At 39.0% G+C, this 252,969-nt stretch overlaps 4 protein-coding genes and 1 pseudogene across 8 annotated transcripts in view; 1 reads left to right on the top strand and 4 right to left on the bottom strand.

The window, feature by feature from the left end:
* Positions 1 to 33,236, bottom strand: part of L2HGDH (L-2-hydroxyglutarate dehydrogenase) — a 48,836-nt gene extending 15,600 nt beyond the window's left edge. Inside the window, exons 1-6 of the mRNA XM_068965033.1 lie at positions 33,097 to 33,236; positions 27,768 to 27,883; positions 26,605 to 26,756; positions 17,454 to 17,585; positions 7,646 to 7,808; positions 6,387 to 6,421 (exon numbers count right to left, since the gene is read on the bottom strand). Of these exons, the coding sequence (XP_068821134.1) occupies positions 6,387 to 6,421; positions 7,646 to 7,808; positions 17,454 to 17,585; positions 26,605 to 26,756; positions 27,768 to 27,883; positions 33,097 to 33,236 (738 nt within the window). The remainder of the gene's footprint in view (positions 1 to 6,386; positions 6,422 to 7,645; positions 7,809 to 17,453; positions 17,586 to 26,604; positions 26,757 to 27,767; positions 27,884 to 33,096) is intronic.
* Positions 956 to 2,243, bottom strand: LOC138073468 (histone PARylation factor 1 pseudogene; annotated as a pseudogene).
* A 150-nt stretch (positions 33,237 to 33,386) lies between the features above and the next one.
* On the top strand, positions 33,387 to 44,254 carry DMAC2L (distal membrane arm assembly component 2 like). Of its 2 annotated transcripts, none has more exons than XM_068965137.1 (5): positions 33,387 to 33,471; positions 39,259 to 39,370; positions 40,256 to 40,464; positions 41,034 to 41,205; positions 42,990 to 44,254. In XM_068965137.1, exons 2-5 carry the CDS (start codon positions 39,264 to 39,266, stop codon positions 43,102 to 43,104), a joined length of 603 nt encoding a protein of 200 aa, XP_068821238.1. In that variant the 5' UTR covers positions 33,387 to 33,471; positions 39,259 to 39,263; the 3' UTR covers positions 43,105 to 44,254. The 2 variants fall into 2 exon arrangements, with proteins under 2 accessions (XP_068821238.1, XP_068821239.1); XM_068965138.1 differs by having other exon boundaries at positions 41,034 to 41,180; positions 42,990 to 43,113.
* A 1,883-nt stretch (positions 44,255 to 46,137) lies between these two features.
* CDKL1 (cyclin dependent kinase like 1) lies at positions 46,138 to 99,731 on the bottom strand. Of its 4 annotated transcripts, none has more exons than XM_068965210.1 (9): positions 99,564 to 99,731; positions 71,599 to 71,720; positions 58,456 to 58,528; positions 55,928 to 56,018; positions 55,173 to 55,373; positions 52,452 to 52,534; positions 49,274 to 49,330; positions 47,929 to 48,120; positions 46,138 to 46,285 (listed from the first exon to the last, which is right to left on the bottom strand). In XM_068965210.1, the coding sequence occupies exons 1-9, from the start codon at positions 99,729 to 99,731 to the stop codon at positions 46,178 to 46,180; spliced, it is 1,095 nt and encodes a 364-aa protein (XP_068821311.1). In that variant the 3' UTR covers positions 46,138 to 46,177. The 4 variants fall into 4 exon arrangements, with proteins under 4 accessions (XP_068821311.1, XP_068821312.1, XP_068821314.1 ...); XM_068965211.1 differs by having other exon boundaries at positions 47,965 to 48,120; XM_068965213.1 differs by lacking the exon at positions 47,929 to 48,120.
* Positions 99,732 to 129,350: 29,619 nt separating this feature from the next.
* Positions 129,351 to 243,489, bottom strand: MAP4K5 (mitogen-activated protein kinase kinase kinase kinase 5). The gene is made up of 33 exons (XM_068966384.1): positions 243,476 to 243,489; positions 243,004 to 243,220; positions 218,070 to 218,127; positions 195,674 to 195,764; positions 195,169 to 195,233; positions 192,934 to 192,989; positions 188,414 to 188,461; positions 187,979 to 188,021; positions 187,517 to 187,589; positions 185,517 to 185,648; positions 183,517 to 183,579; positions 181,461 to 181,542; positions 180,344 to 180,460; positions 172,172 to 172,250; positions 161,675 to 161,733; positions 160,405 to 160,472; positions 158,847 to 158,889; positions 158,071 to 158,224; positions 157,068 to 157,165; positions 156,861 to 156,902; positions 155,914 to 155,998; positions 153,483 to 153,562; positions 153,125 to 153,185; positions 149,976 to 149,978; positions 149,778 to 149,892; positions 149,345 to 149,403; positions 148,183 to 148,286; positions 146,307 to 146,484; positions 143,379 to 143,447; positions 140,655 to 140,747; positions 137,996 to 138,066; positions 133,598 to 133,653; positions 129,351 to 130,880 (listed from the first exon to the last, which is right to left on the bottom strand). Exons 2-33 carry the CDS (start codon positions 243,109 to 243,111, stop codon positions 130,793 to 130,795), a joined length of 2,541 nt encoding a protein of 846 aa, XP_068822485.1. The 5' UTR covers positions 243,112 to 243,220; positions 243,476 to 243,489; the 3' UTR covers positions 129,351 to 130,792.
* Positions 243,490 to 252,969: the final 9,480 nt, after the last annotated feature.

Raw genomic sequence — 252,969 nt, 5'->3', positions numbered from 1 at the left:
CTTTTGTTCTTAGAACATAAAATGAAGACAAGCCTTATGAAAAACGTAAAGATAAAAGAATTTGTAGAATGCTACCAGAATGCAATAACTTAGAAGTTCTTTTAAAAACTTGAGAACAATTTCAAAGGAAAAAAAATTATTAAATAATTTAGTAACATTAATTCCACACCCAAAATGGAAATGTTTAATTTACATTGACTTAGTTCAACCATAAAAGTCTTTTAAAAACACACTATTCATCATTATTGGTATTTCATAAGCTTCCCTGGTGGCTTAGACAGTAAAGAATCTTCCTGCAATGCAGGAGACCAAGGTTTGATCCCTGGGTCGGGAAGATTCCCTGGAGGAGGAAATAGCAACCCACTCTAGTATTCTTGCCTGGAGAATTCCATGGACAGAGGCACCTGGGGGCTAAATCCATGGGATGGCCAAGAGTCAGATACAACTACCACTTTCACACATTCAAGTGAAACAGACCTTTCCCCCATATTCAACTTATAAATCTTTAGTTTGCAACTCCTCTCCTCAAAAGTTTATTTTAAAAATTTATTTCTTTTATCTTGTTATAAATGCATAGATATTCAACTTGATAAGCTGACTCAAAATTTTATATTTTATAATTTTTAAATATATTAAAATTATATTTAAAATTTTAAGTTATATTATTTAATTATACTAGAGGAAAATGCCAAAATAAAAGTAACAACTATAGAAGCTGAATGAAATACATATCCCCTGGTTTCCCACAGGCCCCTGGAATCACATGATGCCATACTTTAGTTCCTTAGTTCCTTAGGGCAGGGGTGGAAACAGACTTTTAATCCTTCTTTTTTTTTAGCTTTATAAAAGTTTTAAGTAAATGTTTCCAACAGTTTGTTTTATGTACTTCTTGAAAACAAAATTCACAGGTTTAACATTAATGCTTTAAAATATTATACTTCAAGTAAGCCAATTCTCACTCATGCAACAAGTTGGTGTTCTCTTTACTTCTGTTTGCCAGACAATCTTCAATAATTTCTGCAAAGAGACTTATCGTCTGTAGAGTATATGCAAGAGGTGAAAGCTGGCCAGCAGCTTTATGAAAACAGTCTGAACCATAACATGGGAAGTCCATCCCACTTACGCTTCATTCTATAATCACATTCATCACTAGCAAACTGCATTAAGGTCATCATTTCTTGAATGAGAGTGCTTCAACAACTGTCTTGCAAATTCCCTTGAAGCTGGCATCTGTTTCAGGGAACTCACCATACCCAGCATCATTTTGCTCTACTGGGACAACCAAGTCTGCCTCATGAAAAGTCTTTGTCATGACTTTCTTATCTTTATACTTCATCTTCATGGTTCTCTGTTCCAAAGAGTAAACCCAGTGCTCTGGCTGCTTCTGTGCATTTTTCATCTATGTTTTTCAAGAGACCAGTTTTCTTCTTATCTGTTTTTTAATAATAAAAAAAAAAATCTGATGGCAGCAAACACGTTATCTCCATTTTGATCAATTATACAATTTTTCTTTGCTCCAGGGCTTCCCTGGTGGCTCAGATGGTAAAGCGTCTGCCTGCAATGCGGGAGACCTGGGTTCGATCCCTGGGTTGGGAAGACCCCCTGGAGAAGGAAATGGCAATCCACTCCAGCACTCTTGCCTGGAAAATCCCATGGACGGAGGAGCCTGATAGGCTACAGTCCATGGGGTCACAAAGAGTCGGACACGACTGAACGACTTCACTTTCACTTTCACATACCAACATATACAGGAGGTTGGTTCATCAGGAGACTCCCTGAAATACCCAACGTGGAACTGAATTTTATTATCTGCAGAAATAATGGTCTGGAACTCAAGAAGGCCACAGTAAAATCTCCAGTGAAGGTTAAAAGCAGGCTTGCTGATTTTTTGTTCATTTTATGTTTCATAAAGACCCACTGATCAAAGTCCAAAGTTTGCAGAAAAGGGAACTGGCTGACTTCTCAGGATCAAGTCCTTCATAGAAATTCCAGAAGTGATAGAAATCTCCAGGCAGAGAATAACTATAATGATTTTCTATACTTATTTTCTTTTTAACATCTCATTTCTAAAGTCACTGGAGACCTCAGTTTTACAGGATTTACTCCCCACCAGGCCTGCACTTCCCACCACTGCTGACCATTCTGCTTCTTAATCCTTTTCTGAATGGACACCCTGGCTGTTCTGCCACTTGGGCCACATGATCCAGCAGCTCTGACAGTAATTCAAGTTTGTGGCTGATCATGATGTTTTAGGGAGACTTTGGTAGGCCCCTATAGGAGGAATCACAGCACAGAACTTTAGGATTTTGGAGGAAAGTTACACCAGCCTCTGAAGGTAATTAGCCTGCTTTTGAGAAAGGGCTTCTGCCTTTGATTCAACACTTGACCACAGGTCGCCAAGTTACCATTTGAACTACCCATTATAAACTGGGTATTGTCTTACTCACCAGGCCACAAAACTGGGTGTGTACACAGCACTCTGTCATCAAGAGGAAGTGGAATATACAAGATCAGAGATGTATAGGTCCTGCAGGCACACATAAGTTGTGGAGGCAAGTGGCTCAAATGCCCATGACCTCCACTGCTAAATCATCTCCTCCCTCTGGACCTGCTCCCTCGGCCCCATGGAAAGTGATCAGCTGACCAAGAAGAAAATACAGGCCAGCTTGACAAATGGTTCTGCACAACATTCTGACATCACTTGAAAAGAAGAGCTACAGCACCAGCGCCCCACTTGGGAGTGGCCCTGAAGGTCTGTAGTAAAGGGCAATCTTCCCAAGGGAACAGAACACAGAAGGTCATACCTGGTTATTTATCTCACCTAGAAGGAAAGATGGCTAGAAGTATGGATCTATACTGTTTCATGTGCAATGACTATTTGCTGGATGGTCAGAAAAAGGAGCTCTGGAGAAAAGGTATGTGAATGGATCTCTCAAAACAGGTTCAGATAAAAAAGATATTTGGGTTCTCTATGAATGCTCACTGAAGAGTGATCATGGAAGAGGAAAATTTTAATAATCAGTAGACAAGATGACCTGCCCTGTGGATGTTAGCTAGCCTCTGTCCCCAGGCACCCCGTCCACACCCAATGGCTTCATGAACTAAATGGTTATGGCAGCAAGGAGGTAATGCATGGGTTTAACAACATGGACTTATTCACCAAGGTTGATCTATTTACAGCCTCAGGTGAATGCTCAATCGGCCAACAGCAGAGATGAACACAGCCACTGACATGGTCCCTGGACCACTTCAATCAAAAACCAAAGGCAGCACTTAGTCCTCACTGGAGTAGACACTTGCTCTGGATATAAATTCATCTTGCTCACCTGCAATGCTTCTATGGAAACCACCATCTGTGAACTTATAGGATGCTTTATTCACTATTAATGGTATTTTACTCAAAAGCATTACTTCTGATCAGTGAGCTTATTTTCCAGGAAATGAAGCATAACAATAGGTTTATGCTTGTGGAATGCACTAATTTTACCATTTACCCCACAATCCTGAAGCTACTGGGTGACAAAAAGTAGAATGAGCTTCTGAAGATCCAGCAACAGCACTAGTTGGCTGGCAACACCTATAGGCTTGGGGCAATGTCTTCCAGGATTCTCTACATCCTCTAAACCAGTGACTAATACCTGGTGGTGTTTCTTCCACAGCCAAGATTCACAGGTCTGGAAATCAAGGGGTAGAAAATGGGAGTAGCTCCTTACTATTATAATAAACTGCTTATGAAATGTTTGCTTCCTAGCCCTACAATTTTTGGCTCTGATGGTCTAGAGGTCTTGGTTTCCAAGGGAAAAAAATGCTTCCATTAGAAAATAAGCAATGGTTCCATTAAGTCAGAAATTGATACTGTCATACCTGGTCACTTCAGGCTCCTCCTGGCAGTGAATCAATAGGCAGAAGGAATTAACTGTTCTGGGTGGGATGACCGATTCTCTCAAGGAAACACTGAGTTGCTACCACATAGAGGGTTCAGAGATGATAAAGAGAAGTATGTCTGGGATGTAGCTCTCCTGGGATATGTTTTAGTTTCCCCATATGTTATTATAAAAGTTAATTGAACCCAAAAATGGAACCCACAACCCAAAACAAGCAGGGCTGCTAAGCGCACAGACACTTTAGGAATGGAAGTTTGAGTTACCCCAGCAAACTAGGAACCATTACCAGCTGAGATGCTTGCCAAGGGCAAAGGGCCTATGGAATGAGTAGTGGAAGAAGGAAATCATAAATATCTGCTATGACCACACGACTGGTGACAGAAATGAGGAGTGTAGTAGCTAGGGGTATTTCTTTCTTATTCTAAAATAAAATATAATTGCCTATAAATTACCCAACTCTTTCTTTACGCTCATTGTTACTAGAGTGAACTGTGTCTTCCTCAGATTTATAGGTTGAAGTCCTAATGCCCAATGAGACTGTATTTGGAGACAGGACCTTTAAGGAGATAATTAAGATTAAATAAGGTCTGTAAAGTGGAACCCTAATCTCATAGGACTGGTGTTCTTATAGGGGAAAGAGACTGCTCTCTCCCACTCTCTCTCTGCATGTATGCAGGCACAGAGAAAAGGCCACTTAAGGACAAAGGCAGCCAGCCACAGGCTGAGAAGAGAGATCACACCAGAAGCCAACCCTGATGGCACCCAGACCTAGATTTCTAGCCTCTAGAGATGTGGAAAAATAGATTTCTGCTGCTTAAGCCACCCAGTGTGTAGTACTATGTTAAGGAAGCCCTAGACAACTAGCACACCCATTTCTGCCACTTCCCCATCATCTAACATGGGGTTTCTCAACTTCAGCATTATTGACATGTGGGACCAGATGCCCCTTTGCTGTGGGGACCTGTCTCTCACATTGTAGAATGCTTAGCAGATTTCCTGGCCTCTACCCACTAAATGCCAGTAGCAGTGCCCCCCCTCTTCTGCTTCTACTAGGTGTGATGAGAAAAATGTTTCCAGACGTTGCCACACGTCTCCTAGGAAGAAAAATTACCTCCAGTTGAGACTTAAGATGCTTAAATAGTGGTTAACCTTTTATCTCAGGATTTATATTGCAGGATCTCAAAGTGGGAGAGTGACTCAGATAGAAAAGAAATAAACATTCACAATCAATAAAAGTAGACTTTGTATCCTTTTTGGAGAGAAAGCTTGTCTTCAGGTGTATGAAAGATAGTTCCACCTTGTGGATGGAGGCATAATTGTTCTACTCTATTTCATAAATGTAGTTATAAGGGGTGTGAGTGCATGCCAAGTAGAAAAGGGAGGGACTGCAGGGGATTTACGGGGTCACTTTGGTGATGCTGGGATTGATGCTTCCTTACATGCTTCTAACTTAAAGCTGACCAAACAGCAACTGCATATGATCTGGGAGGCAGAGGTACAGCAGCAACCACACTATTCCCTGAAGGTCACCTCTGGCCCAAACACCCACTGCCAAGTACTGATAAATTACAACTCCACCTTCAGCTCACCTCCTGACTACCCATCCTACTGGCCAAGCACTGCCCCAGCCACCACTTGGGTATAGACAAAGCTTCCTGCTTGCATTCCAACTTTAGCAGCTGGACACACTTGGCTTCTCAGAAACTGGCTGGAGATGCCTCCTGATCTACCAACTCCCCTTCTGAATTTTCACCTCGCTACTTTCAAAACTGTGTAAGGCCTAATTCCTACAATATACTCATCGATGACTCTACTCTCTTGACTGACTGAACTCTGATCGTTCAGTGAACAAACAGCTAACGCAATACTTCTATGCTATTCAATAATTCTTGTTTTAGACCATGAGAAGATGAAGAAAAGCAGCCTATCTCTCCCTGCATGGCCTGCTCCCTGTCCCCAAAGTCTTATAATTAGCAGAGAGTTAATAGTAAGTTCATGTAGATAAGTAGGCAGAAACGATAAAACATCTATCATTTTTCATTACTCCAAGTGCTTATAATCCTGTCCTTTGCTGGTACAATCACTTGATGAAGACGTTTCCAAGTTGCAACCCTTCTTAGAATGAAAGTTGTTACGTTGTTCCCAAAGGATTTTTCTCAGAATAACTTTTACAGTAGGCAAATTTCATTCAATGACATAAAATACAGCACTGTGGTTTCATTCAACTTTTTAAGGAAGAAGATGACAGTAAATAAAGTAGATGAAAGTAGTTTACTTAAGAATCTTGGGACTACCCTGATTAAGACTCTGGTGGTTAAGACTCTGTGCTTCCAATGCAAGGGGCTCAAGTTCGATCCTTGGTGGTAGAACTAGATCCCACATACCACAACTAACAATCCCAAGAGCCTGCAAGCTGCAACTACAAGATCCTGCATGACACAACTAGGACCTGGCACAGCCAAATACATAAATAAAGATTTTTTTAAAAAAAAGAATCTTTACCTTTGTGTTCCTTATAACAATTGGATATTTCATCCCTGAAAAAAAAATAGTGAAAAATTTATTTTTAGCAAAAGAAGGCCTACATTAAATGAAATATTATTCTAGTCATAAATTTCAAGGATTATCTCCGTCATAACCATGACTGGCTCCTACTTTTCATACTAAAGTTTTCTTTTTACCAAGTAGCGAGATTAAACTGGTTAATATTTGACAATATATAAAACTCTGGCATGTTTTTTTTTAGCATATTTTATTGTAATTCATTTAATCTGTAAACCATTCCCCACCTCAGCTCCAACATTAGAAGGCACAGCTTTTCTGTGAACCACAATCCTAGAAAACATGCTACAAAATGGACCATCACAAATCAGCATGTATTTTTCCACTGGAAGAATGCTATGACACTTGTCATTCAAGTGTTCGTTATCTGAATCCTTGCAGATTCTAGGTTGTATAGAGAAGCAAGAGTTGTTACAACACAAAATTTCCAATGGTAAACTATTTCTAAAATTTGTTCCCAGTCAGATACATGTGATCTTAAAGACCTATAATGCATATGGATAGCAGGTAAAGAATATGATTTACTTACTTACATCAAAAATTTGATTGATTATGCTGTCTACCTAACAATCTCAACTATTTAACAATTTTGCTCATCATCTTAGAATTTAGAAGAACACTGGGAAAATGATTGCTTCAGATAGCCCAGACCTCCTTAAAGGCTTGTCAAGAAAGAACGAACTGAGCACTACTTCTTTTTCCCTTCAAATTTCCAAACAACAAATTTAAGGCTTAACAACTAATTCATTTGGTTTAAAAAAAAAAAAATCTGTGCCCCCAAAGCAAAACAAAATAAACTTTAAGTACAGGCTACAGTGGGGGAATTGGGGGTGGGGGGTTCAGAATGGCTGAGTCATGTCCTATCCCCAGACAGTCTGATTCAGTAAGATTGCTGCTGCTGCTGCTGCTAAGTCACTTCAGTAGTGTCCAACTCTATGTGACCCCATAGACGGCAGCCCACCAGGCTCCCCTGTCCCTGGGAGGATGCTAAAATCTGCATTTTTAACAAGCATCCCCAGGGGATTCTGAGTCTAACCTATTGGATAGGAAAGTCTTTGGGAGCTAATTTCACTTCTGCACCTGCCTCCAGCTCTGTGCCCTACCGGTGACCCTCTTATCATGCTACCCTAGACAGAAACAGTCCCAAATTTCTTTAAAGTCAATTCAAGTATTCGACAGAAAAGATAAGGACAGCTTACCATCTTTACTTCTTGAAGGACTTTCTCTAGCCATTTCAATATCTTCTACTTCAAAACTGGTCAAAATAGAGCCACCTGCTTCTTGGAAATCCTTGGCAAATGACAAAGCCACCTGCCGATAGTCCACGATGCCAGTATAAGGACAATCAATAGCCATTAGACCCTGGGACAGAATTGTGAAAAAATCAAGACAATATACTTAAAAACTGCTGACGACAGGCTCTCCAATGAGGCTTCCCTGGTGGTTCAGTGGTAAAGAATCTACCTGTCAATGCAGAAGACTCAGGCTTGATCCCTGGGTCAGGAAGATCCCCTGGAGGAGGGCACAGCAAACCATTTCAGTATTCTTGCCTGGGAAATCCCATGGACAGAGAAGCTGGCAGGCTATAGTCCATGAGGTCTAAGAGTTGAACGTGACTTAGCAACTAAACAACAGATGGTCCAATAAATTTGATCTTTGGCTGAATTTTTTTTTACTGTTTATATTGATGGATAACTCACAATTAGCCTTTCCTGGCAAACATCTAATAGTCTTAAAGAAAAATAAAATAAAACCTTTCTCAATTCAGTGCCTAAATTTGATACTGAATACATATAAAAATTGTCTAACAGATAACAGAAATAATACTAGCTAAATAAGAAAACCTCTATAATCTGGAAATAATTCTCCTCCTTAGAGGAGTTAATTTTTCCAGGCTCTTCCAACTGCTACAATGAGTCTTTCAGTTTTATTTATCCTTAACCATATCTGATTCTGAGTCAATTCTGTATCACCAATTCCTTTCTATAAGCTCTGCTAAGATTTTCCCAGTAGTATATTATCTGTCATGCACACTCAATGAGAGCCCAGAGTTGTTCACAATGTTTTCAGAGTACTGATCTGATTTGCTGCAGAATCTATCTTCAAGACTGCAACTACTGAATGGAGATTTTAGTGGTTCATTCAGACTTTCTTTTCAGGTAATATGGAGAAATTAATAGCCTGGGTATTTAATTGCTATGTTGGAGTATGTGTGTATGTGTGTGTCAGTTGCCACTCAAAACATGTTTATAAATGAATGATCTACAACCATACATATTTAATTTTTCAGAATAAGTATTCAATGTGCATAGGCCTTTTCTAATTGTGAAGAAAAAGATATGAGTAGAATTTCACACACTAAATACTGACTACATTTTGGTGAGTGCTTGGAAATGGCACCATTTTCTGTTGCCTTTTTGTATAGAAGAGTACATCAGTTCTCTCAATCAGTTTCCCCTAAGAGGGCAGACTGGTTCCCAGGATAACTAAAGCCCAGAAGTTGAATGTGACTTAAGTGCTGCCATCCTCCTGGGCAGCACTGCACTGCTGTTACAGTTTTAAAATGACATCTGATAATATTAAATATCTCATCTGAATTCACTGCTCCACCCTAGCCCAGTGCATTTACCTGTCTGGCCTTTAAAAGCTTTTGATTTTGCCACATTGGTCAGGAAACCCTGACCAATGTTTCCAAATGGTCAGAGGGTACTAAAAGTGAAGGCTCACAATCTCAGGCTCTTTCACAAGCTGAACCTAACATGTGGCAAAATTCATCATTCTCCTGACAGTCTTGCTTCCAGAATTTGAGAGCATTTGCCAAGAACAGGAAATCATTCCTTCTGTTTCAACACAGTAGAAACATGTAAGATTTTACACTAGAACTTCTATCGCCTGAAATTCCTAAATTCACAGGTCCAATAAGTAGAATTCAACTTCAACCTACAAATAGTATTTGGGAGTCACAAAAACTTTCTTATATAGCATAAAACTATGTGATAAGTATGATAACAGAGGGATAAAATAACATGTGTACAAGTGCTTCGTATCAATCTTTTTTTATCATCTCAAATATCCTTCTTATTCATCTTCTACTCCTCTAATCCAGCACATGCCTGACACACACAGAAGGCACTCAAATATTTACTGACTGAATGAACTTTTGAGGGCTATCTTTAAACATATACCAAATTTTACCCTTCCTAACAGGTTTCCTTCTTCCTTCCCTTTCTGGTCTTGGCTCTGACCCTCCTCATGAGATGCTGGTGTGCCTTGCCTGAATGCGGATGAGAGGGAAGGTGGAACAAATCACTGCTGCCAAGCTGCTGACACTCTGGCCTAGGGTGGGGTTAGGGGACAGGCTGGCTGTCTGCAAGCCAGGAGACTGCATGTGCGCTGACCAGGTCACCAGGTCAGAGCTTGAAATCTGATATCATGGCAGGTCAGGTGGTTGGAAAAGAACCAGGCAAGTGGGTCAGGGAAAGCTAAGGGTTGGAAGTCAGTCAGGAGGCTAGAGGAATATGTGATTGACCAATAGCGTTAAAGTAAGGCAGCTGGATCAGCACAGCTAAGGTCAGAGGAAGCAGTCAAGATAGAGAGGCATAGAGAGCACTGTCAAGAGCCATCCTTCAAAGTTTGCAGATGCAGTTTCAAACTTTCTCAGATACGCCCACTAGGGGCACTTCATTTTCTTCTTAAAGAGATCTCATACAAGAAACCCTTTCAGAGTTCCCCTGACAAACTATTTCTTTCTGGAGGGCCTGGAAGAAAGAGACGAGACCCTATACCATGGAAATTCTGCCACCCATTCCTCGTAGTGGTCGTGAATTTGGGGGAAAAGGGAGACATTTACTCAAGACACCTTTATGAAAAACTGAAGTATGCTTTCCACTATATATTGCCACCCCTAAAAATGTCTAGACATTGATAACCATAATGTGGCCTTCTATAAAGTTGATCACTACTGCAGAGGCCTCAGGGAAGGGTAACATACACCTCTCTTAGAAGTTACACTACTTATTCATCTTTCAAGCGGAGGGCTCACCTCTGAGAAGACTTTTCTAGACTCTCAGATTAAACTAAAAGCTCTCCCTTATCTTGGTACAAGACAGAGTATCAGTAGTATAGTGATAATACTTATCACTCTATTAAAACTATCTTCTGCTACACTCTAACTTCTTTCAGGATCATGGCAATGTCTTGCCTTCACATCTGCAGTACCCATTGTAGTGCTGGGCACACAGTAAAGAAGAAAATGTTGGTCAAATTAACTTGATTATCTATATATACATACTTCATCTACCTCATTCTGAGAAATGTGAGGATCACATGGTCAGGTGCACAGAACAATATCTAGACTCATCCCTAATCTTTATGATGTACAAAATGCTGTTCTGCTTTGTTTTGAACAGTAAGGCATGATATAAAGAACCATGGGTCCTTCTTTTTTTTTTTTTTTTTTCCAATTTCTAAAGTTATGAGACACACAACAGATGATTGTTGTTTCAGCTGACTAGCTGGAATCTTCCAAATCCCCAAGATTTCAGTACCATCATGAAATCAAAAACTTTGTTTCCCAAACTCCAGAGTTAATATTGTTTTTACATCATGACCAAATCCACAGTGGGGTCAGGGGCTCATATATCTTTTTTTTTTTTTTTTTACACTAATCTTGAAGTCTGAAGCAGTTTCTTTATAGCACGTAAAGACAGAAGCACACGTTAAAAATTAGCATGCCTCTCTAGGGGAGGTTATAAACTGTTTTATTCTCAAATGCCAGGTAATATTTGATATAGATCAGTGAGATTCTGACATCTTAGTTTCACAACCAAACACTATCAAAATCACACAAAACAATAAAACAGAAACAGGTTTAGCTGTTTTATAGTCAGGAAGCACTCAATAATTCTTGTAAAGCACTGTATAGATAAGAGGTGGGAAGCAAGTTTAATTTCATTTTTTTAGTAGATTTGATTTTTTAGAGCAGTTTTAGGTTCACAGGAAAACTGAGCAGAAGGAAGAGATTTCCCATATAGGATGGCATCACTGACTCGATGGACATGAGTTTGAGTGAACTCCGGGAGTTGGTGATGGACAGGGAAGCCTGGCGTGCTGCCATTCAAGGGGGTCGCAAAGAGTTGGACACAACTGAGTGAATGAACTGAACTGGACACAACTGAGCGAATGAACTGAACTGAACTGAATACTTCCTGCCTCCATATGTGTATAGCTCCCTAATCCCTTTCATACTAATATTTTTTTAAGTATGGCATTAGTATATACCACCAGTTCTGCTATAGACTGAATGTCTGTGGGCCTCCAAAATTCATAGACTGAAACCTAATGACCAATGGGACAGTATGTGGAGATGGAGTATTTGGGAAGCAATTAGGTAATAAGGATGGAGCCTTCATGAATGGGATTAGTGGCTTTATAAAAGAGACTCCAGAGAGCTCCCTCACCCATTAAGTACTGTGAGAACACAGCTAGAAGATGGTCTATGAACCAGGAAGTGGGTCCTCATCAGACATCAAATCTTTCAGAGCCTTGATCTCAGACTTCTAAACTCTAGAACTATGAGAAATAAATACCTGAAACTTATAAGCTAACTGGTCCCCTTTCCAGATGGCACTAGTGGTAAAGAATCCACTTGCCAACATAAGAGACACAGAGAAGAGGGCTGAATCCCTGGATCGGGAAGTCCCCTGGAGTAGGAATTGGCAACCCACTCCAGAGTTCTTGCCTGGAAAACTCCATGAACAGAGGAGGCTGGTGGGCTACAGTCTATAGGGTTGCAAACAGTCAGACACGACTGAGCACACACTTTGTTGCAGCAGCCCCAACTGACTAAAACGAGCTTTTATATGAGTTACTCACAACCCTAGTTTGAAGATATCCTAGGATCTCTCAACAATGTTTTGAAATAGCCTATTTTATTCTACAGAGGGATTGACATGGCTTAAAGGAAATAAACAGACTAAAATAATGAGTTGCAAGCAAAGTATTAGGAAAAAGGGAAAATGTAAACCAGGAGAAAAAGAACATAAAAAAGTTATCTTATCAGATGTCACGAAAAGTACCTGCTGCTAAGTCGCTTCAGTTGTGTCCGACTCTGTGCGACCCCATAGGTGCCAGCCCACCAGGCTCCCCTGTCCCTGGGATTCTCCAGGCAAGAATACTGGAGTGGGTTGCCATTTCCTTCTCCAATGCATGAAAGTGAAAAGTGAAAGTGAAGTCGCTCAGTCATGTCTGACTCTTAGCAACCCCATGGACTGAAGCCTACCAGGCTCCTCTGTCCATGGGATTTTCCAGGCAAGAGTACTGGAGTGGGGTGCCATTGCCTTCTCCAAAAGTACCCAGATATCTCAAAAAATCAATTTTAATTCACCAGAATTACTGCTCACACAAAGCACAAAATAACAACCATCACTTCTTGAGGATTAACATATCCTGGATGCTTTACATGTATTATTGTATTTAATTCTCAGAACAACCTCCATTTTACAAACAAGGAGTCTGAGGTTTAGAAAAATTTTAACTTAAGGTAAACAGCTGTTAAATAGGCAGACATGAGATTTAAATTTATGTCTGTCTGACTTCTCAGCCACCACAAACTGCTGCTCATCTTATGTCAAATCCCATTTTATGGGGAAAAAAACAAGAGAAACTACAGTGAGATAAAGAATAGTATGCCAAAACTGCCTTAAGTCTAGAAATTACTGACCTATGATATATACAGTAGTAGTAATGTTAGTTGCTCAGTTGTGTCCCACTCTTTCAGACCCCATGGATTTTAGCCTGCCAGGCTCCTCTGTCCATGAAATTCTCCAGGCAAAGTACTGGAGTGGGTTTCCATTTCCTTCTCTAGGGGATCTTCCTGACCCAGGGATCAAACCCGGGTCTCCTGTATCGCATGCAGATTCTTCACCATCTGAGCCACCAGGGAAGTCCAGCAGAAAGGAATCAGGTTCTAAAAATAGGGACAACAGAGGATGAGATGGTTGACTGGCATCACCAACTCAATGGACATGAGTTTGAGGAAGCTCTGGGAGTTGGTGATGGACAGGGAAGCCTCACATGCTGCAGTACATGGGGTCGCAGAGTTGGACACAACTGAGCGACTGAACTGAACTGATTCTAAAAATAACTATAATAGGTAGTGTCGGTGGTGTCATAGGGAGTAAAGGTGCTTCCAAAAATAAATATATAAATGGTTCTGACCTCCCACTTCAAGGCTCCCCTCTCTCCCACAGCCAGTTTCATCCTATGCACCAGACTTTGATTAACTTTTCCTTAATTAACACAGTTTGCATATCATTTTCCTGCCAAAATCCTTCAGTGGCTCCCTACTGTTTAGATCAGGAGCTGGTAATTTTTTCTGTAAAGGGCCAGATAGTAAATGTTTTTGTCCACGTGAAGCTTAAGGTTCCAACTACTCAAGTTGGCTGTTTGACACAAAAGCAGCCAAAGACAACACATAAATGATTAAGTATGGTTGTATGCCAATAAAAATTTATTTGTGTGACACAGAAATTTTGTTTCATATAATTTTCACTGTCACAAAATATTATTCTTTTAATTTTTCTCAACCATTTAAAACAGCTTAGTAGGTCATTAACAACAGGTTGTGGGCTTGGCCCACACGAGCCACAGTTTGCTGATCCTGGCTTAAGACCCATGTAGCATTTGCTCAAAGCCGGAAGAAAATAGACAAAATCAGATATTCAATGAATGCGTCTTTTTATTAAAAAATCATTCATTCATTCATCATCTCAGAGAAATAAGAACTATATGGAGAGAGGAAAAGGGAGAAGATCTGTTCCCACAAGGAAAACACTCTTACCATTCTGAGTCCAAAGGGAGAGAGAGGTGAAGTATGCCAGAGTCGAAGATGCTATGACCTTCTCTGCCAGAAGGACTCATTCAGCGCTATCTGGATTTCTAGGTACTACCAATCTCTTGGGAACTTTATACTACTTAAGAAAATCAAATATTTTGATCCAACCTTAACTGCACAACTAAAGATAACTTAAGAAAAATTAATTCTATATTGTCTTTGTGTAAAAGGATTTGAAGCAGCTTGTAAAAACAAACAAAAATACATACAAAACAATATATACTAGCATTAAATTTTAAACCAGACAAGTATATGGACTGGAAGTTATTATTTGCAGACAATATGATTGTATATATAAAATACAGAAGAAGAATTAGGACTTCCATAGCAGTCCAGTGGTTAAGAATCCATGCTTTCACCACAGGGGGCACAGGTTCTACCCCTGGTTGAGGAACTAAGCTCCTATGTGCCGTGCAAAATGGCCAAAAAATAAAAAAGAATTCATAGATAAACTGTTAGAATCAATAAGTGAATTAAACAAACAAAATGAAGCAGGTAATGTTCTGTTTGTTGATCTGGATGCTGATCACATTTCATGAAAATTCATCAAGTTGATGATTTTGAATGTACTGATATGCTAGGATTCAATAACAAGTTCCAAAAAATAAGAGCATACAGAAAACAAAGATGAAAAGACAAGATGAAACAAAGAGTGAAATTAGTGCAATAAAAATGAAAATGTATGCTTAAGGCTTTAGCTACTTGGCAAGAATGGGGCACAAATGTGTCCTGTTTGGGATCAAGGTAAACAGGACAATGCAATCAGTTACGGTGTCCATAGACAGAAACTGCTCAGGAAGGAAAAATTAGACTTAAAACTGGGGTCTGAGAGAAATTTCTCCTGAGTGTTCTCAAAAAGATGCTATTCAACAGTGAACCTATCTTCTTACAGTAGAGGCCTTAGTGAGTGACACAGTGATATTCTCCATAGGCTGATGCCAGAACACCAAAACACAACTCAAGGAGAGTAATCTGGGGTCAAGGAGTGGGTGGGGAGGGAAAAACACTACAGTATAGCTGTACCACAGTCTGTGGTCTGGAGAGATGTAGAAGAATGAATGATCATCTAGGCTCTCTTCTTTAACCAGTGTTTCTCTAAAGCGAGCTTTTGATAAGCATCGCCTGACAGTGAGTTCAAGGTCATACTCACTAAGATAGGTACCCAGAGTCCAAATATTGTATAATGTCATTAAAACACTGGGGACAGATGCAGAAAGCAAACCTATGGTTACCAGGGGGTAAGTGGGGGTGGATAAATCGGGATTGATATATACACACTACTGTATATATTAAAATATATATATATAAGTAAGTAAGTAAAGTCACTCAGTCGTGTCCGACTCTTTGTGAACCCGTGGACTGCAGCCCACCAGGCTCCTCAGTCCGTGGGATTCTCCAGGCAAGAATACTGGAGTGGGTTGTAAGATATAAATAAATAAAATAGACAAAATAGATACATGGTGGTGGTTAGTTGCTTCAGTCATGTTCAACTCTTTTGCAACCCCATGGACAGTGGCCCACCAGTCTCCTCTCTCCACAGGATTTTCCCAACCAGAATATTGGAGGGTTGTTGCCATGCCCTCCTCCAGGGGATCTTCCTGACCCAGGGATCAAACCCACGTCTCCTGTACTGCAGGAGGATTCTTTCCCGCTGAGCCACTGGGGAAGCCCATAGGTCCTTATTGCTGCTGCTGCTGCTGCTGCTGCTGCTGCTAAGTCGTTTCAGTCGTGTCCGACTCTGTGTGACCCCAGAGACGGCAGCCCACCGGGCTCCCCAGTCCCTGGGATTCTCCAGGCAAGAACACTGGAGTGGGTTGCCATTTCCTTCTACAACGCGTGAAAGTGAAGTCGCTCAGTTGTGTCCGACTCTTATTGACCCCATGGACTGCAGCCCACCAGGCTCCTCCATCCATGGGATTTTTCAGGCAAGAGTACTGGAGTGGGGTGCCATTGCCTTCTCCGTAGGTCCTTATTAGTTACCTATTTTTACATATTGCATATATATATATACACATATACTATTGTTGTGTATATATTATATATATATACATGCACAATTTGGGCTATATACATATATGTACTTTTATCTATTTTATTGTATATATATACACACACATATTTTGGGAAGATCCCCTGCAGAAGGAAATGGCCACCCATTCCAGTATAATTGCTGGGAAAATTCCATGGACAGAGGAGCCTGGTGGGCTACAGTCCATGGGGCTGCAAAAGAGTCAGACATGACTTAGTGACTAAACAACAACAATAGGACCTACTGTATAGCACAGGGAACTCCACTCAACACTCTGTAATGGCCCATGGGGAAAAGAATCTAAAAAAGAGTAGATATGTGTATATGTATAACTAATTCCCTTTGATGTATACCTGAAACTAACACAACATTGTAAATCAACTATATTCCAATAAAAATTTAAAAAAACCAAAACCCTGAGGAATGGAACACAGGAGATACAGCAATTCACTGTGACAGTCAGTAGAGTGGGAATTGGACAGCAGCCTCTAAAAGGCTATCAAGGAAAGTTGATATGCAGAGTGATTATTATATATATATAGTCAAGTCTCCATCACAAATAAAGATCTGGTTTTCTCCATAGCATGTTTTAAGCCATGCTCTATAACCCACCCTTCACACCCTCCTGAAGCAGACCAGATAATGCAGCCACCATCCTCAAAAATTTTCAGTGGCTACCCATGTCTACTGGATACACTTCAAAGTATCAGCATGAATATCAGGCCCTTTGTGTGGGCTACGTCTGCCTTTCCAATCCCATCTGTTATCTCCCATTACACACCCTACGACCCAACCACACCTCGCCGCTCAGCGCTTTCCCAACACGTCACAGGGCCTCAGACCTCTCTTGCCTTTGCATGTGTTCTTTGGACCTGGTAGTTTCTCATAGGGAAGAAGAGATGAGCATCCAGAGTTTGTGGCAACGCCCTCCTGTGTCTGTCACCTCAATGCGCCTGTGACAAGATTATCCGTTTCTATGATTCCTGCTTCCTATAGGCTCACCCCCAGCCTCCATGTCACAGGGACTGAGCCCCAACTGAAAATATCCCTGTGAGCATGTGTGTGGGGTTAGTGAATCACTTACCCTACAATAGGGCTCCTTCTTTTTTATGTCCTCCTGCTGGATCAGCCTCAGGCCCTGGACACCATTCTGCAGGCCTCTCTCATACAGGGCCTGAAGTCTGGGAATTTCTTCTTGTTCAACAGCCACTATAAGCTTAGAAAGAAAAGACATAAAGAATATGAATAAAGTTAAACATATCATCAGCTATGAAAGATAAAGTCCATGGAAAATCATAAATTTTTGTATGATTCAAACTGGGTTGAGTTTTTAAAACTGCTTTTTGCTTCATGTATCTACTTCTCCCTTTCTCCATGACTTCACTCTTCCTCCACCAAAAATATTTGTCTTTAGACTGCATTAAAACAAAGGTGAGGCGTAGCCTCAATTTTCACATCTGCCATCACAGTTGCTATGTGCCCCTTGGCCATACGTATCCTCTTCACTGTTTCAATCCCAGAAGGGAACAAAGCACAGCTTGTTTTGTCTTTAAATTAAAAAAACAAAAAAACAGAATATCAGAGCGATAGGAAGTATTCAGTATAATGGGATATTACTAACAGAAAACTATTTTCTGGAATAAAGTACATTTCAAAGTATTTACTGATGCATTCTGTCATAGGGGAGGAAAACAGAAAATTCAACAACTTTACTCAAGATTCCTTTTCTATTAATATTTATTTCTGGGCAAAGTATCTGTTTGAGGTAATTTCTTTCTTACTTAACAGTTACCAGCAAAGGAAAACATAGATGATATTCACAAGCGCATTAGAATTCAAAAATCACTATTTCATAGCAAGGAGTCAATCACAGCCCATGAAGTAATACTTTTAATTAAAGTGTAAAGGTTATCTAAATCAACAAATACTTAACCTTAAAAACAGATGTGGAATCAGATGGCACTATCAAGAAAGTAAAAAGATAATGCACTGAATGAGAGAAAATATTTGTAAATCATGTCACTGATAAGGATCTAATATGCAGAGTATATCAAGAACCCTTTACAAACTCTGTACAGACTTCCATATACAAAGTAAGTAAGTTACAGGGATGTAATGTACAGCATGGTGACTATAGTTAGTAATTGTGTCTTTATAGGTAGCAATTGTGTATAGCTAGTAATTGCATATTTGAAAGTTGCTCAGAAAGTAGATCTTAAAAGTCCTCATTATGGACTTCCCTGGTGATCCAGTGGCTAAGAATCTACCTGCCAATGCAGAGGACATGGGTTCAACCTCTGCTCTGGAAAAATTCCACATGCGAGGGGCAACTAAGCCCATACACCACAGCTACTGAAGCTGGTGCACTCGAGAGCCCGTGCCTTGCATCAGGAAAAACCACCACACAAGGCATGTGCACCGCACCTAGAGAGGAGCCCGCTCTGTGCATCTAGAGAAAGCCTGCACGAAGCAACAAAGAACCAGCTAAAAATAAAGAAATAAATACAATATTTTTAAAGGATCATATAATATTTTTTTAAAGTCCATCATCATAAGGAAAAAAATTCTTACATGTTAATCATACTTCAATTTAAAGAAATAAAAGGACATCAAACTTGATTTAAAACAAAGAAGTTGGAGATGGGCAAAGACTCAAATAAGCGACTGAACCAGGAAAACTATGAAATCAGGTTATTAAGTCACACTGACATTGCCATGGCCTGGAAGCAGCAATCTGTAAAGTAATCCCTGGAGCTGAGCTGAGTAGGTTAAAAGCAATGATATGATTTGATGTGAAGAGGGAATATGAAGTAGTATTCAAGGCTCCAGAAAGAAGCAGGTGTTACAGAGCTCAAAATCATCGTATGGGCAGGAATGGGGCCTGCTATGTTTCTCAAAGGTGTTCAGTGGATGATGGTCGGTTCCTTTGGCTTAAAGCATTGGATGTTTAGTAGGTCTTGCATTCATGCAGTGAATCTCACTTGATCTTGATATATAATTCTTTTTATATGTTGCCACATTCAGTTTACTAGTATTTTGTAACAAACAAATCCTCATAATGCAACCATAAAAACTGTAAATATACTTCCACATTTTGCTTTTTTTTTGCTTAATAGTATGTCAAGACCATTTTCCCACATCATTAAAAAATTCTTCATAGCATTTTTAAGGGCAACAATGAATTTTTATTCTTAAAAATTACATGGAGAGGAGTTATAAGGAAATACTGTGAACAACTATAAGCCAACAAATTAGATAATTTATATGAAGTGGGAAAACTCATAGAAAGATACAAACTTGTGAAACTTACTCAAGAAGAAAAAGAATATGTGAATAGACCTATAACAACTAAAGAAACAGAATTAATAACTTTTAACAGCTCAGACCTCATGAATGCTACCAAGTATTTAAAGAAGAATTAGTACCAATTCTTCACAAAATCTCCCAAAAAACAGAAACAGGAACACTTCTTAATTCAACAAGATCAGTTAACAGTCAAACAAGACAAAGATATCAAAAGAAAACAAAAACTGCATATCAACATCCCTTATGAATATTGATACAAAAATTCTGAACAAAATACTAGTAAACTGAACGTGGCAACATTTAAAAAGAATTATATATCAAGATCACGTGAGATTCACTGCATGAATGCAAGGCCTACTAAACATCCAAAAGTCAGTGAATGTAATAAGTTCATGTTAATAGAATAAAGGACAAAAACCACATGACTGCCTCAACAAAAGTGGAAAAGGCATTTGAGAAAATCCAACACGTTTTCGTGATTGTGCTGTGCTAAGTCGCTTCACTTGTGTCCGACTGTGTGACCCCATGGACTGCAGCCCACCAGGTCCCTCCATCCATGGGATTCTCCAGGCAAGAACACTGCAGTGGACTGCCATTCCCTTCTCCATTTCATGATTAAAAACACTCACACAATATAGGTAGAAAGGAATTTCCTCAGTCTGGTAAAGGACATCTTAAAAAAAAAAAAAAACCCACAGCTGTCATTATACTTAATAGTGAAAGATTGAATGCTTTCTCTCTAAAATCAGGAACACAAGGATATCTACTCTGACCACTTCTATTCAACACTTCATTAGAGATTCTACGCAGATAAAGCTAGGCTTTGCATGCATGTGAAGTCACTTCTGTCATGTCTGACTCTGTGACCCCATGGACTTTAGACTGCCAGGTTCCTCTGTCCACAGGATTCTCCAGGCAAAAATACTGGAGTGGATTCCCATGCCCTCCTATAGGGGATCTTCCTGATCCAGAGAACAAACCCATGTCTGCTGGGTCTCTTGCATTTGCACACCACCTTAAGCAGTATGTGAACCGTGAACTTCCAGATGTACAAGCTGGATTTAGAAAAGGCAAAGGAACCAGAGACCAAACTGCCAGCATTCATTGGGTCACAGAGAAAGCAAAGGAATTCCAGAAAAACATCTACTTCTGCTTCACTCACTACACTAAAGCCTTTGACTGTTGGGATCACAATAAACTGTGGAAAATCTTAAAGAGATGGGAAAACCAGACCACCTTTCCTGTCTCCTAAGAAACCTGTATGCAGGTCAAGAAGAAACAGTTAGAACCGGACATGGAGCAACGGACTAGTTCCAAGCTGGGAAAAGAGTACGTCAAGGCTGTATACTGTCACTCTGCTAATTTAACTTCTATGCAGAGTACATTATGCAAAATGCCAGATTGGGTGAATCACAAGTTGGAATCAAGATTGCCACGACTAAAAAAACAGATTGCCGAGAGAAATATCTATAACCTCAGAACCTCAGATATACAGATGATAAATGGCAGAAATTGAAGAGGAAAGAAAGAGCCTCTTGATGAAGGTCATAGAGGAGAGTAGAAAAGAGGGCTTAAAACTCAACATTAAAAAAGTAAGATCATGGCATCCAGTCCAATCACTTAATAGCAAATAGATGGAGAAGGAAATGGCAACCCACTCCAGTATTCTTGCCTGGAGAACCCCATGGACAGAGGAGCCTGGAGAGCTACAGTCCACGGGGTCGCAAAGAGTCGGACACGACTGAGCAACTTCACTTTCACTTTCACTTTCTTAGTAACTTTGAAGTGTGTAATGTAGTATTGTTAACTAGAATCACAGTGTTGTACATTAGATCTCCAAAAGTTATTCATCTTCTAACTGCAAGTTTGTATCCTTTGACCACCATTTTCTCAGTTCTCACCCCTCCATCCACATTTTTAAACAGATACCCAAATAAAGCACCTCAATCATGAAAAAAGAAAAAGAAAAACATAAAAAAAAAAAAATAGCAAATAGAAACAGAAACAGTGGAAACATTGACAGATTTTACTTTCTTGGGCTCCAAAATCACTGCAGATGGTGACTGAAGTCATGAAATTAAAAGACACTTGCTCCTTGGAAGGGAAACTATGACAAACCTAGACAACATATTAAAAAGCAGAGACATTACTTTGCCGACAAAGGTCCATATAGTTAAAGCTGTGGTTTTTCCGGTAGATATGTATGGATGTGAGAGGTGGCCATAAAGAAGGCTGAGCACCAAAGAACTGATGCTTTTGAATTGTGGTGCTGGAGAAGACTCTTGAGAGTCCCTTGGATTACAAGGAGATCAAACTAGTCAATCCTAAAGGAAATCAACCCTGAATATTCATTGGAAGGACTGATGCTGAAACTGCAATACTTTGGCCACCTGATGCAAAGAGTCAACGCATGGGAAAAGACCTTGATGCTGGGAAAGATGGAAGGTAGGAGGAGAAGTGGGCAACAGAGGATGAGATGGTTAGATAGCATCACTGACTCAGTGGGCATGAAACTGAGCAAACTCTGGGAGATAGTGAAGGACAGGAAAGTCTGGTGTACTGCTATCTTTGGGGTCACAAAGAATCAGCCATGACTTAGCGACTGAACAATTCAACACTCTATTGTTGTATTGTACCACAGTAGCCTATTGCCCAATATGCTACTGGAGATCAGTGGAGAAATAACTCCAGAAAGAATGAAGAGTGTACTGTGTAGGGCCACCCAAGATGGACTGGTCCTGGTGTACACAAGGTTTTGTTTGTGCCCTCCAAGAGTCTGTTTCCCCAGTCTTGATCACATGGACCACAAACTGTTTAACTCAATGAAACTATGAGCCATGCCGTGTAGGGCCACCCAAGACAGATGGATAATGGTGGAGAGTTCTGACAAAACACAGTCCACTGGAGAAAGGAATGGCAAACCACTTCAGTATTCTTGCCTTGAGAACTCCATGAACAGTATGAAAAGGCAAAAAGATAGGACACTGAAAGATGATCTCCCCAGGTCGGTAGGTACCCAACATGCTATTGGAGATCAGTGGAGAAGGAACTCCAGAGAGAATGAAGGGGTGGAGCCAAAGTAAAAACAACATCCAGTTGTGGATGTGACTGGTGATGGAAGTAAAGTCCGATGTCGTAAAGAGCAATGTTGCATAGGAACCTGGAATGTTAGGTCCATGAATCAAGGCAAATTGGAAGTGGTCAAACAGGAGATGGCAAGAGTGAACATTGATGTTTTAGGAATCAGTGAACTATAATGGACCAGAATGGGTGAATTTAACTCAGATGACATTCTATCTACTATTGAATCCCTTAGAAGAAATGGAGTAGCCATAGTAATAAACAAAAGAGTGTGAAATGCAAGACTTGGATGCAATCTCAAAAACAACAGAATGATCTCTGTTCATTTCCAAGACAAACCATTCAATATCAGAGCAATCCTAGTCTATGCCCTGACCAGTAATGCTGAAGAAGCTGAAGTTAAATGGTTTTATGAAGACCTACAAGACCTTCTAAAATGAACATCCAACTGAACTGAACCTAAGTAAATTAGGCAAGAAAAAAATGCCCAGTTTAAAAAAGTAAAACTATCTTATTTGTAGATGACATGATCCTGCATGTTGAAAGTCCTAAGGAATACACACACCACACACACACACACAAAAACTACTAGACTAAGAAATGAGTTCAACAAAGTTAAAGGATAAAGATCAATATGTAAAAATCAACCCTATTCTATACAGTAGCAGTGAATAAATGCAACTGAAATTAAGAAAATAATTTTCCTCACAAAAGCATCAGAAAGAATAAAATATCAACGAATAACATTAACAAAAGAAATGTAAGAACTGTACAATGAAAAATAAAAAATATTGTTGAAAGAACTTAAAGAAAATTAACATAAATGGGAAGACATCCCAATTTCATGTTTTGCAAAATTTAATACTGCTAAGATGGCAGCACTCCCCAAATTGATCTATAGATTCAGTATAATCTCTATCAAAAATACCAGCTGCCCTTTTGGAGATACTGACAAACAGTATTGGCATAAGGACACACACACATCAGTGGAATAGAATTGAGAATCCTAAATACGCCTTCTTACATTTATGCTCAACTGATTTTTGATGCAGATGCCAAAACAATGTATTGTAGAAAGAACAACTTTTTTCAACAAACGGCACTGAGACAACTGGATATCCACATGCAAAAGAAAGAAGCTGGACCCCCTCCTTACATCATACACCACAATTAATTAAAAAATGAACCTACACTGGTAGAACACGTGTAGGGGGTGGGGTGGGAGCTTTACTTCTGGTGGCAGGGTCTGGGAAGGGGCAGTAGGCCAGCTGCAAAGGTGGTAAGAAGCACCTGAAGCAGACCAAGGAGCTGGATGAAGATGATGGGGCATTCAAGCAGAAACAGAAAAAGCAGCAGAAGGGGAGTTCCCTGGTGGCCCAGTGGTTAAGAATCTGCCTGGCAAGGCAGGGGACAGGGGTTCAATTCCTGGTGGGGGAACCAGGATCCCGCATGCCACGGGGCAACTAAGTCCATCCTGCATGCCGCGGGGCAACTAAGTCCATGTACGGCAGCTACAGAAGTGTCCGCCCCGCCACGAAAGCCAGAGCACCGCAACAAAGACACAGCATGGCCAAAAAGCAAGAGAGAAGCAAAAGAAACTTGAGAAGCTGAAAGCAAAGGCTGCAGGGAAGGCCCTCCTGGAGAAAGGTGGAATTAAGAAACTTGTCAAAAAGTAAGCTGGGGGACTTCTCTGGTGGTCTAGTGGTTAAGAATCCACCTTCCAATGCACGGGATGTGGGTTTGATCCCTGATCAGGAAAGGGGAACTAAGATCCTACATGCTACAGGGCAACTAAGCCTGTGAGCTGAGGAAGACCCAGTGCAGCCAAGGGAAAAAAAAACCAAATCACCACTTTTAGGGACTTCCCTGGTGGTCTAGTGGCTAATACTCTGCTCTCCCAATGCAGGGGGCCTGGGTTTGATCCCTAGTGGGGGAACTAGATCCCACATGTTGCAACTAAGACTTGGTGCAGTCAAAAAATAAAAATACATATATATAAAAAAAGGAAGCTGTTCTTTGTGCTGGAGGCAATGAGTGAGTAAGTGAAGTCGCTTGGTCGTGTCCGACTCTTTGCGACCCCATGGACTACAGTCTATCAGGCTCCTCCGTCCATGAGATTTTCCAGGCAAGAGTGCTGGAGTGGATTGCCATTTGGCAATGGTAATCCTTAATTCCATTCCCGATTCCCTGCCATAATGTCTATTGCCACCTATAGCTAGAATGAAGTACTGTCTTGAAGCCTGTTACACATTTAAAAACAAACTTTTGTTAAGGTTAAAAAAAATGAAATCATACAGCGGCTCATCTTCTCTTTAGTTCTTCTCATTCAGCCATTTCTACCTGAGCTGTGAGGTCAGAGTAAGCCCAGCCTAGAATCCTGCCAAAGTCTGTTCCTCAGTCTTTGCTCTAGCTCCAATTCTGTACCACTCAGAATTAAATCGACTCATCTGGGGAGGAAAAGGGACTAAAGATCTAACCATCAGAATTAAGGCTTTGATATTAGAAGAAGATCAGGAGCAAATTTTCATGATCTAAGGTTTGGCGATGATTTCTTAGATATGACACGAAAGGTACAAGCAACAAAAGAAAAAAAAAGATAAACTACACTTCATCAAAATCAAGTTTCTCTGCTTCAAAGGATACCATCAAGAAAGTAAAAAGAAAATCTACAGAATGGGAGAAAATATTTAGCAATATTTTAAATATCATCATCACTATTATTTTATTTTAAAAATAAAAATATTTTAATATTTTAGTAGTATTTTAGTAAATAACATATAACTGATAAGGGGCTATATTCAGAATATATAAATAACACAACTCAACAATAAAGAGACAAATAACTCAATTTTAAAATGGGCAAAAGATCTGAATAGGTATCTCTCGAAAGAAAATAAATGAATGGCCAGTAAGTACATGAAAGATGCTTAACATTATTAACTCGGAGAAGGCAATGGCACCCCACTCCAGTACTCTTCCCTGGAAAATCCCATGGACGGAGGAGCCTGGTGGGCTGCAGTCCATGGGGTCACTAAGAGTCAGACACGACTGAGTGACTTCACTTTGACTTTTCACTTTCATGCATTGGAGAAGGAAATGGCAACCCACTCCAGTGTTCTTGACTGGAGAATCCCAGGGACTGGGGAGCCTGGTGGGCTGCCATCTATGGGGTCGCACAGAGTCAGACACGACTAAAGTGACTTAATTAAGCATTATTAATTACTAAGCTTAATTATAAAAAACCCACAGTGATATAGCATTTCACATCCTCTAGGATGGCTAAAATAAAGCAGACAATAACTGGTGTTCATGAGGATATAAAGATACTGGAATCCTCACCAATTGCTGATGGGGATATAAAATAGTACAGCACTTTGGAAAACAGTTTGGCACTTCTTCAAAACGTTAAACATATAGTTTCTGTATGACCCAGCAACTCTACTCCTAGGTATATACCTGACAGAAAGGAAAACATAGGTCCACACAAAAACTTGTACATGAATGTCCATAGCAGCATTATTCACAGTAGCCCAAAAGTGGAAACAACCCAAATGTCTATCAGCTGAAAAATGGGTAAACAAAATGTGGTGTATCGATCCAATGGAATACAAAGAGGGATGAGGTACTGATTCATGCGGCAAGATGAATGAACTCTGAAAACACTACACTAAGTGAAAGAAGCCAATCACAAAAGACAACATTTTGCATGATCCCATTTATGTGAAACATCTAGATTTTGCAAAGAAAGATACAAAGAAAGAAAAGCCAGGTATTTTTTAAATCAGCATTTAAGATTACTAAGAAACTACTATTTATAAATAAGTCAAGGCCCTAGTAAAATGCCATACCTTGCCACATTGCTTGTAGGAAATTCCCTTTTGGTTACAGTACTCGTAGATGAGGGCTGCACCTTGCACACATAATTTAGCTTTCAGAGATTCAGGTTTATAATAAATCCCACTATGTATGACACCACTGTTATGTCCAGTCTGATGAACAGCTATGGAACAAGAGAAATACATTTAAGAGAAAGCACATACAGGACTCATTCAAAACCCAAGAAGTAGGGGAATACAGTCAGAGTTAAAGCTATTAGAGACCACTATTTAAAACTCTGCCTGGGCCTGTTCTTCCAGTTGGAGCACTGGTAGCTTCCTCAGCAGCCAACCACAGTATCTGTGCCAGGTCCCTCCAGCCCATCTCTGACGTCAGCTATGACTTTGGGGTAAACCCACCCTCACCACCAGCAATCCACTTCAAGGGCCCAATATGGCTCTCTGCCTTTTGCCCCAGGGTGTTCTCTAATCTTTGGGGGCAGAGGGACTCAACATCCCTAGGGACAATCCTCAAACAAAGGGACAGAAGTTGAAGGGCACATGAGCACAATCCTGGGAAACATTAGGCAGTTCCTCAGAGGTCTCGGTGGAATCAAGCTCACAGCTTCAACCTGGATAACACACCTTCACAAGGTTTTCCCTCCTTCCCTGTTTACTTTCCCCACCTACTGACTCCTGCTTCCTTGGATAACCTCACAAATAAATCACCTTTTTTTTTTTTTTTAAAGTCACTCAGTCATGTCTGACTCTGCAACCCCATGGATTAATACAGTCCATGGAATTCTCCAGGCCAGAATACTAGAGAAGGTATCCTTTCCCTTCTCCAGGGGATCTTCCCAACCCAGGGACTGAACCCAGGTCTCCTGCATTGCAGGCAGATTCTTTACCAGCTGAGTCACAAGGGAAGCCCATATCCAATATCCAGTACCCAAGCTCTAGTCTCAGGCTCTGCTTTTTGAAGAATCCAGACTGGGACACTAGCATTGACACGTAGATTGAAAGATGCAGAACTGACAACATGAGCAGGTGTTCAGGTTTATTGTTGTTGTTCAGTTGCCCAGTCATGTCCTATTCTTTGCAATCCCATGGACTGCAGCACATCAGGCTTCCCTGTCCTTCACCATCTCCCAGAGTTTGCTCAAAGGTGTTCGGGTTAAGCAACATAACATACATACCTAAATCTTTCTCCTTCTCCAGAACACCAATGGAAAGTGCTGGATGTCGCAGGATGAGTGCTCTGGCAGAGGCAAGCCCCACAATTCCGCCACCAATAATGACTATATCAAATGAGCTTTAAAAGAAAGCCATCTTTAAAGTAACACATGTTTACAGTAGATTTTATCAAACTTTGCATTTTCATCATCAATGAACAATTAAACTATTAATTAATAATCATTAAAATAAAATGTTTACTGGGCTTTGTGATATTTGGCTTTAAAAGTTAATCAGCTACAGCCAGCAGGCAGAATGGCTAGTTGCCCAAGCTGCTCTATGTCTCCATTATACTCTGCATAAGCTGGCTCCATCAGTGGTTACTCGGTTAAGTATCACACTTTCCCTTACTAACTGTCAAAAATTCAACTGCAGTATGCTTTTGTGCTTTTTTTTGTTTGTTTCTGGGTTTTTGTAGGTGGGGGGTTGGCCACATTGCATGGCATGTGGGATCTTAGTTCCACAACTAGGGACCTAACCCACATACCCTGCATTGGAAGCATGGAGTCTTAACCACTGCACCACCAGGAAGTCCCTCAAGGGCAGTATTTTTGAGGACAAGTTAACATTAAGTCTTTAACACCTTAGTGTGCAAAAAGCCAAAATTGTTTTATTTTGCTTAGAAGGAAACAGTGAGAAAATCAAACCTTAAGGAAATAAGTCATCCAGAAATGGGCTCAGAACCAATTTTAGTCACGATAACTCTGATTACACAATCATTTAAAAAATTAGAAAGGGTATGTATAGTCTAACTCAACAGTGAGAAGCTTAAAAAATTACCATTAGCATTGATCAACAAATCTAGGTTTTATAGGAACATGGCCAATTTCACTTTTTCACCCCACTTATTCTTTTTCACTCCCTCTTGCATTATATTATTTCGATCTAAATTCTAAACATCATCTGCAAATATCCAATATGTTACTTCTAAAAGAGCTCTTTAAAACACACACACAATGCTATTATTCTAACCAAAAAATTCAGTTTTTAAATATCTGCAAATATTCACAATTAAACTTTAAGAAGAAAACACAGGAGAAAATCTTTGGTATCTAGGGCTACTTGAAGAGTTCACATCAAAAGCATGACCCATAAAGGAAAAAATTGATAAACTGGACTTCATCAAAATTAAAAGTTTTGCTCTGCAAAAGACTCTGTTAAGGGGATAAGATGATGAACAAATTGGGAGAAAACACTTGCAAACCATATATATGACCAAGGATTCAATTCTTGAAATAAACAAGTCATTTAGAGAATGGGCAAAAAATATGAACAAACATTTCATTGAAGAAGATAGATATAAACATGGCAAATAAGTACATGAAAATATACCTTTAGTCATTAAGGAAATGCAAACTAAGACTACAATGAGATATCACTACACCCCTATCAGAATGACTTTTTTTTAAAAAGTGATAACATCAAATGCTGATGAAGATGAGAAGAACTGGATCAACTCACACATTACTGGTAGGAATGTAAAATAGTACAACCACTCTGGAAAAAAGAGTATGGCCCTTTCTTAAAAAACTAAACATGTGCTTACTACATGTCTTAGCAACTGCACTCTTTGGCATATATCTAGAGAAAAACATTGTTCAAAAGAATACATGCACCCCAGTGTTCACTGAAGAGCTGTTTACAATAGCAAGTCATGAAGCAACTGAAATGTCCATCAACAAATGAATGGACAAAGATGCGGTGCATATATACAATGGAATATTACTCAGTCATTAAAAAGAAATAATGCCATTTTCAGCAACATGGATGAACCTGACAATTATCAAACTAAGAGAAATAAGTCAGATAAAGACAAATATCATACATTGCTTAATTGGGCAATCTAAAAAAATGATACAAATGAACTTATTTACAAAACAGAAAGACAGACTTAGAGAATGAACTAATGGTACCCAGGGGGTAAGATGGGTGGGGGGAGGGATAGATAGATTGGGAGTTTGGGATTGACAGGTACACACTGCTGGTTATTTAAAATTAATAACCAGCGAGGACCTACAGGGAACTCTGCTCAATATTCTGTAATAAGATAATGGAAAAAGAATTAGAAAAAGAACAGATACATGTATGTATGTAACTGCATCACTTTGCTGTATACCTGAAACTAACACAACATTGTTAATCAACTATGCTCCAATATAAGAAAAAATATGAATATGAATTCACTTGACATCAGATTTCTAAATTGTGACAATGACATCCATAAGTCAGTAGAGCCACTTCCTTGGTGGTCCAGTAGTTAACTGCCAACACAGAGGGTGAGGGTTCCACCCCAGGCCCAGGAAATAAAGTCCCACATGCTGCACATTGTAGGCAAAAGACAGAAAGCAAACAAACAAAAGAAGCAAAAAAAAAAAAAAAACCAGAAAACAAAACAACAACAACAACAAAATAAAGTCAATGAAGTAGTAGTTTCAAGAAGAAAAAAAGGATTTCTAACCTAGAGTTAAACTGTATCATTTAAATATGAGGATTCAATAAAGATATTCTTAGATAAAAAAGGCTACAGGAACTTTAACATGCAAGAGACACTCCTAAAAACACTACTGTACCAAAACTTAATGAGTTATCAACTCAAGAAGTTAAATACAATAAGGAAAAATAATATATACAGATATATATAAAACAAACATATATATAACAAAATATAACAAAGAAGAAAAATCCTTTATTCGAAAAGATTTATAAAGTAGACAAATCTCTGGCAATAGTAATGAGGAAACAAGTGAGACGACACAAATAAATAAAATAAGGAAAAACATGTAAAGACATGACAATGATCTTAAACATAATCAAAGAACATTATGAAGATCTATGTGCTAATAAGTTTGATAACATAGATGAAATGGGGTGAGGGACTCAAGCAAAATTACTGAGACAAGAAGAAATAGAAGTTTGGAATCAATTGCTATAAATTAGTCATCAAAAGCTTTCCACCTAAACACACACACACACACACACACACACACACACACGTGTGTAAATTTTACCAAAATTTCAAGGAATGGATAATCTCTATCATCGAAGATGTTCCAGAAAAATTTAAAAAGCTGAAAACTCCCTAACTCATTTTATGAAGTACCTATGACTCAGGTTCCAAAACTGGATGTTGGTGGTGTTTAGTCGCTAAGTCATGTCTGTCTATTTTGTGACCCCATGGACTGGATCCTCTGTCCATGGGATTTTCCAGGCGAGGATGCTGGAGTGGGTTGCCATTTCCTTCTCCAAGGGATCTTTCCAATTCAGGGACTGAACTCGTGTCTCCTACTTGGCAGGTAGATTCTTTACCACTGAGCCACTTGGGAAGGCCCTAAAGTGATAAAGTGTTAGTTTCCAAATCATGTCCAACTCTTAGTGACACCTTGGACTGTAGCCCACCAGGCTCCTCTGTCCGTGGAATTTCCCAGGCAATAATATTGGAGAGGGTTGCCATTTCCTTCTCCAGGGGATCTTCCCAACCCAGGGACTGAACCCAGGTCTCCTGCACTGCAGGCAGAGGCTTTACCATCTGAGCCTCCAGGGAAATCCCCAATACTGGATAAGAAATACAAAACAGCATAAAAATAAAAAAAAGCATATTCTATACAAGTAAAATCCAGCTGAAAGAATATAAGATACTATTTATCATAGCAACAAAACAATAAGGGAATCTAAGAATTAACCTAAGAAACAACAAACTTCACAGAGAAAAATTTTAAACTCTATTAAATAACAAAGGCATGTGTGTGTGCATGCTCAGTCGTGTCCAACTCTTTGCCATCCCATGGAGTATACTCCTCTGTCCATGGTATTATCCTGGCAAGAATACTGGAGTGGGTTGCCATTTCCTCCTCCAGGGGATCTTCTGGACCCAGGGATCAAACCTGTGTTTCCTCCCACTCCTGCACTGACAAGTGGATTCTTCTACTGAGCCACCTGGGAAGCTCCTAAATAACAAATGAGTATGCATAAATGAAAAGATATGCCAAGTTCATGGATGGGAAAACTCAAAATTATAAAGAAGCAATTCTCCTCCAAATCTATCTACCCAATATAATTTCAATTTTCAAAATAATCTTTTAAGATACTAAATGTTATATAAAGTCTGTAAGTAGTGAAGCAATTTTTAAAAAATGAGTGCATGTAAAACTGATGAAAATCTGAACAAGGTCTATGGATTGTGCTAATATCCTTTTCCTTGTTTTGACAGTGTTATTACAGTTAGGTAAGATGTTGGAGCAAATTGGGTGAAAAAGGGTACATGAGAGCTCTCTGGCCTGGGTTTTTGTGGGTTTTCTTTGGGAAGGGGGACTTCCTATGGATCTTTAATCATTTCAAAATTTAAAAAGTATAAACAAAACCTTCACTAACCTTACTTTTCTTCCCTTAAGAAAAGGTTCCCCAAAGAACACGATGAATCAAAAATCCTATTCCACACTAACTCCCCTCCAACCCACTAATACACAGCAGCCAGAATCAACTTTTGAAACATCAACATTTAATCACGTCTTTAAAAGTCTCCCAGCGCCCTTAGAATAAAATTCCACGTGCAGTTAAAGCAAAACCTCTGCTGTGATGTAACCCCTCTCCGGTGTCTTTCCACACCATCCTCTGTTCCGCCAAGCTCCACTCACACTCATGTTGCCCCCATGCTAGTTCCCGAAAAAGAGCCAAGAGCTTTCCAGCTTTGAAACCTTCGCATAAACCGCTCCCCATACAGAGAGCAGGCAAAAAACAGTAATTTCATACGTGATCTCCACATTTCAAATCACAGGTCGCTGAATTCTGCAGGGTTTGATTAGCAGCTGAGCTGCTTCTCATACGGGCAACTCTATGCAGCCGTGTGTGTGCCAGGGAACGGAATGATTTAAGACCGGTTTCAGATGTTCCAAGTAACATCAGGAAGGCCAGCGAACAAACAGCACGTTTAATTGCTTACAGTGTGTGAGGTCCTTTTAATCCTCAAAACGACCACCTGCGCGAGAGACTAGGTTCCGATTCACAGCTGAGCCTTAAAGGAGCTTAAGTAACCCGCCCAGGGTTGAATGGGAAGCGGTGGAGTTGTTCTTGACCTCTACTCGACACTGCCTTTCTTATTCTTCTCCTCTCGCCCACAAGCCTACGAGTGATCCAGGCAGGTAGCTCCTGGGATCTGAGGCTGGAGCCCGGGCTTCACAGGATCCCGACCTTCTCTCTCGCCGAGGACAGCGAAGAAGAGCAGAGGCAGAGGTCCAGCACTCGGCACCTCCAAGAGAGGCAGCGCAGACCGCGGGGGGCGGGCCAGCGGGTACTCACCTGGTGCTGGCTCTGCGGCCACCCTGGCACAACAGCCGGGATTTCCCCGACGCGGGTGTGCGCGCCGCGGAGAAGCCCCCGGGGAAAATCCCGCGGGCCCGTCCGCAGACACTGCCCAGGTAACGCAGCGCGGGTACCATCGCCTGGGCCCCTTTCCCTGCCTCAAGCTCTAGAAGCCAGCCCTTGAGACCTACAATGCCCGCGTCCCAGCGCCCTCTAGCCCCGCCCCCCAAGCAGAGGCCAATGAAGGGAGCACCTTCGCCCCACGTGGGCGCAGCCGCCAGTGGCCAATGGACGCGCGCGGCGGAGGGCGAAGGGCAGGCCTGCGCCGCCGTAGACGCTGGGGACGCCAGCTTGCTCCTTCCTTTTGACGCTGTGAGTAGAGGAGCTAGGCCCCGAGAGGGGCGGGACTAGTGGTGGTCACCCTCTCCCCTTTCCCTTCTCCCATCTCTGGGCTAACTGAAAATCTGGCCCGCCGAGTCAGGCGTCCTCGACCTGCACAGCCCAGCGGACTTGGCGCCGCAGGACAAAGTCTGGGGATGATGATGGTGAAAATTCTCGTTAGGGCAGGCCCAGAGGCCGTCCTTTCCTCCAGCTAGGCCCCGCCCCCTCGACCCCTTCCCGCGTCCCTCGTGGCTCCGCCCTCTCAGCTTCGCCTCTTCCTAGCCCCGCCCCACGTCCCTAGCGGCTCCTTGCGGAGAACCTCTGTCTCCAATGAGTCTCCTACAGAGCGGAGTGCTCGCTAAAGGGCACAGTCCAGCCCCAACCTTCTCCAGACGGAGGCTCTGTCATGGCGATAGTCTGATAGTCTGCTGTTTTCTGGCCATCCATATATGTGGCTCCTGACGTGTCATTCATTATTGGTCTTGTAAATATTGAGCGCATAAATGAAACAGACGGCTCGGTCTCTGCCGTCATTTAGCGATCTGTTTTCTTTTTTTAATACTGGCCTGACATGTGGTTTTAAATATGCTTTGCAGGCCTGGAAACAATGATTCACCTGTGCATGTCACTTCACCCCTGTTTAGCTATAAAATGAGGGAAGCAGGCTGTGTAGTCTCTGAAAGACCTGTGTCAGATTTCGTGATCCTCTAGTTCTGTGCCTAACTAACACCTGTTGTCAGTGTTTGATGGAAGGTTTTGTGTTGTTTTGTTTTTTTAATTTTTAGGGTCAGGACAGCTGAGCAAAACAAAAATAGAACGATGTAACTTTATTACAGTATTTGGACTTAGCAGATGGAGCAGTGGTAAAGAATATACTTCCAGAGCCAATGCAGGAGGCGCAGGTTCAGTCCCTGGGTCCGGAAGATCCCCTGGAGTAGGAAATGGCAACCCACTCCAGGATTTTTGCCTGGAAAACTCTGTGGACAGAGGAGCCTGGCAACCTGCAGTCCATGGGGTGGCAAAGAGCCGGACACCACTGATCACCCCGTGGGCACTGACTTTATTGCTGGAAGAACTTACTTGCCTGTCTGAATTTGGCTCCAGTTATTAGTCACATAGCTTGGGAAAGTGGAGTCACCCCTTTCCCTCAGCCCCTCCTGTGTGAACTATGAGTGATGTAGGGTCCCCCTCATAGGACTTTTGTCCTATGAGCAAGATAAGGCTCATCAGATGTTTAGCACAGTAAAGTGCTCAATAAAATGATGGTTTTTATTATGTTTATATGGTTTTTATCACCTGGATAGTTATGCATATTTTCTTTATTTGTGAAAATAATGTGGAATGTTGCCTCCTTGTTCATCACAAATGAAAAATAAGATATTCATTTTTTAGTTTTTAATTTTTTATTAGAAAATTTCTTAATTTGAATTTTGAGTTAATTGTAGATTTCCATGCAGTTGTAAGAAACAGTAGAGATCCTGTGTACCCTTTACACAGTCTTCTCAAATAGTAACATCTTGTAAAAGTTTGATACAACAGCATAACCAGGAACAGCCCATGGATCTTATTCGGATAGCCTGTTTTGCATTTGTGTTTGTGTTTAGTCCTGTACAGATTTTATCACACCTGTATAGATTCTTCTTCTTATTATTATTATTTTTGGTCATGCAATGGGGCTTGTGGAATCTTAGTTCTCTGACTATGGATGGAACTCTGACCCCTGGCAGTGAGAGTGTCCCAACCACTGGACCGCCAGGGACCTCCCCATGTGTACAATGTTGTATCCATCACAGGCAAGCTACAGCACAGATCCATCACCACCAAGATCCCTCCAGCAAGGCACCCTCTTCCCTATTCTGTTCTCACTTTCTAAAATTTTGACATGTCAAGAATGTTACATAAACAAAATTATATAGTATGTAACTTTTTGGAATTGACTTTTTCACTTAGCATTATCCCATGAGAGCCATCCAAATTGTTGCATGTATTGATAGTTCATTCTGTCTTATTGCCGAGAAGTATTTCATGGTATGAATGTACCACAACATGCTTAACCATTCACCCTTTGGAGGATAACTGAGTTACTTCTAGTTTTTTGACTATTTCGAATAAAGCTGCTATGAAACTTAGTGTACAGCTTTTTGTGTGAGCCTGTTTTTGTTTCTCTGGGATAAATGCCCAAGAGTCCAATTGCTGGGTCATCTGATAAGCACATGTTTAGCTTTGTAAGTGCCAAACTCCTTTCCAAAGTGGCTGTACCATTTTACATTCCCACCAGCAATGTTGAGTGATCGAGTTCCTCTTCAGTGTCGCCAGCTTTTGGTACTATCACTGTTTTTTATTTTAACCATTGCACAGGATTGTAGTTGATTTATTACTAGGTTGAGTATAGAATTATGCAATCTAGGGTCTGTGTTCAGGCTTTCATGAGTCAATCCATAGTAGTAACTGTTTTACTCTTCTGTGATTTTGAGCCTGTACTTCCTAGTTTAGCAAAGTGAAAGAACTCAAAATACACATGTACTTTTTATAAAATTTTCTCTGCTTAGCTTCTCGCCTGGTCTTGACTGTACATTAATTTGTTTCCTCTTGATTACCTCAAATCAAGAGCTCACCTTACATCCATTGACCCTGTAATGTCTTTGGCTAAAGACATTTGTTTTCTGGCCACCACACCCTCCTGAAGCTAAGAATTCATGTTCACCTTCCATCTAGGTCAGAACCTATAAGAAGTTAGTTCAGTGAGTGTCAAGTGATACTGGCCTAGGGTGACTTTGGGGACCTTTGCTTCTAATTCCTAAGGAAGTGCTCTGTCACTCTATTTCACTAGGTTCTAGATACATCAGGAATAAGAACTGGCATCAGTAATGGACGATTCCAATGAAGTTGGGTTATAATCTGGGGGGGAACTCCCCAATGCTGATACCACCTCACCCTTCTCTCCACACTTTCACTGCCCTCAAGAACAGGTTGGCTAGTTTAGTCTTTTTGACCCCTAAATTAGCCATCATTTTGAATAGACTACCTAAGTAATTATGTTTAATATATAAAAAGAGAACCTGCACTTTTTAAAAGAAACTTGTTTTTATGCAAATTGGAGAACTCTCCATCTCCTATTTTGAGGCACACATTAGAGCTCTGGCCTTCTCTAAGTCACAAACTTCCTAACAACTTTTGGAAACATCTGTTAAAAACTTACGGCTCCAACCCATGTTATGATAGTAAGAAGAATTTTTTAAATAATTTGAATTCCTGAGTCATTTCTCACAGCAGTAGCTTAGTAATGTTTATTTTTCAACTTGAATTTGAGTGGTTTCTTTTAATTTGTGTGCCTAGCCACTCAGTTGTGTCTGACTGAGACCCCATGGACTGTGGCCTGCCAGGTTCTTCTGTCCATCGAATTTTCCAGGCAAGAGTGCTAAAGTGGGTTGCCATTTCCTTCTCCAGGGGATTTTCCCAATCTAGGAATCAAACCCGAGTCTCCTTTGCCTCCTGCATTGCAGTTAGATTCCTTATCTGCTGAGCCTTCCCGGAAGCCCTTCTTTTAATTTATTAAAGTTAAATTCACCAACTCACCACCAGAGGTCTCCTCTTTCCCTCTAGAAAGCATTCTTAGAGGTAGCTGCTGCAATTCATTTGAAATTCCCAGTATCAATTAATTAACAAAATTACAGTTGAGAATGCAAAAACCTACCAGTTATTTTTTTTTAGGTTTACTGAAAAATAAAAACAATTTTCATGTTTAAATTATTTTGAATATAATATGCAGTATTTCTAGAGATCATAAGCTGAAGTAAATTTGGTCTTTCTCTTAAGCTGAAATATACAGTTGACCAAAATGAATCAAGTGACTTCAGTTTTCATACTTCTGTAATTTTTCTGCTTAAAAACAGTTTCTTTGTTTCTGCATGAAAATTTGTCAGCCATTGAAGATTCTTAATTCCAAATATTTATTGAACTTGCATTAGGGGATGGCACTGTGCCTGGTGTTGGGAATAATTGAAATGAATGTGTGATTTTTGCTCTTCCTTTTGCTCTGCATACTTTAAATCTTTATTGCATGAATGAATAGATGGATGGAGATGGTATTTGAATAAAGTCTTGAGGTTGGGAAAGATTTCCATAGGATTCTAGGTGGGGCAGGGAGGATTCTAGGAGGGAACTAGGAGGGAACAGCCTGAGATGAATCCGGAAAGACCCAATTTGTAAATATGGTTGGCAGCCAAAGAAGTTGCTGAAGTGGGCACGGGTAGTGAGAGATTTAATCAAAAGCAGTGAAGATGTGAGAATGTGGGAGGAAGTATTTATAGCGTGGAGACACATTTGTAGTAATGAAGGCAGAGTAATGGCGGAAAAGCAGGGAAGAAGGTAATGGATGACTCCAGGGTACTGTCCTCAGACCTCAGCTCTCATTGTTTACAGCCTCAACATCCTCGGGCATTTCCTCAGCTCTAATGTGGTTCCCTCTCAGGACTCTTTCTAGTCCTCTTCTTTTTCTTGAGTTCTAGAACCATTCAAGGACTGAGGAAAGAGCCCTTGACTAATAAGAGTGAAAGCTAGGTTCAGGTTTCAGCACTGCACTGCTAACAGCCATGAAACACTGGGCAAGTCCCTTTAAACACAGGCATTTATTAATACCCCGCCTTCTTCCAGGATTTTAGGGTGTCAGTAAGTTACTTAATATCGGGGCTTCAGTCTCCTCATCTTTGAATGGCCCTCATTCTTGCTGCTGCTGTCTGAGTTATCTTCCTGAAGCACAGTTCTGACCATGCCAGCGCTCTGTGCTGAAAGCTCAGTGACTCCTAGCTATCTGCAGAAGCCACACGGGAGACCCTTCCCATTGGGACTGTATACTGTCGGTCTCCTCATGACCCCCATGTTCTAAGCCAACTGAACTACAACAAGCCTTAAACGTTCCCACCACAGCTAGCCACCTGACCTACCTTTGCTTGGCATCTTTGTCGAAATCCTTGTCTACTCTTTTGAGGTATTTTTCAGGCTCCGTCATTTATTTTAACTACCTGGTGACCTGTTTTAGCTCACTCTACCCTGCATTAAGTTGTCAGCTCCTCAAAGACAATGTGTCATTTGTCTGTGTTCTCCCCGCTCCTGACACTTTAAGTCAGGTTGAGACCCAGTTTCGAAATCACTTTCTCAACTCAGGGTTATGGATTTTTACAGCTGGGAATCATCCGAGCCAACCATCTCATTTTATAAATGAGAAAACCAAGGGTCAGAGAGGTTAAGTTGCTTGTCTAGTCTTTCCCAGCTGCCCTGGCATAGTCCTTGGTTTGCACTGTTCTGGGGACGCAACTTACAATCTTTTCATAGAAAGATCTATTTCCGTGATTCCTCTCCTTTTCTGGATGTAAATGGCTTAACCTTGATACATTGCTTCTTGGATGATTTTAGTTTGTCATTTTGATACTGGAAATGTGGGTTGGGACTGGAACTGGTTTAGGTAAATCTGTAAATGCACTACTTGAATGGACACCAGGTGGCGCCACTGTGGGCGGACTCCAATTGAATATCGAACAAGTATAACTTAATGTCAAGGCTGGGAGGAACCATAGAGACCATCCAATTCTGCCTCTCCTTTGCAGCAAAAGAAACCAAAAAAACAAACAGCAGTAACTTGCTCAATAACTACTGAGGGGTAAATGAGCCAGCTTTATCATCACAAGAGCATTGAGTCTGAAGTTGTGAAGTAAATTACTGTATGTATGGGTTCTGATTGCCAACTGATGATCTAATATGAATGCTATTTTATGTGTCTAGGGCAAATGATGCTGTTTGGAAAAATTTCCCAGCAGCTCTGTGGCTTAAAGAAACTCCCATGGTCACGTGACTCCCGATACTTCTGGGGCTGGTTGAATGCAGTGTTTAATAAGTAAGTTACCCTTACTAAATTGAAGAAACATGGGGATTATTTCAGCTCAATGAGTTCCCAGTGGCTAATTTGGTTTTCTTATATTTCAGATGTTATTTGTGTTGTGTATGCAGTATGACCCTAATTTTCTTAAAAAAAAATTAAAGACCAAAAAAAGATAGGTTATAGAATATTAACTGTGACTGACTGGGTTGCAGGACTTCAGTGATTCTTTTTATTCATTCTTTCAGTGCCTTTCAATCTTTTTTAAATGATCTTTTATTATTTTTATAATCAGAAAAGCTCAGTAATGTTAGAATATTTTATTCTGTGACTTAAGCAATGTAGTTAACCTTTTGAATACTATCAAGTGAATTCAAGTTTTAAAAATGTTATTTGGTGGCATGCTTATTTTGAAACTGGCAAAACTAACCTCCTCATTGCTTAATACAGCATTAATACCACTAACTAGAGAAAAAGGCATGTGTAAAAATTAATAAAGATCACTTACAGACATTAATTTGAACAAATGTACAAAATTATTCCCTTTTTAAATCTTTTATCATTAATGAAAATTATAACCAAGTGTTGTCATTCGTTCAATACGTAGTTACTGAATATCTCCTGGAGTCAAGCTACTATGCTACATACGAGTCAATAAAGACCCATGTCTGCCTGATAAACCCAGATTTTTTTTAAAAAATGCTTTGGCAGTGTTCACTTGAAAACAGAAGCAAAAATGGTAGCAAGTAGAGCTACCATTGAATGTTTTCTTTTCATGGATTTATCTCCCTCCTCATCACATGAAGTGAAAAATAGTTGCTATTCTGTATTTATGTTGGTGAACATGGCTAAGAAGCTAGTGACGATAGTAAAAGCTTCCTGCTTTTCTTCTCATCCCCCCAGAGTGGATCATGACCGTATCAGGGACGTGGGTCCTGACAGGGCAGCGTCAGAGTGGCTGCTGCGCTGTGGGGCCATGGTGCGCTACTATGGCCAGGAGAGGTGGCAGAAGGACTACAACCATCTCCCGACAGGCCCTCTGGACAAATACAAGATTCAGGCAGTTGACGCCACCGATTCCTGCATCATGAGCATCGGGTTTGATCACATGGGTAAGTCCTCTACCGTTTGTTATGGGAAATGCAGGTGGTTTGCAATGACCTTTGGTTGCAGTTGACTCACTCTTATAGTCATACGGGTGTCCTTCTCGCCCTTTTCAGTCCAATCCAGCTTGTATCTTCTTGTGTATGATATTTATTCTTAAGTTACATAGAGGTTACAAGTACCCTCCTCTCCTTTCTCTCCACACTAAGCTGTGGTTTATCGACTTAATATTTAAGGTCTTGTTTGTTAAACTATCTTTGTCAAACTTCTGTCATTGAGTAACCCTGACTAATATAGAAATAATTATATCCACACAGCCTCTGCTTGTGTGGGCATTTCATTCCTCAGTGCATGGGCATCTGACTGTAGAATGGCCCTGTCTGTCAGCACAATCCATGTAGTGAATACTTTGTGTGGTTAATAGGGTGACTAATTGTTCCAGTTTTCTTGGGATTAAGAGGTTTCCTAGGACTTAGGACTTTCAGTCCTGACACCAGAACAGTCCTGGGCAAACTAGGACAGTTGATCATCTTAATGGTAAAGCAGGTTCTTAAACCGTATTTTTTTTCCCTTCCAGAAGGCCTACAGTATGTTGAAAAAATAAGACTATGCAAGTGTCACTATATTGAGGATGGTTGTTTGGAGAGACTTAGCCAACTTGAAAATTTACAAAAAAGCATGTTGGAAATGGAAATAATTTCATGTGGGAATGTCACAGACAAAGGTATCATTGCTTTGCATCATTTCAGGTAGGTGGTCAGTGTCAAAATAGAAACTTGATCATGTTAAGGTGAAGAATCAGAATTTAAAACAGTTGAGAGATGGTATCTTTTTTTAATTCTGAAAAACAGAATTTTAAAAAATGGTTTAACTTTCAGCCACAGTACTTTAAAACAATTGAAGTTATCAACTTTAATATCTTATAGTTGTACTGCATTTTTTAGGAAGCATCTTTTTTTAAAAATCAATTACATAAACCACCTAGCATGATGCCTATTACAGTTGTTGGTGCTCTCTGTAAACATCAGCAATTATACTTCCTCCTCATCTTTTAAAGTATTTTCCCCCCATGTTCTGCCAATAACCTCAGCATCACAGGAAGTTTGAGAAATCTTAAACATTAGAACCAAAAGTACCAGATTGTTTGTCTCTTACATTAGTTCAGGCTTTGTGGCTTCATCTCGTAATAGAAACTTGAGTTGTTTTAAGAACTTCCCCAGTTTCTTTTCCTTTCTAGGTTAAGATTAATATTTTTAAAATTCAATCTCATTTAAAATAAAAGCAGAAACATAGCACAGTTCACCCATTTTTCCTGCTTCTCACCCCGGCTTGGCAATAACCACCAATCTGTTTTGTGTATCTGTGAGCTTGCTTGTTTATTTTTAGCTTCCACATATAGGAGATCATACAGTATTTGTCTTTCTCTGTCTGACTGACTTCACTTAGCATAATACCCTCGAGGTCCATCCGGTTTGTCGCCAATGTTGAATTTTATTTTTTTATGGCTCAATACTACATATATGCATATACTGTAATTTCTCTATCCACTGATCCATCAGTGGACTTTTAGGTTGTTTCTGTAGAGTGACTATTGTAAATAATGCTGCACTGAACACAGGTGTGCAGATGTCTTGTTGAGTTAGTGTTTTTGTTTTCTTCAGATAAATACTGAAACAAAGAATTATTGAATCATTTGGTAGTTCTTTTTTAATTTTTTGAGGAATCTTTATGCTGTTTTTCATATGACCGCCCCAATTTACAGTCCCATCAACCATGGACAAAGATTCCCTTTTCTCTACGTCCTCACCAACACTTATTTCTAGTCTTTTTGATAATAGCCATTCTAACAAATGTAGGGTGCTATCTCATTGTGGTTTTGATTTGCATTTCCCTGATAATGATGTAGAGTATCTCTTCATGTACCTGTTCTCCATCTGTATGCCCTCTTTGGAAAAATGTCTGTTCAGATATTTGACCATTTTAAAAATTGCATTGTTCAGGTTTTTTGCTATTGAGTTGTATGAGCTTATACATTTTGGATATTAGCCCCTTATTAGATATATGACTTGCAGGTATTTTCTCCTGTTCAGTAGGTTGCCTTTTCATTTTGTTAATGGTTTTCTTGGCTGTGCAGAAGCCTTTCAACTTGATGTAGTTCCACTTGTTTATATTTGCTTTGTTTTTACTTTTAGTGTCAGATTCAAAAAATCATAACTACAACTGATGTCATATTTTATATTTAACATACAAAGGAGTTCTATGCCATAATATACATATTTGGAAAAACTCAGCAGAATTATTGACATAACCAGAACAACTAAACTTTCCAAAGTCTAGATTAGTTCCTAGCATGAATCTCATTTAAAGTAGTACTCTAAGATTACTGTTCTAAAAGTCATTTTGAATGTGTAGGATGATATGAACACACACTGTGTGTAATTTCTTAAAAAGCCAATAAAACAAGTTTATTTTTAATGCTATAAGAGTAAAGGTCAAATTATATTAACTTTTAAAATTTTCTTTTTTTTTACAGGAACCTCAAGTATTTGTTTCTAAGTGATCTTCCTGGAGTAAAAGAAAAAGAAAAAATTGTTCAAGCCTTTAAGACATCACTGCCTTCTCTGGAGCTAAAATTAGACTTGAAGTAAAATAATATTTCAATAAGTATCTTAATTCAGTGTAGAGTGTCATTTTAAACTGATCCTTAACAGCAACAAATATTATATAGTTATCAGCAGAACTATAAGGATGTTATATCATGACATTTTAGCAGCATCCATCATGTAGAAAATAAACATTCAGATGTGATTCACTAAAGTTACTAAGTTGGAAGTAAGAATTTATGTACACTAAATCATATTAAGTGCAAATCAGATACCCTTTTAATTTTAATATATTCTTTATTTTATAATGGTATCTATATAAATATCTCTTGATATAGATACTTAAGTTCTTTAAAATGATTTAAATGTACAGTACAGGTATTTATTTTTTAACAGTAATTTGCTTCATTTTAACGTTATTGAAGCATGTTACTATAAATGTACAATTATGAAAAACTGAAAGCTAAATTTCAGATTCATTGATGGAGTCAATTATGCAAAGTCTTCAGAGGTTGCTGGAGCATTCCCATTGCTTCCCAGGATTTGCATGCATTTCTCATGATCCTGCATATCTGTGCTCTTTGTAACATACATCCTTTCTCTGAATAAACAGTTTCTGGCTAATTTGTCTAGTTTATAGGCTTAATCTGGTGTTTTATTAAAACTAGACATAAATACTTGGCTGGATTTAAATAACTTTGCTTATTCCAATAAACCAGAGGAAACAATAATGAAGACCAGCACAGCTTTACCTATTTTTGCTTAAATTTAAAAACTGCTTAAAGAGGAAAAATTTAACATGTCAATTAGAAACTAATTTGTATTCCCTCATATATGTTGGATAGTATTTCCCATGAGTATGAGCACAAAATTCACTTTATGTCTAGAACACAGTAGTAACGAATATCATAAATAGATAAAATCAGATCTTTATTTTTACCTCTTTGAAATGGCCCTGATTCTATTATTGTTAGTTATATGCCAACTTGTTTGAGGATGTCTGTATGTTTGGTTTGAACATTATTCTGTTGGACTATCTCCTTGACTGGAGACAGTTTTAAAATAAACACTTTCTGTGATGCACTCTTATAGTAGAAAAATGAATTTTAGTTGTGTTTATAAACTGGATTATATAAATAGCACATGCCATAAATGATATACTATTTACTAATTGCCACTGTCATTTTAAAAATCAGGAAATGTTTGTCTCATGTGAAACAGTGGTGATTCCGTGATGAAGAAAGGATCACGGATATGGTTAAGTATAAGCATACATTTTATAGAAGTCAGAAAAAAATGACCACTTCTGTCTCAGGTTTATTTGATTACTATGTGATGAAGCAACTGACTGCCCACAAGTTAGTCTGGAGATACTTTTCTATTCTGAATGGGATTCTTTAAAAATACTGGGTAAATTAGGCAGTTACAGTCATCTGCCTCATCAAGTGCATTGTTAGGGGTAAGGGAAAAAGAAAATACAAAATTTACACTATTGCAGAAGTTGGTTGTTCTTCTTTGTCATTTGAATCAAAGTCTATGTAACAAGAATTAGATTATATTGTGACTGGTTATTTAGCCCACTGTCAACTTTATGCAAGAAGCTACATACATCAGGAAGCCTCAGGCTATCATTAAACTGGCTGGGGTAGTCAAAATTATTGAACAGATGCCAGAATTTGGTAGATCACTGTGTAGTACGTAAAAACAATCAAATGCTGTCATGAAGAAAATTAATATAGCAGTAAATTAAAGTGCAAAAGAAATGTTTTGAAGATACAGTAAACAGTAAAATACATCTTCAAAACCCATGGCGAGAACTGCTAGGAAACAGCAGCACATCAATGAAAAATGGGGCTGAGCAATAAGAAACAGACATCAGCTTCATATTGCCCTTATGTCCAGGGGACAAAGACGAAAAAGCTTTTTGAATAGAAGCAATAGGCCAAATCAAAGCTAATTATATGTCATCATTTTAACCACTGTACAAAGCTAGCAATTGTCAATAATATCACTTTGGCCTATTATTGTCAGTGTTTAACTGTTAGGTTGGTATATACACACACATATATGCGTGTGCAGTATACATATATATACAACACATATATACATAGAGTGTAAAAAGATACTTCAGGGAAACATCAACTTAAAACATAATGTCTCTTATGCCCCAAGTGAAAGTTTATAAGCAGTTTCTTCCAAAACCCAGATCACTGTATATAGTCCTGCCTGTTGCTCTGTCTCCAAGTCTGAGGCAGAACTGGAGAGAATGGAGTACTAATTACTTTCAGGCTGGCAGGCTCAGTTCCTGCAAAGCCTGTAGATCTTGTTCTACCCCTTGGTCAACTGCCAAGCTTCATGCCATTGTTTGCAAGGGTAACTGGGTGAACGAATATAGACAGATTATAGTCAACCCATCTTGCCTGCAAGAATGACTAAGATGCATCCTTTACTAAAGGTAGACCGAAGTATATGTAAGAAGTGTCTATAAACACATCATTAAATATATAAGCAGATAAATTACAGTCCTTTTATGATAATCCATATGATTTTAAATATTTTGAATGACTCAAATATTCAAGAAGTTTCCATATATAAAAATCAAGAACTAGAACAAGCAGGAAATGGAAATTTAAACATTTTGCTTTTAAGAACTAAAACCCTCCTTAAATATGATGAGAAAATCTGAAGAAGCAGGGGATAGGACTCAAAGCAACAGAGATCCAAAAAAATATATGGGCATTCTGTAATCCATTTTCACCTGTTCTCTCTGGTACGATCATAGCATAAATCTTTTTTCTTTTGCATCTCTATTTTGCCAGAGGTATAAGTGAGTACAGTAGATACAGTTTATATTCTGTCCATCAGCTCAGTTACTTAGATACAATAAAAATACAAGTGAAAATCCAAAGAAGTTGTTCCTTTCTGTTCTGGACAGCATCGTCATGCATGGAAGACTGCCTCTGGAATTTTCCTTCACATCTTGCCATGTGGCCTCCCCAACTTAGTTACTTAAATTTTCTCCTGAGGCTTTTTCCAAGGTTGTGATTGTTTTCAACCAAATGTGTGTTTTATTCAAATTGATGATCAACTCTTTTTTTATCATCAATCTCCAAGCTCTTTAAATGTTTGGAAAATGGTAGTTAAGTTTCTTGGTGTTACAGCAATATTTCTTGTTATCCAGAGCTGGAAGGATGCTGCTGCTGGTCAGCTGAGGTAGGCACTGCAACTGAAAATACAAAACAGAATTACGTTCAATGCCACACACTTTTTTCATTATCCATAACACATTCAAAAAAAGGTAAATAATTTTTTCAGCACAGAAATGCTCTTTCTGCATAGAATCCGGGATCTGAAAGAGAACAGAATGTTTACATCTGGAGCTCAGGGGCTCCAATCAAGATGGAGGAATTGATGGACAGGGAGCTCACTGCCTCCTATAAATCTGGTCTCTGCTTTTCCTTTTCAAGATTTATTGTTTATAATAAAGCAAAACATGTACTTTGTATAATGTACAAAACATGTACATTAAAGGAAATTTAGAGGATATGAAAAGGAAGGGGAAATCTACATGTTAATAGTATTGGAAAAAAAGCATATATTCACAGGAGTTAAGAGCTTGCTGGGACCTTAGGGATCATTTAAGCCAATACCTTGTCTTACAGGAAAGAAAACTGATGTCTGAAACACTCAGATGATTTGGCCACCTACTACCTTACTTAAAAAGGCAAAACTGCTCCTTTAATGCTGCCAGAAAATGTCTGAATTCATCCTCAATGTCAAACGAAAGCAAGGGAACACATTTTTTTATGGTACTATATGGACTTAGGTATCTGAAAAACGAATACTTTTCAGGACTTTTAAATCAAACCTACAAGTGATATACAAATTAGTGAGGTTCCCCTATTCTTTCATGTAAAAGTATTTCTATCAAGACTCTTTACTCCTGAACACAAAGAAACAGTAAGGTAAGGGGTAACTGAGGGGGAAGTCTATCTGCTTTGTATGAAAAGCATTCTTAACTTCCTAACTCTGGTCTATTTTAGGGCACTGGGTTTCATGTGGTATCTGTTCCTAATGGACCATCCACCCTCTTCTCTACTCCAAATCTCACAAACACCACCCAGATACCACTCAGCAGTGGAAGCTGCAAGGGGAAAGACTAAGGCAAGATAATTTAAAGCTTAAGGGGCACCTGAGCAGATAAAAGAAGCAATCAGGAGCAGCCAGCTCATCCTAACTGTGGTTCCAACTACAATCCATTCTAAATCAGTACAGCTCTTGGTTTATGACAAGACACTTAATGCAAGGCCACTCTTCCCACTTTAGAGCAATCACAAATCTTCACGGGCTCCCAGTGTGCAGCCTGGATGCTGTGCTCTGGTTAAACATACTGTTCTGCTGTTCTCACTGAAAGCAATCATCACCACATTTACCGTAGCCAACTCTAATGATTAACGGGTCAAGGAGGAAAACAGTTCCTTCTTCAGATAAAGCTGGAATGTCAATCAGTACTGAAGGTAAACATGATGACAGAGAGCTGCCTGGGGTAAATTTAATTTCATTTTCCAAAGCACAAGAAGCATGCTCCAGCGGAATTCACACCCTTGTCTCTGTCTGGGACCTGTGCTCCTGCACAGCAAAAGCCCTGGCCCCTGGGTGGCAGCAGGGAGCCACTAGGCAAGGTCATCTTTAGGATTCAGGAAGAAGGGCCCTTAACAGGTAAGTGTCTCTGGGACCCTGGCCGGTAGATCTTGTGAGCTGTGTGTCCTCACACAAGAATAACAGGATGCTGGAACTGCAAGCCACAACGGACACCTCAAGTATAGATTCAGGCTCTCTGTACCAGATGAACTCATCTGATATTGCAACCCCGCACACTTCTGTAAAGCAGTGCCCCAGCTTTACCCCCGGCAAGTGCTTTCGGCTCCGTCGTAGGGTCTTCCTTGTTGGTTTCTCATGCTCTTTTGCCAAATCCCCTATTTCTCTGATACTGTCAAAATACGAATGCTGCAACAGCTGCTCACACGTCAGTCTCTCGGCAGGATTCATGTGGAGACAGCCCTAAAGGAACAGAAAATCCCCTCTTCTTACTCTCTAAAACTGCATAAACTTATTAATATCATTTTTTCTTCTTTGAAATATTAAACTCTTCAGTTGGGGCCAAAAGGAGGAAAAAGTAAGAAAAACACACCAATCATGACTTTCATTCCTTCCACAATCATTCCTGGGGGGTAACCACATAATGAATGAATGAATGGTTTCTAGGAATAGTAACAAGTCATTTTCTTCACCTTGTTCTGTTCTTGAGGCATTCGGTGCTCTGCCCTGAGGGAGTAGGACATGATTTTTGAGTTCACCTCAGTGTCCCACTAGAATAATCCTCCTAACCCGTTTTGGGCACTTGACTTTACTTTGTAAAAACTAGTCTTTTTATTTAAAAAATAATATCTATACATGATAAAAAATAAACTTCATACAGTATGTAGCAAAGTCTCTTCATCACTCTACTTCTCCCATTCTGTCTTCTAAAATCAGTCATTTTTTGTATATTCTTCCAGAAATAGCCCATGTATTACATGTATGTAAGGAAGAAGGGACATACCTCTCTTTACGTTACATCATTCTTAACTATTTGCTATGCCAGTAAATAGGCTAGAGGGTTCATACTTAGATAGATTAAATCTCACAATTACATACCTCAAGGAACTGTCTCATTTCTAAAATTATAAATGCATCAGTAAATGTTTTAAATACTTTTTATAATGGGAGGGACATTGACCTTAGCTTGCAAATATTTTAATCGGTACTTCATTTTACACAAGGGCTATATACTTTTGAAAATGTGTATGGAAATCAAGTTTTAAAGTTGAAACCTACTTTCAGTATATTAGAGTGTTATTTAAAAGAATCCTATGGCTAAATAGTTTGTTGTTTTTTTTTTTAAGAAAAGGATCCTTTTTGTAAAACAAACATTCCTCCTCTTAAAAATTCACATTTCAAGTACAATATTAGGGTAATTTAAAGTGAAAAATATTTACAGTTGTTTTCACTGTTATGTGACTCACTTTTAAAATTAAAAGCACATATACTTTTCAAGTGAGAAGAAGAATTCTAAAAGGAACACTTTTCAATGCATGGATTGACATAATCATTCAGATTCCCCAAGGATTCAGCCGCCCTGTGCTCCAAGGTCTGTTGGAAGCCATGATTTTACCTTTAAGAGGCCCAGGGCAGGATAAGAGATATTTGGAAATTTTAATTCAAGTGGTTCCTGTTGAAAAAGAGAGAAAGAAAACATGGATTTTATTTACAGCATATATTCAAATATAAAGTTATTTCAGATTGAAGTTTTGAGTGAGAGAAGCATCTTCCTGGAGCCTTCTTTGCCTCCTCCACCCTCTGCCCACCCCACCTCCCACCTTTGTCTGTTTCATAAGTTCCTTCTTTCCCCACTTCCAGAATGTTTCATAAGCTTATACTCTCCCCCATCCTCTAAACTGCTCTTCCAAATTTTCTTCCTAACCATTTACCCCCTTTACTTCCTAAAGAACAGATTCAGGTAGCAAACTGTGAGGGAATACTAATTAGAAAAAAAAACACTTGTCAAGCAATTGTTATTTCCCTGTTTTCTGCTCCAATTTATATAACTTGCCTTGTCTCAGAATAATGTTTGGCATTTCTAGAAAGGGGTCCTCATTATGGCATTTATTGACATTTACCTAAAGGGAGCTATGTAACAAAGATTATTTTTCCCTACTCAGGTGAACAGATGTTCTTGGTTTTCTGGAATAAACACTGCTCTCTCCTCCCACAGGAGCCTGCTGTCCCCCTGATTATCCCACTGTTTAAAGAGTTTCGTGAGCAGACATCCATCAATCTCCTTTGGCCATTTAAGGCTATTTTGCTCTGATCACAGGCAGGCGACAATCAGGAGTAATAAACACTATAAAATAGAAGGAATGCCATATGTCAGGCAGACAGACCAGTTCAAGTCTCCCACACTGCAGGCGGATTCTTTACCGTCTGAGCCACCAGGGAAGCCCACACCACTGATAAAGAGGCTAAAAAGGAGGAAAACTGAGAAACTAAGAGCTAACCAGGCTGAGTCAAATAAATGACCAAGATGAATCATGTGTATAAAGACGGTGGTTCCCTGGTGCTGCCATCAAGCGTAAGAGCACAGTGTTACTTAGTTCAGGGAACCAGCCAACAGCAACCAATTCCCAAGTGTGGAGTTATTCACCACTGATAAGAAATAAGAGCCTCAGTTTTGGAGTTGCCTAAGATCAACAGGGAAAAATAAAATCCTAAAGCACATCTATATGAGCCTTTGAGAGCAGCCCACTCCACTCCCGAAGCTAAACTATTTCTCTTGCTATTTTTGTGCGTTGAATCTGAGCACCGCTGGAGACTGCCTTGATGTTGCTGACACCGAGGCCTGCTGTTTCAGCAAGGATGCCTGGGACGAGGCCGGCCGGTTGGCTGTGATAGGAAGGGGCCCATCCTGCCTGCTTAGCCGGTTTCCCTGCCCCAGAAGCATGCAGGCCTCCTTCGAGCAGGGCTGCTGACGGGCAGAGGGACTCGGGCACAGATATTCAACCTGTGCAGCCTCCACGCTGCATCTTCCTGTGTTTCTGTCAACAGGAAATCCCCTGCAGGACAACCTCTGGGAAACCATGGGAAGCCTTTTACACCGATGAAACCTGGGCTGTTTCTGAGGTTTCACTGGTAGAAGAGCAAACAGGAAGTTCACTAAGGGACATTTAGTGTGACACTGGGAATGTCCAGGTCACAGGGGAGCGGCTGGGTCGCCTGCCATATGTCAGGTGTCATTCCTGCTTCTGTGGCCTTGAAGGCTCGCCGCTGCCCCACTTTCCCTATTCCCAGTGCTGCCGGAGGGTGGCGGCAGGGAGGAGGGAGGTGGGAGACTTCACTGCAGGACTGGCCCAGAGTCTGCAGGGACAGACAGCTCTGATGGAACTGGCTGGAGCCTCCATCTGGAAACTGAGCTATGGAGGAGGGTTCACTCCAGTGTGAAACTACCTTTCTTAGACAGTAGGAACTCAGGACTTCATAGACCTTAACTGTGCTCTGAAATGTTTCTGATTATAATACAGGCTCATTAGAAGACACTTTAAAAAACCATAAAGAAAGAAACAAATTGTCCCACCACTAAGAGACATTCGCTGTTAATATTTTGATATACTATACCTTGCAGCCATTTATTTCATAAATATAAAAATCTTTATAGCCTGATTTTCTTGAGGTTGTCATATTATTTTATATTTATACATGTAAACATGTATATTTATTTAAAATTCATTAAAATGATGTCAAATTATGGATACTATTTTATAACTTTTTTCATTTAGTAATATGTTACAGACCTTTTTTATCAGGTGATTACATAGGAATCTAATTATTTTTATTGGCTATGTGGTATTTCTATTGTAAGGACGTACCATAACCTATTTAATTAATTCTTTAAAGGAAATGATTTCTGTTAAAGAATGTCATGTTTCCATCAAAAATGTTTGCTGTATCTTTATGCTGCTAAGTTACTTCAGTCATGTCTGACTCTGTGCGACCCCAGAGACAGCAGCCCACCAGGCTCCCCCGTCCCTGGGATTCTCCAGGCAAGAACACTGGAGTGGGCTGCCATTTCCTTCTCCAGAGCATGAAAGCGAAAGGTGAAAGTGAAGTTGCTCAGTCGTGTCTGACCCTCAGCGACCCCATGGACTGCAGCCTTCCAGGCTCCTCTGTCCATGGGATTTTCCAGGCAAGAGTATCTTTATACTCTTGTCTAATAGTTTCACTGGACTAAATTCTTGAAAGTGCTTTAGACTATGCACATTTAAAATTTTTTCAGTTTTTGAAAAATACATGTTTTCTCCACATTGGCCAAAAGAACAGGTATCAGAGTGAGGCTGGCCGAGCAAGTTCATCACCACTTTCCCCCATGGTCTGGGACTGAGAGCACAGCAGAGTAGGGGTTTGGACCATGCTGGATTTTCCTGGAGGAGTCATCGTCTACAAGTTGATCAGCTCTGAGCTTTGTAGCTTCAACTGCTGAAAATGATGGACAGGCGAGTTTGGGGCAAAGAGCTCTGCAATCCTGTCCAGCATGATGGCTATGCTCTGCTATCAGCTGTCTGTAAATTAGCACTGAAGGCCAGGGTCTTGTAGCGAATTTGCTCCAGTTTTTTTTTCCACTCTTAGACTGATCTTCTGGTGCCAAATGGACCATGGAGCTCAGGCAGGTGCCTAACTATCAAAACCTAGTTAGACTGCAACTCCCCATGTATATTCATTGAGTGAGAATGATCACCACTTAAATACCCTGGTAAACGTAGCTCTGACCTGCAGAACTCTTACCAAAATAGGTCACTCACCATATCTTCAGGGTCTGGAATTTTTACCCCACTGAAGTACTGATTTGTGCTAAATACATGTTGGTGCCTAGGAATGAGGTCTCCTTTGGACAAAAAGAAAGAGAAAGGTAAAATTAGATCAGTTATAGATATATTACAAAATACTGGGTATAGTTTTCTGAAACTAACACAATATTGTAAATCAATTATACTTCAATAAAAATTTTTAAAAAACAAAAAAGAGAAAAACAATGTTTTTCATCCTCTCAAAAACATTACTTCAGTTAGCAAGCACTGCTCTATGGTTTCCTTTCATTGGTGCTGTATTGGACATCACCAGATGGTCAACACCAAAATCAGATTGATTATATTCTTTGCAAAGATGGAGAAGCTCTATACAGTCAACAAAAACAAGACCAGGAGCTGACTGTGGCTCAGATCATGAACTCCTTGTTACCAAATTCAGACTCAAATTGAAGAAAGTAGGGAAAATCGCTAGACCATTCAGGTATGACCTAAATCAAATCTCTTATGATTATACAGTGGAAGTGAGAAATAGATTTAAGGCCCTAGATCTGATAGATAGAGTGCCTGATGAACTATGGAATGAGGTTCGTGACATTGTACAGGAGACAGGGATCAAGACCATTCCCATGGAAAAGAAATGCAAAAAAGCAAAATGGCTGTCTGGGGAGGCCTTACAAATAGCTGTGAAAAGAAGAGAAGCGAAAAGCAAAGGAGAAAAGGAAAGATATAAGCATCTGAATGCAGAGTTCCAGAGAATAGCAAGAAGAGATAAGAAAGCCTTCTTCAGCAATCAATGCAAAGAAATAGAGGAAAAGAACAGACTGGGAAAGACTAGAGATCTCTTCAAAAAAATTAGAGATACCAAGGGAACATTTCATGCAAAGATGGGCTCGATAAAGGACAGAAATGGTATGGACCTAACAGAAGCAGAAGATATTAAGAAGAGGTGGCAAGAATACACAGAAGAACTGTACAGAAAAGATCTTCATGACCCAGATAATCACGATGGTGTGATCACTCACCTAGAGCCAGACATCCTGGAATGTGAAGTCAAGTGGGCCTTAGAAAGCATCACAACAAACAAAGCTAGTGGAGGTGATGGCATTCCAGTTGAGCTGTTTCAAATCCTGAAAGATGATGCTGTGAAAGTGCTGCACTCAATATGCCAGCAAATTTGGAAAACTCAGCAGTGGCCACAGGACTGGAAAAGGTCAGTTTTCATTCCAATCCCAAAGAAAGGCAATGCCAAAGAATGCTCAAACTACCACACAATTGCACGCATCTCACATGCTAGTACAGTAATGCTCAAAATTCTCCAAGCCAGGCTTCAGCAATACATGAACCGTGAACTTCCTGATGTTCAAGCTGGTTTTAGAAAAGGCAGAGGTACCAGAGATCAAATTGCCAACATCCGCTGGATCATGGAAAAAGCAAGAGAGTTCCAAAAAAACATCTATTTCTGCTTTATTGACTATGCCAAAGCCTTTGACTGTGTGGATCACAATAAACTGTGGAAAATTCTGAGAGAGATGGGAATACCAGACCACCTGACCTGCCTCCTGAGAAATCTGTATGCAGGTCAGGAAGCAACAGTTAGAACTGGACATGGAACAACAGACTGGTTCCAAATAGGAAAAGGAGTACGTCAAGGCTCTATACTGTCACCCTGCTTATTTAACTTCTATGCAGAGTACATCATGAGAAACGCTGGACTGGAAGAAACACACGCTGGAATCAAGATTGCTGGGAGAAATATCAATAACCTCAGATATGCAGATGACACCACCCTTATGGCAGAAAGTGAAGAGGAACTAAGAAGCCTCGATGAAAGTGAAAGAGGAGAGTGAAAAAGTTGGCTTAAAGCTCAACATTCAGAAAACGAAGATCATGGCATCCAGTCCCATCACTTCATGGCAAATAGATGGGGAAACAGGGGAAACAGTGTCAGACTTTATTTTTGGGGGCTCCAAAATCACTGCAGATGGTGACTGCAGCCATGAAATTAAAAGATGCTTACTCCTTGGAAGGAAAGTTATGACCAACCTAGATTGCATATTCAAAAGCAGAGACATTGCTTTGCCGACTAAGGTCCGTCTAGTCAAGGCTATGGTTTTTCCTGTGGTCATGTATGGATGTGAGAGTTGGACTCTGAAGAAGGCTGAGCACCGAAAAATTGATGGTTTTGAACTGTGGTGTTGGAGAAGACTCTTGAGAGTCCCTTGGACTGCAAGGAGATCCAACCAGTCCATTCTGAAGGAGATCAGCCCTGGGATTTCTTTGGAGGGAATGATGCTAAATCTGAAACTCCAGTACTTTGGCCACCTCATGCGAAGAGTTGGCTCATTGGAAAAGACTCTGATGCTGGGAGGGATTGGAGGCAGGAGGAGAAGGGGATGACAAAGGATGCGATAGCTGGATGGCATCACTGACTCGATGGGCGTGAGTTTGAGTGAACTCCGGGAGTTGGTGATGGACAGGGAGGCCTGGCGTGCTGCGATTCATGGTGTCGCAAAGAGTCGGACACAACTGAGCGACTCGGAACTGAACTGAACATACCTACAAAGGACACTGTTTATGGAGCCATTACAATGAGGCTCTGAGAGTTTCCCTGTTTCATGACTGTAAAGGGCACTGGATGAGACTAGGAACTTGCTCTGCCCTGACATGGGTAAAAGTATCTGGTTTCCAAAAAATGGGACAAAAACCAGCACTTACCCAAGGTTTTCCTAATCAGATAGAGCTGATCCACGTCTGATTTTCCTGGCCATAGAGGAACCCCTGACAGCAGCTCAGCAAAGACACAGCCAATCGCCCAAACATCTACTGGGGGTCCGTACTGCGTGTCCCCCACCAGCAGCTCTGGGGAGCGGTACCACCTGGTAGCCACGTAGTCTGTGTAGTAGTCGCTCGGTCCAGCTGGCCAGCCATGGGACATGGAAAACAGGGAGCAGTGCAGGCAGTCAGAACCGGGAGGGCGAAGACCTGGGAAATCAAGCTCGTGCCCCACCTGCGGTTTTTCCAAATCGGTGCTTCGCAGCACTGGTTACACATGAAAACCACCTGGAACATAGTCCTTTTTAAAAATTACTGATGTTTGAGCCCCACACCAGTCCAGTTAAACCAGAATCCCTAGAGGGGTATCAATATGGTGTTTAGAGTTTATTGCTTCCCAGATGATTCTAATCTACAGCCAACATTAAAAGCCACTCTTCTAAAATAGTAGTTTTTAAAAGCACTATTTTAGCAAAAAATGAAGGGTAATATACATATTAGTAAGCCCTTTATTGTGATAAAATTTACATATAGCCTATACATTTTTAAACCACTGTATGCGTGTTTTCAGTAATTGTAGACTTGCAAGCTTATGCCCTAAATATACAAGAACTAGCTTCCTATAGCACTTAGATCCCTTATCATATTAACAATCTCCCTAGCTTTGACACTTAACTAAAGAAAACTTTGATACTCACTCAAAAGTCGAGCGAATCCAAAGTCGCAAAGCTTAATCACAGACTGTTTCGTGACGAGGATGTTTTCCGGCTTCACATCCCTGTGTATGCACTAGTCACAAACATCAAACCCGAGCAGATTAAACAGGAGCAACCCTAATATATGGACTAAATAAAATACGTGAATATCCAGCAAATACCTGAGGCTGTTTGAACCTCTCAATGACCTTTTAGATACCAGACTACAAAACAGCAGCCTAAAATAAATCTAGCACCATAACCACCATAGCCTGAATCAACCCCAGTTCCTGAAGGCCCTAAAGGACCAATAAATGTGGAAAAATAAATAAATAAAAGTAGAGTAGCAAGGTAAACAATCATTTTTTTAGTAGACGTACATCCCATGTAGTGTTTGGAACATATTTATACTTAAGTGTTTATGACTGCTTGCTTGAAATTCAAATTTAACCGGGTGTATTTAATCTGGCTACCTTAGGTGACAGAGGAAATGTTAGAAGGCTCTGGGTGAGGCCTGCAGCATGGCTGCAGGAGCTGCAAGTTGGTGCCTAAGCAGAATTCATAATCCAGTTGTTTAACTGAGAACAGAACACATTCCGCCTGGTAAACAGGACAAGCCCTGGGCCTGCTGAGATAAGCTGAGGAAGAGATGGGCGGGAAGCAGCAGTTTGCCAAGAGACCTCCCTTCCAGCTCTGACATTTGTCCCCACAAGATAAACAAACGCAGGCAGCGCACACCCTCTGGGGAGTCACTAGATGTCAGCTCCATCCCACACACATCCAGCCTCCTTACTGCCCCTCCACCCCACCGGATGTAGCCCCCACGCCACCACCAGGGATTAGACACAAATCACCTGTGGTTTCCAGACCACAGCTGACATTGTTTAACAGGGTGATGTTAGAAGAATGCTTAAGAACCTTCACATGATTTTCCTATTAAATGGTGCTTTTTTGGTAAGGAACAAATCTTCAACAACAATAAAAACAACCAATTAGCAATTACATAAAAACAACAGTGGGGTCAAAATACTGTTCAGGCTCCTAATAACCTTCTCTTCATTGTTTTCCTCTCTGGAGGAGAATGTTGGCGGCTTCTGCAATCCGAGAGACCCTCTCTGGCTTAGGGCTGATACCCTGGGGTGTTCTTGACTTTCTAAAATTTGGAGCTAGGACAGAGGTTCCTCTTATGCCTGGCCTAGTTCTCACTCCAAAGGATCTTCAGGGTGAGACCTGGGTGTCAGTGTTTCCCCACGGGTATTTATTATTCTGGAAAAATTGGGGGGGACAATTTCTGAATTATTTTGTTACAACAGATCTGGTTCTCAGCAATTAATGGCCCTGAGATCTCCACTTTTTTACCCCTGGCTTCAAATATTACTAAAATGGGTACACCCTGGAATATCGTGATGACAGATGGTCAGAAGTAGTTGTAAGCAAGAATGTGCTCCTATTCTGTTCTGGGAATTCTTTACAAGTTTCTACAGCCCTCCCCCCAAGCACATGTGGCCAAACAGTTTCAGGGGCTCTCCAGGGAGCTGTGGTATGCATTATATTTGCTCTTCGTGTCTCTGCTTTTCCCCACCAGGGCCTTTCTGCCGTCTCTCTCGCTCCCCCTACTCCCCCACCCCGCTCCTAAAACCTGCTATCAGGAAACTGCTGGCCCTCACTCGTAGTGAAGAGCAGTACATATAAGGCATCTATACTCCCTGGTGTGCACGCATTTGGACACAGATTGTAGCCTTCAGCTAGGTGGAGGCTCAGCTTGGAGAAGTGCTGCCTACTCTCATATTTCCTTCTGGGAAGGCAGCTTCAGGGGCAAAAAAAAATTAGAACAGCTCGAGGAAGGCATTTCAGCCCTACCAGTGAAATTGACCCTGGACGTTGTCAGGATGACAAAATGCAGTAAACTGCCCTTGGGGCCAAAATGAAGCTCTGATATTGGAGTCTGGCTTCCTGCATGCAGGGAGTGGGCTGTGTTGAAGCCAAGGGAGCAGCAGGCTACCCAGTATCTGTGAAGTCCCACCACGTGGGCAGCAGTCCACTGTACCTCCTGCCAGCCTTGCTGTGGCTGAGAGTGCTCACGAGGTTTCCACTGGCTGCTTCGTTGCAGCCCTGGCACTTCTAACTCACCTACGCAGACACGAGCAGGTATGCATCACACTTGGGACTCCACGTAATGCATGCAACAGGCATGAGTCACCTGGGGTTCCCCTCCCCAATTTCACAGTATTTTGAGGGTACCAGAGCAACACGGACTCCAAGTGGGAAGGAGTCTACCTTAAATCTGTGCAGTTTCTAAGCAACACAAACAAAACTACTTTCTTAAAATCATAAACATACATCTTTAAAATCTGAACAAGAAGGAATAGCTTAGGTTGGCATTTTTAGCTTCTATGTACCCCCCAAACAGGCTTATAAAGACTTGGGTGAAAAAGGCCTATCCACAAAAGTATGATATAAACTCTGTACAAAGATTCCACCTCAGGTGAAAGGCGGCCTTCTGATTTTTAGAGGGGGATCATGAGACTTACACTGTGTTTATGGCAAAAATTTACAGCTTGCAGTGTCTGCCAAGTTATGCTCTTCACGAGATGTTCTGGTACCCTAAAAAAAAATAAAAGAAGTAACACAGATACACTCTTTAGTGTTTTGATGGAATTTAGCTCAAAAAAGGAAATAAACCAAGACACACTGAAGTAGTGGAAAATCCTAGGTGACACATACAGTCATCTAACTCATGGGAGAGGGTCCAGAGTGTAGAAAACCTGTGATGAGAACACTGCTGAAGTCCAGGGATGGCAAGGTGCAACATCTACGCCTCCAGAAAAGGACCATGAAGCCCCAGTGGGATTTCAGCAAGTACTGAGGGCCACCTACCTCGAACATCGGTGACTGGGAACCTGCCTGGTAACTGGAGTTCCATTGCTATAAGGAGCTTTTTGTTCATGGCAAGTTAGTGAATATCAAGCATAAAAGATGCTGCCTATTTTTTCAAGTTGCCCCAACCGATGGCCTTGAAGTAGAACTCATCTTCCATAGACGGGCCTGGGGTTTTTTCAGATTCCTGAGGAAGCACTTTTTTTTTTTTATGTAATAAAGGTTTTACTGAGGTAAAGAAGAGGTTTACATTGCACACCACACAACAGAAGGCCAGAATAACCGAGCTGTGTGTGTTTGCCCACATAGGGAGCTTGGTTCTTTCCTCACACGTCTTTTCTCTGGTAGCTGGTTGCATCCTGCTTACATCTTCCTGCCCTGTCCTCTATCACATCTAAACTTTATTCCAATGTTCTTAGCACTTCCTCCCTGACTCTAGGTTTACATAACCAGGGCAACCAATAGCCTACTAGGTCCTTTGTGCAAATCAGGAAACAGCACCGCCTTTCAGCGCACTTCTTAAAAATATTTATTTATTTAATTTTACTGGCTGCCCTGGGTATTAGTTGCAGCATACAGGATCTTTAGCTGTAGCATGTGGGATCTATTTCCCTGACCAGGGATCAAACCTGGACCCCATGCACTGGAAGCATGGAGTCTTAGCCACTGGACTGCTAGGGAAATCCCCTGAGAGTATTTTTTTTTTAAGTATTAGGCAATGAGTAAAATGAATGCTAGTGGTAAAGAACTTGCCTGCCAATGCAGGAGACATAAGAGACATGGGTTCAATCCCTGGGTGGGGAAGATCCCCTGGAGGAGAGCATGGCAACCCACTCCAGTATTCCTGCCTGGAGAATCTCATGGATAGAGAAACCTAGTGGGCTACAGTCCACGGGGTCACAAAGAGTCCGACATGACTGAAGCGACTTAGCATGCATTCAGAATGAACCACAGAAAGAATACATTTATTTTTCAGAGACTCTGGCCTACCAGTTAGACTTACTGTTTTTACAAATCAAACATTAAACAATGTTGTTGTGATCCTCCGCCAGAACTAATATGTATACTAGGGAGGAAACTCTTGAGTACTCGTGTCAAGGTGACCCAAAAAAGTCACTTCCAGCCTCTGGGAGGGGGTATGAGGCCACTGTTGTCACAGGCCAGATGTTCAGGAAATCCTTTCAGGCAGATAAGGGGATGCTGTAACAGTGGGACAATGTGGAGGAAACAAAGAGGCCACTTCCAGGAAGAAGATCTGGGACATTCCTGGGCTGAAGTAGCTTTTCTCCAATTTCTCTTCTTTATTCTAATGACACAGGGTAGAGATGCCAGAAAAATATCACCTGTCTAGAAAGAAAGGCCTAGAAAAACACAACTAAGACAAGGACATTTCAGGTGACGTGCTTTCCCCAAGCCTCCACTTCTTGTCCAGAAAAAAAAAACCAGAATATATTTTGATTATGTAATCAAGTATTCATATACGGTTATTCAGAACCAGGCATCTAGTCTCTAAAAACATTTCCCAAAAGAAATTATGCAAAAAAGAGCATGTAAAAGTAAATTATAATAGTGTATCATTCAGTTCAGTTCACTTCAGTCGCTCAGTCGTGTCCGACTCTTTGCGACACCATGAATCGCAGCACGCCAGGCCTCCCTGTCCATCACCATCTCCCAGAGTTCACTCAGACTCACGTCCATCGAGTCAGTGATGCCATCCAGCCATCTCATCCTCGGTCGTCCCCTTCTCCTCCTGCCCCCAATCCCTCCCAGCATCAGAGTCTTTTCCAATGAGTCAACTCTTCACATGACGTGGCCAAAGTACTGGAGTTTCAGCTTTAGCATCATTCCTTCCAAAGAAATCCCAGGGCTGATCTCCTTCAGAATGGACTGGTTGGATCTCCGTGCAGTCCAAGGGACTCTCAAGAGTCTTCTCCAACACCACAGTTCAAAAGCATCTATTCTTCAGCACTCAGCCTTCTTCAGAGTCCAACTCTCACATCCATACATGACCCCAGGAAAAACCATAGCCTCGACTAGACTGACCTTAGTCGGCAAAGCAATATCTCTGCTTTTGAATATGCTATCTAGGTTGGTCATAACTTTTCTTCCAAGGAGTAAGCGTCTTTTAATTTCATAGATGAAATCACCATCTGCAGTGATTTTGGAGCCCCCAAAAATAAAGTCTGACACTGTTTCCACTGTTTCCCCATCAATGTCCTATGAAGTGATGGGACTGGATGCCATGATCTATGTTTTCTGAATGTTGAGCTTTAAGCCAACTTTTTCACTCTCCTCTTTCACTTTCATCAAAAGGCTTTTTAGTTCCTCTTCATTTTCTGCTATAAGGGTGGTGTCATCTGCATATCTGAGGTTATTGATATTTCTCCCGGAAATCTTGATTCCAGTTTGTGTTTCTTCCAGTCCAGCATTTCTCATGATGTACTCTGCATAGAAGTTAAATAAGCAGGGTGACAGTATAGAGCCTTGACGTACTCCTTTTCCTATTTGGAACCAGTCTGTTGTTCCATGTCCAGTTCTAACTGTTGTTTCCTGACCTGCATACAGATTTCTCAAGAGGCAGGTCAGGTGGTCTGGTATTCCCATCTCTTGAAGAATTTTCCACAGTTTATTGTGATCCACACAGTCAAAGACTTTGGCATAGTCAATAAAGCAGAAATAGATGTTTTTCTGGAACTCTCTTGCTTTTTCCATGATCCAGTGGATGTTGGCAATTTGATCCTCTGCCTTTTCTAAAACCAGCTTGAACATCTGGAAGTTCACGGTTCATGTATTGCTGAAGCCTGGCTTGGAGAATTTTGAGCATTACTGTACTAGCGTGTGAGATGCGTGCAATTGTGCAGTAGTTTGAGCATTCTTTGGCATTGCCTTTCTTTGGGATTGGAATGAAAACTGACCTTTTCCAGTCCTGTGCCCACTGCTGAGTTATCCAAACTTGCTGGCATATTGAGTGCAGCACTTTCACAGCATCATCTTTCAGGATTTGAAACAGCTCAACTGGAATGCCATCACCTCCACTAGCTTTGTTCGTAGTGATGCTTTCTAAGGCCCACTTGACTTCACATTCCAGGATGTCTGGCTCTAGATAAGTGATCACACCATCATGATTATCTGGGTCATGAAGGTCTTTTTGTACAGTTCTTCTGTGTATTCTTGCCACCTCTTCTTAATATCTTCTGCTTCTGTTAGGTCCATACCATTTCTGTCCTTTATCGAGCCCATCTTTGCATGAAATGTTCCCTTGGTATCTCTAATTTTCTTGAAGAGATCTCTAGTCTTTCCCAGTCTGTTCTTTTCCTCTATTTCTTTGCACTGATTGCTGAAGAAGGCTTTCTTATCTCTTCTTGCTATTCTCTGGAACTCTTCAGATGCTTATATCTTTCCTTTTCTCCTTTGCTTTTTGCTTCTCTTCTTTTCACAGCTATTTGTAGGGCCTCTCTAGACAGCCATTTTGCTTTTTTGCATTTCTTTTCCATGGGGATGGTCTTGATCCCTGTCTCCTGAACAATGTCACGAACCTCATTGCATAGCTCATCAGGCACTCTATCAGTCAGATCTAGGCCCTTAAATCTATTTCTCACTTCCACCGTATAATCATAAGGGATTTGATTTAGGTCATACCTGAATGCTCCAGCGGTTTTCCCTACTTTCTTCAATTTGAGTCTGAATTTGGTAACAAGGAGTTCATGATCTGAGCCACAGTCAGATTTCTCTTCAAAACGTATAAAGTGTATCATTAGTGCTCCTCTAACACTAAGCACCTTATTACACAATTTTCAAACGTAAAAACTCTGGGCAAGCTACCTAGTACCATATTGGGTCAGCTACTCACTTCACTTTCTGATTTTTCCATGCATTTTATCTGATCTTTAAGACCGTTTTTATGACGATGATAGAAGTCAAGTTTTTCACTCTCAGATAAGGGAGTGACAGATATGGAAAGAAAGAAGAATAGAATCTCTTCTGTGGCGTGCGATTAGGATTGGATATACATGCATGTACAGAGGGTGCTGCCCTGGAAAGGGTGCTGATTACTGACACAGGTACTCTAGAAAGCTTCTTGACATAGGACAGTATCTGAGGTAGTGGTTAAGGTGAGGAGAAGTGGCCAGATTTTTATAGAAAAAAAATCCATATTTTAAAAATAGAATCTTCAGGATTCTCTGAGAGACTGGATATGAGATTCAGAGAGGAGTCAAGGAATGACACCAAGGTGTCAGCTTGAGTTGCTGGTTTATAGTGGGGCCCTTCCCTGGTAGCTCAGATGATACAGAATCCGCCTGCAATGCAGTAGACCAGGGTTCAGTCCCTCGTTCAGGCAGATCTCCTGGAGAAGGGAAGGGCAACCCACTCTAGTATTCTTGCCTGGGAAATCCCATGGACCAAGGAGCCTGGTAGGGTACAGTCCATGGGGTTGCAAAGAGTCAGACATGCCTGAGTGACTAACACACTTACTGTGGAGAACGCTAGGGGAAAAACTGGTTTCAGGGAGGGAAGAGAAGCTGGATGAGATGCTTCTTAGCCATACACGGGAAGACTCGGGGAAGGGAGTCCTGAACTCAGAAGGGAGATGTAAATTTGGGAAGCATAAGCTTAGTGATAGAATTTAGAGCTCTGGGACTGGATGAAGCCACTTAAGAGGTGAATCCAGAAAAAAGAAGAGGTCAAGCCCGGAGGCCCTCAACATGCAGAGATCAGGAAAAGGAGGGGGACCCAGCAAGACTGGGGTTGGTCCTCAAGTGAAGTAAGATGACACTCAGGAGAAGTGTCCCTGAAGCCAACTGAAAAAAGTGTTTCAAAGGACTTCTGGGTTAAGTTGGTGGATAAAACACACCGATCTATTTTCAATCTCTTCTAAAATCTAACTAGAACTACACTAAAGATCAATCAAAATATAAGCCATCCTCTCACCCTCAGGCAGCTTACAGTATCTTTGGGAAGATAAAAGTGCAAGACAAGACATGTTGAGAGCAGATGAGAGTGACATCTGTTCCTCTGGAGCCCACTGGGCTGCGGTCCAGCTCAGCAGAGGCACTCCCTCCAGAGAAGGTGGAGTGAATCCATCTTCCACTAGTGGGAACAGGGGAAGGGGGACCTGTGTGGGTCCTCCACACGGCTTTCCTCCTGTCTGCTTTGGGGACTCTGTTTTACCCCCAGGAACATAAAAGCTTCCCAAGAGTTTGGCTCCAAGGAGGAGTGCGGGGGTGTCATTAAAAATGTCTGTCGTCTAGATTTCTGTGCGACTGTACCATTTTTACTGAAGATAGAGATGCTTGGTCACAACAAGCAAGCAAAGCCAGATTAAGGAAGACAAGACATCCAGGAAGCAGTGAATCCAACCCTAGAGATATTCCAAAAGGGGATTCCAAGGATGACAGCAAGGGGAAGTCCCAGGAGGACAGCTGGTCAGCAGGCATGGAGAACAAGCCAGACAGATGGAGAATGGGGATCTAAATGCAGGACATTATCAGGAGGGAGAAAAGGAATAGATTACCTGATATGATTATCCTGCCGAAAAGTATACTAAGAGACAATTAAAAAGAGTGGGGAAAGTTAGCAATAGGGTTAAAGAATACTAAGCAAATTTTAAAAATAAAGCAAATATTAATTTGCAGAAAAAATATAAAAAGAAACTCCAGTCTGGTAAAATGCTCAACTATAAGTAATATTTCCATAGGCATAATAATAGGAACAGTGAATTCTGAATTAATGAAATTTTAATATAACTATTTGGGGGAAGAAGAAAGGGGAAGCAGAGGAAATAATGGTATAGGAAAACTAAATCCTCATCTATCAGAATAGTCTGTAGATAATGTCTAAAAATTAATATATGATAACAGTATATCACTCTTTTATGACATCATTATATTGCTAGATTTAATTCACTAGGGATTTTTGCTTCTCGTTTATGAAGGATATCCATCTGTCATTTTCTTTCCTTGAAATGCCCTTGTCTAGTTCTGGTATCAGGCTATAGTGGCCTCATAATGTGATTCGGAAATTGTTTCTTCCTTCTATATTTCATGAAAGAGTTTGTGTAGGATTGCTAATATTTCTTCCTTTTATGTTTGAAGAAAATCACTCATCAAATATTATAATAATAGAAACCAAAGGAGTGTGACTGTAAGAAAAAAAACAAATACACATCATTGGGGATAAGATGAACTGGTTCAGTTTGACAAACTCTGAGCCAATAATATCATTTCGAGAACTTCTAAAGAAAAAATAGAAAAGAAGAAAAATCTATTTGTAGGAAGATTTTGATAGCAGAATCATTTAGCAGACAAAACACTGAAAATGGCCTCTACTCAACAATGGAGGAACGGCAGATGGTAATACGAGATGTAATACCTTACAGTTAGTAATAGATCTAAAAATTATACTGCAACATATATAGAAATGCATGTGAGAGAATATTAAGTGAAGAACAGATTGGGGTTGGGGGAGGGAAACAGTCGTTTCATCATAGCAACGTGGAGAATGTAGTACTTAGTTTGGAAGGGCGGCCAGTAGCCTGGCTCCTTTTTATAATGGTCTTCAGGCTTTCAGATATGGACGCTAAATTTTGTCAGTATACTAAGACAGTATCCATTACAAAGGGGCAGGTGAACATTAAACAAATTTAGTAGCCTGTTATATAAAGCAAATTTATTCATCCATCTTCAAATTCTGAGTGCCAGTTTATGTTCTCTTCGTAGGCAATTCCGTAGAGACACACAAGTTCTAATCAGAATGGTGTTTGGTGAGGAAAGAGTTGGAATGAAGGAAAGTACACAGTTTGGTTATTGCCTTCAGACTGAGATGGTTTAATTGTACCCATCTCCAGATTAAAAGGGTCTTGTCCTTAGATAAAACGTATGTGATCAGCCCAGCATCCATCCTACACCTTTCAGGATGATTTGCATATCTCTGCCCTGATGCATTATGTGTTGGTTTCACAAAATAACTCCCAGAAAGCAAGCTTCTGCCTCTCCTTCCAAGTTTTGGGAAAGAAGGCCTATGACCCTAATGTCCTGACAACAAAATTGAAATGACCAGAGAGACACCTAAACAACTGCTGCGGGAAAGTGAAAAGGTCAAAGTGCGTTTTAAACATTTCCTCAGAACTAAGAGAGACAAGAGAGCTGACAAAGAAAGAGCATGGATCTGGGGCTGGGTTGCCAACACAGTGCCTGTCCTTCCCACCACTGCCTCTCTAATATTCGCCACGTAGTAAGAAGTCAAACCGTCAACAACCATTCAAGGTCCACTCCTACCCAAGGCTACAACAAAGACAAGGATGAAAGGGCTGGCAAAGCTCCTATAGAAATTATATGTCCTTTGAGATTTATTCTATAGAAATATTTTTGCAGGTGATTATTTACTGTAACCTTATTATTAGAGAAAAACTAGAAACAATCTAAATATTTTTCAGTGGGGGGTTGAATAAAGAAACCATGGTATGTCTGCACAATGGAATTTTATACCATTTTAAAAATATAAAAGCAGATGTCTAAGAATAGGGAGAGAGTTCCCAAATACACTTTAAAAATGAAGAATAGTATACAGTGTACAATCTCTTTAAGTATTTATATAGAAATGCATAAAAAATTATTAGAAAACTATTTCTCAAACTTTATTTCTACATATTTCTGTGTTGCTTGAAACATTTTCATAACAAACAATATATCACTTTTTTAAAAAAGAGATCTTTTAGGGTTAGCTCTGGAATTGGATTGTCAGAAACCAAAAACTTGTAGTAATGCTCTTTACTCACCAGATGTTCTTTGAATAAACTATATGAGAGTCAGAAGAGGATCTGGTTGAAATGGTATCTGCACAGGAAAAAAATGGGTGAAGTACTGTGTCTGGCTGCACTTAAACAGGGGCAGAAAAATGCGGAGAGAACACATAAACCAATTGTTTACAAACCTTTGACAGAGGACAGACCAATGGTTTACAGAATAAGTAAAAAGCATATTAAGTCCTATGGAAGATAAGAAATATGCTTGTCTGAGAGCAAATCTAAGCAATATGAACACAACACAGGGAATAATAATGGATAAAGATTTATATATTTATATATGTATACAGGATATATTCTGGCATAAATGTGACTGTTACAGCAAGTTATAACATTGAAGTTTGTTCATTATATACATTATATTCAGTATAGCATGAATGTGAATCTTTTCCAAAAGCTTTCCAAATGAGTTCAAAGTTACCAACATGTTACAAGAAGATGAATTAGTATCCACTTCAGATTCACAGTAGAGAGTTCTTTGGTTCTGATTTAGCAAGAGTTATTTTTAATAATTAAAACATTGCCAGAGTAATAAATGGAACATGGAGAAAATATTTTAAAAAGAAAAATATCTATACAAATATCACTCAGATAATCTCTATTAAAATGTGAATATTACTTTTTAAAATTTTCTACCTACATATAAATTGTATAAAAAGGAAATATATACTTTTATTATAGCATAGCTTTTTTTATCTTGCAACCACTCATGAACATGTTTATATGTAAATGTTTGTTTTATCTTATAAGCATGTTTCTTAGCAGCTCCACTGTGTTCCACTATAAAGACATACTATACTTAACCAATCATTTATAACTGAACATTTCAGTTGTTTCCAATTTTTTCATTAGAAACAATACTTAAAAACAGACACTTTTATAGCTAAAACTTTTACACATATATTTATTTCCTGTGGTAAATTATCAGAAGCAGCATACGTGCCCAGTCGCTCAGTCATGTCCAATTCTTTGCAAACCCATGGCCTATACGTAGCCCACCAGGCTCCTCTGTCCATGGGATTCTCCAGGCAAGAACACTAGAGTGGGCTGCCATTCCCTGCTCCAGGGGATCTTCCCGACCAGGGATCGTACTCGAGTCTTCTGCATTGGCAGGTGGATTCTTTACCACTGAGCTACCTGGGAAGCCCTATCAGAAGCGGACCCATTGATTGTCAAATTGCCCTCAGTCCAACAGTGTACTGATCATTTCCTTTGACAGTATTAGGTTTAGAAAATTTTAATCAAAGTAACTATTTTTAAATAAAAAAACATTGTTTTGATTACTCTTTAAAATCACCTTGTAAGGATCAATTTATTGATTTGCTGACTCAATCACTACACAACAGTACTGGAAATGTACCAAGTGCCAAAAATTAACCTAGAAATTACTGAGGATACACAGGTGAGGAAGATACAACTCTTGCCCTTGAATATTTTATAGTTTACTGGGCAAATATAAATAATCCAGAAAGATATAATGAATACCAGAGGAAGGAACTCTCACCTCTCCTAAAGGGGATATCATTAGGAGGTCATATTTGGGCTGTATCGAAGGGCAAGCAGAAGTTTGCCAGGCAGAGTAGAGAAGGTAAGGCAAACCAGGTATCCTAAAGCCTGGAATGCAAACAATTTCATGGGGTTGAAAACTGGCAGGAAGTGGGATGGACTTACAGAGGGAGACCTTGTATTGCATGCTAGGGTTTTTTACAACACCAGTAGGCTTTGCTGCTGGTGCTGCTAAGTCACTTCAGTCATGTCCGACTCTGTGCGACCCCATAGACAGCAGCCCAACAGGCTCCCTCGTCCCTGGGATTCTCCAGACAAGAGCACTGGAGTGGGTTGCCATTTCCTTCTCCAATGCATGAAAGTGAAAAGTGAAAGTAAAGTTGCTCAGTCATGCCTGATGCTACTTCAAATACAACTAAGAAGACAGCAACAAAAACTCAATCTAATCGTAAAGTACATTAATATCACAGATCTGAGGAGCTATCAAATGACTTATGCTAGGGAGTGGCATCGTCCACTTTTTATTTTAGAAATCTGGCAGGTTGATCCTCCTTGGGTTTGCCTCTTTACCCCTAGAATGCCCTGTGATCACTATATTCCCAGGTACAAATTTCTAAAATATAAAGTGGAACATGCCACTTCCCTAAATAGCATGAAAGTCCGACTCTTTGTGATCCCATGGACTGTAGACCACCAGGCTCCTCTGTCCTTGGAATTCTCCGGGCAAGTATACTGGAGTGGGTTGCCATTTCCTTCTCCAGGGAAAATTCCTGACCCAGGGATCAAACCCAGGTCTCCCAGATTGCAGGCAGAATCTTTACAGACTGAGCCACCAGGGGTACCACTCCTACCTCGTATAATGAAAAGTTACTTTTATTTTTAAAACACACACAAACAAAAATCCTTAAACTTCAAAGTAAATAGATAATGATCTGATTTAGAATAAATCTTAGTTTTCAAACTTGCTCATTTATTGGTGTTCCTTAAGTCAGTCTTATATTTGACCAACCATGGCACACTATCATTTAGAAATGAAGTTGCTTGTACTTAACCACACACGTGTCTACCAGACATTCCCTTCTTTAACCCACCTCTATATTAAAGCATTTTCTGGAACACATATTGGAGATTTTAGCCAGCAGAGTTAAAAAGAAAAAAAATCTGCCTCCAGGACTCTCATCCCTCCTTGTCCTATCTTTTTATTCTTCTGCTTAAACTACATGCTAAAAAAAGAACTGACTCCCAATTGCTTTCAATCTCCCACTAATCAGAGTTGGCAAGTGACTCAATCGAACATGATTAATCAGATTCCCTGCAACAACTCCCTAGTTACCCATGGCACAAGTAACTTATACTAGTAGGCTTAATCAAAGTGTCACTTGCAAGCTGTCAAAAGAGCAAATACCGGCACACTAAATGTTTTCTTCCTTGAACACATAATTTCTCTGTATCAGTGACTTTCTGAAGACAGGAAGTCTGTCCTCTTGGCTCCCTCTGTGTAAACTAACAAGAAAAGCCGCCTGTGCCATGGTCACTAACAAATCAAGAGCCACTTTAATCCCATCTGCCCAGAGGTCACGCTAGATCATGTATAACCACCACCACGTGGCTGAGCAAGCTCTTGGCCAAGGCTTGAAAGCCTGTTGAAAGGGCCTCAGCCTCCAGCCACTGGAGTGCGAACGTGAGTCAGGATACAGCGCCCTTCCATCCCTCTGATCTCTGGTGCACTCTGCAGATTATCCCCAGCCAAAGCTGAGCTTTCAGGAATACAGCAAAAGGAGAAGATGGGATATCCTTTTCTGTTCGACTTCTCGGGAGTCTCCTTACCTTTCAAGCCAGAGACCACCTCCTCTGTGAAGTATTCTTTGATTGACCCATTTTGAATCCTGTCTCCCTGGGCCTGCTAATCATTCTACCTTCTTCCTCCAGCACAGTAATTGCTTCCAGGGATAACTGCATCACTGAAGCTGAGCCAATCAGTCTTCCACTGGACCTTCTGTGCAAACGCTACTTTCTTCTAGAATTTCCTTTCTTCTAGAATGGCTACACAGGTTGATAAAAGCCTACAGCAATGCTTTCCACTATACACTTTTCCCTTCCTAACGCCTTCCATCTTGCAGCATGCATATGCCCTCCAAAATCAACCCTGTAGGGGAGACTCACCTGAAAGGCAGAACGAAGCCAATACTGAAAGGAAGAGTTGGGAGGAAGGGGGAGAGAAAAGGAAAGAGAAAGCCCCTCCTAAGGTACTCTGCCTTAAAGACACCCAGCTGAGAGAAGCCAAAATCCAGCTTGCATTCTGCTCACCCTCACAAGGAGCTACCTTCAGAGGAACGGATTCCCCCACACTGCGCTGTTTTTTCAAACAAAGGCTCTGTCTGCTCACCAGGCCTTTCTGCTGCTGCACACAAAGGTGCTGCCTGTGCTGCTGCTGCTGCTGCTGCTAAGTCGCGTCAGTCATTTCCGACTCTGTGCGACCCCACAGACGGCTGCCTGTGCTAGAAACGTGTTAAGATCAGCGGAGCCTCCAGAGTCACCTTCCCAATTACAGCCACCACCACTTCCTTTTTCACCTACACCAGCGTCAGTTAGGTTTTTGTCATTTGTAACCAAAAAAACTCTGACCAGTACTGCAGACCGGATATCTGGACTGCTTCAGATAAAACACTGCTGCCCTGCAAACAGGTTCATCAGTACCATTTTGATGCAGAGATAGAGAGCAGACTTGTGGATACAGTGGGGGAAGGAGAGAGTGGGACGATTTAAGAGAATAGCACTGAAAGATAAATATTACCATATGTAAAATAGATAGCTAGTTGGAAGTTAACTAGGGAGCTCAACCTGGCTCTCTGTGACAACCAAGAAGTGCGGGATGCAGGAGGAAGCGGGAGGGAGCTTCAAGAGGGAGAGAACACATACACTGTTCAGTCGCTCAGTCCTGTCTGACTCTTTGCCACCCCATGGACTGCAGCTTGCCAGGCTTCCCTGTCCTTCACTACTTACATACTTGTGGTTGATTCACATTGATGTATGGCAGAAACTAACACAACGTTGTCAAGCAATTATCCTCCAATTAAGAATAAATAAGTTTTAAAAAATATGTATAAAAACACCATGTTTGTTTTAGCCTTAAATTTCCTATGAGCCATTGTCTTTGAAGTCTTCCTTTCAACCTCCAAGTCCTTATGCTTCCCTAGGCTGGCGTGGAATAATTGATATCCTTCCTTTTCTTTCCTAGAGACTGATATAGCATCTATGTAGAGATAACATACCAAAGAAATCAAGTTCAACCTAATAACGTGTTTTCTTCTTTCTTCACAAAAATGACTGTTATGATCTCTTTTGCAACATTTCTGGCAACCCCTCAGCAGAGTATGCTGACCAAACACTGGCTGTCCCTGCCTACCGTGAAAAAGGGTCATAGCTCATCTTCCCTAGCCAACCCTGGTGTGTTTTGTTGGGTTGTGTTTATAAAGGACGGGTCACTCACCCTCTTTGGTGTCTGTCCAGCTCATGGAGCACCGTGTGGTCACAGTATTCAAACACCAGGTGAAGCCTCCGCTTCCTCCTGAAGACTTCGATGAGGTTGACGAGGTTGGGATGCTTGAGTTGCTGAAAACACAAAAAGCAAGGTGCTAAACTGGAGTTGTGAACGACAGTTTTCTTTAATGTTGGTCCAACAGAAGAAAGATGTTTGTCCTTTAGGAAAATTCTTGTCTTGGATTGAAGGGGGCTGTAGATAGTACAATCTTAACTTTTCTTGAGCTGTTTGGGCTTCCCAGGTGGCGCAGTGGTGAAGAATCCACCTGCCATTGTAGGAGATGCAGAAGATGCAGGTTTGATCCCTGGGTCAGGAAGATTCCCCTGGAGAAGGAAATGGCAACCCACTCCAGCATTCCTGCCTGGGAAGTCCCACGGACAATGGAGCCTGGTGGGTTATATAGTCCATGGGGTTGCAAAAAGTTGGACAAGACAGAGCAACTGAACACGCACACACGTAAAAAATGATCATAACCCTGGTGGCTGGTGAAGGCAAAGAGATATGAGAAGGCTGGGAAAGGAGACTGAGAAAGAAGGGGGCAGTGGTTAGTTAACATGAACTCATCCTTAAGGCTCAGATCAAGTGTTCTTTCCTAAAGGTGTCTCCCTGACTTCCCCAGACTGGCTCAGTGTCCCCTGTAGCTCCCTGAAGTATGAATCCTTTGGAATCCTTCAAAATTACTAATTGTTCAATTGATTTTTTTAATGTCCTCTGTTGTCGATAGATATATTAGATTCACAGAATGTAAGACTCATGATAGACATCAGGGTCTGTGTTCTCTTGTTTCCTCAAAATGATGTTGTACCCCCAGCACAGAGCCTTCCACATAATAGGCATCTGATCATTATTTGTGAATGAATGACTAAATCAGGTTTCCTAGGCTGATGAAACATTTTAAAACAGAAAAATCAGAAGACTCTCCAATCTGACATGCCTGAAGGGCTGCATCTAGAAAAGACAGGCAGGAATGAATGTTGGTGTTGCAGAGATAAATCTGGTACTTAGCTTTCTGGCCCCTTCTGTCTATAATCTGACTGGAAATACCTACAACTAAGCAAGCTAACTACTGTGAAGAGAGCAAAACTGGTTAACGTTCTTCAGGGCTTGAAGGCCTCCAGGCAGTGATCTAAGAGAACAAAAGAGGAGGGCGAAAAGCTTCTTAAGGCTGCAGTCTCAGAAATCAGGTGATATAACTTCTGCCTCATTCTACGGGTCAGAGCAAATCATGAGACCCACCCAGATTCAACCCACAATAAAATATAGAACTGGCAAAACTTTGTTCAGATTTCCCGTAAGACATTATAAAACCCTGAATGATCTTTTTGGCCAACTCAGTACCATGAGGAGAGCAGGGCCCAGGTGTCCCGGCCGAGCTCAGCTCCTGCTGACCACCCCCACTTAGTTCAGCTACATGAGCAAGCTCCAGCAAGACCAGCCGAAGGAACAGTCAGCCAAGCCACAGTTGTGAGAAATAAGAAATCAATCTTCTTTAAGCTACTGAGTTTCGGGGAGCTCTGTTAACACAGCACTAGATAACTTGGTTGGGGAACTTTTGAAAACCAGGGAAGACTGAGCCCCACTCCCAGAGATTCTGAATTGGTCTCAGGCAAGGGCCAGACATCTGTTTTTTCCCCAAAATTGTCCAGGTGATTTAATACATAGACAGAAGTATTAATCATAGGCAAACAGATATTTCAGACATGATAAAAGGCAGAAGGAGAAAATCTGAAGTTCTTGAAGTGCGCATTATAGTATATTTGTATGAACAATGAGAAAAGAACCCAGCAGGGAAAATACCAAAAAAGACAATTATTTTCTCATTTATTTCGTCTAACACCTCTGTCTTCAAGATGTGAACTTCCTGCTCCAGACATTACACTTGATGAAGCAAAATAAAACAGCCAAGACACTCTTAAAGCCCATTAGCCACATTTGGGCCTTGGAACAGAAGGCATTCCAAGCTATAAAGCCCCACACTTATATTCCCATATCTGGAATATGGGACACCAGGGACTTCCCTGGTGGCTCAGATGGTAAAGAATCTGCCTGCAATGTGGGAGACCCGGGTTTGATCCCTGGGTCAGGAAGATCCCCTGGAGAAGAGAATGGCTACTCACTCAAGTAATCTTGCCTGGAGAATTCCATGGATAGAAGAGCCTGGTAGGCTACAGTCCATGGGATTGCAAAGAGTTGGACATGACTGAGCGACTAACACACACACATCTGGAAACATTTAGCCTGGACTAACAGAACAGTTAGTTCTGCACTAAGAGGACAGAACTGACTACTGTTTCAACCAAAGAAGTGCATTGGCTCAAATGTCTCAAACAGAAAGCAACCAACCAAGTTTAAAGTGGGGGGGGGGGGGAGGCAGTTTAGACAGCAGGCAATTAGGGGAAAGCAGAAATTCTCTTAAAAGCTCTGAAAAATAATTGTCTGTAAGCCCAGACCTCAAATCTTAGATTCTTTTAATTTTCCATGTTCCATATATAGTCCTCAGTTCTACTGAAACAAACACCTGGAGCTTCTCAGATGCCAAGACTGGCACCTGCAACTTGTCACATTCATACATTCAGAAATTGCCAGGGGCACTGTTGCCCCAGGATAAAACCCAAAGATCCTCTCCACTTGACCTTTGCTTACCTCTGCAGCCTCATCTCTTATAACTACCCCCAGACTCACTGAACTTCCTCACTTCCTCAGTCTGGCTTCAGGACCTGCTCACACAGTTGTTTCCCATCTTCCAGATGAATTTTTTTCTGTCCGGCCCCCTCGGCCCTGCTCGACACACCTGTATGAACTAAAAGAGTATAACTCTGGAACTACGGGTGCCATGTAGCACATGTCACAGTGAAAGCACTGTCACAGCAGGACCCGCTGAACTGCAGGGACTAAATACTGCATTACACCCATCCTCCTGTTACTGCACACCTTTTGAAAAGTTAGATTCTAACAACTACACTGTAAGCTATTCTAATAACATATAGATTCTCTCCAATTTTTGAGCATTATAAATTACATTTTGATAAACAACCTACTAGCTGATTGACCGTAACCTGGGCTTCCCTGGTGGCTCAGCTGGTAAAGAATCCACCTGCAGTGAGGGAGACCTGGGTTCGATCCCTGGGTTGGGAAGATCCCCTGGAGAAGGGAATGGTAATCCACTCCGGTATTCCGGCCTAGAGAATTCCATGGACTATTTAGTCCATGGGGTCGCAAAGAGTCAGACACGACTGGGTGACTTTCACTGGGACGTGTTAGTTAATGTCTTTAGGTTTACCATTTGTGAGAGGAGGAAGCGCAAGGGCTGCTATGACAAAGCATAGGCAGCAGTGTCAGGGCACATCATCCTCTCCAGAGAGAGTAACTGTTAATATTTTTTAATGATTTTTAATTTTATTATTTTTTAATTTTGTTTTTGGTTGTGCCGGACCTTTGTTGTCGCACACAGGCTTTCTCTAGTTGAGCAGGGGTCTCCTCTTCACTGGAGCGCTCAGTCTCTCGTTGCGGCAGCTTCTCTCGTTGCACAGCACAGGCTCTGGACTATGGCTTCAGCAGGTGCAGCGCACACGGGCTCAGCAGTTGTGACACATGGGCTTAGTGGCTCCACGGGGATATGGGATCTTCCCGGACCAGGGATCGAAACTGTGTCCCCTGTATTGGCAGGTGGATCCTTATCCAATGTACCACCAAGGAAGTCCTGGTAATATTGTTATTGGGGGTTCAATCTATTTCTATCTAGGCTGACTTTCTCAATTCATTTTCTTCAACAAGTATTTATCTATCTTAATGCGCATAAGGCACTCTGATAGTCCTAACGATACAGAGATAACACAGCAAGTACCAAACCTACTCTCATGAAGCTTAGAAACTAGAAGGGGGGGGGGAAGAAACTAGAAGGGGAGACAGATGTTGAACAAGTAATTACAGACGTGGTAAGTGTTACAAAAAGCCAGGGAACGGGTACCCGGCTTGAGGGTGTTGAGTGGTCCGGGGAGTGGTACAGTGGTTCCTGAGGAAGGTGGCCATTTAAGAAGTTAGTTGGAGAGCCCCAGGAATACAACATAAATAGACATGGCCACACTGCTTTCCAAAAGGATCAAACATACACCTCTGCCAGGAGTGTGAGAATACATTTTACCATACCATTGAGGCATTAATAGATATTTAAGGTTTGTGATGTAGATTGCTAAATTACTTCTCAAGAGGGCTTACAATGCCTCCAGCAACACAGGAAGGTGTCACATGATATTTAAACCACTCGTCTCTCCTATTTTCTGCCGTAAGATAACCTTTACATAGCTGCAAATAGCCAATAACTTATTTCTCAACCTATTTTCAGAAAAGTGTTCATTGAGAGAAGTCAATCACTAAAACTAAAATCCCAATTAGGACTCACAAATCTTAAATTGTAAGTATTGTTTATTAATATTTTTAAATAAATTATTAACTCTCTGTAGGTTGCCAGGATTCTGGGTTGACCTGAAAACATGCTAGAGCAGCAGATATCTGGGAGACAGCTCCTGTCCTGGCTGTCTTCATTTATTCAAAAAAGGTCTCCAGAGTGTCTGCTGAGCCTCAGCCCCTGTTCAAGGCACTAGGAAAACACTGGCAAAGGGGACAAAGGGCTCAAGCATTAAGCAGAGAAGTGCCACAGAGCCCTCCATGTACAAGAATCTAGGCTGCCTTAGAGAAACTGTTCCTAGGAAGTGACTCTGAACCGGAGTCCCAGAGGGTGAGAAAGGTCTGACCAGACCAAGGGGAGGGACGGTGGTGGTAGAGGGATGGTGGCTTTCCAGACAGAGGACTGGTTCTGAGCTAGGAGGGAACTTACGCCACCTAAGGAACTGTAAGACGGTGTGGTCTGAATGTCAAACACACGGAACTGATACCAGAGAGACAGGCAGAAGGCAGGTTCTCCGGGGCATTGCAGGACAAGCTAAGAAATTTACGCTTCACCCTAAATGCAACGAGAAGCTACTGGAAGGAATTTTAACAAGAAGTGATACGGATGCCATTTGGGTCTTTGTTGCTATGTGGCTTTTCTCTAGCTGCATTGAGCGGGGGCTACTCTCCAGCAGCTGTGTGCAGGCTTCTCATTGCAGCGGCTTCTCTTGTTGCAAAACAAGAGCTTTAGGGTGCATGGGCATCAGTAGTTGCTGTTCCCAGGATCTAGGGCACAGGCTCAATAATTGTGGTGCACGAACTTAATTGTTCCGTGGTATGTGGGATCTTCCCAGATCAGGGTTTGAACCCATGTCTCCTGCATTGACAGGCAGATTCTTTACCATTGAGCCATCAGAAATCCCACCATCTGGGTGTTTTAAAGCTCACTATGGTGGCAGGATACAGAATGGCTCAGAGGAGGCAATATGACTAGAGGAGCCTGGTAAGGAGCCTGTTGATCACTGAGAGCTTGGAGCAGAGAAGAGGCAGGGGAAGATGGGGAGACAGGCACTGTTTGGAGACAGACTTTATTATTAGGATAGTCAGGATGTGGTGATGGACTGGAGCTGAGGGATGGAGGAGAGAGTGATGATCAAAGGTTTGTGCAATGGGGTGGATGGTGGTGCCATGACTGAGAGAAAAAGCAGGTTTTGAAGGGAAGGACCTACAGCTTTGGCACACTGGGCTGACAGGGACTCTGAGATACCAAAGTAGAGGTGTCAGGTTGGCTGGAGTTTGAGCTGAAGATAAAAGCTGGGGCGTCAGTATGAGTGTAAGCAAAGCCATGGTGAGAAGTGATGCCCAGAAGAATGAGTGACAACAGCGAGGCCCAAGGAGCCCAGCACCCAGATAAGTGGTAGACGGGGAGGAAGTAGAGAAGGGGAAAGGGAAGATGGTGCCCCAAGGTAAGAGAGAAAACTGCAGAACATGACACGATGACGATACCGTGATAAGAGTACACTTACTCCACGAAGATGCTGCTGCTGAAAAGTCATGTGGGGGAGAAGGGGTTTGTGTGACCTCACTGGAAGCAGCAGTGAGACCAGGAGCCAGATGTCATGAATTTAGCATCCCCAAACCATCTCCCTCCTTTCTCTATTGACTCCCCTGACCCTAGGGGCCATACTCAGAGGGGAACCAGTGGTCCTGAATCCAGTTTGCAATTGGTCGCCTAGAGGTCTTGACCAGAGCTCCAATACTGAGAATGTTTGCCTTGACAAAAGTCTGGATGTTTCTACCTCAAAGCTGAATGGGCTCTTTTAGGGGCATTGGGAGGCATTAGATGAGAAGAATCAAGCAGCAATCTGGATGGACTGTCACAGGTTTACTCAACGTGTTTTATTATACAAGAAGTCTTCATGGAATAGACTAAATTACCATACATACCATGAAGATGTAGTTCAGGGCTCTTCTAATTAAAATTCCTTCCTGTTTATGAGTATGTGAAGCCAAAGCCCCAGGCCTGGCCTCATTCCTCAGCACTCTGATTCATGCCGGCCCAATCCTGCGGATCTCAGTGCCTCGTCCCACGTCAGTCACCATCCTTCAGTTCTTCTATATCTAGAAGCCTGGGTTGGCTCACGCTCAGATTTAGTTTCTCTTATATAAAAGTTTCTGCCTTTGCTGCTGCTATTTTATTTTGGTCTCTCTTCTTTTTATTTTCTCTGCATTTTGAAATATTCCTATTATGCTGCAAAGTGAAGCATTTTTCTCTGACCTTAAAAAAGAACTGTGTTTTATCCTCTGGATTTAACCTGAGCCCTTGTCATAAGCTCAGGCTTTTCTACACCTTCTAAGGTCAAATGTTTCGCCTTAGCCTTCTGAAAGATTTTTGACCTAGTTGCCAACCTTTCAGATCAGGAAATGTTACTTTAAAGTCTTGGTTACCAAGATTCTCTTGAAACGCTGGTGATGTACGCTGAGCCTGCAGTCTCTGGCATCAGTGGACCAGGGCTGAGAAGCAGCTGTCCATGTTAGATAAGCCCTGGATACCTGAGTTTATCACAGTTGCTACCACTCCCTGACACGAAGGACATTTAACATTACCCTTTCACTATTAATTTTCTTAAAAGTAAGATATTTAATATGCCCAAGTTTCTATCAAAAGTGGGAAAATGTATAAGCAATAGAAATAACTGCATATTTTAAGGCAAATAAAAGATTTGTTTATGAAAACAAATCATTTCTCTCCTACCTGCCTGGCCCCTGCAGATACTGGGTTTGGAACCTCTGCCCTCTGAACTCCTTAGCACTCACACACTCTGGATTGATCAGTATACAGACCACTACATCTGTGGTCTCTTCTATCCCCTGGTCTCTGTTCTTTGTGGGGAGAATGGGGGGATATTTATCCTGTCTGTGCTTTAGAGAAAAGAAACAGACTATTTTTTCAATGATTATATCCTGTTTTCCTTCCAAAAATATTCTTCTTTTCCCACAAATTTGTGGTAAATAACAAAAGAACAAGGATTAACATTTAGAAATTGAGAGCTGTCTCAGTAAAATGTTTTTTACAAGCCTTTGGAATTTTTGAACTTGACTCTTAGTCACAGATACATAGATCCGGTTGCAGGAATTTTTTATCAGTTGATATTCAACCAGAATGGAAAAAAGTGATGTCCCCCTCCTTTATAATAATTAATCCTGGGTACATCCCAAGGATTCCCAGGTCAGCATATGATAATACACTCGAGGGCTTGAGACCCAGCAAGGATTGTGGTGGTTCTCAGTCACCCACGTCTGACTCTGTGTGACCCCAAGGACTTTCGCCTGCCAGGATCTTCTGTTCATCGGATTTCCCAGGCAAGAATACTGCAGCTGCCATTTCCTTCTCCAGGGGATCTTCCTGACCCAGGGATCAAAACTATGTCTCCTGCATTGGCAGATAGATTCTTTACCACCTGGGAAGCCCCACTTTATAGTAGCCTAGAATAATTGATAGAATTTTTCAAAGTAGCCTAGCCTATATACTAATGAATGAACCATTATAAAATTTTTATCGCATACAGTATTACAGTCATATACATAACACAGTATTGGAAACATTGTTACACTTAAAAAAATCACTTACCTGAGATGATAGACTGATATTCAGTTTCTCCTTTTATAAGAGAGGGAGAGAGAGATATACTGCACATAACATGATCTTTTGAAAGCAAAGTTATAAACCTGTGAGAACTAACACATAATTATATTAAATGTCACTCACCTTATTATGCTTATGTAAGGACAGACTAATATTTACGTATATTTTATACATTCATGACACATGTAACTTTTCCATAATTGTTTTTGATTATTTCTAGGTTACACAGGTCGTCTGTGAGTTTCTTCAACTGTTGCAAACCTCCAAAATTTTTTCTAACATATTTATTGAAAAAATTCACATGTAAATGAACACCAACTTACACATGGAACATGCAGTTCAAACCCATGTTGTTCAAGGGTCAACTGTGTTAAGTGTAAAAAAGAAATGATTGGATAGTATATACATATACAATGGCATTTGTGTTTGTGTTTTAGGGAGAAACACAAGTCTTTGCATAAGCACAGGCATCCTCTGGATAGACCACCATTGTTCAGGGGATGAGAATGGAGAGTGAGGGATGAGGCAGATTTCCTTTCCACTGCAGTTCTGCTGTAACTTCCATCTTGTTTTATTATATAAGCATACTTACTTATGTAAGCATGATATTTACTTTACCATAGAAAATAGGGTAAAGTTTTAAAAGATTTGCATAAGTCTCTTCACTATATTGTAAAACCAAGATAAATATTTTGAAGTTAGTTTCAGAGAGCTAGTTAATACATCAGCTTTGTGGCAGGGGAAGCTATTTTCATGATTTTAAAAGCTATTTAATTATTGCCACCATCTTCGACCTAGAGGAAAATATTCCACACCCCTCACAGTGCTGTTGAGGAATTGTTCTTTAACACTTTTGGTAAAGGAAAGCTGCCTTAATCCCACATTTCCTTTAAATGCCCAGAAACACATGGTAGATACCCTGGCTAACACCTTAGTTCGGGGGACGGCTAGAGAAGAGGCCCTGGTGGCTCAGGCAGTAAAGAATCTGCCTTCAATGCAGGAGACGTGGGTTCAATCCCTGGGTCTGGAAGATCTCCTGGAGAAGGGCACGGCAACCCACTCCCGTATTCTTGCCTGGAGAATTCCATGGACTGAGAAGCTTGGCGGGTTACAGTCCATGGGGTCACAAAGAGGCGGACACAACTGAGCGACTAACACATTCAGAGAAGGAACAGGTGTGACATGTGGGGGAGAACTGAAAAAGCTGAATCACAGGTGGAGAGGTGAAGTTAATTTACATTAGGTCTGCTGTAGACAGCATGGATGGGACAGAATGCGCCAGGCGGGTCCTCTGGCCAGGGACCTGGGCTGAGCTCTCTTCTGCATTCCTCTCAAGACCCATCGCAGGCAGGCTAAGGATGTGCACAGCAGATGCTCAGTTTGTTTTATTGGTTAATGAAGTTTTTGAAAAGTACTAGGAAAGAAGCAATAGCACCAATGTGATCAAAATGAGAATGAACCATGACACAGCCAAAAATTCATGCAGTAGCTCAGTTGGTAAAGAATCCACCTGCAATGCAGGAGACCCTGGTTCAATTGCTGGGTTAGGAAGACCCAGTGGGGAAGGGAGAGGCTACCCACTCCAGTATTCTTGGGCTTCCCGTATGGTTCAGCTGGTAAAGAATCCACCTGCAATGCAGGAGACCTAGGTTCGACTTCTGGGTTGGGAAGATCCCCTGGAGAAGGGAAAGGCTACCCAATCCAGTGTTCTGGCCTGGAGAATTCCATGGACTATACAGCCCATGGGGTCACAAAGAGTCAGACATGACTGAGCAACTTTCACTTTCAAGGTACTGATAGTTATAAAACAAATTATTTGTTAGGTTTTTATATATAGCTGATAGCATAATTCGTTTTATTTTTTTTTTAATTTTTATTTTTCCTTTATTTTACTTTACAATACTGTATTGGTTTTGCCATACACTGACATGAATCCACCACGGGTGTACATGCGATCCCAAACATGAACCCCCCTCCCACCTCCCTCCCCATAACATCTCTCTGGGTCATCACCATGCACCAGCCCCAAGCATGCTGTATCCTGCGTCGGACATAGACTGGTGATTCGATTCTTACATGATAGTATACATGTTACCATGCCATTCGCATAATTCATTTTAAAAATTCACCTTTCACTCTTCTAACAAAAAGGGAAGTGGAATTCAGAGATTTTTCTATCAGGCAATTTTACTCCAAAGCATTTTTATCACAGTGTGGTTAAAGTTAATAAGTAATAAAGAAGATTAATGATTAGCACGGAAATATGCCTGCTGAAAGCAAATTTGTGGTCTAAAACATCAATTCTGCTAAATAAAAAGGTGAGTTAAAACATTAAAAAAATTTAATGTGAAAGACACAAGGCTGGCCACTAAAAATTTTTCATTCCATACAAAAAGTTCTACTTTCTAGTGTGGTTTGAATGTTTGATAACTATATATAACACAGTTGTCTACCTATAAACTTCTTTTTTTTTGGCTGGAAATAAAAAACAAGTGGCAAAAAAGCAATAGTATAATTATATTTCTTATCAATGTGCTTTATAAAATCATTTATTCAGCCTCCTTCTCCTGCTCTACGACATTTTCTAGAGTAAGGTGTGTGGCAAGGTATGTATAAAAGCATTTAGAGTGCTGACAGATGGTGGCATGTGCTTAATCTCCTTGCAAATTGGGTATTTTTAAAAGGTAAAGAGTCTGTTTGTTGATGTCTGCTTCTTTTGTTCTTGAAGTACAACCATGGCAGCTTTATCGCTTAGCAGTTCACTACACAGCAGGACCACAGTCTTTCTAGACAAACACACTGTGAGCTAAGCCAAAAAAATCTTCTAACAAACAAACAAAAGAGTCTGTTACTATTTGCATTTAGTATGTTATCTTGTAAAAATAAAATCAAACAGGTCTCCACTTGTTGAATAAATAGGGAGAGAGGATGATAAGGGGTTTGTTTGGTTTCTATCACTGTGGGCCAGGGAATGCTCCCCCTTTGTCCTCCATGCTACTGACGACCAGTCTCTGCAAAGTCCCAGCACCTACATACATTAGCAATGAACCTCGAGGGGTCAGATCTGCCAGTCTCCAGTATGAACATCTGCAAACAATGAAAGCTGCATAATCGGAAGACTCTGAACTGAGCCTATAGGCCAAATACTGTCTGTAGATGTGTTTTCTTTGGCCTGAATGGTGTTAAAAAAAAATTTTTTTTTAATTATTTGTCAATACTTTAAAGTCAGATTTCACTCTCACTTAAAGATATGAGGAATCCTTGGAGAAATAGCCGATTCTAGAGCTGGGGGAGGTGAGCTCTGGAACATTTCGTTGTGCTCCACAGTAAAGACGCATAGAAGGATTGATGGGCATCTGCAAGACCGAGGAGCAGGCTCCAAGGATCCCCAAATAGCCAAATGTGTGACAATTTGAGACTCAAAAAGAATGACAGTGATAGTTTATAACATGTTGAGTTTTTTAAAAATCCAGAATCCACAGTGATACTAAAAACTGTGTGTACTGGGGTGTAGGGGCGTGGGTGAAAAAAGCATTTTTTTAAAAAGAAAAATTATAACTAATGAATATAGCAAGAATTGTTGAAAACTATCATTTTACAATAACTCTTACTGTAATTGATTCAGGTAAGGAACTTTGGGTGACATTTCTTGGGGAATAAGGCAGTCACATGGTTTCAAAGAATCACCCCACAGATTACTTACTAATTAGACAGGGGAAAAGTGTCTCTTTACAATTGAGGAATATGCCAGACCCATCTTAATCAAGAGATGAAAACTGAGAGCACCAGTTACAGGACAAAATGAGATCATGTATTTCCTGATTAGAAACAGTGTGATGGACACAGCCTTAAACATGCTGAAATCATTTACCCCGAATCAAATCACATGGAAACAGTCAGACTTGTGTGGAGGCCCATCTGGCAGAATAACTAACCTGGACTCTTCCCAAATGTCAGTGCCACGAAAGACTGAAAGAAGAATTTGAAAGTTAGAGAACTGCTGGATAGCTACACGCAAAGCAATGGAGTTAGAACACACTCTCTCACCATACACAAAACTCAAAGTTCGTTTAAAGACTTACACATAAGATGTGACATCATAAAACTCTTAGAAGAGAATATAGGGGAAAGATTCTCTGACATAAATCGTACCAATGTTTTCTTAGGTCAGTGTTTCCCCCCGCCGACCAAGGCAGTAGAAATAAAAACAAAAATAAACAAATGGGACCTAATCAAACTTACATGCTTTTGCACAGCAAGGGAAACCATAAACAAAATGAAAAGGCAACCAACAGAATGGGAGAAAATAATCGCAAATGATGTGACCAACAAAGGATTAATTTCTAAAATATACAAATAGCTCATACAACTAACCAACGGAAAACAAACAACCCAGCTGAAAAATGGGCAAAAGACCTATCTCGCCAAAGAAGAAATACAAATGGCCAACAAGCATGTGAAAAGATGCTTACCATTGCTAATGATAGAAAAATGCAAATCAAAACTACAGTTAGATACCACCTGATACCAGTCAGAATGGCCATCACTGAAAAGTCTACAAATGATAAATGCTGAAGAGCACGTGGAGAAAAGGGAACTGTCCTACTCTGTTAGTGGAGATGCAAGTTGGTGCAGCCACTGTGGAAGACAGGATGGAGGTTCCACAGAAAACTAAAAATAGAATTACCACATGATCCAGCAAGCCCACTTCTGGGCATATACCCTGAACAAAACTATTACTATCATTCAAAAAGATACTTCACCCCTATGTTCATAGCAACACTATCCACAATAGCCAAGATGTGTGTGTGTGTTAGTCGTTCAGTTGTGTCCTACTCTTTGTGAGCCCATGGACTATAGCCTGCCAGGCTCCTCTGTCCATGGAATTCTCCAGGCAAGAATACTGGGGTGGGTTGCCATTTCCTTCTCCAGGGGATCTTCCTGACCCAGGAATCAAACCCGGGTCACCTGCATTGCAGGCGGATTCTTTACTCTCTGAGCCACCAGGGACGCCTAGCCAAGACATGGAAACAACCTAAATGTGTATCCACTGATGGAAAAATGGATAAATAAAATGTGGTACATACGTACAATGGAATACTACTTATAAAAAAGAATAAAATAATGCCATTTGCAGCAACACGGATGCAACTAGAGATTATCACATTGTCAGAAAGAGAAGGACAAATACCATATGATAGCACTCATATGTGAAATCTAAAATATGACACAAGGAACATATCTACGAAACAGAAACAGAATCACAGCATAGAGAACAGACTTGTGGTTACCAAGGGGCAGGGTATTGGGGGAGGACTGGGGCAGGATGGGGGTTAGCAGATGTAAGCTTTTGTGTACAGAATGGACAAACAACAGGTCCTAATGCATAGCACAGAGAACTATTCTCAGCATCCTATGATAAACCATAATGGGAAAGAATATAAAAAAGAATGTGTGTGTGTGTATACATGTATACAAAGCTGAATATGTAAAACATATACATGTAAAGCTGAATCAATTTGCTGTGCAGCAGTAATTAACACAACATTGTAAATCAACTATACTTCCAATTAAGAAAAGAATACTGGACTTCCCTGGTAGTCCGGTGGCTAAATCTCTGGGCTCCCAATGCAGGGGGCCCAGGTTCAACCCCTGATCAGAGAACTAGATCCCACATGCCTCAACTAAGACTCAGTGCAACCAAATAAACAAATGTATTAAAAAAAGGAAAAGAATACTGTTTTAGATTAAAGGAGGTTACAAAAACATGACAATTAAATGCAATGTGTGCTCAGTTATTAATCATGTACTAAAATACACAAATAATATACATGTATATATGCTTATTCTCATAAACATGATTATCTATATTATTGAGACAATATGAAAAATTTGAACACAGACTATATATTAGATAATAGTACTGAATCAATGATGCATTTCTAGAATGTGGAAATCATATTGTGGTACATAGAAAACTTTCTTTGTTCTAGGAGATTCATGCTGCATTTAGAAAAATGTGTGTGCATCAGCCAAAAAAAGTGCATGTGTGTGTGTGTGTGTGTGTGTGATAGAGATAGAAATGAAGTGGAATTCTAACAATTAGAATTAGCTAGATTAATGAATCTTGTTAAAGATACACAAGTATTCATTGTATTAGTCTTTCCACTTATGTGTGTATAATTTTTTCAAAATAAAGAGTTATGGGGGAGAACCCAGGAGATTTTACACAAAATTTTGATCTCTGGCTTTAAGAAAAAGTCTGAGAAAGACTAGCATGCAGCCACCTGCTTCTCACAAGACAGTCTCCAGTTTGCCCTAGTCTCCACTGCTCCATCTTGTCTTGCATTCAGCCTGTTTCACTGGTTTACGTTGCCAGTGTGAGTCCCCACAGACATCTGCGTTTGTAAACCATAAGAACGCTGAACATGGTTAAAACAACTTATAGAGATATGTTACTAATCTATTTCAATAAGCCAATTAAGCAAGATTAAGAAAATGGACCTGGAAATGGCACCGATTAGCAACAGCAGGATTAAATTCTTAAAGATGTCACAGGATTTCCCAAGTAGACTTTTACTGAGTTGGGAAATATTACTCAAATAATAATTCAACAAGTACTACGGGAGCAGATGCCTTTAGAAATTATGAACGCTCTGATTAGATTCTAATGCTAGCGAGCATTCACACGGTACTCTGCCAGCATTCTGTGGAGTGGGGCCTTGGCACAAGAGCACATGGAATTAAGCTCTGAATAAATACTGAAAAACAGGGAACCACGACCGTCCTGCTCCCCACAGCAATTTACAGTCATCAGGATGGTAATTTGCCCAGCAGCACTTCTGGTCTGATGTTGTAAGACAGGAGAGACCGTGTGAAGTGCTATCCCCTTCAGCTTCTCCTCTTGGTCGCCCACCTTTCTGCCAACCCGTACCTTTCTCTCTCCTTCCCCCACTGCTCCTCCTTTCTCCCACTCTGTCCTTGGCTGCTGCTCTTTCTGAACCTCTGCTCTCCTGCCCGTCCATCCTTAAGGGGCTTGACCGCTCTAAGGTGTTTGTCCCCGAAGCACTCTGCTCCCCTCGGCAGTGAGTCAGCCCAGCAATGCCAAACAGAGACATAAATCACGGCGATAAGGGGGGGCCGGGTTCCAGGAGGCACTGGAGCTTGCCCAAGGTTACCCAACAGCTTCAATCCGGATCAGAAACTGAAGCTCCTAACTGCGGCTTCTATTCCCAAGCAGTCTCACAGCCCACAGCCTCATTGGAAGTTACTGAAAGTGAGGAGACTAGGAAAAAATGGAATGTTCTGAACATGTGGTAGGTTGTTACTCTTCATGTCTAATTACAGTCAAATGAGCGCATGTTTCTGACACATAGAACATAGTCAGCATTCTTACCTTCCTATACCCCATGGACCTCTTTTTTTCCTTATTTGTTACTCATAGAAGTCTTTTTTTTTTTTTTTTTCCATTATTATAACTTTATTCTGTAGCAGCAAAACTGGCATTCTCCTTTATTTTTTTTTTATTTTTTTTCTTTTTTTTTTTTCCTCTTTTTTTTTTCTTTTTTTTTAATTAAATTTTAAAATCTTTAATTCTTACATGTGTTCCCAAACATGAAACCCCCTCCCACCTCCCTCCCCATAACATCTCTGTGGGTGATCCCCATGCACCAGCCCCAAGCATGCTGTATCCTGCGTCAGACATAGACTGGCGATTCAATTCTTACATGATAGTATACATTATAGAATGCCATTCTCCCAAATCATCCCGCCCTCTCCCTCTCTCTCCATAGAAGTCTTTTTACACAGGTTTTCTTCAGTTCAGTTCAGTCGCTCAGTTGTGTCCGACTCTTTGCAACCCCATGAATCGCAGCACGCCAGGCCTCCCTGTCCATCACCATCTCCCGGAGTTCACTCAGACTCCCGTCCATCGACTCAGTGATGCCATCCAGCCATCTCATCCTTGGTCGTCCCCTTCTCCTCCTGCCCCCAACCCCTCCCAGCATCAGAGTCTTTTCCAATGAGTCAACTCTTCGCATCAGGTGGCCAAAGTACTGGAGCTTCAGCTTTAGCATCATTCCTTCCAAAGAAATCCCAGGGCTGATCTCCTTCAGAATGAACTGGTTGGATCTCCTTGCAGTCCAAGGGACTCTCAAGAGTCTTCTCCAACACCACAGTTCAAAAGCATTAATTCTTCAGCGCTCAGCCTTCTTCACAGTCCAACTCTCACATCCATACATGACCACAGGAAAAACCATAGCCTTGACTAGACGGACCTTAGTTGGCAAAGTAATGTCTCTGCTTTTGAATATACTGTCTAGGTTGGTCATAACTTTTCTTCCAAGGAGTAAGCGTCTTTTAATTTCATGGCCGCAGTCACCATCTGCAGTGATTTTGGAGCCCCAAAAAATAAAGTCTGACACTGTTTCCACTGCTTCCGCATCTATTTCCCATGAAGTGATGGGACTGGATGCCATGATCTTCGTTTTCTGAATGTTGAGCTTTAAGCTCTCCTCTTTGACTTTCATCAAGAGGCTTTTTAGTTCCTCTTCACTTTCTGCCATAAGGATGGTGTCATCTGCATATCTGAGGTTATTGATATTTCTCCCGGCAATCTTGATTCCAGCTTGTGTTTCTTCCAGCTCAGTGTTTCTCATGATGTACTCTGCATATAAGTTAAATAAGCAGGGTGACAATATACAGCCTTGACGTACTCCTTTTCCTATTTGGAACCAGTCTGTTGTTCCATGTCCAGTTCTAACTGTTGTTTCCTGACCTGCATACAGATTTCTCAAGAGGCAGGTCATCTCTTGAAGAATTTTCCACAGTTTATTGTGATCCACACAGTCAAAGGCTTTGGCATAGTCAATAAAGCAGAAATAGATGTTTTTCTGGAACTCTCTTGCTTTTTCCATGATCCAGCGGATGTTGGCAATTTGATCTCTGGTTCCTCTGCCTTTTCTAAAACCAGCTTGAACATCAGGGAATTCATGGTTCACGTATTGCTGAAGCCTGGCTTGGAGAACTTTGAGCATCACTTTACTAGCATGTGAGATGAGTGCAATTGTGCGGTAGTTTGAGCATTCTTTTGCATTGCCTTTCTTTGGAATTGGAATGAAAACTGACCTTTTCCAGTCCTGTGGCCACTGCTGAGTTTTCCTTCTTAATCATCCCTAAATGAAATTTTAACTCCACAAATATACCGTACATCTGTATATGTACTGTATGTATACGTGCTTTATACAATAAAATGTTAGGATCCCCAATTCCTAAGAACCAACTTTCAGGTGACACTGAAAGGTCACCTTTCAGTCACCCTCTTGCACGTGACACTGCTCATTAAGAATGAATGAACTGCACTTCCACTCTCCACGTCACTTTGCTTGACCTCCCAAATTGTTTGTAATTATTTTATATTGTTAGGTTAATCGTCTTTGTATTATGGGTTGCAATTGTAATTAACTTTTATTGTTTGTCTGGTTATTGATTGTGAAAACTGATAAACATCTTCTACTATTGTGATTATGTAACTATTACTCACTTAATACCACTGTATCATGATTCGTCAACAGAAAAAAAGTGAATCCTTTATCACCAAAAGTATCATTTAATTGGAAAACCTGTAATAACTTTTTAAAATCTAGATGCATATCAGAATTATCTTGGAATTTTTTGAAAAATACAAATGCCCAGGTATTTCTCCAAAGCTCCAGATATGTTTCTCACGAGCAGCTGTGTTTAAAAACAACTGGACTAAATGAGGATCTTTTACTTTTATCTGGTTTGTTTCACTTTTTCTAGTTCATATTCAGTGCTCCCATTTCATTTAGTTTATGTTTTCCAATTTCTCCATCTCCTCTTTTTTTTTTGATGTTCTTCCTCAAGTCTTTATCAAGCATAGTAGAAAAGCTTTTGTATACATATATAAAAATAGTAGGTATAATATATATATTTTAGAAAACTTACAGAATTTTGCCTAATTTAAAAATTTATGACATTTTGATTCTACTTGTTTTTCTTAGTATGAATAGAATAATAGATTTCTAATTAAAAAATAGATATGCAAACAAGCAATAAAGGTTTATTGTATAGCACAGGGAACTATAGTCAATATCTTATAATATTATACTATAATGTAATATTATAATATAATGTAATATTAAATTATACTGAAAAAAATCTCAAAAATAATATATATGTATATGTATAACTGAATCACTTTGATGTGCACCTGAACCATTGTAAGTCAACGATGCTTCATTAAAATATATATATAAAGGGAAAGAAAAGAATGAATGAACTTGGGCTTTCCTGGTGGCTCAGTGGTAAAGAATCCTCCCAATGCAGGAGACACAGGTTTAATCCCTGATCCAGGAGGATCCCACATGCCACAGGGCAGCTAAGCCCATGCACCACGACTACTGAGCCTATGCTCTGGGGCCGGGGAGCTGAAACGACTGAGCCCACGTGCCCTAGAGCCCGCGATCCACAACAAGAGAAGCCATGGCAATGAGAAGCTCCTGCACTGCAACTACTGAGTAGCCCACAGAGCAACGAAGACACAGTGCAGCAATAAATAAATCAATTAATTAAAATACACATTAAAAAAATCAATGAACTTTACTGTAGTGTTCATAGTAAAGTTTTAGATGGACATTTACCCCCATGTTTATCCTCACCTTTGTGGGTTGCAAACCATAACTTTGTACCTATTAAAATAATCTATAGGGTTAAAGAACAAAAATTGGAAAGAACTGATATTCCAGTAAGAACCCCAGGTTTCCATGAAAGCCATGAATCTCCGAACTAAGGCAAGAGCAGGATCAATCCTGAGGACCAGTCACTGGTCACTCAGAAAGAGTGCAATGTTTGGTGTTCCGAGGTGTGGGACCAGCAGGGCATGGATGTGGGGACCGCAGGACTGGGTGTGCATCCAGCTCACTAGCCAGGAGGCCACAGCAAGTCATTGACCATCCTACATCCTTCAGTAAAATGGGATAGCAATGCCTGCCTCCTAGGGTTGTTGTAAGTGTAATTTGTGCATCTTAGGTAACAATTCTTGGGGTTTCACCCAAGACCACTGGGTCACCAAATGGGAATACGATTCCTTCTCCACATTGTCACTCACTCTAGCTCTTCTCACCTTTTGGAAGGAGGGTGTGGGTGCTGTGCTGTGCTTAGTCACTCAGTCTCATCTGACTCTTTGTGATCCCATAGACTATAGCCTACCAGGCTCCTCAGTCCATGGGGGTTCTCCAGGCAAGAATGCTAGAGTGTATTGCCATGCCTTCCTCCAGGGGATCTTCTCGACCCAGGGATAGAACCCAGGTCTCCCGCATTGCAAGTGGACTCTTTACCGTGTGAACCACCAGGGAAGGAGGGTGGTCACAAATTTTGACTGATGTTGGTCTGATCTACTTAAAGGCCACTGTACCATCTGCTGGCACCTTATAGCTGCTAGCTGGCATTCTTTGATTCCACTTCCAATAGTTCAACCATTTGCATTCCACAGAGAGAAGCTTCTGCAACATAGAGACTCGGGACCTTAGTAATCCAATGATTCTGGGCCAGTTGGCTCATGTTTGCTTTGAACCACACAGCTTTTTTCTTGCTGGACACACAGATATTTCCCAAGGGGCTAGGTTGGGTTCAAGTACAGCCACCTGCTTTATGCAGAAGCAGAGACCACTTCCCACCACAGGTCTGTGATGCCAGACTTTTTGGAAAAAACAACAACAACAACAACAAACAAACTAATCTGTAGTCTTGGATATTTCAAAACTTTATTTTTTCATTTATGGCTGCACTGGGTTTTTGTTGCTGCACATGGGTTTTCTCTAGTTGTGGCAAACAGGGGCTACTCTCCAATTGTGGTGCACAGGCTTCTCATTGCAGCGGCATCTCTTGTTGAGGCCCACAGGCTCTAGTTGCAGTGCGTGGGCTCAGGAGTCGTGGTGCACAGGCTTAGTTGCTCCACGGCACGTGGGATCTCCCCAGACCAGGGGTTGGACCCCTGTACCCTGCACTGGCAGGCGGATTCTTAACCGCTGGATCACCAGGGAAGTCCCAGCCTTCTTGAGATGATTTCCTTTCAGGAATGTTGTCTCTCTCTGTAACCTGGCTTTGTAACCTGGCCTCTCTCATGACCATCACACCTCCTATCCAAAACATTTTTATATGTGTGAACCCTAGTTATGCAAAAGGGGTTGAATTCTTTCCTGAATGGTTCCTGGGTCATAGCACAAATCAGCTGTTGTACATCCTGGTAGAAGAAGTTCAAGGCCAAACAGCTTTAAGATAGCTGTGGGTCCTGTTACCTAAAGATTAAGGAGAGTGTAGGGAAAGAAGGGGAGAAGGCAATGGCACCCCACTCCAGTACTCTTGCTTGGAAAATCCCATGGACAGAGGAGCCTTGTAGGCTGCAGTCCATGGGGTCGCTAAGAGTCAGACACGACTGAGCGACCTGACTTTCACTTTTCACTTTCATGCATTGGAGAAGGAAATGGCAACCCACTCCAATATTCTTGCCTAGAGAATCCCAGGGATGGGGGAGCCTGGTGGGCTGCCATCTCTGGGGTCACACAGAGTCGGACATGACTGAAGCGACTTAGCAGCAGCAGCAGCAGCAGCAGGGAAAGAAGGCAATGGCACTCCACTCCAGTACTCTTGCCTGGAAAATCCCATGGACGGAGGAGCCTGGTAGGCTGCAGTCCATGGGGTCACTAGGAGTCGGACACGACTGAGCGACTCCACTTTGACTTTTCACTTTCATGCATTGGAGAAGGAAATGGCAACCCACTCCAGTGTTCTTGCCTGGGGAATCCCAGGGACGGGGGAGCCTGGTGGGCTGCCGTCTATGGGGTAGCATAGAGTCGGACACGACTGAAGCGACTTAGCAGCAGCAGCAACAGGGAAAGAACCTAGCAACATTCCAAATAAAAGAAAAGGTGGCCTAATCTCCTAACCGGTCCCTGAACTGGTCTTTTATTATGCTATAATAGCTGTTTTTGGTCGTGGTCCAGGTTGGTAACTCAAGGTGAGTTACCTTGACTAGAACCAAGGTCATGGCTCCAGGAATTCTCTCCCTCCATTAGCATACTTCTTTCTTTCATATTACAAAGAACAACTTCAAAAACTCTCCCTTGATGCCACATCCTTCTAAGCACATACTGCCCCATTTCTCAGTTTCCTTTTATAATAAAACTTCTCAGAAGAGTTGTCTCTATCACTGTCTTCACTCTGCTCTTTTGTTCTTCTCTTGAACCCTCCCTGATGAAGCTTTCATTCCTACCTCTCTACCCAAACAGCTCTCGTAAGATCTCAAATGACTCTCATATTTTCAAAGCCAATGGCAAATTCTAAGTCTGTACAAAAGGTGACCTTCGACAAATGCTCCTCATTCTTGAAACATTTGCTTCCTTCAGCCTTTTTTTTTTTTTTTTTTTGCCACACCATGTAGCTTGTGGGCTTCCCTTGTGGCTCAGCTGGTAAAGAATCTGCCTGCAAGGCAGGAGACCTGGGTTCGATCCCTGGGTCGGGAAGATCACCTGGAGAAGGGAAAGGCTACCCACTCCAGTATTCTGGCCTGGACAATTACATGGATTAACTGTACTGTCCATGGGGTTGCAAAGAGTCGAACACAACTGAGCGACTTTCACTTTCACATGTAGCTTGTGGGATCTTAGTTCCTAGATCAGTGATTGAAACCAGACCCCTTGCAGTGGAAGCCTGGAGTCCGAACCACTGAACCCCCGGAAAATCCCTTCCCTCAGCTCATAAGGACATTGACCTCAAATTTTCCTGCCTCAAAGAGCACCCCTTCTTACCTCTTTCACTGGTTCCTCAGCTTATTGACCTCCAGATGCTGGAGCTCCAGGGCCCAATCTTTGGTATTTGTCTCTCTGCTCCCCTTGGTGGAAAGGTCCCCAGACTATATTCCCTGAATGCCAGACTTGTGCATTTAATTACCCACTTTACAGTGGGTCTGCATCTCAAATATTACATTTCCAAAACAGAATTCTTGATTTTCTTTCCCCTAAATTTGCACCTGGGTCTCCCTATCAGTGAATGATCTCTTTGTTCTTCTAGGTCCTCAAGTGAAGAACTCTGGAGTCATTCTTGATTCCTCATCCAACCATCAGATTCTTATGTGCTCTCCTCTCTGAATATATCTTGAATCTGACCCAAACCCCATCATCTTACACTGGGGTCACATGAGCAGTCTGCTAAGAGAGCTTCCTGCTCATGAAGGTGGAGTAACCAGCAGCTAGAGGAACCCTTCTGGGATATAAGACACACCTGGGCACCCCTCTGCTCAAAACCCTCTGATGGCTCCCATCTCACTCAAAGTAAAATCCACAGTCCCACCATGGCCCACAAGGCCCTCATGTCTGGCCCACTCATCCCTGTAACGTCGTCTTCCATGACTCTCATCCTTGCTTACTCTGCTTCAGGCACACTCTTCTCTTTGCTCCTTCCACAACACACCAGAACACTCCTAGATGACATCACTTGATCTTCCCTTGGGGCCTCTGTCCTACCCTCCACCTGCCTAGAATGTGTTCCCCCTGAAGAGCTGCAAGAGTCACCCCTTCACATCTCCTCTGGAATGTCTTCAAATGTCATTCATCAGGAAGGCTTTCCCTAACCACTCAGTATAAAGAAGCAAGCCCTTCCCTCACCCTAACCCCTTACCCTGCTTCATTTTTCACCACGTGACATATTTGTTTACAGTTAGTCTCTCATTTGTGAGGACAGACACCTAGAACAGTGCCTGGAACATGGCAGGCGTTCTGTAGAAATTCCTGTGTTCATGCCAAATGAACACGTGTCAACTGTCTTACACGCAGGTTTCTCATCAAAACCATTGACTGAGGGACTTCCATGGTTGGGCAGTGGCTAAGACTCCCTGTTCCCAGTGCAGGGGGCCTGAGTTCAATCCCTGGTCAGGGAACTAGATCCCACATGCCACACCTAAGAGTTCACATCCCACAACTAAAAGGTCTCACATGCTGCAGCTAAGACCCAGAGCAGCCAGATAAATAAATACTAAACAATAAATGAAAAAACACTGACTGAAAATATTGACTTCTTCTTTTTTCCACAGTGGAAAGTGAGTTTGAGAAAGGGTGGGACAGTTGCTTTGTGCTCGGGTACGGCAGTATAATTTTATCTGTCACTGCCGTTTTAGAGTATGAGCTGACTACTTTATTTAGTTTATGTATTTATTTGGCTGCATCAAGTCTTAGTTGCAGCACACCGGACCTTCATTGTGTCATATGGGATCTTTCCATGAGGCGCATGGATTCTCTAGTTGTGGCACCCCGGCTTACAAGCTCCTCAGCATGTGAGATCTTAGTTCCCCGACCAGGCATCAGATGCTCAATCCCTTGCATTGCAAGGTGGATTCTTTATCACTGGACCACCAGGGAAGTCCCTGGGCTGACTAATTTTAACTGGAGCCATTGTTTATTTTTCTAAAAGCCTAATTATGTAACCCGGAAAAAATAAGATTCAAAATGAAAATATTAAAGGGTTGACTGCAATAGGATTTCTTGGTGAAGAGTGGATTACATTTAGAAAGCAATTTATGAGTACAAATACTGAATTTATCTCATAAAAACGTGTTATACATTTTTTTCCCCAAGTGGCATGAAGTAATACCATTTGAAAAGTGTTTCAAATGTTTAGAAAAATATGTTTTCTAAAAATATTGGCAAAATTGGTTTCTTGCTAATAATTTTCATCCTTAAAACCATTTACCAACGGATGGTTACATCTTCATATATGCTTCACATCAAGAACAGGAAACACTATAGGTGTGCTGCCTTAATAATTAAGCATTGACTGCTGGACAGTTCACACCCATGATCTCATCTGCTTAATGGAAACTGTAATTTTTAAGAGTCCAATAGCAATTATTAGGAGTTGCTTTAAGTCATTAAATAAATGGTTTTAAAAACATACAAGTAATTCTCTGAAGATAGATACATGCCAAATTCTACTATAATATTAAACCCAAGGGACCATTCATCTATTTTGTAGTATTAGAATTCCATTGTATCAGATAGATCCTAAAAGTAAGACATCATCTGATCCAGGGAGTTTTGTTCTCAGACATAGTACTAACTTTTGTGACATTTAGGCTGCACAAAACAAATGAAGTCTACATTTTCATCAATGGATAGTGAAATGGGAAAAATAGGGGCAATGATCTCTCTCTCTCTCATACACACATACACTGTTACAGTTGTATCCTCTCACACACCAGAGAAACGTATATAAAGAGAGATGTTGTCTTAGTTGCCAACTACTCTCTCAGGAAGACTGCTTTTTCCTAAAGTTATATTGTTCCTAGTTCTCAAAAAATATTAAAATGTCCTTTTGTTTATGAAGTAATGGTGATAAACTAGTTTCTTCAAATATTGACCACCCAATCTGTAAAAAAAATTTTTTTTGAAGTTTATTGATTCATGAAATTTAAAAGTCTGCAAATGATAACTTTCTACTAAAAAAATCTTAGCTGGTTTCTCTCTTTTCAGGTGAAAGCCAAACTCTTCAGCCTGGCATTTGAAGCCTTCTATATCTGGTCTTAATCTGCTTTTTTTACTTGTCCTTATCACAATAAGCACAGTCTAGGGTTCACCCCTTGACCAATCTCACCCACTAAGGTCACCAAGATACCTTTAGCCTCAGTCATCCTAGTTCCTGACCTTAGCAAAGGTCATCAACAGCCTCAACTCTGTGAGGGGTATGCAAGGAAAACCCTAGGAATGCACTCTCAGTGAGCCCTTGAGTTCACAGAATTGTGCTTCGTTCCCAGTTTAGTATTCCCCTTCCATGGTCAATGGGGCAATGCCTTGAATGCAGCTCAGACGGGGCCCTAAACATGAACACAGACCTCACCAATTCCTTGTTCTCATGGACAACATGTCCCCAAGGCAGGTTCCAAACCTCAAAGCCATCTGGGACCCAGGTGCATGGATATGCAAACCATCACTTATCCCAGGGCCAGACCTATATTCCAGGAAATTCCTTGCATCCCTTCCCTGGTGGCTCAGAGGTTAAAGTGTCTGCCTCCAATGCGGGAGACCTGGGTTCGATCCCTGGGTCAGGAAGATCCCCTGGAGAAGGAAATGGCAATCCACTCCAGTATTCTTGCCTGGAAAATCCCATGGATGGAGAAGCCTGGTAGGTTACAGTCCACAGGGTCGCAAAGAGTTGGACACAACTGAGCGACTTCACCTTCAGCTTCACCTTCACCTTCACCTTCTTAATGGGCACTGGCTTCCTTTCCTTCTCTTTTCCCCCAGGCCTGTTAGCACCCAGCAGGAATCTTGGCTAAGACTTTGGGGTTATTACCTGTGTTCCCTCCATATACTGCTTTCCACCATGCACCATTTTTTTTTCTCCCTAGCAGAGACTGTCTGCCCTGAACACCTTATCTCTGATTCCATGCTTCCCTAAACATTTCAAAGTCTAGTTCAAACAAGCCTCCAAATACTTTATTTAGAGGGCTTGTGCCAGGCATGGGAACACAAGGTGAATGACACAGGCCCTGCCCGCTAGGAACTCAGTCTACTGGGAGTGAGAGCTGAGGGAGAATTCATCTCCCACCAGTTATACATCTGTAAGACAGGATGTACACTTGAATGCAAACATTATTTTAGGTACAATGAGACTCCATAAATATTTACTGAATAAATATATGGGAAAAATATGACTTGATTTAACAAATCCTCAATTCATTTATTCAGCAAATATTTAAGCACCCATTATGTCTTAAGAATATCAAGAATTCAGACAAGTTAGGGGTTGAAGGGACAGGCTCTACTGATAATCTAGTCCCATCACCTCATACAGACCAGGGGAGTCTACAGCTGTGCCCTTGATTTTGGGGAATGGAGTGTTGTGTGCGTTGAAATCAGGGTCCTGCATACACGCCTATCCTTCAGAGGACATCAGTATTCAGTTATTCAAGAAAACACATCTGACTTCCTAATTTATTGGCAACACCTACCCTTTCTTTTTCAGTTGTGCCATAGGGCATATGGGACCTTAGTTCCCAGGCCAGGAATCGAACCCCCAACTCCTGCAGTGGAAGCACAGAGCCTGAATCACTGGACTACCAGGGAAGTCCCAACCTACAGTTTCTAGGAGCTTATTTTGTTAACATCTTTTTTGCAGTTCAACAATAACATTTATTGGAGGTGCATTACATGCCAAGTGGTTGACACAGAGATCCGAGGCGAGCCCCCCATTCCTAGAGAAAGTGAATTAATTCAGAGACTAAACTTGTAAATACCATATTGCTAAAGAATAGCGAGAGGCTTCAGAGAGGCACCCGCAGGTGACCTTCAGAATCAGAAAAAGAGTATCTCTCCACTAGAAACAGACTGGCTTTTCTTTGGAGTAAATGAACCCCGTTGAAATTCAATGATCACCTTCTCCTCTAGGGAAAGCCTAAGCAAGTGAGAAATGCCCATGGGCCCCAGAGAAACCGTGCGAGAAACCTCTACCTGTGTAGAGAGGGGGGAGGGCAGGGAGTCCAGGGAGATGCGCCAACACTGCTGTCTCACGCTGCCCTAGGGAGCACTGCACGGGGGCTTCAGAAGTGTCTTCTCGAACTGAAAACATTCTGCTGGGAAAAATGTCCTAGACCTAAAGAGAGAAAGTTTTCCTGTTCTCCTGTTTTAACTTATCTAAAGCCTGCTACTTCCTATTTGGGGTCCAGCAATAACCCCATCCGCTTAATTCACAGGAGAGAAGAATTTAGAGAGCCCTGGAGAAAAGGGAGAAGCAGAGGTAAGAGGAGACTCCCCAGATATTCCACTCAGCCCCCACGAGGCTGCTCTTCCTTGTTGGATAGTCAGTTACACTTAACACAGAAAGTGAAAGTGAAGTCGCTCAGTCGTGTCCGACTCTTTGTGACCCCATGGACTGCAGCCTACCAGGCTCCTCTGTCCATGGGATTTTCCAGGCAAGAGTACTGGAGTGGGGTGTCATCGCCTTCTCCAGGGGATCTTCCTGACCCAGGGATCAAACCCAGGTCTCCCGCATTGTAGACAGAGGCTTTACCATCTGAGCCACCAGGGAAGTCCTAGGTCCTGTTTAAAACCAGACCTGACAGAGAAAGTCAATTTGTTGAATGTTAACCTTCACCGTGTTCACTGCAGGTCGCATTCTACATAGGGCAGGATTTGGAGTTCATCTTCACAGAAATAAAAAAAAATGAAGGAAAAATACTTTCTTTCTTCATTTCCATTTCAGGAAAAAGATACTTTCAGCTTGTAATAAACACTCACCCCCTCCAAGTATCATGGTCTCCAAGAGCTAACTAGTGAACATTTTAAAAGCAATCATTTCACTTACAGAAAAATCCTTCTTCTAGAGACAAGACAAAGACATTATGAAGCTCAGCAGTAGATCAATGCGAGGTGTAATGAGAACCTGTCAGCTTCCTGGGAGTTTGAAAACAGGTGAATGATTAATTCTCTTCACAGACTATCAACAGACGCTAGCCTGGAAGTGTAAAAATCATGCACAGTCAGCAGACTGGAGTTGTGGAAAGTTCCTGTGCTATTAAAGTTGATGACTCTTGAGGAACCAGATCTACAGATGACATGCGAAAGAAGCTACTGGGAAGAAAAATGAAATATCCCACAGCAAGTCTGAAAGTGAACACCATCTTTCCCCACACCTATGACTTTGTAATTCATTATACAATTGGTGACTGGTGCACAGACACCCCATCCGTATCACTGAGGACCAAAGTCTGTGAAGGAAGATGTGACCACATCTCAAGGCATTTATTTCATATAACATGACTCACTTTAATTTATTTTTCTTTTTAGTTCCTGAAAATTCACCTTAAAGAAATTACCTTGAGCATGCGGATTTCTCGAAGGGCGATTTTCTTTATGACAGGGTCATCTTCTGATTCCAGAAACCTCTTGATGGCCACAATCTGGCCTGTATCCCTGTTTCGGCATTTGAAAACAACTCCATAGGATCCTTCACCAATTTTCCCAATTTTTTCATACTTCTCCATCACTGATGAATAAATTCTTAAAATGGGTCTTCACATAGTTTGAAAATGTCGCTTAGTAAATATTGGCATGAACAGCCCCACTCAACGATGGGTCTTTGTCAAGGACCTAAGACAGAGGACTGCAGTTGTTACACAATTAGGAATCGACCCAGTCCCTTAAACCCTCGCCCCTCAGCCGTGGCCACTGGGTCAAAGACGATAGCCTGGAGTCAGCTGCCTTTGCTAACTCAAGTTTAATTCTCTGTTGTATACCCTGAAAGTTAAAATGTAACCTGTCATCCTAAAACGAGCCGAGTTGTAAGACTATCTTTTCAATGTCAGGTTCATCCGATCTAAGACACATGAGCTGGCTGGAGGACCTGGAAGGTTAAGGGCTTCCCCGGTTCTAATATCGAGTCTCGTTTCCTTTCCGCAAGAAGACACCGTCCGACTCCCGCGGGGGCGGCGGCGGGGCGGGGCGGGAGGGGAGAGCCCCGCGAGGTAGGGCCCGGAGCCCCGCAGGGAGCAGGGCAACGCCGTCCTGCCGCCGCGCGGGCCCGGGGGGAGACCCTGCTACGTCGCCCCCGCTTCCCACCCGAGCTCTGGCCGGCGCCGCGCAGCCTCGTGCGGCGCCACGTGGCGGCCTGGCCCGCGCCTCCCTCCCCGCCCGGGACTCACGGCGCCGCGGCTGCCCCGCCGGCCTCGCTCCAGCCTCGCCGACTCTGGCCCGGCTCTGTCGCAGCCCGCCGGCCCGCGATCCCTATGGGAACCGGCCTCCGCCCCAGGCTGGCCAGGGCGGGGCCGCCGCGCCCATAGGCGTCCCTCCTAGACCCGGCCGCCGTCCTAGGTGCGGCGAGAGGCCCGGGCGGGCGGCCCTCGGGACCCGGGAGGAGCTGTGCGTGGCCTTCTGCCCCGGGAGAGGAGGCCTGCAAGACTGCAAACTCCAGCAGGTCGTGGAAACGCGGCTCTGGCAGTCTGCTGCAAAGACGCCTGCGCTGGGAGCCGCACGCCCCCCCGCCCCCCCGCCGCACTCCCACTTCCCTCGCAGCCTGTACCACACGGGGTGATAACTGTGACCTCCTATTGCGGGACTGTAGACGCCTTGAGGGCAGCCTCTGTGTCTGTCCTGGTCAGTGCTCTAGCAGCCGGTGACGAATGAATGAGTGAGAGAAAGGGGTCGACGACAAGTGGAAGAATGGTGGCGGTATGATGACTGAAACCGTCTACACTTCCTTCCCACGGGCTGGCAGGGCGGTGGAGGTGGGGGACGTTTCCACTAGAGCTGGGCTTGTAACTTGGGAGATGGAGGCTCACAGAGCCTGCCTTGCCTTGCATTCCTTATTTACACCCTTCTCCCAGCTGGCGCCTGCTCGCTCTGGTCTGAGCACAGTGAAGGAAAATGAATGGACCTGGGGGAAATCTCAAAATATGGTAACTTGCCCCTGGGCAGATTGCCTCAGTACTTTATCATCTTTTCCATTCGATATGCCCAGGATCAAGATGGATGTTGCCCTGGAAGCAATAGCTGAAGAGAGAATATTTTCATATGTCTATGAAATGGGGACCAATCCTGTGCCAAGCAGAATGTCACCGAATGTATATCTGGATAGGGTTCAGGAAGGAGGAGAGAGTTTGGTGGCTGCCTTGAAAATGGAGTGGCATATGGATGGGGTCCAAGGATGGGCTAGAGGTGGTCTGGGAACTCCCCCAAAATTGTTTTCAAATTGTGTTTTCTGTCTCTATAGTTATGCCTCTTCCAGCATGTCATATAAATGGAATTATATATTATATAGCCTTTAGAGGCTAAGCTTCTTTCACTTAATATATTTGAGATTCATCCATGTTGTTGCATTTATCACTAGTGCCTTCCTTTTTATTACTGAGTAGCAGTCCATTGTATGGATATTGTTTATCCATTCCCAACTGAACATTTGAGTTGTTTCCAGTTTCGGTGGTTATAAACCAAACCACTATAAATATTAGTGTATGGTCTTTTGTGTGAACATATGTTTTCACTTCTCTTGAGAAAATAATGCATAGGAGGAGTACTGCTGGGTCATATGTTAAGTATATATTACTGTAAGTGACTGCCAAATGTTTTCCAAAGTGACTGTACCATTTTACATTCCTGCCAGCAGTGTCCCAATTATTCCGCATCTTTGCCAACACTTGGTATTCACTTCTTTTGATTCAGTCATTCTAAAAGATGGGTAATGGTCTCTTGTGGTTTTAATTTGCATTTCCCTAATGACTAACATTGAACAGTTTTTCACATGCTAATTTGTCATCTGTTTTCTCACTTAAAAGTTCCAGAAGATTTTTGTAAATTCCTTGAGGTTTTCTCTGTAGACAACCATGTCATCTCCGAATAGGGATGATTTTTGTTCTTCCTAAGTGGTATGCTTCTTTTTTTTTTTCCTTGCCTTATTGCACTTAGTACGTCCTCTGGTGTGATGTCAAATAGGTGTGGTGAGAGCATGTGTGCCTACTGCTGATCTTAAGACAAAAACATTCAGTCTTGCACCACTAAGGATCTTGTACTAGATTTCTTTGTAGGCAGTCTCTAAGATGCCCTCAATGATCTCTGCCTCATGGTATTCATGCCCTTCCATTCAATGTAGGCTTGATCTGGTGACTCGCTTCTAAGGAATAAAATATGTTTAAAGTAATGGCATATCATTTCTGAGATTAGGTTACAAACAGACAATGACTTCTGCCTTGAGTTTTCTCTTGTACTCGCTCACTCACTTCCTCTGAGGGAATCCAGATGCCATGCTGTGAACCGCCCTATGGCAAGGAATTGAGGAGACCAACAGCCAAGAAGACAGTAGGCACTCAATCCAGCATTCTGTGAGGATCGGGATCCTGCCAACCATCTTGTGAATGAGCTTGGAAGTGGATCTCCCTACCACCATCCCCACTCCAGTGAGCCTACAGATGACACTGTAGCCCCAGCAGACAATGTAAATTCACTTTTGTGAGAGGCTTTGGTTTAGAGGCACCAGCTAAGTCATACCCAGATTCCTAACCTCCAGAAACTGTGCGACAATAATTGTTTGGTATATATGTTTGGGGGCTGTCACACAGCAGTAAAGAACTAATAGAGAGGCTATTTATTAGATTGGGAAAAATTGCAATTGGCTGAAAGGTGTTTTTTGTTTGTTTGTTTTGTTTTAATAATGAATGTATGGTGAATTCTGTCAAATACTTTTCTGTGTCTATTGAAATAATAATATGATTTTTCTTGCTTAGGCTCTTGATATAGTGAATTACTTTGATTTTAAAATGTTGGATCAACCTTATGTTCCTGGGATAAAACAAGCTTGGTTATAGTGTTCTATCACTTTGGTGCCTTCCTGGAGCTTACTAATAATATTTTATTAAGAATTTTTACCTTGTTTCTGAGAGATATCTATCATTTTATTTTCATGTTTTTGTCTGTTTGGGTATCAAGGTAATGCTGATCTTATAAAATGAGTTGGTAAGTGTTTCTTTGTCTTATGGAGAAATAATTGGTATTATTTAGTTCTTAAACATTTGGTAGAATTTGCTAGTAGAGTCACCTGGAATTTTCATTGTTGAAATGTTTTTCATTACAAATTTTACTTCCTTATTAACAGATAGTACTATTCAGATAAGAGTTTGATCCTTGGGTCAGCAAGATCCCTGGAGAAGGGCATGGCAACTCATTTCAGTCATCTTGCCTGGAGAATCCCATGGACAGAGGAACTTGGTGGGCAACAGTTCAAAAGGCCGTGAAGAGTCGAACGTGACTGAGCAACTTAGCATGCATTATTCAGGATATCTATTTCTTCTTGAGTGAGCTTTGAGAGTTTATGTCTTTCAAGGAATTTGTCTGTTTCATCTAGATATTTGAATTTATGGGCATAGCATTACATTATTATCCTTCATATAATAGTGTTCTTTCTGTAATTACAAAATTTTTTTTCTATTTTTTGACCATGCCTTGAAGCATGAGGGATCTTAATTCCCTGACCAGTAACTGAACATCTGACGCATGCAATGGAAACTCAGCATCCTAACCACTGAGCCACCAGGGAAGTTCTTGTCATTTTTTATATTAGTAATTTGAGGGGTTTTTTTTTCCCCTTCTTATTACTGATCAGTTTGACAAAGGCTTATCAGTTTTATTGATTTTTAAAAAGAAACAGCTTTTTATTTGACTTCTTCTACTGTCTTTCAATTTCATTGATTTCATTTCTTTTATTATTTTTTCTTCTCCTTGCTTTGCTTTTAGCTGCTTTTTCTAGTTTCTTAAGATGAAAGCTTAAATCACTAATTTTAGATCTTTCTTTTCTAATATAAGCCTTTAAGGCCATAATTTTTCCTCTAAGCAAGACTTTATATCCATCCCTAGCATCTTAATATGTTGTATTTTCTTTCTCATTCAGCTCAAGATGTTTTATAGTTCCCCTCATGACTTCCTTTTTGATCCATGGGTTATTTTGAACTGTGTTGTTTAATTTCCAACTGTTTTTTTTTTTTTTAAGAAATTTTCCAGATGTCTTCCTGCTGTTGATTTCTAGTTTAATTTGGTTGCTTTCATAGAAATCCTTTTGTGTGATTTAAATTCTTTGACATGTGTTGAGGTTTGTTTTAAGGCCCAGAATATGGTCTCTGTTGGTGAATGTTTCTATCTGACAATCTGAAAAATTATTTTTAAATGAGGTGAAAAAAGTTAATGTTAATTTCTCCAGAGCTACCTTGTCTGAAGTTCATTCCAGGCTAGCCTGGAAAATTAATTTACAGACTTGACAAGGTTCAGTACCCAAGGAGCCTGGAGTGTTGCCAAGCCCAGAAGTGCAGTAGAAAGCAAGCATACAGTTATTTAAGGCTAACTAAGCAATGAACCAGAAAGCCGGTGGGATCTGCAGCTCTACCAGCTGTTGTATTTGGAGGAAGTTGGAGCAAAATACGAGAGAGCAACTGTGAAAGGGAGACAAACAGTTGATGCCACCATTTGGCCCAAAATGGAGAATAGTATGACCTCTACGCTGTCGAATTGCAGTCAGTCCTTCCAGCCTGCAAGACTGAAACTGGTTTTGATATTGAAGAATTATAGCTTCTCAGATGGCACAGCAGTAAAGAATCCAGCTGGCTATGCAAGGGATGTGAGTTCAATCCCTGGGTTGGGAGTAGGAAATGGCAACCCACTCCAGTATACTTGCCTGAAAAGTCCCAGAGGAGGAGCCTGGGGAGCTGGCAGGCTACAGTCCATAGGGTCACAAAGAGTCAGACACGGCTGAGCACACACATCAAAGAATTATAACTCCCAGGAAGCAGGGTTTCTGGGAGGGTAAGACATACTGTGATATGTGAGTTCTTATTCTCAAGCAAGTGCAAAGAACCGTGAAACAACATTATTATTTTCTATTTATAGTAATCTTTGATTTGCACTGCATAATTAAAGAGAATACTTCAATGTCAACAGATAACACACACAGTACTGTGGTATTTTAATCATTTAACAAAGCAATAAACACTCAGTAGAGTAACGCATGGTAAGAGAAAGAGCCTGGGATTGGAGTCAGAAGACCAGGATTTCCACCTTCTTACTGGTGTTTGATTTTGTGCAAGATAATTACTATTGGCCAAACAACAACAGCAATAATTACTTAACTAGTACTTACTTCAGGAGAAGGCAATGGCACCCTACTCCAGTACTCTTGCCTGGAAAATCCTATGGACGGAGGAGCCTGGTAGGCTGCAGTCCATGGGGTCGCTAAGAGTCAGACACGACTGAGCGACTTCACTTTCACCTTTCGCTTTCATGCACTGGAGAAGGAAATGGCAACCTACTCCAGTGTTCTTGCTTGGAGAATCCCAGGGATGGGGGAGCCTGGTGGGCTGCTGTCTCTGGGGTCACACAGAGTCGGACACGACTGAAGTGACTTAGCAGCAGCAGTAGCAGCAGTACTTACTTCGTGACAGGCATTGTGCTAAGATTGTAATTAAGCATTCCAACAGCCCTAGGAGATGGGCATCAATATTATCCTGGGTTTCAGGTGAGGAAAATGAGTTTCAGAATGGATTAGTCTTGTGTTTCAGGATGCAAAACTAGTGAGTTGTGATGTGAGGATTAGAATGAAGGCAGTATGACTCCAGAACCTTTGCTCCTAACCCTTTTGCAAATATACCTCACACAATAGGAGTGATTGTCAGGATTCTTGAGTTAATGTACAGGACATTGGAAGTTGACACAAGTTCTTATGCAAGGTTAAAAAGCTTTCTTTCTTCAAAGTTGCCAGGAAAGTAAGTTTTGTCATTATGCTTCCTTATAGTGGCTCAGCAACTTTCTCTGTGTGCAGCTCTCAGTTCTGAAGCGCAGACCTTGGTGAGGTTGAACAGAATGCTGAGGCCTCATCTGAGTGCCAAAACCAGGGCAATGCTTCAGGCTTTTCCCCCTCACTTATGTTTCCTGTAAGGGAAAGGGAGCTTAGTCACTGTGATCCTTAAATGACATGGTACAGCCACTTGAGGAACTTTGAACTTACTTTCTCTGCTTTACGTGGATTTAGAAATGGTTTCCGGAGAAGGCAATGGCACCCCACTCCAGTACTCTTGCCTGGAAAATGCCATGGACGGAGGAGCCTGGTAGGCTGCAGTCCATGGGGTTGCTAAGAGTCGGACATGACTGAGTGACTTCACTTTCACTTTTCACTTTCATGCATTGGAGAAGGACATGGCAACCCACTCCAGTGTTCTTGCCTGGAGAACCCCAGGGATGGGGGAGCCCGGTGTGCTGCCGTCTATGGGGTCGCACAGAGTCGGACATGACTGAAGCGACTTAGAAGCGGCAGCAGAAATGGTTTCCAGGGCACATACAGAAAAGTTAAAAACTATCCTTTAGGGCTACTGATGTTTCAGGCTCAATATTCACATTATCTCTAATCTTTATAGCAGTCTTCTGTGATTGGATTTGTTAACTGGTCAGAATTATTAACTATGAATACCCCATTTTACTAAAGAAGATGCTGAGGCTCTGAGAGGTTGATCCACATAGACGAAGCCACCCAGCTATCCAGGGCTGATGGCAGGTTTCAACCCAACTCTTATCTGTTTTCAAAGCTCACTCTCTGGCACTGGAAAATGGAGTTACAACTAAGAACATCTTGTGAACAACCTAAAGAGAAGCCAGGTGTCACTGCTTAAACATTACAAAACCAGGTAGTAAATAACTTTCCCCTTTATCTGGAGATAACAAAGGCGAATCAGTATAAATGCTGGAAAATCAATTAAAATAAAATCCTATCATTCTTGACTTTCTATATAGGCACAACCAACAATAGAATGAAATGTTTTCATCCCTAATCAACATAATCTTAGTTATTTTGTGTGTATTTTCCCTTTAAATACTCATTGCATTTAATATATGATAAACCATTCTTTTAAAGCACCTCTTCTGAAAACTTTCTTTGTTTCTGAGTCTACAATGTCAATACTTTTTTGCATTTTCAGATTTTAAAATAACCACCAGTACTTTGCCAACGAACTCAAATTCTGTGAGAGCTCAGCAATATTAACATGAAACCCTGGAGCGTTTATGTGGTTGCCTCTGGGCCACCAGTGGGTAAGATAATGTTTAAGTGAGACTTCTTCAGGGACGAAGTCTCCAGGTTGCAAGATATATATCTCTGTGCCACTTTGGACAGATGACTGCTGCTGCTGCTGCTGCGGCTAAGTCACTTCAGTAGTGTCCGACTCTGTGCGACCCCATAGACGGCAGCCCACTAGGCTCTCCTGTCCCTGGGATTCTCCAGCCAAGAATACTGGAGTGGGGTACCATTTCCTTCTCCAATGCATGAAAGTGAAAAGTGAAAGTGAAGTTGCTCAGTAGGGCCCAACTCTTAGTGACCCCATGGACTGCAGCCCACCAGGTTCCTCCGTCCATGGGATTTTCCAGGCAAGAGTACTGGAGTGGGGTGCCATTGCCTTCTCCGAGATGACTGCTAACCACACTTAATTATAGGCAATCTGCGGACATTTCTGGGTTTACATGATTTTTGAATCATTATATTCTAGGAAAAAGATAAATTTCCAAAAAGTTTATGAGACAATAAATAAGAAAGAATATTAATTGCTTTCTGAACCTCAGCTTAAAGCTGTGACACAGAAATAGCGGTTGGGAAGCAGACTTGTACTGGGGGCTGACCTGGGTCAGACCCCACACTGGGCTCTGGAGGCTGAGAGGAGACTTCCTGGAGATCAAACCCTGTCTCAGCGCTCACAGCGCTCGCCTGCCTCTCCTGGCGAGTGTCTTCCCTGGAAGAAAGGAGATTTGAGAACTTGGAGGGCTGGAATTCGCATTGTACTTTTTTGCTTCTCAGAACACTTCACCAGGTTCTGTGGAGAGAGAGCACATCCAGCATTTGAGGAAACAGATACAGAAACTCTAAATGACTTTTTCCACAGTCAAAACCCAAATCTGTTCTAGATAACAGACCTAGAACCTGGGTCTCAATTCTGAGTTGTATCCTTTCTACCATACTGTGGCTTCTAACTAGACAGCTCTAATGACATGTTAAAGAAATGTAAATCTGCCTTAAGGAAACCCAGTATCAAAACAAATATTCATGAGTGAGACAAGGTGGAGGAAGGGGGCACGAAGTAGAAACTATTTGCATTTATTCTTAAAGTGAGACTCTTTTCACACAGCTTCTTTTGGAAATGCATACGTTTCTTGAATGGAGTTAATACTCTAAGTCTTCTCAACTATCCCTTCTCTATAGAAACTTTATGATGTTTATTCATTGATGTCTAAATAACTCTTTGTACAAACACAAATCTTTGGCACCTTGGATACATTTTCCATGTCAACCCTTGAATTTTTAGGCGTTTATTTATCCAAAAGATCTGAACAGTTTCATAAGGTCACCTTTAAGCTGCATGCATGCCAAGGACTGAATGAAGATCATAGTTACGACCCACATGGGGAAATCCTATTCTTGTAAATAGCTTTCATAAGAATGGCTCATTGTCAAATATTAGTAGTGAGATATAGTGAGCCATCTAAAATGAATCCATGTGTAGATCCTTGTAAAAAAGATGAATTAACCAATATCTCCTCTAAATGGTAAGAAATGTTTCCCCTTAAGCAGCAGCATGTTAATTTTTCTACAGTATCATCTGACTTGATGCTCCCAGTAAGAGCATGATCTCTGGAGCCAGACTGCCTGGGATCAAATCCACCTCTACTATGAACCGTCTGTGAGGCAAGTTACTCAACTTCCTTAGGCTTCATTTGTGTCATCTGTAAGACAAAAGTCAGATACTTCTTAAAGCTGTGAATTTTAAATGAAAGCTATAGCCATGCTGGTTTTAATTATTACTGTTATGATACTAATAATCTTTATGTACTGTTTTCAGGTGGGAATTTTATTTACATTCAACTGTATTCAATACTGACAACATATGTAAATTTAGACTCACTTACCACTTGCCAATCAAGGAAAAACATTTTTTTTTCTTTACTCAGAGAACTAAGCAGCATTCCCAGGGGTTTCCACTCAGGAAGCCAAGTACTTCCCACTGGTACAGCACACTCTTCCCACCACATTATGCTGCCCATGGGATGATCTGTAAGAAAGGAGCATGTGATGAACCAGACCTGGCTCATCTCTCGGTTCTATGCTTTTTTGGTTGTGTGATACCATGAAAATTACTTCATGTATTGGTCTGGGCTTTTTTTTGTTGTTTCTTTTTAATTAACCTTTCTAATTTCAGATAATTGTAGTTTCACATGCAGTTGTATGAAATAACACATAGAGATCTCATAAAAATTTCCCCCCAGTTTCCTCCAATAATAACCCCTTGCAAAACTATAATACAGTAAACTGGATATTCACACTGATCAAATCAAGCTACAGTTCTGTCACCACAAGCATCCCTCATGTTGCCCTTTCCTCCATCCCTGACCTTCAGTTGTAAATAACTTTTCCTGAGGGCATATGTGTTCCTTTCTCTTGGGTAAATACTACCTAGAATTGGAACAGCTGGATTGTATGGTAAATGTATGTTTAACATTTTGAGATACTACCATATGGTTTTTCAAAATGATTGTATCGTTTGGCATTCCTCTCAGGAATATGTGAGAGTTCCAGTTGCTCCAGATCCATGCGAGCACTTGGTACTGTCGACCTTTTTTTTTTTTTCTAATTGTAGTAAAATGAACATAACACACCATCTTAACCAGTTATAAGTGGGCAGTCCCGTGGAACTAAGCGCTTTCACAATGTTGTACAACCGTCACTACCATCCATCTCAGAATCCTTTTCATCTTGCAAAATGGACAGTCTGTACCCATTAAAGAACAATTTCCTATTATCCCCGCGCCAGCCCCTGGCAACAACCATTCTACTTTCTGTCTCTGTGATTTTGACTACCCTAGGTACTTTTCACATTTTAGTTACTGTGAATAATTCTACTATGAATACAGGTGTACAGATATCTCTTCAGGACCCTGCTTTCAGTCTTTTTGGTATATACCCAGAAGTGGGTTTGCTGGGACATATGGTAATTATATTTTTTATTTCTTGAGGAATCACCATGCTATTTTTCACAGCAACTCTACCTTTTTACAGTGCCACCCAAAATGCACTGGGTTCCCATTTTTCCACATCCTGCCAAGACTTCTTTTCTCTTTCTTTCTTTTCTTCCCCACCCCTCCCTCCTCCTCTTTCCTTTTCCCTTTCCCTCCTCTCCCTTTCTCTCAGGCTCTCTTTTCCTTTCTCTCTCACTCTTCCTTTCTCTCTCACTCTCCCTTTCTCTCAGGCTCTCTTTTCCTTTCTCTCTCACTCTCCCTTTCTCTCTCACTCTTCCTTTCTCTCTCTCTCTTCCTTTCTCTCTCTCTCTTCCTTTCTCTCTCACTCTCCCTTTCTCTCTCACTCTTCCTTTCTCTCTCTCTCTTCCTTTCTCTCTCACTCTTCCTTTCTCTCTCTCTCTTCCTTTCTCTCTCACTCTTCCTTTCTCTCTCACTCTCCCTTTCTCTCTCACTCTCCCTTTCTCTCTCACTCTCCCTTTCTCTCTCACTCTTCCTTTCTCTCTCTCTCTTCCTTTCTCTCTCTCTCTTCCTTTCTCTCTCACTCTTCCTTTCTCTCTCACTCTCCCTTTCTCTCTCACTCTCCCTTTCTCTCTCACTCTCCCTTTCTCTCTCACTCTCCCTTTCTCTCTCACTCTTCCTTTCTCTCAGGCTCACTCTCCCTTTCTCTCTCACTCTTCCTTTCTCTCAGGCTCACTCTCCCTTTCTCTCTCACTCTCCCTTTCTCTCTCACTCTCCCTTTCTCTCTCACTCTTCCTTTCTCTCAGGCTCACTCTCCCTTTCTCTCTCACTCTTCCTTTCTCTCTCACTCTCCCTTTCTCTCTCACTCTTCCTTTCTCTCAGGCTCTCTTTTCCTTTCTCTCTCACTCTCCCTTTCTCTCTCACTCTTCCTTTCTCTCTCACTCTTCCTTTCTCTCTCACTCTTCCTTTCTCTCTCACTCTTCCTTTCTCTCTCACTCTCCCTTTCTCTCTCACTCTTCCTTTCTCTCTCACTCTTCCTTTCTCTCTCACTCTTCCTTTCTCTCTCACTCTCCCTTTCTCTCTCACTCTCCCTTTCTCTCTCACTCTTCCTTTCTCTCTCACTCTTCCTTTCTCTCTCACTCTCCCTTTCTCTCAGGCTCACTCTTCCTTTCTCTCTCACTCTTCCTTTCTCTCTCACTCTTCCTTTCTCTCTCACTCTCCCTTTCTCTCAGGCTCACTCTTCCTTTCTCTCTCACTCTTCCTTTCTCTCTCACTCTCCCTTTCTCTCTCACTCTCCCTTTCTCTCTCACTCTTCCTTTCTCTCTCACTCTTCCTTTCTCTCTCACTCTCCCTTTCTCTCAGGCTCACTCTTCCTTTCTCTCTCACTCTTCCTTTCTCTCTCACTCTTCCTTTCTCTCTCACTCTTCCTTTCTCTCTCACTCTCCCTTTCTCTCTCACTCTCCCTTTCTCTCTCACTCTCCCTTTCTCTCTCACTCTTCCTTTCTCTCTCACTCTTCCTTTCTCTCTCACTCTCCCTTTCTCTCTCACTCTCCCTTTCTCTCTCACTCTTCCTTTCTCTCTCACTCTTCCTTTCTCTCTCACTCTCCCTTTCTCTCAGGCTCACTCTTCCTTTCTCTCTCACTCTTCCTTTCTCTCTCACTCTCCCTTTCTCTCAGGCTCACTCTTCCTTTCTCTCTCACTCTTCCTTTCTCTCTCACTCTTCCTTTCTCTCTCACTCTCCCTTTCTCTCAGGCTCACTCTTCCTTTCTCTCTCACTCTTCCTTTCTCTCTCACTCTTCCTTTCTCTCTCACTCTTCCTTTCTCTCTCACTCTCCCTTTCTCTCTCACTCTCCCTTTCTCTCTCACTCTCCCTTTCTCTCTCACTCTTCCTTTCTCTCTCACTCTCCCTTTCTCTCTCACTCTCCCTTTCTCTCTCACTCTCCCTTTCTCTCTCACTCTTCCTTTCTCTCTCACTCTTCCTTTCTCTCTCACTCTCCCTTTCTCTCTCACTCTCCCTTTCTCTCTCACTCTCCCTTTCTCTCTCACTCTTCCTTTCTCTCTCACTCTTCCTTTCTCTCTCACTCTCCCTTTCTCTCAGGCTCACTCTTCCTTTCTCTCTCACTCTTCCTTTCTCTCTCACTCTTCCTTTCTCTCTCACTCTCCCTTTCTCTCAGGCTCACTCTTCCTTTCTCTCTCACTCTTCCTTTCTCTCTCACTCTCCCTTTCTCTCTCACTCTCCCTTTCTCTCTCACTCTTCCTTTCTCTCTCACTCTTCCTTTCTCTCTCACTCTCCCTTTCTCTCAGGCTCACTCTTCCTTTCTCTCTCACTCTTCCTTTCTCTCTCACTCTTCCTTTCTCTCTCACTCTTCCTTTCTCTCTCACTCTCCCTTTCTCTCTCACTCTCCCTTTCTCTCTCACTCTCCCTTTCTCTCTCACTCTTCCTTTCTCTCTCACTCTTCCTTTCTCTCTCACTCTCCCTTTCTCTCTCACTCTCCCTTTCTCTCTCACTCTTCCTTTCTCTCTCACTCTTCCTTTCTCTCTCACTCTCCCTTTCTCTCAGGCTCACTCTTCCTTTCTCTCTCACTCTTCCTTTCTCTCTCACTCTCCCTTTCTCTCAGGCTCACTCTTCCTTTCTCTCTCACTCTCCCTTTCTCTCTCACTCTTCCTTTCTCTCTCTCGCTCTCTCACTCTCTTTCATAGTCCCCATCCTAATGGAACTGAGGTGTATCTCACTGTGGTTTTGATTTGTCAACTGGGATCTTATTTGCCAACCACAGAAGCCACTTAGCTTCTTCAGCTAAGAATGTACTATTTAAGAATTTACTAAATATAAGAATTTACTAAGGAATATTAACTAGTCTGTGGAATCTCGAGGAGAATCAGTCAGATCTGGAGCCTACCCAGCCAGCAACAATACCAAAACTGGTAAGCAGGATTGCCTCAGCCAGACCTCAGTGCTGCTACCGATGGGGCTGTAGATCAATGACATTACACACAAGACTCTCCATCATTTCTGCCACTGAAGACCAGACTTCTCTTCACCATCCAAGCCAGAAAAATGGATTCAGGACAGCACTTGCTTCTTCATGCTGCTCTTTTCGTCTGAGACCTGTGTGAGTAAGCCTGGTTGGGAGAGCCTACACTCCAGCTGCAAAGATGCTAGGAAAGGGAGTTTGGACTCTGCCTCAGAGAGTCTGGATTCATGTGGGAAATTACTCTGATGTAGGAAGTGTTTTCAAAGACAGCCACCAAGCATGAGAAACATATACTTCACTTTTCTACCTTATTTATTGCTATTGCTAAGTCACCTCAGTCGTGTCTGACTCTGTGCGACCCCAGAGACGGCAGCCCACCAGGCTCCCCCATCCCTGGGATTCTCCAGGCAAGAACACTGGAGTGGGTTGCCATTTCCTTCTCCAACCTTATTTATATATTATATAAAATATTATAAACATATACATTTATGAATATAAATAGAGATAATAGCTACCTCATTGACTTATCTTAAAGATGAAATTCCATACAGAAAATGTGTAACACAGTGTCTGGCACATTGCAGATGCCAATGATGTATCCTTATTTCTCTTAACTAAATGTGTCAACATACAGAAAACGAAGATCATGGCATTTGGTCCCATCACTTCATGGCAAATAGATGGGGAAACAGTGTCAGACTTTATTTTTGGGGGCTCCAAAATCACTGCAGATGGTGACTGCAGCCATGAAATTAAAAGAGGCTTACTCCTTGGAAGGAAAGTTATGTCCAACCTTGATAGCATATTGAAAAGCAGAGACATTACTTTGCCAACAAAGGTCCATCTAGTCAAGGCTATGGTTTTTCCAGTGGTCATGTATGGATGTGAGAGTTGGACTGTGAAGAAAGCTGAGTGCTGAAGAATTGATGCTTTTGAACTGTGGTGTTAGAGAAGACTCTTGAGAGTCCCTTGAACTGCAAGGAGATCCAACCAGTCCATTCTGAAGGAGATCAGCCCTGGGATTTCTTTGGAAGGAATGATGGTGAAGCTGAAGCTCCAGTACTTTGGCCACATCATGTAAAGAGTTGACTCATTGGAAAAGACTCTGATGCTGGAAGGGATTGGGGGCAGGAGGAAAAGGGGACAACAGAGGATGAGATGGCTGGATGGCATCACTGACTCGATGGACGTGAGTCTGAGTGAACTCCAGGAGATGGTGATGGTCAGGGAGGCCTGGCGTGCTGCGATTCATGGGGTTGCAAAGAGTCGGACACGACTGAGTGACTGAACTGAACTGACTGAAATGTGTTATTTCCTGCGTGATGTAAGGCTGACATGGAGGCAGCTGTATGTCACAATTTTAGGAACCTCAGAAGAGCTCTATGACACCCTCAGTGTCATACTGAAAATAAAGTTGCATGTAATTATTTTAGCTTAATTTCTGATCTTGAGAGAAGGAAAATATCTGAAAAGTGAGTGCTATTTTAGGATATTAATCATATTAATATTAATACAAAGTCACATCATACGTTAGAAAGAGCGTTCATTTGGAGATTAAGACGTCTGAGTTCAAATCCTGTCCTCTTGTAACTGACTTTACAATCCTGGGCAGTTGATTACCCTCTCTCGGCCTCTCTCCTTTGCGAAAAGGAGGGTGAAGTGCTGAACCACCATCTAGCTCTAGTATCACGCTGCCATAAATGGAGGCTCTTGAGAGCAGATTTTTGGTATGGAGCAGAAAGGAGAAAGCAGGAATTCTCTGGTTCCTTGAAAGAGTGTAAAATAATTCTTGGGGGAAGAAAATGATACCAAAGGACATCAAAGTGATAGAAAGAGAGTACTGGACTGCAAGGGCTGCTGTCAGCTGAGACTCAGTAGAAGCATTAAAGAATAAGTGGTATAAAAGTAAAGATTTTGTGAATTACTTCAGCATCTTGAAATCCTCTCTTGGGAACTAATTAGTAATAAAAATAGAAACAGTTACTGAGTAACTGTTTCCTGTACCATACTGTAGATACAAAGTTGCACTGACATATAGTCCTCGTTCTCAGGCATTAATTCCAGAGGGCAAGACAGAAATATAATTAGAATACAGTGTGGCAATTCCACAGAGGCAAGCACCAAGTGTGCTATTAGAAGTTATTTGCATTTTGGAGAGTTATGTATTGAAACACCAACAATTAAAAAAAATTTTGCAAGTTTTTTATGGTCTTGTTCCCATCACTACTGTCAAGATCAAGCAGAGACAGTTCGATAAAAGAGTCCATATGTGTGTTAATCTAACACACACACACTGTTTCAAGTTGGGAAAACAAGACTTAACTTCGCAAGAGTTGGACATGACTAAGCAACTAACACTTTCACTTTCTTTAATAATGGGAGCCATAGTATGGTCCATAAATATTAAAGATTATTGAGATGACATTGGCAAAGCATTCTTCAACTTGTCTCAGTAAAACCAAAAGATATGCTGTATGTTAGAAATTAGAATCCATGTGCTTTTTCTAAGGCTGAGAGTAGTTTAAGCTTATCATTTGGTTTTGTGGAACAACAATAAAAAAGTAGGCTATCTGAGTAACTGGATTTTGGCTAATCAGAATGGATTAGAAGCTGTTTCATTAACTGTAAGATATATGGCAAAACTGTTAACTCATTCTTGCTTTACCAGATACTGAAACTTTCTAACTTGCTCTGCTAAAACTTAGTGGTATAAAAGTACCGAGAATTATGTGGAAATAAAAAGAAAAAGTAATCTTCAGAGAATTTATTTAGACATTAGTTGTCAATAAATATCACACAGATCTTCCTTTTTTAAGTCTTCCTAAAAAGCTCTGTTTCAAGGGCCACAGCAAAATAGGTGTAAAGCATTACACTTACATTTAGTGCTTTTAAATTTCCCACTTTGAGTTTCCCTGGTGGTCCAGTGGGTTAAGAATCTTCCTGCCAATGCAGGGGACACAGGTTAGATTCCTGGTCCGGGAAGATTCCATATGCCATGGGGTAACTAAGGCAGTGGCCACCACTATTGAGCCTGTGCTCCACAGCCCATGAGCCATAACTACTGAGCCGGCGTGCTGCAATTGCTGAAGCCTGAGCACCCAGAGCTCCTGCTCCACAACAGGAGAGGCTATGCAATGAGACAGCACCACAACCAGAGAGTAGGCCTCACTCCCCACAAACCAAGAAAAGCCTCGCAGCCACGGACTCATCTAAGCCAAAAATAAACACATTTAAAATATGAAATAAAATCCCAGCTTAACTGATAGGAGAAAATACATTGTTATGGGAATGCGACACATATAATAAATGACATTCTTGCCATTTGCATTGTTTTATATGACGTTATTCCTTCTTTAGGGGATATTTAAAGTGGCCCCTACATAATAATCTAGGTCAAACAATGCCCCTAGTTGTATTATTTGCCTATTTAATGTTTTCAGCTCCAAATTAACCCTTTTATCCTGGGGCTAGAAGTCTGCAAACTGTGTTTTCCAGAATCCACTCCAGTTAGGGAGGACCTCCTGGAGACACTAGGAGAATGGATAGAAGGAGGAGAAAAAGCCTCCTTCCTGTTTCTTGCTATTGCTTAACTGTGCAAGCTCTCCTTAACTCCTGCTTCTTTTAGCCCTTCCAGAGTCAGTACTACACATGGTCAAAGATACCAGCAGGAGCTCCTCTTAAGGTCTGAGTCCCAACCTCATGGGACTTTCCTCTGAGCCCTTGATGCTCCGTGGCAGCCAGGTAGCAAACCCTCCCCAGGGCCAGAGTTCTAATACAGTGGGTCTTCTTTGAGCCCCTCCCCAGGTTCTGGTAATCCCAGACTTTACCCTCTCGTTCCTCCAGCCCTATCACTGGTAACTGCTTCTTGCAATGCAGTTGTTCTGAGTTGTCTTAATGTCCCATTTCTGTCCTTTCAGTCCTCCAACATCTGGTTAACATTTCCCTATGTTAATTCTTTTAATTCTCCTCTAGTAAAATACCTACTGGGGTTTCCTGTTATGTTGCCTAGACCCTGACTAACCACAGATTCTGAGCCTAGGTATCAAGGTTCAATATTTTAAAATAATTTTTTGCCTAGACTCTGAGCCTAGATACCTAGGCTCTATATTCTAAAACACTACTTCCCTCATTTTCAGAAAACGGACATATTTTTCTAATGTATCTGCATTTTGTAGGAGCTAGGCTATGAGCTAAAGAAAAATTTTCTTATACCCATGAATGAGTTACAACCATGAGCAGGTAACCCCATTACTGACAACACAGTGTTCATCGTATTATTATCTGACTCAACAAACATTTACTGCTCACTGACTATGAGTCAGGGACTGTTAGGTGCTAGGGATGCAAACATGTCATTGTTCTTATCCTTACGAGAATAGAAATACCTACCTATTACTTAGTAATAGCTTTGATGAAGGATGCACAGACACTGTGGGATCCTGGAGGCTTTGGAACTGGGCATTAAGGAATGGAATTGGACACCGGTACCCACTGTGGGTTTTTCAGAAAGTATAAACTGACAAATATATATTGGGCATCTTGATACAGAGTTGATGCTTTGTATGGAGCATTTAAATGTCAAATGGCTGGGATGCCCTGGCAGGTGCTCACTGACTAACAGATACCTGGATTGTCTGTGTCCTCTAGTCATAACAAGATGATCACAGTGAAGTTAGTAATCCAGTAAGATTTAGATTTGAGAAACATGACAAGGAGGAAGTTAAATACCCAAAATTAAATGCCATATTTAGAATGTGCTAAATCTTACTTTGCCGACTAAGGTCCATTTAGTCAAGGCTATGGTTTTTCCTGTGGTCATGTATGGATGTGAGAGTTGGACTGTGAAGAAGGCTGAGCACTGAAGAATTGATGCTTTTGAACTGTGGTGTTGGAGAAGACTCTTGAGAGTCCCTTGGACTGCAAGGAGATCCAACCAGTCCATTCTGAAGGAGATCAGCCCTGGGTGTTCTTTGGAAGGAATTATGCTAAAGCTGAAGCTCCAGTACTTTGGCCACCTCATGTGAAGAGTTGACTCATTGAAAAAGACTCTGATGCTGGGAGGGATTGGGGGCAGGAGAAGAAGGGGACGATCGAGGATGAGATGGCTGGATGGCATCACGGACTCGATGGACATGAGTCTGAGTGAACTCCGGGAGATGGTGATGGACAGGGAGGCCTGGTGTGCTGCGATTCATGGGGTTGCAAAGAGTCGGACACGACTGAGCGACTGAACTGAACTGAACTGAAATCTTATACTTACCAAAATTACTGAGAAAAAAGCTTGTGGTTGAAGATCATGATTTAATGAACCATTTCACTTACAGTTGGTGAGTGGGTTTTTATTTTAAGCCTCACCATCAGAACAAGACCCAGTTTCCCCCACAGTCAGTCTCTCCCATCTGGAAGCTTCCATAAGCCTCTTATCCTTATCCATCAGAGGGCAGATAGAGTAAAACCCACAGTCACAGAAAACTAACCAAACTGATCATATGGTCCACAGCCTTGTCTAACTCAATGAAACTATGAGCTATGCCATGTAGGGCCACCCAAGACAGGTGGGTCATAGTGGAGAGTTCTGACAAAATGTGGTCCACTGGAGAAGGGAATGGCAAACCACTTCAGTATTCTTGCCTTGAGAACCCCACGATCAGCATGAAAAGGCAAAAAGATGGGACACTGAAAGATGAACTCCCCAGGTTGGTTAGGTGCCCAATATGCTATGGGAGATCAGTGGAGATACAACTCCAGAAAGAAGAGACGGAGCCAAAGCAAAAACAACACCTAGTTGTATATGTGACTGGTGATGCAAGTAAAGTGTGATGCTGCAAAACAGAGCGATATTGCATAGGAACCTGGAATGTCAGGTCCATGAATCAAGGCAAATTGGAAGTGGTCAAACAGGAGATGGCAAGAGTAAACATCAACATTTTAGGAATCAGCCAATTAAATGGACTGGGTGAATTCAACTCAGATGGCCATTATATCTACTACTGTGGACAAGAATCCCTTAGAAGAAATGGAGTAGCCATAATAGTAAACAAAAGAGTCTGAAATGCAATACTTGGATGCAATCTCAAAAACAACAGAATGATCTCTGTTCATTTCCAAGGTAAACCATTCAATATCATAGTAATCCAAGTCCATGCCCCAACCAGTAATGCTGAAGAAGCTGAACAGTTCTATGAAGACCTACAAGACCTTCTAGAACTAACACCCAAAAAAGATGTCCTTTTCATCATAAGGGACTGGAATGCAAAAGTAGGAAGTCAAGAGATACCTGGAGTAACAGGCAAATTTGGCCTTGGAGTACAAAACGAAGCAGGTCAGAGGCTAACAGAGTTCTGCCAAGAGAATGCACTGGTTATAGCAAACACCCTCTTCCAACAACACAAGAGACGACTCTACACATGGATATTACCAGATGGTCAACACCAAAATCAGACTGATTATATTCTTTGCAGCCAAAGATGGAGAAGCTCTATACAGTCTGCAAAAACAAGATGGGGAGCTGACTGTGGCTCATATCATGAACTCCTTATTGCCAAATTCAGACTTAAATTGAAGAAAGTAGGGAAAACCACTAGACCATTTGGGTATGACCTAAATCAAATCCCTTATGTTTATACAGTGGAAGTGACAAATAGATTCAAGGGATTGGATCTGATAGACGAGTGCTTGAAGAACTATGGATGGAGGTTTGTGACATTGTACATGAGGCAGGGATCAAGACTGTCCCCAAGAAAAAGAAATGCAAAAAGCCAAAATGGTTGTCTGACGAGGCCTTACAAATAGCTGAGGAAAGAAGAGAAGCAAGACAAAGGAGAAAAGGAAAGATATACCCATCTGAATGCAGAGTTCCAAAGAATAGCAAGGAGAGATAAGAAAGCCTTCCTCCGTGATCAGTGCAAAGAAAGAGAGGAAAACAACAGACTAGAGAAAAGGCTAGAGAAAGACTAGAGGTCTCTTCAAGAAAATTAGAGACACCAAGGGAACACTTCATGCAAAGATGGGCTCGGTAAAGGACAGAAATGGTAGGGACCTGACAGAAGCAGAAGATATTAAGAAGAGGTGGCAAGAATACACAGAAGAACTGTGCAAAAAAGATCTTCACGACCCAGATCATCGTGATGGTGTGATCACTGGTCTGTAAAGTCAGACATCCTGGAATGTGAAGTCAAGTGGGTCTTAGGAAACATCACTACGAACAAAGCTAGTGGAGGGGATGGAATTCCAGTTGAGCTATTTCAAATCCTAAAAGATGATACTGTGAAAGTGCTGCACTCAATATGCCAGCAAACCTGGAAAACTCAGCAGTGGCCACAGGACTGGAAAAGGTCAGTGTTCATTCCAATCTCAAAGAAAGGCAATGCCAAAGAATGCTCGAACCACCACACAATTGCACTCATCTCACACGCTAGCAAAGTAATGCTCAAAATTCTCCAAGCCAGGCTTCAACAGTATGTGAACCGTGAACTTCCATATGTTCAAGGTGGATTTAGAAAAGGCAGAGGAACCAGAGATCAAATTGCAAACATCTGTTGGATCATCGAAAAAGCAAGAGAGTTCCAGAAACACATCTACTTTTGCTTTATTGACTATGCCAAAGCCTTTGACTGGGTGGATCACCACAAACTGTGGAAAATTCTTAAAGAGATAGGAATATCAGGCCACCTGACCTGCCTTCTGAGAAATCTGTATGCAGGTCAAGAAGCAACAGTTAGAACTGGACATGGAACAGACTGACTCCAAATCGGGACAGGAGTATGTCAAGGCTGTATATTGTCACCCTGTTTATTTAACTTATATGCAGAGTACCTCGTGTGAAATGCTGGGCTGGATGAACCACAAGCTGGGATCGAGATTGCCAGGAGAAATATCAATAACCTCAGATATGCAGATGACACCACCCTGATGGCAGAAAGTGAAGAAGAAGGAGCCTCTTGATGAAAGTGAAATAAGAGATTTGAAAAAGTTGGCTTAAAACTCAACATTCAGAAAACTAAGATCATGGTGTCCAGTCCCATCACTTCATGGCAAACAGATGGGGAAACAGTGAGAGACTTTATTTTCTTGGGCTCTAAAATCACTGCAGAGGGTGACTGCATCATGAAATTAAAAGATGCTTGCTCCTTGGAAGAAAAGCTATGACCAACCTAGACAGCATATTAAGAAACAGAGACATTACTTTGCCAACAAAAGTCCGTGTAGTGAAAGCTATGGTTTTTCCAGTAGTCATGTATGGATGTGAGAGTTGGACTGTGAAGAAGGCTGAGTGCTGAAGAACTGATGCTTTTGAACTGTGGTGTTGGAGAAGACTCTCCAGAGTCCCTTGGACTGCAAAGAGATCCAGCCAGTCCATCCTAGAGGAAATCAGTCCTGAATACTCATGGGAAAGACTGATGCTGAAGCTAAAACTCCAATCCTTTGGTCACCTGATGCAAAGAACTGACTCATTGGAAAAGACCCTGATGCTGGGAAAGATTGAAAGATGAAGAAGGGGACAACGGAGGATGAGATGGTTGGATGGCATCACTGACTCAATGGAAATGAGTTTGAATAAACTCCAGGAGTTGGTGATGGACAGGGAAGCCTGGTGTGCTGCAGTCCATGATGTCGGGAAGAGTCAGACACGACAAAGCGATTGAACTGAACTAAAGTGATGATTTATAACTATACAGGCCATCTGGTTCTTTTATCAGCCCAGCATCCATTTTTCCTTCTTGTCAAAAGCCCAATATCCATTCCTTCTTCTGCTTTGGGTTTCTAGCTCTGTGGAACTATTATTTAAGGCATCACATCCCCTATGACCAAGGATAACCAAACCTAGGTCAAACATTCTCTTCCCTAGGAACCTGACTCCTGTATGAAAGGACAGTACAGAAGGCTTTGGAAGTGGATTCCTTCTGAGGGCCCAAAGGAACTTCAGCGGCTACTGCCCCTAGGTCTTCTCTGAGTCCATTTTTCAGCTTTTTATTCAATCCATACCAACCAACAAACAGCCAAAGAACATTGATACAGGAGCGTAACTCTCAATGATGTTTCTTTTGGATACAGCTTCCTCTGCCTGGAAGCCCTTTACTCTCATCTTTATTTTTCCAAATACTATGTTTCCTTTAGAAATATATACTTTTCAAATGGTTTTCTTGGATATTTGAGCTACACTCGATAGGTCCCCATTTAAGCAGGCATAAAGTGACTCTCTGGATTTAAAGAAGATTCATCCTAACTTTTCAACTAATGTTATGTGTGAGCGAGGCACTGAGAGAATCTGCTGCAAGAAATTAGTTAAGTTCCGTAATTCACCTCAGCATTGGCCAAACTTTCCCTGGGCTGCTTTCAGCTAATGACTGGGTTCTTCTGTATGGGTTTCCTTTTCACCTTGGGATTCCTCTAAGTGGATAATCTTTGCTCTGGAGCTCCCCCCTGATGGGCCAAGATGTTCTTAGAGCTGCACTGCAGTTCCAGGCTCTATCCAGTCCTCCTTCCTCCCCTTCTGATTTCACACGTGTCAATTCTGCACCAAGTCTTCCTGCCTACCCTGGTCACCCTCTGTTGTCTTCACATACGTTATTTCCCAAATTTAATCTCCTGCACTTCTAATTCCATTTTGATGTTTCCTTCTGGAGAACCCAATTTGTGACAATGACTGACCTCTGATTTTCTCATTTATAATACAGGAACCTTGATGAGGGTGAAAAAGGAGAGTGAAAAAGCTGGCTTAAAATTCAACATTCAAAAAAACTAAGATCATGGGATCCAGTCCCATCACTTCATGGCAGATAGATGGGGAAAAAATGGAAACAGTGGCAGATTTTATTTTCTTGGGACCCCAAAATCACTGCAGGTGGATGCTGCAGCCTTGAAATTAAGATACTTACTCCATGGAAGGAAATCTATAGCAAACCCAGACAGTGTATTAAAAAGCACAGGTATCACTTTGCCAACAAAGGTCCATATAGTCAAAGCTATGGTGTTTCCAGTAGTCATGTATGGATGTGAGAGTTGAACCATAAAGAAGGCTGAGCACCAAAGTGATGCTTTCGAACTGTGGTGCTAGAGAAGACTCGAGAGTCCTTTGGACTGCAAGGAGATCAAACCAATCAATCCTAAAGGAAATCAACCCTCAATATTCATTGGAAGGACTGCTGCTGAAGCTCCAAAACTTTGGTCCCCTAATGAGAAGAGTCGACTCACTGGAAAAAGACCTTGATGCAAAAGAAGGGGGTGGCAGAGGATGGGATGATTAGATCTAGATAGTTAGCATCACCAACTCAATGAACATGAATTTGAGCAAACTCCAGGAGATAGTGGAGGACAGATGAGCCTGGTGTGCTACAGTCCATGGGGTCACAGGGTTGGATGTGACTTAGCAACTGAACAACATCATAGGATTAATGTGAAAATTAGATATTTCTCCCAAGTAAAGGTCTTGACACAGATTGTAATAAATGCTTTTATTGAAGTTTAAGTACATACAGAAAAAAATGCATCAATCCTGAGTGTAAAGCGTGCTTAGCAGTGAAAAAGGGAATGTTCCCAGCACCTTAAAAGCATCCCCTTATGTCCCATATCAGTCACTATCCCCTCACTCTCTTCAGAGGTAACCACCATCCTGATTTTTAATACTATAGTTTGCCTGTTTTTGAACTTCACTGAAGTGAAATTACACAGTATACTCTGAATGTCTGAGTTCTTACAAAGAACTTAAATTCTGGAGTACTGAAATCCATGTTGCTGTCAGGAGGAGCTCATTCTTTTCAACGGTTCTGTAGCATTGACATTTTTAGCTGTGAATATACCACAACTACTTTTCTCTTATCGATGGACATTTGTGTTATTCCTAAGTTTTGGTGACTATGAATAATGCTGCTGTGAACAGTCTTCTGTGTCTTTTGGTGAATCTGTCTTTTAGGTGCTGGATTAGAAGGTATGTCTGTTCATCTTTAGTTTTTCAACTTGGTAACACCAACCTACGCTCCAATGAACAGTGTATAAGAGTTCTAGTTGCTCCCTGCCCTCATGAACACTTCATTTTGTGCTATTTTAGTCATTCTGGGGCTGCATAATGGTAGTGCACTGTGACTTTACTTTGTAGCAGTATTACTGTTTTAATTTCTCTGCTAACGAATAAAGTAATACCTTTTGAAGGGTTTATTGATCCTTTGGATGTTCTCTTTCTCTCTGTGTGGTTTTATTGTGGTACATTTTATATACCATAAAATTTAGTCATTTTAGGTCTGTAAATAAATAGTTTTTAGTTAAGTTTACAGTCATGCAACTATCATCACAATCTAATTTTAAACTATTTTTATCATCTCAAAAAGAAACCTCATGCCTATTCACAGTCATTCTTCACCCTTAACGCCTGCCTCACGCACATGATAGTCTCCTTTCTGTCTCTACGGATCCCCTTTTCTGGACAGTTCATACAAATAGGATCGTTAAAATATGTGATCTTTTGTGACTGATTTCTTCTATTCTTAACATGTTTTTAAGGTTCATCCATGTTGTATCATGTATCAGCACTTTGTTCATTTTCATTGCCGAATAGTATTCCATTGCATACATATGACTAATTTATCAGTTGGTGGATATTTGGGTTGCTTCTATGGAGATTTACATACAAGTCTTTTGTATGGACATGTTTTCTCTAGGGCAGGTAGGTAACAAGGAGTGGAATTGTTGGGTCGTATGGTGAATCTGTTTAACATTTTTAAGAAACTGCCAAACTGTTTTCTAAAGTGTGCATCATTCCCACTAGCAATGTGCAACAACCCAGTTTCTTCACAATTTCATTGTATTTGGTTTTATCTTTTTTCCCATTTCAGTGAACGTGTAAAGTATTGTGTTTTAAGTTTGCATTTCCCTCATAATCAAGGAAGTGAATACATATTTATTGACTACGTGGATGTTACCTTTTGTGGAGCACTTGTTCAAAATCCTTTGCCCATTTTTTCATTGGGTTTTCTGCCTTACTTCTTTATATCTTCTGGGTAGGTCTTTTGTGCAAATATGTAATGCAAATCATTTTTCCATTTTGTGGCTTGTCTTTTCATTCTTGTAAAGGTATCCTTCAGTTCAGTTCAGTCGCTCAGTCATGTCCGACTCTTTGTGACCCCATGAACTGCAGCATGCCAGGTCTCCCTGTCCATCACCAACTCCCGGAGTCCACCCAAACCCATGACCATTTTGTTGGTGATGCCATCCAAGCATCTCATCCTCTGTTGTCCCATTCTCCTCTGGCCCTCCATCTTTCCCAGCATCAGGGTCTTTCCAAATGAGTCAGCTCTCCGCATCAGGTGGCCAAAGTATTGGAGTTTCAGCTTCAACGTCAGTCCCTCCAATGAACACCCAAGACTGATCTCCTTTAGGATGGACTGGTTGGATCTCCTTGCAGTCCAAGGGACTCTCAAGAGTCTTCTCCAACACCACAGTTCTTAGAGAATCTTAATTTTAATTAAGTCAATTTTATCAACTTTTTATTTTATAGCCAAAGTCTTAATGATCTGTTTAGAAAATCTTTGTTTACCCCAAATTCATGAAGATATTATGTTTTACTTTTAAAGGATTATAGTTTTATGTATTTTAGATGATTTAAAATCTACTTGGTATTTATTTTTGTTGACTGAAGCTGCAGTCAAGATTCATTTGATTTTCCATTATTGTTTTCAATAGAATTTATTGAAAAGGCTATCCTTTCTTTTCCTCCACTGCAGTGTATCTATTATACATAAGGTGACTCAATGTGGGTCTCTTTCTAGACTCTCAGTTGTATTTCATTTTTCATTTTCATGCCAATTTCACTCTTCTTAATCACTATAGCAACTTTATCATAACTCTTGAAATCTGGTAAAGATCCCCAAATTTCTTTTTCAAGATTGCCTTGGGTATTCCTGGCCCTTTGCCTTTTATGTAATTTATAATCAACTTGTTAACTTTCATAAAGTATCTGCTTGTATGACACACAATCTTTCAATCATCTAAACATTTTTATAATATCAAATCTATTTCAGCAGCATGGCAAAATTTGCATTTAGGTCCCAATTCTTTTCAACAATAGAGTTTTATTTTTTTTAAAGGATAGAAATTCATTGTCTCACAGTTCTGGAGGCTAAAGGTCTGAAAACAAGGTGTTAGCAGGGTTGGTTTCTCTTGAGGCCTCTCTCCTTGGCTTGTAGGTGGTTGCCTTCTTGCTGTGTCCTCATGTGACCTTTCCTCCACGTATGCCCCTGGTGTCCACAGTGACAGCTGTTACGTATAGAGATCTTCCATCTCATTTTCTTAGACATTTGATGGTTTTCTATATTGTAAATGGTATCCTTTTTAAAATTTCATTTTCTGTTTATTACAGGTATATGCATATATAGTTGTTTTTATATTGACAGTTCTAACAGTTTACTTGCAAATAATGGCATTTTTATTCCTTTCCAAATCTTTCAAGTTTTTCTTAGTTTTCTTTTATTGAACTGACTAGGTGGGACCTCCAGTGCAATGAATAACAAGTGGTGAGAGAGAGAATATTTGATTCATTCCTGATGTCAATACAGTAGATTTTTAACAAATGTTTCTTAGTCTTCTCTTACGTAAGATCCATTAAGAACAGTTTGAGATTGTCAGTAACACCTAAAATGATGCTTGCTGTTATGTTTGGTATAGAAGAGTGTCCTGAATCTTTGACACAAGGTACTGATTATTTTTCTAATGAAAAAACATGTAAGGAACTTGAAAGAGCAGAATTTAAAGATCTCTATACTTAACCCTCCTAACAACCATATGAAGTGGCCATGATTTCCAATCAACAGATAAGGAGATGGAAGCCTGGAGAGGTTGAGTAATTTGCCTAAGGTAAGTAGTTAGTGCTAAATGGGTTTCGCCAGTATGTGACAACTGAGCATTATGCTGAGATGTATAATCTACATGTGCTGTAGAAATTCTGGAAAACAGAAAATAAACAGAAGTGCCATATAAAAGTTAGGGCTTGTGTGGAGTAAACCCAGTGCCTTGAGTGAAATAAAGAATTTAAATTTTTGGTGAAAAATCAATTTCAAATGGGAGAGCCATTAGGAGTCCAGCAATGAATGTGGAATGATCATGACCTCTATGTGCCACTGTTCCAAGGTGCTTAATGGAGCAGTGGGTGAGAAGGCTGGACAGGAGGTTTGGCCCAAAAAAAAAAAGAAGATAAAAATGCTCTCTGTCACAAGACCTTCTAGATTTACTTAACCAGTTTCCCACCCTGTCCCCCAGTTACTGGCCTTCTTCTACACTATGCATCCATTAGCTATAGTCCATATTTATGGAATAGCTACTATGCATAAGAGCTGCCCTGGTGGCTCAGATGCCTGCCATGTGGGAGACCCGGGTTCAATCCCTGGGATTGGGAAGATCCCCTGGAGAAGGGAATGGCAACCCACTCCAGCATTCTTGCCTGGAGAATCCCTATGGACAGAGGAGCCTGGGGGGCTAACGTTTATGGGGTTACAAAGACTCGGATGGACACGACTGAGTGACTGATAAACACACACCATGTGTAAGGAACAGTATAAGCAGCTGAATTTGTATGTTTATCCATATTGTTTCTGTCATGTAACAGAAACATGCTTTTACTTAAAGTTTTCTTTTACATTAAAAAAATGGTAGGCATGCACATAAATAACCAAATAGTCCTATAAGTTTGTCACTGCTTCAAAAAAAAATCATGCCCCTCCCCATCTCTTCAGAAACCTTTTTCCTTCTTTTTTAGCAGATTATTTTATTTCCATGTCACTAAAAAAGCTGCTTAATTTTTAATTTTCTGTTGATTTCCACTGTTCCAGTTTACCTGCATACCACCATATCCTCTCTGAATATAATTATGTTATATACTTGATTAGATTATTATTTACTGTTAACATTTTTAGGGCATTCAGCCACTGGTCACAGTTTACCTTTTCTTTTCTATATAACATTTTGCTTTCCTGGAGTTTGGTTTGACTTCAACCTTAGGTAAGTTTTTGCATAGAAATAATATCATCACAGATTGAATCCTAAAAGCAGAGACATTACTTTGCCAACAAAGATCCATGCAGTCAAAGTTATGGTTTTTCCAGTAGTCATGTGTGAGTGTGACAGTTGGACCATAAAGAAAGCTGAGCGCGGAAGAATTGATGCTTTTGAACTGTGGTGTTGGAGAAGACTATTGAGAGTCCCTTGGACTGCAAGGAGATCCAACCAGTCCTAAACGAGATCAGTCCTGGGTGTTCATTGGTAGGACTGATGTTGAAGCTGAAACTCCAATACTTTGGCCACCTGATGCAAAGAGCTGACTCATTTGAAAAGACCCTGATGCTGGGAAAGATTGAGGGGATGACAGAGGATGAGATGGTTGGATGGCATCACTGACTCAACGGACATGGGTTTGGGTGGACTCTGGGAGTTGGTGATGGACAGGGAGGCCTGGAGTGCTGCAGTTCATGGGGTCGCAAAGAGTCAGACATGACTGAGTGACTGAAGTGAACTCCTGATTCATAGTTCATCTTTCCAAAGATACTTTCTCTTTTGACATTTTTTTCTTTCTTCATAGTCTATTTCCTTTAGGTGCTTTTTCCCTAATTGCTCTCTCTCATGTAAGAGGCTTCTTTGGATGTTTCATAACTCCTGGTTGTTTAATCACTTTTAATAGCATGGGACTAAAAGAATAACTGCAAGTCTGGATGCATGCGTGAGGTGGTGGGCACATTAACTATGATTTTCACTGTAGAGTTTATCCAGCTGGGCAGTTTAGCCAGGACACCTTTGATGTCAGGATCTGTTTAGGTGTTTTCATTTGCACTGGTCAGACGGCACAGAGAAGACTCTCCCACTGTTGTTGGATGGGAAGATCTGGCAGCCAGGATTCAGAGAGGAGGAGGATGTTGGTCTTTGTAAACACAACAAGACTATTTCCTGTTTTAAGTATGACTCCCTGGCATCTACTGTATCCAGTGTCCTTCAGTCCAGAGGCGCCATTTAACATACCCAAAATAAACAGTGACACACTTACTGAAATCATATATACATTTTAAAAGGACAAAACTTAATATTATTTCATTTGCATAACATTTTATTGTTTGCATATTGCATAGCAAAAAGAACAGAGTCACAAGACTCATGGTCTGGCTCAATCACTAACTTGCTGTGTGAACTGGGTAAGTTTCAACCTTGCTAACCCCTTACTTTCTCATCTGAAAAATGGAGATGATGATCATACCTACTATGTGGGATCACTACAGACTGAATGAGATAGTTACACTGTCTTCCTCTCAAGGACCTGCTCAAAAAGAATCCATACTGTTACTATTAACCCCTTGTTCATCATCTCAAAGGTAACTGTTAAACGTATTAAGATAATAGGTACCAATGTGATGCTTTAATTTTTAATATTAACAATAGCAGAAAGGAAGAAAACTCAAGAATGGCCCTATCCTTTCCTATCTTTAGAATACTAGTTTTTATAATACTTATTTTATACTATCCCATCAGGAATTAAATTTCACTTAAAGATTTTTTTCTTAAACCTACTCAAAATGAAGATCTATGTACGGTAAAAAACCAAAGAATACATGTGTAGTTGCTTTACATTTTCTCCTCTGGCATAGTATATGTAGAATACATATCATGGGCAGTTAAATACTTTTCCCCTCTACATTAGGGATGGTAATATATATGAAGATTAATTTCTTATGCATTATCCCTAATGTAAAAAAAAAAATCACAGGTATATTATACTGCTTGTCAAGAATACATACACACGGTAGGCACATCTAAACAGACACACTCCTTTTAACAATATTTCGACCATCATCATCATCTTCTGTATGAGCCCCTACAACTATATGTAGTTGAAAACAGAAAACTCACTTTTAAGGCAATTCTGGATAATATTATATTACAAAATACTTGTGTTAAATAAAATTGCATGTATGTACTGAACCTCCGAACACAGCCTTTAATCCCTCAAAGTACTAATCTGAAAAGGTAAACAAAATTTTTACACATTATAAAAAAATTTAAGCTGCTCTGCAACCCTCCTTTACTAAAAGTTAGATACATTACACCACTCCAGCAAGAGATTAATAAATAAGGATTAAATATTCTATTTTACAAAAACATACAGAATGGCCAATGTAAAAGTGAAGGCTTATCTGATAATTTCTTTATCAAATTATGTTCATTAAGAAGGAATAGAACATGGTATAAAATGAGAAAACTGTCACTAAATTTACCTCTCTGAAGATAATCACAAGTTGTTATCTAAAAATATCAGTGGCACCCTTGTTACAAACATTATTTTTTTTTTAAAAGACTGTGTTTCCTGGAACTAGAGGACTATTTGTCTCATAGCTTTTATTAAGCAAACTTGAAAAAAACCACCACACAGTGGCAAGAGATAGAATAGCTGTTTCCAGCTACAGAAAATATTGAATCCTACCTTAAAGTACAGATCATTTGAGATATAACTCATAACAATTAAAGCAAATCAGTATAGTTTGTACTGAATTTCCTCAAGATATTTTTCCTTTCAGTGGAGTATATTCATTTTCCTGTCATTTGAGACCAGTTTCTGTTGCTTAGTAACTATTTTCATGTCCAGCCAAGATGTAAAGATTGCTGTGTGCAGTAGGATTTTCTGTTGGTCTACTTTCCAAAACAACAACCCTGCAATTAAATCATAACAAAAATCTCATTAGAGTAAGAACAGAGATTTTATCTTCAAATACTAACATCAAACTGCGAGAGAAGAATATCATTGTTCATGTTCACACAAGATTACAGAGATCATAGATGCATAGTCAAATTGAGCTTTATGTTTTATAGCTTAAAAACAAAACTGAATAAGAACTGATGGATTTATGAATGTGAAAGTGAAAGTCGCTCAGTTGTATCCAACTCTTTGTGTCCCCTTATAGTCCATGGAATTCTCCCGGCCAGAATACTGGAGTGGGAAGCCTTTCCCTTCTCCAGGGGATCTTCCCAACCCAGGGATTGAACCCAGGTCTCCTGCATTGCAGGCAGATTCTTTACCAAGCTGAGCCACAAGGGAAGCCCAAGAATACTGGAGTGGGTAGCCTATCCTTTCTCCAGTGGATCCTCCCGACCCAGGAATCAAACTGGAATCTCCTGCATTGCAGGGGGATTCTTTACCAACTGAGCTATCAAAAATATTGAAAATGTTTCAGGATAGTCTCATCTTATTTTAACCCAAAACAATTTGCTTACTCATACATGTAAGCAAAAGTATAATAAAGTTTTAGAATATACGTGAACAAGAAGGGGGTGGAGGAAGGGTTAAGAGAATAAAATAGAATTTTAAGAGATACCTACTCACACTGTTCTTTAAGATATCTGAAAAGAACAGTTTTAAAAACTATGAAGTGGGGCCATCTCCCTTGTCCCTGGAACAAGGGCAGGGAAAGAGTTCAATGAAAGGACCAATAGGAAGAAAACCCCCAAACCAATCAAATGGCATATCATAGGTTCTAAACTGCAGGAAGATAGGTTTGAGAACAAAATAAAAAATAATATGCCCATGCAGAGAAAAAAGTCTAGAAAGGGAAATGGGAAGGAGTTGCATAATACTGTGCATTTTTCTAGCACAGGTATTTCCTACAACTAGCATATTATTACCTTTTAAATGAAAACAACAGAAAAGTAATATATACTTGAATTATGCATTATAAAAAACAGAAGGGAAAAATAAAATTACCCATAATTCAACTGCCCATTCTTAATATTCTACAGTTAGTTTTCTTTCCTCCTAGACACTAATACCTATATTTAAACAATACAGTTTAACAAATCTCTTTAAAAATCAAGACAACATGAATCCGCCATGGGTGTACATGAGTTCCCAATCCTGAACCTCCCTCCCACCTCCCTCCCAATACCATCTCTCTGGGTCATCCCAGATTCATGTTGATGTATGGAAAAAAAAAAAAAGAATAAAAATTAAGACAAAACAAAAGCTTTGGTTAAGATACATATCTTAAAATCAAGGAGATTCCCAAGTAAGAAGATAACCAGAGCAAGGCAATGGTCTGAGAAAAGTAGTTTTCTAGGGCAAACAGTGACAGAAAATGGAAAAACAATACAGACAAAAAAGGAATAGATGAAAGAGAAAATTCTAGGGGAAAGAGTTGGAAGGAAACAAGTAACTATAAGAAATGCCTTCTGATGCCTATCCTTTATGAAAAGGAATTTTCTCTTACTGTATTTTATCGGAGTGCTGGGATCACTGGATGATTTACAGTTCTTTCGTCAGCCCTTCCTTTTGGAGAAGCAAAGAGCCTCCCATTCTAGAGTCATTTACCAGGTGGTCCTCAAATTCTTTCTTTGCAGGACTAGTTACTGGGTTGCCATGATCTGTGGACTTGCCTTTACTACTAAGGTAGCTGTCATTTCCCCAAAATCCTTTTTCTCCTTACAAAAGTCTCTTTAAAATTTTTATGGAGGTATAACTCCAATTCTCCCCTCTTTCCTTAAGTGTATAATATTTAAGCAATGATTGTGACTAGACTGAACTTGAAGACCAGAGGTTCTTGATCTTTTGCTGCAGTTAACAACTCTTGGTGGGAAAAATAGGTATTTTACTCATTGTAGAGGTATACAAGAAGAATGAAAAGTATAAACTTCTTTCATAAGAGGGCATAGTTTTAGAACTTATCTTTCATTTTGATCACAGAGACCACATAATTCCTTCTACTTTAGAACGAGCTCAGAAACTGAGTCAAATATCACCTGATATATAAAATTAAAGTCACAATGTGCACATTCTGTTGGATTTATGTAGTTAACAGTTAACAGAAGTTAACATGCCAGGAAGAAATGATAAAAGACCCACAAATATATCATGCAACTAGGGACATAAATATCTATGTTAACACATTCTGTCTTGGCTGAGTGTAACTATCTCTAGAATCATGATCCTCACACACTAATAAAAGCTTCCTTAACTGACTAATTAAAATATTTCTCTCTCAGTAAAGACATGGGGAAATTTCTCTAAGATTCTGAGGTGCTAAGAGTTTCATTTAACATACACAAAAAGAAATGAAAACACCAAACAAAAACAAACATGTAAATAGAGTGGCTACCAGAGGGAAGAGGTAGGGGTGGAGGGAGAGCGAAATGGGTAAAGGGGATCAACTGTACAGTGATGGAAGGAAACGACACTTCTGGTGGTGAGCACACTGAAGAGTACAGAACTAGAAATATACAGCTGCATATATGAAACTTTTACAAATATTATAAACCAACCTTACTTCAGGAAAATAAATAAATATATTGGAAAAAAAAGTTCTGTTTGAAATACAATCAGAGGTGACAGTGTAAGTAAAAACACAATTCCTTTGGTAATAAAACAACCAAACTATTACCTGTCTGATCCTAATAAGCGGAAAACTCTTGTTTCATCTGAAATCTCCTGGGTAACCTATGAGAGAAAATACCCATCAGTAATATCTTATTTCCCATATTATTTAAATAATAATTTAAAAATCATTTAGCTAGAGCAATTATTGATCAGAATCATAGTTTTTGATAGTTTTTGATTCCATTCTTCAAATGGGAAAAATTTTAGTAAGTTTTTCTGGACTGCTTATTATTAGAAACAAATCATCATGTATGGGGTATGGGACAGGCACTTTACTTAGAACTCTTTATGATATATATTATCATTCCCATATTATTAAAGACTCAGAGAACTAATGTAACTTGGGAGATCCAAGATTTGAATATAAGTCTGCTAGACTGCACAGCCCCTACAGTGCAGATACTTGGGGTAGTGTCTCATGGCCCACCTGATTTCAGCAGAGCTCCGACAGACTCCCATGCACCAGTGTCTTACATCTGTGTACTGGTGGTATTCCTCTGCTCTGTCTTCTCCAAAACTAAACAAAGTGCTCAGACATGCACAGCTACTATTCCAAAGTATGGGTAGTTTATACTTCTGGGGGCAACTCCTTACAAACAGAGGCCAGCAGCTGGTGTATAAACACACTTGTGTCTCCACCTTACAGTGAGCTAAATCTGAGGTATGTCTCACACTGACCCTCAGTAGTCCCTATGGGATTTATTAAATATGCTTTTGTTGGCTTTTTGCCTTTCTCCATCTTACAGTCCTCACTTTATCTCTTGTTTTCTTGGATCTACTCCCAAATAAACTACTTGCCATTTGGATCCTTGTTTCAGGGTCAGCTTTTAGAGGAACCCAAACTATGACAATGTAAATATAAACTAAGTATTAAAAATAGCATTAAAAATAAAAAAATCTATTTCATTTTTTGGGGCTGTGCTCGGTCTTTGCTGTTGTGTGGGCTTTTCCCTCGTTGTGGTGAACGAGGGGCTGCTCTCTAGTTACACAGACTGTTCACTGTGGTGGCTTCTTCTGTTTTGGAGCATGGGTTCTGGGGGCATGCGGGCTTCAGTAGCTGTGGCACATGGGCTCAGTAGTTGTAGCTCGCAGGCTTTACAGCACAGGCTCAGTAGGTGTGGCACATGGGCTTAGTTGCTCCATGGAATGTAGGATCTTCCAGATCAGGGACTGAACCCGTGTCTCCAGCACTGGCAGGTGGATTCTTTACCACTGAGCCACCGGGCAAGTCCTGGAACTAATGAACTTGAATCAGGAAAATAAATCTGGTGCTATACTAAGTGGAGCTGATTTTCAGAGTATTAAGTTCGGAAATGTTCCAATCACTGTGGACTGGAGTGGCTGAATATTACATTATGATCATTCTATCTAGGCCCAAATTGAAGGATGAGAACAAAACCAGAAAGAAAAAGGTAAGCAAGATGACTTAGCAGAAAAAGCAGAATTCACACTTGATATAGTGAAGTGTTCCCATCTCTTTCAGAATCTTCCACAGTTTATTGTGATCCACACAGTCAAAGGCTTTGGCATAGTCAATAAAGCAGAAATAGATGCTGTTCTGGAACTCTCTTGGTTTTTCGATGATCCAACAGATGTTGGCAATTTGATCTCTGGTTCCTCTGCCTTTTCTAAATCCAGCTTGAACATCTGGAAGTTCACGGTTCACATATTGCTGAAGCCTGGCTTGGAGAATTTCGAGCATTACTTTATTAGCATGTGAGATGAGTGCAATTGTGCAGTAGTTTGAGCATTCTTTGGGATTGCCTTTCTTAGGGACTGGAATGAACACTGACCTTTTCCAGTCTTGTGGCCACTGCTGAGTTTTCCAGGTTTGCTGGCATATTGAGTGCAGCACTTTCACAGCATCATCTTTTAGGATATGAAATAGCTCAACTGGAATTCCATCACTTCCACTAGCTTTGTTCATAGTGATGCTCCCTAAGGCCCACTTGACTTCACATTCCAGGATGTCTGGCTCTAGGTGAGTGATCACACCATCGTGATTATCTGGGTCATGAAGATCTTTTTTGTATAGTTCTTCTGTGTATTCTTGCCACCTCTTCTTAATATCTTCTGCTTCTGTCAGGTCCATACCATTTCTGTCCTTTATTGAGCCCATCTTTGCATGAAATGTTCCCTTGGTATCTCTAATTTTCTTGAAGAGATCTCTAGTCTTTCCCACTCTATTGTTTTCCTCTATTTCTTTGCACTGATCATTGAGGAAGGCTTTCTTATCTCTCTGTATGCAGGTCAGGAAGCAACAGTTAGAACTGGACATGGAACAACAGACTGGTTCCAAATAGGAAAAGGAGTACATCAAGGCTGTATATTGTCACTGTGCTTATTTCATTTATATGCAGAGAAACGCTGGGCTAGATGAAGCATAAGCTGGAATCAAGACTGCCGGGAGAAATATCAATAACCTTAGATATGCAGATGGCATCACCCTTATGGCAGAAAGTGAAGAAGAACTAAAGAGCCTCTTGATGAAAGTGAAAGAGGAGAGTGAAAAAGTTGGGTTAAAGCTCAACATTCAGAAAACGAAGATCATGGCATCCGGTCCCACCATTCATGGCAAATAGATGGAGAAACAGTGGAAACAGTGTCAGACTTCATTTTCTTGGGCTCCAAAATCACTGCAGATGGTGACTGCAGCCATGAAATAAAAAGACGCTTACTCTTTGGAAGAAAAGTTATGACCAACCTAGACAGCATGTTAAAAAGCTGAGACATCACTTTGTCAACAAAGGTCCGTCTAGTCAAGGCTATGGTTTTTCCAGTAGTTATGTATGGATGTGAGAGTTGGACTATGAAGAAAGGTGAGGGGCGAAGAATTGATGCTTTTGAACTGGGATGTTGGAGAGGACTCTTGAGAGTCCCTTGGACTGCAAGGAGATCCAATCAGTCCATCCTACAGGAAATCAGTCCTGAATGTTCACTGAAAGGACTGATGTTGAAGCTGAAACTGCAATATTTTAGTCACCTGATGCGAAGAACTGACTCACTGGAAAAGACCCTGATGCTGGGAAAGATTGAAGGTGGGAGGAGAAGGGGACGACAGAGGATGAGATGGTTGGATGGCATCATCGACTTGATGGACATGAGTCTGAATAAGCTCCAGGAGGTGGTGATGGACAGGGAAGCCTGGCATGCTGCAGTCCCTGGGGTCGCAAAGAGTTGGACATGACTGAGCGACTGACCTGAACTGATAATGAAGTATATTCTACAGATTTCTAACCACAGGACTGACGCAATGAAAATAGCACTTAAGGACAATTAATCTTATGGCAGTAAATAGGACTGTAGGGTTTATTAAATGCAGGGGTCTGGTAACATTTAGTGACATAGGTCAGTAACTAGATAAACTGAAGACAGCTGATTTATTATGTCATTTTTACTTGGAAGTATTCTAATTCTGCACTCATTTAGAGGTGGAAATAGTTATAAGTCCATACATTTGTGAGACCTTGGTGTGAAAGAACTACATAGGTACTCATACAAATGGGAAATATCTTTGCTAGAATTAATCTCTTAAAGTGGGAGCCTAAAGTCCCATCTCCTACATGACATGTATCCTGATGATCTCAGTAGAAGTGATTTTTGGAAACCCTTCACATCTAGGGTCTGCCACTGAACTAGTGCTGTAACTCTCGTTACCTAACCTCTCTGTACCTATAAAATAGGGAATATGAACAGTATCTAACCTTACTCTGCCATGCCTTCCTCCAGGGGATCTTTCCAACCCAGGGAAGGAACCCAGGTCTCCCACATTACAGGTGGATTCTTTACCATCTGAGCCACCAGGGAAGCCCAACCTTACTTTGAATGGTACTTAAAAATCCTACTATTCTACTTGCCTTCAATAAACTAATATTTGTAAAGTGCCTGGAACATAGACATCACAAGGGTTTGATATTATTCATAATTATATTCATTATGTCTTCAATGCTATAATAATAACAGTATCCTAAATGTATTTGGTACACAATAAATATTTAGTGAGTGAGCTAATTTTCTTAGATTTTCCTTAGTCCTGTGATTCAACACATATTAACTTAGAATTTTAAACATAATATTAAAAAAGAAGCTCCACATTTGTAGACTATGGAGAAGGCTTATTACCTTTAGAAAAGTTTAGTAAGCTTAGCGACCATATTTATAAATTACAAATAAGAGGACTGAAGTTGTGTAAACTCATGTTTGACTATTCCTTTGGCCACTGAGAATACAATAAACACAAAACTGGACATTTTTTTAAGGGAAAACACTGGCAATTTTGTTCTACCAGCACTAAAGGCACTAAACATGGCAATGTGGGTTCAGAGAGAAAATGCATAAAATGAATATTGCAACAATTAAAATCTTTAGTGAGAATCACTGGAGATAATTTGAGAGATCTTACCTCATCTGATTTGAAGCTTTTACCCTGCATTCCATGTTTCCAAAAAGCCAATACACTGTCTTGAAGGCATACTAAAAAGGATAAGGGAGAACAGGACTAAAATAAGGCACAGAGCACTGCATTATACATTTTCCCCGACTGTTTTTAATCAATGATAATGTAAGGTTACTTGGTGCAAAATTCCACTGTCTAGACCATTAGTTCCCAACATTTTTGTGGCTAAGACATGCCAAAGCTCAAATAATGTATTGAGGCAGTGTCACAGAAGTTTTCTTAAGATATATTATAACAGGCATTTATTTAAAATTGGGCTTCTGATGAGTGGATATCAGCACATTAATTTTTCTTTCATATACTATCTTTTGTCTTATCAGTTCAGTTCAGTCGCTCAGTCGTGTCCGACTCTTTGTGACCCCATGAATTTTGTCTTATGAGGGTAAATAAAATAATAAGAACATATAATTGCTTTTTTGGATAAAAGACCTGATTATTTAAATACTATCATATATTTAGAAGTAGCTATTAAGGAAGCATCTTTTATTTATGCTCATGTTTTCCCTAATACAAAATTAATTTTCAAAAATAAACCTGTCTCAAAATTTAACTGCACATGAATATTTTTGACCTGTGAACCAGTTCTTATTGGAGGGGCTAGGTGCTCTCAGCTACAATACTCCCCAGTCTTGCCCCAGCCCCATCAGGCCTCTGGAGCCCCCTGGAACATTGCCCTGGGCTTGTGAGACCTGCTGCCCACAGAGTGTTCACAGATCTGGGCCAAGCTTGTTCACCTTCTTGATGGTTTTGGATTCAGGAATGACCCACTTCCAGGAGGACCCAAAGTGTGGCCACCCCATGACATGCCATGTCCCCTCCTGCTCCTCATCCATCTCCCATGATTCCCTGAGGTGGCTGAAGGCTGAAGGGAAACCTGTTCTCCCCGTGCCTTGTCCGTTTCTGGGTCTTGCCTGGCGCCAAGCACAGGTCTGGACCCACTGAGGCACCCACATGGGGTCACTTCGTGGTTTACAAACAGAGTAGCAGGGGTCCCAGTTTGGGGGTAGGTGACAGCAGGGCCTCTGGTCCTTTCCTGGACAGAGGCTGGAGTGAGTGAGGGAATAAGAATGAGGGAAAGAACCAATTTAATTGTTGAAGAGTTAGCCATATGCCCTGTACCAGTAAAGGTGATGAGAGAAAGTGACTGAAATTTATTACACATCTTACTGAATACTGACTCTGTAAAAAGTTAATGTAAAAATATTCTGGAGACGTAATTTAGCTCAATAAACATAATTTTACAGTGACAAATTATACAAATTTCACTAACCATGAAATGAAAAAACAGGTACTGGCTTTATTTTTAAAAGGTGACTTAAAAGGACTCTTTTTCCCCCATGAGGATCCCTGGAATTATTCCAAGATTCACTGGAAAGAAGAGATTGTAGCCTAGGAGGAACAAACTTTTGTATAACAACTAAAATTTCCCAAAACGTTTGGCACATATGGGAAAGTTGAGGTACAAGTGTGTTTCAGTTAAAATTAAGAGAATCTAAAGATCTATATGTTGGAATCTCTATTGAAAATATTAAATCTTAGGAATTAGTATGCAATACCCAGAATACAAAGGAGTGAAAGAAGAAACTATTTCCAAAATTCCTTTTGTCATAGCATCTACAGAAAGTTTAGGTTTTCCGCTTAAGAAGATTAAAATTTCCCATCATAAGCAAATTATTTATATGTGAGATGTTTACCCAGAGGGATAAAATACACTTTGAGATAGGGCAAAACTGCATTTGAGAAACCATTAAAATATTAAAAACAAACAGAAAATTTTCTAAATAGTGAGAAACATGTTTTTAAAAGTTATATACATTTAGTTTTAAAATACACATTTTTTATGGCCTAAATAAAAATCAATTTTGATTAACTGTTTTTGACTTATGGTAGAACCATATTATAGACTATTTAAAATGTTCCCACCTACAGTATTTTTTCATAAGTCCTATTACTGCTGAGGAAAATAGTTACTGACATTAATCAGTGAGGATGCAAAAAATAATAAAATATAATTTTTAAAATCATAACATCAATGATATTACAGAGTTAAACACTCATTGACAAGGAAGTAAATTCAAATGGCATAGCAGTATTTTCCAGATTCTGTAGGAAACTAGCTATTATATTTAAATAGACCTAAAAGCAAAACCACCAACACACACCAACCAGAATCTTACATGGCAAAGAATTTTAACACTGTTAATCACATCACACAAATACCTTCATGATTTGGAAAGTACTAGAAGAAGTATAATTCACTTGATGCAGCAAAGGGAACAATATTTTCATGTTTTAAATATTCAAGAAACAACAATAAAAGATTATAACGGTCTAGACCTGAACTGTCTAATATATAGGAACAAGCCACATGTGGCTATTTACATCAAATTTTAAATTAATTAAAATTAAAAAAATTAAAATGTAGCACCATCCATGTTTTAAATGCTTAACAAGCATGATTAATGACTATTGTATTTACGAACACAGAGAACATTTCTATATCAAAGAAATTTCTATGAGACAGTGCTGGTGTAGGTAATTGTTAAGAACAGAAGGAACAAAAAACCAAGCTCTCTAAATGCATTATCTTAAAAAAGAGACTTACCTACAGATTCAATGCGAAAATCAAAACTTAGCTCAGAGGCCAGTTTCTTACTTGATTTTAGTTTTCCTTGTAGATTTACAATTTTTACAAATTCTTAAAAAAGAAAAAACAAGTCAAGACTGGAAATACAAATTTGTTAAAACAAATGTAACTTGATATATGGATTTTACATGGATATACATGAGCTTTTACCTTTACCTTACCTTAATAAAGTTAAATTATTTATTTCCCTTGATTCAAGCATGCTCAGTGAAAAACTGTCATTGATACATTCTATACAAGTAAGGCCTCCTTTGTAAATGGCAGTTCTGTTACTATTTTTTTTAACATAGTTATTAAACACATTCTGATTTTTTTAAAGTGCAGTGTTTCTTTAATAGTGGTTAACTTGGTGCCTAAATATTCAGCAATATGAGTTGATTTGTTTCCCCTTACAAATTATATAACATATAAGTAATATAGCAGTATTCTTAACTTTAGTCTCTGACTAACATTCCACAGAAGTACAAGGGACAAAAAGATGGTACTCTCGAGTCAATTTATCAGTAAACTGTGAGATACACAGTATATGTGAATAATTCTATTTCTCTTTCGTCCATTTGTTTTTTAATTTAACCATTTTAGCTCTGACTTGAAAGATATTTTCTCTCTGCAATACTTCGTCATTTGTCTATCATGATTTGTGATTATAGGCCTATCTCTATTGCTGCTTGGTAAACTGCTTTATAATCTATAGTTGACAAATAATTTTTTCTGCTCCCTTAAGAGAAAAAAAAACTGAAGAAAGTCAACTTCCCATTTACCAAGAATAGCTGGGAAATGGAAGGCTTAGTTAATCAAAGGTTTAAAATTTTTTTGACAAAATACATAAATGAACAAAATGAAAACTAAGTACGATTTATTATCCTTGGATAGCTCAGAAGGTATTTAGGGGTTTAATGTTAAAGGTTAAACATTATTACAATTAAATTCTGATCATCTTTTTATCTGATTAATCAGTAATGAGCTTTCTACTTGTTTTGAGTAAAAAAGAGTTCACTGAATTCACTTAAAAGTAACCAAAAAACACTCCAATCTTATCAGTACTCAAAGAAGCAAAAATACTTAAGGGATAATGGGCAAAGGAAACATTGTGGGATTTGGTTTACTTATCTATAATATTAGATGATCTTTATGAGTCTATAAGGCAAATCCAAAAGGGAATGCTTTAGAAAAGAGAAATTAAGACAAAAATACGGCAAATTCAGCAGTGGAACAATTTAAAAAATAACCCTAAGCATCAAAGAGAAGCTTTAATAATTTTCAAATACTGGAATGAATTAAATCACAGAGAATACTGCCAACTTTCAAATATAATTCCAAGTCTGGGAGAATTTCACTTGCAGGATTCATTGCATTCAAGTAAAGCAGATTTCAGGAATTAGAGTGCTTTGTTTGAAAAACTAAAAAAACCTGTTAAAGTTTTTCTGCTTCTTCACTGCATATATAGCACAACATACATCTATCAATAACATCTCTCTCTACATTAAAAGAATTACAACTACAGGTAAAGTTCTCAAATCTATTTGTAAATTAGAATATTACAGACAGGATTCTAAAAGTTTATGTTATATAAGTGATCATATTAGTATAATCTATTTTTTCATTAATTACAATGATTTATGAAAAAACTCTCAGAATAGTTTATACAGAATTTTACCCCAAGGTTATGGCAAACTGTTCTAATATCATTGTCCCTTGGTATCCATGGGGGATTGGTTCCTGTATCCCTCAAGGAGATCGAAATCCATGGATGCTCAAGTCCCTTATATAAAATGGCCTACTGTTTGCATATAACCTATACATATCCCTCCATAGAGTTTAACATTTTAGAATAGTTTTATTGAAATATAGCTGACTTACAATATTGTGTGCGTTTCAGGTGTACAGCACACCAATTCAGTTATATGTATGTGTGCGTTTCAGGTGTACAGCACACCAATTCAGTTATATGTATGTGTATATGCTCACTTCGGTCATGTCTAGCTCTTTGTGACCCTATCGACTGCAGCCCACCAGGCGCCTCTGTCCATGGGAGTTTCAAGGCAAGAATACCAGAGTGGGTTGCCATACCCTCCTCCAGGGGATTTTCCTGACCCAGGGATTGAACTGGCATTCCCTTCCTCTCCTTCACTGCAGGCAGATTCTTTACCACTGAGCTATGGGGGAAGCCCACGTATGTGTGTGGGGGTATATATATATATTTTCAGATTCTTTTCCCTTACAGGTTATACATACTATTGAGTTATAGTTCCCTGTGCTAAGTCATCTATGTTCCTAGATTACTTATAATACATTAACACAATATAAAAGCTGTATAAATAGTTGTCAGGCCCTCAGCAAATTCAGGTTTGTTTTTTTGAGCTTTCTGGAATGTTTTTCTGAATATTTTCAATCCATGGTTAATTGAATAAAGGATGTAGGACCCATGGATACAGAGGGTCGACTGTACAATGTTTCCAAGTAGGCCAAACAAAATAAAGAAAAGGGTCACAGAGGACAGTACTGACAAACAGATCAATTAATTACTATATATGTAAATAATTTACATTTTTCATCAATAAAACATGGCTACTTAAGGTGGAAAGTCAAAATCTACTCTACTGATTCTATTAGAATCTAGTTCATGAAAAGGTATGTTATATCAAGTAGAATACTTGGAATAAACTTTAAAATAGTACTTACTGTCCAAACACACTAAAACAGTATCTCTCTCCAACTGTGTTACGTGAATGGAATCTAACTGTTGGTTGCCTTGAGGGGAAAAGGAAAATAAGGTTACAGTTATATAATGTGCTTTAAAAATTAAAACTTAGAAAAGAAACACAAATTCTGATTTTTTTCTGTGATTTTAAACTAGCCTTTGAAGTTTAACACAAAAATTATATTTTGTAATTGTCTTCTCAAAAAAAATGTATGTAAGTCAATTTAAAAAACAAAGTCTTAAGCAAGGCTTACTGAGAAAGGCTCAATATTATATTTAATTAATACCTCGGCTGGTTCCAGAAAGGTATATTACAAAAATAAAATGAAGCAAATGGTAAATATGGGGAAGGAAGTAAGATGCATGTTATACAGTGATTAGATTTTGCTCTGCATTTCATAGTAGCCAATGAAAAGATGAAAACAAGGTCAGGTGGGTCACAGTGTCTCTGAGATTAAAAAAAAAAGTCAGTAATTCAGAAAAAGCAAAAGTATTAATGAAACTATGATCAGAGAGCAATTTTTCTGGTTATTGGGGTGTGAGTGTAGGTTGGAGTTCCTTTATTAACAGGACACCAGTTGACATAATGAACAATACTGTCAACAGTATCTTTGCAGGAAGCAACTTTCACTACTTGGCTGATAAACATCTGCTAAGATAAGTGATGACATTTTTGCAAAACATTTTTGGTAAAACTATTTTAGCCACTCAGATTGCATGAGTGGTCTAGGTGAAACCATGCAAAGATTTTAGATTATTTAGAGCAGTCATTCTTAACTACATCTTTTGGGAAAACCCATAGATACTCTCCCTTAAAAACTGCACATCTGAGCATAAACACAAAATCTTACACATTATTTTGGGGTATTTGTGGACCTTCCAAAATCCATATATAGTGAAGAATCCAGATGTACAGAATTGGTAAAGTGTTGTTTCTGAGGCAATATTCCAAAAAAAAATAGCTTTTCTATTAACATACAGTTATTGTGTGCTGATGATAATTACTAAGCACCATCCTTGGAGAAAAGTATACTGCAACAACTAATCAAAATAAGACTAAGAGAGTCTTGGAGTAGGAGTTCATTTTAATTGTTAAAACTGCTGTCAAGTCAAGGTATGGTCTCAGCTATTGACATAGCCGGGAGATAGATTAGCAATCATTTGTGAAAATGGAGAAACCTAATAAGGACAATCTCAGCTTTAGGGTGATTTGAATGTATACCCTCAGAGTTCTGGATCTCCTCGGGAAGTAATTTTGGGTCTGCCGTAATTTTAGCCTAGATTGTGTTATAAGTGGATAGAACAGTATACCTCTGGCATTAAAAAGCAAACAACAAGCCCTGAACCTCACCCCTGCAAATTCACAAAAGGACTCATTGAATGCCCAGCCTTAAACAATGTAACCACCTAATACAATATACAGAAGAAAGTGGTTTGCAAACTTACATTAATCTTATGAAATAACTTTCTCTACACTATTATTATATATGAACAACTTATAAACAAGTTGAGGCTGTCTGCCAAGCATGATCTTGGTTTTAAAATGAACGGACCTATAACCCTTCTTTTTAGCAGTAACTATCTAATAGGAACACATTTCTATTTGGCTTGCTTATATTTCATGATAATAAAACAATGCCATTTGGACCTTCCTGTTAGCTATACCATGAGGGTATGCATCTAACTCAACCAAAAGCATTAACAAATTAGAAAGAAAAATGAGCACAGGGGGCAGGGTAGGGGGAGAAAAGTGGAGGATAGGGGAGGGTGAAGAATATACTCCTATTTTATTCTACTGGAAATTAGGATCTGGTGCACAAAAACAGTTATAATAGTCCAAGGCATGCTGGAACTGGCTGGTACTGGACTGATAAATTTTTACAAATTTTGCAAGTCAGATGACATTAAGTTGGTATTTTGAAATTGGCTGTGCTGAGAGCATTTACACCACAGAAACAGGCAACTGCTATAAACGAGGCTTCTCTGCAGCCCAAGTCTGTTGTTAAACATTTACTAGGACACCAATAGGTCATACTGATTCTTATTCTGAAAGTGACATTAGTGCAGTTCTACATTAACTTCAATAGCTGGGATGTATAAAGAGTTCTTGTAATTTAGCCTAAAGATGATCAAAAGCCAAAGCTATTTAATAAGAACTTATGATAACTTATAACAGACTTCTTCTCAAGGTGATAAAGAAAAAGGGGTCAGTAATGAAATAGTTATAACTAACGCTTGCTTGACTTCATATGTAAAAATGACTTGATAAACCTGGGGTGACAATACACAAGTACAATAAAAACAGTGAACGGGCAAAATGAAGACCTTCATTTTACTAATTTTTAACATAAATTCTTGACTGATTTGTTCCAATTTTAAAGTTTGAAAATAAACTTCCCAATCTTTTCAGAGCTTTCACTGAGACATGTTTGATAAAATTCTAGGCTAACAAACCATTCTCAGAAAATGCAAGAGATATAATATTCCCTGTAACTTTAAATGGTAATGCTTGGAGGCCACACATGAGAAGCTTCTATTAAGTCTGAAAAGTACTAGAACTCAATGATTTTAGGAAGTGTAGGGGGAAAAATTGATTTAAAAAAAAAGTGAATTTCTTTGCTTGAGAAGATAAAATCTGAAAACTATCTTAGAAAACTTACTTAGCAAGTCCAAATATTAACTGACAACAACTAAGACTTTTAAATGCTGGGAATCATTAAAATTTTTCTTGGTAAAATACTTTGTATGTATCAAATTGCCTCTGGCAAACAGAGATCATAAACTATATGTACATGATCCTCTGTGCTTACTTGGGAAACTCTACTAGAAAGCCCATGCAGGTTGAACCTGTTCTGCTTCTTCGATAGACAAAAGCATTAATACTTCAACATAAAGTAAAAAACACTTACCAGCACCAATTTCTGTAAACCACGAGGATGCAGAGTTCAAATTGATTGTCTCAAACTGAACTACCTGATTTAATTCGGTGCCTTTGCTAATAGCTACACAGACCATAGGATATTCCTGTTCTGGTATTACCAGCATTTCAAAAACATTCAAAGGACTTGGCAAAGGAAAATCAAAGTGCTGCAAGAAAAAAAGGAGCATAATTTAGAAACAATCTCCTCATTCATTCTGTTGCTGAATAAATTCAACAGAAAGGCTTTCATTTTCTTGATTGATCTGATTCTAAGAAATGACTCCCTCTTACTGGCACAAAAACAGACATACAGATCAATGGAACAGAATAAAGAGCCTAGAAATAAATCCACAGACCTATGGTCAACTAATCTACGACAAAGCAGCATTATGAATGTGGGACAGGCTCATGTAAATCAATGAGGCTAGAACACTCCCTCTTACCATATACAAAAATAAACTCAAAATAGCTTAAAGACTCACAAAATTGTAGCAATATTTTCTTAGATCAGTCTCCTAAGTCAAATAAATAAATAAAGCCAAAAATAACAAATAGGACCTAATTGAACTTAAAAGCTTTTGCATAGGAAAGGAACCATAAAATAAAACAAAAAAGAAAATGTACAGAATGGGAGAAAATAATAATGTGACCAACAAGGGCTTAATTTCCAAAGTACATATCCCGTTCATACAACTTGAATATCAAGAAAAGAAAAAACCCAATCAAAAAATGGGCAGAAGACCTAAATAGACATTTTCCCAAAGAAGACATACAGATGGCTACTAGGCAAATGAAAATAGGTCCAACATTGCTAGTTATTAGAGAAATACATATCAAAACTACAATGAGGTACCACCTCACACCAATCGTAATGGCCTCTATTAAAATGTCTAGCAATAATAAATGCTGGGGAAGGTTTGGAGGAAAGAGAACACTCCTACACTACTGGTAGGAATGTAATTTGGTGCAGTCACTATGGAGAATAGTATGGAGGTTCCTTAAAAACCAGAAAAGAGCTTCCATATGATCCTGCAATCCTACTCCCGGGAATACCCTGGAAAAGATGAAACTAATTTGAAAAGATAGACGCACCCCAGCATTCACAGCAGCACTATTTATAACAGCCAAGACATGGGAACAATCCAAGTGCACATCAACAGATGACTGGCATAAGACGTGCTGTATATATTCAACGGACTATTATTCAGCCATAAAAAGAACGAAACATTGCCACTGCAGCAACATGGATGGACCTAGACAATATCATGCTTAGTGAAGTAAGTCAGACAAATAATACATGATATCACTTATATGTGGAATCTAAAAAACAATACAAATGAATCTATATACAAAACAGAAACAGACATAAAAAATAAAGGGGTTGGGGAATGGATAAATAAGAAGTACAGAATCTACATATACAAACTACTATACATAAAATACATAAGCAATAAGGATTTATTGTATAACAAAGGAAACTATATTTAATACCTTTAATAATCTATCATGAAAAAAATCTGAAAAAAGAAATATACAACTGAACACTTTGCTCTATACCTGAAACACAATATCATGTAATACTTCAATTAAAAAAATGACATCTAAATGATCATAAGGATCAGTTTTCCATAAACATCTATTTTAGAGAATTGGCCACATTTTTCTTTATGAATGTGTTATTTCTGGAAATCTATTAACATAAAATAAAGATGAAATCTTTAAAGTCTTAAGAACACAAAAGCCCTTAAACCAAATAAATACCTATAAACATGATCCTGGCTGTTAGCAATGGGATTCTACAATTTTAGGTTCAATTTTACATTCGTGTTTTCTAAAGAAGAAAATGTAAACAAATTAATATATACCTTTATCAACATGAATTTCTGCATTGGCTCATACCACTGAAGTAAAACAATTCCAGACTGTAAAGCTCCGCAGAGGTATTTATGTCCTGTGTAAGGGTTTCTGACTGGAAAGAAACAAAACAGACACACCCAGAACACTGAATATTTTTATATGAAAACATAAACTTTAACTAAAACCAATTACTGAATTATACTCACCCAAAAGCTAACTCAGTTTTCTTTATAAAGGCAGTGCTGATACATTGTTGTTGCTCAATTGCTAAGTCATGACCGATTCTTTGCAACTCCATGGTCTGGCAACATTGGATAGTCTTAGGATGGGGAATAATCAGGCCATAAAGACCAATCATGCAATTTAGGGTAGGGGCTTTGGGTCATGCAGCATCACTTGACCTCCAGAGGGGCTGGATACTGAGGTCAGCCACGTGGGCAGTCGAGCATGCCTATGTGATAGAGCCCTAGTAAAACCTCTGAACACTGAGGTTGTTCAGTAAGCTTACCTAGCTAGCTAGCAATGCTGTGTATTATCACAGGTCACTGCCTGAAAAGTAACACCATCCATATTCTATGGAGGACAACAGAAGCTCTATATCTTGTATCTTTCCTGGACTCTGCCCTATGCACATCTTCCTTTAGCTGATTTTAATCTATATCCTTTCCCTGTAACAAACCAAAGCCAAGCGTATAACCACTTTCAGCGAACTCTGAGTCATACCAGTGAAATTCTGACCATGAAGGTTACAACTGGTAAACTTGTAAATGGTAACAGAAGTGAGAGTGGTCTTGTATGGCTGCTCCCCCTAACTTCAGAGTTGGGCAGAGTCCTGAAATAATAATGTTCATAAAGCACTACTCAATAACTGTTAATGGTAAGTGCTAACTGAAAGCTAGGATATTAGCAGAGAGAGAGCCTTAGGGACTGTGGTTAAAAAAATCTGAGGAACATTGTGCTCTGAGAAAGCATCAGGTCAGGGCTACTATCTTCACGTGCTTTTGTGCCATGTCCCACTATACATTCCTGAGCTTCAGTGGTCCCTTAACTCCTTATTTAAAACAAATATAAAGCTCCCCTTCCTTTATTTAATACTTTAAGAACTTTACAGATAATTTTAAAGATGTTAAAAGTTCTAACCATTCAGTTTGAGAAATAGTATTTACTCACCTATGCAACATTTGTGGCAGCCCTTTGTATCAGGAATCTTTGTGGTTAAAGCGAACTTTCTGTAAACAAAGGACAATATAAATGTACTCTACTACAGCGGTTCTCAAACAGTGAATGATCTGTGAATCAGTTCCATCAGAATTAGTTAAGGAGCTTTTAAAAAAAAACATCTTAAACTATGACTCCAAACTATATGATAGTATAGGTCTGAGGTGGGTCCTGGGAATTTATATCATAAAACTTCTATGGATGATGGTCATGGACAGTCAAGTTACAAAGCACTTATCTTTTGAACTCTATATGACATTTACTTTAATGTAAACTACCTTTCAAAATTAAGACAAAGGAAGTTTTTCAGTGTGCAAGAAGACTGGTTGCTTTAAAAATAGACACTAATTCCCCTCACTCCCAGCAGAATCAAAATATTTAGTACCTTGGTAGTATGCGATCTGGAAACCTATGAGTCTGAATATGGGCAGCTAGTCCTGGTTTTTTGGCTTGTTCAAACAAAGCAATAAGATTATGAGAGTAGAGTTGAAAGGTTTTTCCTAAAAAAGAGAAACATGTTATTTTTATTAGAATTATTTAAAACAGAGAAATACAATTTTCAAGCAAAAGAAATAATAATTACCTTCTAAAATGATGAATCCAGACATGTTCAAAAAGCCAAGCAAAATAGAAAAACATAAACAAAAATACATAGTTAGTACTACTTTGAAAGCTAATAAGTAAAATAAGTTTTAGGAAAGTAACAGATAATTGTGTTTCCCAATACATAAATTAGATATATTCTGACTAATAAGTGATCTGGACAGAATATATGTAAACCTTTATGAAGTGAACATAGAAAAAGAAACTGTTAAACATTTTTGCAAAATAGGCTGAGTCACAATGATGCACATGTGATTATTTCAGTACAACACGGAAAACTATATAATCACTACATTATCTTTCTGAGCTACTCCTATTTAGGAATAATCTACCACATAGCCTTGGATTAAAGCTGACTGTGAAAGAAGTGTTAGATAACATTGAAATACTAAGAAAAGTAAAGCAAACTAATACTATATGCCATAGGATATAACAGGGCTACAAGTATGTACTATCATTATTCAGGATAACTAGACTATGATTCTATATAATCAAAACCACATATTTAATCCACATTAAAAGGGGAAGATATGGTAAATATCTGACTCCTTACTATATAAGACATGGTACTATAACAGCCCCAAATAGTATCTATCATTTTACTATAAGAAAACATGAAAAAGAGTGATTTTATCCTCACAAAATTTTCTGTATCTTTTCAAAATGCAGCATTCTGCCTAACAGTATACCACCCTTCCTTTCTCTAGTCTGCCTTTATAGATAACTAGTTACCTAAGCAGCTAACACGTGTACATGTATGTACACTCATGCTCAGAAATGCAGACTCTTAAACAGAACGTTTTCTCTTATTGAGCAATGCTACCTATCTTCATTCAGTTCCACAGGTCATTTTAAGTAGAATTTGGAAAGAACTAATTTATAGGCTAGCTTTTTCCTGCCTTTCTATAGTTATTTTATAAATATATAAAATGTACTCTGTGTGGCTTTTAAGCTTATTCACACAGACAGGTATATAAAAGTGGTTGGAGGAAAGTGACTCTATATGAATACAAATCAGAATTGTTAATTCAAATAGAATTAGGTTTATTTTCATAATATAATATGATATTTTAATATTTTATTAGATAAAAGTAAAAAAAAATAGGGGACTCAAAATCAAAGAGAATAACTGTCATTTGAGGACCCTAGTTTTTAAAAAGACATTTGTGGACAATCAAATAATACGCTCTTTGTAAAAACTCATCAGCTCAAATACACAAATTCCTGAAGAGTCTCTACTAGGTGATGGTTAGTAGAAGAGTTTAAGTTATATATACTCACACACACATACTTAAAATTATGAAAATGACATTTCTTAAATTAGCCACAATTCATAATGAGTTAAAACTGTATCAGCACTAATGTTTTAAAGCAAGAGTAGCTGAAAGGTATACTTAATAACAAAAAGTCTGACAGTACAGTAAATAATAGCTGGGATGTAATCATCAGAGTATCAAACAAAACAAAACAAAATTAAGGAATGTTAAAATAACTTAGTTATTCAAAGCGGAGAAAGGGATGAGTGCTATTTTCATAGATGACAGCATCAGGATTAAGGAAAGAGAGAAATAATTAACTATCTTGTACAGTGGTCCCATCACAAGTACTGTTCCAGGATCCCCATGCAGATACCAAAATCTGAGGTTGCTGAAGTCCCTCATATAAAATGATGTCATGCAGCACTTGCATATAACCTATGCACACCCTTCCATATACTTTAAATTATCTCTAGATTATGTATAATACCCAATACAATGTAAATGTTACATAAATAGTGACCCAGTGCCTGGCAAATTTCAAGTTTTGTTTCTTTTTGGAATTTTCCAGAATTTAAAAAAAAAACTTCTATCTGCAGTTGGTTGAAGCTGTACATGCAGATAGAGGGAGCCAACTATGCTCTACTATCAGAATGAAAGCACGTAGCGAACCTTTAGGTAGTCACTTAAATCCAAAATGTAATAAAATTGTTTTTGGCAGGTAACTATTGGGGGAAAAAAAAAAAAGCCTAAAACAACACCCGTCTATCCCCAACAAAACAAAAAAAAGAAAAGCACAAACAACAAAATTGGAATAGGCTGCTCCAAAACCCTTATGATTATTTTTAAGACTTTATAAAGTTTTGGTCCAAGTTGGCTAATAAATATGTGGTCCAGAATTCTACCAGCGAACATCTCTTAAGTCTTCACAGTTAACTAAGTACTCGTTATATCTCACTTAATCCTCACAGCAATCTTGTGAGGTTGTAATTGTTACTATCCTCCTCATATTACAATTAAGAAAACTGAGAGCAGCAACATGGATGTATTTAGAGATGATCACACTAAGTGCAGTAAGTCAGAAAGAGAAAGACAAATACCATATGAATCACTTATATATGGAATTTAATGTGAGACAAAGAACCTGTCTACGAAACAGAAACAGACTCACAGAAGTAGAGAACAGATTTACTGGTTGTCAACAGGGAGGGGCAGTGGGGAAGGATGGACTGGGAGTTTGGGCTTAGCAGCTGTAAACTATTACATACAGAATATATAAACAACAAGGTCCTACTGTATATAGCACAGGCAACTATGTTCAATATCCTGTGATAAAACATAAAGGAAAAAAGCATGAAAAAGAATATATATATGGAAAACTGAAATACTTTATAGTACAGCAGAAATCAATATATCGTAAATCAACTATACTTCAATTAAAAAAATTTAAACAGATATAATTTATGGGAAAAAAAAAAAAAGAAACCTAAGGCCGAGAGACAAGAGACAGTGACTGGCTCAAGATGAAAGAGAAGGAAGTAGCTGGATTCTCTGCTTTCTGTCAACTGCTGATTCTCAGTGGAAGGCAGGGATGGTGGCAGGAACAGAGACTGAAACAGACGGCCTCAGGGAACAATCACTGTCATGTTTTCCAACTGTGTAGTTCTTGGGCACGTGTGGGAAGTACAGCTTTAACTGACAACAGGGTTTCTTCCTTTTCTACACCGGTCAAAAAATACCTACAAGCCTCAAGGTCAACTATACTAGATTATAATTACCCTAAATAACAACATTTTAAAATAATATATATTAAAATTACATTTCTCTGCTTGTCCATGGTTTATTTATCATATTATTTTCATCATATACATACCTGACAATGACATTAAAGTATTGTTGATAACATAGAGCCAAGTACACTTCCGTGGAAATAACTATTAAGAAAAAAGCAGATAATTAAAACTCTCCAGTTTCATTCCCTTACCCCTCAACCTCCAAATTTCAACAGCCTGAAAGAGTAGAAAAATAACTATTTCTATCTTTTAGTAAATTATTACAACCTTACAGAAAAAAATCTTCATAATGAACATATAAAGAGTGTAATTTCACCACTTTAAATATTTAAATCATAAAAATTAAAACTGGGGCCCATATAAATTGACCTAAAATTAAGATATTTCCTTTATTCAATTAGTCCAAGTTAATTTTTTGAGTTAAAACTCCTAAATTACCTGTTCCATCGTTGCCTCATGTAGTTCATTCAGATTCAATGTATAAATACCATCTTCAGTTCCGAAAATAATGTACTGATCTAAAATAGTTGAGATAAATCACCAGAATTTACTAACATTTTCTGAAATCATTCATTAAAATAATGGCCTTATATTTTAATGGTATTAAGAATTAGCCACCCACCCATCCAAAGAAAAATTATTTTGTAAAACCCATGCTACCTTCTTTAATTCTTTTCCCAATTCTTCATTTTTTAAAAAGTAGATACATTGTTACTAACTCTGCTTTATCTTACTATAAAATTTTTTAAAACGAAATTTTCATTATATGTCATCTTATTCAACCACAGTGAATAAATGAGAAAGAAGTAAAACTGTTAACAGATGTCAATGGATTGTCAATGGATACTAAAACTAGTCAGTGAAAGCTTGATGAGCAAGAGGATATTTATCAAGTCTCAATGTATCTCCACGCTAGCTACCTATCAATTACTTTGGGAATTAATATTTGGGAATTAACCAGTTACTTAGAAAGGGAAAAATAGGAACTTGACAGAAGAGAAGGCTAGTGAGCCAACTGGTCAATGTTAATGTCACTAGCACTTGGACAAGTCGATAGTGCCTCCTGATATGATGAACTGAGAAGAGCACAAAAACACTTCTGTGATATTCCTTCCCCAAATACATAACTTGATCTACACATGAGGACTCATCGGACAGACCCAAGTTAAGGGACATTCTACAAAATAAGCAGCCTCAAAATATGGCATGATCAGGTGAGACAGAAAAGTTGAGCAACGTTCAGACTAAAGGAGACTAAAGGCATGACAGGCAAATCCAACACGTTAACTTGAACTAGAGGGAGAGGAAAATGAAAGACACTCCAGGGATAATTAAAAAAACTTACATATGGACTGTGGATTAAAAAACAGTGTTATATCAGTGACAAAGTTTCTGATCTTTATAACAGTACTGTGATTATATAAGAGATGATTCTTGCTTCTAGGAAATACAAAGTGAAGTGATAAGGGAGGAGCAACTCACCCTTCAAGTGATTCAGAAAAAAAAAATGCACACACAGATAGAAAATAGTAAAACAAATGTGGCAGAAGAAAGAACACACACACGACTATATATAAAATGGATAACCAACAAGGATCCACTGAGCAGCACAGCAAACTCTACTCAATGTTCTGTGATAATCTATATGGGAAAGTACCTAAAAAGGAATGAATATATGTATGTGTGTAAATGATTCACTTTTCTGTACACCTGAAACTAACACAATATTGTAAATCAACTATACTTAAATAAAAAAAATAGTATGGTTTTGGTGAGGCTGTTAAAAAAAAAGAAACTCTTGATGATTCTGGGTATATCAGAGTTTGTTGTACTATTTCTCTAGCTTTTCTGTAAGTGTAAACTTCTAGAAAAATAAAAAGTTACAAATATTTTTAAAAAATTTGCTTCCTGTTAACATTATTTTCTGTTATACTTTCTAATGATGGCACATAAAGCAAGATAGTTACACAACCTGTCTTTATGACTGTGCTGAAGTAGAAACAAACATTTCCAGAACAACTTCCACTGCCTAATCTCTGCTAATTCCCAGACAACCAGGTTGGCTCCTTTCTTCTTTGCAACAAGGTGAGTATTATGATCACACCTAATTTAAGTATATTTTCCAAGTCACACAGTAATGACAGCTAGGGAACTCAACCCATATATATTTGATTCCAAATTTTTCCCATGTGTTATGCTTCCTCACTTTAAAATCATATAGCCTAAATTTTTAAGAGTAAATTTTACTTTATCATTTTAGACTTTCAAAAACATTATAATACAACAAATTCTTGAATATACTTCATGCAGGTTCCACAAATGTCAACATTTGCTATTTTTGTTTTTATCCTTCTTTCTCTCTGCACACACATTTCCCCCCCTTTCCTGAATTAAGTTATAAGCCTGATACCCCTTTATTCCTAAGTATTTGTGTGCATTTCTTAAAAAAAAAAGGTCTTACATAACTACAGAAAAATGATCAAAATTAGGATATATCAAAATCAGGGAATCAGGATATTCAGCATACTGAAACAATGTATTATCTAATATCTTAACTCTGAGATCATCAATTGGCCCAGTACTGTCTTTGTAAATAAAAGAAAAATACTAAATTATGGTTGCAATCAGCTGTGATGTCTCTTTCATCTCTTTTAATCAGGAATTGTTCTTGTATGCTCTAAAATTCTAATGCTTTTAAACCAAAACTGTTTACCTATTTATGTTGTTACACTAAATAGTAAGACCTATACTATTTGGTCTCTAGGTTGTATTTTTTAAAGTAAAAAGCCCTCAGTTCAGTGATCATAAAGATCCTTTCCAATAATAAATACTTTGTTAGAGAGGTATATAAAAGTTTCAGAAATGTTACCTTTTGTATCAGGATGTATCCAAGATGTTGCACAATTAATTTTCAAAGGGCAGCCATCAAAAACTTTGGAAAAACATGCTCCCATCTTATTTAAAAAGAAAGAAATGTTGACTTATTTGATTAGATAATTTTTATATTCTTAGAAAAAAGCTGAAGATTATTATGAAATGCTAAACTGACTCTTATTTGCATATACTTATGGTCTCCTTACAAAACAAAATTCATATTTTGATATATTAACTCCTTCTATCAAGAGAGTTTCATACTTGTTCCTTGAGTAATCCTCTATTTTAGAGCAAAAATATCAGATTTACCAAAACATCTACATATGTCAATGATACATTCTAGGTACCTAAGTCACAAATTATCTTTACAACTAAGATTTAATAATGCAAAACAATGACTTTATTGAGTAACATACAGTTATATTTGCAGTTTACCTTCATAATAGTGATGAGACAAAAAGATTAATATTTAAGCTTAACTTTTACTGTATAAAAAGAGACAATTTAAAAGGCACCCATTCTTATGACTGGCTGAACTACATTACAGAGAGGATCTACTGAAAGGCCAGAGAACAAAAACTTCAGTGTTCCTTTCCACTGTTTATAGTTCAATGTAAAAATGACTTCAGACATTGAAAGATATTTAACCCATATAATGAAGAGGATACAATACTATTAATATCATCACATTAAAGTGAAATTGGTCTTTGTAGGCTAATTGAAGAACTCAACTCTCCATATTTACAAAAATGGAAATTCACCCAACTCTAACTGACTCAAATAAGGGTACATGATTGGATTCATGGTATATTCAAATGCATCTGACACCTCAGTACTTTATGAATCCTTCCTTTTAACACCTTAAGATACTCGACAGCAAATAAACAATCTTCAGCTTCTAAAGGAAAATTGACAAATGGTTCAAATAAAAATATTCCTTACCAGTACTTTTGGGGTTGGTGGAAGGCCATTGATTACTGGTTTCTGTGGGAAAAATAATTTGTAATACTGTAAGACCTCTTAAAGCCTTAAAAAAAAACTTTATACATTTAGAAGTCCAGTTATTCTGAGTCTTGAATTAAACAGACTATGCTCCTTATATGATGCAGTATTAGTTACAACTAATCACCAAATGCCTGTTATACATACAGGGAAATCCCGCTTGTCCTTTTTTCGTGGTAACTGTGGTGCTTGAGCTGATCCTTCTGTGTTTTCACTAATCAATTTTGAAATACCATCTCCATTTCCTAAAGAGAATCACAGTTAACAGCTGAATGACTATACAAATAAGTTTTCCTTGAAAAATAATTTCCCTTCCCCCCCAGTACTTGTTTTCCATTTGGGTGATCCTTCATTAGGAAATATTCTCTATTTTCAGATGAGTTAAAGTATTTTTGGTGCCTTTCTCTAGATCCTGCAGCGGTAGCACTGCAACTATAGCAGTGGTCTTAATGCATGAAAACAGCAAATGCCTTGCCATATTGTGAGAAAAGTGAAACATGACCTACTAATGCAGATATTCAAGGCCTTCAGAGTTTAACTTCACTCTACCTTTTTAAGCTCTATTTCCCAGTTTACACCCTTAAAAGCTCACACTTCTATATACGAGGCTGTTCTTCCAACACAAGCTAGATTTTCCTGCTTCAATGCATTTGTTCATTCTCTCTTGTTCTCTAAGAAAATCTGTAAGCACTGGTTCCAACTATTAAAGGCTCACCAAGGGCCTATCTCCTCTCTTCCCTATCCCTATCTCCCTCAGAGAGCTCTGGTGTTCTGTTACATATAGTTACTTATTGTAGGAGACACTTAAAATGTCTTGTCTGATTTTATGTGCGCATGGATATAACTTTTGCTATACATCATGAACTTCTGGAGGGCAGGGTCATCCATTCATCTTTCTAGATCCTATAATATTTAGTAAGGGATCAAATTAGGGATTGGATTGGATTGAATCTATTCATAGTCCATCCATATGGAATTTTAAAGAACTTTCACAAAGTTTTAAACAGTAATAAGACTGACTAAGAAAAAAAAGGCAGTCTTTAAAATTTGAACAAAATGGCTTTCTTTTCAGTTTTCACTTTGATTTATTTACCGAGATCACAGTATCTAGCTGTATGCACTCCAGGGCTGCTGATACTGCTAGCCATACCAATAGAGGAAGTCTCGGCTACAGGACCACAACTGGGGCTACTCTGTCTTCTGAGAACTTGGGGAGCTCTGTTCTCTGAATCAGGACAACGTTTTACAGTTGATGACTTTTCTTCATCTGGGAGGTTGTCTTCATGGTAACTGTTTATCCTTGGCTAGTTGATAATAAGACATAAAAGTACTTTAATAAATCTGGACATAAAACATTAACACTGTTATTATGTATCAAAGACTTTAGGGAGAGAAAATATGCCTTTTTATCTTTCTCCTACATAGTTCAATTCACTGGGCCAAGTAAGTAAGGTAAGTAAGAGCTTAGTTACTGTCTCAAAACAACTATGAACTTGCCATGTTACTTTTAATAGCCCTAGCCCCAAACTGACATTTTTATAACCAATAAAATCATATACACAATCCATGAAATATTTAATAACTAGAAACAAGCAAGGAAAATGACTTAATGAAGTGTGACTCTAGTGAAATGTTCAACTGAGGTAATAAATGAGGACTGTAAACGATGAACTCCTCTCCTTTCAACGTGGTCAAGCATTTTCTTAAATGACTAATAATGTATCTTTGCCTTTTTCTAATAGCTATGAAGATACTGTATTTATCATGAAATATTTTAAAATATATTTTTACATCTTCATAATATGCTCTTGAAGAAAACTATATCTAAAATATATTTAAGAGAATTGTGAACAAATTCAATAAAGTTACTTTTTAAATTTATTATTTAAACAAGGGTTTATTGCTGAAAATCTTTAAGTTGCTTACCTTAGGAGGTAGGGGAGGTGGTATTGCACGTTTTGAGGTTGATCTAACACAAAGTGAAAAATGCAATTTAGATGGTTTTAAGTGGTCATAAGATAAAACAGAGAAAGCACTAAATCTGCATTAAAATCTGCTTCTATTCAAGGAATAAAAAAGACAACTGGATCACGGCACAGAGTAACTTTAAAACCTACAGGAAGACCTAAGATCTCATTCTGTCAAACTGTATTATTATGACTATAAAATAGAGCTTTTATAATGTGAACACAGTCTTTTTTACTTTGTGGTTATGCTTTGCTACATTTAATATGTAATAAAAACTAAATTAAACTCAATTAAAAAAAGATTCAGAATTTTAGAGCTGGAATCCACAGTGAATCATACATTCAAATAGCTCTATCATCACACCCTTCATTACTCTAAGTAGGGTCCAGAGATCAGCAACATTAGTAACACAGAGAAACTTTTTTTCTGGCCACATCATGCAGCTGACAGAATCTCAGTTCCCCAGCCAGGCATTGAAAGCAGTAAAAGCATTGAGGCCTAATCCCTAGACCACCAGGGAATTCCCAAGGAAACTTTTATAAATGTACCCCCTAGACCTACTTAATCAGATTCTGCATTTTACCAAAATTTCCAGGTGATCCTCCAGGCATACCAAAATTTGAGAGTCACTGATCTAGCCCACTGGTTTCACACATTTATCCACAGTCATTGCAATCAATTGGGAAGCTTTGAGGATTCTTAGATTCCACTTCCAAAGACTATATTCCATAGCAAGGGTTGGCAAACTTCTTCTATAAAGGGTTAGTCAATAAATATTTTAGGCTCTACGAATCATATAGTGGTCACAACCACTGAGCTCTAATGTTGTAAGCATGAAAGCAGCCATGGATAAACTTATAAGCATGGCTGTGTTCCAACTAACCTTCATTTATGAACACTGAAATTTAAATTTCATATAATTTTCATGTGTAACAAAATTACTTTGCCTTTTGATATTTTTCAACCATTAAAAAATGTAAATATCATTTTAGTTTGTGGGATGCACAAAAAATAGGGTCAGATTTGGCTTACAGGCCATACTTTACCAACCCCAGACCTGAAATCCTAATGCGGGGGTCCTGGAATCTGTACTTCCACAAGAGCTTTCTAGGCATTGCAATGCACTAACAGGTTTGGAACAACTCACTCAGGTCAGCCCCATCACTTAATCATTGAGGAAAGACATGTCTAGAATATGAAGAAATCACACTGCAGGATGGAACTGGGGCTTTCTGATGTCTACTATGGTACTTTTTCCCACATCATCATGCAGCTCATCTTTTAGTATACCAACATTACACGTACTGTATTTTTATTTACAGAATAAAACCCTAAAACCTTAATGATCAACACATGTTGCCTTTGGGTAATTAAAAAAAGTCAGAAGCTTTTTACTGACAAGAGACATAGTACAACTTTTATAAGAATAAAAATTAAAATTTATTAGAATAAGTCACTCACCACCAAATGTTGTTCTTATACAATCAAGTAAAATAATGTTAGCAAAACAACTTACTTGCCAGTATTTGCACCATCAACAAAAGGATTCCACCGTAACAGAAAATTCGGGTCTGATGATACTCCCTATGAAGGTAAAACAGAGTTTAAACATGTTACCTTATAATAGGTATTAGTCACTTTATTCGATTCAAAAAAATACTGTTTGTCATGATTATTAATCATCTTGGCTTTCAACTGTGTAGTCTCTAGCTATACTTGCTGTCACTTGACATATTTATGCCAATAACTCATTATTAGTCGACTTAAATGTAAGAAAGATTAGAAACACAGCTTAAAATGTGACAAGCCCTCTTTACCAATATGCTAGTACATTCCAAAGCAAAACAGAAAAATGTTAACTTTGAATTATGTGCATCACTACTCCATTAGCATGGAGAACTAAGTACTATTTTAGTCAATTATCTTCAATTTATTTGTGCCATATTTTTTTCTGACTACCACGAAAACTGATAATTTATTGTCCAGCAATATATACAGTAGGAAGAGCACCACTTCCAAATGTAAGAATGAAGAGATCCATTAACAGAAGATAATTACTCTAAAAACTATACTTTTACTAATGGTTAAAAATATATGTTAGAATAACACCTAGGCCAACTCTAATAATATCATGCTTTATTTATCGTTTCTTTCCTTTTAGATAAGAAAAAGGGTTAACCAAATAGTAATCTAAAATATGAGCAATGGTTTTGAAAAAAAGGGACTATATTAACAAATAAATATTAAAGACAGTAAGGCAATGCAAAACTGCACTCTAAACCTAACAGAATCAGTAAGTAAAAAGATCCTGAGAGCTTAGAGCCTGGCATCAAATACCACGTATTTAATAACTTTATGTGAATTCTTCAAGACTTAGAAGTGTCAAAATGAATGGTTAAAATGGTATTTACACACTGTACCCTAGTCAAAATACACCTAACTATAAGCTTTTTCAAACTTTAATTGGTGAAATGTGTGTTAGTTGCTCAGTCATGTCCAGTTCTTTGAGACCCCATCATCTGTCCAGGGAATTCTCTAGGCAAGAATACTGGAATGGGTTGCCATTCCCTTCTCCAGGGGATCTTCCTGACCCAGGGATGGAACCTGGGTCTCCTGCACTACAGGCAGATTCTTCACCGTCTGAGCTTCCAAGGAGTGGGTGAAATATATTATCAAAACTTAACGCTTTGAAGAGTATATTACTTTTTCCTTTGGTCAAAATATACCTAATTATAAGTTTTCTCAAATTTTACTGTGTAAAATACTTTAAAAGTCATAAGTCTTACCATTTCATCCCGTGCTTCTGTTTCTTTTCTCAAAGGAGGTTCAAACTGTAATTTGTCAACTGTAAAATATAACAGATATTCAGAAACTTTAACTTAAAGGGTCAATCTTGAAAGTGCAAAGAGAAGCGTGTGTACTGGGGAGGGAGGAAGGGAGAGAAGAGAAGAGGAAAAGACAAAAACTCTTAATTTCTTTACTAACAGAACACCCCAAAAGAAAGTAACAATTTGGTATTTTCCTAACAATTCTACTTAATTCTTGGTTGGAATCAGGAAATTAAACAGCAATTTTGTGTGTAAAAGATTTTTTTAAAAACTAATTAAATGTAGATGAGAAAGCAAACACTTTAAGGATGTTTCTATCCAGGCTATATTGAGACTAATTTAAACTACAAATTTACTGCAGGATGAAGCCTCCAAAATTACTTATAATTATCTAAAAATAACAAATATTTGTCAAATTAAATATTACTATGGCATTCAGGAATCTAATATTATACTTTGCTAAATGAGTATCTGATCTGGCCTAATCAGACCAATTTTAGAATCACTCCTAATAGAATAACATCTTTTACATGAAATATTCTGTAAATCAGAGAAAAGGATGACTTATTGCCTACTCATGAAGTACACAGAATTTTAAAATTCTAAAATACAATGTGATTAAAAGACCAAAAAATTAAAATATACACACTTGCATTGTGGAGATACAAGTTTCCTAAATACAACCTTGCTCAACAAAATACACTAAAAAAAAGTCTTTCAAAAAGGATCCAGTTATCTTTATCCCTAAAAACAAGATTTATAAAGCAACACAAAGCACTTACATAATTCATGACACTAAACAAAAACATTAAGTCAAAAAATTTTCAAAGAAAGATATTCCATAAAATGTATTCTCTACTTTTCAAATATAAAATAAAAAGAAGTTGATTATATACAATGACTTAACATAAAAAAATCTTAATTTAAGAGCCATTACTATAATTCACAAAGAACCACTTCTCTCATTTGAGACAGAGATGAGTTAAAAGTATTTTTCTTTCAGTCACAAGAAATACTGGCATGTAGGTCTAGAAATGAATTATAAAATGTGTAAATATGGAAAGAAAAGAAAAAAATATCATTTTCCATAACAATTATATAATTAGCTAATTTCAAGACTTAAAACATTACTAGAGAAAGTTCATAAATTCTCATTAAACATATCGCAAAATATCAACTGTATCCATCCATACCAGTATCAGTAATTAAAAATAAAAATTTCAATTTCATTTCTTTTATAACATAAATATTTAAAATGTTTTACTTTATCATGTGAAAAGTATTCCTTAAAAAAAAAATCAAATTCCTTATGACAAGTCTAAAATTACTACAACCATGACTTATGGCAAAGAATGCTGGAATCTCCAATATCATTGTTCTGCTTAGAATAGACTCCACAGTTCTAATGAGGTGGGGAGCCTATTGTACAGAGTGAAGTAAGTCAGAAAGAGAAACACCAATACAGTATATAAACAAATATACATCAAATTTAGAAAGACAGTAACAACAATCCTATATGCAAGGCAGCAAAAGAGACACAGATGTAAAACACAGACCTTTGGTCTATGTGGGAGAAGGGGAGGGTGGGATGATTTGAGTGAATAGCATTGAAACATGTATATTACCATATGTAAAACAGATGACCTGCTTTGATGCATGAAGCAGGGCACTCAAAGCCAGTTCTCTGGGACAACTCAGACGGGAGGAAGGTAGGAAGGGAGGTTCAGGATGGGAAGACACATGTGCACCCATGGGTGATTCATGTTGATGTAAAAAACCACCACAATATTGTAAAGAAATTATCCTCCAATTAAAATAAATAAATTAATTAATTAATTTCAAAAAACAGACTCCAAGTTGTTTTGTTTCACTTTAACAAAAATCCTAGCAGTACCTTTGGCTGTGTGTTTGGCTTATAAAATACAAAGATGGGGAGGACTTCTATGATATATCCTCATTTATCTCCAAAAGATGTTACTATAGGCATAAGTGTTAGTCATTCATGTCTGACTCTTTGCAACCCCATAAGCTATCACAGCCTGCCAGGCTCCTCAGTCCATGGGATTCCCCAGGCAAGAATACTGGAGTGGGTATCCATTCCCTTCTCCAAGGGATCTTCCCAAGCCAGGGATTGAACCTAGTCTCCCACATTGCAGGCAGATTCTTTACCCCTATAAAGCCAGGGTGAGTAAGGATCTTACTACCATCTATCAAAGATTATAAACCTGTGATGTCTGGTAATCTACTGCTTCAAAATAATTGCTTCATATACCTTGTATGCACACACATATTTGTATTACATGTTAGTAATTAGTAGTTTATAGCAGAAGGGTAAATCTAATTCCTGTTTTACTTATTATACCTATAGTTGAGGGGTTCCCTGGTGGCTCAGACAGTAAAGAATCCTCCTACAATTCAGGAGACCTGGGTTCAGTCCCTAAGTCAGGAAGATCCCCTGGAGAAGGGAATGGCTATCCACTCCAGTATTCTTGCCTGGAAAAATTCCATGGAGTGAGGAGCCTGGTGAGCTACAGTCCGTGGGGTCCCAGAGAGTCGGACACAACTGAGCAACTAACACTTTCACTTTATAAGAAAACAGAACCCAAAGACAGTTTCACTGGGCACAGGAAAGGAGTAGTTTGGGGCTTCTCAGACAGTGGGAATTTGAAAGGCAGAATACCAGAAATGAGAAAACTGAACAAAGAAGGAACTCTAAAAATATACCAAGAGGTCTCCTTAGAGAAATCTTTGGTTGCATACTAAGTTGCCCACAAGCAAAGCAATACTCTGCAAGGTAGGTCAGAAAACAGCTAACACAGTGCTGTGAGCTAAATGCAAGTTTTAGTGATCACACAGTAAAAGGAAAGAAATGAATTTCCACCCAGAGAAGAAACTGCTGAATATTGTAGTAAAATCTAAGACAGGCCTTGAAAGGACTGAGATGACCTACCAGCTAATTTATGCTTCAGACACTCTTTAAAATAAAAGAGGTCAAAATCCAGACATGTATTACAACATCCAAGATATAATAAAAAATGTCTACAGAATAAGTAGAAAAAAAATAAAAATCATAACCAGTTTAAAAAACAGATACAGACTCAGAGGTGACACAGCTGCTGAAATTAGCAAAGATGGACACAATAAGTAAACAGATGGAAATTCTCAGTAGAGAGATAAAAACTATATATATATATGTATACATGGATGCATCATCCATCTATCTATCCATCTATTTATCTATGTTTCTATCAATCTATCTACATCAATGAAAGTCTAGATCCAGAAAACACAATATATGAAATAAAATTCACTGATAGGCTTAAATAACAGACAGAATACAACAGGAAAAAGGTCAATGAACTTAAAATCTGGGCAACAGAAACTAAACTGAAGTACAGAGAACAAAAACACCTTAGGTATGTTTATAGTGGGCAGGGAGAACAGAGCCTCAGTGACCTGTGAAGCAACATCAAGTGGTCTAACATGTAATTGGAGTCCCAAAAGGAGAAGAGAGAATCTAGGGCAGAAAAACTGAAGAAATAATGGCCCCAAATTTTATACAGCTGATAAAATATACCAACTTACAGATCTAAGAAACTCAGTTAACACCAAGTAAATAAAAACAAAAATTCATCTAGGCACATCACAGTTTTCAACTACAAACTGGCACTTGCCATTCCTGAGTCGGGAAGATGCCCTGGAGAAGGAAATGGCAGCCCACTACAAGATTCTTGCCTGGAGAATTTCATGGACAGAAATTCTGGTAGGCTACATACAGTCCATGGAGTTGCAGAGGCAGACACAACTGAGTGACTAACATACCCATCTGTCTCTACAAGGGTTAAATCATGTGCTGCTGCAGCTGCTGACCTGGCACACCCCCTGATGGAGTTCAACGTGGAGAGCAGAAATGAAGCACCCTGTGCTCGGGGTAGGGGTAGCGGGCTGGCAGGACAAGTCATCAGACAGGTATTTTTAAAAGCTGATTTTCAAAAGCCCAATTCTTCTATCTCCTCATACCTAGAAAAGCACTAAAATCCTTCATGGTGATGACTGTTTCTTATGAATAACAGAAGCTTCATGAGAACAGCAAAAACTTTCTACTTAAGTATGTGCTTGATTGCATGTATGCCCCCTTTACCAAAATCATAAATATACTGTCCTTCCCCCATAACTCTTTTGGAGCAGTTTCTCAGAGTTATTTGAGGTGCTGTCTCCTAGGCTGCAGTCCTCATTTTACCCCAAATAAAACTCAACTCTCATGTTGTGCATTTTTTTAAAAGTCAACAGTTATGGCAACCACAAAGGGATTCAAACCCTCAGTGTGTAGTTGACACTGTCAAATTGCTAACAAAACAACAAACAAATCCACAAAAGTTTCATAGTATAGTATCTATTAATCCAACTGATGCAGTTGAATACTTTTTATTTTGTGCCTTAGGAAAAAATCTGAATTGATGTCATGGACTGCGTTGCAACCTGCAGCTTAACAAATGCCAATGTTGAGGAACACATGGGTATGCTATTCTTCAGATAATTTTTCAAAACTAGTTTTCCTGACAACAAAGGCTTTTGCTTTGGTTATTGTATATCTATTTCTAGAATGGCTCATTGTTTAAAAAGGCTCAACCTTAACAATGGCCAAAAAATGTTGCTTGAGTTTGTGTTTCCTACCTGGGAAAATTCTAATTACTTCTCTAGTAAACACTCAATTGTCTATAACTATTACTAAGGAGGTTTGTGAGACAACAAATCTTCCTTAAAATCTCTATCACCTTTATCATTCTTAGTCTTCATGTAAAATAAGAAGGACAAATGGAATTTTCAAACTTAACTTGGATAAACTTTTAGAAATTCTTAGCCCTCCTTAGCCTAAAATGGGTTTTGTTTGTTTGGCTTGAATGAAAGTGAGGTCAATTTCCTCAGGGGCCCATTAACTCTCTCTCAATAAACCCAAAACTGAGTATCTTATACATCGAAGAATACTGCCCCCAACTCCAGTTTCTACAATATCACAGACTAATATAGCTGAGACTTGTACACTACACAGTTTTATATTCAAACATATCCAAGCAGTGTTTCCTCTGAAATAATCTTTTCATGATTTAGAACTCAGAAACTATCTTCTGGGAAAGTTCTCTCTAAACTCAATAAATAGAATCTTGCCAGGTAATGTTAATAATTAATACAATGGTAAAACAGAGCAATGATCCTTGTATTAATTTGTCTTAATTACAGAGACATGGGCCAATTTAAATCAACACAAGATGGTCTCAGTAGGAAATCTCAAACTGCAGATGATAATCGTCAGAAGTAGATGACTGCAAGAAGGCAATTTCTACACAAATCTGTTGAATCAAGCTGATAACAATATGAAAAGAATCATTTGTCCAAGTCCAGTGGAACAAGATGACAGAAGACTCTGATTTTCATACTTTAATGTGCATACTATATAGCTCTTTAGCTACAGTTTCTTCTTCCTCCTTGCCAGTCGGAGGTTCTGGATTGTGGACAGACTACTTGTTACCTCTGTAGAGTCTTTATTCTTAATACTGCTCTGTGTAGCCTCAGCCCTTGTTATGAGTCCAAATACCTGGCTAAAATTTACTTGTGAGTCATCTAAAATCATACACTTAAACCAATAGTTGGGCAGTCATTTTCTTTATTGATACCTCTCAAATCCCCTTTGGTGCCAATTTTTTGTGATTAGTTGGTTTCCTAGGTAACTGTGAAACCAAGCAGGACCCTACAGGGATCCTGGGCACAGAAGCCTTTCTGTCTCCCATCTCCTTTAACTCAGCATCCCCCACCTTCCCAGAGTTCCAAAGGGCAGATTCAACCTGGGAAGGGAAGGGATGTAAAGGTGGGGGAGGGGGATAGCCAGGAAACAATAGTGCAGCTCTTGGGGCAGGGTCCTGGTTCCACCTCAAGGGACACACATAACAAAGTCTTTAAGGTCTTTTAAGAGGTCAGCATTCTTCATAGCAGAGAAACACCACAGAATGGTATATTAACAGAACCAGATTAGTTCATCAAGAAGATAAAGTTCTGTTCACTTCAGTTACTCAGTCATGTCTGACTCTGCAAGCCCATGGATTGCAGCATGCCAGGCCTCCCTGTACATCACCAACTCCTGGAGTTTACACAAACTCATGTCCATTGAGTCGGTGATGCCATCCAACCATCTCATCCTCTGTTGTTCCCTTCTCCTCCTGCCTTCAATCTTTCCCAGAATCAGGGTCTTTTCAAATGAGTCAGCTCTTCGCATCAGGTGGCCAAAGTATTGGTGTATCAGCTTCAACATCAGTCCTTCTAATGAACACTCAGGACTGATTTCCTTTAAGATGGACTGGTTGGACCTTCTTGCAGTCCAAGGGACTCTCAAGAGTCTTCTCCAACACCACAGTTCAAAACCATCAATTCTTCGGTGCTCAGCTTTCTTTGTAGTCCAATTCTCACACCCATACATGACCACTAGAAAAACCATAATCTTGACTAGACGGACCTTTGTTGGCAAAGTAATGTCTCTGCTTTTTAATATGCTGTCTTGGGTGGTCATAACTTTTCTTCCAAGGAGTAAACATCTTTTTATTTCATGGCTGCAGTCACCATCTGCAGTGACTTTGGAGCCCCCCCCCCCCCCCCCCCCCGCCAAATAAAGTCTGCTACTGTTTCCACTGTTTCCCCATCTATTTGCCATGAAGTGATGGCACCCAATGCCATGATCTTTGTTTGTAATCAAGAAGATTACTTGAGGCTAAATTAGAGGAGTGGAGGCCCTGCACACACCCTAATCTTATCAGCAATGTCTCTGAGATTTGATTTGGCACCTGTGCACAGAGGCTGAGCTTTCAGTATCAACTGGACTCAACCAAAAAGTGGCTTTTCAGATAAAAAAATTAAAAAAAACAGAAAATTCAGGTCATACACCCATATCTGGATCAGAATGAGACAGTAATCTGCCTGACCACTCATCAGACTAGGAAAACAGACACAAATCCAAATGCAAAGTTGAGAAGAAACCATGTTTCTCCCAAGGATATGCTACATAAGTAAAGCATCACATGAGGATTCCCTCTGAATTCCCCATACTTTCCTATTGAGAAATAACAGTCTCTAAAATCAGTCAGAAACGTTGTTTTATTAAATCATATTTATTAAAATGAACCATTCCACTCTCACCTGGAAGATTTAAGTCACTGATAGAGAGAAGTAGCTTTAATTTCCAATGTAGATACAGACCATCAACTAAAGGAGTTTCTGAATACAACATTTCAAGTTTACAAAGAAACAGGCTTCTGAATCTATTTTTACAGTATAGATCTTTTCACACACATCCCTACTTTGCTTTAAGTTTTCACTTAATTTTTACTTAATTTCCACTTTCCCCCAAACTCTCTAATTCTTCTTTTCCTATTTAATGAGATGTTCCATGGTTCCTCTGGTGTGTGTTCTCCCTCACGGCAAGGAGTCAATAAATCTGACTTTACTGGACTATAGTCTGGTGGTCTTAGATTAGGCCAAGGTCAGAAAACTGAGCACTGAAGAACTGATGCTTTTGAACTGTGGTATTGGAGAAGACTCTTGAGAGTCCTTTGGACTGCAAGGAGATCAAACCAGTCCATCCTAAAAGAAATCAGTCCTGAATATTCATCAGAAGGACTGACGCTGAAGCTGAAACTCCAATACTTTGGCCACCTGATGCAAAGAACTGACTCACTGGAAAGGGCCCTGAGGCTGGGAAAGATTGAAGACAGGAGGAAAAGGGGACGACAGGGGATGAGATGGTTGGATGGGATCACCAACTCGATGGACATTAGTTTGAGCAATCTCCAGGAGCTGGTGATGACAGGGAAGCCTGGTGTGCTGCAGTCCATGGGGTCACAAAGAGTTTAGCAACTGAACTGAACTGAGAACCATTATTTATGTCCACTAAAAACACACAGTAAGGATGATTACAGTAATCATAATAGCCCAAAACCAGAAACAAATAAAATGCCAGCCAAGTGAAGAATGAATAAATTATGCTATAATCATACAATGAAATACTACATTACAGTGAAAACAATAAACTATTACTGGCACACATGACATGACTGACTTTCACAGACGTAATACTGAGCAAAAGACATCACACAAAAGAGGTGTATATTAGTTGATCCTATATATCTGAAGATCAAGACCACATAAAAACCAATCTATAGTGGTGAGATAGGAATAGTGATTAGCCAGGGCAGTGGGAAGGCAGGGGGATACAGGGAGACGGGAGGGTGTTGATTGTGAAGGAGCATGAGGAACCCTTCAGAGATTCTGATAATGTTGATCTGGGTAGTGGTTTCACGAGTGTATACAAATTTAAAAATTCATTGTGCAGTACACTTGAGCATTTTACTGTATGTAAGTTATTAGCTTAATTTAAAAAACTGAAACAAAAAACTAAGAACAGAACTAACAAGGTATGTATAAAACCTATTAAACAAAAACAAAACTATGAAACACTCCTGATGGACACAAAAGAAGACCTGGGATAATTTAAAGATCGACCAATAAAATGACCTTCAACTCTACCATCTTCTGTTTGGTACCTGCAGCACACAGGGCAAATTCCATGAAGGAATTAGTACTCTGGACACTTATAAAAGAACTAAGCTTTGAGCTCTCTGAGCAAGCTTATTTTGATTAAGATGACAGAATATCATAAAGATGTCAATTCTCCCAAAGTTAGTGTACAAACTTATGAGATCTCAGTAAAAACGCTGAGAGGTGGGTTTTTTTTTTTTTTTTCAACTCAGTAGACTGATTCTTATGTTTTATGTGAGGAAAATATAATGGCCAGATATAATAAAAAGGAATTGCAACAATGTGTCTGTGTGTGTGTGGAGGGGGTGAGAGAAAATAGGAGGAGGATTATTTCTAATACATTTTAACAGGTATTATAAAGACATAATAATCAGAAGTATGTGACTGGCACAGGACTAAGTATATTACAAGAGAATAGAATTTCCAGAAAAAGCCCTAAAATGTAGGTGGCAACTTAGTATATAATAAAGATGGCATATCAAACCTATTAGTGAAAACCTAAGTTTTTAATGAATAGTATTAAGGCAAATGAGTAGATATTTAGAATGAAACTGAAGTTGAATTCATATTTCATACCTCTAGCAAATAATACCTTATATCAAAGATTTAAGTATTGATATTATAAAAAATGAAACAAAAAAAAACAAAACAGGAAAATCCTTTTACAACCTTAAAATCAGGAAGGCGTTACTAAATAACGACACCGAAAACAAAAGCTATACAAGGAAAGATACATTTACACTACATTAATTGAATACTATACAGTTGTATAAAATAAAGAAAATAGCTTTATAATAGCTTTATCTTAAAATATAAAAATAAACAGCTGCTTTTCTGTTTGGTATTTGAAACCCAGAGAGTTTGCTGGGGATAGTATAAGAAGAAAGCATAAAAAAGTATCAGCAATCTGGGACTAACAAAGACAGAAAATCTTGAATTATGAGTTTAACTATGAAAATGCATGACTGAATTTAACAGATATGGGAAGGACATTCTAACTCTCCACTGATCTAGATTTCCAAAGCTGCATACAGAAAGCTAGAAATGTTTGGTTTCAAGAAAACAAAATACACATCTGCAATCATTCTAATTATCTTCCTCCATTATGGTTTATATTTTTTATTTAGAGCTTATTTTAATGTAAAATACTTTTAAATCTTTTTGAAATAATTATGCACTTAAATCAGTATACTCATCCTAAAAATTCTTTATAAATCTGTTCTTCCAAATTAACATGGCTAAAATGACGAATATTGTTAATATAACATTTTTATGTCAATGATTAATTTATTGAATAAAAATCAATTTCTCCTTTTAAATATGCATTTTAGAAAATATCCACCTTGGTGCTAATCTGACTTAAAAAACCAAACCCACCCAAATATCCAACAATAGGGACTACAACACATCAACTCAATACAGGAGGATAAAACCACTAAATATAACAGTTACAAAGCCTAGGCTAATATATGGGAAATACTTCTAACTATATTAAGCAAAATTTTATGCATAGTATAAACTCAGCCATGTAAAACTACATGTGAAAAAATCTGAAGGAAATTCAGCAAAATATTATCTGTGGGCTGGTGCTGAGTGATGTGATTATTGGCAATGTTAATTTTCTACTTTCTTCTTTTTGCAAATTTTCTGCAGTGAACATGTATTACGTTTATAATTAGAAAGTAAAAACTATTTAACTGTAAACCAAGGGGATTTCATTACAACCAGAAAAGCAACCTTTATTTCAGAGGTATCCTGTTTTTGTGTGTATATACCCACAGATGGCCTGAGATTTTATTATTAAAAAACATCCCACAAGAACACCCAGCTCAATCCTCCAAAACCACCAATTGAAAATGTATACCAAACACATACAATTGATTTCTGAAGCTGTCCGTTCAGCTCTGGCATTCCTGTTTGTAGATCTAATGGTATGACGAATGACTGCATGAGGCTGTGAATATAAACATAATATATACACTTAAAAGAATTTCTGTGACAAAGTTAGAAGGTCAAACTTTCTCTTATTAATTAAATTCTTATTTACTGATAGACATGACTACCTACTAATAAAGTGAATTGAAGGATAAATTTTTTAAAAAATGAATGAGATACTTAAAAGTTAATTCATTTATTCCACACACATTTATACTGTATATCCTATAGGGTACATATATATATATATATATATATATGTATATGTATATATATATATACTGAAGAGACACAAGGAAAATCAGATGCAAATCTTATCTAAAAAGAGCTTATAAAAAAAAAAAAGAGCTTATAGTCTAGCAAGATAACATACACAAACACTTAAAACACTAGAAAAGAATAAGTGGCATTCATTAAAATCACTATTAATGCCCAGGGGAAGGAGAGATGACTGCCATTGGAAGGGGTAAAGAAATTCTTCATGCCAGAGTTGTAATCTAATGTGAGGCCTTGAAGGACAAGTAGACATTGAATGTGCAGCAAGACGGGAAAAGCATTTCAGACAGCACAAACAATATGAACAAAGTAATGCAAGAAAAAAAAGGAAATTGTGGAGTGTTTAGGGGGATTGAAGCTGGTTATTATTTGAATGTGGTGAACATTAAGTGGAGATGACAAGCTGGAAAGACATTTGAAGGAGGATAAGCCAGATCATGAAAGGTTCTGAATGTCAGGCTACAGCTCTCAATTTTATTTTCTTGGCAAAAGAATTTTTGGAGATTTACAGAAAGGGAATGCTATTACAAGAGTCAGCTTTAAGAGTAACTTGATTAAGTACGTAAAAGAGTATGGACAGGAGAAAGATTGTATGGAGAGGGACTGATTTGTAGTAAACCAAGTGAGAAAGCTTACTATTCCATCCTTTTGAATAAGCTCCTGATATTTTGAAACAATGCGTGCAGTTCAACCCCTATCTATTAAATTTCTGATGACTCACTCTCATTCACTAATGATTCAGACAGTGGTCATGTCTTTTTTTCTACTTTAAGACCCACTATCATACCAAAGGACTCAAAATCCCATTGCGCTGGATTAGCGTTTACTGACCTTATCTCTCAAGACATTCTACCACACTTCAATGGACTCTATACTATTAAGATCATATCCTGGAATCTGTCATCCGGTCTGATACATGAATTCACATCATACTCCAAACTTCTCATCCTTTGAGCTTACTCTCTCATTACTCCAATAATTTTTAAATGTTCACACCAAATCTCAAGTCCATCAATCCATTACTTTCTCATTCTCCTTATGCATTTCTTCTATCTTCACTTTTCTTCCTATCCACGTTAGATGTAGTGGTCCATAATTTCAAGTGATCTCTTGCATATATCCTAAATTTGATTCTCACTCCCTGCCATCCTCTTCTACACTGGTATACCAAAATGACAAGCCTGAAGGGACTTAACTGGTTTATATCTGGGGTACCAATGACTGCTGGAGGAAAACTGCACATTGAAAATTCATCTTTTCTGAGGCTTCAGTGTTGCCCCAAAACATTTCTCTAGTCATTTAACCCATCCATTCCCCTCAATGGGCTTCCCTGGTGGCTTAGCTGGTAAAGAATCCACCTGCAATGTGGGAGACCTGGGTTCGATCCCTGGGTTGGGAAGATCCCCTGGAGAAGAGAAATTAGTATTTCTTTTCTTTTTTTAAGTTGAAATATTAATTAATGCACAATACTATGTTAGCTTCTGATGTACTAGAGAATTTTTTGACATTTGTATACTTTAAGAAGTAATCACCATTATAAGTGTAGTAACCATCTGTTCCCATACAAAATTAATGTTATTGACCAGATGTTTTATGCTGTGTAAAATAACCCTAATATATATATTTATTATATAACTGGGTATTTGTACATCTTAATCCCCTTCACCTATTTTGTCCACATTCTGAAGCCTCCCTTCTGGCAAACATTTGTTTCTTCTCTGTATCTGAGTCCGTTTTCATTTTGTTTTGCTTCTTAGATCCACATATAAGTGAGATCATGTGGTATCCGCCTTTCTCTGACTTATTTCATTAGCATAATAGCTTCTAGAGCCATCCATGGTGTCAAAAATGGGAAGATTTTATGTTTAACATGCGAGTAATATTCCAGGGCTTCCCTGGTGAATCAGTGGTAAAGAATCCGCCTGCGAATGCAGGAGATGTGGATTTGATCTCTGGGTTGGCAAGATCCCCTGGAGAAGCAAAGTGAAAGCTTCCCAGTTGTGTCCAACTCTTTACAGATTCTATACAGTCCATGGAATTCTCCAGGCCAGAATACTGAAGTGGGTAGCCATTTCCCTCTCCAGCGGATCTTCCCAACCCAGGGATCAAACCCAGGTCTCCCATAATGCATATGGATTCCTTACCGTCTGAGCCACCAGGGAAACTCTGGAGAAGGAAATGGCAACCCAATCTAGCATTCTTGCCTGGGAAATCCTTTAGACAGAAGAGCCTGATGGGATACAGTCCATGGGGTTGCAAAAGAGTTGGATACAACTTAGTGACTAAACAGCAACAACAAAGTAATATTCCACTGAATATATATATATCCTTTTTATCCATTAGTCCATCAGTGGACACTGAGGTTGCTTCCATATGCTGGCCCTTTCTCTTTTTTTTCTTCTAGGATCCCTAGAATGTGAATGTTAGTATACTTGATATTGTTTCAAAGGTCTCTTAAACCACCCTCATTAAGAAAAAAACCTCTCTTCTCTTTTTCCTCTTCAGCTTAGGTGATTTCCACTATTCTCTCTTCTAGTTTACTGACCTGTTCCATATAACCAAATCTGCTATTATTTCTTCTTAGCATAGTTTTAATTTTAGGTATTGTATTCTTCAGCTCTATTTGGTCCCCCCTTATATTTTCTAATTCTTTGTTAACATTCTTACTATGTTCTTCCATTTCTCTCTTGCGTTCATTGAGTATCTTTATGATCATTACCTGAAACTCTTTAACAGGCAGATTGTGTATCTTTTCTTTGTTTAATTCTTCTTCTGAGGTTGTCTTGTTCCTTTGTTTGGACCATAGTCTTCTGTTTCTATTGGCCTAGTTCTCTGTGTTTATTTCTAAGTGTTAAGTAGATTGGCTACGTTTCTTGAATTTGGGAGGAGTGGCGTTATTTAAGATATATCTTATGGAACCCAGCAGCACACCCCTCTGGACAGCAGAGCTATATACTCTAAGCATGCCCTGTATACGGCCTGTTTGGGCCCTTCTATTGTGGCAAGGCTGACCACTGGGTGTGCTGGCAGGTAGGCCTGGGCCCTGGCCCAGTCAGCTGCTATGACCTTCCTGGTGCAGGGTCCCAGAGCTTGTGCTGCTCTACTGATGGCAGGGCCAGGTTCAAGGGTGGCTAGCTATGGAGACAGGGAAGCTGGGGGTTGGCGCCAGTCTGCCAGTGGGTGGGTAAGCCTTCAGCACTAGTAGGGTAGAGGGAGGGCTCCACAATGATGCTTGTCAGCATCAGTGTCCTAGTGGTAGAAAAAACTCCTACATTCAGCTGTCGCCGGCATCTGATTCTTCAGGGGGACTACTAGTTGTCTCCTGCCGCTCCAAGAGTTTCTCCAAGATCTGCAGGTGGGTTCCTTTCAAATTACTGACTCTGTGCATGTGAGATTTTACACATGCCCTGTAAGAGCAGAGTCTCTGTTTCCTACAGTCCTCTAGCTCTCCTGTACACAAGTCCTTTGAAGGATGACCTTCAAAGCCAGATTTTTGGGGGGCCCATCTTCCCTGTGCAGGACACCCCAGATGGGGAGCCCAATACAGGTTTTGGTGCTTCACTCCTTGGGGAGAATTCTGCAAACGTAATTATCCTCCTGTTTGTGGGCTGCCTATCGAGGGAGGTGGGTCTTGACTATATTATGTCTCTGCCTCTCCTACCCATCTCACTGTACTTTCATATCTTCAGTTGTAGAAAATCTTTTATGCTCGTCTTCAGGTCATTCGCATAGATACTTGCAATTGGTGTGCCCACTGGAGGAGGGGAGCTCAAGAATGGGAGGAGGTAAGCTCAAGGGCTTCCTACTCTACTCTCTAGACAACACTTCCCAAGAAAGCCTTTCAAGAAGTGTTTCTTCTAGATTAAGTCCTTCATTACAATCTAGATCTCACCTTCTCCTTCCTTTTTAGGAACTTTGCCTATTCATCTTGCTCTCTAGATTCTTCTATCTCTAACCATTGGATCCTTTTCATAAACATCCTGTTTAAACTTCTTTTGCCCCACATAAAAAACAATCAATCAATAGCCAAAAAACAGAGAGGTAGAAGACAGGTAGGAGAAATATCAATAACCTCAGATATGCAGATTACACCACCCTTATGGCAAAAAGTGAGGAAGAATTAAAGAGCCTCTTGATGAAAGTGAAAGAGGACAGTGAAAAAGTTGGCTTAAAGCTCAACATTCAGAAAACAAAGATCATGGCATCTGCTCCCATCATTTCATGGCAAATAGATGGGGAAACAGTGGAAACAGTGTCAGACTTTATTTTTGGGGGCTCCAAAATCACTGCAGATGGTGACTGCAGTGATGAAATGAAAAGATGCTCAGTCCTTGGAAGGAAAGTTATGACCAACCTAGACAGCATAATAAAAAGCAAATACGTTACTTGTCAACAAAGGTCCGTCTAGTCAAGGCTACAGTTTTTCCAGTGGTCATGTATGGATGTGATAGTTGGCCTATAAAGCAAGCTGAGAGGCAAAGAATTGATGCTTTTGAACTGTGGTATTGGAGAAGAATACCTACCTCCAATACCTGGTATTGGAGAAGAGTCCCTTGGACTGCAAGGAGGTCCAACCAGTCCATCCTAAAGGAAATCAGCCCTGAATATTCACTGGAAGGACTGAGGTTGAAGCTGAAACTCCAATACTTTGGCCACCTGATGTGAAGAACTGACTCATTTGAAAAGACCCTGATGCTGGGAAAGATTAAAGGTGGGAAGAGAAGGGGATGACAGAGGATGAGATGGTTGGATGGCATCACCGACTCAATGGACATGAGTTTGAGTGAACCCCGGGAGTTGGTGATGGACAGGGAGGCCTGGCGTGCTGCAGTCCATGGTGTTGCAAAGAGTTGGACATGACTGAGCGACTGAACTGAACTGAGAAGACAGACAAACCCACCATCAACTCATTTTCTTTCATCTACTGTTCTGTCTTACTCCCCTCTTTCACAACTGAATTTCATAAATAAATTTATCTTTCAAACCACTCCAATCTGGCTTCACCTCTAGTATTTTTAAATTATCCTTTTAAAGTAGTCAAACATACCGAATTTCAAAGATTTCTTTAATGTAACTTCTAGGCAGTATTCTTTCTCAAACTTTCCTTCTGTCTCTTAATGTTCTTTATTATTCCTTTGCCATTTCTCTTAGGATACTAGATTTTTTAATTTAAGGGAGAAATTTCAGGAAGCTGTCCTAGGCCTTCCTCCCACTTGGAAATTTGTACAATATAGAAATTGCCATATATAAAATTGAACTCACCTTTCTTCCCAAATTTGATCTTACTCTAGTATTTCAATCTCAACAAGTGGCACTTTTATATCTATTCAGCTGTTCAAGTAAAAATTTGGGAGTAATCCTTTTATCAGGCTCCACCCTCAAGTCTACATTTGGTCACCACTCTCTCATACAATTTTTGAATTACTTCACTTTTTTCCATCCTTGCCCTACCATCCTACTATAAAACATCAGTATCTCTATTCTGGATAACTTCAAAAGTCTCTTAAGAGGACCTGAGGAACGAAATTATCAGTCTAAAGTCAGAGATCTTAAAAAAAAAACAAAGGCATATCTGATTATATCACTCCCTTACCCTTTAATGGCTTCCACTGTCCTCAGATTAAAGCTCTCAATTTTTTTTTACTTGAAATATCTAGTTTATAATCTCATCTCCCACCAAATTTCTTCCTTTTTCTCTGCTCTAACAGACTAACTTTTCTTTAGTTCCTAAAGCATACCATGTTCTCTTATCACTAGGCTTTCAAACATGCTATTATTCCTTCTGTTCAGAACACTTCTGATCAGTCTCTTAATTACTATCTCTGTATTTAATCCTTCAGATTTTCAGCTTACATACTGCTTCCACAGTGGGTCCTTTCCTGTCTCAAAAATATGCCTGCATAGCACCCTGCATTTCTCATTCCATAACAGTTATTACACTTATAAACTGTTTGCTGGTGATTTCTAAATTTCCAGGGAGACCATTCTGGAAGCTCTCTGAAGACAGGGATTATGTCAGTGTTATCCACTGTTGTTTTTTCAATTACCTGGAACAAGCTTTTGCATTTCAAGGACTAAAAAGCATGGTGATATCATTAAACAGAAATACACAATTCCAAAGTAAGAGTAGATTTAGGAAACCTGGCAAAATATTGTGGGGAATGAAAGTGGAGTTTGGTTGTTTTCACAACCAGTAAAACATTAATTGGGGAATCAAGTAATATGCTATATTTAAGCAAAAACAATTTTAATAATTTTGATTTTTAAGAGATTAAATTAATTAATTATTACAAGTCTGCAAATGATGGTTTAAATTTTAAAATATCTTTATGACTGGGTTATTTAATATTAAAGTTCATTTAACATTCAATAAAATATTTACAGGGTACCTTACTACATGACAAGATTACATTATATACTAGAAAATGACTAGTTGGTAAAGACTGTTTTAATGACTATTTCTATTGAGTCCATTTATAAAAGTGATGGTATATTAACCAAGAGTAGGTTCTAAAGTTGGTTTGCCTGAATCCAAATCCTGGTTCCACTACTTGCTAGGCATATGATCTTGGGGAAATGAAATTACTTGTATTGCTTCTTCTTATATGTAAAATGGGAATCATAATAGTACCTATTGCAAAGGACTGCTCTGAGTATTAGATGAATTAACATGGAAATTATTTAGCCTAATACTTGGTACAGAAAGACTACCCAATGACTGTTAGTAGTTATCATGATACTTAATAATTTAAAACGTAAGTTCATGAAGTAGAAAATTTCCTTCAGTAAGTTACAACACATAAAGTTTAGTTCTATAGTCTTACCAGAATTGAAGATAGAGGTATAAAGGGAAATAAAGGCATAAGAAAGAATGAAGAGACAGAAATAAAACAGAATATAAAAGGAGAAAAAGATACTGGTAAATAAATACATTTGTATTATATAGAGAGAGGCATAAACCTGACAATGGGCAGGAAGTCCCTAATTCCTGATTTAGAAGTTGCATTGTTAAACATAATATATTCAAATAATTCTACAATATTTTCAGAGAAGAAAGCTAGTTATGAATAGCTCTGTATGTAATCATATAAGAAATAATAATTTTTAATACTTATTGGAAAACATCTTCTATGGGAACTTCAGCTTAATTAAAAAAAATTATTTGAATCCTGTTAACGATCTGTATTGGGGAAGGAAATGGCAACCCACTCCAGTATTCTTGCCTGAAAAATCTCATAGACAGAGGAAGCTGGTGGGCTACAGTTCATGGGGTTCCAAGAGTCAGAAACGATTGAGTGACTAAACTACCACCAATCATCTGTAAACAGAGAAACTAAAAAAATGACCACATGGATTCCTAAGGAATCTCTTTGGTGACAAATGACATGGTACAAGTGCTCTGGCTAAATTTTCATTCTCTTAGTCCAAAGCAATACTCCTAGAACCTGTATTTCCATGGAAATAGACATCCTTTTTCTTTAGAGAAGATCAAACTCTCACAATAGAAGCTGAGGTCTAAAGAGAAGAGAAAACACTTGTGGATTTCTGGGAAGATAAAGGCACAGATCTGATTCTAGTTGTAGCTACCACTTAATAACCTTAAGTAAATAAAATGATATGGTGCAAGGAAGAATCATAATCTTAGTTCCTTCTCAGAAGTAGGATTAAGAGAAGTTATCAATTGGTAATTATATGCAGAACAAGTATAGTCTTCATTGATAATTAATCTCTGTCACTAAATCTATTTTAACTAACTTAAAAGACTGAATTAAAAAACAAACTCTAAGGCCACATTAAACATTTGTTTTCAATTGTTAGATTGCAAACATTCTTTACCTCAAAGTCATCATCGTCTCCTTCGGTGTAATGGGCATGGTTGTCTGGATTATTCACTTTGTCCAACAGTTCAACTGCCAGGGCCCTAGAGAGACCTGGCTGCCCTACAAATGTATGCTAAATGAAAATAAAACAAAACTTCATGAGTATGCATTTATATCTATGGCTTATAGAAACTGTTTATTTGTTCTTTTCCATTTAGTAACTATCAAAGATAAGCATATGGAAGCCTACCAGTGCTAATGAATTACAGTGTATTATAAAAATATTAATGAGAGAATCCATAGTTAAATATTATAAAGCTAAAGAACTATTGTGAGGTAAGTTCATAATACGAATAATTTCTCTATGTAAAGTTAACCAATCTATATTAGGCTGTCAAATTACAACCTTGGCTATATCAATGACATTTATTACACATGTCATTTATGCACATGAAAATAAATACTGTGGTACAGTCCATATCACAATAAGAAAAAAGCATGTATATTCTATGCTTACATATATTTAATTCAACAAAATTATGCTCAATTAACCTCCAATTAAAATAAAATAAATAAATATAAATTTAAAAATAAATAAAATTATGTGCATATAGAAAGACATAATTAAATTTTATAACATTTAAAAAAAGTTTTCTTGGATTGTTATAATCAACTTTTCCTAATATAAAAGTATTTTATAAATACATACACAGGAGCATTCTATAAATTTACATAAGAAACCAAAACAGAGAAAATCAATTGATTTTAGATGAAAGCAACATTTTAAAGAGTTTTCTCCAAAGCAGGGGTGGGCAAACTACAAACCATGGGCAGAATCTGGTGCACTGCCTCCTTCTGTGAATAAAATTTTATTGGGTATTAAAGCCATACCCTTCATGTACTGGCTATGGCTGCTTTTATGCTACCATGGCAAAACTGAGGAGACACAACAAGACTATATGTCTCACAAAGCCTATAATACACACTATCTGGCTCTTTACACAATGCCTGCCTACCCCTGCTGTAAGAGATCACTAAGACTTTTATATTAAAACCCTAAATGCTGTTGTTCCAGTGATATGCCTAACTAATGCATGACTATAGAAAATACTCCTATAAATTCAATGACTTACAGTCAGAAGTCTTTCAGCGGTTGGTCTTTTTTTAGGGTTTTTGGTTAGTGCTATTTTGACAAAATTATGGAATGTTGATGACCTTCAAATAAAAAGAGACATGTACAAATATATTTCACTAATATTAGTTCTTTTGTGTTACTAAATTAACTTACAAGCAGTCAGAAAGACTAAAACATATGATTTTTTCCTTAGGTCTCTTAGCTTTATGTAAACCAAAAAACTAAATCCAAAACAGAGTATTTCCTTGGAAAATATACCAGGTTCATCTGTTGAGTAAAATACAATTAGTGAACAGAATACTAATATATATCACCTCTAAAATGTACACTAAAAGCTAGAAATGGGTAGGTGTGTCATCTATAAGGTTAATAACCTTGTGTTATAACCACTTAGGAATCAAAATGACCTTTTCTCACTGCTTAATTTATATGATATATAAATGTTTTGCTACACCCAAATTGTTAGGTGGCATCAAGGTAGGGTGGGTAATTAAACAGACTATTTATACCTTTAAAAAGTCACTGAATTTCTTAGGAACAAGGGAAAAGAAGAGGGAGTGATCTTAGTAACCAACAGTTTTCCTGCCACCTGTATTGATGAAATGGGGAAAAGAAGACATATAGGAACCTGGGAATTCCCTGCCAGTACAGTACAGTGGCTAGGACTTGGCACTTTCAGGGCCATGGGCCTTGGTTTGGTCCCTGGTGGGGGAACTAAGATCCTGCAAGTTGTGTGGCATGGACAAAAAATGAACTAATAAAAAATTAATTACTTAATTAAAGGAACTGCATTTTGATTATGAATTAATGACAAAGAGAGGTATTGTACCATTGCCAAGATTCCACAGGAAGAAAGACTGGGCAAGAACCAAAAAGAATAACCTTAGTCATTACTAATGACAGTAATGGCAAAGCAGTTCCCTTTAGAGAAATCAAATCACTACATTACACTAGTAGTTTGTGGCCCTCATATCATGGAGTGAGAAAGTACCTAAGACTGGCAAAGGTACTTCAATGGTAATAACTGTTCTGGAATCTCACTATGAATGTAGCTATTTTAGCTAACAGTCATTCATCCTTGAATGAATATTCAGTCATTCCTGCCATAAAGTCCTCCAATTCTAGTTGCTTAGGAACTTAGGTTTACAAGGAACAAGAGAAAACAAAACAAAACAAAACAGTGTCTATACAAAGGAATACAGCTAGCAGTAGGATATAAACTCCTTAACTTCTACAGTGTGATTTGCCTTTCATTCCTGGTACTATCCCCAGCATGGCTTGGCTCCTAAATAATACTATGCACAGGCAGGCCAACGAAACATTAAAAAAGTAGTTTAAAACTTTTTTGGGGACAGGCCTTTTAGAATCTGAAATAATATATGGATTGTCTCTCCAGAAGAAAATGAATACATGTAAAGAATTCCAGGGGCTCACATATCTCCCAAGAAGATAAAGAATTGCTAAATTTAAGAATTTGGAAATTTTATTCGTACAATAAGTTTCTCTTATAAATGTATGGGAAGACATTACCAGAAAAATAATTTTCAATTTTTATCATTTAATTGAAGACATCCTTATGGACTTTAAGAATAGGCAAGTTGTTTTACTTCGTATGAGAAAACATTAGGATGCAAATGAGTAATAACTGTTTGAATGTTAGGGAAAATAGGTAGAGAAAAGCCAATGATGATTGATTTTAATTGGCACTGTATTTGGGAAACCATGTCCTATTACTTCTCATGAAAGTCAACATGTAATTAGTGGAAGTAAAGGAATACAGGCAAAATGAGTCTCCAAAATCCTAATGTGTTCATTTTAGATCATTTCCTCACCACATCTCCTATTCAAGCTGCCAAAGCAGTACATTATAATGGAATACTGACCAGGAAATAAACCTAGATCCTTGCCACAGCTCTGCAAATAAATTAGATAGGTAACGTTAGGGAAACTGTTTAATGCTCTGAGCTTCAGCTTTACCATCTTTAAAATAAGGGAATTAAACCTCTGTCTCTTTCAGCCATAAAATTCTATAAATCTACATATCTATAACTCACCATTTTGTTTTGTCCTTTAGTTTTGGAGGTTGAAAATTACTTTTTGACATTAAGAAGAGGGCCCTGGAATAAACATTTCCGTTAAAGAGCAATACAAAACACTTTTATTATTACATTCAATAATCAGAATCAATTCTGCAATGAATTTATGCAAGATTATTATGTAAGTGGGTACTCAAGATTTAACTGATATGGAATATGGAAATTAATGTTTTATATTTTGGATACCTTATGGAAAATTTCTCCTGGCTCTAGAGAAGATATTTATATTTCCAACAAGCTCTTATTCATAAGGCAAAGCAACTAAACATTTAAGAAGGTTTTTACTACCATACTGTTACATATATAACTAGTATTATATCTTAAGCATAAGTCTATATAATTGTGTATCATTGTGTTAACACACGGAGATGATATACTACTCTAAGATTAGGCTGCATGTTTAGCCTCTACAATTATTTTGGGTGAATAGGCAAATTATATCCACTTCTGTGTTTCTCCTTTTCAATGAAACAGAAATCAACCTGCAAGAGGACTTTCCTTCTCCACGAATTAACCTTTGACTAATCTTTTTAAGGGACTATGGGGGTAGAAGACTGAAGGATTTTAAAAGGAAGTTTTATTTCAGTATTTCCTACAAAACTCCAATGTTTTCAAGCAAACTCCTTAGTCTTTTTTATTAAATACCAAAGATCTTTTCTTTTTAAAAATTAAGTGATTCATATATAAAAGAAAATTGAAGAGAAAAAAGTCTATATTCCTCTCACCCTATGACATTATTTTAAATCTGCTTTTCTTTTCAGTCTTTATCTAAATATTAACCAATTACTAAATTATTATAATAGGCAACATTATATTCTGCTTTTTTCCCTGATAATCAATTTCCCATGCTGCTTTGGTTTATATACATGTATTAGCTGCTCTTATGACTGCGCATTTAGGTTTTCCCCCTGCAAGCCTGAAGCAGATTCTTAGACTTTTCCCGAATTATTTCCTAAGTATAATTTTCACAAGTGTAGAATCAATGCAACATTTGTACTGTTCATAACAGATAACATCCAAATTATTTTTGTAAAGGTCTGTACTTATCAGCATTCCAGCTAAAAGCAGGTATCTTTTAACTTATATATCTTTTTTTGGTGTTGTTATTATTATTATTTTAATTGGAGGCTAATTACTTTACAATAATGTGGTGGTTTTTGCCATACACTCACATGAACCAGCCGTGGGTGCACATGTGTTCCCCATCCTGAACTAACTTATATATCTTTAGGTACTTGTGAGTTTCAATAGTTTACCATGTTTCTCTAGTATCTGATACTTGCTCATAAACAATTTATCTTTTGCTCTTAGAGTCTTTGAATGAGTTACCTATGTAATAAATATCAATAATTAATATTATATATTGGGAGAATACTTTCCCCTATTCTGCTGATTTTCTTTTTAACCTTTACTGTTTACATTAAAAATTTAAATTTTGGCCCAATTTATCTTTTCCTTCAAAACACTAAAAACCCCTTCACAGTCTCTCAAATATTTTTTCTAAGATAATATACTCTAAAATATAAATGATTATAGTAAGCAACTACCTCTTCATCATTCCTAGACAAAGTATAAAGAAACAAAAGCAAATGAGAACAGAAATAAAAAACTCATCTGCATTCTATCATTTGTTTATAGTTCTACTTAGGACAAAAAAAAGACATGTTTTTAATCAGTGGAAGAATTAAAAAAAGACTTAAAACTTTAAAAATGATAACTGCTATATCCTAGTATGTTTATTAAAGGAAATTTGTTATAAGGAAAAGTTTCAGACAGACTCTGTGTTGTGTTAGAAAGAACAACAGATCAAGTTTTAGACAAGATTATTCCTACATCTCTCAGAATACTTTTATTATTTCGATATACTTTAAAGTGAGCTCGGAATACCCAAGTTGTCAGTACTTCACTCTCCCTGAAGACCTTACTACTAACTCCATAATTGTAAATACTGAGAACACCTCATGGGATGAAGGTCAAACATAGGTGGCTGAAGTTCTCCAAGTTCAATTGCTGTTATTCCTACTGCCCAGATATCACAGAGTTGGTTGTAGCCACCATTCTTTTCTACTGCTGCAACTTCTGGGGCCATCCTAGAAGGAATCAATAAATGTAACATTTTTGTTTTTAAAAAATTATAGGAAATTTGTTCTTTTGTTATATTCACTAGACTTCTTGGAGGGAAAGAGGCTTAGAGGCATTTACTAGAAAAGAAGAAACTTTACTATTAACAGAAAAAAAACTTAATAAAGACCACATATACACACATACACACGCTTCTAAAACTTTGGTTCTCAAAATCTTGTGAATACTGTTTTATAGCATGGGAAAACAAAAAGACCACCTAAATCTCTGTGAAGGTCAGAGAAAAGTTCCCCAAAGGGGGTGAGACTCACAGAATAAATTAGCAGGGAGTTGAGGGGGGTTGAGGCACCTGGACTATTTTAGTCAGAGGAAGCAAGTACGAATGCAGGGAAACAGGCCAGCACGGAACACACAGAGAGAGGTGACAGGACACTGCTACTCAACGTATGATCTATAGGTGGACACAGGGCCATAGGCAGTTTGCTATCAGTCTCCGGTATGTACAGAAACTGAAAGTAAGTATTCTTATCCAGATAAATGGTCATTTTTTAAAAGCAATTTATTTTAAATTTATTTTATAAAAGTATCAGTCTGTGGTGGACAAAATATGAAAAAAAAAGTCATTCATCACAGTTTGAAAAGGTCTAGAAAGTACTTGGAAAATAAACCTCAGAGACAGAGGCTAGATAAAGAACGGTCTACTGATTATATGAGAAAGATTAGACTTTACTGTGAAAATGGAAAATTTAATTATGATATAAAACTCATGGCAACATGAAGGATGGTGTGAGAGGAAGTGAAATCAGAATCAGGAAGATGAATTAGAAGACTATGTGAAAAATATGAGGGGAAAAAAAAAGGACGTTTCAAAGGCAGTGGCAGGGAGGATAGACTCAAGGGGTTGACTGAAGAGACTGAGTATAAAATTTCTGTGGATACTGAAGTAGTGCCATTACCAAACAACTGCTGAAAATATACAGGACTGAGGGTCAACTGAGCAGCTGACTTGGAGTTATCTGTTTGGGAGTTGCTGTGCATACTTAATCACTCAGTCGTGTACAACTCTTTGTGACCTCATGGACAGTAGTCTGCCAGGCTCCTCCGTCCATGGGGTTTCTCCAGGCAAGAATACTGGAGTGGGTTGCCATGACCACCTCCAGGGAATCTTCACAACCCAAGGATCGAACCCAGGTCTCCTGCATTGCAGGCAGATTCTTTACCATCTGAGCCACCAGTCAGTGGTATATGAAATGGGATCTAAAGTACAGATGAAATTACTCAGGATTTTTGAGTGTTTATTATTTTTAAATTAATTTATATTTATACTGAATATTCACAAGGTAGAAGTCACTTTTATGTGCACTTAGGTTACAGAAACTTGTATGACACAGCGTTTCTCAACTTAAGTGTGTTTAAGGATATAATGAAAGCAGTGTTTTAGAAAGATTATCTTGTCAGTAATTGGAACGATGTAGTAGAAGCAGGAGGGCTGGTAAACACTAATGGTAGGATAGGATGCATGAATTTTAACAACATGCAAACAAAATCCTAGATTAAAACAGATGCAATATCAAAAGAAAGGGTAATAAAATGACATGAGATGATAACACAATTTTTTTTTGAAAATCTCCCACCTATGAGACCTCCCAACACAGCATCTCAGGGACAGCAGGAATTATTGGCACTTTAACACAGGAAATGCTGGACATGGAAAATGAGTATCAAAGTTCTGTAACCCATCAGATCTATGATAGTGTCAAGGAACATGAATGTCTCTAGGCTTCAGTCAAGCACAAATTGTATTACTAAGCATCAATGTTGTTCACTAATCTTAAAGAGAGGAAATGGACAAAATTCAATCATAATAATATCTTACCAATAAGGGGTGCCAATGAAAGATTTTCTCTTTGCAATAGTAGCTGTTATTTTTGCAGCTACACCAAAGTCAGCTGATGGGGTAAAAACAGAACAGAAAAGTTTAGTTTTCAATAAAACCACCAACATTTCTAAATTTCATCCTCAGAGACATCATTATTAATAATTCAGATAGCAATACTTAGAGAAATGTATATAAATAGAATATAAATATAAATTGAATACCTAAATCCCTTCCTGTTTAGTTCAAAATATAATCATTATAAGAAAATAACTTATTGGCATTTTATTAGAATGAAAACATACTTTATTAAGAACAAAGTTATTAAAAAACTTTTCATTACAAGTAACTTCAGTTGGGAAAAAACCATCCACCTGGATTCCTTTTATTCTAACACAACTAGGTTAGTATTTCAGTGCTGTTTTTCTGGAAAATAATTTTTAGGAATTTGAAATAACATACCTAATTTTACATCACCATGATCTGTCAATAAAATATTTGCACCCTAAAGCAAAAATACAAATGCTATTAAGTTAGTATCATAAAATTCCTTTCAATAAAATTATCAATTTAAACAGTTTATTATTATTTTTTTTTATTGATGTACAGTTGATTTGCAATGTTGTACCAATCTCTGCTATACAGCAAAGTGACTGAATAATACACATACAGACATTTTAAAAAATATTCTTTTCCATTATGGTTTATCAAGAACTCACTGTACTATATAGTAGGACCTATTGTTTATCCACTGTATATATAAGAGTTTACACCTGCGAATCCCAAACTTCCAGTCCTTCCTCCCCCCATCCACCTTTCCCTTGGAAACCACAAATCTGTTCCCTGTGACTGTCAGTATTAAACATATTGAGTTTAAATTAAGTTAAACAGACTTACCTTGATATCTCTATGCATTTTGCCTTTAGTATGCAAATAGGCAAGACCCTGAAGTTAAAAAAAAAAGTATATATTAGCAAAACTGCAAACTTCACACCTAAATTTCTACTTAAATTCTTATTGAATAAGAAAAACCAGAATGTCCTTTTTTTGAGGGGAAAAAACCTAGATGTGTTTCTTTTTACTAATCAACGTTTACTAAATTTTAAGATTTTTGAATTCATTTTCTGATAAAAACAAGAAATACTTTACTGTAACATCACCACCACAATCGAGATTATGAACATATTCATCACTCCCAAAAGTTCCTCCCATATATAAACACTGATATACTATCGCTATAGATAATTTTAAAAGGTTCTAGAGTTTTATGTAAATAGAATCATACAGAATATTCTTTTATCTTCTTTAATTCACAATATTAATTTGACATTCCTTGTTAGTGTGTTATCAATATTTCATTTTTTTATTACTGACCATTCTACCATACATTTATTACAGAATTTATTTATTCACCTGTTGACAGATATTTGGGTTGTGAGTTGTTTCCAGCCTTTGATTATTATATAGAAACCCACTCTAAAGATTTATGTCAAGTATTTGTATGATTTTTCCTTCTTGGGTAAATAACTTAGATATGACTGGGTCATATGGTGGTACAAGTTTAAATTTCTAGGCAACTGCCAAACGGTTTTCCAAAGCAGCTGTACAATTTTGCATTGAAACTAGCAGTGTATGAGAATTCCAATTAACTCACACACTCACCAACTTTATGAGGGTCAGTCTTTTTAATTTTAGCCATTCTAACTGGTATGTAGTGGTATCTCATTGTGGTTTTAATTCACATTTTTCTAATAACTAATGATATCAAGCATATTTCTCATATCCTTATTTGCCATTTATACAGCTTTTGCTGAAACATCTGTTCAAATCTTTTATCCATTTGTTTAATTGGTGCTTTTCCTATTATTTGTTTAGTTTTGAGAGTTCTTCATATACTCTAGAAACAAGCCCTTTATCAGATTTATACTTTGCAAATACCTTTTTTGTCTTTTTATTCTCTTAATAGTATGTCTTAAAAAGCAGAAGTTTAAGATTGTAACAAAGTCAAATTTGTCAAATTTTTTTTTATGAATCATGATTTTTATGTTTGAAAAGGCTTTTATTAACTCAAGATTGCAAAATTTTCTTCTATGTTTTCTTCTAGTTCGAGGTTTTATATTTAAATGTAAGTGATAAGTGTTAATTTTTACATATGTCACAAAATGTGGTTCAAAGTTCATGTGCTCGACTTGGGTTTGATCCCTGGGTTAGGAAGATCTCCTGGAGGAGGGCATGGCAACCACTCCAGTATTCTTGCCTGCAGAATCCCCACGGACAGAAGAGCCTGGTAGGCTACAGTCCATAGGGTCACAAAGAGTCAGACGTGACTGAGTGACTAAGCACAGTTCAATTATTCCATAACCATTTACGGAAAAACCTATCCCTCCTCTTTTGAATTGTCTCTTCACCTTTGTTGGGGAAGGCAATGGCATCCCACTCCAGTACTCTTGCCTGGAAAATCCCATGGAAGGAGGAGGCTGCAGTCCATGGGTTCGCGGAGAGTCAGACACACTGAGCAACTTCACTTTCACTTTTCACTTTCATGCATTGGAGAAGGAAATGGCAACCCACTCCAGTGTTCTTGCCTGGAGAATCCCAGGGACGGGGGAGCCTGGTGGGCTGCCGTCTATGGGGTTGCACAGAATCGGATATGACTCACGCGCCTTAGCAGCAGCAGCATCTTCACCTTTGTCAAAAATCAGTAGTCGTATATGTGTGGAATTATTTCTAGTCTTTCTAGATTTCTATAATCTTTTGGCATAATCTACTCTTATGCCAGTGCTTACTGCTATGTTTCATTTAGTATAGTTTTATAGGTCTTGAAATTGCTACTGCTGGTCCTCAAATTTTTTTGTTTTTTCACAGTTGTTTCGACTATTCCAGGTCCTTTGTGTTTCTGTAGGAATTTTAGAATCAGCTCATCAATTTCTAGAGGGGGAAAAAAAAAGCCTCCTTTCATTTTGATTGCCATTGCATTGAATCTGCAGTCAGTTTGGGAAGAAATGGTATCTTAGTTGCATAAAATGTTCTGACCCATGAATACAAGAATACTACAGAAGGCAAAGTTCTCAGTTTACGTAGGTCTTCTTTAACTTCTCTAATTCATTTTATAGTTTTTAGTATACAGGTGTTTATGCTTCTTTGTTACATATATCCCAAAGAATGTCATATTTTAGTTATTATAAATTGTATTGTTGCTAGTCTATGGAAATCCAACTGAATCTGTGTATTGATCTTGAATCTTGCAACCTCCCTAATCACACTCACTAGTTCTACTAGCGGAGAAGGCAATGGCACCCCACTCCAGTACTCTTGCCTGGGAAATCCCATGGACGGAGGGGCCTGGTAGGCTGCAGTCCATGGGGTAGCTAAGAGTCGGACACGACTGAGCGACTTCACTTTCACTTTTCACTTTCATGCATTGGAGAAGGAAATGGCAACCCACTCCAATGTTCTTGTCTGGAGAATCCCAGGGACAGAGGAGCCTGGTGGGCTTCCATCTATGGGGTCGCACAGAGTCGGACACGACTGATGCGACTTAGCAGCAGCAGCAGCAGTTCTGTTAGCTTCTTTGTAGACTCTATGCCATTTTCTACAAAGATGTAGTTATGCAGTCTGTGAATAGAGACAGCTTGAATTCTTACTGTCTAGTCCAGGTGCCTTTTATTTCACCGCTTTTGTTTTTTGTCCTGTCCAAACGTCTAGAATCTGTTAAAAAGAAGTGGTGCGAGCAGACATCTTTGCCTTGTTTGACTGACCTTGGTGGGAAAGCACCTAGTCCCTACCATTAAGTATGATTGAGTTGCAGGTTTTTCATAGGTGCTCTTTATCAGGCTGAGTTAGTTCCCTTCTATTCGAAGTATGCTAAGAATTTTTATCAGAAATGAGCATTGGATTTAGCTAATGCTTTTTCTGTGTCTATTTAGATGATCCCATGGTTTTGCTTCTTTTTGTTTGCTAATGTAATCACTTACTTGAAATGATTTTGAATGTTAAATCAACACTGCCTTCTATGATAAACCCTACTTGTCTATGATGTATTATCTTTTTATATATTGTTGGATTACCTAAACCATGCCTTTTTATCCAGTCACCTGTCAACAGACACTAGATGAGGAATTTTGTCAGCGTAACACAATTTTAAAATTCAAACTAGTATCTTGGAGGTCATCCCTTCCACAGCCTCATTTTATATTTGGGGAACTAAAACCACAGACGAGATAATGGTCATACACCAGGGCCAGAATGGAAATGCAAATTTCTGTTTTGCTTTCTACTTCCATTTAGCACTCTGTCCATTACTTAAAGAAGCAAGGAACTTTGGAAATTAAAATATTAACAACACTAATCTGTCAACAATTCTCTGCTATGAGTGCACGATTAGCATTTTATGTGAATACAAAAAAGCAGATTTTTAATCTAACTGTTATAGAAATATATGTAAATTATTTATATATAAAAATTTACTTTCATATATCTAAACAATAAAATTTTAAAGCATGTGGAAACCAACTCTTTCAGAAATGACTAGAGCTTTATCTTAATTTAGGTTAAATTCTCAATTTCTAAAATATGGAAGAATAACATATAGAGTATCAATTTCTCTTCTAAACAAACTACACAATCTAGGAAATGTAGAGATAGAAGCATCAATTAATAAGTATCAGTTGTGAACTGAAAAAATAAATAACACAACCACTACTACTTCATCCTGCTTCCTAACTTAGAAGCCTTAAAGCATGTGAACAAAATTAGCAGCTAATTTTTTCAATGAGTAGTCTTTCAAGGAACTAAAAACATAAACTGGAAGAAAAACTGTATACTCTGTATACCTACTGAAGACTCATAACCTATTTTAACATACTAAAAGCACTCAGAGGATCTGAAATAAGGAAGGAAAGAAATCTCTACTTAATACACTGTTTACTGAGCTTATAAAAAGGGATTCTGATATTAATAATATCTATTAATATCACATAGATCAAAGGTTTCCAGATAACATTCTGGGTTATTGCCATGAAACTTTATTCTCATTTTGGGAGAAACGGCAAAAGCCCTCATGTCTTTTTTGCGGCCATAAAACTCAAAGGGAAAGCTTGGACTTGTTATAATTGAGAGGTCTGATGATTCATTCATGAAAACCAGTTCATACCTATGACTTTCTTTAGCTTTGCAGCAATTGAGGGACAAGCACTACAAAGCAGAACACCAAACAACACCACTGTGTATACTACTATTCGCTGAAATGAATTTCTGGGACTCATTCACAAAAGAAATAATTAGGCTTACAGAATTACAGTATGAGAGGTTAACAGAAAAATTTGGTTTACTCTTTCTCTTTTGGGCAGATCACCATTTTACTGTTTTCAACTGCGAAACTAGAACTGCATTTCTATCTACATAAGCAAATAGAGTACCTGTAAAGTTTCTCTGCATACATAGGCTATTTGCAGTTCTGATAACGGTCCAGTAACTAGAAATTAAAAAAGAGATCACATCATTATACATTTGAACACAACAGACTAAAAACACTTTAACAATGACAAGCTATTATAAAACTTCTCTTTCTCTCTCTCTGTATGTGTATATATATATATGTATCACTGGGTGACTTATGAGCATCTATTATTCTTAGAATCAGGGAACAAAAAAAAAGTAAAGTAGAAAATTTTTCAATGCAATTTAAAAATGGAAGATTTAAAAATAAATAAATAAATAAATAAATAAATAAAAAACGGAAGATTTGCTTCATTACGACTTTGGCCAGTGAAACTATTAAGCCCCTGTTATGAGCCAAGCACAGTACCAGATATCACAAGATGTTCTATACAAAGCAATGGACATGGTCTCAATCCTGAATAACTGAAGATAAATAAATAAATAAAGCCCCCAAATGAGAAAAACATATATAATTACAGTTATATACACATGTTAAGGGCTTCCCTGGTGGCTCAGACAGTAAAGAATGTGCCTGCAATGCAGGAGACCTGGGTTCAATCCCTGGGGTGGGAAGATCCCCTGGAGAAGGGAATGGCAACCCACTCTAGTATTCTTGCCTAGAGAATTCCATGGATACAGGAGCCTGGTGGGTTACAGTTCATGGGGTTGCAAACAGTTGGACACGACTGAACAACTAACAATTTCACACTTTCATACATGTTATAGGACCATAAAGAGAAATTGATTGTTGAAAAGGCATAATATACTTTTTTTTTTTTAAAAAGTCAGGATGTTATTCCCTTAGCATTATTCTTTACTATATCCATCAAAACGAGGACCTTGATCCAATACCTTACCTAAGAATCCAAAAAGTAATCAGGTCACTTGTGACAACCAGATCTTTCCCTAATGGAATGTAAAATCCTTCTGCAAGTACCTAACTAGGTGCTTTGGAAATAACACCTTCCAATACCATGAGAAAATATTTGAAGTTGAGGGTGGCATTTGCTGACAGTGAGGTCAAAATCAGATACTTTTATGCAATCTTTACTTAAAATATTTTACAACATATTTTAATCACTGGTTCTCTATACCTACTTTTAGGAACATAAAATTTTGATTCTTGTAACTTGATGAAATAGTAGTAAAAGAAGGGAAACAATTTCATTAAAAGTTATTATAGGTATAGTTGTTCTTGATTACTATGCTATCTAATATATCATTTACAGGGATGAATACTTTTAAGAATCAACTTAATTCAAAAAATAGCAGGTTTAATAATGGAAAGCAGGAATTTCACAAAGAAATAAAATTAATGTCTCAAAATCATTATTTCAGCTTAAAAGGGGAAGTAAAAAAAAAGTCTGCTGCATAGTTTTATTAATCCATAATCCTGAGTTCTCATTCTGTGAAAATGTGGATAAAAATTATAAATATTAGATAAAAAGTCTTCCTATAAAAGATCATAATTCTTCATAAAATCACAGAAAAGAATTTTAAACTGAGTGACAGAGAGCCATTTCCTACCAATAATTTTTTAAAAATCAACAACAGGGGTAAAATAAAAGAGAACAGTCATTATAGTATAATAATGTAAAGGAAAATTCAATTCAATTCAGAAAGTTGACTAAATTAACATAATGAAATGGCAACCCACTCCAGTATTCTTGTCTGGGAAATCCCATGGGCAGAAGAGCCTGAGGGCTACAGTCCACAGGGTCACAAGAGAGCCAGACAGGACTTGCAACTAAACAACAAGTAAAATATTCCAAATTCTTAAAATTATACATTTTAATACAAAATATTATAGCAATAATTAAGTTGTTTTCCCAGTCAACACATTATCATTAATAGATAGACAATTTGCTTTATGTGAGTTACCTTTTGAATTTCAATTTTAATTTACAAGGAAGTTTAGGCAGTTTTGTTTGTAGATAAAATACTTCCCTATATACTACTTAAGATTTCCTAGAGACTACATCTGAAAAGTAAAATCTAGATTCTTCAAGTACTCTTGGATTTCTTCATCAGGCTCCAGCAATTTAACTGAATACCAACAAAATATAAAATTGAGATTTCTTTTATGCAACACTCCAGAGCACGACAGAATGTAAAATAGTAAATCTACATGTTAGTATCTCTTGTTAACTAGAGACACAAAATAACAATCATTAAAGTAAAAGTTTTAAAACGTAGAGAGAAATTAACAGTACCATGGTAAATATCTTGAAGTGATCCTCCACCACAATATTCCATACAAATCCACAGTTTTTCCCGACTAACATGAAAGAGAAAGAAAATTATATTAGCTAGTAATTCTCGACCACTGACATACTTTGAAGATTGTCACTCTTCAGCATAGCAAGATTTAGGATAGATTACAACAGGAAATTGTCCTGACAGTTTTTCTTCAGGATACAGAAAAGCATATTAATTTTAGCTCTGTTCCCACCTTAAATAGTTTAGAATGTGATTGGTATTACAAGCTAAAACACTTGTAACCGTTCATAGTATTTCATTAAGGTTGCCAGATAGGGTAAAAATGCATAAATGAAGCTGTAACAGAGGAGCCAATAAGAAGATCTGAGAAATTTTAGAACTTTAGACAAGCAATTTTTAAAACTTAAATACAAAACAGTATTTACATGAAAGGGAGGGGATGTGGGGCAAAGAAGTATGAAATACAAAGAGAGAGATTAGATGCTTTGTGTTTTTCACCTGAGATAGCTCCCAAAGTAGGCAACAATGTTGCAGTGTTTACATTCTTTAACCATAAATATCTCTTGCTGAATCAAAGAAAAATCATCTCCTGAAAAACAAAATGATAATAACTTGGTCAACATGTTACATTTTGCGTCACTATGTATAGGAAGAAGGAAGGAAACCTTCACAACAAGTATCAAAAATGAGGAATTAGACATTCTTAATACTTTAATGAGAAGATACACTTGCAGTTTCTACAGTCAGAAGCTGTAAAAATGCATGAAGTCCTAAAACTCATAATTTCACTTCAATGTTTACTTTCTTGAGATATGCATAGATAATATTCTCTACAGTACTATTTATTGATGAAAGAATGGTCAAACAATTTATGGTACAGTCACAGATATTACAACAGAGTTATAACATGTTTTGCTATGAAAACATGCTCATGACACATTAAGTGAAAAGGGGATATTATGTAAGTACATATGCAGAAAAAAATTCTCAAGAAATATACATAATGCAGTAAAATTTTAAGTAATTTGGTTCTCTCCTTTTTTAATTTATATTTTCCGATTTGTCTACCAAAAATCTATTTGGGTTAACTAGAAAGAGCTATATTAAAATATTTATCATATATGGGGTCATTATGGGCTCCTTAGAATGACACTGTCACTATCAAACTTCATTTTGCATAGAAACAGTGTTTTATTTCAGTAAAAGGAATTTAGGAGTTGATACATCAGTGCATTTCTATTATGTAAATGCAATATAATGTATAAGATCTCAAGATCTGGATTAACACACCTGGATTTAAGTCTGGACTCAGTCATTCACTGGCAATGTAACCTTGGGCAATCTAACTCTTCTGAGTCACACCTGAATCCATTGCCTACTATTTAAATGCATTTCTTATCTACCATTTTGGCTTCCTTATCCACCACTTCCTTAAACATTCCCTACATTTTAGTAATACCAGTTGCTGGTCATTTTTGTAACAGATTCTTATGTCCCCAAGTTTCTGTTACTCCAAGTCTCTCAGGTGGGAAAGTTGTCAGGAAGAGCTTGGAGTGCAACATCTGACACACAATAAATGCAATAGCAATATCATATATTGGAGACAAGAAAGATACAGACAAATGTGTTCCTCATTAGGAGAGCACCATAAGATATTTTTATTAGATAGTGTTTTGAAATGTTCTTTTGAAAAACATCAGGTTTAAACCTGAGCCTTCTGCATTGTAGGTGTATTCGTCTACCACTGTGCCACCACTAAAGCCCTAGCTCTAACTTAGTCATCTTAGAATAACATACAAGGACCAAGATGGAAAAACTTACAAATTAGGTCTTAGATAAACGAATAAAATTCTCACACACAAATCAGAGATATTTTCCCCTTTATACAGCAAGTTTCAATTGAAAGCCAAAACAAAATAGTATCTTTGCCATGTCATAAAATACTGAAAAAAAATCAAACATTATTGATGTGGTTTATACACACATTTAACTATGACACACCAAATTTATTCATAATCATGAAAGCACTCTATTCAACAGTCCCTTCATGTAAACATTAAGTGATATTTCAGTTAACAATTATAAAGAACTAGGTAAATAAAAAGGGACACAGTCTTGAAACAATCAAAATCTGAGCAAAAATCTTTACAGAAAATTTAGCTTTTACTTGTAAAAGTGAGAAAACATGTACTACATGAATGGTTGAAGTAAAGTGAAGTGAAGTGAAATCGCTCAGTCGTGTCCGACTCTGTGACCCCATAGCCTGCAGCCAACCAGGCTTCTCCGTCCATGGGATTTTCCAGGCAAGAATACTGGAGTGGGTTGCCATTTCCTTCTCCAGAATGAATGGTTCAGTTCAGTTCAGTTCAGTTCAGTTGCTCAGTTGTGTCCGACTCTTTGCGACCCCATGAATCACAGCACGCCAGGCCTCCCTGTCCATCACCAGCTCCCGGAGTTCACTCAGACTCACGTCCATCGAGCCAGTGATGCCATCCAGCCATTTCATCCTCTGTCGTCCCCTTCTCCTCCTGCCCCCAGTCTCTCCCAGCATCAAAGTCTTTTCCAATGAGTCAACTCTTCTCATGAGGTGGCCAAAGTACTGGAGTTTCAGCTTTAGCATCATTCCTTCCAAAGAAATCCCAGGGTTGATCTCCTTCAGAATGGACTGGTGGGATCTCCTTGCAGTCCAAGGGACTCTCAAGAGTCTTCTCCAACACCACAGTTCAAAAGCATCAATTCTTCGGCACTCAGCCTTCTTCAGAGTCCAACTCTCACATCCATACATGACCACAGGAAAAACCATAGCCTTGACTAGACAGACCTTAGTCAGCAAAGTAATGTCTCTGCTTTTGAATATACTATCTAGGTTGGTCATAACTTTTCTTCCAAGGAGTAAGCGTCTTTTGATTTCATGGCTGCAATCACCATCTGCAGTGATTTTGGAGCCCAGAAAAATAAAGTCAGCCACTGTTTCCACTGTTTCCCCATCTATTTGCCATGAAGTGATGGGACCAGATGCCATGATCTTCGTTTTCTGAATGTAGAGTTTTAAGCCAACTTTTTCACTCTCCTCTTTCACTTTCATTAAGAGGCTTTTTAGTTCCTCTTCACTCTCTGCCATAAGGGTGGTGTCATCTGCATATCTGAGGTGATTGAGATTTCTCCCAGCAATCTTGATTCCAGCTTGTGTTTCTTCCAGTCCAGCGTTTCTCATGATGTACTCTGCATATAAGTTAAATAAGCAGGTTGACAATATACAGCCTTGACGTACTCCTTTTCCTATTTGGAACCAGTCTGTTGTTCCATGTCCAGTTCTAACTGTTGCTTCCTGGCCTGCATACAGATTTCTCAAGAGGCGCATAATTACACTCATCTCACATGTTAGTAAAGTAATGCCCCAAATTCTCCAAGCCAGGCTTCAGCAATATGTGAACCATGAACTTCCTGATGTTCAAGCTGGTTTTAGAAAAGTCAGAGGAACCAGAGATCAAATTGCTAACATCCACTGGATCATCAAAAAAGCAAGAGAGTTCCAGAAAAACATCTATTTCTGCTTTATTGACTATGCCAAAGTCTTTGACTGTGTGGATCACAATAAACTGTGGAAAATTCTGAGAGAGATGGGAATACCAGACTACCTGACCTGCTTCTTGAGAATGAATGGTTACATATACCCTAAACATAATAGTCTGCAAACACAACCTGATCAGTGAAGATAATCCAAAATAGACAATAATCTCATGTTCCCCATTATCAACAGAGGCAGCAAGAGGGAGCAATTCTTGAAGATTATAGTAAAAACCTGCCCATGTGGAGGCTTTGGTTGTCCATTTATGGATACAAAGAATTGTCTCTCCTTCCTCCTCCCTCTGAGCCCTCCTATTAGTAGTTCTCACCCATTTGCCTGAAACTTTTCCATTATATACTAAATTTTATTATTTATACAGGCTAATTTCAACAAGTAGGCTAGATTCCAGTCCATCCTTCATTTTATCAAGAAGCCCTGAATTACAAAGGAAAGAAAAATAACCACCCTTTGTTACCATATGCTTTGGATATCTACCTACTCACTTCCATGTGTTTCTTTTTAAATTATTTGTTTTTAATTGGAGGATAATTGCTTTACAATATTGTTTTGGTTTCCACCATATATCAACATGAATCAGCCATAGGTATATGTATGTCCCCTTCCTCTTCAACTTCCTTCCCACCTCCTTCCCCATCCCACCTCTCTCTGTGTTTCTGATGGGTTTTGGCTGTGAAATCTGGCTTCTGGGATCTTAGTTTCCTGATCAGGGACAGAATCAGTGCGCTGTGCAATGAAGGCACAGAGTTCTAACACTGGACCACCAGGGAATTCCCTATCCATTAACTTTTCCTTTTTTTTAATGGAAGTATAGTTGACACCTACCCACTTTTAAGTGATCACCAAAGTCGCATCCATTGAAAATCAAGATCATCGAAACAGCAAGAGAATTCCAGAAAAACATCTACTTCGGCTTTATTGACTACGCCAAAGCCTTTGACTGTGTGGATCACAATAAACTGTGCAAAAATCTGAAAGAGATGGGAATACCAGACCACCTGACCTGCCTCCTGAGAAATCTGTATGCAGGTCAGGAAGCAACAGTTAGAACTGGACATGGAACAACACAGACTGGTTCCAAATTGGGAAAGGAGTATGTCAAGGCTGTATATTGTCACCCTGATCATTTAACTTCTATGCAGAGTACATCATGCGAAACGCTGGGCTGGATGAAGCATAAGCTGGAATCAAGATTGCCGGGAGAAATATCAATAACGTCAGATATGCAGATGACACCGCCCTTATGCCTGAAAGCGAAGAACTAAAGAGCCTATTGATGAAAGTGAGAGAGGAAAGTTGAAAAAGTTGGCTTAAAACTCAACATTCAGAAAACTAAGATCATGGCATCCCGTCCCATCACTTCATGGCAAATAGATGGGGAAACAATGGAAACAGTGAGAGACTATTTTTCTGGGCTCCAAAATCACTGCAGATGGTGACTGCAGCCATGAAACTAAAAGACGCTTACTCCTTAGAAGAAAAGCTATGACCAACCTAGACAGCATATTAAAAAGCAGAGACATTATTTTGCAAACAAAGGTCTGTCTGGTCAAAACTATGGCTTTTCCAGTAGTCATGTATGGAAGTGAGAGTTGGAATCATAAAGAAAGCTGAGCGTCAAAGAATTGATGCTTTTGAACTGTGGTGTTGGAGAATACTCTTGAGAGTCCCCTGGACTGCAAGAAGATCCAACCAGTGCATCCTAAAGGAAATCAGTCCTGAATATTCATTGGAAGGACTGATGCTGAAGCTGAAACTCCAAAACTTTGGTGACCTGATGCGAAGTTCTGACTCACTGGAAAAGACCCTGATGCTAGGAAAAATTGAAGGCAGGAGGAGAAAGGGACAACAGAGTATGAGAGGGTTGGATGGCCTCACCAATGCAATGGACATGAATTTGAGTAGGCTCCAGGAGTTGTTGATGGACAGGGAATCCTGGCGTGCCGCAGTCCAGGGTGTTGCAAAGAGTCGGACACGACTGAGTGACTGAACTGAACAAGTATCCTCATTCCAATTTTATCCTGTGTTCAGAAACTGGAATCTAAGTGAAACAGAGTACTCTAGCATTCCATGTGATTTTTACCTATTAAATGGCAGAAAATGTCTACTTAGCCTTTATTAGTTTTCTGCATGTATTATTTGAAACTAATAAAAATTTTGGTGTGACCTCAAAATTAACATCTTCCACCAATTCAGATTTGAACTTTTTAAATAGTGAAGATAGGGTACCAATATTTAAATTTACACATTATTTTTAACAATAAAAAATGTTAAGATTTTTAAAATAGAAGTAAATACTGAAAAGCAGGAACATATCACTTAATTGGAATAGTTGACATTTGTCCTATTTGGCCAAACCTCCCTCCTACTTTGGGATTTCTTTCAAGAACATTAACAAGGCAAACTAATGGTTGTTTAAATCTTTATAAAATTTCTGACTTTTAAAAAATTTACTGTACTTTTTCCATTTATATTTCCAGGAAATAAGATGAAATATCATAAAGCAAAACTAAAAATAGTTTTAAACATCTATTTAAAGATATTTAAAGATTCCAATTCCAGTGTGTTCTCCAGTGCCGAGAGAATGCACTGATCATAGCAAACACCATCTTCCAACAACACAAGAGAAGACTCTACACATGGACATCACCAGATGGTCAACACTGAAATCAGATTGATTATATTCTCTGCAGCCAAAGATGGAGAAGCTCTATACAGTCAGCAAAAACAAGAGCGGGAGCTGACTGTGGCTCAGATCATGAACTCCTTATTGCCAAATTAAGACTTAAATTGAAGAAAGAGGGGAAAACCACTAGACCATTCAGGTATGACCTAGATAAAATCCCTATGATTATACAGTGGAAGTGAGAAATAAATTTAAGAGACTAGATAGAGTGCACGATGAACTATGGACGGAGGTTCCTGACACATTGTACAGGAGACAGGGATCAACACCATCCCCATGGAAAAGAAATGCAAAAAAGCGAAATGGTTGTCTGGGAAGGCCTTACAAATAGCTGTGAAAAGAAGAGAAGAGAAAAGCAAAGGAGAAAAGGAAAGATATAAGCATCTGAATGCAGAGTTCCAAAGAATAGCAAGAAGAGATAAGAAAGCCTTCCTCAGCGATCAATGCAAAGATATAGATGAAAACAACAGAATGGGAAAGACTAGAGATGTCTTCAAGAAAATTAGAGATAGCAAGGGAACATTTCATGCAAAGATGGGCACAATAAAGGACAGAAATGGTATGAACCTAACAGAAGCAGAAGATATTAAGAATAGGTGGCAGGAATACACAGAACTATACAGAAAAGATCTTCATGACCCAGATAATCACCATGGTGTGATCACTCACCTAGAGCCAGACATCCTGGAATGTGAAGTCAAGTGGGCCTTAGAAAGCATCACTACGAACAAAGCTAGTGGAGGTGGTGGAATTCCAGTTGAGGTATTTCAAATCCTGAAAGATGATGCTGTGAAAGTGCTACACTCAATATGCCACCAAATTTCGAAAACTCAGCAGTGGCCACAGGCCTGGAAAGGTCAGTTTTCATTCCAGTCCCAAAGAAAGGCAATGCCAAAGAATGCTCAAACTAACGCACAGTTGCACTCATCTCACATGCTAGTAAAGTCGTGCTCAAAATTCTCCAAGTCAGGCTTCAGCAGTACGTGAACTGTGAACTTCCAGATGTTCAAGCTGGTTTTAGAAAAGGCAGAGGAACCAGAGATCAAATTGCCAACATCCGCTGAATCATGGAAAAAGCAAGAGAGTTCCAGAAAAACATCTACTTCTGCTTTATTGACTATGCCAAGGTTTTGACTGTGTGGATCACAATACACTGTGGAAAATTCTGAAAGAGATAGGAATACCAGACCACCTGACCTGCCTCTTGAGAAACTTGTATGCAGGCCAGGAAGCAACAGTTAAAACTGGACATGGAACAACAGACTGATTCCAAATAGGAAAAGGAGTATGTCAAGGCTGTATATTGTCACCCTGCTTATATAACTTATATGCAGAGTACATCATGAGAAATGCTAGGCTGCAAGAAGCACAAGCTGGAATCAAGATTGTTGGGAGAAATATCAATAAACTGAGATATGCAGATGACACCACCGTTATGGCAGAGAGCAAACAGGAACTAAAAAGCCTCTTATGAAAGTGAAAGAGGAGAGTGAAAAAGTTGGCTTAAAGATCAACATTCAGAATACGAAGATCATGGCATCTGGTCCCATCACTTCATGGGAAATAAATGGGGAAACAGTAGAAACAGTGTCTGACTTTACTTTTTGGGGGCTCCAAAATCACTGCAGATGGTGACTGCAGCCATGAAATGAAAAGACGCTTACTTCTTGGAAGGAAAGATATGGCCAACCCTGATAGCATATTCAAAAGCAGAGACATTACTTTGCCAACAAAGGTCAGTCTAGTCAAGGCTATGGTTTTTCCAGTAGTTATGTATGGATGTGATAGTTGGACTGTGAAGAAAGCTGAGCGCTGAAGAATTGATGCTTTTGAACTGTGGTGTTGGAGAAGACTCTTTTGAGAGTCCCTTGGACTGCAAGGAGATCCAACCAGTCCATTCTAAAGGAGATCAGTCCTGGTTGTTCATTGGAAGGACTGATGTTGAAGCTGAAATTCCAATACTTTGGCCACCTGATGGGAAGAACTGACTCACTGGAAAAGACCCTGATGCTGGGAAAGATTGACGGGACGACAGAGGATGAGATGGTTGGTTGGCATCACCAACTCGATGGATATGAGTTTGAGTAAACTCCAGGAGTTGGTGATGGACAGGGAGGCCTGGCATGTGGCAATTCATGGGGTCACAAAGAGTTGGACACGACTGAGCGACTGAACTGAAAGATTTCAACATGTCTGAAAACTGTCTAATCTAGTAAAATACATCTAATTCACCATTTTATTTACAAATATTGGATTATTTCATAAATATTTCCAATTTAGCATTTTAAAAAACAAGTAAACAAAGTATACCACATTAACACCCTGGGTAATGATTTCATGAAATTCCATGCCTGTATGCAAGGCTCACAGTTTTAAACAAATGATAATTTGGAAAATTTTAAAGTACCATCATGTAGTTCCACCATAATAAGAGGATAATGTGAGCAGAGAAGACTCGAGAAGGCAAATGAGGATTCTGATGATCACCTTTCTCAAACTTGGTCTGTTCTGGCTGTTCGCTGGCACTAACTACAGACTTGTTGAGCAAAATGAGCATCTGTAAAATGAGTTAGAGGGTAGGCTGAAATTAAGACACAAACAGGAAAATAGGGTGACATGCATAATCGTAATATCTGCCTGCTTTTCTAGAGCAGTCCTGATGCCTCACCAAACAGATGATGAAACTCAAAATGGTATCATTGGTAATGTTTATTTTCAATACTTCGAAGTCACCATTTGTAAAATGGTGCTTCTATTTAAAAAGTATAGACTATAAAATGAGAGAGAAATGCTTAAATCACTCTTAAAAATAATCATTTGCTTACATATGTATACAAAGGGTAAAAATATAGGGGAAAATGCTCATTCATCTTATCAATTATTTCTGTGGCCAATTTAAAAAATTGTTCTGTGTGCTAACCTATTTTTGCTCTTAACCCTAAGATTCACTTTAGGATTAGTATTAGAAGAGTCTCAAAAGTCATTTATTTTAGTGGAATTTTAAATATAATATTATATAATTAAATTACCAGGAACAAGTCAGTAAATCTGTAATAAAATTCAAGACTTTAAAATGATTATAAATTTCAACAATCTATTTTTAACTGGGGTGAAAAGTATAATTGAGTTACAGCTGAGATTTCATTTACTTAAAAAAAAAAAAACTGTTTATCTTTTACCAGATGCAGGCTTTTTTCTAAGTCATATTGGCAAATAATTATCTTTCATGTCAAAATAAAATTCTAAACCAGCTCATCTTTAAATAAATACAAGGAAGCACTTTTGCATTATACTGGCTTTGGTGCCATTTTTTTTTTTTAAGTTGCGAAGTACAGTCAAAAATTCATTTTTGAAATACAGCTGTCTCCAGAAATTATTTGAGGCATTGGAAACAAATGTTGGGAAAATTCAACACTATATCATCATATTTTTCACATAAAACTCCCCTAACTCTGTTTGCAAAATGTAAAAAACACATCTAAGGGCTTTTCTGAAAATGCTAAAAAAAAAAAAGGTATAAAAATCTATGATTAACATAGAAATTATTTTTTTAAGGCAAAAACAAAAGAAAACAAAACCACAAATAAAACATGTAATAATGAAATAACCCAAATGAATAAAATCACTGTCACAAACAGAAGACCAATTTCTCAGATTCTAAAACACAGATTATGAAAATAAATGAAACTATTCACTAAAAGAAAAGCATGTATATATTTAACTGTAAGAAAAACATTTCTCAGGTGACTAATTTTATAGTTATTTACTATTAATAAATTTAATAAATTTACTGAAATCACAATTACTATTAAGAATGAATTGAAATCTAAATAATAAGACCCGAACATCACAGATTAGAGAAGATAAGTAGTATTAGTGCCACAGACAATTAAGCAGCAAGTTCAGCAAGAAGCAGCAAGTTACCTACAAGAGGAAAAATAATCAGGCAAGCCTTATAGCTTTATTCTGATAATATTCAAAGCAGAAAATGTCTATATATTTTCTGAGGGCAGGAGAAGAATGTATGATGTAATAATTCTATATCTAGTTGGCTGCTCATTCTCATTTAATAGACAACAGAAAGTCATTTATAATATTCCCCTGTACAAAGATATTTATTGAATGTCCTCTATGTGCCTACACTATTTCTGGTGCTGAAATAAAACAGTAAAGACAGATCACTAGTCTCATGCCTCTTAACATTCCAGGAGAGACAGACATTAAACAAACAAATACAAAGAAATAAGAAAAATGTTACGCAGGCACATGTCCTAGACAGAGAACTAAAATAACAAGGATCTGAGTGACTACTTTAACTTACATAGTCAGAACTGGGTCTTTACGAGGCTACAACATTTAAGTTGAAATCTGAATGACCAAGAGGGCTTCTGGAAGTAGACCATGAAAACTAGTACTTCACGCAGAACAGAAGAGTCGGTTTAATCTTGGACTGATTACATAAAAAAGAAAAAAATAAGAGGGGAATAGGGAAGGGAAAAAGACATATGATGAGCTCAGAGAAGCAGACAGGGCCAATCACATAGGGTTTTTTATAAGCAAGGTTGAAAGTTTGAATATTATGTATTCTAAGTGCAATTTCGAAGCTCCAAGAAGGTTTTAAGGAAGAGAGCATTATGATATGATTTGTATTTTAAAAGGACCATTCTGGTGGCTCTGTGGAAACTAGATGGCAATAGATGGGAGGTCTGGGAGAGGAAATAGAGAGACCAGAGGGGAAAGATGGCAATAAGAAGTAGATGGATTCCATATATGTTTTGAAAGTTGAGTTGAAGGAACTTTCTGACAGACTGACATTGAAGTACAAAAGAAAGAGAAATCAAGGACAATGCCTATATTTTTGGCTTGGCTAGTGGCTTAGCAAAATGGGGAAGACTGAGGGAAGAGCAAGCTTGAGACGAACAATTAATTTGTGAATCAAAATTATGTTATTCTTGATAGTCACAGGAAAATCAATGTGATGATATCATTCAACTTGGCAACAACTGATACAAATAAAAAAAGCAACAAGGACATGGAATGAAAGGATGGTGAGAACTGAATCTATTTAATTATAAAACTAAGCCTAAATAATTGGCATCTCATAATTTTAAAAAAGATATAAAAGATATGCAGGCTAATATACATGCATGCCCTAGTATAATCAAAAAATTCTAAGACTAAAATCCTCAAATAAATTAACAAGCATCTGAAAACTGGAATATGAAGAGGCAGAAGGAATATGAAGTTCAACATCTTTAAACCTATGAAGCTAATGACTATTTCATTTCTTAAGTTGATAAACTAAAAACTCAAATTTAAGTATATTATTTAAAGTCTTAGAAGCCATCCTTTGACAAAACTACAAACTGTGTACCTTTCAAATTATCAGCAATTAAAGTAAAAGAAACCTCTAGCTATATTTTGCTTAAAACCTTCAAAAAACATTAAATACAAAACCCACTGTAACAGAAGATCAATCATCTCAATAAATTTTAAAATGACTGACCTAGAAAGAGAAAGATTCAGATTGGGCTATAAAATAAAATTTAAAGATAATTACAAGACAAAACTTAAAAACCAATGATCCAAAAAGAAAGTAAAATGATAGACCTAAATATAACAGCATTATCTGGTTGTTATATGATACAAAAATACAAACAAGAAAAAAGGATTGGCATTACAATGTTTGACACAGTTATAATCAAAGCAAAAAGAGCATCAAAAAGCACCAAAATTGACAATTCTATTGAAAAATATTAATTATGTAAGACTGTCACAGACTAAATAAATCCAATATAATGACTCACATAAATATCAACAGTAACCAAAATAGAAAGTATAAGAGAAGAAAAAACTGCTATTCATGATAGCAAGAATTACCACAAATATGAAGGCCTATGTGGCAAGAACTTTAATATTTTCCTGAAGAGCTAATAAGAAAAGTCCTTACCATTGTCAAATGTTAAGTCTTCTAAATTATTCTCACAAGCTTTCTTACACTTTGATAAAAATGATCTTGAACCTTTCCTGGGGAAAAAAATTTATGAAAACAGAAGGGAAATAACTGAAAAACAAAAGCAATTAAGATTATAAAATACAATGAAAAGTCAGAGTAATCAAAAACAGGATAATCCTGAACTACAAATAGGAGTGGGGGGTTTGGAATCACTGAAATAGATAATAAACTCATGCTTAAATGGAAATTCAGTTCATGACAAGCGAGGCATTTCAAACGTGCAAATAAAAGACAGAGTTTGTAGTAAACAGCTTTGGAAAACTGTCTAGCCATTATATTCTTTGCAGCGGAAGATGGAGAAGCTCTATACAACCAGCAAAAACAAGACCGGGAGCTGACTATGGTACAGATCATGAACTCTTTACTGCCAAATTCAGAAAAGTAAGGAAAACCACTAGACCATTCAGGTATGACCTAAATCAAACCCCTTATTGTTATATAGTGAAAGTTGCAAATAGATTCAAGGGATTAGATCTGATAGAGTACTGAAGAACTATGGACAGAGGTTTATAACACTGTACAGGATGCAGTGATCAAGATCATCCCCAAGAAAAACAAATGCAAAAAGGCAAAAGGGTTGTCTGAGGAGGCCTTACAAACAGCTGAGAAAAGAAGTTAAAGGCATAGGAGAAAAGGAAAGATATACCCATCTGAATGCAGAGTTCCAAACAATAGCAAGGAGAGATAGAAAGCCTTCCTCACCCATCAATGCAAAGGAAGAGAGGAAAACAATAGAATAGGAAAAGACTAGAGATCTTGTCAAGAAAATTAGAGATACCAAGGGAACATTTCATGCAAAGATGGGCTCGATAAAGGACAGAAATGATAGGGACCTAACAGAAGCAGAAGATATTAAGAACAGGTGGCAAGAATACACAGAAGAACTATACAGAAAAGATCTTCATGACCCAGATAACCATGATGGTGTGATCACTTACCTAAAGCCAGGCATTGTGGAATGTGAAGTCAAGTGGGCCTTAGGAAGCACCACTATAAACAAAGCTAATGGAGGTGATGGAATTCCAGTTGAGCTATTTAAAATCCTAAAAGATGATGCTGTGAAAGTGTTGCACTCAATATGCCAGCAAATTTGGAAAACTCAGCAGTGGCCACAGGTCTGGAAATAGTCAGTTTTCATTCCGATCCCAAAGAAAGGCAATGCCAAAGAATGTTCAAACTACTGCACTGCTGCTGCTGCTGCTGCTAAGTCGCTTCAGTCGTGTCCGACTCTGTGCGACCCCAGAGACGGCAGCCCACTAGGCTCCCCCATCCCTGGGATTCTCCAGGCAAGAACACTGGAATGGGTTGCCATTTCCTTCTCCACAATTCTACTCATCTCATATGCTAATGCTCAAAATTCTCCAAACCAGGCTTCAACAGTACATGAACCATGAACTTCCAGATGTTCAAGCTGGATTTAGAAAAGGCAGAGGACCCAGAGATCAATTGCCAACATCCATCGGATCATTGAAAAAGCAAGAGAATTCCAGAAAAAAAACATCTACTTCTGCTTTATTGACTACGCCAAAGCCTTTGACTGTGTGGATCACAATAAACTGTGCAAAAATCTGAAAGAGATGGGAATACCAGACCACCTGACCTGCCTCCTGAGAAATCTGTATGCAGGTCAGGAAGCAACAGTTAGAACTGGACATGGAACAACACAGACTGGTTCCAAATTGGGAAAGGAGTACGTCAAGGCTGTATATTGTCACTCTGATCATTTAACTTCTATGCAGAGTACATCATGCGAAATGCCAGGCTGGATGAAGCATAAGCTGGAATCAAGATTGCCGGGAGAAATATCAATAACGTCAGATATGCAGATGACACCATTCTTATGCCTGAAAGCGAAGAAGAACTAAAGAGCCTGTTGATGAAAGTGAAAGAAGAGAGTTGAAAATGTTGGCTTAAAACTCAACATTCAGAAAACTAAGATCATGGCATCCCGTCCCATCACTTCATGGCAAATAGATGGGGAAACAATGGAAACAGTGAGAGACTATTTTTCTGGGCTGCAAAATCACTGCAGATGGTGACTGCAGCCATGAAGCTAAAAGACGCTTACTCCTTAGAAGAAAAGCTATGACCAACCTAGACAGCATACTAAAAAGCAGAGACATTATTTTGCCAACAAAGGTCCATCTAGTCAAAGCTATGGCTTTTCCAGTAGTCATGTATGGAAGTGAGAGTTGGAACTATAAAGAAAGCTGAGTGTCGAAGAACTGACGCTTTTGAACTGTGGTGTTGGAGAATACTCTTGAGAGTCCCCTGGACTGCAAGGAGATCCAACCAGTGCATCCTAAAGGAAATCAGTCCTGAATATTCTTTGGAAGGACTGATGCTGAAGCTGAAACTCCAAAACTTTGCTGACCTGATGCAAAGTACTGACTCACTGGAAAAGACCCTGATCCTGAGAAAGACTGAAGGTGGGAGGAAAAGGGGACGACAGAGGATGAGATGGTTGGATGGCGTCACCGACTCGATGGACATGAGTTTGAGTAAGCTCTGGGAGTTAGTGATGGACAGGGAGGCCTGGAGTGCTGCAGTCCATGGGGTCGCAGAGAGTTGGACATGAATGAGTGACTAAGTGTACTTAAAGCTCTTTTTCACACCTTAGGACAAAACTCTCCCTGATGGAGCAAACATTTAAATGTTGGAGGGTGTAGGAGAAAGGAAAAAACCAGAAGAAACTGTGTGAAATAGCTTTAGAGCCGACTAGTAGAAAAAGCCTATATGTGAGAAAGAGAGGAATAAAGGAGAACCGCCAAATTTATCTAAAAGGAAAAAATACTTCCACACAGAAAAGTACCATAAACAGAGTACAAAGATAGTAGACAAACTGAAGAAAACTTTTAAAACACTTGAAAAGTCAGTATTTTTAAAGCATAAACAGCATCCTCTTAGACATGCTTCTGCTCTGTTCCATAGGTTTTGGATCATCCTGTTTTCATTTTTGTCTGTAGGTAATTTTTAATTTCCTCTTCGGTTTCTTCCATAGTCCACTGGCTGTTTAGTAGCATGTTGTTTAGTTCCATGTGTCCCTGTTTTTGCAGTTGTTTTTTTTTTTCCCCTTACAGTTGATTTCTAGTCTCATATTGTTGGAAAAGATGCTTGATATTATTTTAATTTTCTGAAGTTTACCAAGGCATGTTTTGCAGCCATGCACAAGCTCTATCCTGGGGGATGTTCCATGTGCACTACAATGTGTATTCTGTAGCTTTCAGATGAAATGCTCTCTATATGTCAGTTAAGACCATTTGGTCTAATGTGTCATTGAAGGCCTGCGATTTCTTACTGATTTTCTATCTGGATGATCTTTGCATTGATGAAAGTTGGCGGGGGGAGGTTAAAGTCTCCTACTATTACTGTGTCACTGTTGAGTTTTCCTTTTATGTCTGCTAATATTTAACTTATATATTTAAGTGCTTCCATGGTGGGTGCATGGATAGTTACAATTATTATATCTTCTTATAATTATACCTTGATCATTATGTAGTATCCTTCGTCATCTCCTGGATCAGTCTTTAAAGTCTATTTTGTATGACATAAATATTGCTCCTCTGGCTTTCTTTTGGATTTGGATGGAATAACTTTTTCCATCTCGCATTTTCAGTCTTTATGTATCTTTACATCTAAAGTAAGTCTCTCATAGGCAGCATATATATGGGTCTTGTTTTATACCCATTCAGCCAGTCAATGTCTTTTGGTTGGAGAATTTAGTCTGTTTACACTTAAGGTAATTATTGATATATGTGTTCTTAATGCCATTTTGTTAACTGTTTTAGATTTAATTTTGTAGGTCATTCCTGCCTCCCCTTCTTCTTTCTTCTTTTCTCTTGTGCTTTAAAGACTATTTCAGTGTTGTGTTTCAATTCCTTTTTCTTTTTGTGAGTGTATATCTATTAAAGATTTTTGGTTTGAGGTTACCATGAGGCTTTTGTATAGCAATCTATGCATATACATGGTTGTTTTAAGTTGGTCATCTCTTAGTTTCAAATGCAATTTAAAAACCCTGCACTTGACTCTCCTCCCCTCATGATTACTGTCTTTGATATCACATTTTACATCTGTTTCATGAATCCCTTAACTGCTTATTGTGGATATGGATGCTTTTACTACTTTTGTCTTTTAACTTTCCTACTAGTTTTGTGTATGGATGATTTCCTACCTTTACTATACATTTGCCTTTACTGGTGAGCTTTCCCAACAATTTTTTGTTCCTAGTTGTGTCCTTTTTTTTTTTTTAACCTAGATAAGTTCCTTTACCATTCGTTGTAAGGCTGGTTTGGTGGTGCTGAACTCTTAGCTTCTGCTTGCTTGTAAGTCTTCCTGGGTGGCACAGTGGTAAACAATCTGCCTGTCAATGCAGGAGACTTAGGAGATGTGGGTTTGATCCTGGGTCAGGAAGATCCCCTGGAATAGGAAATGGCAACCCACTCCAGTATTCTTGCCTGGAATATTCCATGGACAGAGGAGCCTGGCGGGCTACAGTCCATGGGTCACAAAGAGTTGGACATGACTGAGCACACAAGCAAAGCTTTGACTTCTCCATCAAATGTGAATGAAAGACTTGCTAAATATAGTATTCTTGGTTGTACGTTTTTCTTATTCATTACCTTAAATAAATCATGTTACTACCTTCTGGCCTGCATAGTTTCTGCTGAAAAATTAGCTGATAGCCTTATGGGAGTTCCCTTGTATGTTATTTGTTGCTTTTCCCTTACTGTTTTTAATACTCTCTTCTCTGAAAGTTAAAGTTGCTCAGTCTTGTCCAACTCTTTGCAACCCCACAGACCATACAGTCCATGGAATTTTCCCGGCCAGAATACCTGAGTGGGTAGCTGTTCCCTTCTCCAGGGGATCTTTCCAACCTAGGGATTGAACCCAGGTCTCCCACACTGCAGGCTTACTAACTAGCCATCAGGGAAGCCCAAGAATACTGGAGTGGGTAGCTTAACCCTTCTCCAGGGCATCTTCTTGACCCAGGAATCGAACCAAGGTCTCCTGCATTACAGGCGAATTCTTTACCAGCTGAGTTACCAGGGAAGCCCATTCTCTTCTCTATTTACCTTTAATTTCTGCCATTTTAATTACAATGTGTCTTGGCATGTTCCTCTCTGGGTAAATTCTGTATGGAACTCTCTGTGCTTCCTGGACTTAGGTGACTATTTCCTTCCCCAGGTTAGGAAGCTTTTAATTTTAATGTCTCCAATAATTTGGGATTCCTACAGTGCAAATATTACTGCACTTGAAGCTGTCCCATAGGTTTCCTGTGTGTGTGCCAAGCCCCTTCAGTGTGTCCAAGTCTTTGTGACCCTATGGACTGTAACCCACCAAGCTGGTCCTCATTTCCTTTCATTCTTTTCTCTTTTTTCTTTCAGCAGTAGTAATTTCCAATACTCTGTCTTCCAGCTCACTGATCCATTCCTCTGTATCATTTACCTTACTGTTTATTCTTTCTACTTTTCTACTCTTTATTACTGCTAGCGAATTTTTCATTCAGTTATTGTATTCTTCATCTCTGGCTGTTCTTTATACTTTCTGTTTGTTAAATACTTTTAACCTTCATTATATGCATGTATTCTTTTCCCTAAACATAAAAGCTTTTGAATAGCAAAGGAAACCAACGACAAAATGAAAAGACAACCTACTAAATAGGAGAAAATATATGCAAATGATATGACCAATAAGGGATAATACCCAACATATATAAACAGCTCATACAACTCAACATCAAAAAAGCAAACAATCCAATTAAAAGATGGGCAGAAGAACTGAACAAACATTTTTCTAAAGAGGATACACAGATGGACAATAAGCACATGAAAAGATGCTCAATATCAATAATCATCAGGGAGATACAAATCAAAACCATTTGAGGTATCACTGCACACCTCTTAGAACCGCTATCATCAAAAAGAATGCAAATAACAAATCCTGGCGAGAATGTGGAGAAAAGGAACCCCATATACTGTTGGTGGAAATGTAAACTGGTGCAGCCACTATGGAAAACAGGTTTCTCAAAACACTAAAACACTAATTTGAAGAGATATATGTACCTCAATGTTCATAGTAGTCAAGATACGGAAGCAACCTAAGTGTCCACCAACAGATGAATGGATAAAGAAGATATAGGGTATGTGTATCAACACATACACACAAGAATACTATTCAGTTATGAAACACTGAAATAAACAAACAAACTCCATCTTGCTTTTTGCAGCAACACTGATGGACTGGAGGGCATTAGGCTAAGTGAAATAAGTCAGATAGAGGAAGCCCAATACTGTACATCACATATACATGGAATCTAAAATATAAAACAAACTACTGAATATAACAAAAAAGAAGCAGACACACAGATACAGAGGACAAACTAGTGGTGACCAATGGGGGGTGGCAATATAGGGGTGGTTGAGTGGGAGGTATAGAAGTGAAGTGAAGTCACTCAGTTGTGTCTGACTCGTTGTGACCCCATGGACTACAGCCCACCAGGCTCCTCTGTCCATGGAATTTTCCAGGCAAGGAATACTGGAGTGGGTTGCCATGTCCTTTTCCAGGGGATCGTCTCAACTCAGAGATTGAACCCGGGTCTCCTGCATCGCAGGCAGGCACTTTACCACTGGGCCACCAGGGAAGCCCACTGGGTATAAGTTAGGCTACAAAGGTATATTGTACAGCATGGGGAATATAGCCAATATTTTGCAAAAATTGTAAATGTGATGTAATCTTTAAAAATTGAATTAAAAATAAAAAACTGTAAATAAAAAAGACAACCTGATAGAACTGAACAAAGCGTAAATAAGTAATTAAAAAGAATATTAAAGTGGCCAAACATTGAAATCACATCAAATCAAGAATTTACTGGACTTCTTTCTATGTTATTCTTTTTCGGGGTAAGAATTTAAACATTAGTCAGTCTCTGTATATGAGTGAACTTGAACACAAAACTTTAAAGCCAAGAAGTGAGAAATTCCAATCTTTCACAGCCTTAATTTATGAACCCAGCAACTAATCCATATGTGTTAAATAACTACATCACATAATGGTACGCTTTCTTTTTTAAGGTTTGTTGAGAAGTCAGAATTGTAGGATTTTTAAAATACACTCATTAATTCATGATCTGAATTATAATCAAAAGTAGGATATACCCTTCAGTCAAACAAGTGAAACTGCATTATGAAGAGCCCAGTCTACTTGTTGAAGGCAGAGAAGGGATAAACATCTTCATTTCCTCTGCAAATTCAGCCCATTCATTATCTGGACTGTAACTGTTTCTTGAATGCAACTTGAATATTTATTTGCTCAAATAACCCAAGAAGAGGCAAATGCATGCATAATTCTGTTATATTCTCTTCTATGTGTGCTAATGACATTTTGGAGATCATTTTACACTTATTAGGTGGAACTTAGTAAGAGGACTCTAAAAGAGTATTATTACAGACTATTATTATCCAGGAAAAAAAGGATACTGTGCCCTATCTGAAACCTTGTTTTTAAAGTGATGTCGCATATTACCTCAGTAATCTCTCCATAATGAACCATACACACAATGATCAAAATGCTCTATTTGAAATGTAAAGCCATTTTAATTGTGCAAATTAAGAAACTGGTTGGCATAATTATGGTCACACCATTATTCTACAATGTTTAACTTTATGAAGCAGCAAGTGAATGCACACCTGGTCAAAAAGCATTACTCCTCATTACAATGACCTTTTTTTGTCAAAATAGAAAAACCCATTCCAAAATTTATATGGAATCTCAGGGGACCTTGAAGAGCCAAAATAATATTTAAAGAAGTACAAAACTGATGACTCACACGTCCTGATTTCAAAACTTACTACAAAGCTACTAAAATCAAAACAGTATAATACAGGCACTCTACAGACACACAGACGAAATGAACAGAATAGACAGTCCAGAAACAAACTTTCGCATATACAGTCAAATGACTTTTGATAAGGGTGCTAATAAGACCATTCAATGAGGAAGGACAGCATTTTCAACAAATGATACTAGGGAAAAGTGGATATCCACAGGCAAAAGAATGAAGCTGGACCCTTACCTAACACTATATACAGAAATAAACTCAAAATGGATCAAAGACCTAAGACTATAATGACCTAAGACTGTTTCTTTCATCAAAGAAAACACAGGGCAAAAGCTTCATGTATTGGATTTGTCAACGATTTCTTGAGTATGACACCAAAGGCTAAGACAACTAAAGAAAAAATAGACAAACTGGACTTCATGAAAATTTATACTGTTTTGTGCATCTACAGACACCATCAACAGAGTAAAAAGGCAACCCACAGAATGAGAGAAAACATTTACAAACCATTTTTCGGATAAAGGATTAACTAGAATGTACAGAGAACTTCTAAAAGTCAACAACAACAGAAAACAACTTGATTAAAAAATGGGCAAAGGATTTGAGTAGGTATTTCTCTAAAGCAGATATACAAATGGTCAATATGCACATGAAAAGACACTCAACATGAATAATCCTTAGGGAAATGCAAAAAACAAAAAAACCTACAATGAAATACCCCTCACATCCATTAGGGTGGCTGCTATAAAAATGAAGAAAAATTACAAGCATTAGAAAGCAGGTGGAGAAACTGGAATACTTGTGTATTATGGATAGGAATATAAATTGTACAGCCACTATGGAAAACAGTATGATGGTCCTTCAAAAAGAATAAAAATGTAATTACCATATGATCTAGCAATACCACTTCTGGGTACATACTGCAAACACTGAAAGCAGCGCCTTGAAGAAATATTCATATGCTCACATTCATAGCATCATTACTTACGACAGCTGAAAGGGAGAAGCAACCCAAGTGTCCCATCAAAAGGTGAATGAATCAGTAAAATGTGGTATATACACACAATACAATATTCAGACTTGAGAAAGATGAAAATTCTGACATGAGACATGGATGAACTTTGAGGACTGTTTCACTTGGTTAAGGTCTTCCCTGGTGGCTCCGTCGGTAAAGAGTCTGCCTGCAATGTAGGAAACCTGGGTTCACTTGGTTAAGTGAAGTAAGCCAGGCACAAAAGTACAAATACTGTTATTCCATTTACAGGGAATGCCCAGAATAATCAAACTCACAGAGACAAAAAAAAGTATAATGTTGGCTGCCAAGGGCTGCCAAAAAGATGGGAATGGGAAGTTATTTTTTAATGAGTATAGAATTTCAGTTTTAGCAGATGAAAAGCATTCTGGAATGAATAATTGTTTTGGTAACACAACATTATGAATGTATTTTATACACTTAAAAATGGTTTGAATGGCAAATTTTATGTTATGTGTGTACCTTCAGTTCAGTTCAGTCGCTCAGTCGTGTCCTACTCTTTGTGACCCCATGAATCGCAGCATGCCAGGCCTCCCTGCCCATCACCAACTCCCGCAGTTCACTCAAACTCATGTCCATTGAGCCAGTGATGCCATCCAGCCATCTCATTCTCTGTCGTCCCCTTTTCCTCCTGCCCCCAATCCCTCCCAGCATCAGAGTTTTTTCCAATGAGTCAACTCTTCGCATGAGGTGGCCAAAGTACTGGAGTTTCAGCTTCAGCAACATTCCCTCCAAAGAACACCCAGGGCTGATCTCCTTTAGAATGGACTACCACAGTATATAAAAACAAAAAAAGAAACTGGAGAAAAAAAGAAAGTTAGTAATGCTCTCATTAGAAATGTTTAGGAGATTCCATGGTGGTCCAGGGGTTAAGAAACCGCCTTGCAATGCAAGGGACACAGGTCTGATCTGTGGTCTGGGAAGATGCCACATGTCTTGGAGCAACAAAGCCTGTGCTCCACAACTACTGAGCCCGTGCTCTGGAGCCCAGGAACCACAACAACTGAGCCTGCTGGCCACAACTACTTAAGCCCGTGCACACTAGAGCCCGTGCTCAGCAACATGAGAAGTCACCACGATAAGAAGCCTGAACACCGCAACTACAGGAGTCCGTGCTCTCTGCAACTAGAAATAGCCTGCACACAGCAACAAAGACCCAGCATAGCCAATAAATAAATAACATTTTTAAAAAAGAGAAACTTTTAGGATATCAAAATTAAAAATTGCTTCAAGTTTTATATAGTAGTTGTAGTTTTATTTTCAGTATTTTTTAAAACAAACAGCCTTTTGACAGAAGTGTTTAAAAAAAAGCATTATGCTAAGGCCAGAATTATTAAACCTATATCAACCAGCGAGGGAATGGCTGACATATAAAATATAATTATCCTGAATTTCACCAAATATTTCCCCCAAATCAATGAATACTTTATTAATCAAATTATCATAAAAGTTAAAACTGAAGTTAAAAATTTCACTATAATCTTAAAAAGCAAATTACCTTCAGACTGTCAAGGTGTCTTTCAATTTTTGAATGTGCATATCACAAATTTTATTTAGTAACGAAACTACTGCATCAAATTTGTCTTTTATCAACAACTTCCAATGGAATTTCATACAACCATACTGGAGATACCCTACTGCCCTGACAACATAAAAAGACTCTTGGAAGAAAGGAAACAAGGAAGGATATACGGGGAAAAGTGTTCAAAAATTATTTTGAGAGTTTTAATACATACCAGGCTCCAATTTGATAATTTTTACTGCAGCCAACTCTCCCGTATGTATATTTCTGGCCTAAAATAAAAATGAAAATAAAAATTTTAAAAAGTCTGTCAACTATATAAAAGTTACTTGGTACTTTGTTAATTAGCTACTTATGAGTCAGGCTTTTAACAAAGTTGAAAAATAAAGTCTTTATTTCCAATGAAATGAGAATAATAATTTTCGCAGTAAGGAAAAATATAGAAAAAATACACACACACACACACAACTACCTTTAATCCCACCACTGAAAGACAACTACTGTTTAAAATTTTGGTTTCCTTCCAAGTCTTTTCTTACACTTAACTTTTCTCAATTAAAAAAAATACTCATGGTTTTTATATATTTATTAAAGGAAAATAAAAATATCAAATCGTGTATCTTACTATCCAGAGGAAAAAGCTAACATTTAGTCTACGTGTTCCTTTTTGGCCCTGTGTGTGTGCTCAAATGTGTATGTGTTGTACAAGATGTGTCATCACAGTCTTCTACAATATGGTTTGCAGTTTAGTTCAGTTCAGTCACTCAGTCGTGTCCAACTCTTCGTGACCCCATGGACTACAGCACCCTAGGCCTCCCTGTCCATCACCAACTCCTGGAGTTTACTCAAACTCATGTCCACTGAGTCAGTGATGCCATCCAACCATCTCATCCTGTTGGCCCCTTCTCCTCCCACCTTCAATCTTTCCCAGCATCGGTCTTTTCCAGCAAGTTAGCTCTTGCATCAGGTGGCCAAAGGATTGGAGTTTCAGCTTCAGCATCAGTCCTTCCAATGAATATTCAGGACTGATTTCCTTTAGGATGGACTGGCTGGATCTCCTTGTAGTCCAAGGGACTCTTAAGAGTCTTCTCCAACATCACAGTTCAAAAGCATCAATTTTTCAGTGCTCAGCTTTCTTTATAGTGTGCAACGCTGCCTAATTTTCCATTGATGGCACATATAATTCATTTAACTCATCTGCTATTAATGGACTTTTAATAGGATTAGGATTTAATAGGACTTAGGATTTTAATATTATTTTGGAATTAGAAATATATATATATATCTTACAGCTTTATATCTATCCATAGCCTTGATTATTTCCCTCAAATAAATTCCTAGAAGGGAAAATATTTACCACTTAACAAAACATCATGGACAGACTTAGTATAAATAATACTTCGATGATTATCACAGCAAATATTTTAGCACATATCAAAGTCTGTTAGTAAGGCAACCTATAAGCATAATTGTTACATCAAAAGGTATGTGGATTTAAAATGGACATATTGCCATATTGCTCTGAAAAAAAATTATTGGGATTTATACTCATGCCTTGGAGAAGGAAATGGCAACCCACTCCAGTATTCTTGCCTGGAGAATCCCAGGTACAGAGGAGCTTAGTGGGCTGCCATCTATGGAGTCTCACAGAGTCGGACACCACTGAAGCGACTCAGCAGCAGCAGCAGCATACTCATGCCTAGCTTAGATGTTACATCTATGTCTGCCAAGTTCTATTATAGGTACAGATTTGTATTAGTTTTAAGAAATCATGTATTTTCTCAGTGCAATATATAATTTTAAGTGGTTCATAAAACCATTCTTACTGCTAGATATTAAGGATATTATACATAGTTTTTTCATTATTTAGCATTTTTTTTTAATGGATTCTAATGAAATGACTAGGTCAAGGGCATAAATATGAACATTTAAGGCCATCAACACATACTGCCAAAATGGTCTAAAAACATTGTACCGACATACTGTCGTGTATATTCGCTCAATGTCTGACTCTTTGTGACCCCATGGACTATAGCCCACCAGGCTCCTCTGTCCATGAATTCTCCAGGCAATAAGTGGGTTGCTATTTCCTTCTTGAGGGGATCTTCCCTACCCAGGGATCAAACCCAGGTTGCCGGGTTTACAGGCAGATTCTTTACCATCTGAGTCACCAAGGAACATATCAGATGATGCTAATATGAGTGTTCATTTTATTACACCCAGTGGCACATCATATGTGGAAACACAATTTAATAATCTAGAACATTTTTCACTTCAGTGTATTAGATTTGAAGGTGAATTTTCACACACATAAAAAATAAGGAGCATTTGATAAAACAGGACAGTATGATTACACTTTTTTTGCTAGATTAAGTAGGTCATGTTACCAAAGAAGAGAGGGAAAGAAAAGGGAAGGGAATAGAATTATGACAAAGATTACAGGAAAGATAGTGTCAGAAGGGATATTTTTAGAAATAACATATAGATGGTGAGAAAAATAAAAGCATGGGGACAGCAATGCAGAGGCAGTCACAAACAGAAAGGTAGAAGAAAAAAAGGATTTTTTTCTACAGAAGCAGTCTCAAATATTTTGTGATAAGTTCATATATTTTCCTCATCTATCATGGTAAACAGGGTAAGGAGAAGTCTCAGGAAAAGAAAACATTTGACCTCACCCCTATCAATGGCTACCCTTCCCCCCAGCTGCAAACACATTTAGAAAAATGGGAAGAGATAGCCAGAAGCCTCACAACCATTCCTACCCTCTCTTCTTCCCTGTCCTTAACAAAAGAATCATCTCAAGTCTTTTCCCAGTCCCTAAGATCTTTCAGCATTTTATATCCATATAGTAGAATATTATTCAGTGATATAAAGAAACGGTGGGAGTAGGAGGGAGTTTCCAGAGGGAGGGGGGATATGTGTACTTACATGGCTTATTCTTGTTGTTGTACAACAAAAATCAACACAACATTGTAAAGCACTTATCCTCCAATTAAAAATTTTAAAAAAGGAATGAGCCATAGAATGGACACATGCATATGTATGGATGAATCTCTTCGCTGAGTCCCTAACAATCACAACATTGTTAATCAGCTATACTTCAATATAAAAAAATTTTTTAAACAAAAAACCCCAAACCAAAACAATAACCAGAAATGAGCTGTCAAGCCATGAAAAGATACGGCAGAACCTTAAATGCATACTAAATGAAAAAAATCAGTCTGAAAAAGCTATATACTATATGAGTCCAACTATACAATATTCTAGAAAAGGCAAACAATAGGAAAAGTGGTTGCCAGGGGTTTGGGTGAAGAGTGATGAACAGGTGAAGTGTAAAGCATTTTCAGAATGGTGAAACTAGTCTCAGTATGAAACTGTAATGGATACATGTCATTATGTATCTGTCAAAATCCACGAACTGTACAACATAAAGAATGAACCTTTGGTTGAATAATTGTAATAAGTATACCACACTTAATGCAAGATGTTAATAAAAGGGGAAACTGCGTGGGTGGGTGGGTGAGGTGTGGATACATATAACTACGTATCTGCTCAACAAGTCTATAAATAGAAAACGGTACTCAAATTAAGCCTATTAATTATTTTTAAAAGAATACATGTAAAATCATATTAAGTATATTGATATTTTCAGACATATTGTGCCAATATTTATGATTAGAAACAATACAACTATGTTGTGTTTCACTTTAACAGACCCAAAATGAAGATGCAGGAACCAAGGACACAGTTTTTAAGAGATTCTGAGGCACTCAGAAAGGAACAGATCATTGAAAAGTTTGAACAATCTCAGAATCACATAAAATAAAGATGGTATTTTAAAATTCAGCTACCCATGTATAAGCCAAAATATATTATTTGTCATTACAGAAATAAAAGTAAAGAATATAAGCTAAAGGTTCCACTGACAGGATAAACACTTAAGTGTCAGTCTCCATTTTGAAGACATATTTCTGTTCTTTCCAAATGAAGGCCCGATGGGCAAAAGTTCAGACTCTGTAATTTTCCAGCTGGATTTTTAAAACAGAAAGCAGTACCAGGCTCTTTTATAATGAAAGGCAAAGAGGCTTTCAAAAAAAAAAAAGATCTTCTAAACAGAGACTTTACAGATTCAATTTACGAAAGAAATCTTTCAGAAATTTAACTATACAATTTCACACTTTAATCCAGTGGAGTCAAACGTAATACTAGTTTTTGAAACCCAACATTTCCTTTTGACAAATTAAGTGTCAATACACCTAAAGAAACTAGATATTCTCAAGTATTTTTGTTTCTTAACTTTAACACACAAGAATTTGAAGATTCTGTGCTGCATTTCTAATAGGAACTAATAAATACCACAACACCTCTATAAGAAGTTCTAAATTATTTCTGAGTCCCACTTATCTTAGAGGTTATTGCTATACACTAACACTTAGACTTAAGGGTATACTAAACACCCAAAAGTCTAATAAAGTATTTCACTATAGTTCATTTATTTAACTCTTTATTAATCAGGAATTAAAATTATTAGATGAAAAAATATAAATAATAATAAATGGGATCAGTGTCACTATACAATCCATAGAAGAGCCTTCCTATTTAAATTAATTTTCTATCCTCATTGCCAGGGTACTTTCCTTATCTCTTAATATTTCCAAGTCAATTTACTACCAAAGAAGTACTTTTACTCAAACTCTTCTGTCTTGGACTTTTAATGCATACTGAAACATTAAATTTCTGCTTGTACCAAGAAGATGTTTGTCCTCCTAACTAAACCATTTCTATTTTAACAGTATTATGCACTTATCAGTTTTGTAAACCATGGACTTTCCCACATGCTGTAAGATTTTTAATGTGACTAAAAAATAATTAAACTTTTGAGCTATCAACAAAGAATACAAAGATATAATTTAAGGCATAGACTATCTCATCAGTGAGGAAGATGGAAGTCCTCTCATTCCAGCGATTCTTCCCCCTCACTAATCTAGTGCATTCCCATATGACTACCAATTACATCTTTCAAGTCCTCACATCTTAATTGTCAGGGTTCCATGGTCCACCACTCCATTTATAATCTCTCCCTTACAGACACCCTTAAATTCCTTCTCTTCTTATCCTCTATCATGCTAGTCTAGCAAAATCCTTATCTGATTAAACTGATTATCACTAGCTCCATATTGATATTGAACAGCTAAATGTTATTGGGAAAAAAACTTATAAAATCACATTAATAGGCCTTACTTTCAAATCATTACACAAACCTCGAACTACAACTTCTCCACCAGGTTTGATTTTCTACTCTTCATAAAAAAATATTTTATACTTCTCTCTTGAAGCCTTTAACACTACCTAAGCCTCTGTTACACCTCTGTTACCTATCCATTAGAATACTCTATTTACTGAATTTAATTCCGTATGAACAGAGTCTCATCTTTTCTTTATCTAACATTCTACTATGTAGTCCTATGGCTTTAATAACCATCTCCAGGATTAATATCTCCTCACCCAGCTCCAGACTCTTAAACCCATGGAAACCTGACACACATGCCAACCCTAACATGCCTAACATATAACATTCAGTTATCCCTGCTCCACAAACACTTTCATCTTCACAAATTCCCAATCAAAATAAAATTTACTGCAGCCAGTCAGTTGCTTAAGCACAAAACCCAAGGTCATTCTTCACTTCTTTCCTTCACATTCTTCACATCCAATAACTCAGAAAAAACTGGTATTTTAAAAATATAAAGCAAATTCATTAACTTCTGTTGCCTCCTCTGCTATACTCCACTCCAGCTTGTCTCCATTCAGTTCAGTTCAGTTCACTCACTCAGTCGTGTCCGACTCTTTGCGACCCCATGAATCGCAGCACGCCAGGCCTCCCTGTCCATCACCAACTCCCGGAGTTCACTCAGACTCACATCCACTGAGTCCGTGATGCCATCCAGCCATCTCATCCTCGGCCGTCCCCTTCTCCTCCTGCCCCCAATCCCTCCCAGCATCAGAGTCTTTTCCAATGAGTCAACTCTTCGCATGAGGTGGCCAAAGTACTGCAGTTTCAGCTTTAGCATCATTCCTTCCAAGGAAATCCCAGGGCTGATCTCCTTCAGAATGGACTGGTTGTATCTCCTTGCAGTCCAAAGGACTCTCAAGAGTCTTCTCCAACACAATTCAAAAGCATCAATTCTTCCGCGCTCAGCTTTCTTCACAGTCCAACTCTCACATCCATACATGACCACAGGAAAAACCATAGCCTTGACTAGACGGACCTTAGTCAGCAAAGTAATGTCTCTGCTTTTGAATATACTATCTAGGTTGGTCATAACTTTCCTTCCAAGAAGTAAGCGTCTTTTAATTTCATGGCTGAGGAATCAGCAAATTATTTAATGTGAAATGCAAAGGAACAGCAAATTGAGGATAACTCCTAGTTTCTGGATTGTACAAGTGAATAAACACTGTGATTCTATTCACTAAGATGACAAACACAGAAGACGGACACATTTCATGGGTAAAGGGGAAGGACAATGAAGGAATATAGATGAGGGGCTCAGATATGAACATATTTAAATTTCAGGTTCCTAAAGATGAGCAAATTCATTGGAAAAGACCCTGATGTTGGGAAAGATTAAGGGCAAGAGGAGAAGGGGGAGACAGAGGATGAGATGGTTAGATGGCATCACCAACTCAATGGACATGAGTTTGAGCAAACTTTGGGAGACACTGAAGGACAGGGAAGCCTGGCTACAGTACATGGGGTCACAGAGTCAAACATGACTGAGCCACTGAACAACACTAGAAAACTAACAGCATATAAATGGAATATACTGTAAGCCACTAATAGCTCCTGAGGCTCAAGAACTAACATGGATTGGAGGCAGACTGGGCATCATCAACAATACTGAATCCAGGCCAGTAGACGAGATAACCTAGGAAGAGTACATAGCGTTAGAAGAAAAAAAATTCAAGAACAGAAATCCTAAAATATTACTGACATTTATGGGATAGTGAAACAACTCTCCAGGATAGATTAGGTGCTAGCCCACAAAACAAATCTCAATAAACTTCAGTTCAGTTGCTCAGTCATGAAGAATGAAATCAGAGCAAGGATCTTTTTCAATGACATTAGATTAGAAATGAACTACAAGGGAAAAAAAAGCTGCAAAAAGTACAAACACATGGAGGCTAAACAATATGCTGCTGCTGCTGCTAAGTCACTTCAGTCGTGTCCGACTCTGTGCCACCCCATAGACAGCAGCCCACCAGGCTCCCCCATCCCTGGGATTCTCCAGGCAAGAGTACTGGAGTGGGGTGCCATTGCCTTCTCCGAAACAATACGCTACTAACCACTGAAGAAACCTAAGAGGAAATTTAGAAAGTACCTGGAGACAAATGAAAATGGAGACACAGCCATCCAAAGTCTGCAGGACGCAGCAGAAGCGATTCTAGAAAGAGTTTATGCAGATGCGAGCCTACTTCAGCGAACAGGGAAAATCTCAGACACCTAACCACACACCTGAAGAGACCAGAAAGATGAGAACAAACAAGCCAGAAGCTTGAAAAGGAAAAGAAATAATAAAAATGAGAGCAGAAACAGAAAAAAAATTTTAAATGTGAAAGATCAAAAAAAAAAAAAAAGAAAGATCAATAAAACTAAGAGGTGGTTCCTTAAAAATATGAAGAAAATGGATACACCTTTAGCCAGACTCATCAAGAATAAAAAAAGACACAAATAAAATCAGAAAAGAAAGTTACAACTGACACCTCATATATCCAAGGATCATAAGAGAATATTACAAACAATTATACACCAACCAAATGGACTACCCGGAAGAAACGCACAAATTCCTAGAAGCATACAAACTCTTACTGAATCAGGAAGAAACATAAAATATCAGCAGATCAATCACCAGTAATGAAATTAAATCAGTAATAAAATTTTTCCCAACAAAATTCCAGGATCAGACAGCTTAAAAAGTAATTCTACTAAGTATTTAAAGAAGAATTAACACCAACCCTCTGCAAATTACTCAAAAAATAGAAAAATGAAAGAAGGAACTGATTCTATGAGGCAAGCACCATCCTCATACCAAAACCAAACAAAGACACAACAACAAAAAAGAAAATTGAAGAATATCACTGATCAACATAGATACAAAAATCATCAACAAAATATGAGCACAGTGAATTTAATAATACATTAAAAGGATTATATACTATGAACAAATGATATTATCCCAGGGATACAGGATGGTTCAATAGCTTCAAATCAATCAATGTGATATATCACATGAACAAACTAAAGAATAAAAATCATATAATCATCTTAAGAGATACAGAAAAAGTTTCTGACAAAGTTAACATCCATTTACGATACTCTACAACAAAGTGAGTATAAAGGGAACATACCTCAGCACAATAAAAGCCATATATGACCAATCTACAGTGAACATCATACATAACAGTGAAAAGCTGAAAGCATTTCCTGTGAAATCAAGAACAAGACAAGGATGCCCATTCTCACCACTTATATTCAACAGTTTTGGAAGTCCTAGCCACAGCAATCAGAGAACAAAAATAATAAAAGGAATCCAAATTGGAAAGGAAACATAAAACTATCAATAATTGTAGATGACATATTATATATACAGAAAATTTTTAAGATGCCACCAAAAAACTATTAAAACTAATAAATGAATTCAGTAAAGCTGCAAAATAAAATCATCATACCACCTATAGACTGAATGCAATCCTTATAAAAATACCAATGGCACTTTTCACAGAACCAAAACAAATAATTCTGAAATTTATATGGAAGCACGAAACACTGCAAATAACTAAAACAATCTTGATAAAGTAGAAGAAAGCTGGGGGTATCACACTTCCTGATTTATTTACATTATAAAACTATAGTAATCAAAACAGTATGGTACTGGCACATAGGTCAATGGAATAAAAGAGTCCAGATACTCACACTTACATCGTTAATTATTGCAAAGGAGGCCAGAATATCAAATTGGGAAAAGACAGCCTCTTCAAGAAATAATGCTCAGAAAACTGGACAGCTATATGCAAGAGAATCACACGAGACTACTTTCTTACACCATCTGCATATATCTTAAACTCAAAATGGATTAAAGACATAAATGTAAGACCTAAAAATATAACACTGAAGAAAACATAGGCAGTACACTATTCGACATTGGTCTCAGCAATATTTTTTTAAAATATTCTCCTCAAGCAAGAGAAAATCAAAAATTAAAGAAAAAGCAGACTATATCAAACTAAGAAGCTTTTGTACAGCAAAGGAAACTACCAACAAGACAAAAATGCTACCTACTGACTAGGAAAATATACTTGCAAATAAAATATCCCATAAGAGGTTAACATCCAAAATACATAAACAGCTCATACAACTCAAGATCAAAAAAAAGAAAAAAATTCACTTAAAAAAATGGGCAGAGGACTTTTCAAAAGACATATAGACGGCCAACATGTATATGAAAAAATACTCAGCACCACTAATCAGTGAAATGCAAATCAAAACCACAATGTCACAGCTGTCAGAATAGCTATTATCAAACAGATAACAAATAAAAAGAGCTGGCAAGGGTGTGGGAAAAAAGGAACCCTTGTGCACTGCTGGTGGGATGTAACTTGAAGCAGCCACTATGGAAAACAGTATGATGGTTTCTCAAAAATTCAAAAATATTGAATAGAACTGACACATGACGAAGGAATATCACTTCCGGGAATCTATGCGAAGATAACAAGAACACTGACTCAAAAAGATACACACTGCATGCCACTATTCACTGCAGATTTATTTACAATAGCCAAGACATGAAAGTAATCCAAGTGGAGATACACACACACACAACACAAAAGCACACACATGTGCACACACACGCGCACAAGTATATTACTTAGCCATAAAAAATGAAATCTTCTCATTTGCAACAATGTAAATAATGTTGTAGATACTGTGCTAAGTGAAGTAAGTCAGACAAACACTTTGATTTCTCCTATATGTGGAATCTAAAGCACAAAACAAAACAGAAACAGACTCGCAGATCAAACTGGTGGGTTGCCAGAGGGGAGGGGGATGAGAGATGAGTAAAATAAGCCAGGGAGATTAAAAGGTATAAACTTCCAGTCACAAAATAAGTCAGTCACAGCGATGTAAAGTACAGCATAGGGAATACAGTCAATAATAGTGTGTAATAAATTTGCATGGTAACAGATAACTAGACTCACTGCTGTGATCATTTTGTAATGTGTAAAATTACTGAATCACTCTGCAGTACATCTGAAACTAATATTGTAAATCAATTGTTGTTGCTGTTGCTGTTGAGTCTCAGTCGTATCTGACTCATTGTGACCCCATGGACTACAGCCGCCTAACAGGTTCTTCTGTTCACAGGATTTCCCAGCCAGGCAAGAATACTGGTGTGGGTTGCCATTTCCTTCTCCAGGGATCTCCAGGGTCCAGGGATCAAACCTGTCTCCAGCTTGGTGGGCAGATTCTTTACCACTGAGCCACTCGGGAAGACTTGTAAGTCAATCCTCAACAAAAACAAATAGGTAAGTAGGTAGGGAGGTAAAAAGAAAACTAAAACTACTCTAGAGATACTGTTCTATGAAAATCTTAGTTTGGAGGAAATTTTGGAAATCATCTAATTCAACCTTTTTCCTAAAAAGCAATTTTCTTTTACTTAAGTCTATGGAAGTCATTTGGTCAATTTGATACATTCGTCTTTAGCATAAATTTAGTTGTATAAAGGCTTTTTATGATAAGCAAAATTGCGACTTTCCTATTAATTTCTCTTCAGCCTCCCTGGTGGTCTAGTGGTGAGGATTTGGTGCTCTCTCCTCAGTGGTCCCAGTTTTGGTCTGTGAGATAACGCCGGTTTATTCGATTCCTCCTCTGGAAAATCTCACATACCTAGATTCATTGATTTATTCAGTAAGTATGTGTTGAGTTCCTATGGCACTCAGGGGCCTAGTTCTAATTTTAACATGGCTCAGATAGAAATAGAAAAACTCCCTTCTATCTAAGGATGAAACATGCTAATTTTCCCAACATGCCACATACAGATTCCAGACCCTTACCACTATTCTGATTGCTATATGCTTTGACCATGAACTCAAAGTTTGATGCCCAACAAAAATGATAGTAGTTAAAATATTAGATTCATTACAAAAGTTGGTATAGGTGACTTAGATTCGTCCTTCAACTCTCTATAAAGGTATGATTTTTTTTAATTCAAAAATAAATGTTGAAAGTGATATACTCAAAACACAATGCAGGACTTCATCCTGTGGCAAGAATAAAGTAAAGTGCTTCATTTTACTTCTATTATAAATCTTTTTAGGAAAAAGGGAGGTCATAAATAAATACTGTAGACTATATAAGTTACATAAAATTTCAAGGAGACCACTTCCAATAAGATCATCAAATTTATGTGAACAAAATATCATAAAGAAGGGAGCCACTTAGCATATTCGCCAGATGAAAATTTAATATAAAGATAAGTCATTAAGTATTTTAACATTTATTCACTCAGCACCCATTATGCATTGCATACTTTAGGTATGAGGGTAGTATTTGGTGGGGTAATAGCAAAAAATTAAAGATTTACCTGCTTTGTTTGAGTTTCAATGGGACAGATTTCAGATCCACACAGGAAAGTTTTTTTATAGTACTTAAGTAGAAACCAACTGCTTCGAAACATAGCATGTCTTTATTATTTAAATGTTAAATGATACCTTATAAAGGAAAGGGTAGAGGACATACGTACTGTGTAAGAGGTTCCTGCCAGCTCCCAAATTCCTTAATTTTTGTGGAGTAATTTTTCCAAGCTGCCTTCCAAATCTAGACAGGTGCTCCCTCTCCACTTAAGGGGGCTGTATTGCAGGCTTTGCCCCACTACCAGGCAGACATATTCACAGTCTAAGGCCTGACTGTTAGGGTGACCCCAAATCTGTCCAAATGACTTTTATCTCAGGATACACTAGAGCCTAGTCTGTCAGGATACTTACGTGTGTCTGAAAAGAAGTCCTTTCCTAATACAGACTGATTTTATCAAAGGGAGCATTCCTTCTAGAGGATTGTTTAAACTGAATTAAGTATCCTTTGTCATTAAGGAGGCCTTAGTGGCAAAGGAAAAGAGAGAAAAGGGCTTGAGTTAAGATTTAAAAAGGTAGGCAAAAAAGAAACATAAACATATAAGTGTAAAATAAGGTAGCAGAAATACATTAATTACTAATAATCAAAAAGAGGTAGGGAATATATAAATACTTAATCACTGTTATTGGGTGCAACTTTGGGGGGAAATAATTGGTCAAATTCACTAAAAGCTTAACATAACTCAGAAAACTTATTTCTAGACATTTACTTAAAGAAATAATTAAGGATATGCAAAAAGAATTTGTTCAAGGGTATGGATCACAGTATGCCTAATAAGGAAACACTGGAGAAGATTTACTTGTTCAGCAATATTGAATTAAACATTGTACAGATACAAGGAAATAATACAAATATTAAATGTGTATAGTCACATGAAAAGTTGTGACACACTGTTAAATGAAAAAGTACATTATCAAATATGTATTCCACATAATATTCTATAAATAATGTGTTTACATATAACACATATTAAGATTTATGTGCGTGTGTGTGTGCTCAGTCACGATGTCTGACTCTTTGTGACTCTGTAGACTATAGCACACAAGGCTCCTCTGACCTTGCAATCTCCAGGCAAGCACACTGGGCGCAGGAGAAGGAGTTGCCATGCCCTCCTCCAGGGGATCTACCAAATCTGGGGATAGAATTCGTGTTATGTCTCTGCAATGAAGGCGGATTCTTTACCCACTGAACCACCTGGGAAGCCCTGATTTATGTACGTGTCCTTAATATGACTTTTTAAAAGTTTTGAAAGATTTATAAAAATTTTCATCTTCCAGTAAAAGAAGTACATGTAATCTTTCATTTATTACTATATCATAGTTTTCTAAAATAAACACCTATTACTTAAAATGTATTTTTTGAAAAATGTAGGAAAGAAGGCTATCAATTCTCAGGCAAGGAAGAAAGAGGCAAACAGAAAGGCAAGTCCTACCCATGAATCTACAGAATGAATAGGAAATTATTCCTGGGGAAAAAAAATTACAGGGAACCCAAGCATCTCCATTGTCTATTACATTTAGGAGTCAAAAAGCTTAAAATGCAAAAGTTGTTAATAATTTATTGCAAGTTATGTCTATTAAAATATATTGTCATGCCCACATTGGATTCCTCCTGATACTGATAAGGGGCAGGGTTAAAAAAAGGAGGGAGGGGGCAAAAAGGCACAAGGCACCTAAAAAAGAGGATGCATGTATGTGAGAGGGTAACACATTGGTTCACAAGATATCCTTCTCGGGATATGACTTAAATTACAGACAACTAGAAGTAACTCGGAGAAGGCAATGGCACCCCACTCCAGTACTCTTGCCTGGAAAACCCCATGGACAGAGGAGCCTGGTAGGCTGCAGTCCATGAGGTCGCTAAGAGTCGGACACAACTGAAGCGACTTAGCAGCAGCAGCAGGAGTAACTAGCTAATGCTACAAAAGCCAGGCTATTCTACTACATGCAATAATTAGCATTTTATTTAACTTAGCTTACTAAATCTAGTCTATGGGACCCAGTTAATTCAGGTAACAATAAGTCTAAGTTTCCAACAAAATGAACGGAAGAGAAGGCACATAAGGAACGGTGTCTAACAACCAAGAACTAGAACAGTTTCTCTCTTACTTATTAACACGTAGGATGGCTATGAGCTAAGTTAATCTCCACAGTAAAAGCAAACCAAGCTTGAGCTCCAATTTGGAAAATTTAAGGGTAAGAGTAATGACCAGGTGGGTAACCAGAAAAAAGTACTTCTGAAAGTTGATGTTGAGACCTGAAACTTATATGCATATTCAAATCAGTCCAAAAAGTCTCTCACCTCTTAGCAGAGGGATAAGGCTGCCAAGTCTCATCTGACCATCTGCCCGTAATTTGTTTAGACCTTTTTACATGCTGGGCAATGTGTTAAGGGCTATGTATACAGCAATGAATTTAAAGATGTAGTCCTGAGGCAGTTTGCTTTAGTAGAAAGAACAGAAATACGGAGTCAGAAGATCTGGATTCATGTCCTCATAGTGCCACCTATTAACTGTGAGACCTAGAGGAAACAGTAAGTTTCTTCTGGGTAAATCAGAGATGATAATACATCTGTCCCACCTATCTCATAGGACTACTGTGAGAAACAAGTAATATACTGATTTTGAAAGAGCTAAACAAACATTAGTCACTCTTAGTCATTTTAATCCAATTTTATTTTTATAAAAATGTTAGAAGGTGGGGGCCAGTATGAGTCATGGGCCCAAACACCTCCAACGATAGACTGGGCTATCAGCCGGCTTCCAATATCATATTTTCAAAATCTCAGTGGGAGATTATGACATTTAACAGAAGTAGAGTTATACTAGACTTAAATTCATCTTGCCTTTTTCAAAGAGTTATCTACACTCTCAAACATAATCAGTACTTCACATAATTGAAAAGCAACAGCCTCCTAATGACATTCAAACATGTCAAATACTCAAAAGTAGTCCAATGCAGCCAAGTGAAAGTGACTGCTCCAATTTATCTAATCTAGAACTAAATTCTCAAATTGATAACAAAGCCCTGAAAACAAAAGTATCGCTTGTTAATAAGTTAATAAGTATCACATGTTTCTCTTCCTACATATTTGATCTGAAACCACAATTTAAAGCTTAGAGTGAAACTAATATAAATTCTGAAAGCAAAAGTAAAATCAGTTCAGTTCAGTCGCTCAGTCGTGTCTGACTCCTTGCGACTGTATGGACTGCAGCACACTAGGTCTCTCTGTCCATCACCAACTCAGGAGTTTACTGAAACTCATGACCATCGAGTCGGTGATACCATCCAACCATCTCATCCTCTGTCATCCCCTTCTCCTCCCACCTTCAATCTTTCCCAGCATCAGAGTCTTTGCAAATGAGTCAGTTCTTCCCATCAGGTAGCCAAAGTATTGGAGTTTCAGCTTCAACGTCAGTCCTTCCAATGAATATTCAGGACTGATTTCCTTTAGGATGGACTGGTTGGAACTCCTTGCAGTCCAAGGGACTCTCAAGAGTCTTCTCCAACACCACAGTTCAAAAGCATCAATTCTTTGGCGCTCAGCTTTCTTCACAGTCCAACTCTCACATCCATACATGACTACTGGAAAAACCATAGCCTTGACTAGACGGACCTTTGTTGGCAAAGTAATGTCTCTGCTTTTAAGTTGCTGTCTAGGTTGGTCATAACTCTTCTGTCAAGGATTAGCATCTTTTAATTTCATGGCTGCAATCACCATCTGCAGTGATTTTGGAGCCCCCAAAAATAAAGTCTGTCACTGTTTCCACTGTTTCCCCATCTATTTCCCATGAAGTGATGGGACAGGATGCCATGATCTTAGTTTTCTGAATGTTGAGCTTTATGCCAACTTTTTCACTCTCCTCTTTCACTTTCTTCAAGAGGCTCTTTAGTTCTTCTTTGCTTTCTTCCATAAGGGTGGTGTCATCTGCATATCTGAGGTTATTGATATTTCTCCTGGCAATCTTGATTCCAGCTTGTGCTTCATCCAGCCCAGTGTACTCTGCATATAAGTTAAATAAGCAGGGTGATAATATACAGCCTTGACATACTCCTTTCCCTCTTTGGAACCAGTCTGTTGTTCAATGTCCAGTTCTAACCATTGTTTCCTGACCTCCATACAGATTTCTCAGGAGGCAGGTCAGGTGGTCTGGTATTCCCATCTAATTCAGAATTTCCCACACTTTGTGGTGATCCACACAGTCAAAGGCTTTGGCATAGTCAATAAAGCAGAAATACATGTTTTTTTTGGAATTCTCTTGCTTTTTCTATAATCCAACAGATGCTGGCAATTTAATCTCTGCTTCCTCTGCCTTTTCTAAATCCAGCTTGAACATCTGGAAGTTCACAGTTCATGTACTGTTGAGGCCTTGCTTGGAGAATTTTGAGCATTACTTTGCTAGAGTGTGAGATAAGTGCAATTGTGTAGTAGTTTGAGCATTCTTTAGCATTGCCTTTCTTTGGGACTGGAATGAAAACTGACCTTTTCCAGTCCTGTGGCCACTGCTGAGTTTTTCAGATTTGCTGGCACATTGAGTGCAGCACTTTCACAGCATCATCTTTTAGGATATGAAATAGCTCAACTGGAATTCCATCACCTCCACTAGCTTTGTTCATAGTGATGCTTCCTAAGGCCCACTTGACTTTGCATTCCAGGATGTCTGGCTCTAGGTGAGTGATCACATCACTGTGATTAACTGGGTCATTAAGATCTTTTTTGTATAGTTCTTCTGTGTATTCTTGCCACCTCTTCTTAACATCTTCTGCTTCTGTTAGGTTCATACCATTTCTGTCCTTTACTGAGCCCCCCTTTGCATGAAATAGTCCCTTGGTATCTCTAATTTTCTCGACGAGATCTCTAGTCTTTCCCATTGTATTGTTTTCCTCTATTTCTTTGCACTGCTAAGTCACTGCAGTCGTGTCCGACTCTGTGCGATCCCATAGATGGCAGCCCACCAGGCTCCCTCGTCCCTGGGATTCTCCAGGCAAGAGTACTGGAGTGGGGTGCCATTTCCTTCTCCAACGCATGAAAGTGAAAAGTGAAAGTGAAGTCACTCAGTCATATCCGACTCTTAGCGACCCCATGGACTGCAGCCAACCAGGCTCCTCCATCCATAGGATTTTCCAGGCAAGAGTACTGGAATGGGGTGCCATTGCCTTCTCTGTTTCTTTGCACTGAGAATCTACTAATAACTTGATCTATATTCTATCACATTTGTCATCATCAAAAACACCGGAAATGATAGTTAAAATGAAAATACTGAACCTATGAAATAAAAATAAGAAAACACCAGTGGGGAAAGAGAGTAGAAGCAGACACACATCTTTTGTTTGCAAACTCATGCTATTAAAAAATGACCAGGGAAGATAAGAAATGGGTAAGCTACATACAACTGCTGAACTTAATTAAAATCACAATGACTTGTATTTCTGCACCAGTCAATGAGATGCAATGATGGCAGTGACAGTGTCTCAGTTCTAACTCCTAACACTAAGCTTATAATTTAGCTGTAGAGATAGGTTTAGGTGATTCAGTAAGAGAGAGAGATATTTAAGGCTTCCTCTGATTATCCAGATATCAGCTTGGCCAACTCCTTATTTGCCTAAAGTCTTTTACTCAAACCTAACCTTGTGATTGCAGCCATGAAATTAAGATGCTTACTTCTTGGAAGGAAAATTATGACCAACCTAGATAGCATATTCAAAAGCAGAGACATTACTTTGCCAACTAAGGTCCATCTAGTCAAGGCTATGGTTTGGCCAGTGGTCATGTAAGGATGTGAAAGTTGGACTGTGAAGAAGGCTGAGTGCTGAAGAATTGATGCTTTTGAACTGTGGTGTTGGAGAAGACTCTTGAGAGTCCCTTGGACTGCAAGGAGATCCAACCAGTCCATTCTAAAGGAGATCGGTCCTGGGATTTCTTTGGAAGGAATGATGCTGAAGCTGAAACTCCAGTACTTTGGCCACCTCATGTGAAGAGTTGACTCACTGGAAAAGACCCTGATGCTGGGAGGGATTGGGGATAGGAAGAGAAGGGGATGACAGAGTATGAGATGGCTGGATGGCATCACCGACTTGAAGGATGTGAGTTTGAGTGAACTCCAGGAGTTGGTGATGGACAGGGAGGCCTTCAATTCATGGGGTCGCAAAGAGTCAGACACGACTGAGTGACTGAACTGAACTGAACTGACTGAACCTTCTCAATGTGGCCCACAATGCTCATCCTAATATCATTTCTCAACCTACCTTCCTGATCTCACCCTGGCAACCCTGAACCCCTTAACTTGTTCAGCTTTTTCTTCTTTCTACATCTTTAGTCACCTTCTCACATCCCATACAAGTTATTTATTATGCTTATTGTTTATTCACTCTCTCTTTCCCCTACAATGTAACTTCCATGAGGACAAGAATCTTTGCACTGCTCACTGGTATATTCCAAGACCCCAGAACAGTGTCTGGCACATAAGAGGCCCTCTATAAACACTGGTTGAATCTTTACCCCTTTCTACCCTGTCATCTCCCAGCTCCATTCTAGCTCCCTATTCATCAATGTGCCTCATCCTACCATACCCATAGGGAACAACTGGAACTGGAAATCAATGGAGACTCTATTTCAGAGAAGAGAAGAAAAGAGGAAGGAAAAAGAAAGGTAGAGAACGAGGTTTTAAATTTATCCCCTACCTTTTGATTCCCAACAATTCCAACCTAAGTTTTCGTGTGTAATTTTTCTAAATTTTCAATTCCTACCAAATTCTGTCTTGACTGCCTTCTTAGTCAAATTCTTTCTCTAAACTCGCAACACTCCTGGGTCAATTGGGTGATAAGACAAGTTTAAAGAATAATAACTGAAAAACTGTAATCAGACTCAATGGAAGGAAAAAAAAAAAAACAGAAACAGTGGAAGAAACATCTGTGTCTCATTTCCTTTTCCCTTCATAGCTAAGCTGCTTCAAAAAGTGGTCTACATCCCCCTCCTTCCTTACTGACCATTCACATCTCAGCTCTTCTGCTCTGAATGAACCTTTCTGATTCCTTACTTAAATGACCACTATGTCGCTCACACCTTCAAAACGTTTTTATTGAGCACTTAGAATATGCTAGGCACTATGTCAGGTTAGCTGATTCAGTGGCAAACACAATTGCTAGACTTGCACTTTGAGCAGAAGAGGAACACTGACAGCAACAAAGATGAGTGACAAATGGTAAGTATTATTTAAGAAGTTACCACAGACAAAATGCAATGTTTAAAGAGAAATGCAAACAGTAGAAGATAGATGAAAGACAAGAGGAAGGATGTTTTAGGAAAAGGAAATAGTACCTGCAAAAACCTGATGGACAGAGTAGAGTGCATATAAAGAATGGAAGGAAATTCAGTGTCAGGAGAGACAGGCCTTAAAAGCCATTTTATTCTAAAACTTTAATCTGTGGGCAAGGAGAATAAAAAGAAATGACACAAAACTTCAGATTTAAATTTTCTAGAAGATGAAAATATTTGCCTTATCACAATTAGAGCTGAAGGAAACAGGAATAGACTCAGGATGACAGAGATGAGTTCTTGAAACTCCTTGATTTCTATGGAAAGAACTTCCTCATAACTTTTTGTTTCTTCTCAGACTCCTTCAACATATTATTTTCTTCTGTCATAATTCTAAGACTATTGCCTTTCCTCAGCTCTCTTACAAATGTACTCTTCTATATAACCTCACCTGTACTACACAGGTACCATCCCATAAAGTGACAATGACTCCCAAACCTGTATCCCTGGTCCAGCTCTCTTAAGGCCAGAGCTGCATTTTCTACCATCTGTTGGACATAATCACCTATGTACCGTCATATATCCAAAACCAAACACAAGATCCAGAACCCACAAATCTGGTATTTCTTAATTCTGTTGGTGATACCAATGCAGTCATCCAAGCAGAAATTCTAAATGCTACTGGCTACCTGTTTTTCCTTCACTGATCACCAGGTAATTTTGATCATCTAAATACAATGCAAATCTATCATTTCCTTTCATCTCTAATACCAGTGCCTAAATTTCAGCTTGCATAAACTATAATCTGGATTATTCAGTAACTGGTCTGCATACTTTCAGAAACTTTGTCTAATCCAGCCTCTATACCATGAGAGTTTCCCTCCTAAAGTGTTTCGTCAGTTTACAGGAAGAAGTCCAAATTCTTTGCTATGACATACAAGGTCCATTATCTGGTCCTTGCCTGCCAGTGAGTGAGTGAGTGAATTTGCTCATTCAACTCTTTGCAACCCCATGGACTACAGCCTACCAGGCTTCTCCATCCATGTAATTTTCCAGGCAAGAGTACTACAGTGGGTTGCCATTTCCTTCTCCAAGGGATCTTCCTGACCCAGCGATCGAACCCAGGTCTTCCACAATGCAGGAAGACATGTTACCATCTGAGCCACCAGGGAAGCCCTGTCTGCCATTAAATAGCTTGTACTCCCCATCTATGGAGTCTCTGCCAGATTTGGTCAAACCAAACTTGGAAAGCAGATGCAGGTCCCTCAAGATTTATCATTGTTTTTCAAGCCACTAGGTATTTGCATACATTATTTCCACAGCCTACAATTTCTTTCCCATTTGCTCACCTAGAAATCACCCTGAATTCTTTTAAAATCCAGTTAACGTCCCCACTCTTTTTAATCTTCCCTTGTTCACATCATAGCTCTCTATCCTCTTCTCCTTTCCCTAGTCCCCACAGAGAAAAAACCAAAGTTGAGCATTTCTCCCACTTCACTTCTATTCTGGCATTTACCAAATTATGAAAGCTTACATGTCTGCTTTCCTGACTAAATTATGCGTTCCTGTTGATAGTGTACTTTTTCATGTGTGCATCCCCATACCATACCATACAGTTGGCACTCAACAGAAAACAAACCAAATATTTCCTGAATAAATAGAAAGAAGTATTTCTTGAATAAATGAATATCTACAGAAGGGTTGTGATGTACCAAGCTTTGTTTTTATAAAATGAGTTCCTGGGTTAAACTATGCTAAAGCTGAAGCTCCAGTACTTTAGCCACCTCATGCGAAGAGCTGACTCATTGGAAAAGACTCTGATGCTGGGAGGGATTGGGGGCAGGAGGAGAAGGGGACGACCGAGAATGAGATGGCTGGATGGCATCACGGACTCGATGGTTGTGAGTCTGAGTGAACTCTGGGAGATGGTGATGGACAGCGAGGCCTGGCGTGCTGCAATTCATGGGGTCGCAAAGAGTCGGACATGACTGAGCGACTGAAATGAACTAAAGTCACTCTAGAATTGTGACTTCTGGCTTGGGGAAGAGAGAGGGAGGGTATATATAAAAGAGGGATTCATTACAGCTGACCCAGTTCATCCAGCACCCAGAGAATACACAGAAGTAATAAGACTATGTGACAAAGATTTCTACACAAATTATAACATTATTTTAAGTAGTAAAAATTAAAAACAACAATGCGAAACTTAGAATCATTAACTAAATGAGGATTTTTTCAATGGATCTTTTAAACATGGTATTTTTGAAGACTATTTAAAGATCAGGGCTCATTTAGTCCACCTGTCAATGCAGGAGATGTGATTTCAATCCCTGTGATTTTAATCTCCAGGGAAGATCCCCTGGAGAAGGAAATGGCACCCCCACTCCAGCATTCTTGCCTGGGAAATCCCATGCACAGAGGAGCCTGGTGGTCTACAGTCCATGAGGTTGCAAAAGTGTGGGACACAACTTGGTGGTTAAACAACAACAATTTAAAGATCAGGGAAAATGCTGGCCATTCCAATCAAGTGGAAAAAAAAGATATATCATGATACCAATTTTATAAAGCCATGTTTAAACATATTGGTTTGAAAACTTTCAGGAAAAATGCCTGAAATAAACTATTAATATTAAATTATTAACAGTACTTATCTCTGGTTAATTTATACAACTAATATCATTCAACAAATATTTATTGAGCATCTGTCTGTCTGCTACTGTACAGTAATGAGCAGAAGACATTTGTTCCTGTCCTCCTGGAGCTAAATATATCACACTTTTATAATCAATCAGAAAAAGCAATACAGGTTAGAAAAGAATACATGAGATCAACCCACTCTAAATTTATAACCCATAAACAAGATTACTAACACTTCTCTGGAACCTAGGTTGGGAACAACTTTCATATAAATATTTAGATAAAGGCAACCTACCCAAATGACTTGTACTGTTAGTTGTAAACTGTATCATAACAATTGTCTAGATCACTATGGACAGAAGGTAGCAGAGATACTATCTCTCCTCCTTCTGTTGGAAGATTTTAAAATTAATGTTAATTATAAATAAAATTTGCTTAGTTGAAATTTAATCTCTCATACATCTTCCACCACATTTCTTTTCTCCTTGTGTTTCTTTCCCCTCCACTATTTCCTGCTTTCACCTTCAATAATTTAACCCACTTATTTAAAAGAATCTTTGTAATAGTCTTCTTTCAACCCAGAATAGCCAGTTTGAGTTCTGCCCTCCTAGGGATTCTCAAGAAAGACAGGAGCTTCAGAGGGGATCTGTGCCTCTGAAGAACAAAAATAATTCACCAAAAAATCTCAAAGCTGTGGTACTTTCAAAGCTCCAGGTCCATAAGATAGAAAAAGAAATAAGGAACTTTCCTGGAGGTCCACTGGTTTAAGACTCTGCACTTCCAGTGCTTCACTGTAATTATTTTGCTAGTTTACATCACAGACTGAAATTCTTCTAAAACTTCCTAGGATTTTCAGTTCATCTTAAACACAGTGATAAATAATAAAATTAAGTGCTCTGAGTTAAAAACTTCAATACTACAGTTTGAATGTTACCTGTTTTTAGGCATATTAAGGAGTAAATACACAGACTTAAAATTCTGTAGGTTTAAAAATATTGACAATGGATATGCTATGAAATAGTTTTCCAGAAATATTTTTCCCAGGGGACTCAAATAATTGAAATTTGTAATAAAAATTCATATGCAGGATATAATTGGCATTACAAGAATATATAGAGTATTAAATGTTAACTTAGTGTTGTGATGTCAAAAGCATACACCCAAAAAGTAGGGGACAGAATTATTGATAGTCATTCATTCATCAGTTTCAGAAAGTACTTATTCTGTGCCAGGCACAATTCTAGGTACTGTTAGAGACAGAGCACTGCGTAAAACAGAAAATTCCTGCCCTCGGGGAGTATGTTCTTGGATTGAGATAGGTAACCAACAAGAAAAAAGTAAGTAAAACATTAGAGTAATAAGTGCAAAGAGAAAAGAAGTAGGAAAAAAAGATTGAGAGGGTATAAAAGCAAGGAGGGAAGGGAGCAAGCCATGTGGCTGTCCGAGGAAAGCCATTGTGAGCAGCAGGAATAGCCAGAACAAAGGCCCAAAGGTAGGAAGATGTACATTCTGTTTAAGAAAGAGCAGGCAGGCCAGTGTTGCTAGAAGACAATGAAGGAGGGGGAAGAGTCATAAATGAGGCCAGAGAGATAATGCGGAAGGTCTGTCTAGGGCCCCCTGGAAGAGCACTGGAGTAAGGCTTTCCTGGACAGTTAGGATAATAACAGTTGGAAATTTAGGAGGGAGGTGATTCCAGGTAATTAGAACAAAAGAGAACAAAAGACAAGGAACCAGGATTTTGAGGATGTTTAGGAATCAGCAATTGCTTGCTGTGGAATGAATATACACATAAAGTGAGGGAGCATGAATATAAGAGAAAGGGATCATGTGTGAGGTGACAGTTGAAGGTGCTGTATGATAAATATTCAGTCTTTGATCCTCTGTTTAGGAACTGTAGAAGAGAGATAGGGCAGGGAGGCACCAGGGTAAAAAGTAATCTTAGCTGCCCCTTTAATATAACCTTTTGCTTTCCCTGGCAAGGATAAAACCCTGCTCCAGATAACTGCTTTAGTTAGCTGTTATATTTATAAAGAAAAATGGTAAAAGTCTTGGGATTTCTGTGGGGAACACTTCAAATGTTCTTGTAGTAGGAAGGAGAGAAAATATACAAGAACTGGAATTCAGATTACTGTATTATTAACATGAACTGAATTGATGATGAACAACTGTATGATTAACATTAACTAGTAATACATAGTGAATCATAAAAAGAAGATGACTAAAAAGCGGGACTGAGAAAGCAAATAGGAATTTCAAGTTTTTAAAGATCATTCCACAATACCTCTAATTCTATATAAAGAGGATTCTGGATTCTATTATAATTATCCACTTTGAATTAAAATTATTCACAAGGCAAAAGCTGGAACCTTCCTCTCAATTCAACATACCATACAGAACAGTACCTAGTACAGAAGATGCAAATGCTTGCTTAAATAAAAATCCTACCCTTTACTTTTCATCTCAATAGAATCAGTGTTAGAGCTGTCTTAACACAACCTCAAATTGTTACTATTAATAGGGAGGATATTAACAAAAACAGAAGTTAGGAAGAAAGGATGATTTTCTTCCATATTACCACCTATGCAAAACAACATACCCCAGAGGATTCTACTGGTTAATTAACCATATAACACAAGGCCAGTTTCAAATACAAGCAGGAGTGTTACTTGGAATAATGGCATACATAACATGATTAAATCCAATAAACAAAGCTGTTCCAAATCCAGGAAAATTTCCCTCAATACATCCACATGAGTTGCAGTAGAGATTCCTTTTTGAAACACAACAAAAAGCATAAGACAATCCGAAACAATCTCTTTTATCTTGATCCTTCAAGAACTCAGTGAACTTGGGGAACCGGGTTTGCGTCTCTGTATGTTTTTTCAAATCTCAAATTGAGAGTAACATCCTCCTCTTTCGTTCCAAATAAAGCAAACAAGTACAATTAAAAGGACAGCAGCTCTTAACCACTCTTGGTCATGGGATGTTATAAATTCCAAAGAGAGGAACTGCTAAAGTAGAAAAAGGAATCACCTGATACAAATAACGAAACTTATGCGGGGAAAAGCATTGTTCTACATATGATAATGTTTGTGCCCAAGCCACTTTTTAGACTGCTTACAGATAAAACTGAGAGGAGGGATTTCACAGGACTTTATAAACCACGATTATCCATCAAAAAGTTTTCTTATGCAAATGTCGGAATGTCAATATACTTTCTGGTCTCCCGACTTCCAGGAAGCATTTTTCCATGCTAAGACAAGAACATTTTCAAGTGCAACTCCGTAAGCAGATTCGAACTCCCCTGGATACCACAAATAAGCATGAAAAAAGCCTTTATACGACAAAAAAGTACAAAGGTAGTTTGCAAAGGTGTGATTAGTTCTGCTTGTTGGAGCGATTAGAGCAAGCAGTGAATAGAAAGTGCCCTGAAACCGAGCACACTGAACCACGGCCGCGGCATCTCCAAGATGCAATGATAAAAGCATCCTGCGCCCTCCTCATGCTCCCCAGAAAGTGGCCTATTCCAGGAAGCCCGCTGACCGCAGGAAAAGAGTCCGGCCGGCCTCACCTTATAGACGTCCCCGTAGGTGCCGCTGCCGACCCTCTGAACGAGCTCGTAGTCCTGCTGCGGGTTCCGCCTCAGGATGTCGGCCCCAGGCCGCAGAGGGGCCTCCATCTTCACTCAGGGCCCGGGCCCCGCCGGCTCTGCCCGCGGCGCCCCGATTCCCGCTAACGAGGACGAGCGGCGCCGCTTCCCAACATGGAGCCTCTGCCCGCAACTCCGCCTGCACGAGGGACAAGCAGAGGCTACAATCCCGAGCGGCCCAGCCCCTTCCCTTCCGCCCGTCCGGGGACCGCGGACCAGCCGGCCTGGAATTGTCCCTGGCGCCCCGCCGCCGCGTTCCGGCCGCGGCCCTTCCCCCTCCCAGGCCGCCCGCGAACTGCCGGACCGGGTCTGCCCGCCCGCCGGCGCTCGGGGTCGGCAGGATACCTCAGGGGGGCGGCCCCGCTCTTTGTTGAGCGCCGCGCCCGGGACCTACTTCCTCGCCCGCGCCTGCGTCCTGCTTCCCGGCTCCCGCCGGCCGCTCCAGGTCCCGCGCCGCCACCGCCGTCGCCTCCCGCAGCACCGCACGTCCTCTCGCGGGCGGCTCAGGCGCGTACCGTCGCCGCCGCCGCCGCCGCCGCACCACGTTCCCCACCCGGGGCTGCGTCACCGGGAGACACGTTCCCGGCCAGCGTGGGTCGGGCGCCCAGAGGCCCGCCCGAGCGCGCCGGCCGCGGGGCCAGAGTGCCGCCCTGAGGCCTGCTCGGGACACGACACTCTCCCGGCCGGGCCGCCGCGCCCCCTCTCCCGGCGCGTCCCTCCGGGCCCGGGCTCTGCTCCCCACCCGCGGGTGTTAGGGACGCCCCCGGTGCATTCGTGGGCGGACGCGCCTCGGCTAAACCGCCCCCTGCTTTGTCAGGTAAACTTGGAGAGTGACGGGTAGCGGGAGAAGGGTGGGCACGAGGGAGACGGGAACGCGGCCCCCGCCCAGTTCAGAGAAGGTACGTTGAGAGCACTGGGCCAGGAGTCAGCTGGCAGTGGGGCGCCAGGAAAGGAGGTGGGGAAGTGCCAGGTTAACTAAATCGCGACACACCCTACTGCACCGTCCTGTTTTGCAAATCATTCCCAGTGGTACCAGTTTGAGGCTTCCCTACACCTGAGCAACCTGTCTTCTGTGAGTTTTCCCGAGACATTTCTGAAAGTCTGAATTCCTAGGAAGTCTCAGTGGCCAGTATCCCAGTTGGGCACACGCGGTGTCTCGATGCGGATATTGCTCCTTTATTTGAGTCAGGAGCTTTGCAGAAGCTGAGACAGAATTAGGGACCACAGCCTGGTTCTGGTTCTACCACTTCCTCAGTATGTAACCTGGGACAAGAAAGACGTCGGATTTGGCAATGTCTCCCTATTTGCAGCTTGAAGAGGATAGGGTTTTGCATCTGACACCCAAGAGAGTGTTTATAAAGCATCTTACAGGATTATAAAGAGGGTTATCAAAATATGAGGTTTAAAAATATTTCACAATGTACAAAATATGAAACAGGAGTTTAGGGAAGTAATTTGGCTGATATTTCGCAGGCTGTTTTGCGGTTTCAGTTCTAGTCTTGTTCTGAAGGTAGAAATAACCTTACCAGTTTGTATACTGGCAAAGTTATTTCTAGAGCCCCGTGAAGGTTTGAACAAAAAAGCCAGTTTAACACTTGGCCAGTGCATTTGAAAAATCACAAAAGAGCAAGTTGTGGATGTTGCCTTGTGGCTTTGAATATCCAATTCAATTCCATTCTTGGCAGTGTACTCCTTGTTGTTGGTCATTGTAATCAATTACATAATGTAGAAATTCAATTCACACCTTAACAGGACAGGGAAGATATGTATTTTCTTGTGCTCTCTGCACAAAGGGCACTTATTTAGGGAACATAAGTAAGCTCAGACTTACATGTTCTATGGACAAAGCCTATGTGTTTGCTGCATTGAAAAAATTGTTGAAGAACAGTTCCTTCTTTCAAAGCTTCTTGGCACTTGTTTTGGTGGGCAAATACTTTTGGCTTCAATGACTTAAAATCTTTTCAAATGTTCTATTGGTATCCTAGTACTTATTTACTGTCATAGATTCTTATTTTCCCCTTTGACCCTATAAGCATTAATCCTTTTTCTAGTCTATAATTTATTAATACTTGCATTACTCCTCAGAGAATTTGAGGCAGAATACAGAAAATGCATACTATAACGTAAGATAAAAATGAGGAAATAGGTATGATGTTAAAGGAAGAATGGGATACCAGAACAATACAACAAATTGGCAGAAGCAGAAAGTTTTATAGTGTTTTTGAGATCATAATAAACCAGTTGATCGAGAGAGAGGTGCATCTTTTCCTGTTACTAAGAGTTTAAGAAAACTTATCTCATGGGCCTTCCTAAAGTGGAAACTCTGAATTCCCTCTTTGAAACAAATATCTTTCTGACAATCTTTTAGGCATGTTATTCTTGAAACACAGTGTTTGATATGAATGAGGCAATAAAAAGTTTGAGGTCATAGGCTTCATCAAGACCGTGGAGTGCAGATACTTTATGTTGCCAGTAATGGCAGAGACATACGCTTTGACCATCAACCCAGAGCTGGATAGTATGGAAAAAGTCAAGGTTCTATGTGGTGATTCAGAAATGTCTGCCATAATCATTACTTTACTCATAATACAACCATTCCAAGGAAAAAACATCTGCTTTATACTAACTTCAAGAGAATTTAAAAAATTTTAAATACTAGTTGATTTTATCAAGGTCAGTGAAGTCATAGCTTGTGTGTTAAATATTACATGGTTAGTAAAGAAATTCACATTAAATTTCTGTAAAATAAACATATAGTGCATAAATTTAATTTTACATCATAAACAATTAAGCACATGGTTTCAAAATGGAAGGTTACATAACAGTAAAAAGTTGTAGCTTACGCAAGAGTTTCTTACAGACCCCCAGTTTTTACAATGCCAGGGTATTGAATAAGATAAATATAACTTGATATGATTGTCCTGTATTCTTTGGGTCTTAATATCTGACATGTTTTACTGTTACCTACCTTATATGGTTTGCTCTATGCTTTTTAGTGTTTTTCCCTTCTTTCAGAGTTTTTTTTAGTAAAATGCTAATTATAATCTCTGGCCTCTGGTTTCAGTTTTAGCCAAGGATGAATTTTTTTTTTTTTCTTTTTTAAGGATGAATTTTTTTAACTGGGGGTCATAGGGACTTCTCTGGCAGTCCAGTGGTTAAGACACTGCACCTCCATTGCAGGAGGCACAAGTTAGATTACTGGTTCCTGCATGCTGCACAGCACAGCCAAAATATAGGGAAAAAAAATCAGGGGATATAAAATTTTTTGACTTCTACCTAGGTAAGTTTCACAATTTACTAACCAAGAAAGAATGGCTAAGTAAAATCCTCAAGTGTGACCAAAAAAGCATAAGGACAGTAATTTAATATGAAACATGTAGACTTAGGCATTATAATCTGATGAATCTTCCAACATAAGCTAGTTGCAAAATGTAACTTGATGTAGTTGAGCTTTATAGGTTTGTTAACTATAAATCAATTAAATATTGGAAGACATTGGCTACCATCATGATTTGTATTTTCAAATAGTTAATCTTAAACGATTCTTTCTGTTACTAATGAGGTTCAGTTGTCTGTTGAGGCCAAAACTATGTTTTCAAAGTATAGAATTTTCTCTTTTGTTCTAGAGAGCAGTAGAACATGCATCTCTTTCAGTATCAGTATCTGGTCATTATGATGGGTGTTTTAAAAAGAGTTGAGGAACCCAGCGCACATCTTTTTTTAAAAATCTAGTTTGAATTGATTATCTGATGTGTAACCTTGATCCTCAGGGTGGTTTTTAAGTTTATATGAGAATTGATAGCAGGGTTCCTGTATTCAGCTCAGTTGAGAGACAACTCTTGGCTTGCTACCAGGGCTTGGCAGATACTAAACACCTGACTACAGGATTCTAAGTAATTTTGTGTTATAAACTGCTCTTTAGATACCGGGTATTTTCTGATGACTCTTAAATTGAATAGGGGCAGCAGAATTCCATTGTCGAATGGAAAGGTATATACTAGGGAAGGCTGAGCTGGTCTGGAAGGCACGAATAAAGTACATGAACTTGTACCTGCTCATACTTCTTTGCCACTGTTTTTTGAACCGTATCTTTGGGCTCATGGTCATTTAGCAGAAGAAGGAAAAGCTTGGGCCTGGTTTATTAATTGCCTGGATGATGTATCAGCACCAACTAGAAGCATAGAGCCACTCAATTATGGTCCTACTTCACAGTGAAGTGGTCCTGCAAAACAGAGATGAAGAGAAATTTTTCCAGAGGGCACAGTTTTGAATAGAACATCTGGTTGTCCTCTGTGTTAGGAATGAAAGATAGCCTGAGGTATGGCTCTGTTATGATTTATGCAGAGTAATTAATAAGTTGGCAATAACTTGGAGAGATCAGAAATAAGGAAGTCAGTGGGAGATACATTATGAATGGAATATCAAAATTGGCTCATAGTGTGAAAATATCTGTAAACCATTTGACTGCCCATAAGAGGGCATCCATCCCAATAATCAGATATAAAAGATAATCTGTCCTATGAATGTCAGTCAGCCTCTACCCAGTCACCCTAGTTCAGTGGGGCCATGTGGCAATAGGAATGGAGGCTAAAGGGAATTCAGTGGCATGGACTTCCACTTGCCAAGGGTAATAAGGTTACTGCCACTATGCAGTATTTAACTTGCTTATAGCAGAGTCACTTGCCTTTGCAGTGACCCTTGCTGTGCTGTGCTTAGTCATTCAGTCATGTCTGACTCTTTGCAACCCCATCAACAGAGGAGCCTGGTGGGCTACGGTTCATGGAGATTCTCCAGGCAAGAATACTGGAGTGGGTTGCCATGCCCTCCTCCAGGGGATCTTCCCAATCCAGGGATTGAACCCAGGTCTCCCACATTGTAGGTAGATTCTTGACCATCTGAGCCATGAGGAAAGCCCAAGGATACTGGAGTGGGTAGCCTATCCCTTCTCCAGGGGATCTTTCTGACCCAGGAATCCAACTGGGGTCTCCTGCATTGCAGGCGGATTCTTTACCAGCTGAGCTACCAGAGAAGCCCCTCAGTGACCCTTAGTAAGGTACTATTCCCTGGACAGACCAGTCAGTCACCTGGTGGCAGTTTAATTAAACCAAATCCTTTTGATTATGGAGGGATGAGCAATTTATCCTCATGGGGTAGCTATGTGTGTATGTACATACCTATATTATATACATACATAGTCCAGATACAGGCTTACTGACCCTTTAGGTCCTGGGTGTTATGTTTTTTTAACTCAAAGATATGGTTCAAAAAAAAGGTGGCAAAGAAGTAGAAGCAGAAATGAAAGTTAGTCTATGTACTTTATTTGAGCCTTCCAGACTAGCTCAGGCCACCCCAGTATATACCTTTCCTTTTGACAATGGAATCTGCTGCCCCTGTTCAATTCATAAGTCATAAGATAACACCCAGTACCTATAGTCATATGTGTACATAGTCCAGATATAGGCTTACCATCCCTGCTTGGGAAACTTCTACTATACCACAATTCGTGGACTATTTCATCACCACATATCACAAACAACATTAAATTTGGGCAGGAAACTCATGGGAAGTATGGCAATGGAGTCATGCCCGTAAAGTGAACTGAACTTACCTCAAACCCATCACTTAGAAGCAGCTAGTATGATACCACAGAGGACAGTCATGCTGAAGGATCAGTTGGCCGAGGGATAACCCTTATGAGGATATAATACAGGATTTAAGTCAGTATCCAATACATATTGCCATCTACCCCATATTCAGAATGCACAGGCCTAGGAACCAGGGACATGGAAACTCGATGGACATGAGTTTGAGTAAGCTCCAGGAGGTGATGATGGACAAGGAAGCCTGGTGTGCTGTAGTCCATGGGGTCGCAGAGTCGGACACAATCGAGTGACTGAACTGAACTGAGGAACCAGGGGGTAGAAGTAAGTAATTACTAGGAATTATTATTATTCCTAATAATTCAGTTGAATTTTTGTCCATACAACTTTGACTCTAAAACACTGGGTGTGATGGATCGAAGGCTCTAGTGTCCAAGGGACAGATACTTTGCCCAGGTAACCCAGTCACAGTTCCATTAAATAGGAAGCTTTTTTTGGCTAAATAATATTCCATTCTGTGGATATACCACATTTTGTTTATCCATTGATAGTTATTGGCATTTAGGTTGATTCTACCTTTTGGCTACTAAAAGCAATGCTCTTAGAACATTCCTGTACAGGTTTTTGCATGAACATATACTTTCATTTCTTTGGGGTTGGAATGAAAACTGACCTTTTCCAGTTCTGTGGCCACTGCAGAAAACTAAGATCGTGGCATCTGGTCCCATCACTTCATGGCAAATAGATGGGGAAACAGTGGCTGACTTTATTTTCAGGGGCTCCAAAATCACTGCAGATGGTGATTGCAGCCATGAAATTAAAAGACTCTTACTCCTTGGAAGGAAAGTTATGACCAACCTAGATAGCATATTCAAAAGCAGAGACATTAGTTTGCCAACAAAAGTCCGATCTAGTCAAGGCTATGGTTTTTCCAGTGGTCATGTATGGATGTGAGAGTTGGACTGTGAAGAAAGCTGGGTGCTGAAGAATTGATGCTTTTGAACTGTGGTGTTGGAGAAGACTCTTGAGAGTCCCTTGGACTGCAAGGAGATCCAACCAGTCCATTCTGAAGGAGATCAGTCCTGAATGTTCATTGAAAGGACTGATGTTGAAGCTGAAACTCCCAATACTTTGGCCACCTCATGCGAAGAGTTGACTCTTTGGAAAAGACCCTGATGCTGGGAGGGATTGGGGGCAGGAGGAGAAGGGGACGACAGAGGAAGAGATGGTTGGTTGGAAGGCATCACCGACTCGATGGATGTGAGTTTGAGTGAACTCCAGGAGTTGGTGATGGACAGGGAGGTCTGGCGTGCTGTGATTCATGGGGTCCCAAAGAGTCGGACACAACTGAGCAACTGAACTGATACTTAAATTTGTTGAGGGGGCATATATCTAAGAGTGGAATTGCTGGGCCATATGGTAACTGTAAATTTTGAGAAGCTGCCAGACTGTTTTCCAAAGTGGCTATATTCCCACCAGCAGTGTCAGTTTCACCAGCACTTTTTATTGTCTGTCTTTCTGATTATAGTCATCCTGGTCGGTATGAAGTGATGTCTCATTGTAGTTGTTTAAATTTTGATTTGCATTTCCCCAGTGACTAAAAATGTTAAATCATCTTTTCATGTGTTTCTTGGCCATTTGTATGTCCTCTATGAAGAAATGTCTATTTAGATCCTCTGCCCATTTAAAAAAATTCTGTTATTTGTATTTTTACTGTATCATACTGATACCTCAGATTCCAATTCAACACCATAGTGTTCATTCTATCCTTTCCTTATTATAACTTCATCTCCAAAAGCAAGAAATTTGGCTCTGATTATCCACCATGTATTGACTCAATTCTAGAGCATACACAAATAATTTCAGAATTACTAACCTATGTATGTCCTAGAAGAAAAATAAATTATAAACTAAAGAACAATGCCTGTGTACAGTTTTTGTCTTCAGTCTTGTAGTATACAATCAAAATACTATTTTCTATAGCTCCTCAGGTTTAGAAAATGCTTCAGTGTAGTTATGTTATTCACCTGTAATATAGTTAGTTTCACTTTTTTTTTTTAAACTATTTGTAATTCCACTTTGAGTTCCTTCCACTCCTCTGCCCATATCCTGATTGATTTTAGTTACTTATTTATTTTGGAGAATGTGAACCATTACTATGGTTCTAACAGTGTGGGCTACATAAAAAGGTTACACTTAGAGAAGTATCAGCCCTCCTAATCCTTTCCACCCTATTCCCATTCTCCCATTGCTTCCATCCTATTCCCACCTGTCTCCTGTAGATAACTGATCTCATTGGTTTCTGGTTTACCCTGCATTTCTTTTGCACAGATGAGCAGATATATTTTTTTAATATCCTTTTCTTTCTTATATGGTAGGTGGAATATTTGCTTTGTTTTTTTTTCCCGTTTGATAGTGTATTAATCTGGAAATCAATATGTATCAATTCATAAAGATCTGTGATTTTTAAAAAATTTATTTATTTTTGGATGTACTGGGTCTTTGTGGCTGTGCAAGGGCTTTTCTCTAATTGCAGCATGCAGGGGCTACTCTCTCATTGTGATGCACGGGCTTCTCATTTCAGTGGCTTCTCTTGTGGAGCGTGGGCTCTAGGCTTGAGGGCTTCAGTAGTTGCGGCTCATAGGCTCAGTAGTTGTGGTGCTGGGGCCTAACTGCTCCCAGGCTTGTGGGATCTCCCTGGACCAGGGATTAAACCTGTGTCCCCTGCTTTGGTAGATGAATTCCTAATCACTGGAACACTAGGGAAGCCCCTGTGTTCTTTGCTATGAGTTCAGTTCAGTCACTCAGTCGTGTCCGACTCTTTGTGACCCCATGAACCGCAGCACGCCAGGCCTCCCTGTCCATCACCAACTCCCGGAGTCCAACCAAACACATGTCCTTCGAGTCGGTGATGCCATCTAACCATTTCATCCTCTTTCATCCCCTTCTCCTCCTGCCCCCAATCCCTGCCAGCATCAGGGTCTTTTCCAAAGAGTCAACTCTTCATGTGAGGTGGCCAAAGTATTGGAATTTCAGCTTCATCATCAGTCCTTCCAATAAACACCCAGGACTGATCTCCTCTAGGATGGACTAGTTGGATCTCCTGCAGTCCAAGGGACTCTCAAGAATCTCCTCCAACACCACAGTTCAAAAGCATCAATTCTTTGGTGCTCAGCTTTCTTTATAGTCCAACTCTCACATCCATACACAACCACTGGAAAAACCATAGCCTTGACTAGATGGACCTTTGTTGGCAAACTAATGTCTCTGCTTTTGAATATGCTATCTAGGTTGGTCATACTTTCCTTCCAAGGAGTAAGCATCTTTAAATTTCATGGTTGCAATCACCGTCTGCAGTGATTTTTGGAGCCCCCCAAAATAAAGTCAGCCACTGTTTCCACTGTTTTTTCATCTATTTGCCATGAAGTGATGGGACCAGATGCCATAATCTTCGTTTTCTCAATGTTGAGCTTTAAGCCAACGTTTTCACTCTCCTCTTTCACTTTCATCAAGAGGCTCTTTAGTTCTTCTTCACTTTCTGCCATAAGGGTGGTGTCATCTGCATATCTAAGGTTATTGATATTTCTTCCAGCAATCTTGATTCCAGCTTGTGCGTCATCCAGCCTGCCTTTTCGCATGATGTACTCTGCATATAAGTTAAATAAGCAGGGTGACAATATATAGCCTTGATGTACTCCTTTTCCTATGTGGAACCAGCCTGTTGTTCCATGTCCAGTTCTTATTGTTGCTTCTTGGCCTGCATACAGATTTCCCAGGAGGTAGGTGAGGTGGTCTGGTATTCCCATCTCTTTAAGAATTTCTCACAGTTTGTTGTGATCCACACAGTCAAAGGCTGTGGTGTAGTCAATAAAGCAAATGTAGGTGTTTTTCTGGAACTCTCTTTTTCGATGATCCAGCGGATGTTGGCAATTTGATCTCTGGTTCCCCTATCTTTTCTGAAATTCTTTCTTATAGCTGCATAGTTTTCCATTTTGTGAAGGTAATGGCTACCCACTCCAGTATTCTTGTGTAGAGAACTCCATGGACAAAGGAGCCTGGCATGCTACAGTCCAAGGGGTCGCAAAGAGTCAGAAATGAGTGACTATCACTCATATTTTCCTATGTATGGGCATTTCACTTATTTCCAATATATTACAATAACAAAAAATGCTTCAATAAATTACTTTGTATGTATTTTCATACTGTTGGAGGTATTTCTTTAGAGTAGATTAAACGTAACAGTTTTGAAAAATAAACATGTTCTAACAGTGTCCACTGAAAGAGTCTA

The sequence above is a fragment of the Capricornis sumatraensis genome, chromosome 2 (genome assembly GCF_032405125.1).
Source record: "Capricornis sumatraensis isolate serow.1 chromosome 2, serow.2, whole genome shotgun sequence".
Lineage (NCBI taxonomy): Eukaryota > Metazoa > Chordata > Mammalia > Artiodactyla > Bovidae > Capricornis > Capricornis sumatraensis.
The sequence above is the reverse complement of the archived record's forward strand: the minus strand, read 5'-3'. Positions and strand labels throughout refer to the sequence as shown.

What these genes read in the sequence shown, in the direction of transcription:
- CDKL1 (XM_068965210.1), bottom strand. Translation starts at nt 99,731, where the DNA reads ATGGAGAAGTATGAAAAAATTGGGAAAATTGGTGAAGGATCCTATGGA. An exon ending in GAGAAATCCGCATGCTCAAG is followed by an intron (nt 71,721 to 99,563) that starts GTAATTTCTTTA and finishes TTGTGTTTTCAG; the next exon opens with CAACTCAAGCATCCCAACCT. An exon ending in TCTGATTAGGAAAACCTTGG is followed by an intron (nt 52,535 to 55,172) that starts GTAAGTGCTGGT and finishes TTTTGTCCAAAG; the next exon opens with GAGACCTCATTCCTAGGCAC.
- DMAC2L (XM_068965137.1), top strand. Translation starts at nt 39,264, where the DNA reads ATGATGCTGTTTGGAAAAATTTCCCAGCAGCTCTGTGGCTTAAAGAAA. An exon ending in TTGAATGCAGTGTTTAATAA is followed by an intron (nt 39,371 to 40,255) that starts GTAAGTTACCCT and finishes TCATCCCCCCAG; the next exon opens with AGTGGATCATGACCGTATCA. An exon ending in ATTGCTTTGCATCATTTCAG is followed by an intron (nt 41,206 to 42,989) that starts GTAGGTGGTCAG and finishes TTTTTTTTACAG; the next exon opens with GAACCTCAAGTATTTGTTTC.
- MAP4K5 (XM_068966384.1), bottom strand. Translation starts at nt 243,111, where the DNA reads ATGGAGGCCCCTCTGCGGCCTGGGGCCGACATCCTGAGGCGGAACCCG. An exon ending in AAATGCATAGAGATATCAAG is followed by an intron (nt 188,022 to 188,413) that starts GTAAGTCTGTTT and finishes TTTTTGCTTTAG; the next exon opens with GGTGCAAATATTTTATTGAC. An exon ending in CACCTCCCCTACCTCCTAAG is followed by an intron (nt 158,225 to 158,846) that starts GTAAGCAACTTA and finishes ATTATCAACTAG; the next exon opens with CCAAGGATAAACAGTTACCA.